The sequence below is a fragment of the Sipha flava genome, unplaced genomic scaffold, assembly GCF_003268045.1.
Source record: "Sipha flava isolate LNK unplaced genomic scaffold, YSA_version1 361_pilon_pilon, whole genome shotgun sequence".
NCBI classification, from domain to species: domain Eukaryota; kingdom Metazoa; phylum Arthropoda; class Insecta; order Hemiptera; family Aphididae; genus Sipha; species Sipha flava.
This window is the reverse complement of record NW_020273062.1, coordinates 1-288,358: the sequence shown is the minus strand read 5'-3', so window position 1 is coordinate 288,358 and position 288,358 is coordinate 1. Positions and strand designations below refer to the sequence as shown.

General features: G+C 28.9%; 19 protein-coding genes and 2 pseudogenes across 39 annotated transcripts in view; 11 read left to right on the top strand and 10 right to left on the bottom strand.

Moving 5' to 3' along the window:
- LOC112687783 (rap1 GTPase-activating protein 1) overlaps positions 1 to 60,206 on the top strand; it is a 207,026-nt gene extending 146,820 nt beyond the window's left edge. For 2 of the 6 annotated variants that reach the window (XM_025560712.1, XM_025560715.1), the window contains exons 4-14: positions 36,358 to 36,609; positions 53,701 to 53,877; positions 56,889 to 57,127; positions 57,220 to 57,371; positions 57,489 to 57,615; positions 57,715 to 57,880; positions 57,963 to 58,295; positions 58,390 to 58,481; positions 58,561 to 58,813; positions 58,925 to 59,067; positions 59,519 to 60,202. In XM_025560712.1, coding sequence (XP_025416497.1) covers positions 36,358 to 36,609; positions 53,701 to 53,877; positions 56,889 to 57,127; positions 57,220 to 57,371; positions 57,489 to 57,615; positions 57,715 to 57,880; positions 57,963 to 58,295; positions 58,390 to 58,481; positions 58,561 to 58,813; positions 58,925 to 59,065 — 1,932 coding nt within the window. In that variant the 3' untranslated portion in view covers positions 59,066 to 59,067; positions 59,519 to 60,202. Of the gene's footprint in view, positions 1 to 7,579; positions 7,743 to 28,985; positions 29,367 to 36,357; positions 36,610 to 53,700; positions 53,878 to 56,888; positions 57,128 to 57,219; positions 57,372 to 57,488; positions 57,616 to 57,714; positions 57,881 to 57,962; positions 58,296 to 58,389; positions 58,482 to 58,560; positions 58,814 to 58,924; positions 59,068 to 59,518 lie in introns of those variants that run through there. The other 4 variants (XM_025560716.1, XM_025560717.1, XM_025560711.1 and 1 more) reach the window with 4 other exon arrangements.
- Positions 60,207 to 63,322: 3,116 nt separating this feature from the next.
- On the bottom strand, positions 63,323 to 65,732 carry LOC112687814 (52 kDa repressor of the inhibitor of the protein kinase-like). The gene is made up of 4 exons (XM_025560767.1): positions 65,627 to 65,732; positions 64,469 to 64,936; positions 64,186 to 64,389; positions 63,323 to 64,125 (listed from the first exon to the last, which is right to left on the bottom strand). Exons 1-4 carry the CDS (start codon positions 65,730 to 65,732, stop codon positions 63,323 to 63,325), a joined length of 1,581 nt encoding a protein of 526 aa, XP_025416552.1.
- A 16,290-nt stretch (positions 65,733 to 82,022) lies between these two features.
- LOC112687813 lies at positions 82,023 to 83,189 on the top strand (annotated as a pseudogene).
- A 21,012-nt stretch (positions 83,190 to 104,201) lies between these two features.
- On the bottom strand, positions 104,202 to 108,385 carry LOC112687812 (annotated as a pseudogene).
- A 17,178-nt stretch (positions 108,386 to 125,563) lies between these two features.
- LOC112687785 lies at positions 125,564 to 158,667 on the top strand. Of its 2 annotated transcripts, XM_025560718.1 has the most exons (5): positions 125,564 to 125,753; positions 132,190 to 132,408; positions 133,077 to 133,698; positions 136,598 to 136,871; positions 158,436 to 158,667. In XM_025560718.1, exons 1-5 carry the CDS (start codon positions 125,709 to 125,711, stop codon positions 158,614 to 158,616), a joined length of 1,341 nt encoding a protein of 446 aa, XP_025416503.1. In that variant the 5' UTR covers positions 125,564 to 125,708; the 3' UTR covers positions 158,617 to 158,667. The 2 variants fall into 2 exon arrangements, with proteins under 2 accessions (XP_025416503.1, XP_025416504.1); XM_025560719.1 differs by lacking the exon at positions 136,598 to 136,871 and having other exon boundaries at positions 125,571 to 125,753; positions 158,436 to 158,618.
- Positions 158,668 to 159,616: 949 nt separating this feature from the next.
- Positions 159,617 to 185,488, bottom strand: LOC112687789. Its single transcript, XM_025560723.1, has 3 exons — positions 185,261 to 185,488; positions 163,581 to 164,027; positions 159,617 to 160,719 (listed from the first exon to the last, which is right to left on the bottom strand). The coding sequence occupies exons 2-3, from the start codon at positions 163,915 to 163,917 to the stop codon at positions 160,631 to 160,633; spliced, it is 426 nt and encodes a 141-aa protein (XP_025416508.1). The 5' UTR covers positions 163,918 to 164,027; positions 185,261 to 185,488; the 3' UTR covers positions 159,617 to 160,630.
- Positions 165,723 to 166,761, top strand: LOC112687786. 2 transcript variants are annotated; one of them, XM_025560720.1, is made up of 3 exons: positions 165,723 to 166,441; positions 166,514 to 166,614; positions 166,679 to 166,761. In XM_025560720.1, the coding sequence occupies exon 1, from the start codon at positions 165,767 to 165,769 to the stop codon at positions 166,373 to 166,375; it is 609 nt and encodes a 202-aa protein (XP_025416505.1). In that variant the 5' UTR covers positions 165,723 to 165,766; the 3' UTR covers positions 166,376 to 166,441; positions 166,514 to 166,614; positions 166,679 to 166,761. The 2 variants fall into 2 exon arrangements, with proteins under 2 accessions (XP_025416505.1, XP_025416506.1); XM_025560721.1 differs by lacking the exon at positions 166,514 to 166,614 and having other exon boundaries at positions 165,723 to 166,472; positions 166,679 to 166,722.
- On the bottom strand, positions 167,385 to 168,005 carry LOC112687811. The gene has a single exon (XM_025560765.1). The coding sequence runs from the start codon at positions 168,003 to 168,005 to the stop codon at positions 167,385 to 167,387; it is 621 nt and encodes a 206-aa protein (XP_025416550.1).
- Positions 182,440 to 186,783, top strand: LOC112687787. Of its 2 annotated transcripts, none has more exons than XR_003149008.1 (2): positions 182,440 to 182,697; positions 186,677 to 186,783. XR_003149008.1 is itself a non-coding variant. In XM_025560722.1 (2 exons), the coding sequence occupies exons 1-2, from the start codon at positions 182,695 to 182,697 to the stop codon at positions 183,489 to 183,491; spliced, it is 579 nt and encodes a 192-aa protein (XP_025416507.1). In that variant the 5' UTR covers positions 182,440 to 182,694; the 3' UTR covers positions 183,492 to 184,974. The 2 variants fall into 2 exon arrangements, 1 of the variants encoding a protein (XP_025416507.1); XM_025560722.1 differs by lacking the exon at positions 186,677 to 186,783 and adding an exon at positions 182,916 to 184,974.
- Positions 186,784 to 188,800: 2,017 nt separating this feature from the next.
- LOC112687803 (flotillin-1) lies at positions 188,801 to 200,230 on the top strand. 2 transcript variants are annotated; one of them, XR_003149015.1, is made up of 12 exons: positions 188,801 to 189,226; positions 189,630 to 189,705; positions 190,828 to 190,918; positions 191,113 to 191,256; positions 191,732 to 191,851; positions 192,585 to 192,715; positions 192,786 to 192,870; positions 195,225 to 195,412; positions 195,978 to 196,188; positions 196,275 to 196,444; positions 196,761 to 196,854; positions 199,720 to 200,230. XR_003149015.1 is itself a non-coding variant. In XM_025560751.1 (11 exons), exons 1-11 carry the CDS (start codon positions 189,175 to 189,177, stop codon positions 196,768 to 196,770), a joined length of 1,278 nt encoding a protein of 425 aa, XP_025416536.1. In that variant the 5' UTR covers positions 188,801 to 189,174; the 3' UTR covers positions 196,771 to 196,977. The 2 variants fall into 2 exon arrangements, 1 of the variants encoding a protein (XP_025416536.1); XM_025560751.1 differs by lacking the exon at positions 199,720 to 200,230 and having other exon boundaries at positions 196,761 to 196,977.
- A 2,634-nt stretch (positions 200,231 to 202,864) lies between these two features.
- LOC112687802 lies at positions 202,865 to 205,034 on the bottom strand. 4 transcript variants are annotated; one of them, XM_025560747.1, is made up of 3 exons: positions 204,643 to 205,034; positions 204,020 to 204,206; positions 202,865 to 203,354 (listed from the first exon to the last, which is right to left on the bottom strand). In XM_025560747.1, exons 2-3 carry the CDS (start codon positions 204,183 to 204,185, stop codon positions 203,059 to 203,061), a joined length of 462 nt encoding a protein of 153 aa, XP_025416532.1. In that variant the 5' UTR covers positions 204,186 to 204,206; positions 204,643 to 205,034; the 3' UTR covers positions 202,865 to 203,058. The 4 variants fall into 4 exon arrangements, with proteins under 4 accessions (XP_025416532.1, XP_025416533.1, XP_025416534.1 ...); XM_025560748.1 differs by having other exon boundaries at positions 204,668 to 205,034; XM_025560749.1 differs by having other exon boundaries at positions 204,796 to 205,034.
- Positions 205,035 to 209,242: 4,208 nt separating this feature from the next.
- LOC112687794 (tyrosine-protein phosphatase non-receptor type 2-like) lies at positions 209,243 to 218,679 on the bottom strand. 3 transcript variants are annotated; one of them, XM_025560731.1, is made up of 10 exons: positions 214,892 to 214,986; positions 214,357 to 214,455; positions 213,017 to 213,119; positions 212,113 to 212,274; positions 211,857 to 211,991; positions 211,665 to 211,792; positions 211,377 to 211,602; positions 211,159 to 211,317; positions 209,878 to 210,128; positions 209,244 to 209,813 (listed from the first exon to the last, which is right to left on the bottom strand). In XM_025560731.1, the coding sequence occupies exons 3-10, from the start codon at positions 213,101 to 213,103 to the stop codon at positions 209,573 to 209,575; spliced, it is 1,389 nt and encodes a 462-aa protein (XP_025416516.1). In that variant the 5' UTR covers positions 213,104 to 213,119; positions 214,357 to 214,455; positions 214,892 to 214,986; the 3' UTR covers positions 209,244 to 209,572. The 3 variants fall into 3 exon arrangements, with proteins under 3 accessions (XP_025416517.1, XP_025416516.1, XP_025416515.1); XM_025560732.1 differs by lacking the exons at positions 214,357 to 214,455; positions 214,892 to 214,986 and adding an exon at positions 218,459 to 218,679 and having other exon boundaries at positions 209,243 to 209,813; XM_025560730.1 differs by lacking the exons at positions 214,357 to 214,455; positions 214,892 to 214,986 and adding an exon at positions 213,192 to 213,374 and having other exon boundaries at positions 209,247 to 209,813.
- On the top strand, positions 214,121 to 215,583 carry LOC112687796 (tRNA (adenine(58)-N(1))-methyltransferase non-catalytic subunit TRM6). Its single transcript, XM_025560733.1, has one exon. The coding sequence runs from the start codon at positions 214,285 to 214,287 to the stop codon at positions 215,527 to 215,529; it is 1,245 nt and encodes a 414-aa protein (XP_025416518.1). The 5' UTR covers positions 214,121 to 214,284; the 3' UTR covers positions 215,530 to 215,583.
- A 1,312-nt stretch (positions 218,680 to 219,991) lies between the features above and the next one.
- Positions 219,992 to 221,403, top strand: LOC112687801 (partner of Y14 and mago). 2 transcript variants are annotated; one of them, XM_025560746.1, is made up of 3 exons: positions 219,992 to 220,084; positions 220,163 to 220,616; positions 220,699 to 221,403. In XM_025560746.1, exons 2-3 carry the CDS (start codon positions 220,309 to 220,311, stop codon positions 221,300 to 221,302), a joined length of 912 nt encoding a protein of 303 aa, XP_025416531.1. In that variant the 5' UTR covers positions 219,992 to 220,084; positions 220,163 to 220,308; the 3' UTR covers positions 221,303 to 221,403. The 2 variants fall into 2 exon arrangements, with proteins under 2 accessions (XP_025416531.1, XP_025416530.1); XM_025560745.1 differs by having other exon boundaries at positions 219,992 to 220,616.
- Positions 221,404 to 223,090: 1,687 nt separating this feature from the next.
- On the bottom strand, positions 223,091 to 226,357 carry LOC112687799 (bis(5'-nucleosyl)-tetraphosphatase [asymmetrical]). Its single transcript, XM_025560744.1, has 3 exons — positions 226,126 to 226,357; positions 225,950 to 226,065; positions 223,091 to 223,676 (listed from the first exon to the last, which is right to left on the bottom strand). Exons 1-3 carry the CDS (start codon positions 226,238 to 226,240, stop codon positions 223,470 to 223,472), a joined length of 438 nt encoding a protein of 145 aa, XP_025416529.1. The 5' UTR covers positions 226,241 to 226,357; the 3' UTR covers positions 223,091 to 223,469.
- A 3,210-nt stretch (positions 226,358 to 229,567) lies between these two features.
- Positions 229,568 to 244,389, top strand: LOC112687798 (mannosyl-oligosaccharide alpha-1,2-mannosidase IA). The gene is made up of 8 exons (XM_025560743.1): positions 229,568 to 230,755; positions 240,560 to 240,778; positions 240,917 to 241,096; positions 242,210 to 242,423; positions 243,124 to 243,348; positions 243,557 to 243,840; positions 243,964 to 244,080; positions 244,140 to 244,389. The coding sequence occupies exons 1-8, from the start codon at positions 230,249 to 230,251 to the stop codon at positions 244,263 to 244,265; spliced, it is 1,872 nt and encodes a 623-aa protein (XP_025416528.1). The 5' UTR covers positions 229,568 to 230,248; the 3' UTR covers positions 244,266 to 244,389.
- A 6,459-nt stretch (positions 244,390 to 250,848) lies between these two features.
- On the bottom strand, positions 250,849 to 251,172 carry LOC112687793. The gene has a single exon (XM_025560729.1). The coding sequence runs from the start codon at positions 251,170 to 251,172 to the stop codon at positions 250,849 to 250,851; it is 324 nt and encodes a 107-aa protein (XP_025416514.1).
- A 661-nt stretch (positions 251,173 to 251,833) lies between these two features.
- Positions 251,834 to 286,305, top strand: LOC112687804. Of its 4 annotated transcripts, XM_025560752.1 has the most exons (11): positions 259,573 to 259,696; positions 262,286 to 262,391; positions 272,156 to 272,301; positions 272,371 to 272,508; positions 272,601 to 272,825; positions 272,889 to 273,022; positions 273,105 to 273,294; positions 273,355 to 274,023; positions 274,854 to 274,949; positions 275,009 to 275,048; positions 283,417 to 286,305. In XM_025560752.1, exons 1-11 carry the CDS (start codon positions 259,664 to 259,666, stop codon positions 285,753 to 285,755), a joined length of 4,116 nt encoding a protein of 1,371 aa, XP_025416537.1. In that variant the 5' UTR covers positions 259,573 to 259,663; the 3' UTR covers positions 285,756 to 286,305. The 4 variants fall into 4 exon arrangements, with proteins under 4 accessions (XP_025416539.1, XP_025416537.1, XP_025416540.1 ...); XM_025560754.1 differs by lacking the exons at positions 259,573 to 259,696; positions 262,286 to 262,391 and adding an exon at positions 251,834 to 252,220 and having other exon boundaries at positions 283,417 to 286,304; XM_025560755.1 differs by lacking the exons at positions 259,573 to 259,696; positions 262,286 to 262,391 and adding an exon at positions 270,392 to 270,711 and having other exon boundaries at positions 283,417 to 286,304.
- On the bottom strand, positions 256,254 to 271,094 carry LOC112687805 (U3 small nucleolar ribonucleoprotein protein IMP4). Of its 3 annotated transcripts, none has more exons than XM_025560757.1 (10): positions 270,931 to 271,093; positions 259,002 to 259,088; positions 258,845 to 258,924; positions 258,629 to 258,713; positions 257,585 to 257,637; positions 257,414 to 257,522; positions 257,287 to 257,351; positions 257,091 to 257,224; positions 256,893 to 257,007; positions 256,254 to 256,819 (listed from the first exon to the last, which is right to left on the bottom strand). In XM_025560757.1, the coding sequence occupies exons 1-10, from the start codon at positions 270,965 to 270,967 to the stop codon at positions 256,652 to 256,654; spliced, it is 933 nt and encodes a 310-aa protein (XP_025416542.1). In that variant the 5' UTR covers positions 270,968 to 271,093; the 3' UTR covers positions 256,254 to 256,651. The 3 variants fall into 3 exon arrangements, with proteins under 3 accessions (XP_025416542.1, XP_025416543.1, XP_025416541.1); XM_025560758.1 differs by having other exon boundaries at positions 256,255 to 256,819; positions 258,845 to 258,921; XM_025560756.1 differs by lacking the exons at positions 256,254 to 256,819; positions 256,893 to 257,007; positions 257,091 to 257,224; ... (4 more) ...; positions 258,845 to 258,924; positions 259,002 to 259,088 and adding exons at positions 269,262 to 269,581; positions 269,654 to 270,429 and having other exon boundaries at positions 270,931 to 271,094.
- On the top strand, positions 264,030 to 265,234 carry LOC112687806 (general transcription factor II-I repeat domain-containing protein 2-like). Its single transcript, XM_025560759.1, has one exon. The coding sequence runs from the start codon at positions 264,480 to 264,482 to the stop codon at positions 265,134 to 265,136; it is 657 nt and encodes a 218-aa protein (XP_025416544.1). The 5' UTR covers positions 264,030 to 264,479; the 3' UTR covers positions 265,137 to 265,234.
- On the bottom strand, positions 275,790 to 277,234 carry LOC112687807 (epidermal retinol dehydrogenase 2-like). The gene is made up of 4 exons (XM_025560760.1): positions 277,075 to 277,234; positions 276,872 to 276,986; positions 276,242 to 276,367; positions 275,790 to 276,175 (listed from the first exon to the last, which is right to left on the bottom strand). Exons 1-4 carry the CDS (start codon positions 277,202 to 277,204, stop codon positions 276,103 to 276,105), a joined length of 444 nt encoding a protein of 147 aa, XP_025416545.1. The 5' UTR covers positions 277,205 to 277,234; the 3' UTR covers positions 275,790 to 276,102.
- Positions 286,306 to 288,358: the final 2,053 nt, after the last annotated feature.

The following is a 288,358-nucleotide window of genomic DNA, read 5'->3' as shown; positions in this document are numbered from 1 at the left end:
ATTATATAGGGAGCGTTACTTCAGGTATCATTTTCTTAATTTACATAGTTATAATAAGGCGATAGTTTTTAATAGTACTTATAAAATATGTAAAATAGACGAAATATTATAGTAACTTTAAAATACTCAAAAATTATAATATTTCACCTAAAAAAAGTTACAGACAACTGTTGTATGAAGTACATTATGGAGTTACTATAAACAATCACTGTTACATGTAATTGAAGAAAGTTTAAACTTAATATAGGGTGACCATTTTAAAAAAATAAGAAAACGGGACAACTGTTACTCCCCCCCACCGAAAAAAACCTCATTTATATACTTAACACATATGCACACAAATCTCGAGAGTTAAAGTCCAAATTTCTGTCATATAAACGATTATTTTCTTTTTACTTTACCCTTTTTTAGTAAAATAACCTAAATAATAAAATATTTTCTTTTAATTATTATTAAAACAACGTATACACAATGTAAAATTTCAAAACTATTATAATTTTTTAAACAATTAAAAAAATTTCATTTTAATATTACAATTAAAGTATTAAATAATTTTGTATTGTTACATATAATGACTTACATTTTATAACAAGAATCAGGAAAATTATACACTATCAGCTATCTCCATTATTTACGAAAGTTGTAAGCCTTCTTCTACACATTCCACTGTTTTCTCGTACTTTTTGGAAAAATTTATTGAATTTAACAATTTCGGGTGTTTCAAAAGAAATTCATAAAATTGTGAACAAGTTAAGTTTTTAAAGTGTTTTTTGGTAATTATTATCGATCTAAGGGTTTCGATATTAAAATATATGATATAATAAATAATATAGAAATAACGGGATTAAAACGGGAAAAAAAGCGTCCCATTCGAAGTTTGTCTGGACAATGGGACGTGATGATCAAAAAAAGGACAATCCTGTTTTAAACGGGACGTCTGGTCACCCTAACTTAATACCTAATTATTTTATCGTTTTTAATTAAAATAAGGACATTCGGTCTTTTTAACAGAATAACAAAAAACTTTGCTCACAGAATGATTTTCATACTAGGTATTCGCAATCTCACTTCGTTGCTTTCGATTCAAGATAATTATAGATATTAATTACTTTAAAATACATGAACATGATGATTATCAAATGTAGACATTAGCTTGTATGTATTTTTATTTCTTCCTACTAATTGATTAATTTTCTAATCAAATTAAGAACTTAACTATTTTAATTGACTGTTAAAATAACTTAGCTTTTTTTAGTTTATTTTAAAATAAAACATCAAATTCAATTTTTAATTTATTTTGAATTAATCCAGTTATATAATAATATAAATGTCAAATTATTTTTTTGATAAAATAATTTTTTATATAGATAGTACATTTGATAGGTAATCGTCAAATAATTCTGTTTTTTTAGTTTAATCTTAATTTCATCAAAATTGGTTAGAATTTTTGTAATTTCAACATACCTTGTAGTACTATACCATGTGCATCGAGTTTCCAGTAGATTTAGTATATTTTAATTATTGCATTACTTAGTAAAGCGTTTCCGAAAAAAATAAGAACATTGCAAAATCACAATAAATAGTTCAATATCTAAAATCACTTTTTAACAGTCATCGAGCTTCGGTGAACTTAACATACTATAAAATTCAACAAGTACTAATGTTAATTCTTAAAATACAATATTATTTTTAAAGTAATAAATGTACATGTTAAATTATATTATAATTTCAAAAAATGTCGGCAGTTTTATGAATATAGTTTTATTGGAACGCATAAAAAAATTGATAACGAAATCATTAAAATTTCCGAACATGATCTGCTTGAATTTAACAACGACATCATAATCAATAAATTCAACGTTCAGTCACAGAAAATATATAATGATAGGCTTACATAATTATAATAACGTGTACTTTTAATATACTATGAGATACTTCGAGTGACATAATTCCCAACAATTTTTTAAGGTAATATGATATAATTTATTAAAAATATATCCCATTTAATATACAAACATATTTTAAGATGCGTGAATAATCAGATAATGAAGAATGATATCAAACATGTTAATAATTTATAACCGTCAGGATTTGTACTCGTTCATTTCATAGTATTGTTGCCGAAAACATTGAACTCGTATTACATGCGTGTTTTTTTAATAAATAATAGCATGTATATAATTATAACAGCAGTTTGGTATTTGCTACAAATTATACACAGATATAATGTTAAAAAAGTAAAAACGTATATATTATAACTTAACAACTGTACTACATAACGGTAACATTTCTCCATTTATGTACAAGAAGACTGTGTAGAATATCGTTATTCTTAACATGAATATTATATAAAATAAAATTACACTCATGATAAACACTGTTATATAGCGTCATTTATTATACAATATATAGAGTAACAATAATATTAAATTTGCTGTGACTTGATCCGTGAACATACATGTATTTAGTTGGCGAACTTGGTAATAAACGTATTGTGTCTAATAATATTTGAAAAAAATATTTCTCTCAAAACACTGCGCTCTCGTGTATTTTATTTTAAAATATTAAATTAATTGTTCGAGTTTGACTTTTGTAATACTAAATTAATTGTTTGGGCTGCATTTCACTGTGTTACACATTATATCATACATATTTTATACTTACATGAATTAAACACGTGTAGTTAATTATCTTTACTCACGGGATATTATGTACTATATATTAATGGGTTGGAATCAGTGACCTTTTGAGATGGCATTATTATACCTACTGGAAATGTATATGGTGTAGTGTCACTGGAGTAGGTATTTTTTCTGTCATCATTTTATCGACCGAATGATTTCAATTTTTTTTTTTTTTTATACGATTCGGTACACACTAATTATTGGAATACATCACGTTTGAAATATTGGCGGTTCAAAAAATTTGTTATTTTTCGATACAATAAAGTCTAAGCTTACTTTTAGTTTAATTCCGAAGGAATAATCTCACTTTTATCATATATTATTGTGCTCAAAAACTATGTAGCGTGATAACTGTAACCAGGACTGCATATCGTAAACTTCTGTAAACGAATGACCTTTTTATTTTCAACAAAAAGAGTAGTTTGCGATAGTTCATCATTGCGTGCGAATATTATAACGGTCCAATTTTCTATAGTGATGATTCTATACCGAGATAATATATCTTTAATCGTTTTGTACATTCTACTTCCACTTCTACTGTCTAATGTATTATAATTGAAAACTTATTAGTCCCTGAAGATGTTTACACCATTACGCCTCTCTCTATGTACGTTTTTCCCCTCTTGCGGTTTTCCTTATTCATATATTTTATCTCTACTGTCTTCTAGACTGTGAAAAAGCTCTTTGCTTCTATACTTTATAGGTAAACCGAAAAAGATTGGCATTTTTACAGGACTTTGGCAGAAAGATTTCTTAGGTAGTATACCAAGTTTTCATTCCGACTTTGGAACCGTGCTTTTGTGCTGTTTATTTTCGTAATCTTCCACGTTATCACATACAGTTTCCGTTTTAACCTCGCGCATTCTTTCTCTCAAAAAACGTATGTTAGACGGTATTTTCATGCTTCTGTCTGTTTTTTTTTCGATTACACCAAATCGTCAGTGCAATGCTCGCCTGAAGTTTTTTCTTCAGCTTTTCGATCCATGCGGAGTGTTTCACACGCTTGCATAAATTTTAATTTTAAATTGCCAAAGCTAATAGCACTTATGAAATGTAACAGAATGCTTTTCCCTCTACTTTATCTGATGCAGTTGATCGTATTAATATAAAAATACGAAATTCGTATCGTCACGTACAGTTGTCATCGTACAACAACGGTCGATTGAGGATTACGAAATGTTATCGATTTCGCCTCCATATAAACTTTTAACTGTCATAAGTTGTTGGGTTTATTTATCGTAGTTGTCCCCCCCCCCCCCCCCACACACACACACCACCATAGCACAATTAGTAATTTATGTACACGCTGTTATAATGTTATACTAGTCGCGTAGTTCTCGTCGCACCGACGTTGGTTAAAAGCGATGGCCGCGTGTCAATGCCGCAGTCACACGTGCACGTAACAGCTTTATGGCGAGCGCGTAGGTATGTATACGGGTACCAGAACGTTACGCAACTTTACAGAATAATATGATAATAATGTACGACGGGCATCTGTATTCGTCGGGATATCACGTGAAATACGTAGTTTTTAATGTCGAAGTGCAGTAATAAATTACATTCCCGTGAATGCAGGACATTTAAGACAATAATTCGACTGATAAACGGCAAAAGGAACTAAGCAACAAGGCGTATACACTAATATTATAAGATTAGTGACTAAGCGTCTCTTTTTAAGATACAAACGGCACTATGATGAATATTGTGTTCATCGAGCGACAATCATACATGGAGCAAGGTTCCTACTATTATCACTATTCATATTTTATAGTGTTTATACAATTGATACGATTAAAATCGTTAATAAAGCCATTAATTTCGGCAACATTATAATTTTACACTAATCTGTAGATAATATTATCGCAGATTTACTAAGTTTTACATCAAAGCACGTAGTTCATATAAAACGATAATTTATATTCACAGTTTGTGGATTATGAATATGATTATCTTATAAACTCATTATTAATTGTTACGTATAATTATAATTATTAATTATACTAATTTAATATAACTCTTAGGTCTTAAATAATTACCATATCGTTTATACCATAAAAAAATACTAAGCCCCCACTTTTATAACATTTCTGTTCGTAAATTTAAGTTCTACCGATATATGTAAATTAAATATCTCATTATTCAATATTCAGAAGAGCCCTAGCGCGCTTGAGCAATTGAATGTTATTCTCGTCTGCACACAAGTGCCAATTGGCAAACAGAGAAGAACTAAGGGAGGGAGGTATAAGTGGGTATGATTGTCCGAGGCGCTGTTGGTATAAGGGCGCTATAAGGCTTACCTTCGTAAGGACGCTGCATTTTTGTTGGCTCCGGGCGTCAAATTTCCAAGATTATTCGGCATTTACTTATTTATTTTATTATTTGACACTACCCACAGGTATTTACGAACGTTGACGCTAAAAAAAAAAAAAAGCCGATGATACAGATTTAAATCGTGACTTTCGAGACGGGTACGACAGGCAGCGTTCTCTAACAGTTTATCGAGTAACTAAACAACGATAACGTGGCGGCTCACGGTGATCGACCCAGCAGTCCTATCCTATATTCATATTTTATTGGCGAGAGCGCGCTGATTGTCCGTTATCAAGAGGCATGATATTAGCATTCGAGGAGCGGACACGTGCTGTTGGTCTTCAGATTTCGATATGAACAATACTTAATAGTTCAAGCTGATATCCAATCGGTAACACTCATAAAGACCCAATGAATTTTTGTGTTTTTGACTTTTTTTTTTTTGCAAAATACTTTTTATATTAATTTTTGTAGAAACTTTATCGAATAAATAAATCGAATTTTATGACCAGATCAATAAATCTAATATTATTCCTAGACCGAAACTCATTTTAACATATTAACGCCATCGTACAAAAAAATTCTGTCTAACAGTTATTCATAATACGCCTTTAGGAATGATCATCGCTTTGCTATTATAATAGTACCACGGTACCACGGAACTGAATCCAATACAGAACGCGCGTTAGTTCTAAGATCAAGTCTCGCCCAGATTGGTCTACGTGTCTAGTCACGAAGTAAAGATTATAGATTTCTATTTATCATAATTCTTGACTTTCGATAGAATAACAATGAAAACTCATAGAATAAAAATAAACTAACAAATTTAAAATGGTGGGTTTTGGTGCGGCGATACATTATTCTGTTAGGAATAAATACATTTTATGAGTATTCAATCGAGTTACATATACTGCGTTTGTTACACATCATTACAATAATTCGTTTATAGATATTGTGCAATATTCAATTATTTTTGACACTTTATTCGATGGTTCACTAGACCGCTAACAAATTTGATGTGTATGTAAATTTTAAATAGACGGATACTTGCACTTGTTAGGAGGACGATAGTATGAACATAATAATTTGTTAATTAAGTAATTATTGTAAAAAACAAATAGATATATTAGATGTGTATGTACAATAATTATATCAACTTCATAAATAGCGTGATGATGAAAATATAGTTTTCGAAATATTATTTTTACTGCGGAATATTATATATTCTTAAATTATTAACTGAATGATTGCGATTCGTCACTGACGAAGAACCGATGATCATGCGTGCACGTCGGCAATAATATTACTGCCGTGTGAGTTTTACGTAAAAATATTATAATATTTATTAGTCACTCGATAATTCAAAAAATTCCATAAATGTTTGATTCCCCTTATAATAAGAAAAAAATTAATACATGTATGGTATCATACCGGTTTCCTCGATAGTTCGAAATTTCTAACGGTGATAGTCGTATTTTTTTTTCTTGACAGAACCTCTAAATTTCGAATCTCTACGTAATGTATAATCTCAAATACATTTATTATGATTATTATACAACGATTATGTATAAATAACAGATGTAAATGGCTTACTCGTAATCAAACTAATAACGACAGTAATAAAACAATATTGTAGTTTATCTTAAATCGCTAAAATTTAATAACAATTTTTTCGACATTAATCACAATATGATATAAATAATATTATTATTTTACTAGTATATACCTCTGTAATTGGCACACAGTTGTTGAAATCAAGTAAAACGTAGTTCATCTGAATACGGGTCCCGTAAAGTAGAAGTGTTCATCGCTCACCGATAAGAAAAATAGTAATTGCAGGTAGTTGAAGCTGGCGGAAAAAAGTAACGATACTGCCCTGTGCTTTAGTACCCCAGCTTCTATGCTTTTAACTATAATAGAACAAAGGCTACGGACTAGATTGTGAACAAACATTTATCATAAGAATTAATAACACATTTTTTTTGATAATATATATGTATCAAAATAAACATATAATAAATAATGAAGACTAATGTATGTAATAATATTGTTCAATTCTCTTCAATTCGAACTATTTATTTTTTACCTTCGATTATTCGAACACTCGAAAAACCAATAAATCTCTTTAATTCGAATTTCGAGCACGGCACCTAGAATTTCGAATTATCGAGCGACTGCTGCACATAATATCTATGATATTGTGCAGGAGCCCATTCATCACCGGCTCTGCTGCGTTTGCACAGTTGGCGTTCCCATAGCTTTATGCGGTTGCAAGTCATCATGTACGTATTCCGAGCACATTGTGGATTGTATTACGGAAACACATATTATACCGAATATTATAATTGCAATATATATAAATTATAATCGGGATGGGGCGGAGCGCACGAGTACCTACACGGATTCGACGACGGGAAAACGGCGTTTCTTTGCCACCGGAGACGTTAGTACAGTGAAACCCGTACAAGCCGTCGCGACACGTCGTCATCGTTTTCGTATTATTATTTCGAATATATTATAACTTTATACTTCATTATACTTCGAATAGTTTCGTAACGTATCATATTATTCGCCTCACATCGTACCGTTGCGACACGTGACGAGATGATGCCCAAAGCGCGTAAGGTCCATCACCATCTTACGGGTGGTAGCAAGAAATCTGCGGCAGCAGCTGCGGCCGCAGCGATCAAGCACCCGTCACTGCTCGAAAGTGTCGAAGATGAGCAGCAGCAACGAAATGACGGCGAAGTGAGTAACTAATCAACTCGGGTTGCACATAACAATAATATACCCATATATTATTTTATTGTAATCATTGATGAATCAATGAATTACTAATCATAATACATACTATATATACTCAATATAGTACCTTATTATACACCTGTTTAGTAATCAATCGTTAGTGGATCTTCCGAGGTCGTGTTCTGGTCGTATAACTAGTGTTGTGCTTTAGATAAATTTATCTAGATATGTTATCTAGACAAAAACTTCATATCATTTTCTTATCTAGATAAAGAAATAAAATTGACATCTAATTTTCATCTAGATAAAAATCATAGCCATCTAGATAAATTTATCTAGATAATTCACAAAATCTGTAGCTAATCATTAGTAATAACTAATATACAATTTTATCATTCAGTTTAAAATAAATAACTAAATAAGAAATTTCATTTGTATATTTCTTTGCAAAAATTGGTTCTAAAATAATTTTAAATAGCATTTATTAGTAATTATGAACATTGACACTTTATTATATATATATATATATATATATATATATATATATAAACGTATATTACTTACATAATATGCATAGGAGGTGAGAATTATTTATAATTTTATAGTATGGCCCATACGGGGAAGTCTCATGCCCGTATTACTATTGTTCTGTGGTATTACGAACGCTAAAAGAGCATTTAAAAGAGTATTAGAATCAGAGATAACGCACCATAGGTCTAAACTGGTTGTTATTGCAGCTGCGTGGTAGATGGTTTATAAATACTAAAATACATAAATTATTGTCGATAAGAAAATAGCAATATTACAATACGCATAAATACTAAAATACAGAAATTATTGTCGATAAGAAAATAGCAATATTACAATACGCATTAAGGTCGATTCACACATAACAATGACGTGACGTGACGTTACGCGACATCAGTGAGCTTTAGTGAAAAAAAAAAATATTAATAGACCGTGATAGACCGTGCGTGTTCTGACGCGTCCGATGCAGTGAAGCTCCGACGTTTACAGCAGTGGCGTATTTAGGAATTTTACTAGGGGGGGGGGATGAAATATATAATAATACATCCTAACACCCATAAATTCGTACATAATATACATTTTTAAAATCCCCTAACTTGTTACCTATTGAGGTTAGTGTGGATCAAGGCAAAATAAGAATTAATCTTTATAATTACCTCATCATTTTCCAAACAAATTTTTTTATTTGTACTAAAATAAGAAAATAAAGTTTTTTTTTGTTTTTGAGTATTACTCATATTGTCTTAAAACTTCACAGTTACAACTTACAAGACGCAAAAAATAAAGTCGAACAATAGTCAATTCGGCAGTAAGTCAGTACTCAGAATGGCGCGGCGTCGCTATCCGTCAACGATCAACGACCGTACATATCTACTTTTAACGAATCACGATATCATACGATAAAATATATATATATATAGCTATACATTAGCCATAAATCTACTAGTAACAAATTTTCTAAAAATAAACCCGCCCGGCCGCCCTATGGTTAATCCACGGTCTTCATGGTCATTTTGTTTTGTTTACCGATTGCTTATCGGGTTTATTATAAACACTCTTGCATGAAAAATAATTCGCAGAAACGTACAAAATACAATACACCATAATATAGGTATAGTTTTTGTTGCCTGATAGTCGTACATGCCGCCAACGATAAACGATTAGTGGCGATTAGTATACCAGACTATCAGAGCGGTACAATTACCGCGACTAGAACATTTAGAAAACAGAAAACATACATGCTTGAAAGTAATATCATATTAAGAATATTAGAGAAAATGAGACAACTTATAGCTATCTAGGAAAAAAAAAAAAAGGTCAATGGGGGGGATCTATCCCCCATATCCCCCCCCCCCCGTAAATACGCCACTGGTTTACAGTGCTCGTCAGGCATCCGTGATAGAAATAAAAATACATCGTCATTGATATTTTTTTGTTTTTCACGGACGTCAAAACACAAATTTTGACCAGTGTATTTTTTTTTAAGTTGTCTCCCGTCTTCAGCATGTATCTTTTTTTTTTTATATATACTTCTCCACTTTCGTTAGCAAATCACAAAATGTATTTTGGCTAATTCTAAAATATTCATAAAATTTGAATTCGTGGTTCACCAATCCTCTATACAATGTTGCAAATTCTCCTTCAGTGTGTCGAAACTCCCATATGGGATAAATCTAGTGTCTTCTTTTTTCCTTCTTTTCGTCCTGGTCCAAAAGTAATGCTAATGTACTAAGCTCTTCTATACTAAAATTCATAGTGCACTTAAAAAATGAATTAATTAAATAAATAAACACTAAAAATTAAATTAAATTAAAAAATTAAATTCTGAATAACAACTAAACAATAGACACCACTGATCACGAGGGAGCAATGATGTAAAAAAGTACGGTATTATAAGGATGGAAGTGAAAAATTCATCACGGATGGCACTGAACACGGTCACGTCACGTCACTATTATGTGTGAATCGACCTTTGCGCTGTACCTACACAGAAATTGATCGTTCTCCATCATCATTCAACCGCCTTAAATTCAATATTTATATATAAATTATTTCCATTGTTCATGTAATCATGTACTCTAAATCAGTTTTTCCCAACTTCTTTTACCCGCGGAACCTTAGCAGGAGATTGAACGTTTTGTGGAACCCCAATATTTTTTCTATAATATTAATACAGACATATGTTTTATATACTTAAATGAGTGCGTTACCGGACACTTCCGGCACAAGAGTGTCATTAATATAAAAAAAACAAGACGGCTTTAACATTTTATTTTGTTTATTACTATTACAATATTATAAATGTATATATCAAAGCTTAAAATTTAATATTTATCTCTCATTACCTCTAAGATAGATTCAATGAAAAGATTGGAATCTTTTCATAACTGTTTTTAAATTTGGAGTTATTCCTGAAAGTTGGATTCATAAGTCCGGAGCCGCGTTCAGTTGATTTTGAAACTTATTCTTAGTCTTTGTATACGCCGAAAAGCTACAAACTACGCACCACACATCGGGAAATGTGTCAATTCCAGTTCTATATTGAGTTCTATGTTCAAATCAAAATATTGCTAATTAATTTGTATTTTCCCAAATTTCTCACGAAACCCTTCGCTTAAGCTCACGGAACCCTTAGGTTCCGCGGAACACTAGTTGGGAAACACTGCTCTAAATAATTGTCATAATAATTAATTAATAACTGTCTAAATAATTGTCATTACCGGACCCCAATTCTATGAATTCGTACTTTGATGTGTCTACATAATATTATCTTACAAAAAAATAAATATTAGGCGTGAAACGTCCGTTATTTATTAAAAACTTGTACTGTACGCAGCGCACTCTCATCCACAACGTGTTCAGTGTTTATCGTCAGACCATCTTCATATTTTTCATAATTTTGTCTATAACTTTCAACTTTATTTTATTGGTAAAGTATTTTATATTTTGAAATGGATCGTTACATAATACAATCATTACCCAAGACCAAAAGAGTTCGCCTACAAACGGATGAAAACGTTGATGCCTTACATAAATATCTAGATAAAAATTATTTTATCTATTTATATTTATATAAAAGTGATTTTATCTATCTATATCTAGATAATTTTAAATCCCGATATCTTATCTATATTTAGATCATTTTTTTTTATTTAAGCACAACACTGCGTATAATTCCCTAAAATGATCATACAACTGCTGCTTTTGCTGATTCTTGCATTATAAGTTACTAGTTATCATATGATTATCATCACTGTCATTACCGTCGATAAACATCTGATATAATATTATGTATATCGAGCATTACACCTCAGCACTGATTATTTTACAATGATCTAAAAATTGACAGTATAAATCAATTAACACGTAAAGAAAATATAATTCAAACCCTCTAATATCTAATCTTTTTTTCTGCAACTATTCTGATCCGGCGTGACGAATAAATCGAAAATAAGGTGCGTTACCCCAGCACCCGTACTTTTGAAATCATGAATTGTAATCAAGCAGTATTATATACTTTATTTTGTACAATTCTCAAACCAGAGGCGGCTCGTGGGGTTCATAGAAGTTCGAGTACAAAATTCAAATATTTCCCCTTTATCTATTATCATAGTTTACCTCTTTTAACTTCTGTTGGTAATTAATATAACTCAATTCTTTGTTATGTACTAAATTATTTTCCGTTTTTTATAGGTTAATTCTAGATTCTAAAACATCTATGTTAATACTTTTTATTAAACTTTTAGATTCTTTACGGAGTGATGATAGTGTTTATTTTACAAAGATGTGTGCTTTTTTTTAATTTTATTTTTATTATTGTGTCTGTCATCACGTTTTGGAGTAGTAATAGTGCTTTAATTTTTTATTTCAGCCCCTCTTTAAAAAGGAAATTTAATCTAATTTATACTTTGGGTGGTCAAAAGTAAAAAATGTATAGTAGTTTTAAAGAGCCTCTGTAATAACCCTGAAAAAATAATGGAAAACGGGAATTTTCACGTATAACCTCTTTTCGACTAAATCGATTTATTGATTTTGCTGTAACTCAAAAGTGAATCATTGTAAATACTTGAAATTTTAACCAAATGTTTATATTAGCGTTATATATTTATGATTAAATTTTCAAAATATTTAGAATTTTTTCAATCTATTTATAGACCATTGAAATTTTCAATTTTTCTAATTTTTTTTTTCTTGTAATACCGATAAAAAAAATTTGACTTCTAGAAAAATCTTTAAAATTTAATATAAGATATTTAATATATACTGCCCCACTACAACTCAACGGATCATTGGGCATTGTATTTTATAACCACTTATTTCTATTTTTAATATTTGCCATTTATAATATGTTATTGGGAATTTTATTGACAATTATTTCTGAAAACTGTTTCTTTTCATTTTTAAACTAATACCATACAGTATCTGGTTGATAATATAATCATTGTTTATAATTTATAAGTTATCGATTGTTTTTGTTATATTTAGTTTTGGTAATCCAGTTGCAGTTGTATGTCGACTATCGAGTGGTTAGCGCGTTAAATATTTACGTAAATAAATATCAAATATAATAAATATTATGTCCTGAAAAAATATCGACAAAGTGTGTGATTATTATGATATTACTATGTAGGTGGACAGTACTGCTATAGCAGTGGTCAAATCACTATTGATATAGCAGCAATATTTAATTAATATTTAATTGCGTTTCTGAAGGTTCTTAAGAAAAATAACCGAAATTCAGAATGTCCATCAATGTGTTAACAATAATATTGTTGATCAAATTTTCATAAAATAAATTTTAAATCTAAAATAAACATATTCTATTTTTTGATAATTACAAATTATACCTAATAAAAGGAAAAATTATCATAGATACAACTCTATTTAATTTTGTATTTTTATTTTTTATAAGTCATATATTGACTATTTTTAGACTAGTTTCTAATCAATAGAAGAAATCTTTTGCTTGTGTACATAAAATCAATTTAATTAATTTAATTGTAGTAGGTAGTAGGTACATTAAGATAACAATATTAAATTACAATTCGTACTATAATGATGACAAGAAATTGGTCAGACAATATTAAAATAATAAAAACTTTTACGGTATACCTACGGCATAACAAATATAAAACGATGTTTATTGACATGTATACTGCCTTCCTAAGCTAAAAGGCAGTAAGCAACAATGGAGTAGTTTTGAGAAAAATGAGTAAAAAAGTAATATTAGGTACAGCCAGTTGTATAATAATTATATTGACGATAAAAATAACTCATTATAAATTGTATAAATATAACTGATATTGGTTAATAGTTTGTTCGTCGATGTCAGTAGGTTGGTATTATCGGTAATTTTAGTTAGCTTATTACTCTTCGTAAACATATTTATATTATTTTATATTAATATATATATTTTTTAAGTATTTTATGGACACATCGAGCAGCTTAAAACGCGTGAGTACGTTTCGTATTTTACTACACCGTTCTTTATTATTAATCACTAAAAGTGTTATAAATGACGATTCTGTCATTTAAATTAATATAAAATGTAAATTCAAAAAAATATTTAACGTGCGGTCTTTGAACCTTTATTTTTTACACATGTTAAAAAAGTTACCTACAGCTTAATCCTCGTATCTAATACCTAATCGACGTTTGGGGGTTGTACAAATTGTAATGTTGATTGTACGAAATTGTACAAAATAAAGTACATAATACTATATGGGTTTAAAGTTTAAATTTGTGAAAAATAATTAATCCGGGTGCTGGGGTAATATTACCGCAGCACCCGTAAGATGAAATTGAATTTCGGGTAGGTTTGGGGGTTGTACAAAATTGTACAAAATAAAGTACATATACTGCTTGATTACAATTCATAATTTCGAAAGTACGGGTGCTGGGGTAATGCACTGGTGTATAATTATTATTAGGTATATCCTCTCTTTTTTTACTGTTCATATTATTAATAATAATAAAAAACATGTATATAATGTGTTTGACGTTTCAAATGTTTAAAACTTAATGACTTTGTATAAAGATTTCGATTAAGGACAGAAGCTACTTTATTGTAAATGCAACCAAATTAGTATTTTTATTAATATCTAGTGTGTAAAATATGAATAAACGTTAATGATAAAATTCACTAAATATTATTTTCCCCGTAATATCTTTAAATATTTTTTTATCGATATTTGTAATCGTCACTTAGTCTCGTCGACGATAAGTAATTTCTTCAAAATCGAAAAAGCAAACTAAAAGTCTTGTTCAAAAATGTTGTATTTAATTTTTTAAATACAAAATATGATAATAAGTATTTAAGTATCAATGTTTAAATATTTAACAAAAATGTATATTGATACAAAGTATACTACTTTTTTAGTCGTTAATAAAGTTGTTCTAACTAGAAATGTTTGATTTAAATAAAATATTTTTCAACTCTGTGAGAATAAACTATAGCGGCAAATTATATCCTATAATAATATGTATCTAACTACTTATATATATATTGTCACTAAATTATAATATTTTCCAACAATATATGATACTTTAACTATACCACATAGGTACAATCATAGTATGATTGTATTGTTAAACATTATACAAAAACAAAACAACTCTATATATACATTTAGGTTTGGAATTTAGCATTTTTCTCAAATAATAAGTAGCTCATTATTACAATTCTACCGACCCCCGGAGGAGAGAATGTATTGTTATGAAAATAATAGCTACAGGAAGTTTATATTCAAATTAACCGCAAAGAATGAACCATATAAGAATTGTATTTATTATTTTTATTTTGGGTTTTTTTTTCAATTCAATAATATTTTAAACAGTGAATATTCTCTTAAAACGTCATTCCTGTACGTATATTTATTGTCTAGGACAGTGGTAGCCAAACTTTTTTTTCCTCGGGCCATAAAAAAACAACTTTTTTTTTTATCGCGGGCCATAAAAAAATGCATTCTAAATTTTTTTTTACGTAAATGCAAAATATTACAGTTATACAAAAAGTACTGTAATATAGAAGACTTTCGCGGGCCAGATATTAAATGATGGCTGGCCGTAGTTTGGCCACCACTGGTCTAGGACACCTGTTTGGTATACATAAAAACTTAAAATTCTTCTTATTGCCATAATAAAATAGATACACATCATACATTTTAATTTTTAACAAATTGATTTTAAAATGTTCTTACAATGTTTTGATTTTCAACATTTATTTGAAAAAGTTTTTTATGACTTATGAATTATTGCATTGCCAAATATAACTGCAATTCTACAACTAAAACTTATAACCTTTAAACTTAGGATTTGTTAATAATTTTTATTTATAAATAATATTATGTACATCATCAATAACTTAAACCCATAACATAATTTATAAAATCTTCTTCACAAAAAATACACCATTGTATTTTTATTATATCTAAATGTGTGGGTCTCTATATCAAATGTCTGAATATTTTAATTTTTTAGTTTTCATCGGAAAACTACTTGATACTCTAATTTTTTAAACATATTCAACGGGTAATTTGTATACAAATTTAATTTTAAATAGGCTATGTACTTATTTAATAATTTAAAGGCTTATCTAATTTGATGTTTATAATACATAAACTTAAGACCGGTTAAGAGGATGAGTTCATCGTCTAGCTTCCCACTTTTTTATAACTTCATAATATGCCTGAATAAAATCGCCCGCATGTATTGTTTTTAGTTTTTGATTAGCCTATTTTTTTTTTTTTTGTACAATCATTAATATCGAGAAAAAAGTTCTCATGGGCATACCTATCTCGGATACAATCATCAATTTCATGAAATGTCTGACAGTTTCTTCGCTAACCCGGAAAATTAGTATCGAGAATGAAGGGAACATACTACATTTACACAATCTCATTTCATTCCGCAGTGTATAAAAGTGTATAAGTTTCGTCAAGAAGTTTAATCAGTTTATTTCTGTAAAAACCTGCATGTTTCTTTTTTTCAAATTTAATTTTATATTATTTTTATTACCAACAGTATATTTATTAAAGAATAATTGATACTCATAACAAATTTCAAATGAAATGTTATTGTTAAAAAGTCCTTTGTATTAAACATAAATGATTTAAAATAATTTTTAATATAAATAAAATTTTCAAAACTTAAATTTTATTAGCTAATTTATAGTTGCATGTAACCTCTTTTTAAAATTTCTAACACAATATTATTTGCAATTTCGAGGTTTTCGCTGCTATATGGAAATGCTCAAATAGGCTAATGTGAATTTTAAAATATACGGGTGTATTAATAATTATTTAAGAAATACTGAAAATTAAATATTAATCTTTATCCATAAAATCGTATCGTTTAATTAGAAGCATCATTAATATTACCAATAATAATAATAATAATAATATATGATTATAGTGATTATAATAATTGTATTGTCAAAAAAAAAAAAAAAAAAAAACAGAAATCTTGGGTGGTCCATTAGTGGATAATACTTCCAAATAGTCAATGTTTAATGATTTATGTAATTTGTAAAAAACAATTTTAAAACGGTTTAACGTTTCATAAATAAACAAAAAATTAAATTAATTTTTTTTTTAAATATTAGAATAAATAAATAAAAATATAATATTGCCTCTTAATCAAAATGATGAAATTTGTTTGAATAAAAATAATTGAATTTTCAATACAATGAACATAATTTATTATTATTACAATAATTCTTATTTAAATAACAGGTATCAATTAATATTTTTTGATAAATATGTACATATTTTTGACATTTTGAAATGTTTAGTAAGGATTACAATATATTATATAATAACAATGGATTTCATTTTATCAACATTTAATTTAATGTATATTAATATAATTTTCGGTGCAATGGATTATTGTAATTTTTGACCGAGACAAATATTAATTTTATTTTTTTTGTACATTTTAATCTTATTAATCGAAATCATTTTTCAAATAAAAAAAATTTCCATGTAGTATTCAATATATAAATATTTCTTAAATTAAATTTATACTTTAAACGAGGATATAGTTCCGTACAACAAACGCGTTTTACTATTGTTGTACATTAAAAAACGTCTAGTTATTGAGCGATCGTGCGATGTACAGTTTATAACTGTGACCTGGATTCAAAATATGAATAAAAATTAAACGATAGGATACGTAAAGAAGAAGTGATTGCTGGTTGCCGCACCACTGTTTATTGCAGTGTCGTAGCGCAGGTGCTTAGAAGTTTAAAAACGTCTGTAAATTATGAAACGCGTAAAAAGCGATTGCAATTTTCTCATCGAGTATGCTTACACTTGATTGTGAAACGAGGATAAAATTACCGGCATGGTTTTGAATGGCGATAATCGATGTGCTCCATAATACTTACGTACTTATCACCTATACATGCGCATGTACACTTACGTACTATACTTACTATACGGTTTTTGATACGCGTAACGGAACTTCCCAGTGGACATTGCCGTTTTGCCGGTCGGATGCATTACCTACCGACGTGTCGGCTCATACACGATATAATGTATTATATTATTATTGCTGCGCGAAACTTATCAAGACACCCCTGGGACTTGGAAATACTCCTTTGTTGTTTCTCTTCTCGTTCTTGTCGTATTAGGTTTACACATCTAGTGTGCTCCGCAGTGCACATAATATCATATTATTTTGTACACCTTATACGGTTTTTTCCATTTTGGTCGCCGTGCATTATGCTATGCAGTTTGGTGTTTATCGAGAATTGAAGCAGCTGGCGTATACACTGTGTACTCACTCACCGCGTACTATCGCGGGTAGAGTTTTGACAGAAAGAAAAAAAATATATATAAAAAAAAAAACGTTCGACCACATTTCAATGTGTACGCACGTGATACGGGTCATGATAAACCGTACGGTGAATATATTATAACAACACGCTCGAAGTCTTGTTTTTCGGCCGTGTGTATATATTTTAAAGTGGTGGAGGTGTCACTTAGGTAAAACGAAACCGGCACTTTTGATACGCCGTGTTCATCTGCAATCGAGTCACGTGCGACATTACTACAATAATTTGCTCTGTGGGAGACTGTGCGTGTGCACAAATGTAAGTGAACAGAAATATGTTATGGATGTAATGTGTATATATGTATATGAGTGGAGAATAGAGAGATAATAGAAATAAACATACCAGTTATCGTGTGTAAAACTAACATGATCAGTAGGTACCATAAAGTAGGTACCATAAAGTAGTCCATGTTGGATGAAATTAATATTAAATATGTTTGTTTATAATTAACTTGTGTATCGTGTGAAAGTGTTTATCAATCACAAAGACTATTGCTAGCACCCCTCCCCTCCGCCGTCGCTTGAGATAAGACGACCACACGCGCTCTTTTCCTTTTATTTTCCGCAGTCGTGTGCGCGACGCTGTGTTCGTGCGTAAATACCACCGTGTATTATATTTTATGAATTGTTTTTTGTTGTTAAATATATACTGTTGCTTTACATAACTCTAGTGTAATATTTATCATGACGCTCTATTTAGGTCGCTAACATTTCAGAAGTGGAATACGTTACTTTTAAACAGTGACGATCGTATACAAGTTTCGTACGCGAGTGTCGCATCGAAATTGTCGTATTACGCTCCTACGCCTTTTAATCGAAGACCGTTACGAAAAGTTTGAACGCGAGTGTCGTGTCGAGTGTTTTCGTACCACGAATTTCACGTTGACGGGACTGTGTTAATCGTTGTCTAATCAAATTTTTTCGCTATAAGCAGTTAGCGTATAACATGAGATATTGTCACACGTTTTACAGTTTATTCGAACTCGTTATTCGTTGACGCCACCATTTTGGATTCGCGGTACAGCTCTGTCCGCTTCTGGGAAGACGGTTTTTCCCGACATCGCCGTTGACCGTTGAACCACTCCCGCGGAGATTAAGATTACGTAGACCGTGGTTGCGTCATTACAAGCCTTATCACCTACGTATCACTGATAAGGTATATTGCTTATCATCGAACTATGGCCAATACAAATGAGGAGAGTTCAGTCATCGAAGCACCTTCGTACGTCGAACTATTTAATGCTGTTGCTAACTTGATCGAAAAGCTGAAACTACTCGAGTCACAGGCTTCTACAGGTCAAACGACAAAGCCCGATTCATCGCCCTCAGTAGACTACCGTATTCCCCTGGATGTCGGTACTTCACTGGTCACGAAATGAGTGCGGAAGCTGAAGGACTGGATCAGCTCAGTTGACGGGTTGGCACAAGTAAATCAATGGCCGTTGCGATACCGATTGTTGTACGTCCGATCGCACGTTACGGGAGGCACCCGCAGTTGGCACCTCATAGAGGACTTCAGAGATTGGGACAGCTTTGTGCAAGGGTTCCGGAAGACGTTTGTGCGCCCTTTGCGTAAGGCTGATTTATGGAGAGATCTGGAGGCTCGAGTCCAATTTCCTAATGAGCCGACAATTGATTATTATTATGCGAAAATCGGTTTATGCCGTTCGTTAAGCCTGACCTTTTCCGAAACTTGGGATTATATTCTCGAAGGACTCCAGTCCCAGCCGCAATCCGATTGGGTGTCTAGTAGGCGTCAATCTGACACTGATGAATTATTGGCCGACCTCCGTGACTGGGAGAGGTTGCGTGACAAACGTTAACAATTGTTCCCGTCCACGACGACTACCCGACCCAAATTACCCATAGTTCAGTCTTCCGTACGTTCAAGTGCAGAAAGGTGGTCTCATACAGTCTCATACAGTGCCGGTCGCGATCCAGAACGCACCTGTAAATAGACCGACGACAAGCAATGAAGTAACGTCAAATATTAATTGTTACAATTGCCGAGGACGAGAGCATATCTCTCGTGACTGCCCACAACCACAACGAGCGGTAAAATGCACTGGCTGTGGTTCGGACCAGCATCATCGTAGCAGGTTTCCTGCTTCGTTTGTAGAGCAATATGGAAGGGGCGATGTTGGACAAGCATTTAGGGTTGATACGACGTTAACAGTTCATAAAGCAAATCCATTTGTGAAAACCGTCCATTGGAACAACGTTCAACTTACAGGTATGATCGACACTGTTCCGCAGTGCTGGTACACAAATCTGCTGCTTTAAGGTGTTGTCTCACCATTCGGCCTCGAATGTGTCCGTTGTTCACTGTAGGCAACGTCAATGAACTCAGTGATAGTGCAGTGGGTGAAGCTCATGCGAGTGTAACGATCGACGGAGTAACGGCTGACAGTCATGACGTTAAGATTGTTGAAGATGATTAAATTCCCGTGGATGTCTTGGTGGGACGTACCTGGTTGGAGCTCCCACATATCGGATATTATAAATAGGGTGACGAACTAATAATTGAATCCAACGGCCATCTTTACGGTACAGTGTTGACTGAAGGATCACGTGATAATGACACCCAAGTGCTGGTGGCTGAATGCGACGCCGTGCAGCTCCTCAGAGATCCAATAACCGATAGTGACGTTAATATCGATCCGGAAGTGGATCTGAACGATCGCAGATCTTTGATGAAATTGCTCAACTATTATCGCCATGTTTTTGCGAAATCAATTAATGAATTGAGTTGCACTAACGTGCTCACTATGGACATCGTAGAATTAAACGATAGCACTCCAGTGAGGATAAGACCATACAAAACCCCACTGACTGACCGACGAAAGATGGCGGAAATATTGCAAGAATGGAAACAAGCCGGTATCGTTTCTGATTCCACCTCGGCCTACTCCAGCCCAGTGTTGTTGGTCAACAAGACGAATGGCGAAAATAGAATATGCATCGACTATCGGAAGTTAAATCAGCAAACTGTGATGCAATCTTTTCCTATGCCCGATGTTGACGCGCAACTGAGCAAACTTGCAAATGGACCAATTTTCACAACGTTGGATTTGTCCAACAGATTTTTACAAATTCCGCTTACCGCTGAAGCTAAAGATAAAATCGCGTTTGTGACGGAAGATACTACTGCTAAATTTGAGAGGATGCCATTTGGACTGAAGACAGCTCAGCGGTCAGGATGGTCGAGTGCTAGCACCCCTCCCCTCCGCCGTCGCTTGAGATAAGACAACCACATGCGTTCTTTTCCTTTTATTTTCCGCAGTCGTACGCGCGACGCTGTGCTCGTGCATAAATACCGCCGTGTATTATATTTTATAAATTGTTTTTTTATTGTTAAATATATACTATTGCTTTACATAACTCTGGTGTAATATATTTATCCTGATGCTCTATTTCGGTCTCTAACACTATTAAACGTACAGTCACTATCAGAAGCGAATCTATGTGAGAGGAAAAAACTATTAATTTAATTACTGTATATATTATTTTTGTTTTAAAATAGAACAGTGGTACAATTAAAATATTATTATTGTATTATTTCATGATATTATTATAATATACTATATTTAATTCATGTTCTTATGTCTTATATTGTTTAATATTTCTGTATGTATTAAAAGAGGGTTTTATTAATATTTGTTTAACCAATCATTGAATCTATTAGGAAAATCCTTGAGCCGGCACTGTCTTCCTTGATGAATATGACTCTGGTCACTAAAGAAATATGTGTATGTATATTGTATAACCTTTGCATACGTGTGTGTATTTTAAATGTCATTTTTTTTTCATTTTCAATAATTTGAACTAATTATTTTCTCTTCCTCCGTCTACAATGTTTCCTTTTTCTCTCCTAATGTTATGACCTAGACATTGCGTTAATATGATGTGTGTACTCTTTGTAAAATTTATCCACGTTGTAATTAAATACTATCAATATCGAAATGCAAATATATAATAATTAATATTATACATTTGTGAGTTGTGAGATTTAAACACTGCAGTTGTGTGCACTATACAGATATACAGTGCACACGATATCATTAAATGTCGTTTCCTGACGGCCGTCCGTTTTTTACAATTGCGTACCTCATAGCTATCGTAATTATGCATGACCATGCACTTGAGGTTGTTAGTTTTTTCCACTGCGGTCATGTGTAATGCAATAATTTGGCTCCAGGACAAAATTATACTATGCCCTCTCTCAATATCAATATCAATACTGACTAATATTATTTAATTGGGATATATTATCAATTGGGATAGTTGTTATTCGACTTTATTCACTTCAAATTTTTGTTTTTTCATGTGTATTTGTACTTATTAGTCATTACTTCAATTATTATAATAAATACAATAAATTTATTAACAACATATTAATTAATAATAAGTTTATTGGGTGTGTTTGTAAAAGAGAAATTGTTATTCTTCCTTATCATTTTGATGCGGTAAGTTGTTATATTGAATAAATAAGTTAAAAAATATAGCTTTTCTCAAGTGGTGAATTTTGGTATTATATTTTTATAATCAAAGTCATTAATGATTTAAGAACATCTTGATCAATATGATTGGTTTTATTTAATATTTGAACTATTTAAGTATTATCATGCAGTCAAAGTTAAAATTTATTTTTGAAAATCTATTTTGGATTTCAAGACACTTTAAATAATTTAAAAAACCTGTATATCAGCAAGTCTTGTTCATGTCACTGATAGTGAGAAATGTAAAGAAATATGTATGTTTAATAGCATAAATTAGTGATTCATGTGAACGTTTACATACAGAGTATGTGGGTTGAGCTCATACGTATAATAATATAAATAGTATAAAAGTAATGTTTTGGACCTTGGGGAGCCACGTGTTCATTGTCGTCCACCTCTAGATGCAGTAATCGTTACTTTCAGCCTTTATTTTGCATTTAATTTTCTAGTAACGCGTAATTTATTTCAAATTTGTTAAAAATATTTTTTCTTTAAGACCCCTAAGAGATTTGAAAATTATGACTGTTGTAAATCTAAATACTTAGGTACGTTATTAATAATAATAACAATAACGTTTTATCGACAAATGAATTTTAATAAAATATTTCTCATCAACCTTTATTTTTATTCATTATTTTAACTTCCAAACTTTTCCAAATAACAGTCTAAACTTGGTGAAAAATAAAATTAATAATATTTATTTGCATTATTGTATAAACTTCCCAGTTACTGAAACACTGGGTCTAGACTTAGACTTCATATCCGTATTTTATTTTTTCTCTTACAAACTCAGTACAAAGAAAACACTTTAAGTAAAATTAGATTAAAAGTTGACTACACATTTCAAAGCTGTAGTTACTATGTGTACAAATTTTGGTGTACTTGAAATAAGTTTACAATAATGTTATCAGTTTATATGTTTAATGTTTTTGTTTTGTATAGAGCGATTATCCACTTTATTTCAATATTATCTAACCAAATACTTATATTTTAAATCTCAGTATACCGAATTCATTAAAACAAACAAAAGTTGTTATTATTATTTGACTGCAAAATCTTCACTGTTTTACCTGTTTAAAACAATACGGTAGTAAAAACGAAGGAGTCCACAAAATAATAATATAAAATGTACAGGTTACACGACTACGTGAGTATATGATTTACTTTTACTATATCTTCGTCATTGTTTGTAATGTTCGTAGAAAACACGTATACCTATGTAAATACACGTTTGTATTATATAATGCTGACGGTATTTATAGAGTACATTTTCAATGTACAGTTCGCTAAGCCCAAATAATAAATAATTGAAAAAAAAAATATTTTTTTATCAAGTAAAATACACATGTTAGTATTTTACCGTTATACGTACTTATAAATTGAAACTCAAAATGATTTATTTTGTTACTCCACTATAAAGTTAATTTTGTACAAATTATAATAATAATCGATAATTAAATGAAGATCTGAATTATAAAAGTGATAAGGTATTTTATGACTTTTAACTATTTTGTGGTTTTAGTTGAAATTTAAAAATATATATAATCATATTATTATTTCAAATAAAGTGACTTTCTTGATCTTTGAATTGTTATTATTACTTTTATATAAGTATAATTTATTACAAAAAAATATTCTTGGTGCATATTAGTAAATAATATTTTTTTTCACAAAATGAATTATTATTGCAATAAGTTTTACAATAAAATTGTTTACTATTCAATATTTCAAGGAATGAATAATTGTAAATTATTTATTAAAATTAATGGTGTAACTCATATAATGGATGATACAAAAGAATTTAGCACTTAGATATTTAAAATTTTTTTGCAACGTTTGTTTTAAAAATCTGGTGGGACTTTTCAATAAATAGTTTATGGGTTATAATGTCAAAATATTTCTAAAGCTATTATTTAATTAGGGAACTGGTCACAAAAGATAATTTTTTAATTTTCTAGGTAGTTTTTACGTTAAGAAGAAAAAGTAAATATACATATAAACAAATAGTAATGTTACATTTTTGCTAAGAATTGTTGTATTTCTTTTCCTAAAATTAGTTTATTTATGTAGTAGTTATGAATTATGAACAATTGTATTATGTTTAGCTATTTGAACTGTAATAACTGAAAATTCAAAAGATTTTGCCTTGTTAATATTTTATTTAAAGTTGTATATCCTATATTACATTCTAATATGCTATTATTTATTATTTTCACGAATTTTCGATTGATAACCTATTTTATTTATTTATATTTATTTTAGTTTTATAAATACTTGCAGCATGCGAAATGATTGTATTCTAAATAAGACGTCAAAAAACAAACGCCGAGAAGCATATTGTATTGGTTAAAAAGCAGTAAACGGAAAATACGAGTAATAGGAACCTTGCTTTACCACTACGTATAAAACGCCTACCTAAGGACGTTTTTACTTGCAATCACGTTTTGGAAGGTTTTTACTTAATATCAACTTGATATATCTATTGAAAGATTTCGGCGGTACATATGGAACGTGCTTAAAATCCGTCGAGTAAAATTTATATTTGGCACGTGTTTTCATATGGTGTACACAGATTAAATCATAATATCATTACTTACAATATCAATTTACTATAAATACTTAATAATAGATTTTAGTTTTTGATGGTAACAGCGTGGTCATAATAATATTATGCACATGTGTTTACATTATACTTAAGTACACCATCGCTCATCGTTATTTACACGTCAAATTATATATGTACTTTCTTAGTCAATTGATCAAGACATATTGATTGTAATACGAGTATCTAATACTACGTATAAAATTAAAACTATTATAGTTTAGTTTACACATACAAATCACAATAATAACATAAACATAAAACAGTCTATGAGTGGTATACATTTAATAAATATTATCTATAACAGCTGTATTCGTTTAGCGAAAAAAAAACAATAGCAATATTCATGCATGATAAAACGTGTGCACCATCGAGGTGGTAGCTGATATTATTAATGTCAAATCATTTACCTAGTTTTGATAGAAAGTGTAGTTATATTATGTTCTCATCAATATAATATACTGTTTATCTTATAGGTAGACCTATTTAAGTTACGCGATAAATCTCTAATAACCCAATGAGTTGGATTATTGTGTTGCGCATATAGTGATATTTTACAGTCTTACTCTATAACTGATGTATACATTGCCTATTATTATATACTCGTACTATGCATATGTATTGTGTTAAAAGTTAAAATATAGGAAGTAATTTATGCTCGCACATAACCTCTTATGTGATGGCAGATTTATTATAGAAGTAAAAAAAGAAATTACCATCATGTTTTAGATATAAATGACAGACAATAGACTATTAAGCATGCAATATATTCACGAATGAAGTTGAACGGTTTTCGTCACGATTTTGAATTGATAGGAAAGACGTAGATAGGTCTGCTATAATCCGTTTTGTAAAGTATACTTATAGAAAATGATTGGTTTTTGCCAAGAAAAATTCATATTTTTAAGTACAAATCATTATACCATAAATGTATGTATTGATATTATATCGTTTATCTATAAAATCTACAGTTTATAATAGCTAAAAATTTAAAATAGTTTTAAACTAATATTAATAATTAAATAATAAACTTTGCACAAATTATTCGTTTACAATTTTTGGTGCAAAATCGAAGAAATTTTTAACTCCTATGAATAGGAACTGCTATAACGATGTTCAACACATTATTTACTTATTTTTAAAATATCTATGTTAAAATGATATGTAATGGTGCAGCGAAAAGTATTTGTTTGGCACTATGTGTTTATATAATTTATTTTATAGGCGTATAGTGAAATCAGGTATCTTACTAAATGCCTAGGTAAATTGTAAAAATTACATTTTTATACAATTTTACTATTTGTGCAATTAAATGATATTACGAGCTCAGCAAATAATAAAAAACACAACATGTTCATAAAATTTAAAACTATATTATATCATTAATTATATATTGCTATTTGGATAGTAAATGCTCGTTTAGTAAAATATTAAATTCCTGTAAAATAAAAATAAAACACACATAAGTTTTTCACCCTTTGTAAACTAATGGTACGCCTCTGCTACACCAGGCTCTCATAATTATGTCGATTAGACGTCGGACGAACGATAATGTAATCTAACATCCATAGTAAAGAATAATAAGAAAACGTAGTTTCAAGTATTAATAAAAATCACGCTTCAGGATTGCGTAAATGTTGCGTATTTAATGCCGCTATCGCGTTTGGTTGGTACGGTGGACCCTGATGAATATGATGGGTTCGAAACAGGGGTGCGTTATGAATAGACAAATCTCTCGACGAGCTTTCCAAGTAGCGTTTTTCCCACGCACGTGTTTGCCGCATCTCGGCCCTCTAGCCACCCCCCACCACCGCTACCGTGAGAAACTCTTGCCGCAATTAAACACACGCGCACACTTGCCCACCGTGTTTGTACAACGTATGTCATGCATATTGTAGGTCAGTCGGCGTATTCCGCTATACACGGCGGCGATGGCTGACGCGCGCACTGCATAATATTCACGTGTGTATGATGGAGTTCTGTGATTCACGATTTTTGCGATTAGCCGTTGCGGCCGAGACACGCGCGCGCGACGTATTATTTTCAAACGAAACGTACATCGTCGTGTTCGTAATAATTGTACACACCATACACACTAGTTCATACATATATATTTGTATATTACACCGATACATTTGTATTGTATTGTTGTCGTATGCACGCCGATTGCAAAATACACGTATAACCGGTGAGTGCGGCTCGATTCTATTGCAGGGGACAACATAGTCTCTACGTCCAAGTATATATTAGTCCTTCGAGATTAAAAACGTACAGCAGTACTGCAGCTGCGAGTAACCCCCTAATCGTCGACTGACGGGTGAAAAAAAAACAAAAAAAAAAAATGAGCATGGAACGAAATTTAAAACGTGAAAATCTGGAGGTACGCCAGTAGGATCTATTAACGATATGTATATATATATATATATATATATATATATATATATATATATATTAATATATAATATCTCATAATACTGGTATAACTCTTTTAGCGGCCGACCGATAAATGTGCGATGAGGGTCACCTGCGTTCCGTATACTTGTATAGTAAGGTTATACTTGTATAGTATTTAATATACTATCGCGGTTTTAAAGCACGGGCGATTATGTTCTGAACTTGATTTGGCTATAATTATTAATACAGAATTTGTGTTTATCTTTCCTTTTGACAAATAGAATATAGGTTGCGGTGTATGTGTTCAAGGGGTTCATCGGTTATTTTTCGAATTGTCTCGATAATATTTCACTGATGCTTGCATTCAATTTTAGAGATTGTATTTAAATATACGATGCACGTACGCAATAATATCAAGTACTATTCGAATATGATGTCTAAAGGTGTACAATTAATTTATATGTATTAATTACTACCCATACTTATTATGGAAGTGTAATGCCGCTATATGAAATATTCGCGTGTCATGATATTATCATGTATTTTTGATGTATATAGGTAAAGAAATCTAATGTTTATATTAGCCACACACTGCACGTACTGGAGTTAAAAGTTTTCTTCACGTCGTGACACACATAACTCAGTGCACGATATTATTTGTTTTCTTAAAAAAATAAAACTGATGTTATTTTCCATATAAATTTGATCGGAATGCGATAGTTTGCTGTATACAATAATTTTGCAAAACTATGGGTACTGCTAGCATCGGAGTATACTCGCGTACATGTGACCTACATAAATACCTATATACACATAATATTACGAATTACGATCATATCTCATCCGGGCTTCGGCGTAATAATATACCTAACCACAGGACTGTTGATTGATAAGTTAATATACGTAATAATAATATTGCACGCAGTGTAGCCGTTAACGAATCGTGACTGGAGCATGTGTATGCATGGAGCACCTACAATATTATAATAACAGTAACAACAATATCGTCAAATTAGTTTCGCACTTTCGATTGTGTGCAAGTTTTTGTTTTTTATTCAAATTTGTTTCACGCATAATTTGCTCTGCTATCGAAATTGTATACGCGACCACCGGGGGATTTGATAATAACATGTATACCTACATACCAACAGCGCAATTAAACGTTTGTGTGTCAATCTCCCGGTTGGCCGCCCACGCGTGCGATGTTTGAGCGGTGGGTGAGGGGAGCGCACGTAACCTTTGTAGTTTACCTGTAAACGACTGATGGTAGCGGCGACCGGTCGACGTTTTATCGGCTTCACCATGACCATCGGTGGAGGGGACGATGACGGCGCAGCAGCGGTGGCGGTGGTGGTGATCCGCTCCGGCGGCGGGTTAGTCGTGCCGGCTGGTCTAGTTACCCGACCGGTGTCCTTCGTGTGTGCACGTTCCGCACGGATATGTCGAAGCGTTCGCCCGCCCGTCGGAAATTGGTCGTTATTTACGTGAACTCGACAGCGTTTCTTTCGTTTTGAACCCATTCGGTTTTTTCCTTCTTTCTTTCTCGACGTCTTGTGCGCGTTTCGTTCAGCCGTATTCGCCGCGCGCGATTACTCTTGTGCTCGTCGCGCTCGCACGACGGCGTCGAAAACGGTCCGGCAAACGTCCTGCGTGGACGTTCGCGATTCGTCTCCGGGTTGGATCCACTCGGTCATGGGGGTATTGAAGTGGCGCGAGAGGCAAGGGAGTCGGCACAGCCAGAGTTCGGATCACATCAAAGGACTAATCCAGGTACATTACTTACACCGGTGCACTCGCGGCCCGTCTAGATGTACCGCGGTAATTCACTTTGCTGAGCTAATGATTCATGTAATGCGTATAAACACTGCGGGTGGTCACCCCTTATGGGTCCTGGTGCACCTAACCAGCACCGCAGTAGCCATTCCGGGTGGATTGTAAAATTACGTGTTCATGGTATAACCGTTGCACGATTAATCGAATCATATACACATCCCCGAAAACGTGTGCTGTCAATCACGGCCAAATGTGGTATGGAAAATGGCCGTCCCGTTCGATTCGCGTCTCTTCGGTAAATAAACGACGTTGTCATTTTGATTTCGATGACAATTAATCGTGTGCACACTCGTATAACAGTACAATAATTTATTCTACGTTCCGTGTGTACACTAGAATAGAATATTACTAGTAGAAAACGTTTAAAATTACTTCTTGTGACCTAAACTGTGTCGTTTTCGTGTATGGTTACAAACACGAGAGTCGTATTAGTAGTAGTTATTTGTTCGGTTGTGAGTTAATTTTCAACGTTGATCGTGCGTGTGCATTATTCCTCTGGATTAGTATTCTGCAAGTATGATTTTAACTTTTGTTGTGTTATAAATAATAATTCCATGTCATTGATAATATTATAATATACGTGATTTGTAATTAGCTGGTATTGATTAGATATAGTTTGGTAGAATGCGATTGGATCTATATTTATATATTAAATTTTGATGGGTTGTTTATTTATATATTATCGTGTTTCGTTTTGTGATACAAAAACAGTAGTAATGTTACCGTGTTGAGATATTTACTCACAATCATTAGAATACACTATATTAAAAAAACGAATTATTAATATCAAAATATAAAAGTATATGCATATAAATATATTATGTAAATATCTGTATTTTTTGTAGAAAAACTAACAATGTTTTTCTGAATAATATAATACCAATGCTTGCGGCCTTCACCTCCACTCCACGAATACGTTTTAATTTTTTCCGTATACCTAATCATCGGGATTAATTGGTAATCCAGCAAATTGCACGATTTGTTGTGTTACCACTTATATATTATGTACAATGTACACGACCGAAGCTTGACATTTTTTGTTTATTGTCACACGTATACCTGTACAATCGTATATAGCAGTTAGAGCACTCCTACCTACACACAATCTCTCCTACGTACACCGACCGTATTCGTGACAAGTGTAATCAAACATTGTGGTTCGACGGCTGTAGTAATAATAGCGCATGGGGAAAACACATAAATTATCCTAGGTATATGCATAATGTAGGTACTAACTTGTATGTATATATGTATACTTAGAAATATATTACTCTCGACCTGAACTTGTACTCGAAGTTCTAAATATTAACGAATAAATAAAATTGTGGTATGTTTCAAGCAATTGATTTCGAATACGCTAAAACCGTGTTCGCCATACTCGCGGTCGTTTCAAAAAATTGATGTGCATAATACGTTGAACAATATGCATTTTTCACGCTACCATTTCGGATGTTTTCAGCATCGAGTGTGTTCTGACATCAGCTGATGCATTATCGAACATTAGTGATGCGAGTTCACTTTACGCGTGTTCATATTGGAACTATAAAACTATTAACTGCAGTGCGATCGTTGTCTTCTTCCGTTTGTTTACCCCTATGTATAATATTATAATACGTATTATAAACTATATTGTAGCGGGCGGTGGTAGGGTAATGCATATCCGGCCATCGTTTCCCAACTACACCGGTGGCGCGTTTCTCACGTTTCGATTCTCACCATTGTCGTATATCTTGCACAGAGGCTGTTCGTTCATCGTTCGGGCTGTGCTGTTATTATGGCGACGATGTGGTCTCACTCGCGTGGTGACCACCGAACTAGAACGACAAACAACTCGCAACAAATTATTACGAAAACGCCTAAGTATTTTATTTAATATATTAGTATATAGGTGTTATATATACATAGAGAAAGAGACAAGTGTGTATGTGTGTGTACTTAAGTACGTAAAAGAACGAGAAGAGAAACGATCTTAATAAGAAAAAACAAATTATCATTAGTACCTATTGGGATTTTAGAGAAAGCCGATAGTCTAGCAAAACCACTACTACAAATTATCGTGAAAGGTTTTTTTAAACAATCGTATTGGTAGATTTCGCCAATAGCAGAGAGCAAATAAAAAAATATGGTGGGTGATACGGTTGTGATTCATTACTAGTTTGCAATGTATAGTCATAAATCCTTGAAATAAATGTTTTTTTACACATTATTTTACCTGTCAGACTATTTGGCGCGTATCATCGATGTATCTAACGCATTTTATGCATATTTAGTCAATCGAAAACAGACCGGTTGTTTATACAATACAAGTAGAAATCCAACACTTGGGGCTTCGGGAAAAAAATATAAAACTTTACTGTACATAATATATTTGTGCATGAGGCTACATCATCACCTGTCGTTTGTAGTATGTATACTTAAATCGTGTCGGGGAAGGGAAACGGAAGGAAACCGTCGGTCCATCTGGTTGGTCAACGTATTTATCTATAGTATCGAGTGTCATAATTATTAGTTTTTCCCCTTTGGTTGGAAACTTGTCGTTCACGGGTTATTAGGATATCCGAGACGTTTGTCATATACGCATATGGGCATCCAGAAAACATCTTGCTGTAACTTCACCGATTCCCGTCGTATATGTTGATGGGTTTCAGTACAGTTTTTTATAGTACTAAAGAAAAAACTCGGTATACTTCACTTTTAATTATTGTATAGCTATATTATTGCTGTTGTAGAAGTACACGAGTTATTTAGGTGTAATTTTAAACATAAATATGTGATATTAATAGTTTTCAACTATATGTGTTGGTCAATATAGAAAATGGATTCAACGTACGGGGATTAAAATGAATTATTAACTGAAAACAGTACGGTCGATTCTCGAGGGACTAATTCCTTTTTGAAGTGTTCTTAACGTTCAACCGAATTTTATAATTTATTCAGTTAAAGTAAATGTAATATATTAAACAACCAAATCCCGTTGTATAAAAATACAGCTTTTCTTTTTTTTTTTCTTGAACATTTTATATTGCATAACATATATCATTTTATAAATTATATTTATATATATATATATATATAAATACAATTCTATAGTGAAATTAATACAAATTGTACTTGCACCAAGACGCGATAAATGCGTCGCCGTATAGTGATTCCGATGCCCTGAGTGTTCCAATTAATTTACACCGTACGGTCATTTGCATATTCGCTATTGATAAATAATCATGTTATTTATATCAGGTTACCGCCGTACTATATATTACTATATAACTCCAACAGAGTAATTCAATTTCCGGTTGCCGTGTTCCGGAATATAGTGAACTATCTTTAATGTTGTTGCTAGTATGCTGGTAACTATCGTCCAACTACCACATAATAATACAGCTAGTTTTACTTCTATATCATTTTACATATATATATTTTATATCAATTACCTATCTGTTTTGTGATGCTTGTGACTAAATTTCTAGTTTCTTTAGTTATTCGTTCAAAACACGCGTATACAGAATAATGCATTTATAAAGATAACATTATGTATGTTATGATTATTCTTATATATGAAAATAATAATATAAAGCCATGTTGCACTAAAATCAGTCAGTTTCTTACCACTGTGTAGTGTTTTGAAATATTACAATTTTATTATAAAACGTCATAAACACACAAAATACGATGTGATCGATAATTTGAGTCATAATCGAGTAGTTTAATTGAATCGTTGAACGTGTCTGTTTTAAATAACCTATGTTTTAACGTGTAATATGTATTTTTTAAATCATTCCATTTTTTTGTCACATTCCTATACCAAAAAGTGTTGTAAACTTATGGTTTTTTTTTCAAAAAACGATTTCATAGATTTGTTTGAAATAATGATGAAAAATATAAAAAATATATATATTGTACTTACATAAATTATAAAATACTTTATCGAGTAGACAGTCATTCATCAGTAATGGATGTAGAAAAAACTTTTCTTATTACACCTCAAAGCATTAAAAAAAGCGTACATAAGCAAAATAAGAAATATTTTTGTTTGCTCGATATACTTACATTTTTTGTTCATATATTTCTTTCGGGTTATAGTAACAATTTCGTTTATCTGAGCTTCATAAATCATGTATACATTGCACAATCTCTGCATCGCTTTCCAGATGTTTTCTTATAAGAATCCTCCGTACTCTCCCTTGCCTACATGTCCATAAATATATTTTTCATTTATGCGGTGGCGTGTCTTGGTTTCCAACTGTGCAATTCATATATATTTACAACAGTTTTCGTCTTCAAACGACGTAACGTGATAGCGGCAGCGGGTGCAAGCGCACATAATGTTATTATAATATTTTATCTGAATTGAAAAGGTATATACTTGTATAACATACACTGCACTAGTATTGTACTCGTAAAATTATAAAATTGTACACATTTTTAATGTACGTGGTTTTATTTATTTATTTTTCCCCTTGATGTGTACTGTTAACACAAGTTATTGGTTCAATAATTTGTGTGCTATGCTCATAATGCGGTGTATAGACAATTATTGGCGAATAGTATATATATATATATATATATATATATATATATCAAGCGCGTACACAAGGGGGGTTTTAGGGGTTCAAACCCCTTCCGAAATTCAGGAAAATGATATTAAATATGTTTTTATATAGTAAAATTGGTACTTATATAGATTATATTATTATGAAAATGTACAACCTAAAACCCCTCTCAAAATATTTTTTTGTGTACGTGCCTGATATATATTTATATATATTTTTCTTGGTGATGATAACGCGTGGGTCATGAATAATTCAATGGTCTATATGATATGTGTATATCTCCTATTGCGGTCGCGTCCGCACTACCACCGTTACCTCCTTGTCGTCTCTTGATATAACTACCCTTCTACAGAAAATTCTATAGAGACCGTTTAAATTTCAAATGATTTTCTATGTAGTTTCGTAATATATACATTGAAAAAGATTTGTCTTTTATTACGGTAAGCATCAAATGATGGTTTTCATTGGAAAAAAAAAAAGTTACGAATTATGAATAGTCTGATTAGAATGAGTTTTGTATAGATTTTATGTTATACTATACTCTATATGCGCAAGACTTTGTATTGAAATATGAAGATATAATATAGTAATAATTTACGTAGGCAAACGTTTATTATAGGAATATTACACTTAAGGCCATATCTAGAAATTTTTTTCGGGAGGGGTCCAAAACATGTATATTGTAATTTTATTGAATTTAGATTTCAACTTTTGATATTTGGTTAAAAATAAAACAGAAAAAGATTTAATCTTCTATTATTAAAATTAATATCATATTTTCATATGATATTATGATATAAAATTAAAAGTAGTCAATGATTAAATGGAGCTTAAGTCATTTTTGATTGAAAACTTTTATGTTGTTATTAAAAATAAATAAGTATTTTAAACATTCGTAAAATATTGAAGAAATTTCCGGAGGGGAAGGGTCTAGACACCCTGGAAACTCCCCAGATACGACTTTAACTATACCGTAGTTTTAAAATTTTAAGTACATAATATTTTCGAGTTGAAAACATTTTCGAAAAATTTTTAAAAATATCTTTCATAGTTTCATTGTGGCATATAAAAACATTTAGTTTTTTTGTTTGTATGTGAGAAATTTAATTTTGTTACCAAATTTTATTGCTACATTTAGTATACAGTACATGGTTTTAAATTTAAATCATTTCATTTATAATACACTGTTCTCAATTAAAATAAATTAATTATACATCTAATTTCATGGTTAATGCTCTTGCATGCTGGAATTAATTATTTACTTTTCAACTAAATTTTGTGCAAGATATTATAAGATATATCATTACGTAGTATTCAATCTTGTTTGTTAATAATAAATCGGTGTAGAATATACATTTAGATGAATTAGATAAATTTTATGTTACATAAAAAATATTTTTAAAAATAACAATTCTGTTTTTATTGATGTTAGCAGAAACATTTCATTTTATTTATAAATCATCAAAAAAGGGATAAAAATAATAGTTATTTTTTTGAAGGCATTAAATAACGTGCGGATGAAAAATACTAAAAACTTCATAACTAACTTACCTTTTTTATCTGATCAAGGTACCTGGGTTTCCTGTACCACACAGGAAATTGGGCTCACGGTCTAGTAACCAGGGGTCTGTTGTGTAAATTTAATAATACTATATTTGTTCCCATGGTACATTTTTATACGAATAATACTAAAAATATGTATGACGTGCACTGTTAGATATATTTGTTCATCAGTTTCGTGGGTAATTTTCGGTTAAAAATCTTATTGTTTTGTTTTTTTTTTTTATGTCAAATATTCAAAAAAATTACAAAAATAATTATAACTAAAATGGTGTTTCAGAAAATGAACATGTATTATTGTGCTTCTGAAGTTAGAAATATTAAAAAAACTAACTCGTCTCGTATTAAAAAAAGACAAGAGATAACAAGGGTGTAAAAAAAATTGTTAATTATGATGATTTTTCATTGGGATTTTTAATGGAAACTATTCGTCCAAGGCCATCAGGTCGGCTGGTAAATTTGGTTATTATGTTCTATAATAGCGTGCACACCATTAATTTCAAATGTCCAGTTCGACTCGTACTAATCATTTGTTTACAGTTAATTCAATTTTGAGCATAATACTTGAATGGATAGTTAATTTTAAGTTATAATACGTACAACGCATGTTTCAAGGTTTTCTATTTTATAATTTTTACACTATATTTGAGTTTTTCTGAATAATAATTTGATTCATGATTATAATAACAACCACATAGTTAATAAAATAATTAATTATAACTATGAACTTAGACAATTATGTAATATTTTCGCTTTGTATAATATTATTCCTGTGTTATGATTATAACTATTCGTGAATATCGTACTTTTTGTTACAGACGTCTAGAGATGAACGGCAGACTAGCGCGCCCGAAGCTGCGGGAAATGGGTCCCGAGAACTTTTAGAGGAGACTTTAAAAGGTCCTAAACCGTATCCCAATATTGTTTTACCGATCGGTGGTGGATTCTGGATCGATGGCCAAGATCAAAATGAATACGAACCCACTGCTTCCAGCGGAGCCGGTTCGTGGAATAATAAAATTGAGACAGATGACACGGCAAAAGCTTATCGAAGATACTACATGGGAAGGGTGAGTGTTCTGCTACTTTTTTAAAAGGTTATTATATTATATACAGTTGATTACACAATATTTTTTATTGAAATTTCTTTTTCTTTTTGCTCTTTCTCGATTCTTTCAGAATAAAATACGACAGCGTAGGTACATTACGAAAATTCTATACGATTAGAAATAATTTTAAAATCAAATAGGCCAATGAAAACTTATAATCAAACCGTAATCGATCTTCGTAATAATATAATGTATCCATTAACCTCGTTGGTTTTCCATTATGTACAACGCCGCGATAAACACCACCGCCCGCCGACGAACATGCATTTTGATAATACTACGTCAACATACAAAAAATCCTACCGATACGTGGGGTGATCGTTTGTTATACCCAACACGGTACCACGTTACGAGTAGCTAATATACCGCTGTATGTAGGTGCTCTATAATATTAATAACTAAATGGATTTAAGTAATGAGTAGTATTAGTAACAATAACGTCGCGTACCTATTAATACCTATGTAACTTGTGACTTTCGATTTAGTTCAAGGAAATCGTCTCACAAATCACATTTGTTTTTTATTCAATTCATTGGGATATTTTTTGTATGAATTTTGAACCTACATGACATGTACTCGTATTTTAGTCTCATAAATCTTAACGCACGTTTAGGAGAAGCAACCAGTGATCGCAAAGCATGCTTTGCCGGACGTAACTGCGAAAAGAGGATATGGCATTTTCCAAGAAATCTAATTTTATTACAAATAATTTTCGCAGTTCAATTAATAACAAACACGCAACGTAGTAGTATTCTGTTTAATATTTTATAACGTGACTCTGGGTATCGCGAATACCTATGGCGCCGGCAAAAAATCGATGTCGACTAATATAATACGATATTTTATTTTTTTTTTGTCGGCACAACCCCCGAAGTCGATTACCGCGGTAAAATTGCATTTGCCGTCGTATAATATCAAATAGAATGATTTACGAGCTTACATTTAGGCTAAACTTTGCCTACGGTAAAATTTGTTTTCGAACCTAACAATTTTTTAGTTATTGACATCAAATTAAAATAGAAATGTTTTCGTCTCCCTTTTAAGAAAAAAGGACGGTAACTTCTTCAAGCGCTCTCTTAATATTTCAGAATATTCGTAGGTTATTGTGGAACAATTATTACACCTCTCGAATTAATTCCTAGAGCACTAATAATAGTAGTAACAGACTGTTCCCATGTTTATGAAACGTGTAACGTTTATATCACGTTATGTATACTTACATATTATAGTAACCATATACGAATGTACGTCTTATATACATGCGCAGCAGCCGCTCACAATGGAGACAATAATAGTAATAATAATATTATCATTATTATTATTATTATTATTATTATGTTTTTGATAATAGACCTCGCCATCGTGTTCGTTACGTTGTCATCGTCGTCACGTTACCCACACCTGAAGAAGTTGATGACCTCATAGGTACACCGTGTGGTGTGTATATTATAAGCGATCGCGTTTTGATAACGTTTTCGGTATGTTTATAGTGTTGCGCAATTACGCGAAGGAACATGACACGTGCGCATCTGCAAGTGAAATATTTCAGGGTATAATCAGTCATAATGTAGTTACGCCTGCACGTATATTTTTCGTAATTTGATATACACATTTCACTTCAGCTTGAAATTCGACTTTTCTATTTAAACAATTCCCGTTCGGGATTGTTGCTATCTGCTTATTTGGTATTTAAAAAGCGTGTCGATTAATTTAAGTGTATTTGTATACCTATCTGAATGTTACCATAAACATTCAATAATACTTTTTTTAGAGTTTATTACGTTCAATGCAATTATTTACTTAAGATCGGTCTATTTTTAAAGATTCGTAAAAATGGTTTAGCGCTTTTCGTTCAAAATGTTCTAATTCATTGGTAATAAATATTGACGGCCGTCACATTTTATTATTATATACTTAAAAATAACACATAATATTTACTATTGTTTCGAAACATTGTTCATTCCAACGTCTCTTTGTTGTTCAGTAATTATCAACTATGTAATCCTGCAGTATTCTTATATTGATTAAACGAGCAATAATCATTACTCAACATTAACGCATATACTTAGGAATAGTCAGTGGTTTATTGGAAGGTATACAGAGTATACGACGTATACCCAATATGCTATTTTTATCCATGGCGTATAGCTTATGAGAAATAATCTCTCATAAATATAAATATCATCAAATATTAATGATAAGCGGGTGTACGGCCGTATCTAGCGTATAGTTTATAATTTGACAAATAAAAATAGTAAAACTTTTGGTTATATTTATGACGTGATTCGGTATCGGATATACTATTATTTTTTTCTATTTTTTTTTTTTTTATGAAAAATTCAAATTTGTCTTCATTTAACAAGTTTTCATTATTCCAAATTTTTTTGGTTCCTACCATATGATAGTTACTGCATGAAATAAGGTGTAAACTCATGATTTATTTTAGCAATACATCACTGGGTATAGTAATAATAACAATAGCGGTTATATTTGTATTGACGATGAGCGGTCGATCGTATGTCCTCGTATCCAATGGATATTCTCGTGATCACGACCAATGTTTCACGGCTCCATTCGTGTGATTTCTATGTTTCATTTTTGAAAGAAATAACTATAATAGATACTCGAATGTAACACTATTTGATAAGTACTTGAATCATTTACTGCTATATTTTAATCTGTTCCAGTGGATAACGCGATGTGTTAGGTTGTATGAACAATCATTCGGACACATAAACACACGCGTTAAGAATTTTTTGAGTGATTTATCATAACATGCGCTTAAAATCTATGTTTATTAAATTGTACTGCAGTATATGATGAAACTATTGCAAACAGTCGGCATGCGTGTGATACTATAAATTTTTAGAACAACCAAACGTAATGTTATTATGATAACGTGTATAATATTTTATTATAATATACGTGAGTGGCCATAATACTTTTCTATTTCGACCTTCGTCGTAAATTTCGTTCATCTTCTAAAATAGTTTAAATGCATCGGTCATCATCTCGAAACAATTATCGTCCCACTCAATTTTTTTATTTTCTTCTCGACAATTATTTTCGACGTTGTGAATATGTGTTAAGTGATAATAATGTATTATATACATCCGTATACCGACCGGTTGTTTTATATTAACCAGCTGCGAGTAGGTGTACCTATAATACTGTAGTACCTATACTATAATATTATTGTATTTTGATGTAATATGACTGGTCGTACTTGTCCTACGTTCGTACCTATGTCTTACAAAACTTCTGCAGAACGCGCAACATACAGTCGAACTGAATACTATACATATACGTTCATATAATATTTCCTCAGTAATCCCTAAACAAAAGAATAAATATAATTTTTATGATTTTAATTTAATCAATCAAAAAATATATTTACTTAATGGAAAAATAGTTTATACTATGGAAAAAAAAATAATACAAACAAATCTAAACACATTACTTTCACCGGTCTATTAAATAACTGTAAACCAATCAACCAATGATTAGTTCAAACCAACCAAGTAAAATACTTAGGTCTCATTTTTGACAACATTTTAACTTGGAAAGACTACATTTCGGATAAAAGAAAACAATTTGAAACCAGATTAAATTTACTCTGACCTCTTCTAAGATCCAAATTAAAACCTCAACTCAAAATTTTTATACACAAAACGTTGATTGATCCTGTATAACAGCGGACATCAAATGGCTGCCCATGGAGAAATTTATTCGGCTCGCAGACAAGGGAAGAAAAGTAAAAATCGATGGTAAAATATATTAGTTTTTACCGGCAAAAACAGATATTAAACTGGTTGCCAAGCATATCTTATCGCTCTATGTCTTAAAGTTTGAATGGGTGACCGACTATGGAATGTGCTCATTATACATCTATTACCGCCGGCATACATTGACTTAATTTTCGTTGTATTACGTTGTTACTTGCTTTGTGTTTATTTTGCTTTTATTTGATTATGGATAAGAAAAAGAAATTGAATTTAAAACCGACAGTTTTACTGAATGGACGGAATTATTTTATTTTATTTTACCAAACCGCTCAGGGGCCTTATCAGTTTGTTTGATTTTTTCACCAGAAAGCAGCTGTTTTAGAGTTTTTAATATTAAACATCATTATGAGATTTCCCATGAGTCATTTGCCGAAAAATATTTGGATTATAATAGAAGTTAAAAATATTTGCTCAAAATGTTGATGGCCCCTCGACAATTTTCAAAATTCTCAATGTGGCCCTCCAAAAATATTAATTGTTGACCGCCAGCTTTATGGTATTACGATATTCAAAACTGGGATAATTTTGCTTCAAATTATGAATAAAAAAATCCAGTTTTTCCAATCTACTTGCTTACTCACTATAACACAATTGCCCCGATATGTTAGTAATTAAACCCAACACTCTGATCTGTAAATTAAATGTGTAAACCGTATCACAACAATTTCTTAATTAAATATATCTTGATCCAGCGCTTAGAATCTCCTGGTACATCTAAGCTTTAAGTTATTTAATAAAGTATATTGTCATATACGACGAAAAAGAATTACTAGCATACTACAGCAGCACAGGAATCATAATATGGTCATTTATAAAATTTGGTTAAGTAATACATGGATACTAATATACCTACTATTATATCTACTTTATACTATGTTACTACAACTGTATCATTTGTATTCAGGTGATTGCGCTCGCATTTTGGAAAAACGTATTTTTTTTTATTATTTCTATCTTGAAAAACACAGTATTACTAAAGTAGCTGTTGATCTGCATATATGTGAACATTCGAAATTATTATATTTTACATTCACTGTGTAATACGAGTATAACGTCGGCGTGCATTTTTCCTTACTCGTGTCTGCTTTATTTTCTATGAGTTTAAAAACCATATAATCAAATAGTTGTATACACTCACGCACACACATACATACATGTATAATATAATTTTAAGCTAAAAGAAATGGAATAAGTGTTGCCATCAATGCATATTTACTGTAACTTAGTACGAATTACTTGGTATTGTTGCTACAGTAGTTGTGATTACTACGCTGTACCAATATATATAAATAAATATATATATTTATCTGATTTTTTTTCTTCAAGCATTAATGTTATGTGAAACAATAAACGCTGTTGAAATATTTTTACAAACTCTTATTTTCAAAAATCACATTCTATATACATAAATTCTGACATAAATTGTGTAACATAACGAACATATTTTGAAATGGAAATTTTAAATAATTCATTTCCGATCTCATTGACACTTAAATATCTGATAAATGGAAACTGTTATATATTAATGTTACGAGTTTTTCAAGTATATAATATATACTAATCGTTATAAACTATTTAAGCACTTAACTAATTATCGTTAGTATTATTTCCTGTCGAAGCATGTTATTACTTATTATTGAGATAAGTATTCATGTCCTCATACATTTGTTTAGAGTCTAAACTTTAGATGGTATTAAAATATTTTCCTTGGGCAAATTATCGAGTATTTGTCAATTGCATCTTAATCGCTCTAAATGACCTATTAGTTCTATATTGTTGAATACTAATAAGAGTCAATGTGGTTTACATGCAAATATCTTTGCAATGGTAACATTTGAAGCAAAGTCAACATAACATAATGACAGATATTTTCAGTTAAAAACGTTTTTTTTTTTTTTAATGACGCGTTGCTTTTTCAAATTATTATTTTCCTTTCCCTTGCGAGTAAATTTCTCTACTACAGTGTGATAAAACGGTAAAATATAATAGGTACTGTGAACGATAGCCATTTAGACGGTGTATATAAATATAGGATATTGGCCGTTATTTTAAAACTAATGCAGAAAAAAAATATATTGTTCTCGTCGGTCTTCTTTTTATTTTTATATTTTGTAAGTTCGTGCAAGTATACCTGTATCTATTTATAATAGACGTTGATAAAGTTTTTTATTCCGCACCGTAAACACCGATCGACACAGCAGTTGCACCTGATAAATTGGTTGTTTTTCAACGATTTCCAGTGAAATAACTCCTATATACCCGTTGTGTTTATTCTTCGGCGAGTGCGCGCGAGGTGGCATTTCCGGCCTCGGAATAGGGCGGCAGCTTGATGTACTCGTATATACCTATATACGTGGTACTCTGTTTACTGTACAATGCGACGGGCAGGTGGTGTTTGTGTGTACCGGATTGGCAGAGACGAAACGACAAAGAAGAAACGTGCTCAACGTGTGTGCATGTATGACACTGCAGTGTTTATGCTACAGTTTTAGTTTTTTTTTTCAGGTTTACAGCTAACGTTTCCGCTGGCTGGTTGATAGGATATACTAGGTTTTTTCCTTGAGATTTAATTTATAGAACCCAGCACCTTGGAAGATTTGTCCTCGTGTCGATAGATTCTTTCGTTTATAGATAAATTACTAGGTCCCGTTGTTTTTAGTATACTCTGTGAATCTAAATATCGTAGTGCAGTTGAAAGAATACCAAGTCTTGTATTACGTATTAATAGTTAATAACTATTAATTATATAATAACAAACTAAACATTTTAAAAATGAATCAACTGATATTTTCTTCAAAAAATTCTCATTTATATTCTCTTATTTATAGTCTGAGAAAAGTTTAATTTATTTAATGGAAGTAAGTTTGTACCGTTCACAAGAAAAAGAAAAATTTTCCAATATTTTTAATAAGTCATATATTTTACACACTTAAACATTTTGATTATAAAATACTATATGAGACTTCCAAATTAACCCATGACTTGGATTTTAATACTGTTATATTCTTGATATATTCAACCTGATTATACTTCTTCAAGTTATATGCGCTATAGTGGTTCCTTGTGAATTTTCGTATACTAAGCGCATACAGTAAATAATTTAATATACATTTTATCATAACATTCATATCTCTTAATACTTTTCCGAGTTCTTCAGTGATGGGACAATTTCGTAATAAAATATTGATCGTTGTAGATATATTTAAATAAAAATTGTATCAACCACCACCGTGTGCGTACATGCGACCTAGAAAAAGGTCTCGACCTCTGTGAAATAAAATATAAAAAAACTCCGACTGTTAAAAAAAAACCCTTTTTGAGCTTTTTGTTTGGAGAACGACCTTTATAGTTGAATTGAAATTCTGTAATGACCTTTTATCTTTCGATGTTCGGTCGTATTTAGTTATTTATACTTACATTTATCCACAAACACGTACACTATATATATTTATATAATAATTGTATATTGCTCTCTCTTTCACCTTAATCGTTAAAAGCTTTATAGAAATCTAATTTAACAATGGACTTGAATTTATAATAGCTTATTTTCTATAAACCACATTTATAATTTATTGTTTGACTATCGTAAACGGACAGGTCGGGGTTGGAAAATAATAACGTGTGTTTGATTCATTAATATAATATTATAATATCGTGCAAGGAAGGCCTATGACGGTGTACTTACATACACACGTTTTTTATCATACCAAAATGTTATATTACCAATAACTGTTTATAAAAAAAGCTAACGGCCAGCGTTCAATACATTTTTGTTGACATTAAATGATAATGCGACATTTTGTAACATATTGGTATACCTTTGATTATAATACAATATTAGAGTAAATTACATTGTAATATAGATGAAATTCATTAATTTTACACAAGTTATGATTTTGTCTACTTGGAATATCATTTATATACTATTGTAAGCATTTACCATATTATTTATCCATAATTCATTATATCGTTGAGAATATTTTACTATTTTATTTAAAAAAATATAGTTACTATTACATTGTGCTATTTTATTAGATTACCTAATCGTTTTAAAATTCAAGGTTAAGGTTATAAATTAATTTTATTAAATTTATGATTTATGTTGTAGCATAATAATTATTTATAATCCAAAGAAAATATTTGCTTTTTTTAATTTGTATATAAGCTTATAAAAATCTCTGTAAAAACCAATTTAATTGTTTACTTCAGTCGATGGAGAACATTCAAAATTTTCATTAGAATTTATTTTTTATTTTTAACCTCATCCTTCCGCTCCTCATCAAGTGTATGACAGACAGTTATTACACCCCTCCCCCATATCACGCCAACATTTTTCATAGATCATTCATAGAAAATATGAAAATATATATTTTATTTTCCATCTCAATGTGTTAAGTATACATTTTGTTTGAACTAGTTTATTGATTTATATGTACACAGATTTTAATTTAAATTTAATTGTTTCAATTTTGAGTATAAATTAGGTTTCTTTTATTTTTATGGTTTTTAAAATCTTTTACATTTTTTCGCTTCTCAGGTTGCTTTATAACATTATGCGTTGATCAAAGAACTTTCATGTAATGTAAGCAAATTTTTAGTGTAATAAAAACATTATTTTGTCATATTCATGACCGGAAGGATTTTGTACCGCTAACAAGAGTCCACCATTAGACAGTCAGTAAAATGCAATCGTTTCTAGCTTCGTTAGCGCGTAATTAATGATTGTTATCATTTTAAACATATAGCGGCAACGGTTCTTTAATCTGGCGTTATTATAATAATCTATGTATTTTCTTGTTCGTTGTTTTGTTTGCTGTCGTCGTGAACGGCTTATTATTTCGACAGCATATTTTTTAGTTTTATCTTTTCTGTATGGAACCAGCAGCAGCCGCAGATATAAGTACCCGACGATGGTAACGATGGTGGCGGGTGAACTTCGAGTGTGGGACGACCTGTCTTAGCCTATACACGCCTACACGTTTCCCTGCCGTGTTTCCGACACACGTCGTGATTTCTTTGTGAATATATGTACAGTTCATGTAATATGCAAGATAGTGTTGGTATATTCGTACCACGGAGGTCTGTGACCCTCCTCCTGAAACGTATAAATGTTTTCGTGTACAGCTAAGCATATATATTATCTTGAATTCTACTACCATTAGGTGTATTTTTTTTTATTTTTTTTTTTTTTGATTTTTTGGAAGATGAACAAACTCGTCTTGTTCCGATGTATTAGCAAACGTACGGGTCTAATAAACGTTGTTGACGATACGTACGTTGCACCTTTACTTATACTATTTATACGGTGTGCGCTGCACACGTGCGTACCTTCATTCATATCATGTCGCCCTTGCTTGCTGCTGCAACGAACAGTTGTCACGCGTTGGCGTGAGTCTTTCATGATGGCGGTGTATATCGTGGTGCCTCTTCACTTATCTTCCATTGTCTTGGACGCGCACCATATGGCTTCGCCGGTCGTTTTATAATCCATTGTTCTCGCGAGAACGAGCAGAGTTGCACTGCTTATATACGCACACCACCCTTGTGTAGTAAACTTAAAGGTTGTTGATTATGCGTTTTTACCTGCTTGCACGATGCACCAACAAGCCTACGTATCATCAATATCCGGCTAAGTTCTTTTTGTATTACATAATAGTAATTATGTGTCCATTCATGCACACTGCGACCTTGAATCTCGGAGAAGAGCTGTTTAGTATACATAATTTTCCGTAAGACTTAGCTGATATAAGCCAGTACTTTGACACGGCCGCCCCTTCATAATGGTAAAATTATTAATGTTTGAACGGGTCTGCTTGTGTAATATGAAAATACATCGGTTTGCTAACCGTTTTGTCAAATGCTTTTTATACTACAACGGTGTAAAATTCACTTAAAGTAACAATCGTAATTGTTTTTCGCTTTATTTTCGAATCTCTTGAGGACTTTATGCGTGTGGACGAAAATGCATGTACATGCGTATAAAAACCAAGTTCGGAACAATAGATGTATTTTAGTGTATAGCATTAATGTATAAGTCGCTTTTCTCGCAGTCATTAAAAAAAAAAAGTTCTCTACCTATATGTTATTATAAACGTGCATATGCTAAATAATATGTACGATGGTATAGTAAATACTGTAGCGCACGAACCGTGATTCACGAGAAACAAAGATATTAGATCCTGCTGCAAATACAGCTATAATACACTTAGGTGCGTAAGAAGGCTTTTCAAATTTAACCTGACGATGCAATAATATCATAGAACAGTGGTCGGGAACCTGCGGTTCCTTAATATGTAATTTGTGACTCTTTGGAAAATGCATCAATATCGAAACCCGTAAAATATAAATTATATAATATGTTATTATAGCCAAAACATTTTTGAATTTCTTCATAAGGATGTTTATAGCATGTAAAAATTAAATAATATTTTATCTTTAATGACCCCACAACATTTATTATTCATTTTTATTAACTTTCCACCGTATTAAAACATAGCAATATTGTGAACGAGATGCCTATAAACTAAAAGCGCAAAATTGAAGAGGAAAATAGAGAATTTAGAAATAAGTGGACTGATTCTTTTGCATTTGTTTAAAACCATGGAACAATCATAATGTCTCATTTGTGACGAAAACTTACGGCATTAAAAAAAAAAAAAAAAAAGTTATTCAAAAGACTCTCTGGATATCATGGGTTTGTAACTTTTTTAAAAAAATAGCTCTTTTCTACAAAAAAGTTCCTGACTCCTGGCATAGAAGCTCCAGTCGAAACACACGTTTTACCAGCTCGCTTCTTTTTTCGCGTTCAAATCATTCAAGTGCCATTTTTTAACGCAACGGTTATGTTGGATGCATAATGTTTACTATACCCTGCGTTATCGAAATTCGTATTTTGTGCGATTGTCCTATTCTATTACATATATATGTGTGTATATATATATATACATAATATATAAATATATAATAATATATTAACATACAAAATAAATAAAATTACTCTAATCCATAACATTCTGCAATGCATTGTGAAATACAAAAATATCGGTGAAAATACATATTTTTAAATAAGTATAACTATAATTAAAATAGGTACTACTACTCAAAAATAATATTAAATTAAATACGCTGAACCATAAATATTAAATACCAGTAATGGCAATAACCTTAATTGATATTCATGAAACTTAATATATTAATTAAAAAAAAACATGGGTTTCATGTAAATAATAAATATTTAAAATTTTTAATAACAAAATGTATGTAATAATTGTTTTTAAGGTATAAATATATTATATGTAAAATATGACCGTATGGTATATAATTATTAAGTATACGATTTCAACTGAAGACGTATAATTTCTTTCCCGCTTGCCTATTGATTATATATCTCTATGTATTGTATATTTTATTTTGATTAACAAATAATAGTATTTATCTATAACCTTAATTGTGAGTATATATATATATATATATATATATATATATATATATATATATATATGTATATATATATGTATGTATATATATTTTTTTTACCGACCTAGTTATTTATTTAAATTGATTAATTAAAATATTTATTTTGTATATATTTTTTTCCATACACTTCAGTTGAAAACCGAACATGAATCGGAAATAAAAAAAAAAATCGATAGTCGTTTTCAATTTTCTATTTTATACTGGATTTTAGTCAGTTTCTGTTGATATTTGTACCGCGTGAAAGAATTATTCGATAATAGTGAATATGAAACAAGAATTTTAAGCTCGAAGTGTACTGTGTTAGTATGTACCGTGGTCATGGTTTTGTGACAAATCTATTATTCAAAACCACTCTCGTGGCAATCAATTTATTCAATATGTGCGTTTTCGAAACGGATTTTATGTGTTGTATGCAATTTAAATACTATGTGAACATTAATATACCTACATATATATAAATATACCTATATGATATATAATATAAATTTATTCTTATACACGCGGATGCTATTATCACAAATTAGACTATCACCATCTCGTCGACTTAGCGGGCTTCTATATTAGCCATCTGCTGGTATTTTTTTTTATTTTTTTTTTGCTTTCCTACATGCACGCAATTTCATTAAGTGTAATAATTTGTTCTTCTTGCGGCTGCCCGAACCATTTTGGCGCAACGAACGCTCACCCGTCGCCGATGATATAACATGACAATAATATTATTATTGCGATGTTTCTTTGCGTTCAGTAATAAAATGCGTGTTGCGTACTTTATGTATCCATCGTGTGAGTTTGGAAAAAATTAAACACACGATCGCGCACTGCATATATATGTGTATTATAAAAAACATAGGCACACGTGTGTGGTATTGTTTTTCCTTGTGTACATATTATACTGTAGTTCATTTCCGTGGCAACCGAAATGTACGTTTGTGGACAATGTAATAATACTGATGCAGGAACGTCATGCATATCGAATGCCTACATAGCCTTTGCTGTATAAACTCAACCCGTGTATATAACGTGTACGCGATTCACCCGGAAACGTTAGTATTAAACGATGTACAATAAAGAAATATAACATTATAAATATATTTAAATAAAAATATATTAAGAATAAAATATGTAAACGTTTTAAAAAAAATTACTTATGATTATAGAAAAAAAAATAGTGATATACGCTTGTATGTAATAATTGTATATATTTTTTATTTCATTATTATAGTTTTAAACGACCGATATGTGCGTTGTTAAATATTTACGTTTTAAGGATCTAGGACAAATGGACGTAGCCGTTTGGACGTGGCCGTTTGGACGTGGTGACAAATGGACGTAAAATATATATATATATAAATAAGTAAATAAAATAAATAAGTTATTTATATTTTTACACTAACACAGTTATAGATGTGTATTGTCGTGTCTTGTGTATCTCCGTGTTTCGATAAAGTGTGATAATTATTACAAGTTGTAAAAACCATTAAGTTATATATATTGATATAAAAGATATCTATTGCCAAAACGATAAAATTCGATAAGGTTTGATATTATGATACGATACCATTAATTATATTATTAACATAAAATATCAGTGGTTTTATAACTTATAAATATTTATTTTTTTTTTACGTCCATTTGTCTCCACGTCCAAACGGTTATGTTCATTTGTCCCTATTCGACGTTTTGGTGACGTCACGTACGCGTAAATACCGTTGTCGTTTGCAACATTTATCGTCGTATCGATCGTGAAACACCATATCCTTAACAACCTTCCCTCAACAATGGTTTTTTTTTTTATTATTATTATTTTTTTTTTTTGTAAATTTCAATTAAAATATATACCTACATAAAAAATGTTGGTAAAATAATGTAGTTTCAAAGTGAATTTAGTTGTATATTGTTAGTCGCCCTCGACGATAATTCGACTGTATATATTTCGTGTGTATTTACGTATAGCCTATAAAATAGTACAAAATATATGTAGAGTGGTACGTATATATGTAACTACCTATTATTTACAGTTTCTACCGAATTTCCTCTTAACGGTATTACTGCTAAATACCGATTTTATGGCTGAAATAAAAAAACCGCGATTCCCTTTTATGATTTGCATTTAACTGTTTTTTCTTCATTTATATAATACAGTGCTAATAAACGAACCAAAAGTTATTCCTTAACAGTCACAAATTTATAACGGTTGTCCCGTTGTTTTCTCCCTTCTTTTAAATAAATACTTATATATATTTACCTTTCGAGTTTAAACTATTTATTGTTATAAGAGTACTTCTAAATTCAAATAAAAATTTCCTTTGAATTATTATACTATTTCATTGTTTTGTGATCATCCAAGTAGTGCTTTTACAACCCCGTTATAATAATGAGGTTTCGTTTGCGACATTGTTGGTTAGTGCGAAATCGTTTTACTATTGGTATAATGGTATAGCCACAGGTAATACACAATAAGTAACGTAACTATAGTATAATAATAATATCCTCTTTAGTGTTTGCCACTTGTGAACACTTCTCTGCCTCGATTGTTTCTATAACGTCACAAAGAAAAACTGTCGTAATATTAACAGGAAAACGACTATTCTTACACTAAAATATAATATGAACTTGCGATGCAAGAAATAATTATGTTTGTGGACTAATGTCTTTTGTTTACTTTTGTACTCTACGTACAATTTCCAACGATTGGTTTATAGGTTTTTTTAACCACGAAATAACTTTATACGCTGCATATGTTTTGTTTATATTTATAAGACTGTGTATTTTAAGTATGTTTGTGTACAGAAAGTCATTATAAAATACAATTAGTACGTCATTTACTCAGTCGTCAAGAAATTTGAATTTGTTTTTATGTACTTAGTATATATATACACGCTAACGTTCGGGATTTGTTTAATAAGTTATTAAAAGTTTTTTATTATTTATGAATTCACTTTTATTGTCCGAAAATAATAATTAAAAATATTACAATCAAGTATACATATACACTCCCAGAAATATTTTATTGGAACTCAATATAGCTCTATGAGATAATTACTGTTATTTTTTTAACACAACAATAATTATAACTTGCCTTAAATCTTTTTTTTTCTGTTTGAACCGACAGCATTGGGGGAATAGGTTTCCCAATACTTCCCCATTGACGACACCGTTTATTAAATACATTACATTACATAGATATTATACAATTTACAAACGTCAGAGTTATGTCCCTTGGAGGATGCACATTTAAATTAGTTAGACATTGTTAGTTAAAAAAGGCATGTGTCCCTTGTGGGCAAACATTTAAATTTTTGTATTGGTCTTGAATCGGTGTTGCTGAAGGCCAGTTTGCGTGTGTTTTGATTCCACATCGCGGCAATGTTGCTCGAGACTTGAAGTAACGTTCGAAGTTTTCTCGACCTGGCTCGTTACCAACCCCAACTAGATCCTCGTTCTGATTCAATTCTATCTTCGTTCCGGTTTTGTCGTTCTCCATCCTATTGCTGCTTTGCTGATCGGTCTTGGTGAGGTCATCAGAAGGTGGCACTCTGCGACTGTCTCGTCCGTGTGCCCATTCCTAGCCTCAATCATTCGGACGGTGATCAACCGTAATGTGGGTGTCCTACTAATGCCCTGCTACTATCGGCCTACCGTTGTGGGGCCGTTTCGGATGAGGATAGTGAGGAACATGAAGGGATGCCGATAAAGTGTCCTTATATTGGTCCTCACCCTAATGTGAGATCATTCGGCTGTTGCGTCGTTGTTTGAGGGCGATGTTGGCCTTCTTTGGTCGGTATTGTTGACCCGCCGGTGATTGGTTTTATACAGTTTTTTTTCTGTACCTCCCCTGTTAAACGAAAGTTAGTCCCGTTACCAGCTATCACCACGTAGAGGTGGGGATAAGGCTTTACCAGCCAACTTACCTTACACCTATATATATGGACACTAATTTTAATCTCTTTTAATTTTACTAAATATTTAAATGTATTATGTTCATACTTATTATGTATAAGAAAAAACCACCTGTAGTAGTTTATCTTGTAAATTTCAATTTAATTTACCTATTTTTCATAAATAGTAAAGAAGAAAACAATGATGCTACGATGATAACGTATTATATGCATGGTTTTTAATTTATTGAATATTATTATAAACCAGTATTCCCAATAATTTAGTGTAAACAAACCTTAATACTAGTTGGTTAAATATGAGTTATACTTATTTACATTGTATAATACGTATATTATATTTTTTACCTTAATATAAATAATTTATAATAAATTAACAACCAATTTTCTAAATGTCAAAAAAATATGTTTTTTTATTAGATTTGCTATAGCGAATTTAATTTAAATTTAAATGTCTGCAATTTTTGTAGTAAAATACAATCCACATTTTGTTTTTAGATCGGTTTTAACAAAGATATATATAGTTTTTCATTATATTAAATTACATGAAAAAGTTCGTCAAATTGAATTGAGCGTGACTTTTAATTATGTTACGACAGTAAAAAAATTATGAAGTAGATAAGTTGTTCGTACATTTTACTATATTTATTCACATAGAAAATAAATTGATATATACTCATCTTTAAGTTTAATAAAACGCACTTATATTTTTTGTATCTGTTGTGTAAATTTATGTACCCACTTATTTATTCATAATAGTTACAATATTCTTTTATATTCCTACTGTCATTCATGCCAAAACAAGATTTTTCATAAAAGAGCATACAATCATAAATTTAATGCTAAGAAATAGGTGAATGTTATGAGTGAATGCGTTCTCTTGGTTTGTTAAAATCGATGATCCGGTACAAAAACCTAGCAATAGAAACCGGAGTGCAAAAAAATACAAAAATATAACAGTTATTTTTATCCGACATTATTTTTTGTGTTCACCACCGCGCGTTATATAATATATTGTTCGTTGTTTACTATGTATATAATGTTACAATATTTTAAACACTGGAAAAACAAATATTACAAAATCGTCGCGCATTTATAAATAAAACATTAGTAGTTTTTAGGTTCTTATGATTCCATGAATTCGATTTACTCGATTTAATAGCTAAAGACCAGGAAAACGACCGTATCGCGTAGTAGCTTTCGATGCCGTTAGCCCCAGAAAATAGTTGGCACAGTCTTTAAATGTATATGTATACTATATGGTCAACAATGGACCGGATGTTTCTTCGATTCGGGTTGTCCGCGTTGGCATTCAGTCGTGCAATAATATTAAATGTTCACAATTTATATTATTATTGTAGATACCTGCTACTACATGTAAACATCACCACTGTAATGCGTGACTCATTAGAACCGGTTGTATTTTAGCGACTAGGTATTCCTATGTATATTTATATTAGATGCCCATAAAGTCCACAATGTCGATGTGACGCTTCAAGGACGATATTTTTATGAACACCTATGTATATGTATATAGTACTTTTATCTAAATACATATGCAATCAAAGTTTTTACACAAAAATATTATGAAACGTAGATTTGCGAAATACCCATGATATCGTGTGTCAGCTATAGCAGTCTATATTGATTGGCTCGTGTACAAAATAATATTTCATTGTTTCTCTCTTTCTCTCTTTCGTACTCTCTGTAGATTTTATGAGTCTAAAATGTGCTGGCCGTGTCTAGTTATATTATATAGTTATAGTTTCTTGTACACTAAAATCCATCCGGACATAATCGATTATATGAAACTGATTTGTATTATGATCTGGCCACGGCCATGGCCAAAAATTACGTGTATTCGTAACTCATCTTTTATTTGTCTTCTGTTTCAGGAACACTTCAACTTCATCGGCACGGATGATCAACTAGGACCGGTTCTATTGAGCGTAAAATCGGAAAGCCTAGCTTCCCAGGAGCAAACGCGACTTTTGCTACGACTACGGACTGGCACCACGCATGAATTGGTGCCTTCAACTTGCGCCACATCGGCACCTCATCACATGGCTAAGGTTAGTTAAACATTTGTTATTTGACAATATACCGCGTTGTATACATTATTAGAAAATAAACGGGAACGATAATAGGTATAATTAAGAATTTGAAGTTTAATGAAGCTCATTCATAGTACAACATAGCATATTATTCTGATACAAAGGTCCGCGTATGGAGTACTCGGTACTTTTAGTCTCATCTTTAAGATATTTTCAGTATGAATACCCATTAATAGTTAACAATATATAGTCGCGAAAGACGTGATTATTTTTCTATGTCTATATTCATTTTTTCTAAAATGAACAGTTATTTTGTGAAAATAGTAACTGAAAAAAATCCACCAAACCGCGATGTTGAGGTAAAAATTAATGAACGTCGCCGTTACATTATTTTTTAATAAATATATGTTATATATACATACTCACTAGTGACACACATGCCAATAAATCATTAAAAATACATGATTCCTGTAACGAAATGACATGATACTTCATTTTATTGAGTTGGACTATATTTTTACCAATACAATATCATTTAATTTATGTAGGAATTTTTAAATAATCACCTAGTGTTGTAAAATTGAAATTAATTTTTCTTACAATTTTTCTAAAAAATTAAACTGAAAACTGAATTCCCGTGGAGGTCAAGGTCTTCCGCGAGCATTGCTTCTTCTTAAATTGTTTTAAAAGTTCTATCCCACCACTTTCAAGTTAGAAATAGGCTATAAAGTCTAAATTGAAGTATTTGAGGTGAAAAAGTTTGTATCAAGATAAAATCAATCGGTTGGTAAAATGCGTTGCAAAGAATTGATATCCTACAATTCAACGAAAATCTTTTCACGATCATCTTTTATTAACGATTATTTCTTTTAAGTCATTATAGGTTTTGAATAAAAAACTTAAAGTTTTTCCAAAACAATTATTCTTCATCATTATATTATTTTTATTTATTTACGCTCGAAGGTAAGAGAGTGTACATAGAATTCAGTATATAGTTAATTTAGGGGCGTATTTTAGGGATACGAAGGTAGCAATCCCCCCTGAATCCGTATTTAAGGAATCGATGATATATGAGGTACACATTTCAAATTTTTTTTAATGTAAATAAGATAATTTAATAAGATTAATTTATAACGAAATCAAATTACGCGTGGCTGTTAATACTGAATTGGGTTTTTTTGTCGGGTGCATACTTAGTGAAAAATCAAATAAGCATAACTTTCAAAACACATACAGGTGTTAAAAATAACTACATAAAATTCGATTCTAAGTGGATCCGGCATTAGATTAAAAAAAAATAAAAATAAAAAATACTAAGGATTCACCTGATTTAAATATTACCAATAATTTTACTTGTAAATTTTGAGCCTGAATAAAAGAACAAATTTAAGCCCCTCCCTCTAGAAGTAAGTTTTAATGCGCCTTTGATTTAACTTAATATTATGATTAGTAATACAAAATAGATTTTTAAATATAATAATACAGTTTCGCTACTAAATATAAAGGTAATATATTATAAGAAAATAAAATAATTATTGTAATTATAAATTAAAATTAAAAATGAAATTTATATAAACAAATTTAAATTCAAACATAAATTACGAATTTTAAATTCATAATAGAAATTAAAGTAGAATCTATCGAGGCTGTTGGAAAACCCGAAGCATATGACTTTTGGGTTTATTAAAATTATATCTATATAAACTGACTCTTGAATGACTCATAAAAAACAGTTTTTGATCTCGTATAAAAAGTTGGAATTGACAAACCAATTTTTTCATGTATTTTGAGATACTGAATATTATTAACATTTTATAAATAAAAGATGCATCATTAAATTAACGTCTAGAGGGGAGTGATCTCACTTTATTGCAAGTTCCTTTGTGGAACAATTCATTAAAAACTTATAAGATAAATATATCAAAAAGTAAGACAGTACATTATTTAGACGGCTAAATGTAATTAAGTTTATAAGGATTCAATATTATCGTCCCATACTCATACCCATATTATGGGTAGATAGTTAAGTTTTGAATTCCAACTTTATTCGATAGTGCAATAACAATGATAATAATAGTGTATAAAAAATAGTACTAAGATAGTTGGCGACTAGCCCATGGACGGAAACACAATAAATATCATAATATAAACATCATTGGATCTCTGCATTGGCCTGGATAAAAATAGTCCAGACTATATCTGATACTGCAAGACGCATTTTAATAATAATAATAATAATAATAATGTGTATACTCTTATTCGAGTGTTTTTATTTCATTACTGAATTTTAGTAGGTACTCGATGTATATAATTAATACTATAAACCGAGAAGTACCCATTCGTATTCTGACTTCTTTTTAGATTTTGTTTTCATTTATTGGACTTGAAACCACTGATTTTGGCTGGCACAAAATAATTATATGCTTATGTAGATCATTATGCATTTTAATAAATTCGTGTAAATACCACTAAGCGTTTTGTTGCACCTTATTTCATAATAATTTATTTTTCAAACTTGTTTTTACGTCATACATATGGTTGTTTTGTCTAAGATCATTTTCGTTAGTAAGCCAAACAATTATTCTCTCCTCGTTATTTAGACAAATTGTACTTATTTTTTTTTTATGGTGACCTTCGTAATTTCTTATTTTTACTTATTTAAAATTTATTTAATCTTAAAATAATGTATCTTTAATCAAGCTGATAAATCGGTTAAGTATTAATTTTAATGTATTTAATGTATTAATATTTTTTCTACTTTTTATTTTTAAGAAATCAGAAATAATAAAAAGTGGAATTTAAGTGTTTATTTTAATTTCAATTATAGATAAAGTTAAATGCTTATTCTCGTTATAAAATAATATGAAGTTTTATTAAAATACTTGTATAAAATATGGATGATATTCTGTGTATTGTTTTGCACACTGTTCAATAATGAAATACCTATTTCAAACTTCTGATTCTAATTTATATAAAAAAAATAAATAAATAAAAAATGTGATTTTCACTATTGTTTTCCGAATTTTTAGCTGTTGAACGATCAGCTTACTATTACCAAACTGTCTCCCGTATTGAGTTGTAAAGCATCGGAACTGATTGCGGCCTATGACGAACACGTGCTTGTGTCGCATTTTAAATTCGGTGTATTGTACCAAAAGTATGGCCAGACTAGCGAAGAAGAATTATTTTCCAATCAACATACCTCACCTGCATTCGATCAGTTCCTCCAGCTGCTCGGTCAACGAATACAGCTGAAAGACCATAAAGGGTATGTAGTACATTCGATGGGAGCGCCTTAATTTTTATGTTACAAGATTTGGGAATATTCTACGATAACCGTTTATCGTTCGATTCCGATAGATACCGAGGAGGCTTAGACACGCAGTTTGGTCAAACTGGTGACGAAGCCGTTTACCAAGTATTCAAAGACAGAGAGATTATATTCCACGTATCTTCTTTGCTACCATACACTGAACACGATCCTCAACAATTGCAAAGGAAAAGGCATATCGGTAAGTCTACGAATATAAAGCTGCTGTCAATTGATCAGAGTTTATCATAATAATGTAGATTGTACATAGATTGTAAGCAAAAATACATAAATAATTAGTATTATTTTTTTTATATAGGTAATGACATCGTAGCTATTGTATTTCAAGAATCCAACACTCCGTTTACGCCTGACATGATAGCGTCACATTTCCTACACGCGTATATCATCGTTCAAGTGATCGAGCCGAACACTCCCAACGTTAGGTATGTGTGGTGTCCAACTATACTTGGAATAATATTGTAATAATATGTATAATATTATATGAGTATTCTAACAATTATTGTTTTCTTTTTCGTGCACAGGTATAAAGTTAGCGTAACTGCTCGAGACGATGTACCATTCTTCGGACCGACGTTGCCTAATCCAGCCGTGTTTAGGCATGGTCCAGAATTAAAACAGTTCCTCCTCACCAAGCTGGTTAACGCGGAAAACGCGTGTTATAAAGCACACAAATTTGCCAAGTTGGAGGTAAGTCTTTCTCACGGTGACGTTACGTCTTCATCGTAGTTTTTACCGATCATGTGTTAACTAAACTGTTCGATTTATGTAGCTAAGAACTCGAACTTCGTTGTTGCACTCTTTATGCGAGGAGCTGAAAGACAAGACTAAAGATTTTTTGGGGTACAATGGAGATGGCAGTGGGAGCAGTACAAGTGGCTTGAACACTGAGCTGACGAAATCGGCAGCTTCATCGTCGTCATCATCGGAATGCGGTAACGGTACCATTTCGGGGGCCGGTAGCAGGTTCATAGATACGGTACGTAAAGCTCTTATAGCAAGAGTCAAGACGCAAACGCTGACGAACGCCGAAGCAAATAATAACATATTGGGAGGTCTTTCCAAAAAGACCAGCAGTTGTTCAGCAGACGGATCTATACCTACTGTGAGTAAAAAAAAATTGCAGTATTCGTTTATCCATTCTTTTGTGCATGTGTTTTACAACATTGCATTTTATAATATACATGTGTTTCTTCCAGTTTGGCAGAACGTTGTCCAAAGGTAGTAAAAAGAGTTCACCTTCATCACCCATATCCAGTCCTGACACTCATCCGGTACACAGAACTTCCAGGTAGATCTCCGAACTGTAGTATAGCGAATTATATCTTTCTGATTCGTTTATTGATATAATTCGTAATTTTCCTTCGCAGTGGAGCTAGCCGCGTAGCAATGTCGGAAAGCGATTCGTCGTCGCTTAACAGCGTCGAACTCGATGGCTTAGGCATGGCCGGTGCAGTAGACAGTGATACCGGTTTGGAAAGCATGTCCTCTGCTGAAACACCTAGCGGAAAACCTTGTAGTTTGTGCTGTGACGCGCAGAACAACGATTCCCGGGTGGAAGGTCTCCGACAGGATGTCACTAGGTTGAAGTGTGACAAGCTGGAGCTGTTAAGACAGAACGTGGTAAGTGTGCCGTCATCAAGTTTTGGTCACTCTATTTTCTTTTACCTAACTTTGTATCACCTTCCTCAAAAATATTTTTTACTGTTACAATTTTTTTCCACTTATTTTCAGAGTTGTCAACACGAAATAAAAAGGCTTCGAGAAAAAGAACTGGTACTGCAGTCGGAATTGACGTCTGCGTCAAAAGAAATTCTTAGGTTGAGGGAATTGTTAAAAAATTACACCACCAACCCCAATGCATCAACGATTTAAAGGTATGGGTACTATTCACATAGTCGAACAATATGAACACAAGGCTTATATTTTATTCCAATAATTTCATAAATCCATTTCATAAAAGGCGAAATCTTGTTTTATTGTGTAATTTGTTTAAATGCTATGACATTTTTATTTTTATGGTTAGATATCCTATTTCTATATATGCATATTATATTTTATTTATATTTATATAAACTTTTTTTTTTATGTCTATATACTAATAATTATTAAAGTGTTTTTGTTAAAGAACTTTTATCTGTTTGTTATTCAAATAAAAATTAATACATTTCTAAAATCTAAATGATGATCAGCTGCTTCATAAATCACTGATTACATTGGTTTAAAATAAAAACTTATTGAAAATATTGCGGTGTATATTTATCATTGACTTGAGACCCTTTTTAATTAAAAATGTTAATGTTTTAATTTTTTTTTTCTTTTTTTTAGAGTTCATCATTTGAGACTAAGGTAGAATCATTACTTGTTTACTCATATTGTTGAAAAACAAACCATTGATTGCAGTGGATATTACTTCGAATACCTTTAGGCCACTGGCGATTAACAATATTCCATTTCATATAATGAAGATAATATAATGCAACGCGATACCAAAGTATTACATATTACATAATTATTATTTACGAAACGATGAGAAAATTAATCGTTATTTATTGTAATTACCTACTAAAATTAGTATTAATAATGTAAATTTATTATTATCTATTTCTATTTTTTTAATTATACCATCATTGTTAAGAGCTAATAATATTATTATGTAAAGCATATACCAAAGCATTCTAATATTTGACGTTGTAACAATTACGTATTTGATACTAAACATTGCCTGATAATGATTATTTGTTTGTGTCCATGCACATAATAGCATAACTACCCAATTTTATGTTAAGTAATTTATTTAACTGGCTAACTGTTGACTATAAAATGTATCCTATAAAAATTGTAAATACTTTAAAAAACATACTTTATGTCAAAGGTTTTTTTAAGTGTTCATAGGTGTAGAAATCTAAGTAAAATAGTATTATCATTTTCATGCTAGAGCTAAAAAAAAATTGAAATTGTATTGATTTATTAATCTTAATTTTTAATTATACAGAAATTACCACCATTATAATATCCAAAATTTTAAAAACTACTATAATTCACTATTTTTTTGTTTTTAAAACATTAAATTTTGAATAGTAATACTCTTAAAATATATATATTCTGTGAAATAAACGTCCTATTACTCATTATTTGAATACAGCTGTATAAGCATTTATTTATAGAGTAAAAAATAACCCGAATAACTAACATTTATACTTTATAACATTAATAATAATATGATATTTGAGTCGGATGATTTTTTTTTTTTTAACTATTCTTCAATTTTTTTATTGGAAATTTATTGGGAAGAGGAAAAATTACATAATAATAAAATCTAGTTAATATTATATCGTTGATTGTAATAGACTATTATAGTATTATTACAGTTATTTAAACTGTATTAAATGTAAGTATAACGGTAGTTTACTTAAAAAAATCATACGCACCTAACATTTATATTACAATTTTAACATTATAATACTTGTTTATTGTCCTCGTGTATGTTTATGATATACCTTTGTCATGCACAAATGTTTGTTTAAAAATTAAAAAAAAAGTACTATGAGTGCAAGAAATGTATGTCAATTTTATATTAATTTTTTTTTTATTGTATATTTTCGAATGATTTATAAATTAAATTATATTATATTCACTCTGACTATACTCCAAAGTTTAAGTATATCTATGTACACACACACACACACACACACACATACACACCCTCACACACATGAAAAAACCTGTGTCTGTTTTGTTTTAAAATCGGGCACACTAATTATATTTTGAATTTAGAATTTTTGATTATAAATAATATATATATTATTTATAATATATATGAGTGTATTATATTTTGTTATTATTATTATTATTAATACAATAAATGTTAATTTTTATGCAAAATTTTTAAAAAAAATTTCTTATCCTACAAATATTATCTTATGCAAATAAATAATATAAATACTGTATTACTAACTGGTACAATATATATAATATATATATATATATATATATATATATATATATATATATAAACCTAATATATATATTAGGTTTCTAAACATAGAACATATATCATTTTACACATAGGCACATAGTACTAATGTTAATTCCGAACATTATATTATCAAACCATTGCACAATATTACATTTTTACAATACCCGTTGTTTTACAACTGTGTACAATAATATACAGTTTTCTTGTGTTCTTGAAGATTTTTTGAAACTCTTCTTAATTTCGTACTCTCTATTTTACATTCAAAATTGTATAGATTACTGTAATTGAATAAAAATTGATCAATTCGTGATAGCTAGATTATTGTCAAGTGATAATTATTTTGAAAAATGTATATTGAATAAAGTATTCTATTAAAAAAACAATGTAGGTACTGTATAAATCATATTTTTCAATTTTCATTAAAATAATAATCGGCAATTTTTTACTGGTTTGGTTTAATGTTTGTGTTCTTCAAAGAAATAATCAAATGTTCTTTTGGTTAGTTATATTTTTATTTAAAAATATCTAATATTCAAACTGTTTTAGCTTAAGTCGATGCGATTTAAATGTCGACATAAGACGATAATTAATCTTCGTAATTGTATTAAATTATATTACAACTATACAATTTAATTATAGCCAGTAATAATCGTATACTTTAGCGGACAGTTTTTTAAAGATTTTATTTGTAATCGTGTGCCGTTGCATAATTTTGGTGGACCCAAGTTTCAAAGTATAAAAGAACCTAACTTTCAAATAAATTTGTGCGTTGGTTCAGTAGGATAATATACCACCTCCTCTATCAGAAACGGTATCAATTGAATAGTATGAATAGTAAACTTTTGTTAGTGCTTAGAATATCAACAGTAGGTACCAAACCTATCATTGAATTCATTGAATTGCTCATTAGTTGGTGACAAGTTGGTTTTACACATATTATCATTAAAAAAGTTAAAAATATTAAACTAGTAGTCAATTATAGATTATACATTATAAAAATTACACCCTTTAATATGTTACGCCCAAATATGTATCCCCGTCTTCCTCTTCCTAGTTCGGCCACTGTGTATTTATATATATACTTGCACACCCAGCAAGTTAATGATATTTTTTAAATCAGGTAAGTTAAGTTAATTGAGTTCATATTAAATTAAGTTAATTCACTTGAGAATTACATCAATTAAGTTAAAAAATATCGTTATCTTAATTTAACTTCAATTAATACCTAAGTTAAGTTAATCACAAAAAAGAAAAAAAATTACATTAAGCAATGATATAAATGATATATATATTAACAATTTACAACAGATCTTAATTAACATTAATGATAATGAAAAAGCAGAAAAATCTTATTTAAGAATATTTTATATTGAATTATAATTAGAATAGAAAAATATTAAAATTCATTAAGAAAATAGACAAAAAATAATTAGTAGTTAAAATAGATGGTTGCCATTTAAGAAAAAAATGTTATACTGCACATGCTCATGTCTATTTAAGTAAAAAAAAATTAAAAACTCGTAAAAATACACATTTTTAAGTCATAAAAACCAACAAAAAAATCAGAATTCAAATTGCAGGGCTCTATGCAAAGATATTAAGTGTTCTCAGTTAGCGATTACCCGAATGTACCCGTTGTAATTATATCAATTTGATCTGTCTTTCGATTAACTTACATATTTTGCAGCAGCTCGAAGCCATCGTAAGTATTTCTGAATAATCCTTAGAAAATGAATCTCAACGAATAGCCCGAGACAGCAAATTTGTCTCTTACCGGAAATTCTATAAAATGTTTTTATCCGTTTTCCTTCTTTAATAATTTGACATGGTTCTCGATAAAATTGCATTCATTAATTTAAAATTTCACAAAAAATCATTTATAAACATAACATACATAACATAAATAACCTAACCAAGCCTTAAGTATCATATATAAGTTGATTATTTTATGAATTTTTAGCTAAAAAATCAAGACGAAAATCTTGGGTTCAGGCGCGGATCCAGAAAATTTTGAAAGGGGGTGCTCAAAAAAAAAAGATTGTTACACCTTTCTATTTATTTAAATTAATATTTTCTATTTGATTTATTGGTGCTAACTTTTTTTTCATACATCAGTATTCATTAAATATAAACTTAAAAATAACAATAATTTCTTACATATATTGTAACTGTAATTTTCTTGGGTGTTTTTTACTGAATTCTTCAATAACTTCCTCTGGAGTAATTTTAATATTCCTATGAATATTAAGAAGCATAAGTCCATTTAATCTATCCTCTCCTATTGTTGATCTTAAATATGTTTTTGTTCGTCGAAGTGAGGAAAATGTTCTTTCTGCGGTGCAAGTGGTAACTGGTATAACGCAAATAATTTTTAGCAATTCCTTTATATTAGGATAAAATTCAGATGCATGAGTCAAAGCTTCTATAGCAGTTTTAGGTTTATCTAATTGGGATTTCCAAAATTGTTTCCACAAAGTAACTTCACCTCTAACCTCTTCAATCGAGCCAATTAGATCATCGATATAAAATTTGGCCGATTCAATAATTTTTTCGATATCTGTATCTTCATGTAGGAAAAATGGTATTAAGTATTGTAAATACATAATCATTTCGTGTCCGTGACCTACAAATCTATTTTTGATATCTGATATTAAATAACCCAAAAATGGTAGGTATAAGGTCAAACGAAAATATTCTTTTGGATCGTTGGCCAATATATTTTCGCGATTAATTTGTTTTGAACACGTTCGAGGTTTTTTAACTTCTATCTTATGTATATCGGCTGATGTTAATGATTTGGTATAAATTAAGTTAAAACTTTGAATATCGTTCTTTCTTTTATTTTCGAACTCGTCTTTAATAGTTTTAACCATTTTCAATGATTGAAAATATTCTACATTTTGATTTTGCAGTTGCTTTGAAAGAGGCAAAGTAATTGAAAATAATTCTGCCAAAACTTAAAGTGTAATTAAAAATTAAAATTTCAACATAGAATTTAGTAAATTATTAGCTTTACTAGAAGTGAGCGCAATTTCCTCATTAGAATTTACAAGTTCATCCAAGCAATTTATAATAACATCGTATAATTCAAGAAATTGAAGAATTGCATCGTGTCGTTCGATCCAGCGTGTTTCACATACAGATTTAAGTCTAAATGATTTAGAATTTGGTAAAACTTTCATTAATGTAGTTTTTAAAAGTAACATTCGTTTTGGTGAAGCTCGGAAAAAAGTTATAATCTCTTGTATATTATCAACAAACATTCCGGATCAAAACTACAGAACACGCTTTTGATATACTTAAATTTAAACAATGTGAAGCACAATGTGTATATAATGCAAGATGCTGAATTTTTAGTATTTGAGCTTGAATGCTTTGATATTTTCCGGACATATTAGCACCTCCGTCATAGCCTTGACCACGCAAATATTTTATATTAAGATCTAAGTCATCTAATTGGTGTAGTATTATTTTGGAAAGATTTAAACCAGATGTATTTTCAACAATAACTAATTTTAAGAAATCTTCTTGCACTTTATCATGAAAAACATAGCGAATGCACAAAACTAACTGTTCACTTGTACTTATGTTGAAAGTTTCATCAACTAGTATTGAGAAATATTTTGATTCTTTAATGGCATTTACAATTTTATGAAGAATTACACTAGCACAACAATCGATTAAATCGTTCTGTGTAGTTTTACTAATAAAACTAGCATTTTTTGGACAATACTGAAGATGATTCTTCAAAACATCATCACCTGAATCTATACGAAATTTCAAAAGCTCTCTAAAATTCCCTTCATTGTTTACACTATTTTGAATCAAATCTCCATCGTCACGATGCCCACGCAACGGAAAGTTTTGACGACCACAAAAAAAAATTGTATTGATTATAGGGATAAGTTTTTTTTTGATTTTCTTCAATTTGCTTTTGAACATTTAAATTTAATTTAACTACTACAGACTTTTCAGCAGATTCTACAACATTTTTAAAATCATCCGCTTTGAGGACTGAAAATTTATGATAATCGTTATTTGAATGTTTTTTAAATACTTCTAAAGCTTTTTTATACTTGTTTAATGATTTTGTACATGATTGACCAAAATTTTCTTTACTTCTCCCCCCCTACATCACGAGAAAATAACACACAAGTTCTACAATAAACTCCTTTGTGTTTTTGACTATAAGATAACTACGGAAAATCGTTAAGCCACTTTAATTGAAATTTTCTTGAATCTTTATCTTTGGGAAAGTTATATAAAATATTCGGCCTCCATGTTTTTGTCAATGCAAAATATTTTTTATTATCATTTAACTTTGAACTTTGATTGTCAATAAAGTTACCAATATCTAATGCATCAAAAAATATATTTTTTTTGTACATTATTGTCAACAACATTTTGTAACTCTGCAAAATTATAGCTATCATCGACAGGTGCTGAATTATCATTACTAGTACTAGTAGAACTTACATTTTCTTCATTATTTACTTCAGAATGTTCAGCTTCAGATCGATCTTGAAATTCATTGGAACGAGTTTTCTTTGAAAAATATGACATTAATGATCTCTGCGTACTGACAGAACGATCACGTTTTTTGTGAGATTCAGTCAATTCAGAGTCATTTTTAGTACCCGATATCGTAAAATAGTTGTATAAAATATACACGTATATATTTTAAAAATTAAGTATGTACGAAAACAGGGAGTAATAATAAAAAAAAAAGAAACCGTGTTATACTTGTATATTATTCGTCAGGCAAACACGAGCAAACTAATCGAGACACATTAACAGCGAATGCCGAATAGCGATTTAATGGGTAATATTGTAATAACTATCGGTGCTTTCCACCGACGTCGCATGTCGTTTCATACGAGTATATAAGATAACAACTAATAGTTATTAGTGTTATTACTGTCGTATGTGACGACGATAACGGAATAACCGATATTATTTATTATTATTATTATTATTATTTTTATTTTGAAAAATAAGAAATAATATAATTTATAATATAAATTTATTTTGTTGGTGGCCAAGGCGACAGGGGGTGCCCGAGCACCCATAGCCCCCCCTCTGAATCCGCGCCTGCTTGGGTTGGATGAGAGTCCACGGTTAGGTATGGTACAGGGGTAGATGATTGGTATTGCAGTATTATTCTTTTAACCTTATAACCAATGTACCATTGATCTCAAAAAATCGATTCTGGATGAAAGTGGTCGAGTGAATTAGTTTACATTTCTAAAGATGATTGATATAGTAAAAGAACCAAAGTTATAAAATATTATGAACTTTTAATGTTCTAAATTGTTCAATACAATATGGGAAAATCGAAAATTTTAATATCTTATAAACAACAAAAATATCATTGAAATATTTATAAACTATAAAATGTTTTTAACTAAATGACTTATATTCTTTATTGGAAATTCGTTGAAATACCTGATACTGTCGTATTTTATTTTGTAATAGGTACTAATAAATCATTTTTGCGACTCCAATGTATTTTCATTTTTTTCTCGTCTCAAAGAAAATCTTATGAAACATTTTTTCTCCAGTATTAAAGCTATAAGTTTAAACATTTAAATTGTTTTCAAAAGTTGTCAAAAAAGTAGCAGGTTTTCGTTTAAAATTACTATTGAAATATTTTTAAAATTATCTCTTAAAAGTAGGCACCAAAAAACAACATTTCCTATCAAAAATCTCTTATGATTATTGTTCGCGCTGTATGTATTGTTTTTTTGAATTTCGCGTCAAAATTATCTGTTGTTAAATTTGTTCATGTCATCATTTACGTGCGATACATAGTGGTGCGTTGCGTGTTCGCAGCCTCGTCGGCGGCGGCGATAAGCCTCCGTGTGCGACCGGCCGGATACGTTATCGCGCTGTTATCGTCGCGCGTGAATGATTGTTATCCACGTTTTCAAAAATTGTCGGTTATGTTTGTTGTAAAAGTAAAGTCATGCTCTCAGTGCCACAAAATTCATCAATTTCAAGTGTTTTTCAGTTTTGTGTGGTGGCACTGAGGCCTTTTATCTTCATTGTGGTGTCCGGCGGCCAGAGCCTTCGTGGTAAATGTCGTCGGCACCGATTCGCTCGTGTTTTTTCTGTCTTCGTAGTGTGCACACCGAAATTCATTTTTTTTGTTAGTTTATGTTGAATTCACGTTTTTGTTACATTTGCTGTCGTCGTTGGTGATTGTGATTCGGTGGTCGCACGTACCAGACTGTGACATTTTTATTTTGTATAATATTAAACACTGCGGTGTGCCGTCTGAGGCAATTGTCGTCATAGTTCTGGTGCGGTATAAAATCCGCCACCAATTACAGTCATCACATGTGAGTATTGGTCGACCATATTTGTTCATTTGTGTTTTAAGGGCCGACGGGCCTAGCCGTCAAAGGCACGTTATTATATTATTTTTGCATTGGCCGACATAGGCACATAATTTGTTTATATTTTTGCATTGGCCGACATTGGCACATAATTTATTTATATTATATTTTGCATTGGCCGACATAGGCACATAATTTATTTATACTTATTCTTTGGTGTGCGCCGTGTGGGCCACATATCTCATTTCATTTATTTTATTTATTTATTTCATTTATCCATTTAATACATTATTGTTACCATTTTGTTTCTTTTGTTTATTGAGCCAAACAGGCTACATTTGTGATTTATTTTTTTTTATGCATTTATACCAACTGCTGTGATTTTTCTATTCGTTTTTCAATTATACAGTCCACTTATCCACAATTGTTTTATTTTTTTTATTAATCATTATCACAAACTCATGTTGCGCCCAAGAGTAATTATTCGGTCCAAAATCGTGTACACAAATACACCGAAAAAGTAGCTAAAACAATTTATGGTGGGAATCCGAATCTCGATCTCAAGTTTAAGTTTTTCGAATTTTTTTCTCCGTTTTTCCCAATTATTCGGAACTGTTGAATTATTCAACAAATTACCATCTTAAGGTACAATCTATAATCCATACATTTCTAAATCTTATATTTTACTTTTTTTTTAGTGGTGATCGAAACATATCAGAGAATATCAGGGATGTATATACAAAAAAAAACCCCCATCATGGTAAAATCAATGCATTCCTCGTTTCGCTCAGAATCTTAAAAATCAAGTTTTAATAATTAGGATTTTTATTTTATTTTAAAACTTCGTGTCACAAGGGTCTAAACGCGCAAGAAGCGCATGTCCTCGTAGTTCGTTGTCAAGATAATGCTTCTCAAGAAAACAATTTCATGTTGAAAATAAATTTTGAATAATATGGTGAGAAAACTGTCTTATAATATTATGGCGAATAGGAGAAAATATTTTATTATTACATAAATGCTATAAACAAGTTCCAATTCACCTACACACACACACACACATATTTTTATATAAAAATATTCATTCTAACGTACTAGGGTTATTAGTAATTACTAATTACATATTTGGCTGTTATTAGTCGTTGTACGTAATTCAATAATTTGACAGAAATTATGTTGTATTTAGCATGTACATTTAAACAGTTATATTCCCCCCTTTCAAAGAACCAAATTAAATAACTTTTCCTATCAGATAAAATCTTCCACGAATGCCGAATTCGAGGTCATTTTTTCTGTAGAAATCGCGTACACAAACATAACAAATTAAAAACCCATGGTTATTAATCATTATTAACGGTAAAATAGTGTTGATCCGCGTTCCTGAATCGAAAAAAAAAAGTTCAAATATACTTTTAGATAATTAATTTAATACAATCAACCGATTAATAATCAAAAAAAAAAAAAAATAATAAATAAATAAACAAAAAAATATGATGTGGCGAGGATACTATAATAGTTAAAATAGGTATGACTTGGAGAGTGAAACTCGGTGGTAGGTAACATTCGTAGCCGCGTTTCTACATTCGTTATATTCATTGCTTTGTTCTCGCAGTGCCACGACACACGTTGTTATTAAACTTACAGTGCATTCACTCGAGCGTTTTATCTTAAGACGTGTGCCCGTAGCAAGAGGTGATATGAACAGTTAAATGCGTATGTTATGCGTACACGAATATCAAAGCTTTAATGTGTAAGAAATAAAAAACCCGTTTCAAATAAATATAAAAATTTCCACCAATATACACTCAAAAGACTTATTGTGACGTTTCCGCTTAATACAGATTATAAAACGTATTCTCCTAATGCAATATCCTTCGTGTGTCTTTTCTTACGCTAGAGTACGACGCAATATTTTTTCTGTTTATTCTTCGAAACACTCTTTTGAGTAACATCAAATATGATAAACGTATATTTCATGTGAAAAATGGAAACTATAAAATGTCATACCTACTTACAACAGTTAATGAAATACATTTGCGTCGAACCAATATTGATTTTTATTAGCGTTTGATGTACAGAGGTTTAAAAAATATTTTAAAATATTTTTAAATATATATTATATATTTATTATATTGTTAAATATTATAATTATTTTCTTTTTACCTTTAAAACTGCACTTACCTCACATTTATAAATAAAAATTTAATCGGTGACTCAATAATAATATATTTTTAAAAAAAAAACTTGATAAAATTATGGTTTAAAATGAGTGGAAAATTAGTTTATGATCCCATTTTAAGTTGTATTGTTTGTCATATTCTTTATAGTATACATAGATTATTTTGTGTAGATTGACTCAGGAAAAATAACGAATGTATTTGAAATATTTTAATAATGATGCAATTTAGATAACAATACCCCGTATCATCTCGTAAGTATTGAAAATATATTAATCGATCTATTGAAATATTTTTTCGTTAATAAACCTAAAGCTAAAATTAGTTTATAATCTAAGCTAAAAGCCTATATTATATATTTATACATATTATAACGATTATATTATACATGAAGTCATGTCGTCATAAATTTCAAAGCTACTCGTGAGCTACTTTTAACTTAAAATGTTTACAACAAAAATTGGTTTTAACAAATCCTTCTACATTTTTAGCATTAAATAAAATATCTTAAGTTTGTGAAACGTTCTATGAGTAAAAAAAAAAATACGAGTTTATAAATGTCACGGTTAGTTACATTTCCGTGGTACATAATGTTCATTCGATGTTTATTTAGAACTTAATAATTTCATAATCTATATGATTTTTAATATTCTTTTTAATTCACAACAAACTATATTCATATTATACCATATGATTTTAGTTATCCTATATCACCAATGCGCATCAATTAATTCAGATCTTCGTAAATTCCCAACTTATAAAAATATTTTCTGTAAATTAAACTAAATGTTCAAAATAATGATGTTTATAATGTTTATGTTTATGTTCAATCGTCGATATCTTCAAAAGAATAAACTGTATCGGAAGACCGTACTAAAAATGTTTTCTAAATTACTAAAATAAAATTACCAAATCTGCACGAAAAACTCTGTACAAGATATAAATAAAATTATATGAACAACAATTTTAAAGTGAATTTGGTATACATAAAATGTAAGAAAAATAGTTTTAAATCAACGAATCAACAAGTGTAAATATCAAAGTAAAACGATGAAAGTGTCGTAATAATAACAAAATATACGAAACTACTAAATCAGTTTCTTTTTTGAGTTCAATAACTAATTCAATATTGAGTTAAAATAACCAAATAAAAGTTAATTTTATTTTAAAAATCTGTTTTATCCCAAAGATATGGGGATTATTAAAGTAGTCTATACTGTGATTATCATTTTTTTACAGTTTAGTTAAAAAAATAATTAAATTGTTCGTTCTATAAGACTTTAATTAATAAGTAATATAATATTATAATCTCATCTATAAAACAAATTGTTTATTATAAAGTCAGTGTAAAAAAAAATAATATTTCTAACGTCCACACGAGAAGAAAATAAATGGGAGTTAAAACGAGATCAACCAGTAGTCAAGTAATATTGAACTTTTATATTTTTACACTAGATACTCACTATAATATTTGTCTACGAGAAACGTTAATCCGTTTCACTTTTTACCAACCTCAAAACTCATACATCTGTAATATAACTTGAACTCGACGGAAACAAATGCATATTCAGAAGTGGTGTAAAATTAAATAAAGTAACAAAACATGCAAACTCTATACATCAGTTAATTTATTTCAAGAAATTCATCAAATCTCGAGGGAGATATTTACCGGCGAGTCCTTGCTCAAGCTCGGTGTGTTCAATCAGAACATCCATTAAGTTAGTCTAGGGGGAAGAAGTTTACCGGCGAGTTTTTCTCTAGCACGGTTTAGCTGACCAGCTCATTCATCACGCCAACTTGATTTCAGTCCTTGTTCCAGTTTGATGAAAGAATATAAATATTTATTTTATATATGTTATATATTATAATAACTTACTCATTTCGAATTTCGGCAAACTGGAGGCTGACGTTGGAAATTATGTTACCTATAGCAAGTTTTTTTTTCTCTATGGTTATTAACCATATAAACAAATCGTTGACAATATTATTTAAATCATTATTTCTATGGCCACGGAGCTGTAATGAATATTTAAGACTGGTTAAACATCAATGCAATTTATTTTACAAAATTATATTTATCAATTACAAAATCATATTTTACATTAAATATAAATTTATATTTTAACATTTATAATACTATATTAAATTTATTACACAATACAATGCATAAAATCACAATTACGTTTTAACGTTTTACATACCGATTTTTGTACAGTTGTTACTCACGATAGTTAATACGGTAGTCGGTATAATATGATAATATGCTTATGCATCTTATAACTTCAAAATATTTTAAACCCGATTTTATAATTTATTTAACTGTTATCTAAAAATATTGTTAAAACGTGTGTTTTTTAGATAAGATTCTGAGAACAATACTTTATTGTCAACAATTCGCACACGATATATTCGACATTAAGCAGATAAACGTCTTACAAATACTCATAAGATGATAAATATTGTTCGTCAGCACATTATATTAAAAGTTTTTGAGATCGGTTAAGGAAAGTTGCATTGCGATTGTCATTATTAAAACTAACGGTGAACGTTTCATACATTCATTAGTTACAATGAAAATATATGAATATTTAAGTAATATACTCGTAAATATTTTACAAATGACAGGCGTTTGAAATTTCTAGAAAAGTTTGATCCCCAAAATGTGTGGGTTTTAATAAATGAATCGCTTATTACAGAAACCCCGTAAGAGACAGAAATTTCGAAACATATTATTTTTCATTTGCTCGTATTTTTTTTAGTAGACATATCAGTTTGTGTAGAAGCCCCGTCTTATTTACGTGTACAATTCGCTTCTTTGAAATTTTCGTTTAAAGCAGAAACCCCACAAGTGACATCACTTAGGGGATTTTTTTTATTAGTTTCTCGAAAGTTTAAAGTTCCGGACTTAAGGGGTTTCTGTAAAAAACGATTCAAATACATTCAATATTATTGTAAGCTTATTGATGCTGAGTCTACTCCCACAAGCACATTACTCGTTACTCGTCTGTGTACAGTCATTCAGTAATTGAAATAATCCTATGGCCTGTGAATTTTCATTATTATTGTACTCGATAGATTTAGTCAATGTTTTAAATATTTTCCGTACAGATAAATATCTCATTTAATCATGTGTCTTCAGTGCTCAGACAGCAGCATTGAGTAATTACTTTGTAAGACTAGAAAACAACTAATGCGAATATTTGAGCTCAGTGTTTGCCTAGTCACAAATTTTTAATGTATACCACTTCAAGTAGTTTTAAATCTATTTCGATAAAACCCAACCAATTTTATCAAAATGTAAAAAGTTCTTGTTATATAACACCGAAAAAATATCAATACATAATTCACTGGTAGCTGTAATTATTGTTTTAAATTTTTTCAACTCTGTCAAATCCAATCTAAATGTAAATACATTTTTTCTCTCCTATTTAATTTTATAGCTTGATATTATATTTTATACAATTTTAACTATTCAAATCGAGTTCGGTTTAAGCTGTCTCAGCATACGGACGTCTTATCGTTAGCTTCCACAGTCAGTGTCAAATAATTCTTGTTGTTTTCAGTGTTATTTAATTAACGTCACGCGATAACGTGCTCCGTTCAGTTTATGTCGTCAACCTCGAGTGGATCGGGTCAAACAGCCAACTCTAAACAGAAAATAAAAGTGAATCTCCAAAAAAGTAATAAATCCTCGAGCGAATGGTTCGTTGTCGCCAATAATCGTGAAGCGCAACAGTATTCAAAATCAAACCCAGTTTCTCCGAATCTTCAATAATATTATTGACAACAACCCACAGCTTGTTTCATCGGACGCACCGTAGGTCCGCATGAATAAAATTACTTTGTAAATCCGCAACTCCACTTACATCGTAATTCCGCACGATCAAAAAAATTAACGTACCGTAGCTCCGCATTCTAAAAATATTTTTAACACAGAAATGCCACATGGCATAAAACTATGTTTTGAAAATTACTTTAAAAATGACTAACCTAAGGATTCACGAATTAAAAAAATTATCAATTACTTAGACAAAACATACATAAAAAACGATGCAACATTTCCACCTAGTTTTTGGGCCAAAAAAGAAGCAACACTGGAGAAAACAACAAACGACTGTGAGTCATTTCATGCCAAATTTGGTAATTTATTTACTTCAGAACATCCAAATATTACAGTTTTCGTTAAAAACTTATTAGCTATGCAGACGGATTCTTACATACAAATGAATTCTGTTAATAATAATGAAAGTAGGATAGTTAGAACTAAACAAAAAACTAATTCAGAATTTATAAATAAAAACATAGAATTATATAATGACGGCCAAATTGCTATATATAATTTTGTAAAAAGTTTGGCACTATTTAATAATATTTACATTATAATTGTATTACATTTAATTTTATATAAACGACGATGGTGTTTATTGTAAATTGTCTTTTTTATTATAATTTTTTTAATTTTATTAGATTTTAGTTGTTACAACAAATAAAATTATAGAATTATATAACGGCGGTCAATTGATAGAATACAGATTATTTTTTTTTTTAATTATGTACAAAAATGTATACAAAAATGATGTGCGAAGTTAGGGTGTTAAAAAAAATATTGTATGCGGAGTTTAGGTGATGTATTACAAAATGGCCACGATGCATGCACAGTTACGGTGCACCGGTTTCATGAGGTATAATAAACTTTCAATTTAACTCAATATCTCCAAATACTAATGATCCAGATAACGGTACACTCGTTCTCCCGTTGTCGATAATGATGCAATTAGCTTATCCACTAATGACCTGTCCTCCGATATGGAATTAGACAATCTATACATATAAAATCCAAATACCACTCACTCACTGATGGCTGTATCTCAAAAACTACGTAACGCGTAGTTGAGAATTGTGACTAACGTGAGTTTTATTATAAAAATAAACATTTTTATTTGTAAAAATTTGTTAAAAATTATATAACTATAATCTAGTATTGTTTTTAAACTCATTTCAACTTAATAAATCTTTAAAAATATTTTTGGCCAGTTTTTTTGTACGAATACTCCACTGTGCAACGTACGGACTTGAAATTTGGAACAGTCTTTCTTCTAATACTTTCATCATGTAATAAGAAAGGGTTTTTCGAAAATCGCATATTTAAGAGTCGAAACAGTTTTGGACTGGATGCACACATTTTTCAATTTTCGGTTACCTAGGATATATTTGATTTGTTTAATATGTTGATTTTAATAAACACCGATTAAGAATTATGTAAATTATTAAACTGTATAACAACATAGTCGAAGCCATAATTTTAAACGGAAAATTTAAAGGTGAACAAGTACTATTACCACGCATCCCAATGACTCCAACACATAAGCCATTGGAATTCAAACTTTTGCAGTTTCCAGTGCAACTCGCTTTTGCAACGATCATTAACAAATTACAAAGACAATTAAAACAAGTGTGTGGACTAAATTTTGAAAATTCATGCTTCTCATATGGATAACTGTGTGTAGTCTGCTCACGCGTCAGAAAACCTTCTGATTTATTTGTATACGCACCACAAAAGGAAAAACAAAAAATATTGTATAATCCAAATACACTTTAATAAATAGCATTTATTTGAAACCTCGAATTGTCAGACTTTTCTCAATAAAATTAATAAATAAAAAAATAATAATCCAAAATAAATTGAACATTGTTGTAAGGATATTAGTATATGCTTAAATATAGTAAACAGTACAGCAAGGCGTGATAGAAATGGCTATATTTAATATTTACTTATTATAATACATAATAAATTAATATTTCAACCGTTATTTCGGGTGATTTATACTTAAAAAAATATAGGTTCAACGGTAATACCCAAAAAGAGTTGAATACTCACAATTATCTCAACGGACAACGTCAGGTATTACTCCTCATTGATCATCGCTGCATCTCAAAACTATATGAACTCGAAATTTGACATGGTGGTCTCTCTAATATTCAATACATGCAATAAGAAGGGATTTTAAAAAATATTGAAACCAGCAAATACGGTAATTCAGCGTATTACCAAAATTACTATACTGATTCATTTGAACTTTCGCTTTATTTGTTTTATAACCACCAACAGTTACACCAAACTTGGCTTTAAATAGTGTAAAATAATAATCCATTAAAACCTATGTCACGGCCAAGAATTTTCGGTGCGAAGCTGGGTAATTAAGCTTGTAATTCTATGAACACCACTGTATATCATTCCGACAAAAATGGGACTACGACGAAAACTCACGAAATTCAGTGCCCTAACAATGGGGTTTTTCCTATTGAAGCGTTATCTTTTGATCAATCGGCTCACTCATATACGCATAATGTAGATAAAGTTGACTCTCGGTAACTCGAATTTTGATAATTCGGAACTCTCGATATCTCGAATAATTAATATTCCCCTTCAAATAACAATAATACGATACAAACTTAACTCGAAAATGAATTTGACAAGCGTTCGATATTTCGAATTTTCTTATCTAAATTTAGTACTAAAAATTGTTTACCGAGGCAGATTATTTTTAGCTTATGACTTGTATTGTGGGGTGTACGAAAAGTACCTCTACGCGGTACACCCTTGGCAACCATTTAGTGATACTATCACTAAACGGCTAATCTTTCCACCACGGGGCACAGGTCTTTTAGACCACACATGATAAATAAAAAGGTCAGTGAAACTATTAGACAGCAGTGCGTTAAGATAGTAGAAAAACTAATCCCGCGCACCCAACACCGACTAATTGTGTTCAATAAATGCTTTCATTAAACCCACTATAGTGCCAATGAAAAAGTTTAATTTTAGAAAGGCTAATTGGAATGACCTCAGAACCGAACTGGATTTAGAGATCTTAAAAATCGCTCCAACCACAGAAAATGACGAGACTTTTGTTTATATGGTTAAAAGAGTATCGATAAATCATATACCAAGGGGCTGTAGAACAGAATACATTACCGGTCTTTCTTCAGAGCTAATAGAACACATGAATATATACACCAAAATGTATGAGAAGGACCCTTTTGGATTTGAAACCATAAATAAAGGTGAATTTTTACTAGAAGCAATAGGTACAGAAAGAAGAACAAATTGAATGAATTTAATAAAAAGCATAGGTATGAAACACAGTAGCCATAAAGCATGGGGCTTAATGAAGAAACTAAATAACGATCTAAAACAAAGGAATTCACAAGTCATAACTACACCAAATCAAATCGCGCATCAATTTCTTTTAAACGGAAAAGGTCAGAAAGATATAAACCGCAAGAGAACCGAGGAAAAACATAAAACTATATATGAAGAATATGGGCACTTCAAAGAGCAATTCAACATAGAAGAACTAAACGAAGCCATAAAGATGCTTAAAAATAGGAAAGCCGCTGGGCTGGATGATATGTGTGTTGAGCAAATTAAGGAATTTGGCCCCAAGACCAAACAATGGATACTAGAGCTGTTTAATGAAATAAGATCTACTTAAAAAATAACCCAAAATCTGGAGAAAATCTCATATAATAGCCCTTTTAAAACCAGGTAAAGAACCAATAAATCCCAAAAATTTCCTGCCTGTATCACTTTTATGTCACTTATACAAAGCCTTCGAAAGAATGGTGCTCAATCGCATAACGGAACATATTGACGAAAAATTGATACAAGAACAAGCTTTAGGAAAGGTAAATCATGTACGATACAGTTACTAAATATGACCCAGTTTATTAAAAACGGTTTTAAAAAGAAATATATCACTGGAGTAGCCCTAATAGACCTGACAGCAGCCTATGATACGGTCAGCCACAGAATTTTACTCGAGAAAATCTATAACCTAACTAGAGACAAAGGTTTACGCAGATAATACAGGCAATACTCCAACATTAGAAGATACTACGTGACTCTAGGAAGCAAGAAAAGTAGATGGAGAAAGCAAAAAACTGGACTTCTACAAGGCAGTAACTCCAATCCTTTTTTAATATCTATACAAACAACCAACCGATCACTTCAAGTGCCAGGCATTCCATCTACGCGATAGAGTGATAGCATTTTAAGATAACAACTTTGAAGGAGTAAAAACTTAACTGGAGTCTTCACTTTAAACCATGACAACATACTACAAAAGTATGAAGCTGAAACCTAACCCACTGAAGACTCATGCATGTGCGTTCCATCTGAAAAACAGGCTAACATCTAGAAAACTGAACATCACTTGGGAAGGAGTTAAGTTACAACATACACCCTATCCTAAATATTTAGGTGTTAACCTTGATAGATCACTCAACTATAAAGAACACTGTTATGCCTTGAAATGAAAAATATCCGCTAGAAACACTCTACTGCGAAAACTGGTTAAATTAAAATGGGGAGCTCATCCCGAAGCAGTTAGAATCTCTGCACTAGCTCTATGTTTCTCGGTAGCCGAATATGCATACTCTGTGTTGGGTAAATCACCACACACCAAACAAATTGATACTGCGTTAAATTAAACGGTACGCATTATAACAGGCTGTTTAAAGCCAACACCAGTAAAGAAATTATACCCTCTAGCAGGAATAGCGCCACCATATATACGTAGAAAAATTGCTAGTGACATAGAACGGACGAAACAGATCATGGATGAAAGGCACCTGATGTATAACACACAAGCTGAAGGTTTCCGACTAAAATCAAGAAAGAGCTTCCTATAATGCACGAAGAAATTAGAAGATAACCCACAGACAGCAAGATTGAAATTGTGGGAGGTGGAGAGCAGGCAAATAGTCGAAGAGAAGCTACCCCGAGTACATGACAACAAATGGGTGATTTGGAGGATATTAAATCGCTTTCGTACAGGAGTAGGACGTTCGAGGGAGAACCTAAAAAAATGGGAAATAAGCGATGGGAAGGAAGACACTGACTGTGTATGCGGAGAGACCTAGACAATGTCGCACCTGCTAAACTGCTATGAATGATCAGTAAAATGTGACGTAACAGACTTTTAAGCCACAAATAACAAGGCCATAAGGATGGCAGAATTTTGGAGTAGCGAAATTTTAAAACATAATTTCATACGTTACCTATAAAATCACCCGTTGTTACCATTACCATTATGATAATTACCATATCTACTTAGTACATTAACTCTATCATATTTTATTTTATTTTATACACCTGTTTTAGTATTTATATATTTACCCGATGACATTTTGTTAATTTATATGTTTAAGTTAATCTACATGTAATGATGATTATACATTTATTTACTAGTAAAATGACCTGTCACCTTGACTCGAAAAAAAAAAAAACTTGTATTGTAAAACCCGACCATTATAGTCAACTGCATATTTGTTAGATATAAGTTAGGGCTTGAACATTTTAAAGTCAGCAATGGAGATGGTAAACAAATTAGAAAATCAGAAACAAAGTTTTTAAACAAGTTTGTGGTGAAATTGGCGCTGTAGATGTACAAAAATGTTCCGTATGGATGAATAATTTACCGAAACTCATAGAAAATTATTAATCAGATGATATTTTAAATGTGGACGAAACAGGATTATTTTTCAAATGTTTACCTGAAAAAACATTCATATTTAAAGGCCAATCTTGTTCAAGCGGAAAACATAGCACAAAAAAAGTAACACTTCTGTTAGAGGAAAATATGTCGGACACATAATAGGTGTTTTAGAAAATAGAATTGAGAACAATGTATTAAACAAACAAAAAATATTAACTTTCGACCAATTCTTTAAAAATAATAATATTTAAGTAGGAATATAAGAAAACCTTTTTTTTATTTCTTTAACGTAAAAATTATTTCAAAATAAAAACATACTTAAAAGGTATAACCAAGTATAATTTACAAGTACACTTTAAAAGTTTTTGATAACTCGAAATTTTAAGTAAGTAGAATTTTTTTTCTCCTTGAACGGTCGAGGAATTAATAACAAAAATATACTTGTTATATACGTGAAGCTATTGCGTGGCGTATACGATACGATTAATCCAGCCAAACAATTCATAATATCTAATGCTCACCCAATTATACCGCATGACATAATCACTGAACACCTTCTATCATTCAATATTAAAACACTATCTCCAATATCATTCTTAAAAGCCGGTTTCCAAGACGAACTCTCACACATAAGTAGTTTTAGGCGACCGGTATATATACACCCAGATGATATAGAAAAGGTACCCGGATCGTTAATAGTTAATTATGATAACACAGACTTCAGAATATTCTTAACCGATGATACACTCACTTGTTACCTATGCAAACAAACCGGCCACACATCCAATTACTGTAAAAAAGAATTAAACTCTACAAACACTACCATAAATATCACAAAAAAAGCAACAACAGAAGAAAACATCCCCATCACTTCTTCGAACTCTACTCAAGAAAACAATAAAATCGAAGAATATGTTAATGACATCCTTAAAAACAGTCACAATCTAAACACATTAATTCAATCCAATACTACCACATGTCTACCCAATAAACAAACCAAAAGATCTCCTCCATCATCAAGCTGCCCCACATCACCTGCAACTCCGAATCCACCCGAAACATACCCAAACAACGAAAATCGTGATCAGTCCAAAAACCTAATAACTAAATTGACTGAATCTAAAAATACTAAGGGGAAACTCAAAGAACCAAATAAAAAACTAAAAAAAAGCAATTCACTTGAAAATTTAACAACTGAAGACATTCTTAAATCCATCCAAAACATATTTTTTGAAAATGACGAAATCCCAATGTCATTTTCTCAATTCAATTATATATTAGAAAACTTCTCAAACAAAGCTATTAACATTCATACACTCTGTAATGAAATAACGGTAGACATACCTACAGTATCTACAACTATTGAAATAGTTAGACCAATGATTAAAGACCGGGCGCTAAAAATAAAACTTACTAAATTATCTAATCTATTATTCTAATCAACACCTCAAGAATAAGAACATATTAATAATAACCAAAAATAAAATAAGACACACAAATAATATGTAATCTTACATGATAATTCAAAATCTGAACCAAATTAAAGAACAATCACAATATAAAAATTAAAAATAAAATAAAAATAATGAGTATAAATATTATACAATGGAACATAAATGGACTCGTTAAAAAAACCAACGATATTAAAATAGTTAATCAAATCCACAACCCGACCATTATATGCCTGCAAGAGATGAACTTAAAAGACAGTTATACACCTCACATAAAGAATTTCAACACGTACATCTCCAACAGAACACAATGCAACCGCACAAGCGGAGGAGTAGCTACACTAATAAGATCAGAATTTCCTAGCTCTCAAATCCCAATCCAAACCTCAATAGAAGTAGTAGCTGCAACTATCCAACTAGAGACCAAAATCACAATCTGCAATGTATACATACCAAATCAGAAAACATTCGAAGCCTCTGACATAGAACACATAATCCAACAACTAACAACTCCCTTCCTCATTCTGGGGGACTTTAACAGTCACAGCGCGCACTGGGGATCTGACAAAACCGACGGTAGAGGTAAACAAATTGAAAAGATCCTAGAAATCGACAACATCACCTTACTAAATAATGGTGAACCTACACGCCTAAATTCAGCCAATGGAATATTTTCATCGATAGACCTCTCGTTAAGCAGTGCGTCATTAACTCAACGAACAGTATGGTCAACGTTACCCGAAATCTACGACAGTGACCATATCCCTATCAAAATAGAAATACTATCAAGCAAAGTTCCACCCAAAACATCCCCTCGTAGATGGAAATTAAAAAAAGCCAACTGGGAACTTTTCACCCAATTAACCGATTCATATAATACCTCCAATCCTCCTCCTAAAGACGGACCGATCCTATCCGACGTCAACCATATAACTGACTCCATTATAAACGCGGCTAACATATCAATAGGAAAAACAAACCATTCAACCAAAAATAACAAAGTCCCCTGGTGAAATCCTGAAATCAAATTATCAATCAAAAACAAGAACAACGTACTAAAAGTATTCTAAAAAACAGGTAAAATCGAAGATCACATAAAACTAAAACAACTCCGAACAAAAACCAAATTTTTAGTAAAGAACAGCAAAAAAAAGTCATGGGAAGAATTTACCTCAACTATAGGACCCAAAAGCGATCCCAGCTCGGTTTGGAGCAAAGTAAGATCCTTAAAGGTACGGTTTCCCTGCGGCGTCTGATGCCAAGACCCTAGATTATGTATTTTGTGTATGACTGGTTTCGCTACTCGCGTTTAACGCGACGCGCCAATCGCTTTGACGCGGCGTCCGACGTCAGTAAAGGTCCGGACCAGTGTTGCGTCAAGACGCCTGGAGTCAACTTGTCAACATGTCGATTAAAAAATTTTCATTTTCCCCAACAGAGGACGAAATTTTGATTTCACTAGTGGAAAATAACAAAGTTATTTTCGATAGTGCCCATAAAAAGCACAAAGATAATTTTTTTAAAGATAATATTTGGAAAAATATATCTGAAGAAGTAGGAAGATCAATTATGTATTGAAAATATAATTCTTAAGTATTTATAATTTATAATAGTAATTTACATGCAAACTTTATTTTAATATTAATTATTTATTCTTTGTCCTCACTCCACCTATTGTATAGTCGATGACTGTAAAAAACGCTGGAAGAATATTCGAGACACGTATATGAAGCAAAAGAAAAAACTTCCGACAGGATCAGCAGCTCCATATAAAAAAAAAACAAAAGTACAATCAATTTATCATTTTTGGACACCGTTGAGTACGAAAGAAGGTATGCTGATACTTGTATAACATTCTAAAGTTGATTCATAATATAGTTTATGTATAACCAAAAAAACTAATCAATAACAAAAAATAATATATACATTTATTATCATACAATTATAAATATATTTGAATTATTTTCACTTTAGTACTATAATAAATATGGACATACCTGATACCGATATTTCAAATGTATCTACTATTGACGATATTAGACTTGAAGACATCGAAGATAATTTACAAGACAACGAAGAACAAGAACAAACAGAAAATACCATGTCCGATTTCCCATCAACTTCATACGCAGGAAAACGTATTCGGTCAAAAGAAAAAAAGATTTCTGTTATTTTGGCCAAACGTTCAAAGGATACGAAGGATACAATATTAAGTATCCAAGAACAAAATAAATTATTGGCGACAAGTATGAAAACACTATGTGAAGAGGATGATGTTGATATGTTTTTTAAAAGTATCGCTATGACGGTTAAAAAAATGTCACCGCAAGCGATCAAAGAAGCTAAACTTAGGATACTAACTTTAATCTCTGAGATAGATGACAAATATTCAACTCCTCAAACGGCTCAAACACTACCTTATCAAGTACCACCAAATTACAATTACAACAATAATATGTACCAATGTCAACTGAGTTTACCAGCTAATTCATACAGTACCTCAACATCATCACAAGGGGTTTTGCCGTTCAATTATGATGACACGTCTAATCTTTAAATATTTAACTTTTGTAATTTTTTTTTTTTAACTTTAATAATTAGTGCTTATTATAAGTTTGTGCATACCAAGGTTCCTAGGTATTTATAATGTTAAGTTTTTTGTTATATTTTAAAATTCACTCGTTTTAATTCAATTGTTTGTTGATTTTATTTAAAAATAATAAATAAACCATAAGACTGGTTTAACCCATATATTTATAAAAATATATGTTGTTATTTTCAAGACGTTATATTATTACTACCTATTTATAGGTAGCTTAATATTTTGTCTCTTTAATGATAGTATATTCGTGATCGTAATAATATTATTTGAAATAATCAAATATAAATACGTTTAAATAAAAAAATGAAAACTAACATCAAACAAAATAGTACATTTAGATTATTTATAATTAGAATCGTCTATAATAATAAAACACATTTTTCGTGGTAAAAACAAAAATATTTATTATAAGTTTATAATAATAATGATAATAATATGATATAAATAATATTACTATGAAATTATGAAACTATAGCACTACTAAATTTAATGTTTGCCACGATACAGCTCCTTCGTTGACAAAATAGTCTTTAAAAATGTCTCTCACTGCGATGCCTTCTGTGCTTAAAAATCCACTTTCACTGGTCAAAGACGTCATGTTAGCACTAGGAGGTTCTTCTGAATCGGGTTGATAAAATATCTTTCCATTTTTTTCCAAATATGCATCTCGTAACATATTATGTAAACAACATGCTACGACTATCAAGTCATCACACGTTGTTGTATTTATATTAATGGGTTGAAAAAATACTCTGAATACTTTACCTAATAATCCGAAAGCATTCTCTGTAACTCGTCGAGCACGGCTGAGTCGATAATTAAATATTGTTTTTTTACTATCTCTTTTGGCTGACTTTTGTGAAAATAGTCTTAAAATATGTTTATGCAGTCTGAAAACTTGATCACCAAGTATGACGTGTGGAACTTTTATGTCAGTGCCAGGAAGTGCACAATCCTCAGGGAATCCAAATGTACAATTCAATATTTGTTGCCCCATACTTGATTTCAAAAAAATGCCACTATCTCCTTCTCTCCCAAACGATTCGACATCAATAGCAATACATTTATAGTTTGCGTCCACCATAGCCAACAACACGATAGAAAAATATTCTTTATAATTAAAGAACAAAGAACCTGAATTACTTGGACATTGGATTCTAACATGTTTTCCATCAATTGCCAGTACACAATTTGGAAAGTTCCACCTCTGATAAAATTTATCTGATTTAGTCTTTAAGTCAACTTTACTGGGATCAGGCAAAAATAGTGGCATTAATTTTTGTTTCATAACTGCTAAAGTTTGTCTCTCTATAATGCTAATATAGCTGTGGGAAATACGAAAAGCAAATGCCAAGGATCGGAAGGATTCTCCAGTTGCTAGGTACCTTAAAAAAAAAAATATATTTTAATAAATAACTGGTGGTATACTTATAAAAACAACCAAGAAAATTTACATCTAATTAAATTAATTAAAATGTTTCTTAATAAATTTTTTTTTATAAAAATAATCAATATTTAAATATTTCAGGTACTGGGCGAAGTAATAAATGTAATGATATATTGTATCTGTCATTACTCATTACCTTTTGAAGAAGTAATTTACAATTTTAGTTATTTTTGTAAGGTACTTAATAATATTAGTCGTAGGTCTTTGAAGCTTTTTAAGTATAATATTCAATTTTATATTATACATATAGAATGATATTTTCAAATGCGATATTTTTAGAAAAAATAATTCAACCTACTGTATTACTAATAGGAAAATAAATTACTTTAATAAGAATAATACTTATCAAATAACTAAGGCTGTGAATTTAATGCACTAAAAAACTTTAAAAAATGCATTAAAAAAATCAAAAATAAATGCAATAAAACATGCACTTAAAATGCATAAAATGCAATATAAAATACTTACCAAAAATTATGATATAAAATGCACTTAAATGGTTTATAATTTATATTTATATTGATATTACAGGATATTACACAAAAAATTAAAAACGTACAATTACACACTATCAGTTTCTTTAGGATTGTAAACAATGTAATTTTTTTATCATTATTATTATTTAAATATATTTTTCATCAATTTTAAGATTTATAAAATATAAATGGTAGATTTAATAATCACTAAATGATTTTATTTATATTAAAAATAAATATCAAATCTTACCTCAAAGTAAGTGCTAGTTTTTTCTCTGGAGATATTGGCTCAGGTACACGTAATGTCGGTTTCTTCGTTATTTCTTCTTGGACCAAAGATAAGATAAAATTGAATTGATCACGATTTAGACGAAGAAATTCCCGAAATTTTTCATCGTCGTTAATAAGATGTCCACTAATCAAACTTTTAAAGAACCCTTCGGATTTCCTTGTGGAAAACAAACTTTTGAAAGGTTTTCTTTTTTTTGGAATTAAGTTCATAAGTAATTCATTTTCAATTTCTTCATTACGAAGCAACAATTCGCAAATAGTATTATTATTATTAATGATACTGTTCAAAATAAAATGTTGATTCATTTTTAAAAATCAAAAAATCGGATCATAGGTATGTGGAAACTACGTGTGGAAGAGACAACGGTCGCAGTAGTACTAAAAGAATGGGATAAAATAATAAAATTTGCAGCGTCTGACGCTACAGAGAAAACAGGGTAAACGCAGCGTTCAGACGCCGCGTCAAGACGCGTCGTTCTATCGCGTCTAGATGCTGCAGGGAAACCGTACCTTAAGAGGATACAGCAGAGAAAAACACATTCATATCGTAAAAGACAACAACTTACACACAAATCCTTCTGAAGTAGCCAATCTAATAGGTAACCACTTTTATCTAAATAGTTCTGACAGTAACTACGACGACTCATTCATAAACACATCACAAATAGACACATCCACCTTCAATTAAACATCGACCCATCACATCAAGACCAACAATACCTCAACGCTCCAATCAGTGCAACTGAATTAGACTGGGCACTATCTAAATGTTCAAGCCTATCTCCCGGACCCGACGAAATCCCATACAGCTTCATACATAACTTTCCGACTTCCGCAACACAATTCTTACTTCACTTATATAACAAAATTTGGGAAAGAGGACAAATTCCCAAAAAGTGGAAACACTCTTTCGTAATACCTATCCTAAAACCCGGAAAGGACAAATTCTCAACTGAAGGATACAGACCAATATCGTTATTAAATACAATGTGTAAAATCCTCGAAAAAATCATCGACATACGACTGAGATGGATTCTCGAATAAACTAACTACCTTTCCTCCCAACAAAATGGGTTTCTTAAACATAGAAGCACATATAATAGTTTACATGACATACAGGAGGATGTAAAAAAAACATTCGAAGCCAGACAAGTTCTAGGACTAGTTGCCCTCGACATTTCCAAAGCATATGACACCACATGGCGCCCATGAATAATAGAAAAACTACACAAGATACTTTGTCACGGAAATATGCTCAATTTTATCAAACACTTCTTGTCTGACAGAACTTTTCAGGTCAAAACCGATGGACACCTCTCCTTAACCCTCAAACAAGGAAACGGCATCCTTCAAGGATCCACCATCTCCGTCACTCTTTTCCTCATAGCCATTAATGACGTAAGTGAATCAATCAAACTCCCCGTAAACCATACTATTTTTGCCGACGACCTAACCATATGGTGCCGAGAGAGAAATACAAATAGCATACAACCAATATTACAAGACACATTATCTTCACTAGAAAAATGGTCGGCTACTTCTGGCTATCGCTTTTCCACCACAAAATCACAGTGCATCATCTTCTCTCAACTTAGAAAATACTAGACACTGCAAATCAAAATAAATGATCTTCAAATCGCAACCTCTAAGACTATCAAGATTTTAGACATCATATTCGATAGCAAAAATACTTGGTGCACAAATACTTTCGTAACGTATTCCAAAATCATTCAAACTATTTTTATAAAAATATATAAATAATTTATATTAAATAAACCATTTTACATTTAAAAAAATTGTCAAGCATTATTTTTTTCAAACTATGAAAAGTTCACTTTTTCATTATATTCTTGGAATTTAAAATAATTCCGTTTTAAAATGTTTCTTTTGAAGTGGATGATTTGCATATACTAGGCAAATTAATACCTACTTTGTATTTACGAGCGGAATAATAATAATAATTTAAATAAATTATTTTTTTACAGTCAATGAAACGTAAGAGAAAAAAATGATTCAATAAAGAATTTTAAGACTTGAAATGTTTTAACTAAAGCGCAAACTAATTAGTTCTGATTATCATACTTAGGGATTGTTGAAGTCCGCGTCATATTTATTTATAGTTATCAAATCTCAATTAATTCGAAAAGGTCGTTGAAATACACATAATTGTTGAAAGAGACATATTGTTCAAATAAAATCTTAAAATGCACCGCATTAGCTCTCGATTTTCCATCTTTCTCTATATCATTTTGTCAATTTTCATGATATTTCCTTTTTCTATTTACTTCGGAAAAAACCACAACTCATAAAGACCAAAAATAAAGATGTGACCTGTGTATAAATGTATTATCTATAAAATATAGTCATTTTTGATTCGGCCTGCAGTGAGTTTCTGAAGTCTTGTGGTATTTTCTTAATGCGTAAAAACAAAGACATACTACTTAGTAACTAACACTTGCGTATATATGTTTGAAACAAATTCAAACGCTTATCAAAATTGTTTATGGTATAAAACACAATTTTTTTTTTTGTGTTAGCTAATAAGAGATATGCGTGAGTTATTTATTGTTTTATAATTAAGATATTTTAACAAATCAATAACATTTTATCGAAATCTTACGAAAAAAGTTAGTAAAAACATAACGTTTTTAAATATCTGCAATTAGATCAAAAATAGTCAAAGTTATTTAAACATTTCATAATCTATAGATAACAATATAATAATATTTTTATAATTTAATAAAAATTTGAAGTTTCTACAGTATTGTTTTTTTTTTCAAAGTAACAATGAAAACCAATATGCCGTTTTTTTTGTAATTTTTTCCAGTTTTTTTACATTTCTAACATTTCTAAAGATTTATAATCTGTTATGATTATGGAGGTCAAAGCAATGCTTTTGATTGAAATCGTGTGTACAAACAAAAAAAAAAAAAAAATTAAAAATACATTTCTTATTTCACTTCGAATCCGAAAATTATAATTGGGCTAATTTAAATTTAATAAACTATATGAAAAAAATATAAAATGTCAGATTTTAAGTTATGGATGTAAAACTAAAATCATTTTTAAATATCAATAATTATGGATATTACTTATATTAAAAATATAATTAATAAAAAAATTAAGAATTACGTAACTAAATTAAAAATTTTAAATTTTATTTCGTCGATAAAACATTTTACTTCACGGTTGAACAATGAAACAATCTTTTTAGTCAAAATCGTATAAACAGATATAATAAATCAAAAATACATTTCTCGTTTCATTCAGAATCTAAAATTAATAAAGTAAAAACAAAAAGTTCCTCGCTTGACTCAGAATCGAATGATATTATTATAACCACATATTTATTCGACTACACAATTGTGTCTCTAAAACCGAAAATATATGTTGCTACAACCGAATTGTGTCCGCAAGAATAATTATTATTCTATTTCTATATATATTTGTTGAAAAATAAATACATCATCTCGAATATCGATAATAACTGTTTTTATGTAAACCTAAGGATTGAAGAATAGATAAATTTTGAAAAAAAATTATATTTCACTAGAAAGTAAATTTCAACCGTCAATATGAGCCGAGTTTTCAAACTCACTTTCTTAATGTGTATTACCAACACATGTGCATATTATATTTATATGAATCTTAATATTAAATGAAATGTTAAAAATTCATCGTATCCTAATATTTTCCAATTTATAGAATTATTGAAGAATGTTCAAGCTGACATTTATATTAAAATATGAAGCTCAAATTCAAAAAACAAAAAGAGAATGTAGAAAAAAAGATTTTATTAAAAATACTCAGTAAGAAACAAAAAATGTATAATGTCTTGTGTTCGTTTAAAAATTGGTGTACAAAAATGTACCCGTTATTTATAAAAATAAATAAATAGTATGCATTTTGGAACAATAAATGTTTAATAAACTTAATTATAATAATAATTAAAATTATTTTTATTATTATAAAATAGACGCAAAATCAAATGCACCGATTCTATTGACGTTAAATTTTCTAATTTTAGAATTTATTATGTACACTTTCGTATCTTAATCTTATATTATTAAGTAAATTTAACCGTATACGACTAAAGTTAACAAGTAGCAATTGCTTTTGAGGTCTAACTTGAGTCTACTAACAGTTAAGCATTTACAACGTCGCATTTGATTATCCACTAACTACCTAGTCGGTTGTATTCCGAATAACATTAGGAAATCATTTATCATTTATAACATAAAGTATACTCACCTAGCTACCCTAGGTTTCACATCAATTAAATTAATTAATGGTAGAAAGGGTGTATTTGTGTTAAAATGCTGTCGTTATTATATTGAATGCTAAATTAACAAATGTTGTCCAAAAAGACGGAAATATTAGGTTTTTGTTTTAATCTACAAGTTATAGATTAAGATTGAAGACTACTACGGTGCAGTCATTTTTAAAAAAAAAATAAGTATAGAACTTGGTGTTTTATATATTTTAATCTAAATATAATTATTTAATTTAATTTTAGTACTTGATATAATTTATTTACTAATATGTTATTGTATAAAACATTCAAAACCTTGATGATACAGAAACGAGTATTGTGTAAAATATTACAAGAACACATATGAAAATAATTCTTTTCCGCGAAATTAAATAATGAGATCTTACGCTTTAATTATGTTTTTTTATGGATGAATTACGTAAAAATATTTTAAGTAGTAAAATTTAATGAGGAAAAAATTAATAACTTTTATTTTCTTAGAGCATTATAGAATTTTATTTTTAAACCATTTCCATAAATACAAAAAAATATTTTTATTTTATATTTGACACTTTGGGAAAATTTATTTTTTCGTACGTTAAATATTAATAAAATAATAAATAATATTACATTTGTTAAGATAAAATAATTATTATCTAAGTGAGTTATTTTAGTTCATTCGTGAATCTACCTAAATCCATTTTCCCTTTTTTTACTAATTATATAATATGATTCCAACAATTTTAATTTAATCACACCAGTAAGCAAACGATTATGTTTCACTTTAATTATATTTTTAAAGTAAATATAAACGAACACGTTGGCACTTTTTTATCTTCGAGTGTATGTTGTTTTCAAATGAATAAATTATAACGCAAAATAAATTAATACTCTACACATAAGTGTTCTTTTTCCTTACATTAATTTTGTTAAATATTCGTGTTACAACTGATTTATCACATAATATTATTTTACAATAGACGATATTCGATTTTATAATTTATTGGCTTTTAAATTTTTAAAGACAAACAATTCATGGTCCCAAAAATTAATAGAAAGTTATACGTAATTTTAGATGGTAATATATTTTTATATTTTTTTTTTTTTAATTTATTAATTTTAATTCATACAATTTTATTTTTATTTTAAAACGTAAATTTTTGTACTTGAAACAATTTTCAAATACTAAAGGAAAAATGACAGTTTTTACTGAGAATTTATTCATTTATATGACATGGCCTACCCATCAAAAATATTTTGCAATTAAATTCTATCTACCTACTTACATAATGAAAAAATACATTAATTTATGAATAACAATTTTTAAATCATCAAAACGAAGTAATAAATTAAGTTCGTTATTTAACGAATATAATATTACTTTAGGGCTATAAATGTCAAATATATACCCTGAGAATATATTATACGCTTTTTAAGTTGCACATTATTTATTCTTGATGCTGGCCAAAGGGGACGAATAAATTATTGCTTATGGAATCCTATTACAATGTAGCATGGGTCATAAAAAAAATACTCGAATCAAAATCATACATTTTAATTAAATGATTATGTTTAATATTCATGTTAGTATAAGGTTTAATGTTTGAATAGGTGATTTTTTTTATATGTAGGTACTATTTTAAGTTATAAAATAACTGTTGGCGGTATACATACTATATATTTATAAATTTGTCCACTTTTGAAAAGTCTTAATAAATTAAATATTTTTTACACATATACTATAAAATTAACTACTTTGTATTATAAATAATTATTAATATTCATTATAAATAAAAATCCCTATAATTAATGCTCACCAGAATTAGCAAGGTTATTATATTCTAAATACAGTTATGATCATCTTTTGTGCTTTATATAGTTGTCAAGATGTTATTATTTGAATATTGGTTAAATTTTTTCTTTAAATACTTAATAATTTGTTTCAGAGGTATACCCAGGAATTTTTCAATGGGAGGGGAGGCCAAATAATTTTAACATATAAGAAGTAAAAAACAAATTATGTCATTAAAAAAAACAACAAATACATTGATTCATGAGCTTAAAAATTAAACAATTTGTTAAATATTACATTTAATATAATTAGTATAATTTTCGATAGTTTAAAATTACAGTCTTCTATTTTGTTTTTAATAAGATATTCAATAACTTCTTCAGGAGTCAAAAATTATTCTCAATGGATATTCAATCTTATTATTAATAGATTTTTAGTAATCATTAGATAAATCTTCAGTCTTCTTAAAGATTTTTTTTTTTTTTATTATTCATTATAATTAAATGTTTCAGCATATTGCATGCTATTACAAGTTTGTAGATTACAGTTTAAAAGTTTAGATTACGGTTTATACAAATAGAATATGGAATGGGATTGTAGATAATTTTAATGAGGTTTGTTGATAAAAGATTTAATATTGGAAATAATGACTGCTATGGGAATATTGTTGTTAATTTGCTTAAAATTACAGTTATCAGAGAAATTAATGGATTAAATAATATTTTGAGTTCGTTCAAGATGTTTGACGTTGAATTTGAATTTGAATTTGTAGTACTGGATATTGGTTGGGCGGCTGTTACATTGGCATATGATGGACCGGACGGGGGAGCATGCGATGCATGACGACGTGAGGTGACTTGTCGTTTAGGAATTTCTGTCTTTTTTGGTTTGTTTGTTGATTTTGTCAGTTTTTTGTAAATTATACAACCTTTGTATGAAGCTGTGTGTGCACCAGAGCATAGTGCACATTTAGCCGGAAGGCTACTATCTTTGGTGCACATATCTGTTAAGTGATTTTCGCCGCATTTAACGCATCTAGGCTGCTGACTACAGTAGTTGCGCGTATGGCCGTAAGCTTGGCATGTGTAGCATTGAGGCGGGTTTTTTCGTTTGGTATGTGGTTTTTCAATCAATACTGCGGAGTGAAGAAGTTTTGTAATCTTGAAGATTTCTTTATTGTTTTCTTTAAGAGCCAGTTCTACATGGAATATTGGTAAAGGACGATGGTTCTTTTTGATATTAACCACGCGCGTGGCCGAGTGTCCAAGTTCAGCCAAGGCGTTTGTAATATCAGTTGTGATAGTGGAGTGATGCAGATTTCTGATTACTGCTTTGTATTGACGTTTGCAGTGCGGCCGAAAAGAGTGAAATTCGGCTTCGGTTTCTTTTAAGTAGTCAATTACTATGTTGTAGGTTATGCGATTGTTGGGGCGGATTATAATAAATGATGGTGTAGACTTAAATGAAATATCGTTAGTGCCTGTGAATGATATTATTTTCTTACTGAATATTGAGAAGTTGGTGACGTTCTTAATGTAGATCGCCGGTATTCGGGTAGGCATAGGTGTGGTTTTAGTTTTATTTAGTTGCTCACAGATTACTATGTTATCGTTTGGTTTAAATACCTCATTTTCAATTTCGTCGTCCGAGACCTTGGCCAATGCCGCGTATCGATTTGGTGATGTATATTGTTTGATTTTCTTTTCTTCTTGTGGTGATGGGCTAGAAGGCGAGGACAAATGCCGTTTTGATTTTTGGGTTTGTGGTGGTTGAGGCGGCGCCATGTTTGGTGGACTCGGAGTAATTACGGAGACCGATAACGGAGCGGACGTGCGCGCGAACGTGTGTTCATGTCGAACGTTATCGCCAGACTGTTTCTTAAAGATAAAAAACTTCATACAGAAATACTATGTTATTACAGGTAAAATACATACTATTTTTAATAACTTATATATATTTGGAAATATGTCTTCATCACAAAATTTAAGAAATTTAATAGCTTTTTTGGGGTTTTCTTCTTTTTAAACTATATTTAAAACATTTTTCCACATTTTAAATTTTGTTATTTCTATGTTAGAGTCACTTAAATATTGTGACACTTTATAAAAATGTATTAACTCTAAATGTTATTCTTATTTTTTTCCAAATCATTGTTAAATAAATATTAAAATCCTTTTAAGATTGATACCTATATATTTTCTATAGAACGATTCATTTGATCGATAAAACAATCAAAAAATGGTATAAAATTGGTATTCTAAAAAAAAAAAATCTTCAGCAGAGTTTATAAAAATATTATAACGGTTATTTTGATGCTTATAAATTCTTAGAATGTGAATATTAAAATTTAAAAGTTTAGATTTTTTTGCCACATTCTGTTTGATATTTTAAAATGTTCATTATACCCAAGTTGGGAACTTTTTTTTAAAACGAAAACAATTGATCTGCCTAGTGCTTCGTTAGGGTCAGCTGAAGCACTTAGACCAACACCACCTATCGAAGAACTTGAAAAATCCGATGAAAATAATGGTTCAAAAATTTCAAAGGGTAGGTCTACATTTACGTTCAAGGTTCGACAATGAATTTCAGTGTTTTATTAGTTATACTGCACAACGGACAATGCGATTAAATTCTAACCTTATATCTATAATTTTTTACACTATAAAAGCATATTATTATTTCATTAAAAACCTGATTCTAGTTTTCATTCCAGAAACCAGCTTATATCTGTTTTTTCCACTTGCATCTGCGCCTACAACAGAAACTAAACAAGGAAAACAACAAAGTGTCTTCACATTTAGTGACGATCCTGTTCAGTGAGTTATATACGTATAATAACTGATTTTACAAATATTTAATTGTGCACTAAAATAACACTTATACGAAGCTCATATTGGTTAAAAAAAATGATCGTATGATTTTAAGGCGGCACTTTCCTAATAGCCTAGGGCGGTTGAAGAGGTAAACCCGGCACTGGATATGATTATTTATTTTTTTTCCCTCCTCAAATACAATAGGTAGTAAATATTATCAGTGTTTAATGATTTCTATAACTTATTTATAATCTTATAAATATTAATACATAACATTTTTAATAATTTAATAATAAAAAAAATAAGTTAAAATTAAAAATTATTACATGGTTAACATTCGTAAATTAATATATAAATTATTTGTTAATATTTGTTAATATTTATTTATTTATTTATACATTAATATTTTCAATCTTATTTGAAGTAAATGAAGTAAAACACTGTTTTTTTTTTAAAAAAAGACCAAGTGGGAAATATATCTCCCTAATCTCCCCCTCCCCTTAATACGCCACTGTAACCACATTCCTCGGTGCAGTCGTGTGGTATAAAATCCGCCATTCAACACAGTCACATTTAGTGAGTATTGGTCAACCATATTTGTGTCATTGTTTTGTAAAAGCCAATGTGCTTTGCCGTCATAGGCAATTCTTTTTTCAATATTTATTTCACACTACGGTGTGCTGTAGTATGCTGTGGTATTTTAAGTTGTGCCTTTAGAACCAGCACATTTGTATTGTTGTATGCAGTACATGGATGTATTTGGGGAGGGGGGGTGAGGGAGCGATCGCCCCCCTGAATCCGTATTTAAGGAATTGATTTTATGTAAGATACACATTTCAAATTTTTTTAACGTGGATCATTTTATAACAAAATAAAATTATGCGTGACTGTGAATACTGAATTGTGCTTTTTATCGGGTCCATACTTAGTGAAAAATGAAATAAAACACAAGCGTTCTGAATACGCTCTTTATGCAATGGAGGCCATATTCATATTATTATTTTATTATTTATAATATTGTTTCTTATACATTTAAATAATTTTATTTATTTATTTAGTTATTTATTTATATATTATTTATTACCATTTTATCATTAATATATATCACCGGTGGTACCATTTTCTTTTGATTTCTAAAAAGTGCATAGTGGTAAACCCATACGCGTTCCCGCTCCACTTAGAATCTAAAAACGTATAATAGTGCATGCGTGAATCATGCAATATGGAATAAAAAATAATAATAATCGCAATAGTAAATAAACAGGAAAAATTTTACCTTGAGAATGAATCATTTTAGCACTCCCAAGTTATTGACTGAATGTATGTTTATTTTGTGCGTATAACCATTATTCGTAATAATTTAACATTTATATTTCATTACTAAATAATCAAAGGTGCTTATGTGATCGAGTCTTTAAATTTTCGGTGCTTCCATAACGTATATTTTGACTTTCACCGATCATTTTTTACGGTCATACAAACACGAATTGATTACTCGCGCTTTCAGCGGATATTGCCAAAGCATAAAACTTGAACTCGTCTAATACGAATATGAATTGGTTTTTCTCAACATAATCAAGAACTATTTATAGCTCGCAGATTCGCATCTAAATCCAAGGTAGTGTATATATATTTTATCAAAATAAACGCGTTTCCGGGTTAATGAAAAAAAATATATGTATATAATAAAAATCAACTTCTCGTGAATAAATAAACATGCTATGGCACGGATACGATTTCTGATTCTTGTTTTCGAATATTAGAAGGTGAAGAACACTAAACGCAAGTGCTCTCAAAATGCTTATGAGACTTTTATTTAATTTGACGGTCAAAAACGTATAATACCATATTTGTTTAAATTTGTGTGTTGTTCAACGATGAATCTTTTTCCAAATGTATTTAAAAAATTCGACTACCGAACATTTATGAATCAAAACCAATGGATTACCGGTTGCTTTTTATTTTAAGCGTTTTAATTTTTTCATTTAGTTTTTCAATTTTGTTTAACATCAAACAATATAATAAAGATCTATATATATTTACTTATATTTATGAAAATATTATAAACAAGTTTATTTTTTGTAATTTTTATTCAAACCTCTTTAAGTTTCTATTAAAAGTTTTAAAATAATGAAAATGTACTTCAATGTATTATTAATAATTATTATTATTATTATTATTTGAAAAACTATTAACCTGAACAAAATACCAATAAATATAATTTTCATACAACATTTGTGCTCGCAATAAATTGAGGAACTGTATACAGTAGTGGGCGTTGAGAATAAGGAGACTTATTTCATGAATCACTGGCAGTAGGACGTTTTCACTTAGCTTTTCATAAACTTTGCAAGCGTTTTAAATACTACAATAGTATATACGAAATATTAAATTTCGAAAACTTATTGGTCATAAGAAAAAACATGTAATATACAGAATGAGCCACGAGTGTATATTGTACGGAATTCAATATATCCTGTGTTGATATAGAAAATACACTTCTGTTTTTTTTTTTTAATTTATTATTTGATCGTAAACACTAAATTTATTGATTTTCAAAATATTTTAGAAAGAAAAAATTAATATATTTCACTTATTGTCTTTTTACGATCTGAACATGACCGTTTTAACGGTTAATTTTTTTTGAAAACATTGGCGATTATTAGTTTTCAGAAACTCGATGAGTCATAAAATGTTCTGCAATACACAGAAAAATAGAAAATACAATCTTACAACAGATATATTATAGTCATATCACGTATTTAACCTTTAATACGACTAACTTCAAAGTAAAAATAAAAGTTCTAAGTCAATTTTTTTTTTACTTATCAACAAACACATTAAAAAGGTACGGATACCTTTGGGTCATGCGACACCCTGTACACACGCGTATATACTATCTGACGGTAATCGCAACGTAACGCGAGTTTTGGTCGTTTTTAAAACGTCAGAATAAATGTTCGTCCCGTCAATGTCGAACAACGTAATGCTGCAAGGGCGGTCCGGCGAGAGGCGGCGGGCGAAGACGGTGAGACGGTGGCGCAATGCGAGCGCGAAAAGTTCGTTACTGATGCCGCAAGGAACGATGGCGGTGATCGAGTGCCGAATAAATGCCGACGGACACGCGCGCGATTTTCATGCCCGTCGATCACGAAAATTTACCCGGCCCGTAATTATTTATCGCGCGCTAACCGCGGAACCGTTATCGACGTGTCGCACCGGCGACCGCACGCGATCCAGCTGTTTCGGGTTTGCAGATGGGCGCGGCGGGGACGTTTGAAAGCTCCGGGATCCGCGTGGCCACTGTGTTGTTGCGCGTTTGTCCGGTCCATTGTTGTCGTCGTGGTCCTGTCCGTGAGGTTTTCGGTATTTTTATGCGAGGATAGCGGAAGATAATAAAATCCATTAATTAACGTCCAACGTGCTTTTGCGACTAATCGTTTCCGTCGAACGGTTGTGTAGGATTGAGGTCGTGGCCAGTAAAACGTATTCCCTGAAAGGAGGTTATAGGAATCATTGTATTATTTGTGAACTGATAAGATATATAAAATATCAAAAATCTCCAAAAAAATACACGTTCGAAAATCGTACGCGTAAATCGCATTATGAATCTTCGATTGTCGTCTGTTTATTACCTACCTACTGTTTTCATTAATTTACAAAAATCAAAATGATTCCAATTTGTAAACCTGGGATTCTGTTAAGAGCTTTGGACAACGCACTTTTCATACGATTTTTCAAGTCAAAATATCTAGATTTAACATGCATTCATAAAATTGTTCAAAAATTATTATTTATGACCTTTATGTTGTAAGTTGTATACGTCCAAAATTAAATTTTTCACTGTCTACTCATAAGTACAATAACATTAAATATGAAACTTTTAGGAGAGGCAGGTGTTTAACACTAACTACTCCCCTTTGATACGGCCCATATAGAAATATTATTCGGTGAAAGTTTTGTTGACTCGTATACAGCTATTGACGAGAATAATATAATTCTATATCATCTCATTTAACAATACTACGGCGACATTAATAGATTTTATATACTTTCCGTTCCGTATTGAATTATTATTATCATATAGTATTGCCACAGATTATATAAAACCAGATAGTCCACTCCCTATTCAACCCGTGTAATTTTGGAAAACGTAAAAAAACAAAACCTATCTCATCAGTGTCACCGCAAATAGGGAAAATAAGTCTTTACGTGCAATTATTCTCTATTAACTATTATACATCACTGATATTTTTGTTTAATATGACGCCGTTATACTCGCGTAAATTTCCTAACCTTTGTGATTTTTTGGCTGCTCTATGTGTGCTTATTCCGTGAAGAATTGTAAATCTCGAACCGAATAACCGTAGACTCTCCAGTTCTTGACGTTCTTGTACCTATATTTTTTTTTGTGTGATTTTTCATTGTTAGTATAAAGAGTTACAATAGTATTGCATACAAAAAATGTGGTGTGAGATTCTAGCTACACAAACAAAAGTTCGGTACATCCGAATGTATTTAGTTACTTTACGTTACCGAAAGACTCAGAAAGGTAAGAATATTTAAATTGAGTTTAGTATTCTTGTTATGTTCTTTCTACTGCTACATTTTGCAATTTTCTATTAAACATCGAAACGGGTTGACTACACACTGCATGTTGGTAAACAATCATGAAAATATTCATACGAAAGTGTTAAGTGGCACCCGAAAAGAATACATACATTTTAAAATGTTTATTTATTTAATTTTATACTATATAACGACAACTATTTTATACTTGTATACTTTTTATGATTCAAGACGTGCTATTTGGATTGAATAGTATATTTCTGAACTTGCTAACAAAAACAATTTAGTTAAAGATAATAATATTATTTTATAATTATAGCTTCAGCGATTACGGCTAGGTGATTTTTTTTCATTTTTACCCCTATTACCTCTTTTAACCCCAGTAAGGGTTGAATTTTAAAAAATTCTTTCTTAGTTAGTGTCTACAACATGAAACAAAACTACTGTCAACATTTCATACTCAATGCTTCATCGGTTCCGACTAGGCAATGATGAATTACCCAGGGCAAGTAATTTTATATTTACAGATTGTTATTATTGTTTGTGTTTTCCTATTAAATTAGATTGTCGTTCGCAGCTTACCTATGTATATAAATATATATTTATCTATTATTTTACTCCAAGTGTGAAACACTAACCGTTTCTGAATTACACGAATCGCGGTCTCCTAAGATTTTTTGCGTGTTTCAGCTCTGGACAACATTTATATTCGATTTGTACTCAGCTCAGACTATGATGTAAGGTCGCAATAATGATTTTATTCCTTTTCATTTTCTTTTAACGTTGTTTTTACATATTGATTAATCGATTTACAAAGGTTATCTTTAAAAATTCGCGAAAAAAATGGCTACTGGCAAAAAAATTTAAGATTTAATTTATTTAAAGTGGTCCATTTTGGAAATATGTGATATATAATATATATATTAGAGTAGTTCACATTTATATATGCTAATTTATAAAATATACATATTTAATTATACAACCCTCATTTTTTAAGAAACAAAAAAAATAAATAATTTTACGAAAATATGAACTCGATAACTCAACCCTTTTCCGTGCCGTAATAGGATTAAATTATGGATCAAAAGGGTTGTTTTTTAGCTTTTTTTATTATTTCAAAATTCTTTTTGGACACCGAATAGTCACGTTATAATAATAACAATAACTATACATTATATTCGAATGGGTTTTCTCCGAGCTAAAATACAATTTACAAGCATGATTTTTGACGAATGAGTATAAACCAAAATTACGAGAAAATGAATTTTAAACGACAATTGTACCGTAGATTGAAAAGTTATTTGCAAACAATACTTGTCAAAATCTATTAATAAAGCATGCACATTTTCATTATTTTGTATTAAATATAGGTGTCGATTAACTGCTACAAGAACATTATTTTTGAATTAAAGTCATCATTACAGTACCAAACTACGACTTAATTAATAGTCTCAAAAATTCGAAATCTTCTTAATGGTCCATTTTAATTAAACTTTATCCTTGTAACTGGGTGCTCATCATCATCGTCATGCCCTGTTTCATGCTTTGTTTCATGCGAAAACTGTTTAAAATAAATAAAATAAAAAACAAAATACTTTTTAATCAATTTTAGATCAATAGTAGGTACTAAACAATACTTAAGCAGTCTGCTCACACGAAAATCGATAAATGGCAAAGTAGTAAGATTACATTGCTTTATGTTAAAGGATATTTGGAATTAAAATACGTTTGAATTTCAATTAAATATCTTAAGATATACTACTTGAATCTCGTACGCATTTATTACATTATTGTTACGAGGGCATTTTAATACAAATCACATGGACATTTAAATGAACTTTTCGCATCAATTCGAATCACTTTGAGTCACTTTATATATGTTGTGAACAGTTTCTCTCTCTTGTTTCGTAGAAATAGTACAATATTATATTAATAGTACTCGAGTGTAATGACCTACCATTCAGCGATGAGTATGCTTTTTGTTGACAATGTATGAAAAAAGGTTTTATTTTATCTTGAATGAGTATTTATTTTATACAAAAATGTATGTTGTACGATTGTTGCATAATTTGTTTAAAGTGTGTTTAAACAACTTTGGTAAACAGATCTGTTTTTAATATGTACTACAGAGCCAAACACAAATTCAGAATTGTTATTTAAAATATATTTAAATTAATCGTCATTAAAAATATTAATATTAATATTAATACATGAATAAAAATACATAATGTAACCTCACAGAACGTGACTATCCTGCTGTACCTGCAATGGGCCGTATCGGACATAAGTATAATTGGTTGATATTTGACATAAAATTATCAAATTAGAATTATTTTACACTGTTTTAAAATAATTTTTATATTACTGATATGAATACCTACTGTGATTATATTGTTATATATTATTATTGATATATATATATATATATATCATATTTATATTTATTTATATATATTTAATATATATATATATATATATATTAAATTCAACTTTATTCTGTTTAAAGGTTTTTAAATGTTTTACATGTTTTTTAGGTAAAATAAAAATTGCTGAGACGTGGTTGATTTCCCATCTATACTCTGGAATATTCCTCTGGTAGACAATTATATTTATTTATTTATTTATTAAGAATTTACGGGCTGAGCCCTTTATAATTAATATATATATGTGCAGAAAAGATATTACAATTATTATATGATGATAGTAAATAAACAATAGAATTACATTTTAAGTGTGTGTAAAATTAAAAAACAAGAAAATTAAAGGTGGGGTGTATTATATTATATTATATTGAACCCAGCTTGAACCCTTAAACTCTTCCCCCTATAAATGGGTTTAAATAGAGCATATTTTAATTAATTTTCACCGCGTTCAATATAATTATCCACCAAATTGAAAATCAGTTGCTGTCTCAGCAAGTTTTATTTAACCTAAAAATATGTAAAACATTTAAAAACATTTAAACAAAATAAATATGCATTTAACATACATCACAGTATTCATATCAAATATGTACATATTATTTTATAGCAATGTAAAATAATTCTAATTTGTGGTCAAATATCAATCAATTATACTTCCTATTACGTTGTAAAATAATTTATACGTAAGATATTAAGATGTGTAGTTTATTCGAAAACAGAAAGCCGTTAATCTTAACGAGATTCATATATTTTCTTTCGTGAACCCCTTAACCCTTCATTTTTAGTAATTTAGAAAAACACATTACTGCTAAGTATCAAGCTTGTGAAGAACATTCTATTGAGCTGAACGTATTTCAATCGGTGAAATCGATCCAACACCATTAACGATGTATCATCGTGGTTTTAAGAGAATTAATTGCTTAGAAAGTTTATTTCACTTGGTGAAACCTTAACTTAGCCCTCTGTACTTCATGCATTTAGGCAATCGCCACTCAAGTTTGCTGACCACGAGTAAGCTAGGACAGTTGAATTAGGTGTGTCGCAAACGGTCTGAAGACTCTTGAGTAGCAGTACTAAGTGAAATTGATCTACCATAAAAAAAATATTCCTACTCCTTAGGCCATTATTAAATGGTTTAAACAATAAATATCAATCTGCCCAGAAATGTATCTCATCTATATTGTTCATAATATATTTTATAAGCAAAAGAAACTTAAGTTTTATAAATGTTCGTTTATAAAAGTTTATTATAAATTCGTTTATTTTTATCTGCCGAAATCTTAACTATTGTAGTTTTTTTTCTCAAGGATTGTTTTTTTGATTACGAAAAGTTTCTAATGAATTTTATTTTATTTTATATTTTAATGTTTTTCTTAATATTTTAATTAATTTTAAAACACAGTATTCTTTCTAAAATAAATTTTCTTTTCAAATACCTTTACAACTTAATTTATTTGTTAAAAACGTTTACGTTAGCGTTATGGTTTTACAGTATTCTATCGATTTTTAAAAGGTATTTATGTGTATTTTAATCATCGCTTACATAGTAACAATTAGATAAAAAAGATTCTTGGTAATCCGGCCATTCCATAATTCGGTACTTCTATCAATCCGGCAGTATTTTATCTTAAAATGTCTTTAAAACAATAATTTAAAACAAAAAAAAAAAAAACAAATTGATAATTTTGTATATAAACCTATAGGTACCGTTTAAAGATTCATTCAGAATATGTCATGAATTATTATTTATGTATGTAATATTAATAAGTTATAATAAAAGAAATTAAGATTTTTCAATTAGTAAAAACGCGTTTTTATGTGAAACTCCTTTAATCGAACCAGGGCCATCCCGAAGATGAAAATCAATGGGGAGGGGAGGTAAATAATTTGAAAAATACCGACAACAATTTTTTACTCAATGTATGTAATATAATAAACTATATGTAGCCGTATTTTTACTTTTTAACATGTATATATATATGTGTCAGTGTCACACATTCTTAAAATTGACAATTCAATTATATATATATACTCGTATATAATAATATTTTATATTGTATAATAAGTAGCTCTATAAATTTTATTCGTGTATACACTGTATTACGAAATATGTAATATTTGTTTTCCGTAAGTAAAATTAGGTCCTTTTAGGTTATAATGAAACAAGTCCGATCGCCGACTAGAATTTTCGTTGGGAGGGGGTGAGACACCCCTCCAAGACCCCCTTCGGGACGTTTTATACATTGCTACAAATTATTTGTGCACAGTATTCGCTACAAATTACCATATTCGGTACCATAATTCCTAAATTAATCATTCAAACAACTTCGAAAAAAAGACTTATATTTCTCTATTTCCGATATCCCTTCTCCTGTGCCTCCCCCCGAAAGGCTGAAAAGAAATTGGTGCCACGTTATTTTCTCCACTTAACCCCTACAAACGAATAATCAAACGCTCAAAGAAGTTTTATCAACGGGCGGTTTCTCTAACAACTCTAGTTGTTGATGTAAATGTCTTCTCTAATAATTTATCTTTACTGTACAGTGCAGTAAAGTACATACATTATTGTATGATATGAATATTTTATATTTAACAAAATAAATAGTAACAGATTTATAAAAAAGTTATTGTTGTACATCACATTATAATCATTTAACAAAAAAAAAAAAAAGTAGTTTTTATATAAAGTAGTAATTTTTATCTTTAACAATATAAATCTTTTTCAAAAGAATGAAATATAATAAAAAGAATAAATTTTAAAAAGCTGAAATTTATACAAATGGAACAATAATAATTAATAAAATAAATAGAATATCAACTTCAAAAAACAACAAGAAAAAAAATTAACAAAATGTTAATAAAAAATAAAAAATTAATAAAATAATCAAAAAACAACATTCATGGTCAATTTTGTTGCAAATAAGAAGAAATAGTTTTTTTCACGTCATTGATGATAACCAAACAATTAATAGCAATAATGTCTTTATAAATGAATTCATCTGAAACATAAAATCACATTTTAGTTATAGCTTTAAAATAATAAGAACTTACCCATAAGTTTATCGATCGGAAAAAAGGAAAGTAAGGATTGACCTTGCTTTTCAAGAATTTCTGTAATATTAAGATCCTTGATATGTTTTTTTACATATGACAAAATAGATATTAAATCATTTATATTTTTGCCATTAAATTTTGAACAAAATACAAAAGTATGACCCATTTCAACAGGTTTGATCACTCCGGTCTAAAAGAAATTGAAAATTAAAATTAAATACAAATTACACTGAAAAAATGAGAATAGATAATTTAAATATTCTAGTTCATAAATTATAAATACTTTAAGGAATATATTAACAAGCACATAGAAAACACCAACATTAACTTGAGAAAGTAATGGATATCCAATTAACAAAAAACTGTCAGAAGCTTTAAGTTCCTTTAATGATTCTAAAATTAAAGTTAGAGAGTCAAACTGATTTCTTCTATTGTTTAAACAATCATTGGCACAAATCGATGTTACATCACAAACAATCAATCGATCATGGATCGCTTGTTTTGGAATTTTAAGTCGAAAATATCTGTAATACATAAGAGAGAAAAATTAAATATTAATATGAAAAATAATATATAAAATAATATATTAATATTATATTCATACTTATTATTAAGTTGAAATATAATTTTATTTACATAGGTTGAAAAATTAAAAACTTACTCTCTACGCTTAATGGCGTCATCTGTTGGAACAGCAAACAATGATCTTGCTCGATTTTTGTAATCGATAAGTTCATTGGCACAAAACTTTGAGTTACAAATTATAGAAACAGGTTTACCCATTTGCATATTCAAACTCAACAAATCAATTTTGGCGTCCTATAAAAAAAAAAATAACAAATTATCATTTAGTTTTAAATAATATGAATATTATATAAATTATATAATTATATTATATTTAAATATATATACATAAGTTTTATAATTCTACTGACCTTTGCGGTAAACCACGATACTTCTTTATCATACTTCCTTGAAGTTTGCTTATAACTACTATAACAACTATCACTTGATCTTGAAGTAATTTAGCTTTATTTAATTCTCGGTATTCTACTCGACGCATTTTTTCGGTAAATGAACAATTCATATCTACCTTCATTGTCGAAACTTTCGGTAGACCGAACTGAATGGTCTATTCAATAATAAATAATTTTGTGTTAGTCATAATTTAATTTTTAAATGTTTCAACGTTAAATTAAAATAAAATATTTATTTTGAAATTTTGAGATTTAACTCCAAAAAGGCAATGCATAATAGGTAATATATCAACAAAAGTTAACTAAAAAAAAAATTAAATGCTATAAATCATACTTTAAGTTTCTTTAGTCCAACAATTTCCTGAGAAAGTTCAATTGGTTTTATTTAAAATCTATTGATATATATTTTAGCGACACAATACTGTAATGCTGTTAATGATTTAATATCATTTTCAGTTTTCTGGTAAAACCATTTTATGTTATTCTCTATAACTTGCATTAGAAATTCACTAAAATATTTGGAACACTTATATACAAATGACAAGAAATCTTTTGGCAACTCATTCAATGAAAACAAATAGTTATCAGACAGCGCTAAAATTATAAAACATAATTGTTATAAATTATAATTATATAATAATTTAATAACTTAATATTTAACAAAACTTACTACGATTAGAAGTTGAGAAAAATTTATGTATCAAAGGTTCTACGCATTGCAATCCCTTAAAACCTCGACAAACAACATATATCTCAGAATTTCCTTGTTTACTTATTAACTGTTTTTTATCTGTACCAAGTCAAAAGCACAACACAACAAATACATTTGACATAATGTATTACATTCAAAAATGGTAAACATTTTCAGAACAAATGTACCACCTGAAATAATAATTAATGTTAGTAAAAATATTATTAAACTATAAAATTAAAACTAATAAAAAATGTTAGTATTACCTTTTTCAAGTATCATTAGGGCGACCATTGTTTCGACTAACTGCACGCGCATGACTAGATCTTCTTGTTCATTCGGGTTATTTTGACAATCTATACTACTATCTATAATAAAAATTAAAGTGATGTTTTTCTTACCGTGCTTGCTTTTTTTCTAAAACGTTTTTTAACATGGGTGCAAAGATTCTTATTGAAAAATATCCCCTGTTTGATCCTTACCAAAAAACCAATGGCTCATTGTATGAAACATGAATCTATCATCGCTAATCATATCAGTACTACCATCACCGTTATGATACGGGTTCAAAGAAACACCGATACAATCCCACTAAAAAAAAAAAAAATTATAAGTTAGTAAACGAAAAAAATTAAAAAATAAGATCATCACTTACTTCAACATTAATATCTCTGTTACAAATAAAATGGTTTAAAACAGTAATAAACGCTCCTGGAGCTTCACAAAGATGAACACTACAGAATTTACCACCATCAATACTTTTTTGAGGTATAACATCATTATCATTTAATATTTCATAAAACTTCAACCAAGCTGTAGTCAATAACTCAGGACGCCCAGCTCCTCTAATTTAATATAGAACTTTATCGGCTGGACTAGTTTGTTTGGTATTTTTATGCCATTCGGTCAAGTTGAAATCATCAAATTTATCTTTGACAATATTTAATGATTTTTTTAAAGTGATAAAATCTGATAACTAAAAATAAATAAATAAATTATCATAATTCAATTTAACAAGTATATGACTGGGACTTCTATAATTTCTCCAAATAGTTAGGTAAGAAAATAATGGTGAGGAAGACTTGAGGATAGCTTATTTCTATAAAAAGTGTGTTATCCTTCTCTTAATTTTTTCAAAGTTTATCGTTTCATTTATTAAACACATAATTTTATGTCATTAAATTGAAAAATTGTTAATGATTCAAAATATAATTATACAAGTGGGTAAATAGTTTTTTCACAAGGATAATTAATAGGTAATAGTATAATCTACATAGGGATATATTTGAAGTCATAAACAGAAACACTGTACTATTTGCAAGCGTAGTATCATACCGAAATAAATTTGAATATAATAAAATATGTTGTACAATGCTATAGGAGGAATATCTTTATTTTTAAAGTTTGGTCACAAAAATGTGGCATGATAAGTTTAAATAAATTATATTGCATCTACAAATTTGATTGAAATTTAATTATACATTAGTTTTAAACAATAATAAATATTTATTTACCTCCAATTTCCTTCGACTCAGTATAGTGTTTGTTTTTGGAAGTTCCCACTTGTTGGACTTATCCATTGTAAACTTCTTTAAGAACAGTTGATCAACTTGATCGTATAGCGATCGTTTTCCACATGTGTTGTTGTGTGGTTTCCTTTTGGAAGATTTATCATATCCCGACCAACCCGACTTGGAGGACTGTTCCATACTATCTAGTCGTCTTTTCCTCGTTCTAGTAATGGATTGTGTAGCGGGGGCCTGGACAGCCACCCCCGCACCCTCGAGAGCGCTGGATGACGACCGGAGTGGGCCCGCTACGTTGGTTTCGGTTTTGACACCGAAACCATCCACTCCTACCGACCTCTGGGGTTACGAAGCCCCTGAGGTGGTACCAATAGTTGACTTTTGACAGTGCATATTGTGGTTTTTTAAGTGATTTTCTTCACTGCATTTAACCCTACTGCCAGGGGGTTTTTGATCAAGGTTTTCCTTCCTCTAGGACGGTTGCCTCCCGAGGCTGAAGACGACCCGTCCTATCCTTTGTTGAGGACCGCTTTGTCAGTCCTCAGTTCGTCGACCTGTCCAACATGGGAGACCCTGTTGGTAGTAAACTACCGTTAGCATAGCTCTCGGAACTGTTGAAGGACCCAAGCCCCCCTACCACGTCAAGGTGGGTCCTCGTGGGGGGGAAGGTTAGTCAAGACGTCAAGAAGTGTAAGAAAATATTTTATTTTTTTCTATACCTATATAAGGGGTAACCGCAAGTGACTGTCTCATAGCCATCCAAAACAAACCTGTAAAATATATTGCGAGCTGTTGAGTCCTTCTAGGCTATAACGAAACAAGTCCGACCGCCGACTGGTATTTTCACTGGGATGGAAGGGGGGTGAGACATCCCCCAAAGACCCTCTTTCGGAACGGCTCTGAATCGGACGTTTTCATCAATTCGACAATTCTCTAATCTTTTATTGTTCGGATTATTGAGAGTTTATTGTATTTCACACTGAGAAGTATTAATTAATCTTCATTAAAATTAGATAATTTTTAATATAATTTATAATGAAATGTAATCTAATATTTGCACGATTCATTTACAAATAATTCATAATTTTACTATCAAAGTCGTGAACATTTACGGCCACACTGCGTGCGCATTATCAATAAGTTGTTAACAATTTTATTTTTTCATTTGTCATTTTCGTACTTTACATATGAACTATAGAAAAAAAACGGAATTATCTATACAACCCAATCAATCAAATGATAATCAAACCTTTCTAATAAAAATAAAGAAGATACAATAATATAATACAATGTTATTTTGAAAAATGTAATAAAAAAGGTTTTAAAAAATATTTTCCAATTTATAATTTTTCGCTGTCAAATGAAGTTAAGGCGCCCGGTGCCAATGTCGATTTACCTTCAAAATTGCACTCTACGGAAATAGTGATCCTGTCCCGTAGAATTAACCAAATTGATATTTTTTTTTTACATTAATAGAGAGAAACATTCTACAGGCCGCATTGAACTCCGTTTTTTCAATATATATTCCCAACATTTATAATGAATCATTAAAAAAAAGTAAATTTTAAGCTTTTTTTTACGAGAATTTTTTTCACGATTTGAAATTGGAATTACAAAATCGGAGTTCAATGCGGCCTGTAGAATGTTATTGTTTATCAGTTAAAAAAAATTTTTTGTAAAAATATTGAATTTACAATGAGTGATCACTTTTCCCGTAAAGTAATATTTTTGTTCTTCAAACGACCAACTAAATATTTCGTTATTAGTTTGTCAGTGATATGTGCATGCGCGTACGTTCACGTTGTTCGTAGACACCCACCCAATTGTTCATTTAATCATTATAAGTGATACCTCGCAAACCGCGGGCCGCGGCACATTGTATTCCGCGTATTGATATCCACTACGAGTAGAAAAATAAATAATGTAATATTTTATTTTCAATTATTAACATTCCACGACGCGACGTTTTCGGGCTTGTAGATTAGTGAGTACATAGGACTATGCGATTGTTTCTATTAATCGATTCTTACACCAATTAATCGGCCGATTGTTTTTTCACCTAGTATTCACAACATTAATCGGTTAACCGACCAGAATCGTAATAAATGTAACCATTAATTATTCGATTTCATACTTAAACGGCTAAACATAATAATATGAAAAAAAAGAACCGAACGGAGACTCGCTCTAAACGGAGATGATTTGTTCGTCTAGAACAGGGGTGGGCAACTAGCATTTTTTATCATAGAATTAGTTATAATAATTTATTACTTTTTATTAATAAATAAAAATATTATATATTAATATAAATAATTTAAATTAGATGAAAACTTTAAAAGAAGTAAAATTTAACCATTTTTTTACCAATATTTTTTCACTATTTAAAATAGGAATTAAAAAAAATTGGAGTTCAATGCGAGCTGTATAATGTTGTTGTTTATCAATTTAAAAAAAAATTGTATAAAAATATTGAATTTACAATGAGTGATCACTATTTCCGTGAAGTAATATTTTCGTCCGTTTATTAACTGTCATTGATAAAATAATAGTTATAATATAATAAATAATTATAATACAATAAAATATTGAACTGAAATAAATATATAGGAAAGAAAGAAAAGCACACGCACTCGATAATAATCAAATTGAATACTGTCATTAGACAATTATTATCTTATCAGGTACTATCATTACGTGATCGAAGTTAGTGGAGGGGTTCACTCACACTAATAATCATTCTCACACATACTCGGTCGTGCCGCAGCGTTGACCCAACATGTGCATCGGGTTGCCAATGATTTGCTCCTTAATAAATAACCGGCACCGGGCCACTTAAATAATAAATTGTCTAATAATCCAGAAATAGTAAAATTGTATTCAGGATTGAATCTTCATAAAGCATAAGAGTCTAACAAAAATCATTAGTATTATAACTTTAGCCGTTGAAGTGAAAGAGCTAAGTTAATGAACAAATGTTGGCTAACTATAAAATCCAAAATATTAAAGCGATTAAGGCCCATTTAACTTTAATATAGCTTTGTTTATTTATTTATCGTAAGAATAGTGATATTCTAACATCTAAATAATAAATATTTTTCATAAATTGAATGAAATTAAAAACTGTACCAGAACAATAAAGTTGTATTAAATATTTCACACCAAACTCTATTATCCATTTTTTTTTTTCATAAGTGGAATATAACTCTAAATTAGACATTAAACCAGTGCAGAACTTTGTGTCTCTCGTAGAACGATAAATTCGGCTCTCTAAAATCAACTCAATGACCTCAATGGTTAATGGATCAGGTTAACGAGTCCTTAGTAATTTAAGGACCGTTAATATAGCTTTCTATATAATTCTCGTTGTTTTTTAACGGCAAGTTTGTACATTACCACACTAACTTTCACAGATATTATTCCACTCTTGACGATAACCGTGTAACATATCTACTTTAAGAGATATTGAGAAAAATTATCGTTCATGTGTATGAATCAATGTGTTCTCACTTTTCAACTTATGTCAACTATCAAGTATTACGAGTAAGTAATTGTAATCACTGTTGATTTTAATACAGTTTTTGATACATTAAATTTATATTATTATTATATGTCCGATGTATTTATAGTATAATTTTCAAATGTTGTTCGCCTACTTCACTATCTTGACTTAAATATTACATTATATGGTTTATAACAATTTCCATTATTTCTGGTTCACCTTCTGAAATTTTAAAGTTACATCAGATTATATAAATATAGATTCCCGAATATTTTCTTTTTTTACAAACTCATACAGGTTTTTTACAAGCGAAATTTCTATTTTTTGCCGATGATGAATTAAAATCTTTCTCGTACTTGACTCCACTTTTATATGGGTAAATTAGATATCTTTAGTAAATGGGCTTCTTCATTTTTACTTAGACATATTACAAAATTCAGTTAAATTCGGTCCACCCACTCCCATCCTAAGCTCGTATTTTCTTAATGAATTTCGATTTCAATGTGTATCCAGCATTTAAGATATTTAAGCTCCATTATCTTACTATCTCTTCGTTTTATACGTTAATACTACATTGAAAACAGAATATTACGTGACTCAGATTTATAATACAAAATAAATTATTTCAATCACCTACTATATTATTTGTTCTATATATTTTACTCTTGTTTAATCGTTAGTTAATTACACTCAAATACAGCTTAAGAACAATTGTCACTTGAATGAGTCCAAAACAAATATTTGAATATTACGCTGCATAATATATTTTTATCCAAAATCTAGAACACGTTACTCGTTAATAAATCCTTGGACGTTAAATTGTTAACACCCTCACCTTTAGCTACTCGTCATAATAAAACAGAAAATTACATTTTTGTTTACTTGATATTAAACGGATCAACTTAAACTTCTTCAAATTTCTTATATCAATTCCTTCGAGAATTCCTTTTTACTCCATACATCGTCAGTAATATTTATAATAATATATTTCACCCAACATCATATTATGGGCAAAATCATATGTATATCACAAGGGTTAATCTATAATTTACAGTAATAGCTTAATTTTTTTTTCGTATAATTACTATCTCTAAAAATAATGAAAAATTCGTTACTTTGGGTAAGTGATGGTTCTATAAAATTAAAGTTAAAAGAAAAAAAAATTTATTTAAATAAGAAAAACATAATGTGTAGTGTAAAAATAATATTTTAATTTAAAATCCAAACATGTACCTATTAATGAAAACGATATTTTACTTAAAAAAAACACAATAAGCCTATATAGATATGTTGTAATCGTAATCATTTTATTTTTTAAACCCATTTTAATTAAAAATCATTCGTGTTCCAGAAACACTTGTTTCGATTAAACAATATATAATACATTGGTATAAATAAAATGTCATACGAATATTTTACATGTTACATTTGACGAAAAGAATTATTTTGATTGATTATTTTAATTTAATATACTCGTATGATTGATTTTATTTTGAATAATAACGACGACATAACTATATAAGCATTAACTAAATACATAAAAGTGATAACTACAAAATATTAATATTTTCATAGGTATAAATTAAAATTTGGTAATAAAAAATCATTTAAATCGTCTTAAAAATGTATGGTAATGTAGTTTTAATTATGTTAAGAATAAGAATATGACGATAAAAAATGTGTATATTATTAAAAATATTCGTAAATATTTATTAATTTTAACGAATTACCTTACTAAACTTAGTGAAAAATTATTTATAGTTCGAACGTTAAATAATAAATAATGCAAACAATAAATTAATTTAAATTTTTTAAAACAAGCAACGTGTTATATTATATTATAAAATTATCATATTAATTATTATCAACAAATGTATTGTAAATGCAATAAATTTAGTTTTACATGTATTTTTAATCCATCAATGTAATTTCATGTGCAATGAATATTAAAATGTTATCTTAAATTCTGATTCAAGTTTTTAAATTTGTATATTTTTTCACGATAAAATGTTCGTATAAAGTATTTTTGGGGTAAACAATTTTAATCCTACTATTGTGTATTATAATATAATATACATATGAACTCTAAATGTCTTTGAATCTTTCGTATTGAACTAATGAAGTACCAATGAAGTAAATGGTTCGTTATAACATATTAGAAATATCATCGGTTCTCAAACTCTCGAATATCGATGGTTTTCGGTGAAACCTCAACAATAGTTTTAACAGCACTTTTTAATTTGTAAAAAAAAATAGCTTAACAAAACTCATGACATGCGGTATGTCTAATATCTACAGAAGCCTGGAATTTTCGTAAAATACCACTACTATATTATATAGGTTTCACAGTTTTGGGAACTACTACTTCAGCAATTTGTTTTTCTACAATCGCTGATCATTTGTTAAAAGAATATGAAGCCAAAACCAATCGACTTATGTTTGTATAAGTGTAATATACACTGAAATAATGGAAACGCCAAGACGCAATATGAATGAGAAAAATGACAATGAGCACGTGGACTTATTAGCTACCTGCACTGCCAACCAGCCTTACTCAAGTCCTCAGTGCTGTCCTTGTACCGATTTAGTCACCTTACACCGCACATCTATACAAGAGCTATGGAAGAGGAAATGGAAAAACCTTCCCAAGTCTTATGTTTTTGGTTTTAGATCATTATTTAAAAGGTATTCCTATCCAATCATGGTTAGTCCGTTATAGCCAACACTTATATAAAATAGACCTCAACAGTTACTTGTATTGCCCCCTATTCAACTGTGGTGGGGAACACATTGATTTCCAACATCTGCTCCTTAATAGTCTTTCTCTTTCTTCTTAAAGAACTCAGTCGAAGGTTTTATTTTCCACATTTGGTATCAACTTTCCATCATTAATGCTCTTTCAAGTGATAATATAAGTGCAATAATTCATTCACTTATTTTATAATTCAACCTAGCCTCCAAATATAGTAGTGTCAGCTTTAATAATCTACATGATTAATTATCAACGATGTATCCAATAATTGTTGACATAATATACTTGTTAAAATCTCAACTAAAAAAAAAAAAGACATAAATAAGCAAGAACAAATAATAGCATTACGGACGATATTCAATGATAATATTAATTTTAGATTTTGAGTGAAAAAAAGGATATACATATTCATTTTACCATTATGTATTTTTTATTTTTATTTTTAGTGTTTGTACACACGATTTCAACCAGAAGAATTGCCCCAAGCATCATATCATAAGAGGTTTTTAACAGGAAATGTTTTTTAGTTGGTACTTTGTGGGAATCATTTTATGAATTTCCTACAGTTTTCATAGTAACTACAAAAAACCGAAGGAAATTTATAAAAATACAACATTTATGGCCCACCGATTTTCGGCAAGATCAAATTTTTGTTTTCATCGTGACTAAAAGTAATAGTTGCAAAGACCTGACATTTTTACTGAATATTTATTTAACTATTCACTATAGATGATATATTTAAACATCACACTTACCCGTGTTAATGTCGAATATCTACAAAAATATTGTCTTACTGAAAACAAAAAAAAAAAATTGTTAAGTTAATTATAGATAATTAGAAATTTAATGCTTTCTTAACTTCTTTTTCAAAAATATCGATAAAATAATTTTGGTTTGTTAAAAAAATCTTCAAAATTGAAAGCAAAGTTTTTGATACATATTTATAACTAATTTATGAAAACAAATTTAATTGAATAAAATAAAAAACCATAAAATCCACAAAAATCCGTTACATTTTTTTAGTTAAAAATTCAATGAACTTTTAATTTGTATACCTAAAAATTAAAACTAGATACAAGATATTATAAAATTTTACTTGTAACCAAAAAATATAAATCATTTTATTCAAAGTGACTAAAAAGTTTTATATATGTTACGAAATTAAATTTTAGGAATAACAGATATTTCAACGAATTTCCATAAAAATGAAATGATATTAGTTAATTAGTTTTTATTTTATGAATATTAATTGTACTGACTTGAAATATTTACTGAGTACTTATACTAGCAAAATAAAGATATTTCATAATTTTGAAATATTTTAATAAAATTTATGCTATGTATAGGTATTTGATATAATGTTTTATTGGCTTTTTTGTAAAAGTTAGAACACTAAAAGTTCAAACTTCCTTATTAAGTAATTTGGTTATATTATATCAACCACCTTAAGAAATATAACCCACTCATATTTTTTCACTCAGAGTTGATTTTTTCAAAGTAATGTACCAAGTTTAAAAACCTAATACAACAGTTTAATTTACTCTTCTGTATATCTACCCGATAATGGGGTCTCATCCGACTTAAAAGTTTCTGTCTTCTTTTTATATTTTTATTTCTCTAGCATTATAAATATATTATAATTATATGTGTATTATATTAAAAAGTCACGTTGACAACATATTTCCGTGTGCTTTCCAAACTTCAACTAGTGTACAATTTATTAAAAGCTAGCAACTAGCAACTCTTAGTAAAACGTGTACTCATACGTCGTACGACGTATTATATATAGTTCTATTACATCTAAAAATAATTCTTGGAATTTCGTATTGTAAATTTACCAAAATGCATCGGATAACGAAAAACTTGATATCTTATAATATAGGTATATTATAATTATTTATAGTATTCATACTTCGTATATTATATATATATTTAAACGTATAGGTAATAGTTTTTATATTATCTTAACCTTATAAGAATCCTCTGTATTAAGTTTCGAGTCCTATACTACGTATATTAATAATAATATTTTGACAGGCTCCTACCACCGAGTGTTTACTATTACTACTATTATACTAACATTGTATGGGAAAAGATATTGTTATGTTTTGCTATCGACTACAGTTCAGTATTAATGTTTTCGAAGCTTTCGCGCAATACTTTCAGAACACTACATCACACATGCCCGTATTAATGTCGAATATCTACACAAATATTGTCCTACTGAAAACAAAAAAAATAAATAAAAATAAAAAAAATTGTTGAGATAATATTTCTTTAAATACTAATTACCCTTATAAACGAGGTAGTATTAATGTAAAAATTAAGATTAGATGCATTAGATATTCGACAGATATGGTTAACAGAAATCGGTTTCTATTTGTTAGAGTGCAGCATCTGTACATAATTCTAAATACAATTTTATCTGGGAGAATTTTGAAAAATGTACACCGAATCATTTTAATCGAGAATGGAGACAATCACTATCTATCTTTATAGTTATCATACTTATTTTACTGCATTAATTATATATAATATTTAAGTATTTTTATTTATAAATACATGTTTTAAAGATTGATTGATATTTTTAATAGGTATTTGTAATTATTTTGGAAAAAGTCAAATTTTTCATTAAACTAAATCATTTTTATTTTTTTTATCATCTGTCGGCACTAAATATACATAAGTGTTTAAATCAGCGTGCTGCAGCGCGGCGCAACTTTTTGATTCATGACACACATATTAATTTATTTTGATGGAACGACCCCACCTTTCCTACCAACATTATATAACTGTATAATATATATTAATTTAATTTATACAAGCATTTTATTCTTATAAATTAAATCGTAAATTTTAGGCAATTTTAATTTTTTTTTTTTTGTTTCATCAATCAATAACATAAAAAAAAAATACAAATTTGGAATTTTATAAAATTTAAAATCTAAGGATAAAATCATATAAAATCATATTCATATTATTTAAATTTTTCATTTGGTGTTAAATTATTGGTGATCCCAGGTTACACACAACTGGTCTAAAACATATGATTACAATCATTAGTCTCATAAAAACGTAACTTAAAATAAGAATATGTTAAATTAAATGCTAAGTCATTGTTAACATATTAAGTACTTTGTGCTTTTATTTTGTAAAAATTATAACATAGTGTACATATTGGTGGTAAATTGTTTTTTTTATTTTGTAATATTTCATATTTTTGCATACTAATTTTTTATTGGCTATTATTATTTATTAACATATTTATACGCACATCAAGTTCCAAGTCCTGACTGTTTGATCAGAATTTATACCTTTTTATTAATACCAAAAATAGTTATAATATAAGTCAGTTATTAACGATTATCAAACTAATTCAGTAGCTATTGAAAATTAAAAAAAAAAATTCAAATTGCAAATGTTTTACAAAATGAAGAAAAAATTAAAATATTTGCAAAACACACACACACACACACACACATACAATATTGTTAAAATTTCAGTTGACAATTATTTATAAGCCACTTCATAGGACAAATTGCAAATTTCATTGAAGTTCATGATATTTTCTTAATATTTTTTAATATTATAAAATACAAAAAATTAACTCTGACGATTAACATGCGGTAATTTTGACATGACAAGTTGACAACTTAACTATACTATGGAAACCAAGAGTTGACAGTTATTAATTGCTATCGCTGACTTGACATTGAAAATCCTTAATTAATTTATATTGATGTGCCACTAAACTAAGCTATTATAAAAAAGTTTATTAATTACCACTAAGCTGTACTATTATTTTCAATACAGTTGAAAAATGTTTTACGTAATATTGAAAGAAAATAGGCTATTCAAACATTCTGTATTCTTCATCGGCGATGTTGATGTATATATACAAATAATTTTGGATAATATACAATAAATAATTAAATTAAAATAAATTAATATTTTTTTCAATGCCTTAATAACTTCTAACCAAAAAAGACCTTCAAATTTAATTATAGTTCGAAAAACGAAAATAGTTAGAATCATAAATTCAATGTAATGCCATTGTTTTACTGATCATCATATTTGTTAAATAAATATTATATATTATTATTATATAAATATTTATTACATAGGTTTCAGATAATTTTCGTTCACATTTGATGATTGTAACACACTATGCCATAACAAAAATATTAACTATACTCCATCGAGTAATACGATTACAAATCATTTTAATTGAATGTGTATACTGTTCTTGAACGATTTCACGCAGTACCTAATCAACATTATAAGTATAAGCATCATTAATTATTTATTTTATTTTACGAGTTGCAAATTTAATTATTATTATTAAGTTAAATATAGACCTGTTAGCATACCCCATGATTTTCTGAAATAATATTAATTTCTATTTCAGAATGAAAGTACACGCGTATATATCGTTAATCTCAATATGATTTATCCTAATTGATAGTGCTTTAATATATAGTTATATATATAGTTGTATATTGAATAATACTGTGCGTAGGTTTCTACATTACAATGCCATAAAATTAAATTGAAAAACTTTAAAAATAAAAATCAAGAATATGAATTCATAAACAATATTGTATTAGAATTTTTAAATTTAATTTATTTCCTGTATTAATATCACGAAATTTATTAACATATCCATTCTTTCGGGTCATTGGTATGTTAATGACTATCATCTCTAATACATGGAAACGTAAGTACATTAGGTTCATATTTAAACAAGGTGGATAATTGAACTTTCATTATAACTGGCATTAAGAGTTAAAAAATGTATCATCAAAATCGAAAATGGTTCTGATTTAAATTAACCTACTATAGTACGAATTTCAAATCACCATTAAAAAAATAAAAAAAAAAACTTGTTAACAAAGACTTTCAAAATATTTTTGATTTAGCTTAATCCTATTGGTAATAATAGTACACAAATAATCTCCAAATTTAAACGTTAAAACACAAAATTATTCAGCTTTTTTAAAAAAACAAGCTTTACCAATTTCATCGTAATTAATAATATTATTTCATCGTCTTCATTTTACCCTTATTAAAAAAAATCTTTGCAGCAAATTATTTCAGTCTGTTATAAATAATAATATTATTAGAGTACATTTGAAACTTTCACATTGTAAAAATACAAATCGACAAAATTCAATTAAAAAAAATAAATAAATATGATTTCACTGAAATTATTGGATCGAAACAAAATGTATAAAATTAATTCAATTGGAAATTGTTTTACTGTATATTTCATGGCTTTATCCAAATCGTTCGTCAATTGTTACAAAAAGTTTTTAAACTATTGAAAATTAAAAAAATATATCGTTGGTAAAGAACTTACTACAACCCTTAATCGCATTTTGTAACCAATTGTTGAGACTACCTAAATTTTTCGGAACTCTTCTGGCTAAAACCAAAAAATCAGGTACATATTGTACATATTTAATAAATAAAAACCGTAACTCCGTATAATACAACCCATTACGCTTTGAACAAAGTCGAAAATATAACTTTTAAAAATTAAACTTAGCGTTTTGTACAATCAAAATATAAAGGATAATACTTTCTGAACTCATATATATATATATATATATATATATACACAGTCAAAAATGACAGTCTAAGTATTAGACCTAATAGTAGTAATGTAGTAGTGGATCTAAGGGTTTATCTGATACAATTATTATGATACTAACTGGTGGCAGATCGTCTGCACATGTGACTGGATGAATTTTTGTCGAGACATGCCAGTAAAAAGGTTTGAATAGTATGTCTTTGTTAGTAATTTTATTTACTTGTAAATTTACTACCAGTATATAACAGCCAAATTTCGCAATGTGCAGAACGGTAATCAAACGAGATTTGTTTTCCGTTTTCATAACAAAAATAATAGTATATCCCTATTAATTGTACATACATTCGTAGTTCTATTTAACGGAACTCTCTGAATAATATATTTTTTATAGAACGACTGAGTTTTCGTTAAAAATTTTTAATTTAACATAAAGTATACACTTGTAATAATTGTAAATCATAAAATAATGAGGTAAAAAACGTGTCGAGCTTTGAAACATAAAATTAAGTTTACCTAAACTATCACATACCATAATTAATATTATTCATCATCGAATAATATTACTGTAATCATTCACATCATTGTTTTAGGTTATTGTTATTGAACGTAATATTCATTATACGTATATTATGATCGTATACATTTCGTATGGTAAGAACGAGTATTCCGAGCAAAAACAATTATATTTCTTTTTAATTAATTTTCTTCGAAGTACCGTCGAGCATGTTAAACGTAGATTCGACTGTTCACAAAAAACACATTACCACTATACACCTATACGTATGCACTTGGGCGCAATGGAACGCGAGTAAATAGGTATACGCGATTTCGCTTGATCGTGTTAACAAATCCTATGTATTTGCGCGCTTGTAGTATTGTTTAGACGACCGTACGTTCGTGCGGAGTTTATTGCGATGCTACGCTATCATACACATGTGTCGATGGCCGGACGATTATGGTTTTGAATATAATTTAAACGTGTCGTCACAGAAACAACTAGTTCTTAATTGAATAAGCCGCATGAGTGCGGCAACGATTTAACAAATTGTTTAGTGCAAGCATTTGAAAGTTTACACTCCATAACAATTAGAAACAGCCCTGTAAAAAATGGGAGTCATAACATTTATGTATGTGTATAGGTGTATGTGTATGTGTGTGTGTTATTTATGTCTAGATTTTACTATAGTTGTATTGTTTAACATGTTCAATAATATGTGGAGAGTTTTATTGGAGTATTTGGATCGTTTTCACTAAACATTTCATTATTACCACGCTTTTGTGCTAGCAAAATCTAATCTAAAGCAAAATCTCTAACAAGACCGTCGATATAATATATAATAATACACTAAGCTCAATTTGAAACGTTCTACTCAATTCGACTGGTATCAAAACTGTTTCACCTAAGCATAATAAGCAGGGTATCGCTCTACGAATGAATAACGTAATACACACGATGTATAATACACATTTCATATAATACTCATATTGTATACGAGTATATATAATATAATACATATATTATGTACAGAATTTACTGTGATATTACGATATCTCATCTCACGCGTTTATACGAGAAATAACCAAGATAACTCGTAGAAATATCCAAATCCCATATATTTTTTTTTTATATTAATTCACATTTTACTGAATAAAAACATCAGTGGCGGATCCACGGGAGGGGTTTTAGGGGTTAACCCCCCCAACATCACGAAAAATATATAATAAAAATCAATGAAGAAAAAGATTTTTTTTTTTAAAGTATAAGGCAAAGTATATTAATTTTTTTTTTTTATTCGTACAAGAAGTAAGTTGTCTTAGATTTAAATAAATGTATTATACTGCTGATTATTATCTTAATTAAATTATTTCATACACTTAAATAAAATTTTACAATAAAATTAAAAGTTTTGAATTAAATTTTTCTTGTTTTTTGAAAAATTCTTCAAAAACCTCATCAACTGATACATTAATATCTTTATGAATATTCATAGAAGCTAGACCATTGAGCCTTTTTTGACCTGTTGTATTTCGCAGATAGGTTTTAATTCTTTTTAAACTTCATTCAGGCGTAGCTATTGAAACGGGCAAGATTGCCATTATACGTAAAATTTTGAAAACATTGCCAAAAGACGAATGTGCACTACTGCATTAAAAAGTAAAAACCCTTGATCAGTCACTGACCGCAATATTATAAATAATATCCCAAGTGCCAAAGAAAACAATTTTCAAAACCCCCCCATAAAAAAATCCTGGATCCGCCTCTGAAAAACATATTTACCTTTTTTTTGTACCTACCCGTTGAGCTACTATTGAGTATTGATAGAGCTATTGATGTAATAATACCTTAAGCTTTAAGTGTATACACTGAGTATACTCAGAGTGAGGATTAAAATAATTTTCTAATTTACAACACGCGAAAATTTTTTTCTATACTATACAATTATTTTATTATATTAAACGTAATATAGTAATAATATGTAATATATTAATGAACAACACCGTTCGAAAGTATTGTGCATGTGTGCACCTTCGACGCTCGACACTCAACACTCCAATGCGCGGCCTAAGATCTTTTTTCAAGGGTACGTATGCGCGGCTTGTTTGCTGGGAGCTAGCGATCCGTAATGCGGTTTAAACCAATTCACATTGACGTCGGTTTTCGAATTAAAAACGACACTTTAATCAACCAAGTGTTATTCCACTTCGATATCAAACCTTTTGCCATTTTCAAATCCACCCATTGTAGATCTTTTTCACTACAAGCAATCACAGGTTTTCTCGTCTATCAATTTGTCAAAATCTTGATAAAACAGCAATTGATCCGCGATATATTCCAACGGATTATCGATTACGCGCTAATTTTGTCAAAAAAACCAAATAATACCGTATTCGTTAGATATTGCGCATACGCTCATTTTAAGTATACTTCAATTCCTAATGGAATACGTTCCGCACATTTTTGTATTTTAAAGAAAAAAAAATTATTTTACCTAATGCTATCAAAAGCTAAATATTATTAGTAGCTGAATTATAAAAAAAATAAAAAAAAAATAATAATATTTACAAATGACTCTTTACGTAGTTGCTCAATTCTAATATGGCTTAAGTTAAAACCACTGGGTTTACCACATTCTGAGTTTTATTTAGTGGTGCATAAAGGTATAAATGGTCAGGTCTTCCAACTCTAGACAATGCCACATGTAAAAAACAGTTATTTTCCAAATCTACACCACAGTAAGTTAAATTCTGACGTTGGGCTTTGTTTATTGTCTTTGCAAAACAGACTTTTATTGGAAATTTAACTCTTCTAAACTTAACTGAAAAATCGTTGGGATATAATGGTTTTTTTGGTAATATTTTTTCTCCCTTAGCACATTCGGTCTAAATTTCAGCTTTAATGACATTTTTTGTAAGAGAGGGTACATGGATCCTAGTCCCATTACATAATCTAGAAGAATTCAAATTTTTCAATAATATGATTGGAACTCCCACCTACAGTAATATTTTAAGAGGAGGCATACCAGATGGTATTTGTGAATTTAAAAACTCGGTAGGAAAATGTACCGATTCTTCACTATTAATAACTCTATCGATAGAAAAGTAATCCATTTCTAGTGCTTGAAAACCACTAATTATTAGCGAGTTTATTGAGTCAGCTCGGTTATTTGTGGTTGTCAAAATAACATGGTTTTCCATATAATCCTACATAAGTTATAGCATCTGTAATCGGTTAACTCCTATTGTTATTATTATATGAATATAAATATACAAATTACACGTAAATAATTATTTTTACCGATTTCAACCCTTTCAACCAAAATCAAAATTTTGAAAATCGGATGACGTTATGACACTTAGGAAGGTATTTGGAACAATTCTGTGAAAAAAAATTGGAAAAAGTTAGATAGCGTCGTCACAAAATGGGTACATAAAAAAAGCCTGTTCTTTTATACATTTATATATAAGGATTACAAACAAGGAAATTGTGGTTTATAGTAGAAAATAACACAATACCAGTAAAGAATGGATCTTAAAATTGAATATAAAACAATATAATATAATAGAATTTATTATTTTTGATATTTTTAAAAAAAAAATTTGACACAAAATAATTGAATGTTATTTAAATATGAAAAACAAAAATTATCTTTCTTCAATCTTAATTTTTTGAAAACCTTTGAATGTAATCTTTACCTAAATTGTGTACTCAATATGGTTTTTATAGTTTATACATATTGTTAAACATCAATTTTAAACAACAATAATTCTAGATACATCAAACAATATTTATTACATCAATATTTGTAATTTTATTTAGATAAAGATAAAAGATAAGATGATATCTGCTAGAGTAAATACATTTTCAAATTCTAATCTAAACACGCATGCGTACAAAGTCTTATAGGGCAAAATTAATCTGCATTTTTTATCGATTAAAAATTCCATTTAGAAGAAAATGTTCATGTACCAGACTTTGTGATTATCTAAGTCCGGAGAACAATTTCAATTATACAAATACGTATTTGAAATACATTTTTAGAATGTACTCGTAGCGAGTTTGCAGATAAAATCTACGCAACGTATATCCATGAATAAATTATAATTAACAAAGGAGTGATAAGTGTAGAGATGAAATTTCTAAACTATTATAAACAATTTAAATCTTATCGTATTATAACATGTACGTAAACTTCAATAACATAATTTCAATTTTCAAACCATGATTAACACGCGTCGCCAGATTATCGCATTGTTCTTTACCTATTTGACGACATACATGAGTAGGCAAAAAGCATTGTAATAAAGTCTCGCCGTTGCTGCTCACCAATAAAACATATCGCGCTTTTATAAAAATAAAAATAAAGTTCAAAAGAGTGTTGCAAAAATTCTTAAAGTTTTTTCCCCGTTCATGTATTTTCAATCGGAAAAGAGAGGAGAGTTCAAATAGCAAAAAATTTTTGTTTTGCGATAAATGAACGTTCGTAAAATATATTTGTCGAAATATTTTTTGCAGTTCACCAACTCACCAATGGTAAATGACACTCGACTATAACATAACCATACGGGACAATACTCGTCTAAAACAGGCCCGTGCATGTAGTTTTCAAACTATTACATTGAAAACATACTAAACGTGTATCACATTTTCATAATTATACTTCAAATATTGTTGTTATATATCCTAAAATTTGAGAACAAATAGGTAGGCTGGTTCCCACCTTTTACACTAAAGTATAAATATTATTTTAATTTTATGTCCAAAACTGTCATAGCATTATAATTGTATCCAATGCATCGCCCTCAAATAAGCGTTAATCAACTTATCACAATCATAAATAATATTAGGTCAAGTATTATTTATAATGTTGCAATGTAACCAATGTACAAGTAATTTAACCGTTTTTCCATCTCTTTGATGACGCGTGTTTTTGTGTTTTTTACTAAAGTTGAATATAATATTTCGTTACAACATGATGCGCCTGTTCGACAATTACGACGACTGCAGCGAAGTGACACGTGAAGTAACAAAACATAGTGGACGAATCGTTTCGATTAAGTTTTCACGTATCACTTTTATGTGCGTCGAAACGGAATGCAAAATTGCAATCAATATTCGAATTTCAAACATAAAACCGAAACCAATAACTATTTCATATCGCTAACATAACTACTTATAACATGGTGCTCGTTCCAATAATGTTGCTTTAGTGATTATAGCAATCCGGTAATCTACGACGGTCGCGGTCGCATTTCTAGGGTTATGCTCTTATACTGCGTTACGTTGGTTGAATTCTCCCGATTAACCCTATTAATTCCATCTTAATGAGGTGCACTGAGTGTGTTACCATTACGCACCTACGTAATTGAACACCGCGATAGTGATGTTGGTGGTCTCGCCGGGGTGATATATTTCACGTCGTGAAAAACGAATAAAGTACGATTTCGACCAATATAAAATTTATTATTTTATTTTTATACACGTTTTATAAATGTATTTTTATTTTTAATTTCTCATAGGTATTTTTTTATCGACCCCCGAGACTCGGTTTTCGTCTAACCGATGCTATTAAAATATGTAAGCGCGAAAATTCGTGCGTGCTCTTTTATTTGTCCCTCCCCCGGTTTCTCTTTCCATTTTTTAACCAAGTAATGCGACCGACCGAAAGGCGCTTGCGTCTCGACGTTGCCCACCGCAGATAAATGAGCAGGATTCCAGCGTGGAGACGTCACAAAGTATTCGTCGCGAATCGCCGGTAGCACGCAGCCGACGCAGGACCACGCCAGGCAACACACCGCACTACCGCCGAAAACGTCACCGATGAAAGCCATTACACTTCTGGCCGCCCTGGCCTGTGTGTTCAAGGTAATTTTGAAAATTTTATTCTCCCATTTTTCTATTTCACCGGTATTCAGTTAGATCGTTTTATTCCATTTATTATTTCCGTGATCACACCCGTTATTATTTTTGTTTTTCCATAACACTCGTATCAACCGTTGTAATATTAATGAACGAATAACGTTTTAGCTATTTAAACTACTTGTTCAAATTCATATTCCGACGAGCTATACACACAATTCAGCCCGTCCTCTATATGGTTTTAAATTTTTAGAATTTTATAATCCATTTTACGGGTGTTAGGGCCTATACGATTTCTTTGAGTATCGATAAATAATAATTAACCTCATTACTGTTTCAATGTTATTGTTTGAATTTTAAATCTATCTTCATTATTTAGTTCAACGCACTCATCTTTTTAAATGTTTCATAACTTTTAAGAAAAAATAAGTGATTAAAAAATAAAACTGAAGGCACTTTCTTTAAAATGAAATTAAAATGTTTTGTAGTAATTATTTATTATTACTTAAATAAATTTCAATTTTAATTGTTTTTCTTAGTTTTTAATTATTTCTTTTCACATCAGGCGGAAAAAAGTTAACAGCAACAGGTGCAAAAAAAAAAAAAAATTAAAATAAACTTCCGAATGCTAATTTATAATAAGTAATATATTATATTATATATTATATTATATATTATATTACTTATTATAAATTAGCATACGGAAGTTTATTTTAATTTTTTTTTTTTTGCAACTGTTGCTGTTAACTTTTTTCCGCCTAATGTAAAAAGAAATAAATGTATAACTTTTAACTACAATTCATATTTTATGATTGTATCAAAATTAGAAATGAATTAGTACCAAGAGTTTTATATATCAATGTATTAATAAATAATTTTTATAATTAAGAATGTAATTAAGTAATTGATTATTCTAAGTTTATTAATTCTCACTCTTAAAATATTTTATCATTTAGAATTTAAAATTACTCATCATTATGTAATAATCAATAATTAATATGCAACGATCATAGCAACAATAAATAAAAGTATACATATATTAGTTATAATTATAAACGATTTTTTTTTTTTTTTTTTGTTTATTCTAATAACACAATAATTATTAAATATACTAAAAAATATTCAACAGTCAATATTGACGTAAAATATTATAATTAACAATCATAATTTAATTTTCAAATTTCACAATTTATAATTTATACAGGCTTTTCAATAAAATCGATTATGATATAATTAAATAATTGTTGGGTAATCACAGTTAATAGAATTAAAATTTCTAAGAAAAGGATATTCCTTCTACTCGTTTAAAAATATAGTATTGAATTATACTTTTTATTAGATTAAAATTCAATTTGGTTTTAAAAAATTCTTTGTTTGAAATTTTTTTTACAAAATTAAACAAATTTATATATTTATATTGTAACAAAAACTAATTATTTGTATTGCATTATAAATACAATTCTAAAAGTTAAATACAAATTTAAAATATTGAAACACAATATTATATTTATTCCATAAAAAAACACTGGAAATATGGAATACCTATACATAAATGAAAGAAGTATGTATATAAAAAAAAACTATAATTATACAATGTAAGCAATTTTAACGATTTTACATAATTAGTATTTAAATATACTTAATAACAATACTTTAAATGGTTTTATATCCAAAAAAAATATTCTAAATTATTATTAATTTGATTTTCTTTATTATTACAATGATATTAAGAAAGTGTTTTTAAACATTTTATAGCTGGAATCACAAGAAACTTAAACAAAAACTGTTATCATTTAATATCCATGGTCAACATTAAATAAAAATAATAGATAGAGTTTAAATTTAAAAAATACTAGGTTTGTATTATTCTTAATTAAACATCAACATTTGATTATTTAGTTACTTCTGATCCTTTAACTAAACTTTAACTTGAATAATACAAATTAGCCCATCAAGATATTTCGATGGAAATATTTCTATGAATATAAGGTTTTTTTTTTTTAAATTGTTTTGATTTATTACAGCATTAGGTTTTCAATAAATTGAACAATTATAGTAGAATTTTAATTTTCATACCTAACCTAGCTGAAGAAAATAGCAGTGACATTTTTGTCTGTGTAAAATTACAAAATAATAGTGCTTTAGCCCCTGTTTTTTATAGATAGTGGGAAATTAACACTAATCTAAAATAATAATACTGAAAACGTCATATTAAAATTGCGTTCATTTACAAAAGACAATATTTACAGAATAAAAAATAACGACCGTGTTCATATGAAAGGTATAGATATTTTAGTTTATTTCACAGAAGTAATAAATAACTACTAAACCTAGGACTATAAAAAATTAATGTTTCGATCTCGAATAACAGTGCAGCCTATGATAATACGATAAAGTTTAATTTTCAACCCTAACCTAACCTAACTACTTATTTTAAGTTTTAATTTTCCAAAAGACTTTTAAGTAAATCACCAAAACGTAGGCAACAAAAGTATGAAATGACACAACTTAAAATCGATAAACTATTTTAGATCTTATATTTTCATATATTTTATGATATATAATGTGTTCGTGGTTCCTCACCAGTTGTCAACACCAAACACTTATTCACAAACATTTTCGTCTAATTTAATTTGTCCCCTCTATATTTTTTCTTTTATTTTTTTACGTTTATACGTTTTAGATAAACATCTTCAAAATTCTGTTCATTACAACTTTGTCCAAATATTTTACACGTAAGTAATATAATTTGAAACTAGTGAACAGTTGATCTGTATTAAGATTTCTTCAACTAACCTGTAGTTGGTCCGTAAATTATAAAAATAATAGTAGTTAGTTAAAAAATTCCTTGTATAATTTGCATTGCAAACAGATGTTCTTTTAGCATTTGAAGATTTCTTTTTATAAGCATCATAGTTCTATAATTATAAAATGTAATAATATTATTTTTATTTGTTTGTTTTATTGTACGTCATATAATTGCTAGAAACACACACTTTAGGATATATTGTGTATTAATACAATTTTATGTGTATGGCCAATTTAAAGGCAAAAAGATTATTATTCTTATTATTATGTTTGTATAATATTACAAAATAATATCTATCCTTAATAGTACATTCCCCATTTATCCAATAATTCTCTAACATGACCTGACTTTATAATACCACATAATTTGATAGATATCAATATTTAATATTTTTATTAACAATATATTAAAATAACATCAATCAATATTTCCGTTTGTATTTTATTAATCGATCAAATTATTTTTTATTGAAAATTTAATTATTGGAACTTTAATTACTGTTATGTTATACTTTTGGTTTTAAAGTACTGTAGAGTCGTTTAAAAATAATGAAATAGAAATGTATAATAAATGTTTATTATATAGAATGATCAATTATTACTTTTGATTGAAATTTACTGAAATTTCATAATTGTTGTTCAGATTGAAATTGATATTTTTAATATTTATCGTACGAGTTTTGAAGATTTTAGTGACGTTTGAATCTGTTTTAAATAATAGCTATATATGCTTTATTTGCACACTTTATAATGTTTAAAAGTACATAATAATATGTATGATAAATAGGAATCCCGAAATGCTTTAGCCCTAAACAGTTGGTTGTTTCTTTATTTGGCACTACTTATGATCCTTCAATAAATAAGTGAAATTGCGTTTGCCGAGTAGTGACAGAAGTAATAATTGTGCCATGCAGCAAACTGGAACTTCATACTTTTGTTTACTAAAAAAAATAACTTATCATCTTGACAATCGATATAAGTTATTATGTGTTTCATTTTTGTCTCATACAAATTACATCGAAAAACTGCGAACTTCAGACTTCTGGACCACAATAATGATTTAAACAAATAATAATTGTATTTTTTCATTCATCAAAAAACAATTTTAAAATTCAAATAAATTCAAATAATAAAAGCATAACATCTTTATGAACATCATATAGCTATAATAATTAGTTATTTGATTAACAGCAACGAAAAAAAAACTAAGTCTCCGGGACCCTTGTAAAAATGCCTTATGGTAAAACAACTAAACAGGCCCTGTAAATTAGAACACAAATAAATGTAGCGAATGTCAAATTTTGAAAAAATAGATATTGTTTAACCAATTGTCATTTTTTTCGATAATGTTTCTGCTGAAAAAAATGGCCAATGGATCTAAACATGTGTGACCAACTTAATACAAAGATTGACCGTTTTTATTTGAATTAATAGTTAGTGTTGTTAATTTTGCCAATACTAATATTTTAAAATGTTCTTTTTTGACATAGGCTGTTTTTAAAATAAGGGGTACTAATTTTGAATTTGTATTTTATTTTTAATTATGTATTCAATATATAATAGTTTTTAAACTATTTTTAATAATTTATATTTATTTATTAATAAATTAATAAAAAAATAAAATTAAAATTGAAAATTATTAAAATTAATATTACTTATTTATTGTTTTATTAAAAAGTTTTAATAATATCATCAATATAATTTTTATAAAATGTATACAAGTTTTCCCTTCTCCAATTTTGATAGAATTCTTATAATTTTTTGAATTAAGTCAGAAATAAAATTGTCATCACACTTGTTAATATAAAAACATTAGATATTTTACTATTTTAAAATTACCAAAACATTATAATTCAGCAATAGCGAATTTATTTTTAATTCTGAATACCATTAAATTATATAAATATATAAATACATTATATTATGTTTTAATATAAAATAATCAAAATCAAACGTGAATCATAAAATAAAATAAAATAATGAAATAATAAAATTAATTACTTTAAAATATTTTATTTACATTAATATTTATATTTTTAACTTTCCTGTCTGTCTCACACATACACACATACATTTATATATATATATATATATCACCCATAGTTCATGAGTGTAAAATATCAAATCCATCATAGGTATAAATCTAAACTTGATGTCGTTAACACTTTATGAACCAAATTATTCAATTCTATCCCCCTCCCCCTAACGTAAGCACCACGAAAAACATTCAATAATTCCATCGCAGTACAATTTTTTCATCTTCATTTATAAATTTTGTACGTATAATAATTTATTCACTAAAAATTAAAATATTTTATAAGAATAATAAATATAATTGTAAAATTTGTTCATTATTTTAAATTATATAGTTAGTTTTTTTAAATTAAAATGTAAAAATAATTATTTTGAAATCATATAAAAAGCAGCTGTTCAAATAAAAAAATAGCTTATGTAAATATCTAAGAGAGAAATAATGAAAACATTTTTATAACAAAGGGTATTAATAAATTACGTATAGTAAATTATTAATGTTTATTTTAATACCTGCTTAATGGCTAATCTCTTCTTGTACTACCCTTTCTTTATAAAAAAAAAATATTTTCTCTAAAACATATTATGTATGTATACAACATATTTTTCGACATGACTAATATATAAAGGTATAAAAATATAAATAAATATGAAAAACGCTCCCTAAGGATTATATGAAAATACTTTTAAAATTCTTATATTGAAAGTCTACAACAATGGAACCTTTGATGTGAGTTATTTATAAATGAATGTATGAATATGTCTAAGATTAAAAATGTAATGTCGGCAGTTCCATTTGAGCAAAGGATCATCACCTTTCAAGTTTCAACAAGTAAAAAACCAATAAATGAAAATATGTATTTTTTTGGTCAGGATATATTATATTAAACATAATATTATACTCATAATAAGTAAAGAAATTGTTCTCTTTTTAAATAATAAATTCGTCGTTTGACACTACTTAAATTTTGAATAAATGACGGTTTGTTTTAGGTGGTAGTGATAAATCATTAACGAATAAGGTTTTCAGTTAAAATATAAATCAAAATAATAGAATAAAAAATATATTATATCATATCTAACACATACAGATTATCTCCAACTTAATAATACATTTTTATAAGTCAAGCAACGTTGAGAAATGGTGAAACCCGTAACGATTGTACTGGAAAAATCATTCGATGATATTAAAAATTTAAAAATATTTCTAGACGTTAATACATTGTATACATTGATAAATGATCGTCCATCTTAATATAAAATTTATATTTTATACTTATTCTCAACTGAAATACATAATACGATCAGAACATTAATAAGTAAAATATATTCTAAGAACTGGGATCCAGAATAGCGGATGATACAATATTTTATAGTTGAGGAATGCGACCCATATATAATCATTTGGTATAATAATGTTAAAGTGATAAAAAAAACGTGCCCAAAACGTAATTTTAACGCAAACTTGACATGGTCACGGGTTTCGTGATAAATTGAACATTTTAGGTTGCTTTCAATACAAATATATAGTTTAGAGGAGGTCAATGAAAGAAATAAATGAATATTGTCTATCATGTAATAAATGAAAGTTATATTTTGGCAGGTTTCGCATGGGTTCCCGTTCAACTTCAATAAAAGGAATTTAGATTCTCTGGCTAGAACCGGACAGTTACCAGAATACAAACGATCGTTGGCTTCCCTGGCTAAAAGTGGACAGTTACCCGAAAAATTGGTACAAGAGAAACGAATGTTAGATGTATTGGAACAAGCGAATAATGCTAACTCTAAAGCCATTCAAGAACAAAGAAATCGTGTTGTTGAGGTATATTTTACGTAAAATAGTTTAAATACATATTATTACTTATTTAAGCATTAAACAAAATAACAATACATTTATGGTAATGATTTATGTAAACATTTGTTTAGATTCATAGGTATATTATGAGATTTAACCAAGCCAAAAAAATGTCCCACTTGTATAAAAATCTGATAACGATAATTCATCGTTTAAAAATTTTATTATACAATATCCAAACTGAATTAAATTTACATACGTCATATTTTCAATATAATAATAATACAAATTATGTGTATTATTTCATAACTTATTCACACTAAAATAGTACCTTCCAATGGTGCAAAAAATTTAACGACAGATTATTTATTATTTATTAAGTAATAAATGGACGTATTTAATATTAATTTAATTTCTTAAATGTTTTGTTACAATTATGGTAGCCATTTATTTTTTATTGACGATGAAAATCAAGGACACTTAAACATGACATTAATACAAACATTCTATTTAACTAAACGTTTATTATTAATCAAATATTTGAATTTGTTGTCATCCTAATGGTACCAAACACTTCAACAGTATACATAATATATTTTTCTCATTGAAATAAATTCAAACAAACGCTGCTTGTTTATAAATTTTACATTTATTATAGTTTTTTATAATGGTTTTGTGGGGATTTGATTTTGAAGGAATTAAAAAACTATGCTCTATATGGAATGTCTAAGAGACAAATAACTGCAGAACCAGATTTCCGTGATGAATTCAAATCAGATTTGCGGAACATATTAGACCAATATTTGAATAAATTCGGAACGACATATGATCCAGAAAAGGTGGAACTATTTCTAACTAACATGGCAGATGAAGTATTTGACAACCATGGTGTAGTGTCATTGGACCACATTCGATTTCTGATCGAGACCGGTTACTTCCAGCCGGAAATGCGCGAAGAAGACGATGTAAAATCAGCCGATGGAGACTCGTCACTAGACCATTATATCGCTAAACGTTTCATGGCTTCACTTGCTCGGAATGGTAATATGCCGTACTGGTCCAACAATCCAAGATACGTCGCCAAACGGTACATTTCGTCTCTGCTGAGACAAGGAAGATTACCTTACGGGTTCCAACCAACCACCGAGTCATCGACGAAAAACGAAAATTGGAATTCACAAGACATTCAAAAGCCCAAAAGAAATGATGCGACGTATCAAAACGACGAAGAATTCATACCCGTGATGCAAGGAAGTAAAAGCCTACAGAGCATTATCGACGACTTGACACAAGATCCTATACAGAAGAGATACTTGGGTGAGTATTAAATTAATTAATTATATATACCAATAGTAGTTTAATGCTATTAATGTATTATGAATATACTTAAATAATTAGATTCATACAAACGTGATATTTCTGGAATTGTTTTTGAATTCTGATGTTAATTATTACTGAATACATTTAATTGGAACAGGGAATAACATTTATGTGATTCTTAGCATGACTATTATTTGTCATCCTAAATCCTCCAGAACGATTAAGAATCGAAATAAAATCAATGTTGCGTATCTTGTAGCCAATTCCTCCAGTCACTTTGTATGCAGTCTTTTTATTCTTATAAAAAATTGAATTTAGAAAAATGTGTGAAACATATTGTGAACATGCAGAAGAATTTTATTTTTTATATGCTACTTGATGAGTCTTTTTAGATTTTCATTGATTAATTGCTTATACCTATGAATACCTATACCGTAACAGGAATCATTGTTGACAGTGTGTTTTAGATATAAGATGAACTCTAACAATGCTCTAAAATATAATTATTTTTTAGAAGCAAAAAATAACTATTATTAATAACAGAAAAAAATTGGTGTTGAAAAATACTTCGAATGATCTTTTACGAAGTACACTTTTTAATTAATTTCATGAGAGAGAATGTTAAGCAAACAAGTGCTCAACAAATGTAAAGTGAAATTTTTATTTTAGACCTAATCGAATATTAAAATCAACTGTGATCATCGTTAAAGTTCATCATATTATGGAAAAGTGTTCTGACCATTTGCATGCGTTTTCATATTATCTAGTTATTTTACCTTTCGATTGATTCAAATAAGTACACGTAGAAAAATCTATACTGTATTCTATAGTACCTACAAAAATAATAAATACTTATTATATATTCACCCACATTAAAATATTTATTATACCATACATAAATTCATATATTTTCTAAATGTATTCTATATATTTGTTCTAATTTTGAATTATTTAAATAATTCACAGAGGAAAAATCATAGGTTTTTTTTATTTAAATATTCATTATTATATAACCGAAAAATAATCATTTTTTAATATTATGTTTTCAGGCGTAATAATATATTAATATAACTTAAACACCTACTTTTCATATTATATTTTTCGTACATTGAAGTATTTTCAATATTGTCACATGCATAACTCATTTATATTCCTTTAAAATCTATCGTTTTATTCGATAAATAAAAGTATACATGTATCATGTAAATAGATAATTATAATATTTTTCGTCAGTTAAACATTTTTTTATTATAATATTAAGATGCATAGTAGTAAAGTTATACAAAAGATTTATGTTAACATTATGAACACTTGAATAAGACTATTAAAGGAAAACCTCATAACTCGATGTAACTAGTGTGAAGTATATAATTTTTCAAGTTTATGATTATGGTATGTTGAATTAAGAATTTGTTCTCTAAAAGTATGTGTATACGTTGAAAACTAATCTGAGTAAAATTATAATCACTACACTGTTGCCGTATTGTATTTCCTGCAGGATGTTATTTTTATAGTGTCAGAAAATAATAAAACGTGAAACAAAATTAACCATTTATCAAACATAATTTTAGATAGTATTTATTTTCAAAGTACCATAATTATATTCATCTCAAAGTAGGTATTTTATTTACCCATTTAAATACTTTCAGTCTAAAAATCTAGGAGTCGGATAAACTATAGTGATGGAGATCACAATAGGTACATAATTACTATCTACCAATGCAGTAAAATGCACAAAAATAATTTAGAAATATTTGCGTGTTACTCATAATATTATATTGTTAAGTAGTATATATATTATACTTAATTGTAACTAGGAAGTATACGTAGTTTGAAAATTAATAGTTATATGACATGTGTTTAGATGCTGTTGCTTATGCATACTCTATGTATTATTGTAAACTGTATTTAGAATCTAGAACGCATTTACTTCTTGTGTGTGGTATATAGGTATAGTGTATCGACGCTCCAGCTCAAAGTAACAAAGACTTATCAAATGATATAAACACATTTGATGTATTGTATATGGAAAAAATTAAAAATCTTAAAACGATGATAAAGCTATAATCGGACGAGCGGCTTATATTAAGCTTTTTTTTGACGGAAAACTGTGATTTCACAAGGCTGAGAATTTACGAGTTAATTGATATTTATACAATATTTAATAAACCGAGTTATATTTTTTTTCCATGCAGCTACTGATATTGATTGTTGATGACTGTTGATTGATAGTACAGTCACGTTAAGTTAATTTTTGTACAAATCGTTGTTTTAAATAAATATAATCATATTTATAATCGGGGAAGTGTTGAACACACGACTTCTGGATTTCAGTAGGGATTGATAAAACGTACACAAATATAGTTTTTATAAAATGTACAGACCGTGTGTTTCTAATAAGAAAATACGAATTCAATCCGTAACTTTCACATGTTCGTAAAGAATACGAGTCGCTTCTGACATTGAACTCGACTCGCGTCTGTCTAGATCAACTGCGTACGAGTTAAAGCGATAAGTCAACTTGCCCGGCCTTGAAACGATCGCGCATCACAACATCCAGATCGTTTAACACATCATTTCCAAAACCGATGTTTCGTTATTCGGCCAACCGGAACGTCGATATCGTCCGATAATACGTGAACGACAACCGTGCCTAACACGAGCGTAGAACGTATATTATTATTGTCTGTGTTGCCGTGCGTGTGTACCGTAGTTTTTCTGTTTTCTTTATGTTCGTATCCGTTTGCGTTTTCCGCCTGTGTGTGTGTATGTGTGTATGTGTACGTAAAACAGTAGCGGAGGCGTTTGGCTACTCGTCCGCCGACCGTTCGCGTCGTCACAACGACGGTGCGGCCCCCGGACAACCCGCGCTAGCTGATGGTGCGTGTGCGTGCAGGTGCGCTGTCCCGCAGTGGATGGATACCCCGAGGATTCGCTTCGACGTCGTCGCGGACGTCCCCGTCTCTGTCATCGTCGTCGTTGTCCGCGTTCCATTCGTCCGGCACCGGCAACGGATACGGCAAACGGCACCTGGCCGCGCTCGCCCGACTCGGATGGTTGCCGTCGTTCAGGAACCCGCATTCGTTTTACATGCGCAACGGCAGAGGGTCGTCGTTCCAGTGCGACATAAACAAGAGGATCGCACCAGCAGCCGCCGCCGGAGCCGCCGAGTAAGCCCTTACACGTTTAAACGTAGTGCGTGTGCTTGTGTGCGTGCGTGACGTGACGTGTTCAAGGGAGAGGGAGCTAAGAGAGCTGTAGACCCCTCTCCTGGTGGGTCGTGTTAGTTAATGTACTACACTAGTACACCACTGTTTGGAATTTAAGTATTTTAAAAACTTCGGGATACGTAAGCGTATTACTTCAATCGCGATTACTACTATATTTTTAACGGTTATTACGAACGATGCGGCGACTCTCGTCCACCATTTTATAATTGCTACAGTTTTTATACCATGCTATGTCGCGACGACGCTACCGCAGGTAACCACCGTTCGTTTATTTAGATATATTATTATCTTTTAAACACCTCTAGTGGTAATATCGTCTGTGCGTCTTGCAAACGAACACTTACAACTTGTGCATAAAAAATTCTTATTAGCTAGATCTTTTATTTTCATTTTTACTATTGAACAGCATTTACTTATTATTAGTATATTATAAATACGTGACTATTTCATTGTTTTGAACATCGGACTGTATTACGAGCGTGACATGTGTGAGAAAAAAATTTAACGATCGTGGTTTACAATCGTTTTCGATTTAAATCTAGACCATAGTCGTCTAACCCGTGATATGATGTTTATTTTATAATATATTGGTCTTGGGATGTTTCACATCATTTTTTTTTCCTTTTTTTATTTATTTTAAATATATTCAATCTGTTTACAAAATAAAAACAATGAGTAATAAGGATGACTTTAAGGATAATTTACAAACATGAGTCACGTGAAGAGGATCATTAACAGAACCTCAGAAATTTTTTTTTTTTTGCTATTTTAAGAGATTCTAGACCCGTTTCTTTTTAATCGACAAGAAATTTGTGATAACGCAAAAGAGGACATGTTTCGAATGAGGGGGTTTATGTGATTTATTAATTTTAAATGGAAACTTTTGTAATGGCTTTTTGCAAGCTCATTCACTGTTTGTATTTCTAGATCATTACGGAGGGCTGCATTTGTTATGTACTATGGAGGTGATAAGTCATAGGGTAATTGATTGAAAGACTTAAATAGGGTGAATGTTTGCGGGTTTAGCTGGGACCCAAATTTGGATACCATATGGCCATACTGGCCTGATAATTAATTTTTATAGGAGTAATTTGTTTTTGAGACTCAAGTTTGATTTTAATAGAGGTCTACGTAGATGGAGACGAGAGTTTAGTTGTTTTCGTTTTTGCTTGGTGTGGTTTGACCAGGTCAACCTTTTACCCAGAGTTATACCTAGTTGTTTGGTTGACTGGTGAAATGGAATTAGTTTGTTATTGATTTTTAGTGGGGGACATTCTCTTTTGTTTATTGAAAAATTCACTTCAGTTGTTTTTTCGTCATTGATTTTAATTTTCCAGTTTTTGGCCAAGATTCTATTTTATTTAGATGTGAATGAAAATCTTGAGATGCGATATTAGAAATATTATTTGACGAAAGTATTGCTGTGTCATCAGTAAATGAGATGAGAAGAATTTGGTTTGTTGTAGATATATCAGCGGTGAAAATATTATAGAGTATATGTGAAAGGTTAGGTTAAAACTCCAGTTTTAATATTATGAACAGTTGAATAACTATTTTTTGACGAATGGAAAATTACCGATTTTCACATCAATTAGTAAAACCATTAATAACTAGTACGACTTGTAAGAAAAAATCTATACTGATCATACAAAACTATAAAAGTGTGTTTATACATATATATATAAAGATTTATTCCGTCTAGACTATCTTACTTTTACACTTATATACGTGTAGAAAACGAAGCACACAATAATTACTGCTCGCTCAAACCCATACTTCCTAAAATGTTCCAGGACGCAACTGCTTTAGACGTGCAGTTTACTTTTTACTTTTACTTTTTATGACACGTGACGTGAAACAGAGTCAAGATTGGATATTTATTTATTTTTTTTTATTGTCATTCGTAAACGAAGCGCCGCCAATGTACGGAAACAACAGACAGAATTTCATAAAAAGACCCAATTTCGTACGTTCTGTATTAGATTTTTAATAAGCGCTGAAGAAATGTTCACTGGTCTACGATTTGGGATGTCATTTATTTTTTTTTGCTCTCCAAAAACGCTATTCTATTAGAGCGTCGATGACGTATCATGTTTGTTGTTTATGATTTCACGTGCATATAATTGGTTATTTTTGTAAATTGTATTGTAGTTCTTAAAATAATAATTTCATCTCTATCTTTATCAAATCTTTTTTTTTCAACGATTTTTCTTCTGAATTTAGCCAAAAATACTTTTTCACTAATAAGTTATAAATACCCATTAAAACTATAATGATTTTGTGTGAAATACCTCAAGCAAAATTTTAGTTTATTATTTCATCGCAGACACATAAACATCCTACACGTTCTGCGCTTGCATATTTCATCTGCGATTAAACTCCATAATAAAGATGAAAAAAATAATAAAAAAATAATTATTGGAATTTAGATCACTAAAATATACTAATAGCATATGTGATTGCTGTTTATCAAAATTAATTTGTATTTAATTGAATCCGTAAAGTTTAATTTTTTCTTAAATGATTTATGTGATTTCATTATACCCGAATTTCTATTTCAAATTTTATCCATTGTTCCTTAATAAATTTTCTGATAAAATGAAGAGTTCAAAATAAAATGGTTTAAATTTACCATACTAACCACTAATTGGATGTAGTAGTTCTTATTAGTCTTTACAGTACATACTATTTTCACCGAAAATCATGTATTATACACTTTTTGTTGAGCAGTCTGTCAGAAATAATGGTAAAAATTTCCTCAGCCTTGACTTTAAAAATTTCTTCTATTCATTTCGTCTAAGAGTTCAATAGTTATACTTTAAGCTCTACATCTTATTTAAAAATAAATTCTATTACAATACTAACGTATCAATAGTTTTCTTTTTATTATATTCATTTAAATATGATGGGAACTTAAATTTGCATGACTGCTGTTTATAATGCTATTAAATGAATAAATGACAAAACTCAAAAATGTTACTGAAACCATGTACGGATTGTTTAATAAAAAAAAATAATACACGATGAATAGATTTATTTTCTTTAAATGTACTTATAAGACGGCGCTTTGTATAGGCAATATTAGAGTATTTTTGTATTTATGCTTTTTAGTAGTATCATTGAATAATCAGTACATTATTATTAATTATTAGAACGTTACATTAACATTAAATATTTTTTTCTAAAGTACTAAATTATGCACATTATAATATATGTATAAATTGTTAACAGAAAAAATTTAATAATATAATTGTCATCAATATTCGAGGAAATAGTTGATTATGTTGCACATAAAACTTTAAAACCTATATAGAAATATAGTGCTTCCAAATCTCTTAAATAATTAATTATTAATATAAGGCCAAACAACTAAGGATTTTCAATCCTTATAACAAAAAATTACTTGTTTCGAACATTATTTACGAGTTTTATTTTCTTGCGTTTGCACATTGAAAAACTGCAAAGAAAGCTAAAAAATTACCAGTATAAAGTACCATTGATATGTGAAACTTCCAACTTATCAAGTATCTGCACAAAACTCTTTATTTAGACATTGATGTAGACTTTTTGAAAGTTAAATTACAGAAAAATGATTAACACATACCCTATTTTCCTTCTACACGTTTATGTTGTATGATGTAACATAAGGTACAAAATTAGAAAAGTAGATTTGACCACAGATACAGTGTTTGTCCTCCATCACTTATATAAATCCACAAACAAAACAAAAAAATATTAAGGATACAGTACTTTTAACCAATTTTTAACTTTGAGAGTATCAAAAACGACTAATTTTTATAGTTATGTATTATGTATTAGTCTTTACTTCAATACGTGACTTAGTCACGTCAGAAATATTTAATTTTTCTTCAGTTTCGATGTGTAAATTCATTAAATACACATTTTCAGTATCTAATATCGTAATAATTTAAAATCAATTTTTTTTTGTTTAATTGAGGAGTTTATTTTACTCTACTAGAAAAAGGCCATTACATAGAAGTTATGTATAATCTATATATTAGTTTGAATAATACATTTCTCATTTTCGTAGTGTAAGAAATAAATGATAATTTATAGTTAAAATTTTTAATTTGTACATCATACAATGACTTCCAAGTACATGCTCAACTCTTGCAAAATTCAATTCACAAGATCTGTAGATACTGTTCATATTATACACATACTATTGTATACTATACATTTATATCTTTGGTCAATTTTTTTTTGATTTTCAAAGAGAAAATAGAAAATAATATTTTGAAAACACCACAATAAGTAAAATGTATAAAATCAATAAAATAGTTAAATTATTATTACATCTTCATAAATTAATGTATACGATTAATTATCAATACTATTTTAACATTATAATTTATTTGAAAAAATTATTATTTATATTTGTTTTGTTACATTTGATCGTTGATTAATTACCAATTACTTCAGAGTAAAATGTTAATTTGAAACAAGACTTTCAATTATTTCTTTGAAAGTATATTTTTAAATAAAGACTCTATTCGTGAAATATATGATAAAGTTCAAACACGCATAGTATACTAATAATTTTAAAAGCGTTATTACTTCATTTCATCTTAACACTTTTTTATTTCTCCGTTTTGTATCTCGTTTAACGACTTTTAAATAAAAGGACTACATTTAATATAAAAATCCCTCTGAAGAATGCATTTAATTAACCAAAGGCTTAAGTTTCAATGAACAATTTGGGTTTGAATTTAATTAAAGCAGTTATAATCCAAGAAAAAATGAACTCTAAAAAATACTATTTCAACCAAAATTAAAAAATAATTTTAATATTACTGCATTAGTTTTTTTTTGTTTTTTGTTTTCCCAATAAAATTTACCACGATTTTCTTAAAAAATTAATAACAACCAAATGCAAATATTATGAATTTATTAACAGTATCTGAAATCAACATCTATTTATTACGTATTTATAGGTACGTAAAATCTATTATTTAATACGTATCTATAGGTGCGTACTAAAATATTATATTTTATTGGATCATATAGAAATCATTTAGTACATTTCAATTACAATACTAACTTCCATATACGTCATTGAAAGCAAAGTAGGGAAAATTTTCACCAAATATTTTATTAGGGAAGCAAAAGTGTTTTATTGTTCCCTTTGTCCTAAATCTTAACTCAAATACTTAATGCGAAAGAAAAATCAAATCAGCCATCAATTCAGTTTTATAAACTATGAAACTGATGATATTTAATATTTTATATTTCAGTATAAAGTTCAGATAGTTACATAGCATGTAACTATCTACATTAATTATATTAACTATATACTTTGTGTACGTCAAAAAAATATTACAGTCATAAGTCTATAATTTATATATATATATATATATATTATATATTAAATACTCAATGGCATTTTGAAAATAACAGCTCGATAGACGATAGTACAAAATTATTACTGTCCGCAAAATAAACAAGATGCTATGAATTTATAAGTTTGCTAAACGCAGGCTCTAGAGTCCGTCACTATATTTTGAACTAAACTTTTTGGTTTGAAAAAAAAAATTACTCCTTTCCTTATAATTTCCACAAAATCTATGTGACTGACAGTAGTGACATACTACTGTATTTTCACTGAAAAATAAATAAAATATAAATAAATAAATAAAGACCAATACGTTTTTTCGTGTATATAATACACTCTACATCGAAAACATGTCTTGGCCATTTTTGACGAGGGTTAGGGAATCACTATATCAAAATATTTTTATGATTTACGTGGGACGTGCCGCCGCTGCCACCGCCTAATTCAGATGTTTCGACTTGAACGTGCTGATGTTTATGATATTACGTACAAACGCTATGAGACACACTACTGTCTTATGTATGTATATTATATACATATATATTATATATATACGCGTGTGTGAATGCGTGTGTACATAATGTAGTCAAATGCGCACGAATCGACCCGTGAGACAGTTTTGATGAATAGACGGGGCCCGTTCGCTTCATTCGGGTTGGCGTGCATGATTTACGGGGTACGAGATCATCCGTCACCGGTTATTTCGTTTAGAAATGTTTACAATTAGAATCTAATTTTTCCATCGTGGTGCAAAATTTCTTTCGCGTTTGATAATAAACGCAAACGGCATCGCGTGGCGACGGTGTAACAATGCTTTGCGAAAATACGACCGCGTGCTATACGCACGCACACTGTAGTAACGAACAGCGTCGTGTGGCGAGTTGATTTAACCGTCGGCGGCCCGCGTATGACGTTATGTTATGGTTGAGTTCCCGTTGATGGCAACAATAGTGTAAGTATTAAAAGCGTTTCACCGCTGTCGTAAAAATCGGACAAAAGGAGACGTCTTCGTGCGTCATCCCGCGCACCCGTTGCACCGTAAACATATTATGAGTCTGTGTGTGTGTGTGTGTGTTTGTGTGTGGGTGTGTTTGTGTGTGGGTGGGTGTGTGTGTGTATGTGTGGGTGGGTGTGCGCGTGTTCATCGTGCACGTTGTACACGTGTTACGTTGATATCATCTCATTGCGATCATACATGTACGAGCGTCACTGGAAATTGAAGACGATACAGCACACGCGCGCGCTAACGTGCTGGACGGTAATACGCGAGTCGTCCGGATCGTGTTTGCTCTGAAAATGTATAGATCATCGTGCGTCGATGTCGCCGACAATGAATTACGATTCCGCCGAAACGCAATATTTATTATTCAAAATTGTGTTTATTTCTAATGTAATAACGAGCAATACATTATCGTATAATATAAAATCGATTAATACAATACCGAGCTTTACTTTATCGTATAACTAGCTGAATTACCCGTCGTTGCCGGGTTTAAGTATATAAATGTATGTAACCTGCCAAGATTAAATTTTGTTAAATCTATTGAAATTTAAATTAAGATTTTTGAAATAATATTTTATACATATTAATTTAGTTTTTAAGAAATTTTAGCACTAAAGGTTCAAAATAAATGTTTTACTAATAGTTTTTCAATATGTTATCTACAAAAATTCTTTGTAGACAATGTTCTTCACTGATCTATTAGGCGACAAAATCACCAAGCTACTGGGTGAGCTTACGCGTGAGCAAGCTACGTAGAACTGCCCATGTGAAAAACAGTTTTCTCGCAAATCTATTCCTGCAAATTTAAGAGTTTGGCCTTGAGACTTGTTTATAGTCATTGCAAAACAGACTTTCAGGGGAAACTGTAATCGTTTAAATTCGAACGGATGATCATTCTAAATTAAAAGGATTCGTGGTACAAACACAGTTTCCCCTTTTGCACACCTGTTAAAATTGTGGCTTCTACTATATTGCGATGTAAAGCTTTGACTTTAAGCCTGGTCCCATTGCACAGTTTAGGCGGTTTCAAATTTCGCAACAACATAATAGGTGTGCCCACACGCAGAATAAGTCTATGATATGGCATGCCCGGTGGTTTCAGTGAATTTAAAAATTCAACCGGATAATTAGTTGCATCGTCCATGTTGACCACTGTATCTATAGAAGTATATACTTTTTCTTCCCCTTCAAAAGACATCAGCAGTGTATCATTGATAGCCGCCGCTTGGTCATTTTTTGGAGTGAGTATAGCACGTTCACACAACCATTCCATAGGCTTATCATGAATATGAGCAATATCTGGATAAATTTTTGATATTAAATCCTGAACCGTAGTTACAACTGTACACCAATTTTCTGGGATAGTTATCATTTCATCAAACGATGGATAATCACCATTGCCAATTTCAAGTAAAAGATCTGAAAATCCACCAGCAAACTTTTCCTCTCCCAAGTGTACCCTCATATTTTTTTGACAGTTTGAGTATATTAATCTTAGGCCATAAAGTAGATCTTTTAAGACATGAATTGACTTCATCAGTTCTGGTCCCTTTTGGTACTACTGGTAGAGTCTGCCTAAAGTCTCCAGCCAGTAAAACCGTTACACCACCCATTAACCTTTTAAATCTAGCCCTTCGTTTTCGACAGGACGAAATAGATTGATCTGTTTCACTTGATTAGGATAGTGAAATATTTGCAGAAATGTTACTGTGTACTGAAGATGCAATAGGTGAATGTTCGCGTTCATCGACCAGTTTTTCTATACGACTCTGAGTATTGTTTTCTGTCGCAGTAAGAAGATAAGCATCAAGATGTCCATTGGGCAAATCTTGTCCAAATCGTAAAAGCTTTACTGGACAATCATTAGATCCGGACTCCGTGTATAAGATACCATTTCGATAAACTTTAAAATTAAATAGAAATATACATCCCGCTGCTATAAACTCACAAAGCCCACCATAAGTTTCATTTTTTATCATATCAGCATAATATTCATTGGCCGTTGAGTAAATATCACCATTTCTATTGTGAGACATAAATGAAAACTTGGTCCAGTCATTCATCACATGTCCAACAATTAGTGATCGCACCTCCATCGCATTGTCTTGTGTTCCGTGTATTAAAAAAGAAAGAGCTCGGAATAAACAGACACCATCGCCAACAATGGGGACAACAGTATGTTGTTCAAGTTCTCCATTAACTAAAAGACTTTTTTTAGCCATTTCTTAGGTAATTAAATTAAACAACGTTAAATTAATCCTCCTAACAACAAAAACCGAACACGGAAAAATCTAAAAAACTAATCCGGCAATAAGCTGTTTTATATTACACTTGTATACCGAAACCGTTTACTAGTCCTTTATCGAACGCTGGGCTATCGCTACGACAACGACAATGACAAAGCGGCCAAGTACATATAATTTACAGCACGTAGGCATACATTTTATATAAGCAAACGTTTTCGTCACGCGCAGCTATAAATATAATATGTAGGATAATCACAATAAACGACAACGGTGCTACCGCGGCTCTATCCGCCGACAACGCGTTAACGCCGACAATGCCGTACAAATCAATATATTTATACATAAAATAAACATATACATTTGTAAAATTCTTTTACCGATTTCAACCCTTTAAATTCAAAATTTCGAAAAATCCTTTCTTAGCGCACGTCTACATCATAATAGCTATATGTATGCCAAATTTCAGCCAGATCCGTCCAATGGTTTGAGCTGTGCGTTGATAGCAGTCTATCAGCTTACTGTTTTATATATACAGATACAATATCGAATACTATAATATCGAGCATTACTTTACCGTCTGATACTTTCTTGTATAAATATATTATTCAATATTATATTATTCGATATTATATTAGTAAAAAAGTTCTCCGTCAAGTTTTTATCTAGTTACAGATATTTATTATTCCAAAATGTGTTTTTTACCCCTCTATCCTTCATCATACACACACACAAACACAGACACACATACATCCGTTGTACACAGTCGGTCGGAGCTGCGCACAAAAGATAATAATATTTGCAGACAACAACATCGGCGGACTAATAATAGTGTGACAAAGCTATTAGCCGAGTGAGAGAATTGATGAAAAATACAGTGAAAACATTTCTCGCGAAACCGAATTCCACTACACCTCCGCACGAAATCATAATAATAACAATGAAACTAAACGCGCACTTGTGAGAACGTGTGCGTGCTTACGTGTTCGTATGGGTGTGTATGTGTGTGTGTGCGTATGCGGCATCTTAAGCGCTTGCTCCTTGTCTAGTGTGTTTGCTCGTATACAAATTTCGAATTACCTAACGCACCGAAAATATAATTTCACATTAGATGTAGTATATATATATGTAGTGCAGCGAAAACTCCATTAGCATCATCACGAAGCGCCAATCCGACGTTTGAAAACCACCGATTGTGATTTCGTAAAATTGTGCGCAATCACTGTAAGTGAAAAATAAATGCCCTGTGGTCACGTAATTGTCGAGAGCGAATAATGTATTTCTTCGGCTTAGGTTATTCTTATATTGTTTTCATTGTTATGTAGTTTTCATCATTTTCCCATATCGAACGGCATAAATACACGCATACAGCTAGATTTATGAGAAAGCAAAAAAATGTCCATCACTGTACACCCCCTCACTCATAGGCACAATTAGGGTAAAAAATCTGGGGGGGCTACAGCCCTCCTACTAAAACTTAAAATAACCTGTAGATTACCCCTACTCTTATATACCATGTTTATAAAATTCTTCTAAGCCAAGTTGGATTTACTGTAATGTGTCTTTTTTGTATGTGACACTTGTGAGTTAAGTATGCTGTATGCAGTATGCCATGTATGACATGGAATATTTATGGGGGGGGCCAAATATTGGTCCGGATCTAAACTCCCTTAGCCCCTCTAGTTACGCCTATGCCCTCACCCCAACCTTAACTCATTATAACCAAAATCTATAAGTTATTAAATTATTTCAGTTGAATATTTTTTCACATTTCTTCTTCCAAGTCCATCTTCCAAAAACGGAGGAACCCTTCACTTGACATTGGCAACAATCCCTTTCCAGCACTCGTGATTTTCTGCCAACCTAATGGCATCCTTCCGGGGATAGCCAGTGAAGGTCTTGATATGGTCTATTGTGTTCTTCCGTATTTTCCTTTCACCTCAATCTTTCCTTCGAACAACTTATCAACTTCTCTAGGTTTAATCCATCTTTTCTTATAATATAGTCAAAAACCCTTGTTATATCATCTTTACATATCACTTCCAGTCTTATTTTCATTATTGGCATGTCCAGATTAGGTTAGATATTAGTCCTGTTTTCCGTTCAAAAGATTCTCGACATTAGTCTATTAGTCCACACATCTCAAATGCATTTTTTTCACACAGATGATAATAAATTACTAAACATCAATGTTGACAGATTTGAAGAATAATATTTATTTAATTGTTATGTATGTCAAATTTTCTGATTAAAAAAAATATACGAATAGTAAGAAGTATGAAATATTTTAGTAATAAAATAATATCTATTGGTATTGTTTTCTAATTAATTTTTAAATAGATGTAATATGTAATATGTAAAAGTATCGTTGACATCTTCGTAAATTAATATTAGAAATAATATTAAAAATCGTATTGATTTTTCGATTTGTTTAATTTAATACCTTAAAATAAATCCAAAATCAAAAACAATATAAATCATTGGTAACTAATATTTAAGGGGTGTAAAAATATTTTTTATATATTGAATTATATGAAATGAAAAATATTATATTGTTTAATTATTTTCAAAAAGTGTGGTTATCTATAGGTTTTAAAAAACCAATAAATTTCAATATCAATATAAACACATCCACATTTTAAAATATAAACTATTATTGTTATAATGATTATTTTACTGTATGATTAATTTTTTTATCTCGTCAAATACTGTGCTAAATATTCTTGACTATAAATTTTTATAACTCGTACAATGGTAATATCATAAAAACGATGATCACATTGTGGCTAAAGAGATCCTTTTTGATTTTATCCCTACTCATATTATTATTATTATTATTTCTATTACGACGGAGGTCAAGAATAATGGGATAAACTGAAAATAGGCTACCATTGGTTGAATTGACATTATTCGACAGGCGCTGGATATACCTAAACCAGCTCCACAATGGGCTGCTTTTGAAAGTATATTGTATGAAAGGCAATTTTTCAACCTATTAACAGAGTGCTTAAATGCAAACTTTTTTTACCGTCTTAGTAATCAATTCGAAGTTATACTTCAATACTCTGCTATTCGATGTTATATCATAACGACATATAATATATATAAATACATATATTTATTTTTATATTGATTTTATTCAAAAGATATAGACAAATTATTTATATATAATGTATATAATACTGCATATATAATATAATAATGTATATAATAATTTGTGATATAATTTTATTCGGTGATAAAAAAATACAACAACAATTATTTTATTAAGTACTTAATGATGAAAAATATTGCAATTTTATGAGATTATCAAAATCATACTTATATAAATAATAAACAACCAAGTGTATATACGAGTGGTACCTCCTTATATTTAATAAAAGAAAAATGCTAACAATTGTTCTACATTCATTCTAAAAACTTCTGTACACTATATACGTATCATATTATGTAGGTACTAACATACGTTTGTCAATAGATGTCAATGTTTGTTATAGAAATCGATCAAATACGATTTTAGATTAAACTTCCAAGCTAGAAATTATTGGTTGGTTTTATATTTAATATACTTTATAGATGTTTTTTTTAAAAAAAATAGTATTCCGAAATTTCGCATTTATTATTTTCTCAACAAACTAGAAATCAACGGATAGTGTTGAAGGTATCATACTTGATTTTTAAAATAATATTCGAAAAAATATTATGAAAAAATACTAAAATAAATGACAAATAATTGTTTTTGATTTCTAATTCAAAATATGATAACTAATACGAAATATTTCGATTGTATTAAAAAAAATGTAATATTATTATTAGAGTATTAATATTATAGTTTTTAATTAAAGTGCAGTTCTAAATATTACCAACATGTTACTTGCATAACGTACTTAATATTTATACTATTCTAACCGTTTTCTAAATATCGGTTTGGAACAATTGTTTAGAAACTTCATACTTGAAATACAATATTTTTGAATAATTATTTTGTAAGTATAACACTTACAAAATTGTTTTTCATCATTAATTTCTAGATTTTAAATTTTGAGCAACACAATTCTATTATGACCTATTGGTTTTATTTTCTTCCCTCGTGAACATTTTTTTTTATTGTAACAGGACACCAAGAGTTCTATGCAAACCTAGACTTTTGATAAAAAAATCTGACACGAATAAAAAAGTAATTTTGTAATTTAAAAAACAAGTTATTTCTATTAATTCTGGATTTTATCATTAATATATTTCCTATACACATCGTGACATGTCACACGAAACTTTTATCTCAATTAAATACAACGGACGATATTCCTACACCGCCTATGTAATGCACGCAATAACGTTATTTTCATCTGCCCCGCCCGACACCCTCGATAAACTCTTTTTGTTGCTAACGCTTCCCAGCTGACCGGACGAGTAGTTTATTCATACGCGACGATACAGCCCAAAAGTAAAACATATAATATATACAACACTTTCGACCTTTACGGGCTTTACGTAAAACATAAGATGCTTTCATATGATATTTGTATGGAAATCGTGGTGCGAAGTGCGAACGAGCCCATACGTGTTTTCTCAAAAAATATCTGTTGGGTAGAGTTCGATAATTGACGAGAATAGTCTCAACTTTTTAAAATATTCGAGGCGGACAGGTACGAGTACAGGTGCGTCTTGTTATCTATCATAAGTATTGTCTCGAATATTCTAGAACTGACCTATCGTTCTACCTGCCTTCTAACCTGGTAGCGACCGGCTATAAATTCACGCCGTCATCACTAGGTACAGTTTATTTTCATCCGTTGTGCAATTATATTATTACTGTTGTGTTCGGTTTTTTTATTTGTATACATTGGTTGTTGCCGCGTAAGTAACATTTGTTAGTAATTTTTATATACGTTGATTGTTGTCACGTTTTGATTATAATAAAGGTTTTATAATTTAATTCAGTCCACTTTTTGTTCTTGATATTTTATATCCGGCACCAGTTGAAGCGTGGTCACCCCGACCAATTTTGAATTCGGGACCTCACTCAAACAATATCAAAAACAGCACTTTTTCAATACAAGTTCGTTGGTCGAACACCGCGGTACTCGTAGAAACGTTGTAAATCTTTACGCAGTAGCCCCGAGCTACACGTGTCGTATAGAAACTAGTATTTACCCGACCCTTTCAAGGAACGACTGATGGAAGACGGATTATTACGGACGACCTGTCCCACCACATAATTATGACCGTAATAATATCATCGTAAATCGATCAATTCCTAATTCGATCACAATTTCCCCTTCGATTCACCGGTCTGTGAATTCGACAACGATATTGTGACGTAACCCCGTCCAACCATGTGTTTTCGTAATCTTTTGAACGATCCATCCGTTTGTTAGATAACCGTTTAATCATATTTTATGAACATATCTCCGTCATCACTATGCACCGACTATGCACCACCCCTATATCTCAGTGTTATTTCAGTCATATCTCTACAACGGAGAGGTGTTGCAATTTATCTTATGGGTTTATTAACAATTAATGAAAAGTAAAGGAGCGTTCAGGCATTACATCACCACTCACCGACGGCTGATGTCGAATATTATTTTCTTGCGCCAATCGCTTCACCTGTATATTTTATACGCCCCTACAATTAATTTGGAAAACAATTATAACATATAGAATTAAACCGGTACACCTCCTCTTATACATCCATCTTGTTTATATTATTTAAAATAGTGATAAACTAAATTATTTAAATTCCACATTATTTAATTTCCACATAAAAACAATTAATGTACAATGTATATTTCTTTAAGTAGAGTGCTAATGAGTTGAAACATCTCTTTGCAAAAACCATTACCACATTTCCAGAAATGTTAACAATTAAACGTAACATATCAATAGAGTAGCTTATATATTATAATAAATTAAATAATTAAACAGTTCTATACATTGATATTTTCATTAATGTTACTTAAGGACTTTCGGCAAAATTGGCCATTAGTTAGGGAAATCAAATTTTACTCAGGTGTTAAACTATATAAGTATATTAAAAAATGTATAACATTTTATTTTTATCTCTAATAATAGTTAGTGTTAAATTTAAAACTAAAAGAATTTGCGGCTCAATAGATTTTTTATTTAAGTTGAAGCGTTGATTATAGCCATCTGTAATTATTATTCTTTTTTCTCGACTTTGATATTAACTTTATATTAAACTTTTGCTTTTTCGTTTTGACGATTTTATACTAGACTTATTATCTCATTACTTTTTGTCTTTCTTCATTGGCATTTTATAGACAATTTACTACAATTTACCACTGCCACAATAACCGCTTGTCACCATCGATTCTTTTCCTTTGCCAGTTCTACTTCACTCTCAATTTCTAGTTCTTCTAGGTTCTTTACCACTCTATATTTTCCTCTTTCTCAAGAATATCCTCTAGGCTTTCTTGTGCTTCGATTCTATTCTGTAATCCGACCAATTATTCTTCCTGATTTCCACACGAATTGCTTTTCTATACAAGTCATTGATCTCCTGATTTTTTCCTAACTTCATATTTTCAGTTGTTAATAGGGACATGTGTATTTTAAAAACAATTCTCTCCGAAAATGAATTCAAAATAAAATGTATTGCATACGATCATTATTTAATTATATCCCCAATACACGAATCGAATTGTATTTTATTTTATTACATTATACACATGAATATTGTTTTATCACTTGAGATGTTGACATGTGCCACTCAAAGAGATGCTATCAACATTTTCGCATTTTTTGTTATCACAACTGTGTGTTTCGGCAAGACTTTTATCCTATCAGAAATGTTATTTTTTCGAATTTATTCACTATTTTTTTTCCTTTTTTGCAATATTAAAATTATCGCCGAATATTCAGTTTGCAATAGCACTTGACAACCTCTATAGAGTGTAGCTGACAGCATATCGAGATCAATAGAGATTATTTATCTTCCAATTTAAACTTTATGCATTTATATCGATCCTCGATTATGAGTTCAAATATATATATAATATACATGAAGTAAGTATGCGATATTCATATAATATACCTTTCACGTAGTCTCTTTAACTTCCAAGTTTATAGTTTTGACGATAGTCTCATTCAACAAAACAAAAATATATTATTATTAGTTTGAATATATTCTTTCGAACAATGCACTTACCTGTCAACAAAAGATTTTTAGAAAAAACAATGATATCTCGTTCACTTTAATCGAGTCTGCTTATCACAATAACATGAACATCCAACAAAAAATGATATTATTATGTATATCATATCAAAAATAATAGATTTTTTAACGAGCGTCTAGAGACAACGCCTCTTATCTGCACTATTATTATCAGTATTATACTATCACTACAGTTGCCTTATCACATAATCGGTTGATTACATTTAAATATTATATTTAAACAAACAGCTATAGTATTGTATTACTTGATAATTATATTAATTGTAATATATTAATTATTTAGTATAATTAATTTATATAGTACAAACTACAATGTCATAAAGTGAAGAATTAGAAATGTTATATATATCTTTCCTTGTTGTAATATTTTTTTTTTCCAATACTATAATCAGTTTAATTTCGTAACTGATCAATTATTACATTTGGCGGGATTTCACTTTCAATTTTACCTATAATTATAATAAAAAGTACATATTATATAGGTATTTTTTCAAAATATAATTTAGTACTTTAGTTTCTCAAGTAATTGAATATAATACTTACAAGATTCACTCTACAGTACATTTTAATTAAATATAGATATCTTACATCTTTACATCTTTCGTAGTCTTATGAAAAATATTTTTATTTTGTATTCAAATACTATTAGACTATTAGAATATAATATTTTTTGCCCCGCTAATATTTGTCAGTTTTGGATTGGGTGGTAATGAGTATATGAGAGAATATGTATTCAAATAATTTAAAAATAAGACTGGTTTTACATATTATTATGAATTTTTTAAATCATTACCTTGAAGAGAATAAAATTTTAAATTTATTACTTCTAATTCTTCACTTGATGACAATATAGTTTGTACTCTATAAATTAATAATACTAAATAATTAATATATTACAATTAATATAATTATTAAATAATATAATATTTAAATGTAATCAACCGATTACGTGATAAAGCAACTGTAGTGATAATGTAATACTGATAATAATAGTGCAGATAAGAGGCGCTGTCTCTAGACGCTTTTGATTTTTTACGCAATAGTTCAGTGTAATGTTTAGTCCACGAAATGCCAAATTATTTGTATCGTGTCATATAAAAACAAAAAAACCGTCCATATAACAAATAAATATGTGTTTGTTTTTACAATAACTTATCGTTTATAATTTTTCTGATTATACAATTTTTGTACTATGTTAGCATAACAGCCGGTAAACATATAATACGTTATATACTATATAAATGGCATTTAATAATTGATATATTAACAAAAAAATCCGTACCTATATTATTTTTATCGGTAAGATTTCACAGTATTATGTGTAGAAATAATGTCCCAATGAAAACTGTGAAAAAACTTTATTTTAAACTAAACTGTATAATATATGAGAGTTTTGATGGGCACATAATGGCAATATATTCCACGAATGAATGAAGTTATTTAAACAAATTTAAACAAATATTATATCTAGTTGAAATAATCAAAACGGTGTAACAAAATAATTGTTTTTGTGGACCGGTGATTTTGAACATAGCACGACACATATTTTCACAAATACCTTACGCTTCGTATGGATGGCATTTATTAAAATTATGCTATTTTACCGACTACCATAAAAATCAATTATACTGGTGTTATATTATCTATACATATACGACTGTGATGTAAATTTTTTGTGTAAGGAATAATAGGTCTCTGTAGTATGAATGTTATGAATAGCGTAAGATAAATAATATGATAGCAATTAATTTTAGAATAAACACAGTGTTATAACTTTATTACTTAAAGCCGCGTCTGTTGAATAATTCGTTTGCATACAAAAATATATTTAATTATTTATCTGCATGCCATTCTTAAATGGTATAGTACAGTTCAGGCCATATTTTTATGTACACCCCGACACACAATGTGCACCACGAATGTACAAGTATGCACTACGGTTTTTTTAACGTATGTGCACTACGGTCTACAAAACAAAAATTAAATAATAAGCCAACTACTAGGAAATATGAGTATTATTGAATTTTTTTAAAATGTAATGCATATATATATTATGTATGTAATATATTCCTTTTTCCAGTGTTGGGCATAATCGATTAATATACGATTAAATTACGTAATCGAATATGATTAATTTATTAAACTACATTAGTTTTTAATCTTTTAATCATTTTTTCAAAGTAATCAATAATCAAGATTACATTTTCGTAATCGTTAATCATTATCGCAAAATTTATCGCATAACTACAATATTTTGGACGCATGTAAATTCCACTGATTGCTACCTTTTTTCATATAAATTCCATAGTTACGTTTTTATTTTACCTAAAAAAAAATGTAAATTTCACCGATATGTTTTTTTGTAAAAAAAAATTATCGGTGGAATTTCCATATAATAAATCCAACCCTAAAATTTTTATTTCAAAATATATTTGTTATTCAATCCAAAATCGTTATTGAAACATCATTAATCATTAATTGTTAAAAAATAGTCATGATTACAAATTAACATATTTTGTAATCGTAATCAATACTACGATTACATTATGAATTTAATCATTTAAAATAATTCTTTATTGTGATTATTGATTACATTAATTTATATTATGATTAACAACTAAACATTTTAATCATAATTTTTAATCATCAATCAGATTACGATTTGTCCAACACTGCCTTTTTCTAAGACAGTAGCGAGACTAAATTTTCATTTAAAGCAGTAAAATCAAGTGTGCAGTCCGAAATCGTACAAATAATAGGGCCTGGCATAGTTTCATTATTTGCCCCGTCAAGAAGAATAACGATTTGCATGCCTACAGAGATAATAAAAACTACGTCGCCATTATCTGATGCAAACATTTCATTTAAAACGAAAAACAATAGTGTTTACTTTTTATAATATCTACGCTTCTTGCTTGTATACATTTTAAAATAAGGATTATTCACTAAGCTGATTTTTATGAGCATTTTTAAGTATAGCAATGTTGTTTCAAAAACTTGTAGTAAAATGATAATAACATGTAATTTGAAGTCTAAAAAATTATAGCTGAAAAAAATATATTAAAAATAAAATAAGCCGGCGAAATAGTTTACATTCTAAAAATTCCGTCTCAACAAACTTTAAGATGATTTTTAAACCATTATATATATATATATATCATTTTTACGTAAAGGAATTATTGTTTTTTTAGAAATATACCACTGTGGAACTAATTAAAAAAAAAAAAATTAAACCCTATATAAACAAAACAAATATTTTATCCAACACTAATATATCTATTAAAAACTTATTAATATTTTCAAAATAAAACTAAACAAACATTTTTTTTTATATAAATAACCATTCATTTTCAACTTTATCAGTATTAATTTATTTAAAAAAAATCCTTAAACAACATAGCACTTTTGCACGGAAACACAAAAATGTAATATTAATTAGTCAACCATAGACCAATATAATGAAACTAAATTTTTATATTTATGAATTTGATTTTGTAATTTAAAGTAAACTACAAATAAGTAACATTTTATAGAAAGATTATATGTATTATAGGTATTTATAATTACTATATCAATTCATACACATGGGGTGTTAATTATTAATTATTGTTTGTATATTATATAATATTGTGTAATGTTTGTGTGGATGCTGTGGTTCATAATTTTTTAACTCTCCATATTATGCAGTTTTAAGATGATAAAAATAGAATCTATTACACGACTCGCTACAATTCTACGCCACATAACTAAAATACATTCTCTATTTCAGTATAATTACATAAATAACTCTTTGAATTTATATACTATACAATTCATACTAAATAAGTTTTCGTGGACATTAGTTCTTAGACGATACAAATAAATTATTTATTTCTTGAACATTTTGCGATTCTATTATTTGACAATACTGCAGTGATTTCATAGATCGCAATTAATTATTCTCACATTAGACAAAATTATGATATTCGATTAGCATTTAATTACTGAATCTACAATTGAGGTGCCATCAAATTAAAAAAACTATTTTGCCCTGAGCCTCTAAACAAATTCTAAGAAATACCTACTGATGTCTCTAAAAGCGATGAAGTGATAGGAATATTCATACTATAAAAAAATTCACAAACATCATTTAAATTATCATCAACATGTTCTACATACACAGTTGAAGCAGTTGGAACTACTGGATGTAAAGTTTACACATAAACAAAAATTAAGACCAAAAATAAATCATCCCAAGTGACTCGTTAAGTTCTCTCGTTAGTTTAAAAAACAAATCTAACCCTATTAATATAGCAAAACAAATTTAAAACAGTTTATAAGAAACACAATAAAAGAACAATAACATAATTTTAATTTGAGTACCTGCACACATAGGAATAATCGGCAATAAAAGAGCCAGATAATAAAACCAAATTAGTAATCTGTTTACCGGACTCACAACACAACATTTTCACAAACACATATATAAGAAAACAGATTAAAGAAAATACTATCTCGCTCTGGTAAAATAAATAAAGTAAATGATGTAATCGAACAAACAAATTAAACCTAATTAAACAATCGGTAAAAAGATGAAAACGAAACCCAAATATTAGTATCATAAATAATTTAAAAAAAAACCTAAATTCAATCAGAATTGGTCACACAAGACATAATGGCTATTCGATACCCATATGTTAATCATGCGAAACCAAGCTCACAATCAAACGCATTTTTGAGGAATACAGAAAGTATGAAAGTAAAAATAAGTACTCAACATAAGCCATCTTATTGGAACAAGTCGAAGCCCAAACAGGGGCGGGTTTTATCACTAACCAAGGGAGGAGCTAATGGAGGTTTAAGAATTTAGTTAGTTGATTTTTTTAAATCTATATAAAATTTTAAATTACAGAATATGTTTTTGAGTCCCTCATAAGTAAGTCATTTTTTTCACAATAATGACAAAGTTTAAATAGTTATTATATTGGTATCAATTTTAATCTGAAACCATTTTAAAATATAGGTAAATACATATAATTAACAACAAAAGTGAGCTATTTATTTATAAAAAAATATATAACATAGGTACCATATTCATCAATGATTATTGACGATATTTTATTATAATTATTAATATATAATAAAACTTTGCTTTGTAAAATAGATAGCTTAGTCCCAAGGGGGAGGGGGCTAATACCCCCTTAGCCACCCCCTTAAACCCGCTCGTGAGCCCAAATCTAGATACAGAAAGTAACACAATAGAACTTTAAAATTAATAAAAACATTAAGCTTTATATAGCCAACAATTTTAGTTACCTACACAATAAACTAAATAATTTAAACTGTATTATTTTATTTAGGTTATTTTTCTTCAAATGTAATGCTAATGATCTAGCAATCGATGCAGTAATTAATAAAATTTCAAGTCCAAAAAGTATAAAAAAAAAACCTGATATCGTAATACTTTATTTTGTTAACGAAACCTTTCTTAGACTACTTTATGCTATTAGTAAGAAATCGCAACAAAAAAAAAAAAATTCAAAACTGATGACGTATAAAAAAAGACTACTCGAATAAAAACGAGTTTCGTGAAAACATTACGAATGGAGTCACCGATTTCACGAAATCGGCAATTCCACCCATTCGACGCAATGCATTACACAATAACAATATGTATAATATAAAATTTTATTAATTTTTTTTTCTTTTGTTTCGGGAACGTTTTCAGCGGGGACGTCCAGGATATTGGGCGGTCATTTGAAGAGCTCATCGGGAACGGCGGGTCGTCGTCAACAACAGAGCAGACGCAAGCAGACGGGCTGAAGTCCAAAAGGTACTTGCTATTGCCGGCCGTGGACAACATACTGTTGCGCAGGCAGTACCCTCATTTAGCGACAAATAAAATTTAATCTTATAATATATTTACATGCTTCGCCGACATATACATAATACGAACGTAATGGTTTTTTTTTTTTTTTTAAATAACGCAAACATTTATATTATATCTATGATAATGCGTCATGTATTTATCGTTGGTGTTAAAAATACGTCACGGCCCGTCCGGCGGTACCTACTATAATCACCTTAGAATAATAATAATAATAGTATTACACGTGTGTTGTGTTGTACCCGCGAACTTGTTTTAGCCGAAACAATAAATAACCGTACCTCGGCGGACGTGAACTGAAATAATAACCGATAAAATTAATAATAATATTGACAAAAAATATATCTTTTTATTATAAAATATATGACAATAATAAGTTTCTTAAATATTATTATCGTAATTACGGCATTATTTACGTCTATAATATATATGTTGGTTTAGCTTTGACTGCGTTGGAAATAAAATTAAAATATATTTAAAATAAAATTATACATCTTTAGGTAATAATAATACACTGTAGAAGTCTCCTCTATTATAACATAAAAATAAAGTTATTATAAGTGTAACATAAAATGAATGCGTTACTTTTTTATTTTTTTTTTTTTTTATTATTATATTGTTTGTAGGTTATCCTACAATAGTGTTATGAAAAGGTTTTTTAATACGTTTATAATTCGATATTATTTATTTTTAAGGTACTTCAACATTTTGTTAATACTAATTGTTTTAAAATTTACTGGAATACACATTTATCAACACAAAACCTTATAATATGTAACCTTAAAATATTTCACAGATAGGGTAGGAGGCAAGAGCGTATCCGGGAATTTTCTATGGAGGGGGGGTCCAACATTTTTATTTTATCTGTTATCTAATTATAATTATAGTTTAACTAAATACCAACAAATTACTGTTAATATACTATAGTTTATACATGATAGGTATACTATATAGTCTATAAATGTTTAATGAAGATAATGGGAAATTAAAATACACTATATACTATTATTATACTATTTACTATTAAATCGTTGAGTATATAGAAATTTCAATGGGGGGGTCAGGATCCGAAACCCCCCTTGGGTACGCCCTTGGTAAGAGGTATCTTTAAGAAAGTGGCGGGGTTGGTACAAAATTACTGTCGAACCTTTATTTATCGAAACTCTCTACGTAACGAATTATTTTATAGACATTTATGGAACCATACAATTTTTATCGAAAAAAATTTCTGTTAAAATAGTGTTTTTTTTCAAATTCTTTTGACATTAGTTAGCTTTTAACAACAAAGTTCACACCATTTATCGTGGAATGCACCAGTATGTTGACAATATTCCACCGAAAAATAAAGACTATTACCGCTATTCTGGTTGATTATAATTCACCAGGAATGCGCGTTCGTTAAAAGTTAGACATTATTGTGCCACCGGAATGTAATGGAGAACATCGATGCGTGTTTGATTGGTATCAATGACAGAATTTCTCCGTTAAACAGCATTTAATCATCATCTCCGGCAATGACGACTACGTCCAAGTCATCCAAGGGTGCCCCTCATAGGCAAACAGAACTTGCTGCTGAACATGATTTCAATGAAATTTCAATTTCCAGCGTCATAAACGTATACGTTATATAGGAAAATAGAGGAATATATCTATAGATAAATTTGAATTCCTGATCATCGAGAATCACTGAGAAGCCATTTTTAAATATTTTTATTTTAAGTGCCGCGTCGGTAAAATAGTTGTTCATTCCATCTCCCCTTCCATTCTTAAATAATTTGTCAAATTCGTTGGTTTGGTCTTCATTAGAACTCCTCGGTGACGATATAATTTGGGCTTGGATATCGAGGTCATCCTATATCGAGGACTATCAAATTCAAATTCAGACTAGAGAATCACTAGTCCTTCCTCGATATTTTCAAATTAATCATCGACTATGAATTATCCTTCGTCCATTTCAAGATCTCTATTACAGGAATCAATTGATCCTCGACTTCCATTTCGCTATTATTCTGCTTGTTCGTCATCAGTCACTATTTCTACTCCGTTACTTCCAAAAACTTGGCTAGAGCTATCGACAGACGAAATATCTGACTGCATTTGATGTCGGAATGCAAATCAAATATATCTATAACATATAAATAAATATATATTTAATATATAGAGACTTATATTAACTATCGAATCGGTAAGTGATCACGGACCAACTAAGTTAATATTACACATATATAAATAGTGGGTCAATAAATAAGAAAGGCCACGTAGTGCGTAATACGCCCAGATGGTTCTTTGGGGTGTGCCGGAAATTCCTAGGCACATCCATAACATTTTCAGTCATTTCTATGACAAGTTGCTCTTCCAAAAGAGCGTCTTAGAAAATAATTCACGTGAAAATGAAGTTAAGATGAACTATAAAATATGATTACTCAAGTTATAATTGAATAACATATTATGTCGAACAGGAATTAACAGTCTATGTTAAAACTTTTGAAGTTACTTTCTGAAGAATTTAAAAATATTGTGCCATTTCAAATATTGTTATTATAAATTCCTACCATTATTATTATATATAAATTATACTATTATAATTAAAGTAAAACTATAACTAGTGTTATTTTACTATTTTTATCGCTAATTATAAAATAATATTATACAAATTAATTTATTAAAAAATGAAACAATACATTATTATAATTAATAATTACATGTTACATCTACATAATTGTATATTGTATGTGGCCATAAACCAGATACATAAATATTATACGAAACTAGGTTATAATATTGGTTCTTAAACAAGTTTTAAATACTAAAAATTATCTGACTTCTGTGTATTTTATATACCATGTGTGTTATTACAACTACCATACCGATTCATTTGAAATTTCGTTTAATTTGTTTTTTAACCAACAGTTACATCAAAATAAGCTTTAAGTAATGTAAGGTAATAATCCATTAAAAACTATATCCCGACCAAAACTGTTCCGTGCGATACTGAGTAATTTAACTAATATGTAATACGCGTATCGTATTATGTGATTATTTGGTAGTGTTGTTTTAACAAAATTCCGTTGCATTTTTTGAATGAAGAGTTATCGTGAAACGCGTAAAGTATAATACTTAAAATTCGTTTACTCGTGTATTCAGAACTGTCTTATAAATATTATGATAATCGCCCGCTGACCTACGCACACGCGGTCCGTAAGCGGCAAATAACGCAGGTGCCGAACTATTGAGAAAAATTGTTCGCAACTACAGCACCGAACAACTTATAGATGAGAAATTAATTGATTATACATGCGCGATATGTATACGATTCCCACGCATTATGTATACGCAGGTACCCAGTTTAATTATAATCATAATAATATATAGATGTACGCGTGGAAACATCTGCGAATGATCGTAACAATTGCAAGGTGTGTCGTTGAAGAGGAGGTAAGTTGAAAACTGAAACCCTCCAACTACGGAAAGCTATCATCCCAATAAAATATCCATTACAATTCGAAATAGTTTCAAGAATTATAAGATTATTAATAGATAAATGTATAGGTACACTAATTCGTTTTTAATCCAACACATCTCTCGAGAAAGATCACCGCTCACGTTTGATCACCACACTCGATCTGAACATTATTTCCACACGTCAGTCACAACACTGAACAATTATATTGGAGCTTTTGTACATTAATATATTTTTAATCTTATTAATTTTCACACTTTTTTCCGTTGAAATGTAAAAAAAAAACCCATGAAATAATATTTCACTAGTTGAAAAATAGTTTCGATTGGATAACTAGGTAAGTATTTTCATCGATCATGAAATCGACAAGTTTTTTTTTTATGTACGTAGTAACTCTATATCCATTCCAAATACATTGCATTTACCCGTAATTAATAGAAGTATAAAAAAAATATCATTATTGTAAGTTTAATCTACAACAAATAAGATATGTTTAAATTTTAATTGAATAAAATGTAATTGTATAAACATGACTATTTTGTTTTTTAAATACATTAGTAATGAAATATATCGAACTAAAATCATTTTTTTCAACAAAAAGAAAATGTTCGATATATCGAAAGAAAGTTCGATAAGAAATAAAATTCGAAAGAAATAGTTCGATATATCACCATCCTAAAATATTCAAAAAAAATGTCGACGTCAATAGAAATACAAGTGACCCCTAACCATACTTGTTAATTATTTAAATATTAGTATTTAAATACTTTTTCTGTATTTCAAATATATTTCAAATACGTATTATATTTTGATAATATAATATTATAAACTTATTATTATATTATCAAATACTTGTTTGATATTATATATACATTTTTTTTCACCCATTCATCATATACGTCCAAAATTCCACGTAAAAACGCCCAAGTCCAAATGGACATATCCATTTTTCCGTATTCATGAACAAGACGAATTCACAGTTGTCATGCCGTCGTCGGACATCATAGCGTCAAAAATACTTCAAGGTGAAAATATTAATTTCAACGATATGTCTGTTCTAAATTATTTATCATGTATACTAACCAATTTTAAATATGCATCAATAACCATATTAATGTCAAAACAATGAAACAGTCGGCTGTCGTCACCCCAGTTGTCACGTCAATAATGGTGGACGAACAACAATTGGTCGCTTTTCCAGAACCAACCACACCTGTGCAACCGTGTCACCGCCAATAGAACCAACGCAGCCTATTGCCGCGTTCGGTACGTCCACACATAATCGTTTCATTAAAGTAAGGATCTCGGGCGAAAAAAATTAAGTGGCTTTTCTAAAAAACAAAACAGATGAGAGAATCGAGAGTTTAGAACACTGGATTCGGATGTAGGCAACCGGTGATCGAATCATAATTAAAAGGGATAATCTAGATGGAAAATGGGAAGGACACAATTATTATGTAATGTGAGATTTTCGTAGAAAAATAATCATACAACCTTGATCGTTTAAAATACATAGTTGTACCTACTTATAATTATGATGGAAACTTCATATTCGACGACAACGGCTTCGCAAGCAAAACTTTCTGCGTCCGTACGCTGGAAACGTGCAGGTAATACGGCCGTCGTGTGGTCGAGGCTCGACTTTTTTTTCAGACTTCTCCGACTGCACCGCGTGTTCATTGTTCCGTGCAGATTTATTGGCAGACTGTTCATGTTGGACTGATTCAAAATGTCCCACACCGTAAAGAAGACCTTCAACGTGTTGATTAAGTCGGGTGACGCGCATTGCACATAATCAGATCGAGATTTGAAACGGTTCGAAAAAACACCGTCATTGAAGTTTTTTTTTATTATTTTATTCATTACATCATTCTTATCGTTTTGATTAATAACAAAAATTGTTTGCGAGATATTTATGTCACATCATTTTGCTCGTTGTTTTCAGGTTGACAAGGTGTCCCGTCGGTGTTTGGCTGGAAAAATGTATAAGGCATTAGAAGAACACGCTGTTAACGGGATCCTCCCCACAAATAGTTCGCTGGATCAGTCGAATCATCTGTAAGAAAAGTTTTAAGTGGATGCCCCAAGAGTCAAATTCTCCATAATATACCCTATAAGGCTAACCTATCTCATAATATTTTTCTGGTAGAGTAATTAGAATTCGGCGGTGACCTCCACGGTTTCCACCGACTTTATGGAACGTTCATGATCTTGTTCCAAATAATGAAGACAGAACTAACAACTATGTTGAAGCAGCTAATAGGCGTTTAAATTTGCAAATGAGTATACAACATCAAACTATATAAGCATTTATTTGTAACCTAAGAAAAGACGAAAAGATTTTTTCATAAATTAGAAACTGGTAAATCCTCAAAAAAAAAAAAAAAAATGTATTAATGTCAAAAAATAATTTTTACCATCGTCAACGATTATAAAAATAGAACCATAATTAATTTTTTAAGGGACATAGCTCAAAATATAAGTTGTCATTAATTATTAAATCTGATGTATTAAATTTAATATAAATATGCATTTAATAATAATTATTATGATTTATTCATTTATTTATAATTATACGCCTACAATTGTCTCACGCCAAAACGGCCAAAGTCAAAACGTCCGGGTCCGTGATTTATTTTTTTATTTTAAATGGTTTTAAAATCGTTCAACATCCATGAAAGTAGTATAATTAGGACAGTTCTGACACCATATCCTGCATATCCTGCATATCCTCCTTATCTTTCTGAACCACCACCGCCCGATCAAGCACGTGCACGACACACGTCACAGACTCCCCACCTCCAATACTACAGACGTCACTACATATCCCACCGGCAGTGACGCAGCGTTCCCAGAAATATTGCCGCCGCCGTCATCGTCACAGCATTTGTCGCCGACGACCCCACCGCTGCAGCGATCGTGTTCGTTTCTACCACCCCCCCTTCTCCCACCACTTCTTATTGCATACTATTGGCCGGCCGTGTTTTTGTTAATATCCGATATCAGTTGTGATAATATAAAATGTGATTACAATTAACGGCTAATGTTATCGTACAGGTGATAACACATATGAAAACATAAGGAATATTCGGTTTTTGATAATAACCGATACCAGTTGTGATATCAAGTACCCGTTAATATTATCATACAGGTGATAATACATTTGAAAACATATTATTGATAATATTTAAAATAAACGCAATATCTGGCTAAGAATCGAACTGGAGATGCTTAGAATGTTGTATCCACTTAGACTCTTACATATATTAGTAATATGTAATTAATTTAACGTATTTCAGTTCGTACATAGGTATCTCGATATAATTCAGAATATGTATATCAAATTACGTGTAATTAGCCATATATCTCTCTTCGTCAATATTTCCGATAAAAAAAATGTGATTATTATTCAAAAGAATATGCCATTTGCCTGTGAACAAGATGCAATATTTATATCAAATTACACGAAATATCATGTCTTTACCTGACAATATTTCTGAGAAAAAAACTTCAAGTTCTCACACACGTTATATTTCCGAGAAAAATTTAATATTGTTGATTTTGTAATTATTAAAAAGGCCTTTCCCTCTCCACAATAACCGAATCTGAAGTCATCGACTTACTATTGGGGTCTATACCAATATCAGTCGATGCGTTGCTTTCTTAGTGTTAATTTTCAAGTTGTTAATTTGTTTTTTTTTTTTTATTTGCAATGGCCGGATCATTACAGAGTAATGCTGCTATATTCAAGAAATCAAATTACATGTACGTTGCACCCATGACACCTAACGAACTAATTGATTCAAGTATGTTTGTAATTGACTTTGTCAGTCGTAAATTCTTAAACATTGGATTCGATCCGAGCGATAATTTCAAACTTATAATTCGAATCATAACATCTTCTCGCCATATTTCAATAACACATTGCTTTTTAAAACGAATCTACTCTTTTATGGGTAATATTTTATCAATGATATTGGACACACCGGATGGAAATAAAAATCTTTTACTCTTCATGGACGAAGTAAATAAATTATCAAAAATTATTTATCGCGGAGAAAATAATTTGGTCATCGAATCAAAAGTTGAAGATGGTTGTCGCAAAATGCTTAATCGTGTGGATCTCATAGCTCTGCAGTACATGGAATGGGCTGTTTTTGAAACCTATGTTGGAAAAAATACATTTGTTCACCCTATGATACTTCAACAATTCAATCAAATATCGGATTACTTGAAATTGGATTTCAAACGTGGAAAAAATATCGAAGAAATGGAAAAAAACAATACAAAATCTCAACGATGCATTGTTATCAAGCTATGAATTAAACAGTCCAATAAGATTCATCAGTCAACTGAAACTACTGGCCACAAGACAGCTAGCGGAAGAGTATGTAATCAAAGAAGAAGCCGTATCTGAGGTAAAATAATTGTATATAATTAATACGAATATGATATTTAGGACGAAACAATACAGAGCTGTTTTCATTATTTCAATGTTCGCCGTTATCCCCTACTATGTGTGAAAACACGAATATGCCATCGTCTCCAATTAACTCTCAGGTAAATTATAATAAAATAATTATACTGTACAATATTTTTATTTACCTATACAATGTTATTGTAGATTGTTGATGAAAACGATAGCCCGCTGTATTTCAACAGACCTTCAATACCGACTTATGCAGTACAAGCAACATACAAAGTGAATCGTAAATTATTTTTATGATTGTTTTTTTTTTTTTTTTTTTTGAACGATATAAAATAAAATAAATGCATTTATTGTTTAAACTAGCTGAATTACCCGTCGTTGCCGGGTTTAAGTATATAAATGTATGTAACCTGCCAAGATTAAATTTTGTTAAATCTATTAAAATTTAAATTAATTAAGATTTTTGAAATAATATTTTATACATATTAATTTAGTTATTATCATAACCTATTCTATAAGTTATAGCTTACAACTACCTGAACCTCTCTACGGTTTGGTATTCTGTTGAATACATATAGCATCTCACTTCTCCGAATATTTTACCTTTTGTCAATAAGTTCATGGTCTTTTTAACTTTTTACCGAAACACTCTTGCAATTATATCATGTCGATCATATGATCTTTGACCGGGAAGTAAGAGCTCTTTTATCTCGTCCCAGCGAGGAGCCTTGAGACTTGTTTATAGTCATTGCAAAACAGACTTTCAGGGGAAACTGTAATCGTTTAAATTCGAACGGATGATCATTCTAAATTAAAAGGATTCGTGGTACAAACACAGTTTCCCCTTTTGCACACCTGTTAAAATTGTGGCTTCTACTATATTGCGATGTAAAGCTTTGACTTAAAGCCTGGTCCCATTGCACAGTTTAGGCGGTTTCAAATTTCGCAACAACATAATAGGTGTGCCCACACGCAGAATAAGTCTATGATATGGCATGCCCGGTGGTTTCAGTGAATTTAAAAATTCAACCGGATAATTAGTTGCATCGTCCATGTTGACCACTGTATCTATAGAAGTATATACTTTTTCTTCCCCTTCAAAAGACATCAGCAGTGTATCATTGATAGCCGCCGCTTGGTCATTTTTTGGAGTGAGTATAGCACGTTCACACAACCATTCCATAGGCTTATCGTGAATATGAGCAATATCTGGATAAATTTTTGATATTAAATCCTGAACCGTAGTTACAACTGTACACCAATTTTCTGGGATAGTTATCATTTCATCAAACGATGGATAATCACCATTGCCAATTTCAAGTAAAAGATCTGAAAATCCACCAGCAAACTTTTCCTCTCCCAAGTGTACCCTCATATTTTTTGAAAGTTTGAGTATATTAATCTTAGGCCATAAAGTAGATCTTTTAAGACATGAATTGACTTCATCAGTTCTGGTCCCTTTTGGTACTACTGGTAGAGTCTGCCTAAAGTCTCCAGCCAGTAAAACCGTTACACCACCCATTAACCTTTTAAATCTAGCCCTTCGTTTTCGACAGGACGAAATAGATTGATCTGTTTCACTTGATTAGGATAGTGAAATGTTTGCAGAAATGTTACTGTGTACTGAAGATGCAATAGGTGAATGTTCGCGTTCATCGACCAGTTTTTCTATACGACTCTGAGTATTGTTTTCTGTCGCAGTAAGAAGATAAGCATCAAGATGTCCATTGGGCAAATCTTGTCCAAATCGTAAAAGCTTTACTGGACAATCATTAGATCCGGACTCCGTGTATAAGATACCATTTCGATAAACTTTAAAATTAAATGGAAATATACATCCCGCTGCTATAAACTCACAAAGCCCACCATAAGTTTCATTTTTTATCATATCAGCATAATATTCATTGGCCGTTGAGTAAATATCACCATTTCTATTGTGAGACATAAATGAAAACTTGGTCCAGTCATTCATCACATGTCCAACAATTAGTGATCGCACCTCCATCGCATTGTCTTGTGTTCCGTGTATTAAAAAAGAAAGAGCTCGGAATAAACAGGCACCATCGCCAACAATGGGGACAACATTATGTTGTTCAAGTTCTCCATTAACTAAAAGACTTTCTTTAGCCATTTCTTAGGTAATTAAATTAAACAACGTTAAATTAATCCTTAATTGATTAATTGATCGAAATGCCCAGAATGATTGAGTAGATTATTTTTCCAATCTGTTTGAAACCCAATTACAACAAATCTAGGTTTTTCCTACAAACTACAAGATTTCACCGTCGACAAATGTGAACCCACACAGCACATGCTGTCCAGTGGTTATTTAATGGATGACCATCAAATCCATATTACATCTAGTCCATATGTTACTTCGTATAGATATCGTATAGATATCCATACAAGATAACTTCTGGACTAAATTTACCATGGATATGTTGATCATCTATTAAATATCCACAATATCATTACAGATATGATTAAAGCATATGTCGTAATATATAATATCTATAGCTATAGCTGTAGTGGTATAGTATTGATGTATTATAAATAATTTATATTACTTCGATTAACGATAATATAATATGATACCTATGACATTATAATAAAATATAATTTATACTTATATCATATAAATGGTATATTATCAAGAATTTGTTGTATGGTTATTTAGTTATTAAAATAGGTGATATTAATATCTATTCAATTTCTGTGATTACATTTTGTTATGGATCATTGTTTACCGCCACCACTGTATGTAGACTGTAGAGTATCTGAGTAATAAAAATAGAAGACCCTATATATGCAGTATAAAGATATGTATATGGTGTACTACGTGAATGTGGGTAATAACATTTTGCCATTTTCTCCCACTAGTCACAACCACACTCGGCGATTGACGTAATGTAAAGTGTTTCGGTCTTCCTTATCGGATACCACCGATTAACAACATTATTATGGATTATGGATTGATGTTTTCTGGTTTTTCAGATATAAACTAGTACTTTCATATTTATGTGTAAGAAAATCCTTTAAAAATCTTTTCAGTTTTTGAAATGTAAGAATTTGTTATTATTTAATATTACGTATAAGAATATTTATAACTACAGTGGGATATTTTACATTTTGTTTGGGGGAAAGGGGCGTCTATACAATACTTTTTTCCCCAAAAATATTATCATAGGTTAATCACAAAGTTATATAGTCAACTTTGCTCCCCCACAATAATTGCCTAAAATATTGATATACATTTGTTGAAAATTTTTATAATTAATAATTAACTACCTATTACAGGGACTAAAATTGTGTGTAGTACGACACACTTTGTGTAATACAAAATATAAAGTGTGTAGTGTATAATTAAAAAAGTGTGTTGTGATTCTATTCTTTATATTATGGTATTTAATTTTAATTTGACATTTATTATTAATTTATTTTATATATTTTTGAAATTCCAAGATGTATCATCAGCAAATTATAAAATACCAACTATTTTAACTGTGTTACTTAGTATTAGGGAACGGATTTATATCTAATAAAAATACAGAAATATTTACATATATATGTAAGTATAATTTATAAAATATATGCTAAAAACATCAAAATATGTGGGGGAAGAAAATTATTATTATTATTAAATTATCAAAATGATTTGTTGCATTGAATTATTACAATATCTTTTAAATTATCAAACGTTAAATGTCGCCTATTAGGTATCAAAATATTTTTAAAACGGCTAAATTATCGTTTCATATCAACCTATGTATTAAAAGCATATTTCAAGTGCGTACTATCAGAAGGCGATAATTCCAAATTTTTAGAAGGGTGTCTGCCACTCATTATGTCATTGATTGTTATAAAATCAATATTGCCTGGAATTTTTTTCTGTAACAGCATGAATTTTCTTTTTTACAACATCTATTGGTCCGCTTACGAGTTTTAATCGCTGATTCAACAATTTGCATACTATCATTTGGGGACATATTGTTTATTAATAATTTTGTTAAATTATTTTTAATTAAAATTAAATTATTTTCAATGTTTCATTTAGCATAATATTTTGAGCTTTTCCAATAGCGATAGAAGTTTCTGGATCTAATTTTGAAATAGTTTCTTGTATTTTCGTTCGAAGAAGACGTATGAATGATGTAATGACAAAAATATGTTTAAAAATGTTTAAAAATTAGTGAAATATGTAAAAATATGTAATTATACCAAAATATGTAAAAATATGTAAAATAAAAGTATCATCATTTTAATAGGAATGATTTAAATCATAAACATTTCTTATCGAATCTTAAATATCTCGTTTTAATAAAAATATGCATTTACATATAAATCCTTTCCCTACTTATTACTGTTAACGTTTGAAAGGGGAGTATGGCAAAATCCTTAAGTGTGCATACCAAAAAAGTATATATTTTAGCCTCTGATATTAGAACTAAAAATATAAACTATAGTAATTATCATTAGTAAGTAGTAACGGTTATACTTCTATAGTTTACCTATATATGAATTTATATTAATAACTCAATGATATAAAAACACCTTATAAATAATGTTTTTGTAAAAAAAAACATAGGATTACTATTACTATTTAAATTTGTGATTAGAATTATTTCCGGAATAAAATATGAAAATTAAAAATGAATAAAACATTAACTAATCTCAGATCAGCTGGTAATTTTGTAAATAAATTGATTAAATTTTGCATAGATTTATTAGTTAATTTTACAGTGTTAAAGGAACACAACTTTTTTAATGCCAATTAGTCCAATACTTGATTACTTTAAATATGAACTTTTTGATTTATTGAAAGCATGGCTGACCTATTAAGTGTTTTCTACACAGAACAATTATAAATTAATTATATTTTATAATAATTATGATACTAAATTGTTTACCAAGACTTGATAATAATTAGTATAATATAATCTTAGTAATATAAAAAATGCACATAATTTGATCATAGTATTATGTAAATAAATCTTTATCCTTTGTAATAACGAAAATAATCTTTAATTCTGTGCAACTGGGAGTGTGGCGAAAATGATTAATTATTTAAATATATTTGGATATATTTCGAGATTACATGTAGACAAAGCTTCCATAGCATTGCAACAATCATTTGTTTTAGAAATATTGGGGGGTATTTTAACCCACAGAACACGTAAATAAAATCGGTTAAGCCGTTTTGGAGGAGTATAGTCACCAACACAGTGGACACAAGATTTTTATATCTATAGATATATAAATAACATAGTTCATTTGCTATATTTGTATTTGATGAGAATTTTAAGCCACAAATTGAAATAATTACAACAATAAAGAAGTAAACATGGGTGCATTTAGATCTCAAATATTGGGGGTGCTGAAATTGCTGAAAATTAAACTCAATGGTATTTAACTGTAATAGATTATATAGATCTGAAAACAAAAACAGGAGTGCTACATTGAACTCAGTGGTGCAAAAACCCTATTGCGCCTTTGTAGTTGCGCCTATGGAAATTGAATGATACTTTTTTTACGCTACATGAAAAATATAATGACAACACCATTGAATGCAACAATTAAATCAGCCTGATATCATACTGTTAAAATTGTCATAATAAATTAGATAAAGTCGTTACGATATTCCTTTTTCTAACTCAATGTATTTTTATTCGCGTAGGAAATTATCTGTAGCATGATGAAACGTTTGATCAAAGATTTTCATTTATTCTCATCATACTCAGATCAAAATATTTTCAAAATGGCTAATTTTGTTGGCGGATTTCTAAAGCATGGATTTATATCGTAAGTAGCCTTTTATAAGTTATTTCATTTGCATAAGCTTAAAAATCAAATTCTATCGATATAAATAAAAACTTACAAAAATGTTTTTTTTTTTTTAGTGATAAAAATACATTGAAAACAATCATTACTTACATATTATATGATCTGAAGAATACGAAAAATGCTAATGCATTCAATTTCAGTTATATGACATTTGATCGGTTTAAAACGAAATTGAAAAATTTTTCGAAACTGTGTGTCCGGCTTGAAAAAACTGATAAAGTCGATAATTTTCTACCGGACATTATTGAGGTAAGTTTGAAATGTTGAAAAATAATGTAATACAATACTAATTACTTATTAAATCTTAATAATTAAATAACAATATAATAAATCAAAAATAGATGAATAGTGGACGTTGATTAGACTTTATACTATATTAATCAATTCATCATTCGGATTTGTCCGATTTAAATTATTTAATTATTTACTTTTTTCTTTAAATCAAACCCCAACACTGCTACTTGATATAATGCTTTGTTTAATACAGTTCGTATATGTCCGATGGTTAGACAAAGTTAGACATGGTTTGGAAACAAAGATATTTGTATAAAAAACTAACAAAACGCATAAACGTTTTATTTCGAAACACCATTTAGATATTGGTTCTAGAAAATGGCGTAGTTTAGGGGTGTGCGGGGGTGTAAGGGGTATACACGCCTCCAGATTTTTTTTTTTTAATGATATTTAATTAATATTTACATATTATAGTAAAATGATATTTTTATTTTACTATGATTAAGTATATATTAAAAATTAAGTAACAAATTAATTTTCATAAATACGGGACATAATAATAATACTATTTTAAATTTAATATTATTATATAGAACATCGGATTAAGATATACTAAGAATATTATAAATTTACTCTTAAACACCCCCTCCCCCCAAAAAAAATTGTAACTACGCCACTGTTTCTAACTATTTTTTCTATGTTATGCGCAGGACGTGGTGCACGATTTGGTCGGACTTGCACCGCCGACTAGACGACGAGCCACCGACGAGCAAACGATATCGGAAACCGATAACGGCGAGAAGGAAAGCGAATCGCGGTCCCAGGACGCGATTATCTACGATCAAACGCCAAAACCTGATCCGGCGATCGCCACGGTGGCCGATGCGTTGCCAAAACCGGAACCTCCGGCGTTTACCGCGACGGTTGTCGATGACGAGATAATCGTACCGTCCAAAGCTGTACAGGGCGAAATTCGTTTTGTTATCAACAGCCTGTGTAAAACGAATCTCGAAACCAAGGTAAGAATCCATACGAATACAATGATTATGCCAATGCAATTGATATTTCCATTTTGATTTTTTTTCTTTTAATTTTTTCTATTAATTCGTATTACGAACAGACGTTGCAGCGTTGGTGAAACAATCCTATCAACAGCTTATTTTATTAACCTTCCGTGTTTTATGATTCTGTTACAGCGCAGTGATATAAAGCGTCTGATCGCCAAAGAACACTTGCCGTGGTTGTCCAAGTACATTGTCTTGAAACGGGTGCGACAGGAGTTCAACTTTCACTTTCTGTACTCAAGCATGTTAGATTGTTTGAATAGCAAAACGCTGAACTCGATGGTATTGTCGGACACCATTAATGCAATTAAGGTAAATGAACAGTTTTGAACTGGGAATATTTTATTTTTCTCTAGATAAAGATATTACACCAACAATCTATTCAGTCGAAGATAAAAAGAATCTCAATTAAAATTATCTTTATAAAATATAATTGCAATTAATTTGGATAAAAAAAACAGATACCCTATAATATGAATATTATGAATTTTTGTATTTGTTCGAGGCACTAAAAATTTGTGTAGATTTTAAAGAGTTGCATTTTTTTAGAATAAAAACAAATAGGTAAAAATTTGATAATACACGTTTGTTCTTCAATCCTATTTAAACGTTGACTGATCGTGTTGGAAAAATACAAGCAAACAGTTATTATTGGTGGATGGGGCATTAGGTTTTTAGCGCGTTACGATATAGTATATATAAAAATTAATCTACTATTTTTATTCCGCAATGTATATTCTGGACAGCATATCGTAATAATAATCAAATCACTTAAATAAACTACTTCAATTATGTTGTAATTGTACTGACAGAAAATGTAAATATTATGGCTTTAGGTTCTGTTGAGAAGAAATGTAGGCATTCCAAGTATGGTGGATAAATTGCTGATCAAAAATCTGGGCCACTGGTTGGGCATGATCACTTTGGCTCAAAATAAACCGATATCGAAAGACGATATTGCTTTGGAACACTTGTTGAACGAAGCGTGCGAGAAAGGTGGCGAAGAGCTGCTGTTCGTCGTGCAGTTGGTGACGAACATACTTGAATCTTGCTCGGGGGGAAACTTTGACAGTCCATGGACAACTTCTATAATAAACTGTTTGTTCGAGTTGTACAAGAAACCCAACGCGACGCTACAAGTGCAAGTCGAAATTGAAAAGCTGTGTAAAGCATTAAAAAATCAAGCTCAAGGTTAATTAGTATTATTAAAATTTTAACGAAGAGCAACTGGACCAATTGCAGTTTAATTATAAACGATGACAATTCGAAGGAAGCAATGTCTACTAAAGTATTTCATTTTACGCCTTTTCGCCAAAAAAAAACTTAGGGATACCCTATAAACAATACCCTTTAATCCCTTTATAGGGATATCTTATAAACAGTTTTATATTTTTATAAGCTGTTGTACCTGTTGATACATTTCAAAACTATTTTTTTTATTTTTTTTTTTTGTACATTTCGATTTTTATATTATGCACCATAATTATTAATTTGCATAACTATGTTTTTGATTTTTTTAAAATGTTAACGAATGTTGTATAATACAATGTTATTTTTTTTTCAACCATAATATATTCATTTTTACATAAATTATGTTACTTTATATTGTTTTGATTTTCAATGGCAATGGTTTCTTTATTTGTTACATCATGATTGATGATTTCATGAAATGTTTATAGAACTATTACAATTTAAACAAACATTTTTAAAACAATTATAGTTTTAACGTTCATTCGTTCCATTGTCAGTATTTCGTAATTATACACATACAAGGTTCTATACTAAATGGCACAACTGTATTCATATATAAAAATAAATTATCTCATGTAAGAATCACTAGTGAATGGCTTGATCGATTTAACTGATTTGTGGTCGTTGTTGTATTCGCAATTTTCTGGACAAGGTTTGTACGAAAGAAAAATTGTTAGAAAGTTTATCGAATAAGTTGAATATTTGTTATAGTTTTTTCACTATTATGTAATATAATACATGACACATTAGATGGCCCGTGTATGGTTATAATAAAAACGATAATCAAAAATAATTAAAAACTAATCCAGACGAAACAGGGTAAATCGGCTAGTTTAATAATAATAATAATAATAATTGTTTATAAACGCCATATTATAAATATAATTCGTATATTTGTAAATATTTTATTCATGAAAACGAAACAGAGATTCTCTCAAGAACCGTGAGCTTTAGGTGTTGATAGAATAACAACTAGGTTTCCAATTTATCCAGTAACGTCTTCCGACTTGCTCGAACCGTTGCTGAACGATAATGAGAATGTGTTGCAAAATACAATTGCACCCGGGAAATGCCTATACAACTCGCCATCGTACACGTTAATATTTCGACAAAGCGACATTCGTACCGTCGTCTTGTGTCTCGTTTTTCGTTTTACTGGTGATTATTCAATCTAAAAATCGGTAAACACTAACGGTGTGTTCATCATCAGCTACTAAAGGCCAAACCTTGTAGTTGTGGCCATTCGTGTCTGCCACACGCCGAGGTAGATCCCATCCGACGGAAGATTTTTTCGAATCTGGATTTACGCGGACTTCCTTCAGTTATTTACCTATTATTTCCCCTTTCGTTATGACGATAAACTTGTTGTATCTTAGCAGATATGTGCAATTACCTTTATATATATTTTTTTATTATTGCGTCCATCAAATTGCGTTCTTCTCTCGTTAATCTCTTCCAACACTACTTCATTCGTAACAATGTTAATTAATTAACATTAATAACAAATGTTGTATCTTAAGATTCAATTCGTTGACGTTCATATTTTTTGATGCTAAAATTGCTCTTTTATCCAGCCACTCATAATTTGTGTATTGTCTGTGTACATTGAGAAATATCTGGTCAATGAGAGCATCTTGCAAATCAGTGACTGTGAAGAAATCGGTCAATAATTGTATGCATCCCGTTTCATCTGTAGTAACTTTCCCAACACCGATATCTAACAATTTTTTTGAGAATCTTCTGCATGCAGCTTTTTTTGATTGAATCGCAAGTATCGTAATCGTTCACTCTCTATCTTTAACATGCATGTCGATTATAAATTGTTGACAAAGCTCACTATACCGTAGAATAATGTTGACCTATTCGCATCTAATTATCAACCGATATGCATAATAATCCTTCGAACTAAAATTCTTGATTGTTTTGAAAATTGTTGCGAGATCTTGTTGTTTAATATTTATACAATACCCGTTATTTAATACCAAAAATAAAATTAATATCTTTTAAATATTTTTTTAATAGTTTTTTAATAGTACATTTAAATGGCATATTCTTTTGAATAATAATTACATTTTTTTATCGGAAATATTGACGAAGAGAGATATGGCTAATTACACGTAATTTGATATACATATTCTGAATTATATCGAGAGACTTATGTACGAACTGAAATACGTTAAATTAATTACATATTAATAATGGATGTAAGAGTCTAAGTGGATACAACATTCTAAGCAATTCCAGCATCTTCTTAGCCAGATATTGCATTTATTTTAAATATTATCAATAATATTCTTTATGTTTTCAAATGTGTTATCACCTGTACGATAACATTAGCCGTTAATTGTAATCACATTTTATATTATCACAACTGATATCGGATATTAACAAAAACACGGCCGGCCAATAGTATGCAATAAGAAGCGGTGAGAGCAGGGGCGGTGGGGGTGGTAGAAACGAACACGATCGCTGCAGCGGTGGGGTCGTCGGCGACAAATGCTGTGACGATGACGGCGGCGGCAATATTTCTGGGAACGCTGCGTCACTGCCGGTGGGATATGTAGTGACGTCTGTAGTATTGGAGGTGGGGAGTCTGTGACGTATGTCGTGCACGTGCTTGATCGGGCGGTGGTGGTTCAGAAAGATAAGGAGGATATGCAGGATATGCAGGATATGGTGTCAGAACTGTCCTAATTATACTACTTTCATGGATGTTGAACGATTTTAAAACCATTTAAAATAAAAAAATAAAACACGTGTGTAATTTTATTTTTGTATTGCGATATTAATAATAAAACCATATGACTTAAAGAGAATTAATGCATGGGTATAGTTTTAAATGTGTACACAATTAAGTTTCGGTCTGCGGGTTATTTACAATAAATACGACCATTTTTCTAAGTACTGCATTCTAAATTTAATTGTTGACAATTAAAGGTATTGTTATAGTAAAATTAACCAACACCTATCGACCTTTTGTACTCGTTGCTGTTTGTGGACTTTCTGTTTCTTTTTGCAGTTGCTGTAAATATTATTCTCGAGATAGTACCTACCAAAATATCGTGGTGTATATACACTTAATATATATTTATTTGTTTTATTTATCGATGATAAATGTATAACACTACAGATTCATAGAATTTAGTATACAACAGTTTAAAAATGTGGTCATCGTGGTCGGGTAGTAGAAGACGACTATATTAACGGCTAATAAACGCACAGTCGCTGATTCGAACCCAATCGCTGGCTGGCGGTTATAATCAGGCGGGATAACCAGGGTCTCAAGATCAAAATTGTTTTTAGGGGCCTCAGATTAAAGTCCTAAAATTTCTAACTTTGATAACTACAAATTTATATAGAAAAATATATTAATAATATTCGAGAAAAAAGTAATTTAAGAAATTACCCTTAGTCTGTATTTATATCAGTTTCTTTTCTTTTATTAAAAAATGGTGAATAAAACGCGTCTAATAAAACGTTCGAATCGCAAAAAAATTAGTAAGATTTTACGCATTATTTTTATTCATCAAATTTATTCAAATGACTTTAACATCAAACATATACTTAAGTATATCCTTGTTTTTTATCAATATAATATAATCAATTTAAAATATTTTTAGAATCCAAAAATTTTTAAATTATTTAAATTATTTGGGCATTAGTAATTAAAATAGTCATAGGAATTATAGATAACGAAGGTTGTTCATAAATGAATAAACCGTGCTTCCTAATAACTTTTAACGGTAGCAAAAATTCTTCTTATGTATTGGATATATTAACGAAGTGTTCCAATCTTCCGGGAGTCTCTCATTTTCCCAAATCAGTTCTATTACTTCGTGAATTCTAGATATCGCTTCTTCATCAGCCTTCTTCAGAATTTTTGCTTGAATACCATCTTCTCCCGGGGATTTATGATTTTTTAGCCTTTTGATTTGTACAGCAATTTCTTGTTTAGGAGGTGTTGGATAAACGCTATCGTTTGTAGTTATGTTTAATCTTGGAAATTCTTTCACTGGGTCATCACAGTTAAGGAGTTTCTCAAAATATCCAGTCCATTTCTCCAGAAGTTTCCCTTGTTCAGTCACTAGCGTCTCATCATCTTCTCTTAGAAACCTCTCTCGTTTCTTATATCCTCCTCTTGTCGTGTTTATCTTCTGATATAGTTGTCATATATTATTTATTCTAAAATTTTGTTCCGCTTCTTCTAACAATTTTTAGGCGTACAACCGTTTTTCTCTTCTTAATGTGTTATGTGCTTCTTTTTGGTATCGTTTATACTGTTCTTCTTTGTCTTTATTTGTAGGATCACCAAGCCATATGGTCCTTAGACTCTTTCTTTAAACTAGTACTTTCTCGCATATTTCATTGAACCATGGCTTCTTTATTTTTTTCGGTTTACCCAAAACTAATTCTGATACTGTCTTTATTGAGTCTCTCACTTTTTTCCATCTTTCGTCAATTAACCCTATACTATCAAAATGAATGGTTCTCATCTGTTCATTTAGTCCATTTTTAAGACACCAACTCTTCTCTTCGAACTCTAACTTGGATACATCATATCTATCCAAGATAGTCCCAGTAGATCGAGCGAGATTTTTAAGTTTTACTTTAATTTTTCCTTTAACAAGAAAGTGATCGGAGTCACTATCTGCCTCTCTTACAGTCCGAACATCTTGAATACAGTTGCTGAATCTCAGATTTATTAGTATATGATCAATTTGGTTTATATACTTTCCGTCCGGTAAGCTCCAAGTACCTTTATGTATCATTTTATGTGGGAACATTGTACTTTTAACTAATAGACCTCTTTCAGTTAACAAGTCAATTAGTCTTAGTCCGTTGCCATTACTTGTATTATGTAAGCTACCTATAACTGGTCTGAATGTGGTCTCTTTCCCAATCTTCACATTCATATCACCAAGATCAATTTGAATTCTTCTCCTTGGTATTGAGTTTAGCGTGGCCATAACATCTTCATAAAAAAGGTCCTTTTCCTCTGTCGTTTGTCTTCTGTAGGTGCATGTAAGTTAACGAAACTAATATCAAACCACTGTGTCGTCAGAGTTAGGATTGATATTCTATGGTTTACATCTCTGAAGTCCTTTATAGTTGGTATTAGTCTCTTATGTACCGCGAAACCTGTACCAAATTGTCGTTGGTCGTTACACTTCCCATAGAAAACTTTCGTGTCTTGAATATCCACTGATCCTGAATCACTCCATCTAATTTCCTGTAAAGCCACCACTTTAAGTCTATATCTCTCAATTTCAGATACAACACCCTGTGCAGCTCCAGTCTTAAAAAGAGTGCGAACGTTCCATGTACCAAAAAGTAAAGCATTTTTTCAGTTTCTAGTCGTTTTTCCATTATTTCCACTTATCCGAGGCAAATTTGTAAGTACCTGAACACAAAGTTTTTTACAAGGCAGGGTTGTTAGCCCTGCACCTAACCCCCAACCTGGAGGACCAGAGCTCAAGGCCCCGGGTTCGCCAAACCCGTAGTACTAATTGCTTAGTACCCCCCTGAGGGAAGAATGACCCTCAAGATTGTAAAAATTATAGAGGTATAGCTCTAATAAATGTTGCCTATAAGATTCTGGCGTATTGTATACTTGATAGGATAAAACCCTTATCAGAAGGTGTTCTGGAAAAATATGAGGAAGGTTTTAGACCTAACAGGTCTACAACGGATCAGATTTTCTATAATCGCCAAATTGCACAAAAGTCATGAGAATATAACAAAAAGTTATACATTATATTTATCGATTTGAGAAAGCATATGATTTCATCCATAGACCTACCTTAATCAACATATTAAAAGAATTTAACTTCCCAATAAAACTAGTAAACTTGATTAAGGCTAGTCTTGAAAACACTTCGATAAAAATTAAAATTGCGAATGCAGTATCAGAGACAGTTAAAGTGTCTACGGGCTTAAGACAAAGAGACGCTCTTTCTCTCGTCCTCTTTAATCTAGTGCTTGAAAAAATTGTCAGAGAATTAAATTCTATTGACGGGGTTGCCATGGGTAACACGACAATAGGTTTACTACCATATGCCGATGACTTAGCCCTTTTGGGAAATAATTTAGATACTGTAAAACAGAATTGTAGAAAACTAATAAATATGGTAGGCAAATGTGGTCTAAATATCAATGACAAAAAAACGGAGTATGTCATAACTGGAAGAAGAAGAAGAGAATACCGACAAGGACAGTTTATGGAAATAGATCACCATAAGTTTAAGAGAATGTCACATTTTAAATACCTAGGATCTATAATAACACAAGATAGTGACCTTAAGATGGAGGTGGACACTTAGACTTTTTTGATAAGATCAGTAGTTTTTTATGGCTCTGAGACATGGACACTGAAAAAGGTAAAGGAAACAAGACTTGCGGCGTTTGAACGAAAAATTCTAAGAAGAATCTATGGACCATGTATCGATTCTGACACTGGAGAATGGAGAATACGCCACAATTATGAACTAAATAACTTGTTTCAAAACCAGATATTATATCCGAAATTAATAGAAAAAGATAAATGTGGGCTGGACATGCCTGGAGGAAAGAGGGCTCTTTCATTAAGGCGGTTATTAAAGAAAATCCGACTGGAAAAAGACCGTTAGGAAGACCGCGTTTACGATGGGAGTATCGTATCAAAAAGGATGTTAAAGCAGTAGAACCAAATACACAATGGAGCGAAGCTACAGAAGATAGAGAAAGATGGCGGCAAATTTGTTTGCAGGGCCGTAGCCCTTGAAGGCCGTAACACACAAGAAGAAGAAGAAGAAGAAGAAAAAGGTAGCAAAAATATTTATAATTTGTATAGTTTACACTTTTAAAATTTTATAACTACTAACGGCGGTAATGTTTTATTTTTGTTCTTCAGTATATAATTATATAAGGAGTTTGTGAAAACCGTAAGTGAAATATTCTTATAAATTTATGTAAAAATGTGTTATGTTCTGTAAGTATTTAATCATCAGATAATAGTTATTTTTTTTTCATTCGGAATGTCTTATTTATAACTCAAAAAGTAAAAATGTGTTAAACATGGTTTAAAATATATTATAATAAAGATTTTATAATCTACATATTGGTGAAGACAATTAGGCTATCAGTAACTATACGTTTTAGCTAGGTATACGCGGGCATTAAAAATATTGCGGCAGAATATGATGTACTATGCACGTATGCGCGTATATGCATTTTATATTTCACAGTACTTGATGAAGGTTCATGAAATAATAATTTGCGCACCCGAACTAGTGCACGTAGGCTACGAATGATACGATGGGCGTGTCGACGTAAGCGCTCGCATGCTTTCACTTCTTGAATCAGGCGCGGATCCACGGGGGGGGGGGTTGATCGCCCCCCCATGAATTCTTTAAAATTATTACGTACAATTTGTATTACTCTATCACTAACAAAAAAATACTTGTATACATTTTTTTTTAGATAAGATAAAAGTTTACGTTGTCTCGTAATTTCTAAATAAATAATAATTAGCCAATTTTAAATTTTAGACATGTTATTTATTTTTATATGATTCTTATTATTCTGTTAGTATCTGATTTTGTATCGCCGGAAATCGTTCAATTGCTAATAATAAATTACTAATAGTCACAGAATATGTTGGGAAAACAGCGGAATACACATTATCTTATCTGTTTTTCATAAAATCAATGATATTATATTTACGTACCTATGTCATATTATACGACTCTTTCATTCGTATAGTCGTATACCTACTCGTATTATATTATTTTGTATTTATCATTTATTCGTGGATCACGTGTTCTGTCAAATTGCTTCTTCGAAATGGTAAGTACCTACATATAGTCTGTATTCAATAGTGAACGAGTTGTTCTTTTAATAATAAATACGCTAAATTTTAATAATATAAATATCAATGTTTTACACTGTTTATTTATACAACTCTCCATTTTATCCGTCTCTGTTTCTAATGCGTTTTTTCAGAAGTAGTGACTGAATTTATATAATAGTTTATAACTATTTAAATTTTACATTTTCACTTTCAGGCTGACGATAAGAACAATCGAAAAAGGTTATCTACTGAGAAAATTAATAGTTTTTTTGCACCACTTCCTAAGAAGTCATTAACATCAGATTCATTACCAATAGTTCCTCCTGTTCTAATAATTCAAGACCATTTAAGAACCGGAGAAACAAATAATATCTTAGATTCCCGAAACCAACCTTTTATATCTGATGAATTAAAAACTCCATCAAATTGTACAATAGACATAGAAAATCAGCTCACAAATTCTAAAATAATGTCGTATGACGTTGGCGAATTTATTGGAAAATCTATTGATGATAACACCAAACAACAATTACTTTTAAATCATTGGAAACCACCAAATAACTATGAGTTCCCGTACTCGGAACATAATAAAATCTATAAAAATAAAATTGATAAAAGATATGCAAGTCAAAAACATTTAAACAAATTTGAATGGCTAGTGTTATCTGACAAGTTAAAGGGTTATTTTTGTAAATATTGTTTTTTGTTTGCGACAAAAGGTGGCTGCAAAAAACAAACACCATTAAATCAATTGGTAGTAAATAGTAAAACCGTTAAACAATTTTTCTAAGCTTTTTGGTAAAAATGGTATATTAGATACACATGCAAATCATAACTATCATAAAGATGCTATAAATACAGCAAAAAATTTTCTTAATGTTCTTAAAAATTCACAAAGTAATATCGCTAATATAATAGATAGTCACCGTATGCAATTAGTTAAAGAAAACCGTATCCAATTAATTCCAATTATTGAAACGATAATTTTTCTTGGTAATCAAAATATTTCTTTTAGGGGTCACCGAGATGACGGTCCACTTGATTTTAATAACCAAGGAAACTTTAAAGAATTGCTTAAGTATAGAAATCATGCTGGAGATACAAATTTAGAAAAACATCTACAAAATTCGTCTTCTAGGGCAACGTATATTAGTAAAACTACACAAAACAGTTTGATTAAATGTTGTGGTGAAGAAGTAATTAATATAATAGTTAAAAGAGTAAATGAATCTAAAATATATAGCATAATATTTGATGTGAAACGACTGATATATCGCATGAATCGCAACTTACTCTTATTTTACGATATATTTATAATGGCGTAATTCGTGAAGACTTTTTACAATTTATAGACTTAAGGAAAGAAGTATTAAATAAAAATGACAGAGAAGATAATACTGAAGTTATTGAGCCCATTGTTACAGGAATATATATCGGGGTAGTAGTACTAAATGTATTAAAAAAACATTCTTTCGATTTGAATAACTGTGTAGGTATTTCAACCGATGGATGTATCGTTATGACCTCTGAACAACGTGGGGCTGTGGTTGAAGTTCAAAAAGAAGCTAAAAATGCTGTCTATTCACCATACCATAATCATGCACTTAATCTTTCTATTTCTAAATCATAGAATGTCTAAAGTGTGAGAAACTCGATAGATGCAATGAATGAAATTATTGCTTTTTTTACTGCATCGTCTAAGCGTAATATTGTTTTAAAAAATATTCTTGGACACCAACTTAAACAACTTTGCGAAACTCGTTGGATAGAATGACATGAAGGTGTTCTACAGTTTCGTGAATCATTTCATAAAATATCACAAACATTAGAAATAATTTCGCTATGGAAAGACACACTCAGTTCTTCTAAAGCAAAGATATTACTTAAAACACTTCGTGACGGAATTTATCATAACTATTGTTTGTTTATCGGACGTTCTTCACTGTACCTTACCTCTTAGTCGGTTATACCAAAAAAATAATATTGATTTGAAAACTGCTCAGAATATTTTAGCTGATACTCTTAGTGTGATAAATAAAAAACGACAAAACTGCGAAAAAGAATTTAATGACATTTTTCATGAAGCTCAGGATATAGCAGTAAAAATTGATTATGACTTAAAATTACCTAGAATTAATAAAAGACAGACATATCGAGCCAAATGTAATACAAATGATCTGCAAGTATATTATCAACAGTCGATTTATATTCCAATTCTAGAATATGTGGCTGAAGATTTAAAAGCTCGATTCAGTAATAGTACTCTAGAAGTACATAATTTAGTCATATTTATTCCTTCAGATATTTTGAAAAATACTGAAATTGATTTTTCAGATACTATTTTAAATATATTAAAAAAATATATTTCTTTTTTTAATAAAAATTTAAATTTTGTTTCAAAATTAATAAAATCAGAGTTCAATCTTTGGAAAACTTAATGGATTCGAGAAAATGACAATGGTTTTAATATACCAAATAACGCATTAGATTCTTTCATAAAATGCGATGAAGACATCTATCCAGCTATTAACCTTCTTTTAAAAATATATGCTACCTTACCTGTCAGTGTTTCTAGTGCTGAAAGAAGTTTTTCCACATTACGACGACTTAAAACTTGGTTAAGGTTCACTATGGTTGAAGATAGATTGAATGGGCTTGCATTACTATATATTCATGCAGATATAGAAATAAACGTCGACAACATTATTGAAAGATTTGCCAATCAAGGAACCCATCGTTTAGAATGTATTCTTTAACTTAAATATAATTTTATACAAAATAAATACTAAATAATAATAATAAATACCTTCTTAATAAAATATATTATTATAAAATTATAAATTTTAAAATGTTTAATGAAATGTGTAAAACTGTAAAGTATATTTCATGTGTATTATATCTATTTTTGTCTATTCGCCCCCCCCCCCCATATTGAAATCCTGAATCCGCGCCTGTCTTGAATACACCTAATAGCGCGTTCTATCGGTCGTTGTATACGTTTTACTTTTGGTGTGGCGTCCTCTTAATATAAATACTAACACACTGTTTTATTGAGTCGTTTATTAATATATTTATACACTCACAAGAATTAATACACTGCTGTTACACGACTGACTACTCGATGCCGGGTGGTCAGACGTGTACGTATAAAATGGACAAATACATAGTCCGCATTTATCCCCACATATTAATACATACATATAAATGTTAATAATAATAATATTATGAAAAATACTATGATGTACATAACAGTTTTGCGAAAATGGTTGACATTACAATGTGAAAAAAATAATGAGTTAGTTAAAATAGTGGGCCTTGTATTGCAGTAATTGTATTGCCTTGTAATGCATTGCTTTCTCTACATCATCAACCAATTTTTCTACTGGCTACACAAATTTCAGTAATATTTATACATCTGTAGAATCTCATGAAATTAGCAAAGTATATATTTGTGCTGTTGAAAAGTCAAAGCTTCAAGTAATGATAGTATTGAATATTTGATCAATTGTAATGTGATGAATATGAAGAAAAACAAGTCGAATAAAGAATTCATGTATTAAAACAAGTATTTGAAATAATAAAATTTTTGGGTAAGCAAAATTTACCTTATCGTGGAACTGGTGACACAGAAAGGTTGTACAAGATGGATAATGTTAATAGAGGTAATTTTTTGGAACTTTTGAAATTTACTTCTGAAAGAGATGCAATTTTAAGACAATATTTAAACAATGCTATATTGCCAAGCAAAAACGAAACTTAAATGTGGATCAATGGCAAAAAAATTCAAAAGAGAATCATTAGTTACACTTGTATCCAAAACTACTATTAATAAAGTAATTGAAGGTATACTAGAAACTAAGAGGAAACATATTCGTGAAGAAATGGTTGATCAGTATTTTAGTATACAAGTTTGACAATTTTAAATCAACATATTTCTCATTTTTAATTAAAAATTCATTGTTTTTACTATTTTAGTTTGACAGTACTCAAGATATTGGAGCTACAGATCAAGCATCTATCTACTTTCGCTACTTAAATAATACAGATATTAAAGAGCGCCTATTTGCCGTCATTAAAATAGAAGATTCAGCAGGTAAAAGTCTATATGAACTATTAAAAACTTGCTTTGACAAACATAATATACATTTTAAAAATGTTATTGGTGAATCTTTTGATGGTGCTTCTAACACGAGAGGAGATTTTAACGGTTAGCAGTATTTTATTAAGCAAAAAACGAAAATAGTATGTTTGGTGCTATGCACATATTCTAAATTTGTGTATTTGTGATACCTGTGACAATTTAGCAGCCAAGAATTTATTTGGGTTCTTGAATCGCTTGAGTACCTTCTTTTCTGATTCTTATAAACAAATGGACATTTGGAAGAAAAATCAGGGAAACTAGGTTATAATGTAGACATATTACATTTTAAAGAAAATTAAACTTAAATCACAATATCCAAATATATAAACATATTTTATTTAATTAATAAATTTAAAAACAAAAAAATATGAAGAGGTAAAATTTGTTTGAACTCTAGATGTTAATGTATGGTAGGGGCCGATTTTTGTTTGCAGAACAGTGGGCCGATTGGGTCCCAGTACGCCCCTGACATGTGGAAAGCAGATACTTTCGAAGGGGAATACGGTTTTAACTTAGTAAAGTCTGCCAACATTATAACATTTATTTGTAACGACCTGATCGATAAATGTGACAATAATTTTATTTTTGATATTTATGCAAAATAGGTGTAAACATTTTTTAAAGTGTTGAAATATCGTATAGGTCTTATTTTTTTTTTTTTAACATATGTCAATTCATGAATTTTTGAGAAATCAATGATCAGTTAATTAATAATTCAATTACGTATTTGAGCTTAGTCCAAATAGCCAATTTTTTTAAATACAATACCTGTCGTGCTTTAATATTATAAAATACGTAATCGAAGTAGTCCAGCATGTTTTTCCGATAGAAATACGTCCGTAATTGTTAAACTGAATTTTTTCCAATATTTCCGTTTTATTATAATTATAGTAAGGGATTGTATAATAGACATACTGTCAAATTCATACTATCATTCCTCATCCGTTTTAGAAAAACGACTTTTGAATTTTTTGTTTCTATAAAATTGCGATTTATTAATACTTTCAAAAGTATTCACTTTTTTTTAATTACGGTTCACTGTACTCTTCACAAATTTTTTTACAGCACAGCCTCTGCAATGAAAATCTTTTCAAAACTTTTTTTTTCTCATCATTACTTAATCTACAAAAGATCGCGGCACATAAAGAGAGGCATAAAAATAGTTTGAAAAACCACTATTAAAGAGTGACGCGCAATCGGTGGAGAATTACAATCCGATATTTTTTCAATATTGTTCGATTTCGTGTTGCCTGTTGGATACAGAGGCGTAAGTGTAGGGGGGCAACAGGGGCATTTGCTCCCCCCACGAGAAGTTTTTTGATGCCATAATGCAAATTAATTATTCAGCTTAAATAATGTAAATTAAAAATATTCTTAATTTTCACTGATTATAATCGTGTTTGATATCAAAAGTTTTTGATATCACTTATCAATATAATATAAAATATCAATATTCAACCGAATTGGGATTAGGAGTGATGGTTACATATAGTCACTATTTTATAATGTGGTTATCATTGATATCAAATGATCAATATGAGTTTTAAGTATTTAATAATAATTTATAATAAAGTTTCAGATTATATTATAACCATAAAAAATTGTGCAATTAATTTATGCCCCCCACCCCAAAAATATTGCACAGGTACGCCATTGGTTGGATACCTAATTTTCGAATAATGCCGGTACATGGCAGCGCAAAGCGTTGGTTTGACGGAGTGTAACCACTCACCCGGTAACACTTGTCCGAAATGAAATATTTAACGGTAAGGTACGTTGTATCGGGGAGCGTGCAATCCGTATTCCGCGGCGCCACAATCCGCTGTACATGTTCAACGTGTTGTGCGTGACGTCATACGGACCTGAACCGTTTCGTTTACATTAATGGTACCTTGTGGTACTCCCGATTCGTGTTATGTAACCGCGATTGGTTCACACCATGACAATTTTTCTCCAAACGGTGACTAATGCGGCCGCTGTTTGTGTTTACCTATCTGCAATCATAAAACGCTATCATTGTAATTCACTTCGCCTTCCACTCATCGCAATTCTAGTCATAACCATATCTTTATTTTCCTTTAATTATTTTGTTTCTCGCCCATTATTTACCGTTTAGGATTCACGCGATTGAATTCGACTGACAATCATTATTCGATTCCTATTAATTACTATTTACTGCCATTTAAATTGTTTGTTTCCCCACCCGATTGCTAGTGAATTATAGTGTCTTGTGACTTAAAATTATTACATAACATCGTAATATGACTGTTTTGTTCAAATATATATTATCGTATTGAACAATTGAGTAAATTCGATTTTGTTAACCGTCGAAATGACTTGGGGTTTTGTTACTTGTGGCCCCAATGAGGCTCTGGTCATATCAGGTAATTTGGAAGTTTTTCAAATTTTACTGTGTTCAATGTTCGTGATAGATTTTTTTATTTTTCTCGTGTTATCGGTGATTTACTATAAATGCATCACAATTCACCATACAACACAGTTATATTTTTCTATGAAATATAACAAAATAACTTGAAGTAAATTTATCTTTTAGAGATAAATTCAAAATAATAACAGTTCTTTTAGGAAATTGTGGGTGACTTAGTAAACTAAATATGTGTCTAAATAATATTATGTATATTTTCATGTTATCTTAAATTGTCATTTAATTCATATATTTATATATATATATACATATTTCATTTATTTACCATATACTGTTGAAAAAGGAAGTGAAACTGTTATTATTATTTTGAAAATAATTAAATTTAAATATGATTTTTGTAGGATTTTGTTACAATAAACCAAATTTGGTACCTGGTGGAAGAGCATTTGTTTGGCCTGTTCTACAATATTGTCAGAAGTAAGTTAATTAAAACAATTTTAATTTCACTTGGTAAAATATTTTTATCATACCTTAACATGATTGGTGCTTCATAAAAACAAAAATTTTACATCAAATTATTCATAAATTGAATTAAATTAACTACTAATTATGGGTAATAATCATTATTATTATACAGGTATAAGTAAAATAAAATTGAAATAAAAACAATACATTAAAATCTTATATTTAATTCCAAATATTTCTATATAATTAAAGTGACTATTTCAATAATGCTGACATTTTAAATTAATATTTATTGAATTTTTAATTTCAAATAACTTGTTTTTAAAAGTATTTAAATCCTTAAATATATCATGTTTTGTATTTTATTAGGTGGGCAAAAGCCAAAATATGGTTAAAATATCTAGTATGTATTCATTTAATTCATATTAATAATAATACCGTAATATATTTATATAAATAGCAATTCTTTTACTATAAATACTTACATATTTTATGACAACCATAATTATTAACTAGGGTTTAGCAAACCAATAAAATAACAGTGTCAGCCAAGGTTATATTTTTAATTATTGTTATAATTTTATTTATCCATTATTTTATGGCAATATTGGTAAAATAGATATAGATATCAATATAAAATTGATACCCCACAAACTAAAATACTATCAAGTTGTTCCAAAAAGGTTTCTTTTTTCATCTGGTAAAAATTTCAATTCTAGAAATCTGAAATTTAATGCGGATACTATTGCTATTATTAATCCCTAGTTTATCTTTGTCTTAGTCTGGAACTGTAGTATTATTAAAAAAATATATTTAATTTACAGATTATGGCCCTCATAATTTAATTATTATTTTTAATTATAAAATAAATTTGTAAAATAGTATCAGATCAAAAATGTCAAAATCAATATTATTATATCTCTTGTGCTATAGTTAACTATTAGATGTATAATAATAATTATAAACATAATTAATTGTAGATTTTTATATTAATTCAAATACATGAAATATTGGTGATTACTAAAAATATTTTTTTGTAATCACTTATCAATACTACTAAAAGTGACATACACTATATTCAATTTTAGAACCTAAGAATAATTTAAATATTAATGAGTATTAATTATTTTTTAGAATTTGTTTGAATACTATGACAATACAGGTTGATAGTCCTAAAGTATATACAATTCAAGGTGTTCCATTATCTGTTACGGGTATAGCTCAGGTAAAAAAGTTTTTAATAAATTATATAAATCTCAAAGTTCTAAGTTTATAGTATCATATTATTCTACAGAAAAAAAAATTAGTCTAAAAAATATTTTACATTTTAGATATTATATTGTAGAATTTAAACTTATTTGTTTTTGATCAATTTATTTCATAGACATTTAAAAAATGATAGTTATACATAATGTTTAGGTGAAAATACAAGGACAAAATGAAGAAATGCTTTTAACTGCATGTGAGCAATTTTTGGGTAAACCCAAGCAAGAGATACATGAAATAGCATTGCATACACTTGAAGGTCATCAACGAGCTATTATGGGTTCCATGACTGTAGAGGTTTGTGTTGAATGTGTTTAAAGTATTATAATTACAACTCTAAGAAAAAAAAATGTTACTATCAAATTGCAATATGTTAAATTGTATACTAGTACATTGATATAAATATAAAATAAAAACATTTTTGAAAGTTTTAAAATTTCTCAATAAAAAGATGAAATTTTATTTTAATATGTAGATTTTACAATTTTTATGCTTACAGAAAACAAATAAATATAAATCTATAAAAATTGACTAAGTTACACAAGAATAAAAATCTAAATAATTTAATTTTGAAGTATGACTTGTACATTTTTCTTAATCTTAATAAATAAATTAACCCGTGTCTTCAAGTAGATATTTTACTATATATTATGTAATCAAATTAAAGATGTAAATTCATACAACAAATTTTAAGTATTTTAATGTATAATCCATTTTATAATAATTATAATAATAATAATAATAATTTATAATAATCCATTTTTTTCTCCAGGAAATTTATAAAGACCGCAAAAAGTTCAGCAAACAAGTATTTGAAGTAGCTTCTTCAGATTTAGTTAACATGGGTATTACTGTGGTATCATATACAATAAAAGATATACGAGATGAAGAAGTAAGGATACTTTTTTAAAATGTAAAATTATGATTATTGTAGTATGCTAGTCGGCAAGAGGTCGACACATAGACACCATAGAAAAATAAACACTAATTCTTAATGTTGGTGATGTAATTGTGTTTGATATACATTGTAAGTTAGAGATATGTTAAATAAAAACACTGGTTTACTGTTAAAGCAATAAATATAATAATGAATAAAAATATATATTTAATTTATAAAATAATAATAAGATATTTGAAGATAGAGTATTTAAACTTTTCCTGAGAATAGTAAAAATTGATTCTCAGAGCTTGTGGTAATGTGAGGCTTGCAGAATTTATTGTCAGATGAGCGTTGAGGCAATAAGCGGAATAAGTATATTATATCCTATTCCATCCTATTTTGAAAACATGGGTACATGGACACTGTATTTATAGGTAGCCATTTAAGATAACAATATGGTCAGTAGGTATTCTAACATATGTGAAAGAGTTTACAATTATTTGTGAACAGGAAAACTTGATTCTGCGTAATCAAAGTAGGTATTTTACATGTGCGTAGTATATCAAAATTAATAAGTATCATTATTAGTTTCCTGTGCATTTTACTACATGAATAAATGAATAACCATAAATTATAACAATATTATAAATATCCGTTTCCCATATGGTTTACTACACTGATTATGAAATAATAAATTATATTGTATTAATTTAAGTAGATTTAGTAAATTATGAATAAACTTCAGGGTTATCTTCAATCTCTTGGATTAGCTAGAACAGCAGAAGTGAAACGCGATGCTCGCATAGGAGAAGCAGAAGCAAAAAAAGAAACCACAATAAAACAAGCAATGGCAGAAGAAGAAAGAATGGCTGCAAAGTAATTAAATGTTTATTAGTATATTACTATTAAATAAAATATTTTATATTCCATCGTATTTGTTTTATAGGTTGATCAATGATACTGAAATTGCTAAAGCTCAAAGAGATTTTGAACTCAAAAAAGCAGCTTATGATGTTGAAATTCAAACAAAAGTATGATATTTAGTTTAAAAGTTTCATAACATTTATATTATATGCATAAATAAAATTACATCTCCATTTTTCAATGATATTGCTGTTATTGATTTATAATTTTGCTTATAATTCTACTTATAATTTGCTTATAATTGCTTACAATTCTAGAAATGAGACAATCTTCATTTGAATTTTATTAATTAATATTAAATATTAATATTATTTATACTTAAAATTAATACAAATAATACGTTTTGATTTTTGACATTGTTTAAACCATAGGTAGGTGTTAATTTATAAGCTTTATAATTAATTTAAATTTAAACCAACTGTCATATTTGTATTGATTTAAGTTTTTATTAAAATTAAATTACATTAACTTATAATATAAAATATTTTAAACTAATTTCATCAACTAATTATATTGATAAAACTAAATAGTTATCAATAAACATTAATTAATGTATTATAACGATTATAAAAAACAATTGATAATATAATTTAATAATATTACTATCAATAAACTATTTAGAAAACAAATTAAATATGGGTCTTTATGAACAAATCTTGTCTATAAAATATATAACTAGTTCTACCTATACTAGTTTCTCGCATAGTAGTGCATCAATAAAGTGTTTAGAATGACTTAACTTTTGTGTAACTGAATACTGATTAACTTTGTACTATTTTTTTAAAAAAATATTGATAACTTATCTCACTTAAATTATACCAATAATTAGCTGTACTTTTATAAATTCAACTTCATAAGTATTGATTTAAATTATGAAATATTCTTAATTTTTATTCATATTTTCTCCATACAATACAATTATATAAAACCATTCAATTTTAATTCATACTATATAAAAAAAAAAATTATTGAAATAACTAACAATATCTGTGTCATTTAGTTTTCCGTGTTGCCTGATGTCATAAATTAAAATATACTTCTTTAAGTTTTCTTGAATTTATAATAAATATGACTATTTTGATTATTTTTTCTTCTTCTTTCTGTGCCTTCACAACTCTGTAAGAGTTTTGGCTGCCACTGTCACTGTTCTCCAATAATCACGATCCTGTATCCTCTCCTCCCAATTTGTTACTTCTAACCTCTCTAGATCTTGTTGCACTCCATCCATCCATCGTTTCTTCGGTCTGCCTCTAGGTCTTCTGCCTGCTGGCTTGTATTCAATTGCTGCTCTGACTTCATTTGTTTCGTCTCGTCTCATTGCGTGTCCAAACCATTGTATTCTCTGTCCCTTTATATGACTTGTTATGGGAGGTACTTTGGTGATTTCTCTTATTTCTTTGTTTTTTCTTCTACGCCACCTGTTTATTTCAGAATCAAAAAACGGTCCACATATTGTTCTTAAAACTCTATTCTCAAAACTTCTGAGTTTTTGTTCGATTTGTACTGTCGTCGGCCATACCTCACATCCATAGGTTAGCGTTGGTCTTACAATGCTCATATATAGTCGTACCTTTGTTCCTCTAGAGAAGAGTTTTGATTTAAAAAATTTTATTAGTGAGAAGAAAGTTCTTTCCGCTTTGAGCAAGCGACTAGTTATTTCAGTGTCCCAGTCATTGTTACCAGTGATTGTTACACCTAGGTATTTGAAGCTATGTGCTTTCTCAAATACGTAATTATCTACTGTAAGATCTTCCTCATCTTTTTCAGGCAACGTTTCCATTACTTTTGTTTTTTCCTCATTAATTTCTAGACCAATCTTTTTTGCTTCCTGTATGAGCTGCTCTATAGTTTCGAGTTGGTCTATTGTGAATTTGCCTTTCCGAAAGCCACACTGATAGTTTCCTATACACTCTTCAGCCAGTGGTTCTAGTCGTCCTAATAAAATTTTTGAAAAAACTTTATATACTGTATTTAGTAACGATATCTCCCTATATTTATATATTTATTTTTTAGGAATAAAAAAAAAATCAACGAATAGAACATCACCTTTAAAATATATTTTATAATTAGTTAAAATAATCTTCTTTAATATTAAACAATTTTTTAGATTTCAAAATTATCATTCTATAAATTATAAATCATAAACTTTTATTGAAAAGCCTAAATTACAATAAAATATGTTAAAACTAGGGAATGGAATACATGCACAAAAAATAATAGAAGTAAAAAATTGCATTAAAACATACTTAATATGTAAAGTAAAACTTGTATTATATAAAAAAACAAATCTAAATCATGCATATTTCTTATCTGATTTCTAATAGCTTAACAATTAAATATATATGTTTGTTTGCATATAAATCTGTTCCTTAGTAATGAACTAATTACTTAAAAATTTGTCCTTTATTAATATAATTTAATTATTTTTATTTATTTTTATTACTATGATAATTTTTTATAGAAAGCTGAAGCAGAATTAGCATATGAACTTCAAGCTGCAAAAACAAAGCAACGCATTAAAGAAGAACAAATGCAAATTGATGTGGTAGAAAGAACTCAACAAATTGCTGTTCAAGAACAAGAAATTCAAAGAAGAGAACGTGAGTTAGAAGCAACTGTAAGGAGGCCGGCAGAAGCTGAAAAGTTTCGGTAATATATTCTATCTAAAACATTGGTAATAAAGAATAAAAAAAATATTGGTAGTTAGTTTTTTTTAATAATTTGTTTATGGGTTTCAGTAAATCTCATGTATTATCATGATAATCTTTACTGAATAATAAATAGAAACAAATAAGATATCATTTTTATTTTAAAAAAAAATTACAATAAAATAAAAATTGCAAAATACTTAAACACATTTGCTAAAGGTGCTAGCCATCTTGATTTTCATGAGAAATGCTAGTGAACTAAAGCCAATATTAGGGATTTAATACTTGCTCTAAAATATGATCATATTGTTTAAATAGTTTGAATTTAACTCATTCATTTTGATATAAATTATTTTTATACTTTAATTAATGCAATCAGTTTAAAAATTATATATTATGAAATATTTAAATACATTGTATATAAGCATAATACATATTACCCTAAGATATCATTTATGATTCATAATATACTAATATAAAATTGTTACATCATTTTCATTGGTCTATTATTAAATTAAATTACATTTAATTCAAATCAATCATTTTGTATTAAATTTTTAAAATAGATTAGAGAAATTGGCCCAAGCAAATAGAACTCGAATTATATTAGAAGCTGAAGCTGAAGCTGAAACAATAAGACTCAAAGGAGAAGCAGAATCTTTTGCGATTCAAGCAAAAGCCAAAGCTGATGCAGAACAAGCTATGAAGAAAGCGGAAGCATGGAGAGAATATAAAAAAGCTGCCATTTTAGATATGGTCCTTGAAGCATTGCCAAAAGTAATTTATATTGTATTAAGTATTATGGTTATAACATTTTTTATTTATTTTTATTATTAATGGGTATTTTTTAATCACAATTTTAGCTTGCTGCTGAAGTTGCAGCACCTTTTGAAAACACCAAAAAGGTAACCATGGTAGCCAGCGGAGATGGCGATGTAGGAGCTGTAAGATTAACAAATGAAATTATTCAAATTGTTAATAAAGTACCTGAAATGGTTACTACTCTGACTGGAGTTAAAATAAATGATGTCATGTAAGTGTTATTTAAAATTAAGTAAAACAAAACAAAAATCAGTCATTACTTATTAATTATATCTATTTTTGATTATTTAAATATTAATCTTTGAATAAAACAATTATTTATTTATATATGTATTTTACTAGTAATGTCATACTAAAACTTATAGTTAAAAATATTTAATTATCTAAATTATTACAGCAAATTTTTTTTTCAAACAATTTTTGAAGTTTTAATGAGAATGCTGGAACCTAATAATTACATTTTCTAAATGTTATCTTATTGTATATGTATGTGTTTTTGTATATTTATATATTTAAACTTATAACAGGAACATGTAAGAAACAAGCTGGAAATCGTCCAAATAGTTATTATCATTTTATTTCCGATGCTTATGACCTTATTCGTCTTCCCACACTCCACAAGTAAACAAAAAAAAATATTATTTAACCATTTTAATCACTTAATTGCTTTATACTTATCAATGTTTAACCTTATGCTAGACTTAATTTTACTCTAACCAATTTTATATTATTTCATCTTATTTATTTTTATTATTTATTATTTACTATTCTATTTATTATTTATTCATTGTATACTTTTATCCAAAGACATAGTTTTCATTTTTACTATAAAATAAAACTATGTTTATTGCTTCTATTTCTGTACTAGAAACTTTTTAATATCTTATGGTATCAAATGTCTGGAAATTTGATTTAATTTTATGCTTCAAATTATTATAATTATAATAGTACAACTTAAAGCAAATTAATTATATTTTTTTCCTATGAAATTTATACTTACAAATATTTTAAATGTTTACTCCAAGATGAAAAAAAAAATCTTAAATCAATGTTCAATTTACTATAAATAAATGATTTTTTTTTTTTTTTAATTGTGTTTACCAATTTAAAATCAAACATTTATTTTACTTTAATTTGAGTATTTTATATATCCTTAATCTTTACTAAATATACTTCTTTATTGACCTATATTTTATTTATGTATATAAAATGATACTATAAAAATCAAACTGATTAATTATCTTTTGAATAATTAATTAAATATATAATATAATAAATAATTATATTATGAATATCTTAATTCAATTATTCCATTTAAAATATTTTGTATCGGTCATTATTCATACCATAAGCACAAATCCACTTAGTAGTCTGGAGTTGCAATTATGTATGCTATTATCCATCATCTATGGTTTGGTCATCTCTGAAAATAAGTGATAATCTATTAAATAATTAATTATAATTAATCACTTTATTTAGATAATAGTTGCTTATTGATTTACTTCCTAAATAGTTGTTTAATTATTTTAAGCTTATAACTAGTATGAAGGTACATTTTTGGTGGATCGTATAAAATGATAAATAATTTACTAAATATCAATGGTAAGATACTCATATATCTATTCTTTCCCGGAAGTGTTTATATTACCTGCTGCACTTATTACAATTTTTATTTTAGTTCAAAATTAATAGCAATTCATAATTTGCAATTAATTGAAATTATATATTAATATAAACAATTATACTTAGCAAAATGTACAAATTCATTATTGAATTCTTAATGAATATTTTTGGTTTTATGTCTGTCTCCTTTGACTGCATCAAATACATTTGTGATTACCGGCAATATTTAGTCAGAATATCATAAATTATGTATTACATTATTGTAGAAGAGATAGCCAAACTATAGTTAGTTAGCGCTTAGATGTCTACCTGGATATTAAAAAAATAAGCAGTTAAAAATCCTTTTATTCTTGAACACAGCCTATGATTATGGTGAAAGTTATTGAATGATCTTGTTAAAGAAAAGTTTGATAAACTGTTTAATGTGGTGCATACATTTTTGTATCTCTAATATTTGGTTTATTATATATTCATACAATTTTTTCCTCCTATCGAGTTTCCCTTATTTCCCATTTCTAATAATAATGCTGTCAGCAAATTGAATTTATTTGAAGACAAAATATCTTATAGATATATAGACTTATACAGTGACGTCGACTTGTATTTTATTTGGTGGGGCAAAGTATAAAAATTTGTTAGTATCACCACCTAAAAAGTTAGAGCAAAATAATGACAGGTAGGTAACATGATTAAATAATTATATTGTAAATTTAACCATTATAAAGTCGCTCGCAATTTATCACTCAAATTTCATCTATTAGGTAGGTACTATTCAACAGTGGCGTATCCAGGGGGGTAGGGGATTATAACCGACAGCCCGCACTATTAAGTCTATTTTAGAATACGATTGTATTTATTGTTAAATGTGCCGCTTAAAACAGTATGTAATAATAATAATATAAATTATGATCGAGTAAAATGCCTCATATTTTATCATAGATCAATAATCATACAGACTGAAAACTATAATTATAAATTACGTATTAATTATTACCTATTTACCTTACTTATTGCTTACCTACTTCATAGTGGTTTTAGAAAAAAACACTTAATATCAATTTGAAGTGTATATAAATGTAGGTTTCATTATTTAAATATTAAATATGTTGTTAAAATTAAAGAAATGTAAAACAAAAAAAACCGTTTATTTGATTTTTTAAACAACTGTAATTTAAAAAAAGATATTTTAAAAATGTTTCACGGGGCTATTGGTAATTTAAGTGACTACCTTAAAATGTTTAAAAAATGTATTTGCATGCTGTATAATCAATTTTAAACACTGAGAACCGAGAGGTGTTTAACTTTATCATGTGTGCGAAATAGATAATGTATGTCTTTATACTTGACTAGCTGAATAACCCGGCTTCGCTCGTGTGTAGTTATTGCTTTCTCTAAACCAATACATACAGTTAGAGTTAGTTTTATAATAATTAATAGCCGACCCCTGTGTGCTTCGCAGTACCAAAAAAAAATACAATAAAAATCATATAATTTTTCCTAGAATATCATTTATTTTTTTCCAAATTCTTTATTATCATTCGAACACATTTGGGTAAACAATTCTTTGTTTGTCCATTTGGGGAATACACAAATAAACAATTTGGAGTGCCAACTCTTGAACAGACCACGTATTGATGCCCGTGCAAAAAACACGGCTTCTCCAAATTCAAACCACATGGAGCGTTTGTCCTTGTGCCTTATTGATGGACATGGCAAATGATAAGCGCACGGGGAATTGCAATCGCTTAAATTCAAATGGCATGTTTGTTGGTATCAGAGGAATACGTGGGATCAGTACTTCCCTCTTCGCTTTGCCAATCTATATTGTGGCTTCGATTAAATTCGGCTTCAATCTTTTTACAGCTAATATTGTGCCGTTACACAGTTTTGATGCATTCAAATTCCGTAGTAAAAGTGTTGTTTTTGGCCGTCGCCAGGTGTGCACATTAAGAGGCTATAACTCTGGAATCACCGCACAGCGTACAAATTTCACAAAAACCATCTACATATCAATCTTATTATGTTCTGAAATTTTTATCGAAATCGGTTTGATGGATCTTGAGTTATAAAATGTATTCAAAATGTACACTTATATATATATATATATAGATATGGTATAAAGACAGTGTCGGCCTGGCCAAGGCAGCTAGGCAACAATCGCTGCCTGGGCCCCCGTCTTTTTTTTTTATATGTATATTTTAATGCAACGAAACGTTTGGATATAATTACGAGGAGCACGTGGTCGCAAAGTATTTTAACTTTTAATTTTTAAATCAATAGTTAGAATAAGTAAATCGTACTTCTTATTATCTTAGTTCAGTTTTATAATTGTGCTGTAGTTCGATAAATATAAATTACCTATAATTATTATGGATGAATGGTCTTGATATTAAATAGTATTGAAGAACGATTAATTCCAAATAAAAATATATTTAAGGATGTAAATGGTTATCCAAAAATATACAAATACATCGAAAAGTTTAAAGAATATGCTATGGATATCTTAACTGTAACAAAGTGATCAGTAACAGTGAATAATTACTTAATCAGTAAATATTTTACTTATTCATAAATTGACTTCTATTCATTATGTTTTCTAATAAGTGTATATAGTTTTAAAAATCAATAAAAAACAATAAAAATAATAAAATAATTAATAAAAAAACCAAATCAATTACATACCAAGTATGTACAATAAGTTTGTATAATTTATGTATTAGATAGGTATAGTACTACCGGTTTTCCTTTTTTCTTTAATGTCATAAACAACTTCAATTTTTCCTAAATTTACCGTGTTGGCTATATATAAAAAAGAAGGAAATCGTTGATTTTCTTTTAAGCTTAAAATAATTGTATAGATGTATTTGTATAAATATATACATATATAAATATGAAATCAAATTCGTGCAGGATAGCTTAGTTCAATAAAACATTTTGTGAATTATAACATTTATGTTAATTTATACTCTAAAGTATAGTTGATTATAAAATAATACGATTGACAGGTAAAATTCAAATGGGTTTGATAATCATAATTTATGTTAGGTTATTAAACATGATTTAAAAACTTCAGATGATTATTGTATAGTTATAACCAGGGCTCAGGAGTTAAAGCATTTACTTATTTTTATAGATTGACTTAAAATGTAGCAGAGTGCTATAAAAGTGTATGTTAAGTTGTAACACGTACAATTATGAAATTTGAAAGTCCCCTTTTTTGCTTTTTTCAGCAATTTTTAAAAAAAAAATGCTTATTTCCAGTTTTTCTGATTACTTTTACTTATTTTACCAATTTTTTTACGTTATAATAGTTTTCTCCTGCAAATTAGTTTTTGATAGAATTAAAATTAAAAATAATTTTTATTTATGTTGTCACGTAGTTTTTGGCCATCTAAGGTGCAGCGCCCACCTAAGTAACATGACGCATGATCTGACGAATGATATGACCAATAAGTAATAAGTGATTTGTGTGACTCGCACCAAAATGACATGATTTTCTAATGACAAGTAATTTCTGTTTTTTTTTTCATTTACCAAAATATCGTCGTCTGAGGATGAAGACGTTCTTGCTGCAATAAACAACTTCGACGGTCGTTAGTTATTTACCCCGTTTTTGAAAATACTCGTTCCGAATAGCATTTTTTTTTTAAATGTTCCCAAACTATTGAACGTTGTTTACTACCCGGCCTCATTTTTAAATTTTAAAAATAAATAATTTTTAATTAATAGGTAAAGAACTAAAGACTAATGAACAGTTAGTGAACAGTGTCGACTGTTAACGCTTGCTAGCGAGTACAAAATGAAACAATATTTATATCAAGTAATGACTAATATTATTCATTCAATTGTTTACGTTGTTCGGAGTTTTAGACTTAGGATTCTAAAAATAAAGTTTTGAATAAGGTACCCGAGTGACGAGTACTCGAGTTATTATAGTTCGGGTGAAGAATCATTCGGTAACATAATTGATTATTATTTTAATAATCGAGATATCTCGATTATTATCAACAATCGAGTAACTCGATTATGCCCATCACTAGTAATTACTAATCAATAATTATTAATTGTGTTGCGTGTTAAGTTTTGACTCTTGCTCGATATTAGTTATTAGATAAAAGATAAAGATCAACAAATTTCACATTTTATGCAAAAGAACTTTTATTGAAAAATGCTCTACAAAACTGTCACGTATTAGAAAATAAAGTGTTAACTAATAAATTACGAACAAAATTTTTTCCAAGTCTGAATCTCATCCTAAAGTCATGGTCATCTCACGCCAGCATATGATTTATTCTATCGTGTACGGAGTACAGACGACGTCAATAGTTCAAATATTGAATTATTTCATAATCATCATCCTCTTCAAATAAATCCATGTATATTGAAATTGAAATTGTGTATATTTACACATTTATATTTAAAGTAATATAATAAATTATGATAACTAACCATTTTTATGTTATCAGCTGTAAATTATCCGTGGAATAAGATATATTTGATACAAAAAGTAACGGATAACTTATTCGTAACAATATGTAACAATATCCATCGAATAAGGTTTATCCCGACATTGAAAAACTGAAATTTATCAATTTTTTCTTATCTGCCAGATAACTCAAGTTATCTGACGAGTAAATGTGATTGAGAAACCGGGCCTAAGTGATTTTCCGTTATAATTATAAATAACATTTTACGAATGACACGTTACTAAAACGTTATTAGTCATATCACTCTTCAGATCACGCGTCATGTTACTTTGGTGGTACGCCCAAGGCATCGTTGTAGGGTTAACAAAGATATTCCAATGCTGAAAATATAACTGAATGTCAAACATCAGAATGATTAAGAACAGATAGAACAGCTTACATTTTGTTTTGTTTGATTTTTTAGTTAGAATTTTATAGATTTTTTTTTTTAATAAATATTTTTGCTTAATTTTAATTTTTTTAAATGCTTATTTTAGTGTTTATAATGATGCTTTTAAGCGCTTATTTTAATAATTTTAAGTGCTATAAGTCCCGAGCCCTAGTTATAATTATAATTATTCTCTAGTAAAATTCCACTTTATCTTTCGTAAAAAAAAAATAAAATTATTATTTAAATCTAGTTGTACAAATATTTGTAAGCATGTATATTCATTAGTAAAATATAGTTAAATAAAATACTAAAATTAGGGATTATAAATGTATACATAATGGCCACCTATGTTGCAATTAAATGAAGACGCTTACTGTAAATACCTTTAAAAAAATTCGATATGATTTCAATAACATTTGATCGAACTGTAGAATTACCACCAAACAATTCTAAAAGATTTGTTAATTGTATATTTCCTTTGAATACACAACCTAGCACATTAACTACAATTTTTTTAATTTCTTCACTTAACAAAATATATAAATATTTGAGTTGGTTTATGTCTAACTGTAGTAACATTTGCTGCAGAGTTATAATTTTAGGTCCAAAATATGAATTAACGGTACTTCCAATACTTCCTCCTAAAACAAAGCCAACCATAAAGGATGATTAATATAGCATACCTGAATATACCGGGTCAATAAGATAAAATGTAGGCAGTTTCGGTCTGAATAATGATTGGGCCTCCTGCAAAAAATGTATAATGGGCCCCTAAACAACATAATATTGGAATGAGATTCAATAACTAGGTATCTACTAAAAAAATGTTTTATCGCTACGCTCGAATTCTACTACAAACTTTAATTTATTTTTATTTTTATATTTTTTCAAAGTGTTTATATTTATATTCGTTCAACTTTAATCAAGAGAATGAAAATGTATAAATTATAGGTATTGTATCTAGTTCTATTATATCGAGTCAACAACAATATTTTAAGATAAGAATAACATAATTTTAATTTAATTCAGGAAAGTTATCACAATCATTTTTTATATTAGCGTAATTGCATTGGGCCCCTATTTTAAGAATAATTCTCAAATCCATCCGGGTATCTAGGTGGGCCAAACCGACCCTATAGGTTAGTAAGTTAGTTAGGACAAGGTTAGATAAGCACTAGTTAAACAGATGTATATAGTAAAATGGCATCGTCTTAAATTGTATATTGATTTTATTTTTAATTTAGAATGTCTAAAAAAAACAGGTTTTTAATCAAAATTACTTAGTCTATAACTATTCAGTACTTACCGATTAACAATCCAAAACGGCCACCCATAAATCCACCGATCATAGTACATGCACCGATAATTAGACCTCCTATAATACTTGGAGTCAACTCAAAACTCACATCACCATATAGTCTATTCATTATTTCTATAAATTTTTTTGTAATCACAGTTTTAGTCAAATCCATTGTAGTAAGTTGACGCTTTTACTGTAACATATATTAATTATTCAACAAATTTTTAAATACTATACAATATATTATAAATATCAGTACCTCTGTACTGTCTGTAAAGTAATAATTCATTGATGATAAACTCAACATTAATACCGAATTTTTATATTAATTTAAAAATTAATTTCATAGGTACTAATATGAACTTATATATTTTGAATTATGAATTGTGTATTTTTATTATTATTTATTTTTAAGTTATGCACGTTTAGAAGAAAAAATCCGGTTTTAAAGAATAATTATAGTTCCCGAATATAGTTCGTTTATAATATTATGTATCTATTGGTTGGAAAAATAACATATTTGTACTTCTTGCATAAAATTCTCTTAAAGAGATTTCTATAACTAAAAAACAAAAACCTTTGCTGTCTAAAATACAAACAAACGGTTTTTTTTTCTTAATGTTACTCACTTAATAATATCAATAATACACCTACAATATTATGACCTATTATGCCCCAGACTAGAATTTCGTTTAAAAGTAAAAAATACAGAGGGATCATCAACTTGTGGCTAAACTTTTTTAATTGCACATATAAATGAGTATAGTGTAATATATACGCACTTGAAAAACTTATTGTTGGAAACCCTTAGTACTCAAAATCTATTTGACTGAAAATATTCGAATATTTTACATCGAAAACAGAAGTTGACTATTGAACCAATACACGTTTTACATTAGTAATAAATATTTACATTTATGACGGTTGTTGTCAACGAATAATTAATCATACTGAGGTTAGTCACTAACCGTTAGTATACGGTTGATTATTAATCACTACATAGCTCTCGTACACTTTTCGTCATGGAAATTTTCGTTTTCATTGTACTTGAATATTTAAATAAATAATTATTATTATTAATAGATTATATTATTATTATTATTATTATTATTATTATTATTAGAGTTTATTGTTGAATTTCAATTAGTATTTTTTTGTCACATATATGAGTATGTGATTTTTTTTAAATAAAATTAATAATTAATATTTTATCAACGTTTAAAGTAATAATAAATATATTTAACTTACATAACTATAGGTATGCTATAAAGAATTTTACTATGTTCATTATAATTATTATAAATTATAATATTATGATAGGGTAGGGTAACCATACGTCCGGATTTCGTCCGGACAGTCCGGATTTCAAACATCTGTCCGGATTGGCGTCCGGATTTGAAAAAGTCCGGATTTTACAAAGATGTTATATCAGGTGACAGATTTTCGTGTTTACTCTGTATAAATGTACAATATGTAATTATATTTTTTTTTTATATTTTATATTTGTATTGTTTTAACATATTTAACCTAATAACTCTTATGTAGACATTTTATTCATAAATCTAATTTAAATTGTATCAATGAAATAACAATATTGTTTACTTTCAATATTTACCCCCCCCCCTCCGGTGAAACGGAACTGATGTCAGGATTTGGTCAAAAAATATTATGGTAACCCAATGATAGGTACACTTTTATTTTAAAAATTAAAACAATATTAGAGATTTTAGTCATAGAAACTTTTGAAAATTAATTTAAATCTTTTTATTATCAATGTACAATAAAAACTAGAGAGCAGATCTTTAGGTTTTTACATATTTTTATTGGCTTTATGCAGATTTACGAAGATAAAAATGTGGACGATTTATCCATCATGGAGTTCGTAGGAAAAAATTTATTTTGCATATTTTAGACATTAGAAAATATTTAGTCTATTTTTTATATTTTTGAATATATTCAATTATTGTTCACAAAAAAGCATATTTTATTAATTTCTCGGATTGTGATTTTTCTAGGGAAAAAAATTGATTATTTATATTCCTATGTATAGAACTGTTATTCATTTTTCCATTTAAATAATTTATTTTTTATCAAGGAATGGTGCATACAAGTTGTTTATTGTTTTTATTTAACTATTTTGTTTTTATACATAATTTTATTATATTTATACTTCTATGTATGAACTGTTTTAAATTTTTATACTTAAATAATTTACCTGTTACCAAAGGAATGGCCCATAACAGTAATTTAATGTTTTTATTGAACTATTTAAGAAAAAAAAATCATATTATCGCATATTTACAAATTTATGGAATATTTAGAGATTATTTTAAGGTTTTTTAGAACATATTAGCATCATATTTTAAGCTTTTAAGAACCTAAAAATCTGCTCTTTTATAATAACTAATCAAATATAAAATAAAATTGATTAAATTATTATTAACACTGATTTGATTTTACAGCTAAACAAAAAAAATTATAAAAAGTAGTAGAACTAAATAAAAAAGATTACAAGAGATTGTATTAGATTAATTGTTTAATGAAGATTATTATATCCAAAATTCTTTCCAAAATTTTTCTACTTTTAACATTAAGTGATTCAGAATTAACAAAAACATAAATACTGATACCCAGTGCTGTTCCTAGGTTCTGCGAGGCCCTGGGCATCATTAGAATTCAAGGCCCTACAATATTATATCAAAATCCATAGGTATACCAGAATAGCGGTACTCGATCCATATATCTATAATTTATTTATACATGGTATGTTGTATGTTGTATATATATATATATATATATATATATATATTATTTTATAAACGCGAGGCCCTGGGCAAATGCCCCGTTTGGCCTACCCTCGGGACGGCACTGCTGATACCTACATATAAATACCAATAAACATTTTTTTATTCAATCCTTTCATTTATTAGAAACTAATGTTGAAAATTCTTTAACATATTTATCACCTAATAAAGTTGAATCAATAAAAATGACATAGTACAGATTAATACCAGTTCGGATATTGTTCCAATCACTTCACTGTAATAATCAAAATGAATCCATGGAAATATTAGTGTATATCAGGGATGGCAAATCCATGGTATGCTAAAAGATTTTGTGGGCACGCAAAAATGTTAACTATAAAATATTATATAGTATATAATATTATAGGTTATTGCCTATTGTAAAAATATTTTGAGCATACAGTTTTATCGGTCATTAACGATTATTCAATTTTATCTATAGATAAAATAATAATACCTAACCAGCATATACAACTCCTTATTTATAATAAATATTATAATTTATAAAATGTTCTTATTTTTAAAAGTTGAATTATTGATTATAGAATTATATTATATTCTCTAACCAATGGTTGAACTAAAGACATTTTTATAAAAATTAGTTCTCTCGTAAAATATATGAATAAGCACAGTTTTCAATAAAGTAAAAGGTACCTGCAGTTAGTACATGAAACAGTAAATTAAAAGTATAAATATATTATAATTGTTTAAAGATAATTAAAACAAAATTTAAGTTTTTGAGAACATTAAAAATATTTAATTCTTTTAGTAATTAATTTTTCTTTTTGCATTAACTACAATATAAATTTAATACATTTTTATCTAAAAATTAATATTTTCTACTTTTTTTGACTACTATTTATGATTAATTTTGTACACATATAAGTAACAAATATCAATATAATAACTTAAATTTTAATAGTTATAAAGTATTACAATTTTCTTTATCTAATGTACATACAATTTTAATTTAATTCAATTTATCATCAAGATAATATTATATTTATAATAGTAGCAAAATTTACTAAATGCATTGTTTATAATAAGTCAAACATTTAGTGACATGAATTAAGTAGTCATAGAATAAACTATTATTATATTAATTTAACATTTATCTCAGAAAATTAAATCAATGATTAAAACATGATATAGATTTTTTCATAATGTAAAAAATTTCATTTATAAACTTATTATTTATAGATAAAAACATTTTAAATAATTTTCAAAAAACGTGATGAAACGACTCCATTTCATTTATTTTTACTTTGGTTTCCATTGTTGCAGTGCCTAGAAATTTAAAACAAAACATTTTATAAAATTAAATGGTATTCAAATGTATTTATTAAGTATTAATTGAATAATAGAAAAATGTATAACATGTAAATTATATTGTTAACATATAGTTATAATGAATAGGTAAATCTGTAATGTCAAATTTTAATCATTTTATAATCAGTTGAATTTTAAACGCGATAAAACAGTCTTTACAGTATGAACATTTTTAAAACCTGATTAACACTTCATAAGTAGAATAATAATACAACGGTAATTAACATAAATGTGTAAAATAAAAAAAAGATACTAGTAATAATTTTGAGTTCAGACAGTATTACATTAATTTCATATATAATAGTTTATAATATTTAAGTAGCTATGAATCAATAAGATTTATAATACATAACCAAAATAAATTAAAGTTTCAACCTTAAATTGCTTATTTCTTAATAAAATTAGTTACACTGAGTAGTTATATACTAGATAATAAAAATAATATTTTTTTTACAATTTAAAAAAAAATAATGATGAATATGTCCAAGCAATTTTTTTTGAAAATATAATTAATTTGATTTATTTAAATTTTAATTCAATCTTAAATTTTTCAAATTTATACTATTGTACATTTTTAGATAAATTTCAAAATATTCAATAATAATGAAGTATAATTAATTTTTAACATAAAATTTGAATAAAAATGCTCAGATAAATTTTATAACTTTACAAGTATATTCATATTCCATAAATTATACAAGAAATATAAATTAATGGATTCACATCAATACACAATGAAAAAATGTATGGTATGAATGTATAAAGAAATTATAATCGTACAAGTTTTTGTTTAAAAAAATATGAAAACATACATATTTGTGATTTTGAACTATGTTGTTTTTCATTACATTTTTTTATGTTAATTCAGCATTTTTATTCTTATTAAAATATAAATTGTATTAACCTTAATTATATAAGTTATTTTATTAAAGATACAGTAAAATATCATTTCCAGAATGATAATTTGTATTGATTCGTTAAGAAAATATATAAATTATAAATATATATTATGATATTGTAGTTTACATGATGTGTCATTAACTAAAATAATGTAAAATGGTATTATTTATGCTATTTGGAATTATTTACATTTGTTTATAAAGCTCGACATATACAATCTACAAAAATAATTTTAATTTGTTTTATAGCAAAATAAATCCCATATTTTATTTTAATTAATTAAAATATAAAACAGATTAAGATTAGTGTAGAATTGAAAGTATGATTTGGCTTTATTATTGTGTGTTTGTTATAATGGATATTTCAGTCTTAATTATTCAAATAGTAATGGTATACAGTACTTTGATAAATATTTGATTGTTGGCAATACTACTCTTTTTAATGTTAAAATTTAAATAAACAATGTGTATATCTATTAATGCACTTGTAAACTGTAAAGCCGAGTTTAAATAATATAATCAAAATGTTATTTTCTATAATTCATCAAATAAGCAACAATCATAACACCACCACTAAGAGCTAGAACTCCAATTCCTATATTTCTCAATGGATAAAACCACGACCTTTTGATTTGTTCCCACTCTTCTTGCTCTTTTTGTTTTCTTTTAATAGTTTTTATTTTGTCAGCCAAAAATTTGGTTTTTTCTGCCTCTCCTTCAACTTTATTTTTATTACGCTCTTCTTTGGTATTTGGTGTATCCTTATGCCTAATAATAAACAAAACATTTTATTAAAATAAATGTTATATGAAAATTTTATATGATTCCATACTCATCAAAGTTGGTTAAGTCGAGATCTCTAGGAGGTGGTAATGGAGGTGGAGTTGATTCATTTTCATCACTATCAGATTCTGATACTGATGATTCTTCATCCACAGAATCATCTTCATCTTGTGGCCTTAATGATTCCATACGAGGGGGTGGTAAAGGAGGTGCCTCATTACTGAGTTCACTATCACTGCTTCCACAATCAGAACCACTTGCATTATTTAATAATGTGCCATCTAAATTAGGTAAATCATCCTAGAACAAAAACATATTATTATTTATGGTATTATTGAATATTATAAAATACTTAAAATGCTGAAAAAGAAGCAATTTTCAATTAAAAGTGAGCTGCACACTGAACAAGTTGCTAAAAGACACAGTATATCATTCAATTCACAAATACATTGGATCGTTTGGATTTATAATATAATTAAACTTATGTTTATAATGAAATTGGGTAAATTTAACAAACAATAAAACTTTTTATTTAAAATTTTAAAATATTTAAAAAAGCTTTCATTTAATACTATTTAAAATGAATACTTATAAAAATCAAAACTTATTAGTGTAGTTAAAAAATAGAATTTAATTATATTATGATTCCAGACGTTGAGAACATTTTAGTTTTTGGGTATATTTATACTAGCTGAAAAACCCAACTTTGCCAAAGTCAAATATATATTTATATAACAATATTTCTATAACATTAGTTGTTAATACTAAATTGGTACACAGGTATTTTGAAGATAAATTAGTTACAAAATAAGTATTAATATTATTCTTTAAAACAACAAAAATATTTACAACCCGATTGAGTTAATTTTGGTAGTATATATTTTTAATGTATATTCTAAAAATTATCTTTTTACAGTTTTAAGTTTGAAAAAAAAACCAAATTGAAAAGTAAGATGGACATTTTTTTATACTTGCCATAAAAAAATAAAAATGTCATACTGTGGAACTGGTGAGAGATAAAAATATTTGATGTACTCCACAAAAAAAAATAAATAAAATATATTCAACAAGTGTTATAACTAATTACAATAGTATATCTCTTCCCCTTTTTTAACCAATAATAAAATTAAGTATAGCCAATAAAATTTAACAGATTTAAAAAAATATATATTATAAAGCTTTTATAGAAACTGGCCAAGTAATTTTCAAGTTAACTATTAAGATTCAATTAAATTTACATTCATAAATATTAGTATAGATAATTTGTTTCAATTATTATAATTAAGAGCATGTTAAAATTGTTTGATATAATATTTATATAAGTATTTACCTCATTATCAGCTTCCCAATCTGTATCAAGAGCTTCAATTACACTTTGATAAACAAATCTTAACTGTTCTGAAGTCTGAACAAGTCCTACACGACATTTTCTCATTTCAGCTAATAATGTACGTATGTGAACATAGTTTAAACCTTCCGGTGTGTTCATCTAAAATAATTAAGTAATTAATGTAATATTAATCTAAATCTTAAAATTTTAATTTTCACTTTTATAAGACAAATATCTATTAAACAAAATGTTCCTGAGCGTCCTATTCCAGCAGAACAATGAATGATAGATGGACCATGAGATGGATCAAGAGCACCACTACGTCTAACGTCCCTTAGAAATCGTAAAAAAGGTGTAGGAGTTTTAGGCACACCAAAGTCTGGCCAATCGGTATAATGGAAATGATAAATCTCACGAGATTCTCCTGAATGTAAATCGTTGAGTCTGTAAAACAAAAGTCAAAGATTTTTTTCAAAACATTTACAAGGAATATGATTAATTCTTACTTCAATACACTCTGTGCATAAAATCCATGATTGATTTTAGATATAAATTCAACAGATAAACTAACATCATTCCAGATAAATTTATCATTATCCTTCCTTTTCTTAGGCCAATATTGATGACATTTAAGCTTAAGAGGAAAAAAAAAATGTTTTTATTTATAAATTAATTATTATCTAAATAAACTTTATTACTTTTTTCTTTTCAATAACTTTGTTTAACATTACAATAGCTTTGGTATTTTGTTCCCAAACCATAACCCAAAAATGTGAAGTAGTATTTTCCAATGGTCCTTGAGTTAAAATATACTGTCTTTCACAGTTGCAGATCTATATGAAAAAAAATCTATATGTATATTTAAATATCAAATACCAACTAAATACTTAATACAAAACTATAATAAACTTTTATCAATAAATTATAATTAAACTTTGAAACTAATATTCTTACTTGTACAAGATTAGCATTTATATAAGAAACATTTCCTCTTTTAAGAATAATTCTAGTATCATCATAAGGAGAAACATCTTGATATCGATTAAACCCCTTATTCTGAGGCTTTTTTGCTTCATCTGATGTTTTCTTAATTTTTGAACTTTCTGATTCAACAAACTATAAAATATTCCATAATGTTTAATCATATTTTTTATTCTAAGACAATAATTATTACATCCATAGTACACAATAGTATAACCATTTAAGAGTAACTAATAACTGTTATCATAGTAAATCATAAATTTAATCAGAAGCTGTGTAGTTAAATATTGTTCTTCCAAAGTAAAAAGCATTTAAAGTAAAAATGAAAAATAGATGCAATAATAAATAAAGAATATTATATTTTTTTCTAAATACATATTACATGATTAATTATAAAAGGTTAATGATTATTATTTATTAGTTTGATACAATTTTAATATTTATAAAATAAGTATAAATAGTGATAAAAAATATTTATAATGATAATTCAATAAGTAATTATATAACTTAGGATTTTATAATTTAAGTAAATCTTCCTTACTAATATTAAAATAGTTTTTATTATAGGGTATTATAAAGGAATTTAATTTTGTTGCTATTATTAATTTCATTTAATATGCATGATTAAATAAATTAATAAACTTTTTAATAAGTTTCGTTAACTTGTTTTAATATGAGATGTATTTCTTAATGTATAAATCCATAATAATGAATATAATTAAAAATAATGTTATGATTTAATTTAATAACAAAATACATAACTTTTATACTTATACTTAATAAATAATTAAAATTATTTTACTCATGATGAACATAACAAAACAAAACACAATTTGCCTATAGTGTATATAATTCTATAGTTATTTAATTTACTTACCCTGAATGTAATGTTCCACATGTGTTTGGTTTCAATATCATTAAACTCATCTCGCAATCTTTTTCTTATTTGTTGATCGGTTTGCATATTGAATCAGTGAAATCTTTAAAATAAATGCATATTTTGGTTGTCTAAGGTTATTTGTAAAATTTTTATTGCAGAAATAATTCTATACCTAATAGACAGTTGACAAATATGGTGTTCAACACGAAAATATTACTATTAAAATACAAAATATATCAAATTTATCAAAAATAAATGTTACATACACATTATAATAAAACTAACAAACACAAAATAACAAAAATTACTAAATTGCAGTTTTTAACCACTGCAATCAATAATATCGTATAGGTATCATGTATTTAACTTTTATCACAATATCCTGTAATAAATTACGTCCGTGATTGTTATCATCGATTAATCAGTGTGAACTTAAATGTTGGACAAAAAAAAATGTAGACTACAATTTAACAACAATGTACACATATATCAAAAAAATAAAAATAAAAAACCTAAATATTTAAATTGCAACATATAATTTAATATTTGTCCATGTATTAATGCGCATAATGATTATAGTATTATAAACACGAATTACATATATTAATAAATATTACGTGTGCTATCGTGTATCTAGGGGCTAAATTTAAATATATATTAATATTTCACTATTTATTATCAATTTTACTTAATTACATTAGTTATAGTAAATAATCAATATAAATTAACAAATTAATGGGAATTGATTAAATCGGCAAGTTTGGAATTTATCTTATCTTTAAAAGGCTTAATCACAAAAAAATAAAAGAAAATATGATGTATTTAAAATAGTTCGATAATATTTAACGGGCCAATCTTCTATGAATGGAATATCAAAAACAATCCTATAAAGTTTATTTGTTCTATAATTATACCTAAATGCTAAATGCTTACAGATTACGATTAAAATCCTATCAGAGAATAATTACTTATTACTAGTTTTAAATTGTCGTACGGTTTTTAAACCATGTGTATGGTATAAAATATTCAGAATTTATCGTATATCAATGATAAGAATTTAAAAAGAAATTAAATTAAAAGAATTTTAAACTTCTAATAGTTTGTTATTAATTACTTAATTTATTACCCATTAGTTTTATACAATTAATATTGTCAATACTTTTAAAATTTACTGATAGTTCACTTATAGAATTTAGTCATGAATTATTGTATTAAATTATAGTGAAACAATTTACATTTTGTTAATATTACTTTTAAGAAGTATCATGACTGCTACAAATCTAAAAAACATCATCACACAGGGTAATTATTTGATTATCAATAAAAATGAAACGTACTTAATTCATCAGGTATCCAACAAAGCCACATTGAAACTTGGTCGTGATGTAATTGATCTTAAAGCATCTATAGGACAACCATATTCGTCCACCTTTAAACTGGAGCCAATACCGGAGAAAAAGAGACATTATACATTAGTAATTTGTAATGACAATCAGGCACGAAATCAATGGGCAACAAATGGTTGTGGTACTGATAACAAACTAATAACTGATGATAGTTCTTCCCAATTGCTTAGTACGGATGAAATAATAGCTCTTAAAGAAAGCGGAGAAACTGGTCAAAATATTGTTGAACGTCTGTTGGAGAATAGCAAAACGTTTCAGCTGAAAACTGAGTATGCTCAGGAAAAGTATTTGAAAAAAAAAGCAAGGAAGTACTGTGACTTTTTGACAATATTTAAGCCTACAATAAGACTTGTTACTGATGTATTATATAAGCAACAAACCATTCCTAAGACTATACCTATAAGGTTTGATACATTAGCTCAGATATTATGTCGTGTTAATTTGGATCCTGGCGGCAAGTATTTACTTTATGAGAATGGAAGTCAAGGATTATTACAAGCATCACTCCTTAACCAACTGCATGATGATGGATGCTTAATACATATATTCTCTTCAACAGCTGAACAAAATGCATTGAGAGCAGTGAAAGCTATGAATTTTTCTGAATCTAAAATGAAACAAATGTTAACCGTAAGTTTGTATGAAATATTAAATAAAAGAAATGAACTTGATATTAAGGAAGAAAAAGATGAAGATGATGTACCTATCTGTTCAGAAGATAAAAAAAGAAAAAGTGATGAAGCATATATACAAGTTAAGAAAAAACATAGGTCAATAACTAGTATGGATGGTTTAAATTTCTTAAAGTCTAACAAATTTGATGGCCTAATTGTTGTATGCAGAGAGGAACCCACTGAAATTGTTAAAACATTTTTACCATATTTATCTTTGTCAAGACCTTTTGTTGTTTATTCAGCATACAGAGAAATATTAGTTTCCTTATATGCTGAATTTAAGACGAGAAGAGATGTAGTTTTCCTTCGATTGACTGATAGTTTTATGAGATATCATCAAGTACTTCCAAGTAGAACGCATCCTGACGTGACAATGGACAATGGCGGTGGATATTTGTTTTCTGGATTATTTGTTGAAGGAACTAAGTAACATTATAACTGTGAATCATTTTTCATTCATTAAATATTATTTTTCCAATAAAAATTGTTTTATTTAATATTTACTTCTATGAAATATACACTACATAAATATTTTCAATAATAATGTTTCAATCTATTTTAAATAAAATTATAAAATAGCTGTAGCCTTATTGGTATACATTTTTGGTAATAGTAGGACAAAATATAATATTAAAATAGTTAAAAATGAATTATTTTCTTTCTTAATATAATATAGAGAAAAAATGTGTAAATCTATTCATGCAATAATCAATGAGTTAAAAATATGTTAGGTTATAGAAAAATAATAATTTGATTGTTATTTTACTTATATTGTAGAAACATTTTTCTTAATAATTTCTACTTCACTATTTATATTTGATTATAAACTGTAATTTAAGTATTATAATGACTAAGGTTTGGATTTAAATACGCTAAAATTTAATAAATTGAAAATATTCACAGCAGTATATTGCAACTTCTATTCAAGTTTTCAATGTGTCAGTTTTGGTTGAGTTGGTAAAGGAATTGTTGGACCCATAAATTTAAACTTCAAAACTATAAAAGGTGCTTTTAAATAATTGTTCTTTATATTTTAAATTTGTAATATGCAAAAAATACTATACAACATACTAGTATACTGTTCAAATTTACTGTAAAAAAAATAAAATGATCGAAAAATATTAAAAATACTCTTAAAATGAAAAAATGCAAAAGAAAAGTTTCAGATATGTCTGTTACATACACAGATATATAAAACAATTATAAAAGTTAGCTGACTCGATATTACCATTGAAGCAAAGCCGCCATATGCCATAGAATATATGATATAATACATAATATATGTCCTATGAGTATTCAGAGCTGGCAATGCTTACATTATTAACCTTATCATAGAAAATATTCATATCATAAATCATAATTCTTTTAACCATGAGCATTTAAAAATTTCATATGCCTAGAATCTTTACTTATGATTGTGAAATTGTGAAACCGTCATTTTCAGTACACATTATATATGATGTTGTGAATTTTAAATATTTAATCTACTTTGTACCTACTCTAACTCTAACACATAATGCCGGTTATATAAGTCCAAAAAATATCCATTTATTATAAAGTTTAATAACACTAATGCTATATATGTGTACTGTAAAAGTTTCAATAATATGATTTTTATTATACTGAATAAAAACTTAGTATTAGACATTTGTTTTTAAATATTCACTATTTGCTAATTTTCTTATATTTCTAATAATTCATCTTAAATATAAAAAAAAATAGAAAATGTTTATTAAAATTACATTATTCATAAATTATATTACATCATTAGGTATTTATATTAATATTTACACCCAGTGTCACACATAAGATGTTTAGCAGAATATTTATAATCTAATTTAATGATTTATAAGTTATCTATTACTAACACATACATATATATAACATTGTTATTTTTTCAGGGGACTATTTTTCTTGGTACTTTTTTTCAGGTATTCATATAAAACAACTAAATAGCCGACTTCCTATACCAGTGATTCCCAAAGTCTGTTCCGCGGAACCTAAGGGTTCCGTGGGACAATCTTGATTATTCCGAAAGATGTACATACCTGAATATTGAGAACAGTAATTGTAGTAAACAAAAATCATGAACTATCTTTAAAACATTTTTTAGATTATTGGTTTTTCAATAAATAATTACAGAATTGGTAGTTAGTTGAAGTTAAAGACGTTGGGGTTCCACGAAACAAAAAATATTTCTTAAGGACCACGGAGGTCGTAAAAGTTTGGGAACCGCAGTTCTATACAACAGTGGTCTTAAACCTTTTTCTATCCTCGACCCACTTTTCTTACCAAACATTTTCGCGACCCATGTCAACTTCGTTAGCTATTAAAACCAAATAAAAAAGTTAAAATTGCTTAATATATGTCATTGGAGAAGTGCTTTTATAACCGAATAAATTAATATATATATATATTTATTTTTTCTAGGTATCTAGGTAATATTTAATTTTTGTTATAATTAATGATACCAAAAAAAAATGCATGTAATGATACCGAAAGAAGTATATGTTATAATACACAAAAGAAATTAGTGCGATATTTGTCCTGGACTCTTTTCACACGAAATACCTCCACCTCAGCTCAATTTCACACAAATTAATATATATATATATAAATAGGCGTGCGCAGACTTTGTCCGCAGGGGGGCCTTAAAAAAAGTGAACCAAAGATTCTTGTACTAAAGACTACTAGTATAATTAAATATTTTAAAGTTTATAAATTATTTATTTAATTCAATATGCAAATATAAAAATAAATACTATTTAAACTCACACAATTTATATTTAAGAAATCCTTATTCACATATTATACTATTTACAACTCAATCTTTCTATCCACGGGAGTAAAGTTTTTGAATGTATCAATTACATCTTCAATTATTACATTATATACAAGTTCTGATTAGTAACTTTATTACATTTATTCACAGATACCAATTCTATACTACAAGATTATAACTGGCTTTACTTTAATCATGTAAAATGTAAAAATTTTCGCTATCTTGTATAGTATAGATATACATTTATTAAAAAAAAACCAGAGTCCGCAGGGGGGGCCGCGGCCCACCCGGCCACCCCCATACGCACGCCTATGTATATATTTATATATGAAAAGTAAATGAGTTTTATGGATTGTCGGGCTATCACTACACGATTACTTAATTTGACTGTTCATTCATTTTTTTTTCTGAAAATGGCTTCAACAGCAGGTATTATAAGCTAGGTATTAGATGTTACATATTAGATGTATTAGGTGTTAGATTTAAAATTACAATATTTCATATGACATATTATAATATTATATAGGTGAAGTTAGGTGTAAAATTAAGATTTACTAATAATATTTGTGATAGGTACTTAAGAATGTGACGATTTTCAGAGTTGGTTTTTGCTAAGTACTTTGAACATGATGTATGGTATGTTCAGGTCGGTCTGTATTGAGATATATTGTGTACACTCCTCCAATATGTGATTGACAGTTAATGATTAGTGGCATGCAGTGGCATACTCACGGGAGGTTCATGGGGTTTGAACCCCCCACCATTGGCTGTATTTTTTTAAAATTATTCCAATAGTTTAATAATAATTTATTATTTATTTTATTGATTATAATTTAGTGATTTATACGTCATTAGTTAGCATTATCACGGTTATCAAGTTGGATTGGAGCACGACCATAGAATATGTTCTATGACACGACCGCGCTATCAATTTAACAATTTGGTGATAATGTGGTTTTTTAAAACAGTACAAAATTTGTAATTATTATGACTATGGGGGGTGTAGGGGCAGAGTCCCCCACTTTTGTATTCTAGTAAATTTTCAGAACCCCCCCCCACTGAAAATTCCTGAGAACGCCACTGGTGGCATGTATCGCATAGTGGTTTTTGGTTTTTTTTTCTACTTAGGTATAAGTGTATAAGAAAAAAAATGTTCATTCTAATTTATACAAATTTAAAATAGTATAAAATAGTACGGTTTCGGGTTTATTCGAAAATATTTTTATGCAATATCATATGACATACCTACATTATATAATATATATGAATATAAATTTTCTAAATGTTAAACAGAATACTTATCGCGACCTAATCTTAAAGCTTACGCGATCCAAAGTTTGGTCGCGATCCACTGGTTGAAGATCACTGCTATACAACATTACGGGAGGATATGAATCATAGCCGCCATGTGCAAAGCTAGCAATTTTATAATCATAACGTACATTGATAATGTAAATAGGTACATAATATTAAAATAATAAATTAAAAAGTAACAATATTATATGCAGTGCTCGAATGGCTTAATTGTGTATTATCATCACGGCTATGGATAGGTTTTTCATGCGTGGGGCAAAGCTAAGGAACTATAATATTTATTATATATAGTTCTCTAGCAAAACCATCGGAGAGAATAATGATTGCGAATATTTTAAATTGTCGTTATCGTTTCAAAATTGAACAACGAACGCCCAACATAATGGTATTCCCACCGATTGTTATTCGAGATTCGAGAGCTTTATCGATACTTCATCACATTGACGAAGTCCAAAAATACACATAGATTATAGAATAATGGATTGGACACGCCTATAATTACTTTACGTGGAGTCGTGGTTTTTTAAAGAAAAGAGAAGTAATTATTAGAAATATTCTCTTTCTAGCATGGGGTATTTTTTATTATCTATGAAATTATATAAAAGTTTTTTTGTGTTTTTCCACAATTTAAAATTGAAAATGATAATAATGATTTGAAATCTCATTGGTAAAATCTTTCGACGCATGTTGGTCACATTGTTGTTGTATCCTTTGTAACAACGACGGTTTTATGATAAGAGGGTTTTTTTTTCCAATCGAGAAGCACACGCCACAAGTTTTTGGTGTAAGTGTTTGCCATTTTATCGGAAGCGTGGTATTTCAGTTTACTTTTTTTTCTATTCTTTCCGAGACTCCTAGTTGTTGCAGTCCAGTACTTAAAGCAGTATTGGTAAGTAGCAAATGGCCCATCAGTACTTGAACGAAACATCAGCTATTTTAAGAGACGATAAAGGTTACTACGTTCCAGCAACACAGCGTCCGGACGGCACTTGGCGTAAGGAACGGCGACTCAAGGAGAACTACATTCCCCAGGACGAAGTAGCACTCTACGAATCCAAAGGAAAGAAGTTTGTCATTAATAAACCCAAATTACCTCCTGGTGCTCCCGTTCCAATGGTTGCGGCACCAAAACAGCAGCAGCAACCTAAGCAGGTTCTTGCTGAGAAACCACCTAAGCAAGAGAAAGTTAAAATGCCTGAAGTGCAAAAAGTCAAAGAAACTAAACCTGTGGAAAAGAAACCGGAAGAGCCTGGAACTGATCCAGTGAAAAGAGTAAGAAATCTTAAGAAGAAATTGAAAAATATTGAAGAGTTGCAAGTTAAAGTAGCAGAAGGGCATTCAATTGATAATGATCAACGTAAAAAGATATCTACAAAGCATTTGGTTTTGAAGGAAATCAGTAATCTTGAAGCACTTATTAAGTGAGTATAAATGCAATCTTATATGTCATTATTAGTACTTGTATTTCAATGTTGGCTTATTATTAAATTTTTTTTTTCATAGAGTTTTGTTTCCTGAACCTCCAAAACCAACCAAGAAGGAAAGCCAGAAAGGTGGTAAAAAATCTGCCAACAAAAAAGATACAAAACAAGAAAACAAACCTAATAAAGTTAATGACAAAAAACAGACTCAAGTATTGACAAATGGAACCCAGGCTAAGAAAAATGAAAAGAAAACTGCCCTTCCAGTACAGCAAAAAGCTCCAGTGCAGCAAAAAGCCCAAGTGCAGCAAAAAGCTCCAGCACAGCAAAAAGCTACAGTACAGCAAAAGGCTTCAGTACAAACTAGCCAGAAGACTGAAAAGAGTACTAAATCTGAGGTCAAAACTAAGTCTCAACCTAAAACCCAAGAACAATCTAAAACCCAAGCCCAACCTAAGATACAAGTAAAATCAAATACAAAATCTAAAGCACTTGTTAAACCTGTTATTGAGATTTCAGTTGAAGCTGCTAAAAGAATCAGGAACCTTAAAAAGAAGTTGAAGACTATCGATGAGCTGGAATTGAAGGTTGCTCAAGGTGGTAAAATAGATAATGATCAACGTGTGAAAATTTCTAAGAAAAGTGAAGTATTGGCTGAAATCCATGCTCTCGAGAATGGAAAATAAAGAACCTTTCTATAATAGAGTATTACAAGAGGTTAATGATTTATTGTCTGTTGATATACATGTATATTACATATATATATATATATATCTGATTATATTAATTCTGATTTTAAATTTAATTAAAGTACTTTTGGTTTTATTTAAAAGTATTCATGTACTTATAAATCGTGTTTAAAACTAATTAACAATTTCTTTTTCTCAATTAATATAATTGACAAAAATCAATTAAATAACAACTAAGTTTCTTAAAATGTGTTGATTTTATTTTTATTACTTATAATTATTTTCCTTTAATATATAAAATGTGTAACTAACTTCATTGAACAAATCATATTTTTCTATATAAAAAAAAACAACTCTAAAACACCCGAGTTTTTTGTGTATATTAATAATAAAAGAAATGGTTACTCTTCAACTATTGAAATCAAGTATTACTATTTTCATAAGTTAATATTAAAAACTGCAATTTCAACAAAAAGTTATTGTTAAACTATTAATTTTGTTTAATTTTTTTGCTAAAGTTTATTTTCACAAATATTGTTTAAAGATTATGATAATAATAATATTTTAAATGGATTCTAATTTGTATCAATAAATTCACATTCAGGAATTGATTTTCTATACCACAATAAAGTTATTGACCTGTTGTATTTAAATAATTTGTGATTTATTTAATAATTTTAATTATCCTTTTAATATATTTATATAATATGACTAATATGTTGTGCCCATAGCATGTATCATTTTTTAAATGTTTTTATGTGGAAGTGTTTAAAAATGACTAATAATGATGAAATTGTTTATGGATAAGATGCTTGAGAAATGAACCACATTTTGTTTTTAGAATACATCTAAGTATTATCTAGTTTAATAATCTTGAATACCCATTAATAAATTTACAAAACAAGTTTGATTAAAGTAAGAAAATTTAATTTACATACAAAGAATCGGTGCCATTATTAATGATGGGAACTATGAGCAGTATTTGTGTTAGATACTTGCTGTTTAGTTCCTAAGTTACTCGATTATACAATCTTGATTGCAAAATGATTGCTAATTAACATGGATCTTCATTAGTTACTATTATTCAGAAATTGTATGGTGTTAAAATAAAAATTGTTTAAATATTGGTGTGATTCTATGAATGAACAGAACTTATATTATTATTTTTATTATAAGTGTTCAATAATATCTAATAATTCAAATAATATCTCATTTATATATTCCATAAGAGTTTTGTTATTACATTTTTTTTAGTACTCTTCAGACTAAAAATGTTATGTGTACCTACTTTATATTTAAATGTGGTTTTATTATAATATAATAATACAAAGTAAAGCAACTATGGTATTGTTAAATGCATTAGAAAAGACATGCCATACTATGTTATAGTTTGGTTCCTAGGTATTTATTACAACATTAAAATTTATAAAACAAAAATATTTTTATACTACACTTAAATAAATAAAGATTCATTAGAATATCACTTAACATTTTTTATTTATAGTTATTAATATATCCAAATAGTAAGAAAAAAGTTTTATTATTAAAAAAAAAAAATAACATTAAATTCGCAACAATGAATAATTTTACCAATTTCTTTTTTTTTAATGTCAATTAAAAATTTTTGGACATTTTTCATAAATGTATGTTCAAGTTTTATGATACTATACTTAAAAAGTGATTACATGCAGTATTACATTTAATAATATATTGTCATTAGATACTTGTTTATTTATATATTTGATAAAATCACACAGTTTGACTTACATAATTTTTCAGCCAGAATAAAGGTACAAATATATTATACTTATTCAAAACAAGATTCCAATTTATTCTTAAAAATCTATTACACCATAGTTTGATTTCAATCTTTCATATTAACAAAAAATTACTATACAAGCTTTTTATTGAATAAACGAAAAGTAAATTTTCCGTTTGTGTAATAATTATGAGGAAACAGACTAGATTGTCTTGAACAGGAGGAAACAGCTCGGTCGTAATATTTAAAGTAAAAATTGTTCTGTTAATGTTAATACAGGACTATATTAATTATTTAAAAACTTTTTTATTACTTTAATTTTATAGTACTTACAATGATGAAAAATAATAGAATTATAATTAAAATTAAAATGGTTCTATAAAGTTAAGATTTACATAAGTGCTTTCAAGCATTAGTTTTAATTAAATAGTTTTCACATTCATCAAGTAATTTTTGCAATTCAGGAAATGCAGCTTTTTCTTTGGCTTGTGTTAAGGGCAGCCATTTGAAATCCTTATGTTCATGAGATAATATAATTGGTGTATCAGGGTTAACTAAACAAGCTAACCAATAAGTAACTTGTTTGGTAAATGGCTTATTTTTTGGTGCATACTACAAAAAGAAAAAAAACATATTAATATAAAATAATATTTATACAATGAAATTAATTTTTAGGTACAATCTAACTGAAAATATTTAACAGTTCATTGTCATTGTAAACATTTTATTTCATTTTAGTAAATCTCACTAGAACAGTTAGTTTTAAATTAACATTTTAAAATAAAACTATATTAATAGGATTTTCAATTAACTATTTATTGAATATTTAAAATTAAAAAATAAATACGAGTACAAAAGCATTTCATAGATGAATCAAAATTTGAGTAAAAATTCATATTTATAGTTACCTATATAATTAATTCAATATTTTCATATTAATATCAAAAATTAGTTCTAAGCCAGGCTAAAGTGAAGAGGCAAACTAGGAGACTCAGTGCACCTATCTTTCACATCGCTTATAAAACGTTCCCTTTAATATTTCTCGGAAAAGTTTGGTGAAACGATCAACTGTTAGTTAAAAATAACTATACACAATAGAACATTTGAAAAACTGGTTTTGCAATTTAGTTTATATCACTAAGTATTAAACAATGTTCTATAAACAAAACTAATATTTACTAAAAATTATAAATTATATAGTAATATATATTTATAAATACATTATTTAATTTTTTTTTATTTTATTAAGGTATTAACAATATATTATTTAAAACGATAATTCTACTACAAATTTTTACTTTTTTACAGCCCATGGATTTGAGTAGAGTTTGTAGAGGAATTAATGTTGAGGAATGTTCATTAATAAAACCTCATAATATATGAATACTTTTTTATAATTAATTACCTAGTAATTGTATGGAATGCTGAGAATAATATACAAATTAGAGTTCCCCCTGCCATTTTTTGCCACTTTAAACTCTAGTTCTAAATTTTGAAAAACTATACAAAGTAAATTATTGTTTATAATTTAGGCATAAGGACATTTTATATATATTCAACTAAATTTATGATAAATTATGACAGTAAAGTATGCTTAAAATTATTATATTCCAGAAAACAGCTGCAAATGTAAATTTTACAGCATTTTTATTACTCTTTTGAATGACAGAAATTTAAAATAAATATTAAAATATTTTAAACATTGATATTATATCTAACTGTCAAAAAAAAAAAAAAAATTAAATAAGTTATACAAATATTTCAATTCTATTTTGGTATTTTTACATTAATTTACTTAAATTATAAATATTCAATGCTCTTTATAGTGGTAAATTTTAAATTCTTATCTGTACTGGAGAGAGTTGAAATATATTCGCAGCTTTTCCTATATCATCCATTAAAAATATTATGATTTTTATTCAAAAATCAAACCTTTTATTAAATATACTCATTATAAAATGAAAATTTTACAGTTAATGGTAGTATACACAATACTTATAAATAAATAATAGGCATAATTCTAGTTTAACAACCCATCGATTTTTTTAATTTTTTTTTTCCAAAACGTGTGTTTTATAAGTTTGTTAAAAAAAGAAGCCCGGACAAACTTCATTATGAAGTTATTGATGAAAAACTTTAAAAACTTAATTTTTTTCATAACCCGCATTTTTTTTAAAAAAATACTTAAGAGTTGAATATTTAATTTAAATTTTCACATATTTATATTTTTATTGTCCTTGATATCTACTTGAGGTGGTTTTGAATAGCAAGTAAAGGGATATTTTCGATTGGCACAGCGAAGCGACGAATACCGAAACACTTGTATATAGTTTCATTGGCCATTGTCGATACCACACGCATCATTTGCAAAAAAAAATTTTCATTTTTACACTAGTAGACAATTTTTAGTGCATTATTCTTCATAAATACTTTATATGTAAGTGAACCGGGGTCAATTGTTGAAATCGACGAATCATAATTCGGAAAGCGAAAATATCACAAAGGACATCACTTCAAGTTTTTCATCAATAACTTCAAAACGAAGTTTGTCTGGGTTTTTTTTTTTACATACTTATAAAACATTCTAAAACACACATTTTGAAAAAAAAAAATTAATAAAATCGATAGGTTGCTAAACTAGAATCGTTTCAAATAACATAATTATATATTCCAATTTCCTTAGTACTTAGGACATTGTATTAAATTTAACAAAAATATAAAATAAATCTGTAAATAATAGTCTAAACACAAATTTATTGTAAAATTTATTATTTTTCTTTTTAATTTCACATAGGGAGCTGGAAAACGATTCACTTTAATCTTCCTTCAATTTCTAACACTAAGACCTTGTTATAGTTATTTAATGCTTATATAAGTTTTATTACCGTCAACACTTTTTCAAAATCATGATGTATATTGAGATCTCGCGCTTTAATTCCAGCTTCTTCTTCAGTTTCTCGAATAGCTGCATCTATATTGAGTTCATTCTCTTCCAAGTGACCTAATGATACCACACAATTTAATACTGTTGATATTTCAAATTAAATATTTTTTTTTTTACCTTTAGGTGGAGTCCAATGATAATTATCATAAGATGCTTGCATAAGTAAATATTCATTTACATTATTACAGTTTTTTCTATAAATAACAAATCCAGCAGCTTTTCGAAGAGCCATAGTTTTTAGGATAAATTAGAAATACAATTTAAAAAATAAAAATACGTTCAACCCTCATTAATATAAATAAAATTAATTAACTATATTTTAAATGATTAAATATTGATGTATTTTTTAATTTTAATTTTTTTATTCTGTACTTATACACTATATAGAATAGATAAAATTTTGTCTATTCAATTACGTATTTCTTTTTGTATTCAGTTCACTTAAAAAAAATAAGAATTTGATAAGCGATACCCAAGTTCTCCGGGGTGATAAGAAAAAATGGTATATCAGAAAAATTCTTAAAAAATGTTGCCAATTTAGAAAAATAAAAATCCCACCAATCTATCCGCACTCATCACATTAAAATATTTCCCGAAAAATTCTGGAACTTAAAATTATTTATTTTCGAATTCATATATTATATTGCTATATTATCAAATAGTTAATAGGAAATACAAAAAAATATTATCTTACTTTTAACAATAACCGTACCGCAATAGATATCCTACGATTTCAAATCTCAAAACTAAAGTAAATGCTCTTGCGGCAGAAATTGAATTTTAAACATTTCAAAATACTAAAATCGAAAAACTCGTGTAAAAACTAATATTTCAGAAAAACAATGAAATAAAGCTTCAGAATTAAAATTATTTCACGATAACTAAAACATATTGTTTAAGTAAATTTTATATATATAACTATGAAAGAAAATTTATGGGAAAAAATACTTATGATGGATAAATAATCGTAATAATATATAATACAGTAAAATTGCCAATATAAAACACTATCAATGTTATTTATCTATCACTATCTATCTATGTTTTTATAATAAAATATATAATGTATTCACTATTCTGTATTAAACATTGTTCCATAACTTAACAATAAAACAAACAATTTGTTTTTCCTTTAGTATATTATCAATTATTTTATAAATATTAAAAATACATAAAACTAACTTATACAAACCCCTTTGCTGATTCGTAGATCAATGAAACATTAATTTCTTTGCCGTAATTTTGTGCTACATAAGATATATTCTGTTTCTATAAAAATTAAAATGCATACGAGTATTGCATATTACCAGGGGCATATTTAGATTTACTTCTAAGGGGGGGGGAGGACTTAAATTTTTTCTTTGAGTCAAGCTCAAAATTAAAAAGTAAAATTTTTGGTAATATTTAAATCAAGTGAATCCTTAATATTTGTGTTTTTTTTTTTTTATATAATCTAATGTCGGATCCACTATATTTACCTGATTTACATATTAGCAAACATTTTACTTGTAAATTTTAAGCCTGAATTAAAGAAAAATGTAAGTAGAAGTAAGAAGTAAGTCTAAATACGCCCTTGAATCGATCCCACGGAAAAACGGTCTGAAGTGAAATGTCCGGGTCCGGTTGTCAATTGGAGACTGACCAACTATATCACCGCGTAGGCTTTGCCATCAGTCGCGTTTTCGTACATTCGCCGATCGGTCGAGTGCAACGGAAGCTACAGCCAATAACAATATGCATACTCATTAATCGCTTTTACGATTTGTCATAATTTGACCATAATTTGTGCAACATCTCATTATAGAAAGTTTTGTTGAACGCCCGTTAACGATCACATTCAAATGTACATGGGTCGCCCACCAAATACCAAGACTCTTTTTGGGACCGGAGTAAATGGATTTGATATCATGTTTAATTATATTATAAACAAAAGAAAAATATTCAAAACAATAACGAGAATAATATTATGGATAAAATATAAATATATTATAATACATTTTTTAAATGGTGGAGGAAAGCTCGTACGGGCGTAAAACCTCCATCTTAGCATAGTGTTGATTCTAAGACATGGAGACATCAATCAGAACGGGTAATCATAATTAATAATTTATCATTTACCTCGTGAGGGCTGCTAGAAGAATTTTCCACGCGCGGACTTAAAAAAAAAAGAAATAGTGGAAACTTTTAATAGTGAAACTATTAAGTTCTAGATCATTATCAAGAGAGATAAAGAGACATTTGTATACCAGCCTAATACGACCAGTGATATTGTATGTATCGGAATCTTGGGCACTAAGGAAATCGGATGAAAATAAGTTCTTAATTCTAAAAAGAAAAATATTACGGAAGATCTTTGGTTAAATAAAATATGACATCACGGGAGAGTGGAGAAAAAGGAAGAAAAGAGAACTACAAGAAATTTTTAATGAAAATAACATAGCAGAGACGATCAAGAAAAGAAGGTTGTGATGGGCAGGACATGTAATGCGGAGCCAGGACTCTCTACTAAAAATGGTGCTGGAATAGAATCCAGTAGGAAAAAGGCCCTTGGGAAGACCAAAATTGAGATGGGAAGATATAGTTAAGAAAGATGTGGAAAGCTTAGGAGGCGGAACAAACTGAAAGAATTTGGCGATGAATGGAGACGGCTGGAGAATTGGTTGTGAAACGGAATGGTCCTAGCGGCCGTTCAACCCAAAAGAAAGAAAAGAAAGAAAGAATTAATTTTATTTTTTGAATTAAAAAAAATTTAAATGATAATTTTAACCTTTGAGAATTTTCGCTGTTAACAAATGTATCAAATATTCAATCATCTGAAATTTCAATGTCTCTATGAATAGATAATAATACGAGTCCGACAAGTCTTGATTATGAAGTTGAATTCGTGATTCGTAATTCGCGACCGATGCACAATATTATATGCATTATATACCTACTACCAGTGGCGTAATTGTGGGGGGGGATCAAGTGCCCTCTCTGACCATTTTTTGAGAGATAAAGGTATAATTTTGCCCCCTCCCCCAGATAATCCAACAATACAAATAGCACCTTATTACCTTTATTAAAACCTTTATTAATGAACTCTTATGAATATTATTTAACAATATTGGTACCTAGTACATGCTACCTACAATTTATGTTTATCTTAACTATAAAATGAGTTAAAAGACTTATGTAAAATCAAACAATTAGATATAGTGTATAAAATACATACAATAAAAATATGTTTTAACTGGTAAGGGGGAGGGGTGTCAGGGTTTTGGTAATAATAAATATATTATATTTCTCCCCTAGGTTTTTTCCCAGTTACGCCACTGCCTACTACCACAGATAGATAGCTGTAAAGTGTTAATATTTTTAAATATTTTTACTTTTTTAGCGATTTTCATAGACCATTAATATAATTTTCTTAACATTTCAGGGGGGGCTGCACCCTCCTTCCTTGGCTATGCCACTGATCTGTGGTCACATTAGATGCTAAACGAGATTGGGGAGCGGGAAAATTTGAATCTCTTGCGATACGCGCGTAGTTGTGAACCACATATTGTCGGTGCGTATGTGAAATATATAACCTCCGATGGATCTCGACAGTCGACCGTTATCGCGCGCAGGTGAAAAAATATCGCGACGGACTGGTCGTTGTCGTAACTCGCCGTCCGTTGATCGCTGATATGTCCGCGTAGAGCGTTGTTATTGTTGTTGGCGGAAGAGAAATCCGTGTCGAACCGATGTGGCCTTATGCGCTGCGCCACTACAACAATAATATAATATTACGGTTTGTTACCGGACCGCCGCAGCAGCTGAGCAGTGCGCGTAGGACAGTAGCGGCGCGTTCATTAGGTGATCGTCGACGTTCCGTAGGCGCGAGATATCATTAATCCATGCGTTTTTATTTTTATTTTCATTTGCTCATAATCGCCGCTGTTATTGTTCGGGACGGGTGAAACGAAAATAAAATACCGACATAATAATAGTCACTCGTCAGTATCATTGCGTTGTTGATATTGCACGTATTGGGGTCCGTTGCCGTGTGGTTTTCGTCGTCGTCCCGTCGCGGTTAGGAAATATAAGTGTTCTCGCGAAAAATATAAAAAAAAAAAAGTGAAAGAATCGCACGCCCGCGTCCGCCGCAATTGATGCGTTGTCCGGCGTCCAACGATGACTGCCGTCGTCGTTGTTACGTGAAAGTGCACGGTAAATCTCGGTAGTGTTCCCGCATTAGCAGCTCGCGCGAGGCGCCATGACGAACCCCACGCTGATGCTGCCTCAGTACCACAAGTACTTGAATGGCGCGCCCGTGCCGTTTAGCCGGCGCACACGCAGGAACAGCGAACTGTGCCTGGTCGTGCTGGTCTTCGTGTCGCTTACCATCATCTGTTTCGGCGCCGTGTTCTACTTGCCCGAGTTCAAGGCGACGTACAGTGGTACTTTCAACACGGTGTACAAGCAGATACAAAATGCCGGACCCGAGCTGCTGCTGCCAGCCCGCGGCAACGCTGGGCATGACGGCGTGCTGGAGGACCCGCATGCAGCTTACGACAAAAGGGCCCTGTCGGCTAAGATCGACGAGGACTACTCGGACAAGCGAAAGGTGTTGGAGAGGCCTGATACAGATTTTTCCGCCATCAAGCGTAACGACCAGAACAGCAATTTAAATTCTGTATCATCGATAATTTACAACGCCGCCGACACCAGTCAAAGGTACGACAATGATGAGCTGAGTCAGAAACGAAATAAAGTGAAAGAAGTAAGTGTATTTAGTATTTTTCATGTACTGATTAAGAATATGCCTGCTGATTTTATGTTTGATTGTTAAAACCTCATTAGGAATAATTACATTAGTTAATGTTAATGTTGTTGCCTTAATATTATTTGATGTATTCCTAGTTATTCATACATTTGAAATATTATAGGTAAAAATCTATGTACTTTGAATTTTAAATACTTCATTTATTCTTGGATTAAACACTATATACTAACAATTGATAAAATATTATAGTGTACCTACTTAGTACTATTTGAATTTCTCTTGAAATTATTTTTTTTAATACAATAAATATGATTTTTAATAAGCCTTACCATTGTATAAAAACATTATAATTTAACTATTGAAAGAAGTATACCATTTATTAAAAAAAAATTCTTTATTTTAGAAAAAAGAACAAATATTGATGATTCAACGATTTTGCATAAATCTAAGAAACTATCTAACTTTTTTTGATTCAAATCAAATAAATCGATATTGCTTTTTAAACATTTTATAAATGTTAAGAAATAAATTTAATAAATTGTGTCTTAAGTAGAAATATTATTACAGTAGTATTACTAGCTTACTAATATTAAATAATTTTTCGATTTTTTACTATTAGTAAAATCTCAGATCTAAAGCCTATAAATATTAAAATAAATACATCCATGTAGAACAGTGGCAATGCTAGTAACTTAATTTGCAATTATATTGCTGTTTTTTAATCTTATCTGAGTTTTATGGCTTTAAAATATTTAATATAGCCATGAATGCCCTTTAAAAAAAAAAAAAAACATTTGATTTTGGTTGTTATTAATATTTTTATGTGAATTTTTAAAAGTATGAAGTGAGAATAATAGTTGTCTTTCTACATTTGCGTAAGTTATTATTATATTGATTTAGTTAATTTTGTTTACGTAAAAATATTAGGTACACCATATTAAGAGATAAGAATTTTTTTCAAATTATCAGTTATTAATTTCGATAAATAATTTTTATCATGATCTATCATCAAATATGTCATAATATTTCTCAAAATTACTGTCTACTTATGATATTTATTCTTCATTTAACTTAATTTGGACGTCAATATAGTCTAAATGATTAATTTAAAAGTTTTTTTTTATTAATAAAAAATTTGTAAACCATTTCATGGAATTCTGGTTAGTAAATAGTTTATGACATATTAATATCATTTTTAATATACCTAACTGTTCTCAGATTCTTACATATAAATTGTATTGGTATTGGTATTGGTAAAATATTAAATGTCTTATTGTTATTACATTTTTAGTTTATTTAGCACATGTGTAAATTTTGCTTTATTTGCATATCTATTAATTGTACTGATTTCAGCTTTCAATATAACAGCCATAGTCAGATGATAGAAAGATTCAGTTGAATTTTTGCATTTACATTTCTATAACTCATTGGATACATAAAATATTAAATAACTTATTGTTATTACATTTTTAGTTTATTTAGCACATGTGTACATTTTGCTTTATTTGCACATATTTCAGCTTTTAATATAACAGTTATCAAGGCCATAGTGAGATAATAGAAAGGTTCAGGTGAATTTTTGTATTTACACATCTATAATTCTATGGATACAACAATATTTCAATTTTAAAATTTGAGTAAACAAAAAATTAAAAATATAGATTTCTAATCCCCCCTCCCTCTTCCATCAGATAGAAAAAAAAAATGAAAAATTGGGTGTCTTGGTGTCACTCAGGAAAATATTTGGAACAATTCTGTAAAAAAATTGGAAATTTTTTAAATAGTGTCATCACACAATGGGAACATAAAAAAGACCTGTTATTTTATACATATAAGGATATATGTTTATATATATATATAGGTATATAGGTATAGTGTATATAAATCAGTTTCAAACAATATTCAACTATGTAAAAATCTTTGTTATACTGATCTTATTTAAATAAAATCAATTCATTTATCCTAGATTAGATGTACATATCACAAACTATATTTTATTACTTAGTAAAACTTTTTTTCATCATTATATTATATTTAACAATTTTAAATATATTTGTATATAATATAAAGATATAAAATGTTAAATTTCTAATCTTTTATTTAAGAACCTAGTTTTTATATTAGTCACTTTGGCAGAATATGCTATTTTCATCCGTCAAATAACTTCCTGATTATATAGAATGATTTATTATTACTATATAATAGTTACATTAGTTGTCATTTATATAGTGACTACACTTTTATACTGTTTGTTGCCTAAATACATAATTTAATTTAATTTAATTGTCTTTAGAAAATTAATATTCATTCAAATTATATTTGGTACTTAGTTATTTTTTATTTTTTTAGTTATTTTTTATCATTATTATTTATTTCTAATGCTTAATTAAATATAATACCTTAAATCAGTGGCGTATATAAGAGGGGTGCCTAGTGGGTTACAGCCCCCCCCCCAAAATGTTTTAAAAAACTTAAAAATTATTTTAAACGTTTGTTATATTTTAGTGGTGCTTTATGCTTGTTTGGAATTTGCGTTAACGTCAAATCGTTTTGGGACACCTGTAAATTAACTGTAGATAAGTACCTACTGTGTCTTGTTAGTAATTCTTAAGTGGGCCACACACGTGCAGTTAAAACTGTACGATTCGACTGTACAGTTTTATCTGTACAGATAAGTCTTACGTGTGTAGGCTAATATGACATCATTTTTAGAACTGTGCAGTTGATCGGAAATGAATTGAAAGTACTAATTGATAAAACTGCGACAATTAAACTGCACAAATAAGACGATCCGTGTGTAGGCAAACTGTACACTGTACAGTTTTAATTTCATTACAGCCCATGGCAAAGTCGATTCGTAATTTTGAAAACTGAATAACAACGTATTTTATATTATTATTTATTATCCTTGCCATTTAAATTATGGCAACAAAAATACGTGAGTGGACGGAAGAATTTATCGAAATGTATCGTTTCGAACCGTGTCTATGGAAAGTCAAGCAAAAAGATTATCATGATCAAAGCAAAAAAGATGGTGCTTATTTATTTTGCTTATGCAAAATTAACCTAACTAAAGAAAAAAAGGTGCAAATAATTATCTTCATTCATCCTCAAGTAATTAATAAAATCTTTTATAGTAATTCTCAATTCTTTAATCAAATTTGTATGTGAATATTCACTTTTTTTTAACAACCATTATTTACACCATAAGTTACGTTTTTTACGTCTATTATTTTTTAAACACACATTAATCCGAGAACCGCAAGAGCGTCATCTGTCTTCGTCATGTTAATCGACTATAACTCCACGATTTATTCTAATTGTACAGTAAAATCACTCAGTTTTAACTGAAGGTGTGCATGCTGAAGTGTAAAAATATTTATATGTACAGATAAAACAGTACAGTCGAATCGTACAGTTTCAACTGCACGTGTGTAGCCCGTTTTAGATAGCAGTGGTAATTTACCTTTGTCCATAATAGTCCCTCCCGAAAATATTTTCTGTTTACGCCACTGCCTTAAATATAGGTGTAAAATATAAATTTTAGCTGTTTTTAAATGATTAAAAAAAATTGCCATACCCATAACTACTTATGACAATAGTTTTACATTTTACACGCCCAATCATGGTCGGTAATATAATGTACACCAAATCATAGTAAGATAAGGGACACTCAACCATGTTAATTTAAGATAAGAAAACACGAATATAAAGCATCTTTATTTGAATGTTGAAGGTATTATTTATTTTCTTGTTATTATTATTCTTTCTGTATATACTTGGTAATTGATCAATGAATGAGATTAAACTTGTTGATTAATCTTGATGATTACTATTTTCAGTGATCTGTTTTTACAGTGTGTTTTACTATTCAATTTTCTGTTCAGTATAATCACTCTTCAGTTTTCTATTTTTCAGTATTTTTTCAGTGTTTTTTTTTTAAGTTTGTATTAAATTTATATTTATTAATATAAATATGCTCGATATTGGTCAATCATTATTTTGATCTACAAAATTATTCAACTGGCCTACTATGCTACAGCTACTGTTTATAGCACCTTAGTACATAATTATAATTTTTAAATGATCTCAAGGCAAGATTATAAAAAATCCTATATATATATATTATAAATTATCATAGGCGTGCGCAGACTTTATTCGCAGGTTATGCAATAAGAAATATAAGGCCCCCCACAAATAAATTTTCTAATCTTCCCTTAATGTATTTGCATTTTTTTTAACGCATATAAGATTCAAGTTACAATCTAAGTTTTTGCATATATACTACTTAGCTTCTTTACTTCCCTTAGAATCTAAAATCACACATAGTTTTACAGTAGAATATTAAACATTGCACTGTAGAAATAAGTAGTTTGAAATTTGATTTATATTTATTAAAAAAAAATTTATTATTTAAGATCAAGTATGTACTATATTGAATGCTTTTGAATAATTTTAACATATTTATAATGTTGTTATTTTATGGAGAGTACTTAAAATCTAAAGTTCAAGTCTTCTTTTTATCGGCACACATGCTTTGAATTCATCTATTACATCTTCAATATTGATTTCTGATGCCATCTTTTGCTCGATAAATATTAACATCAGTGAATCAAGACGTTCTTGTAACATAGTGTTTCTAAGTTTAGACTTTACAATTGACAATTTGGAAATGTCCCTCTCACACGAGCAGCTTGTCACAGATATTGTTGCAAATTGTGTTAAAGCTTTATTGAAGTTTGACAATATTGTTTTTCGGTCGTTTTCTGATAATCAATTCAGCCATACTACTATTGTTTTAGTTGATGACCCTCTAATAGAAGTTCTATCAGACATATTTGTAATGAGCTTAATTTCAGACTCAAATGTAGTATTCAAATTAAATTTTTCCTTCAACATTGAAATATCATTACTATCAAGCTTTAATTGATTTAAATTTCCTGTGGCGGTAATTAAATTTAAAGTTTCTTAACTTAATAATAAATATGGGCCCCTCACATGAAGCCGCAGACTATGCAGCGGCATACCCTGCATACCCCGTGCGCACCCCTATGTAAATTATATTATACTGAAATCTATTTTGAAGGAGCTTTTTTGCAGTAAATCTAGTATTTACCGTGCTTAATGCATATCATATATTATGTATATTGTATATGTTTTTACACACGTGTTTTAATAATTAATATTATTACAGAATAAATATATTGATAACTAAGCTCGTGACGCACCGTATGACTGTTTTATTATATTCTGTGGTATTGTTCTATCGTGATACTTGTTTTTTGCTTTTGCTTATCAAAATTATATGTTATCAGAGTTTTTCTAATGGCGGGCGCGAGAGTAAAATAAATTGTACATTTAATATTTGTTATGAACCTTTTAGAAAAGATATTTTTAATTATTAATTCGAAATAAAATAATTCAATTCACAAAAAATAATATTGTATTTTTATTAAACCCACTTACTTTTTGTGTATTATTTTAAAGCATAAATAGGGGTTAGTAAAAAGTAAATTTATTTTGTATAGAATCATGGGACATGAATTATGGATAGTATCCCATAACTAATCATGATTGTTAAATATAAAGGTTATAAGAAAGTGGCCCCCTTTAACCTTTTTCAGCCCTACCAAATATTAATTTTGGGAGACAACCACATTTAAAAAAATCCCGAAATAATACATTGTGGGTCACTTGTTTATCTAGAATAGTAGCCCGGTATACTTCTAGTCCGGGCCTAATAATAATATCAAGAACCTTCATACAGAGTGTATCAAATCACTCTCCCAAATCGTCTTTTCAATCTAAACAGAATGATGGAAATACCACTCTCACACCAACCAGGCGTCCCAGTTCGCTATCTACATCACCAAATACTGAACAAGATAAAAATCATCAACAATTTGTTTTAAAAAATCGTTACTCATTATTTTCGAAGATTCCGATATAATCGATGATCCCGCTGACAATAAATATGACAACATGGATTTAGAAAACGAAACTGAATCAAATCTTAATTAAACCACCACTCCAATCTTTATTCGCACTATCAACAATATAAATTCATTTTATACAACTATCAAAGAAATAACAAAAGGAGAACAATTCACATGTAAAAATTCACTAAATGGTTTGAAACTATCCATGCAATCAGCAGAATTTGTCGTTCTGTCATAAAATTTCTTCGATGGAATTAAGCAGACTTTCATACCTATCAACTAAAAGAAGACAGGGCCTATTGTGTAGTAATAAGAAATCTATACCAACTACCCCTGTAGAAGAAATACAAAAATGAACTAATGATTTTAGGACATAATTTCACAAACATAAATAATGTCCTTCAACGTAATACTAAACTTCTAAAATCAGCTGATCTATCTTCAGACCAAACACCAATTATACTAACACTAAATGACTCATCAATTAAAATTAAAATAATTCCAACTCTTACTCCAGGAAAAACTATATGGTCTAAAATCCGAAGCATAATATAAAACCAAATCCCCCCCCCCTAATGTACCACTCAAAACATCTTCAGACATCAACTCGACTGTACTATTCTTAACGTCGAAAATTCAAAAAGCAGCACTTGATTCCTCTACACCCAGTACAACTTCTTTTGAATATAATCAACTACCACAACACATCTCTTATCTAATATTTGAGAAAAGATGTGCTCGCTCCAGATGGCAAAGAACACACTTACCCAATGACAAAAAAATATACAACAACCTCACCTCATCCCTGAAAATCACTGCGAAAATTCATCGCAGACAACTACCAAAAATACTTAAACTCCTTCACCACATCCAACAATTCATTACGAAAAGCCACTTACAAATATACTGAAACAAAAAAAATGTAATATCCCCTCTACGCTACCCGGCCAATATTCCAACTTCTAGCAACATAGATAAAGAAAATTTATTTGCCTCTGATTTAGAAATCAGATTCACTCCTCACCCTGACATATGCGACGTAGCTAACTTATCATTAATAGAATCTTCCTTGTATCAAGCCCTCCCGATGTCACTACCAACCCAGCATACATCCCCTTCTGAAATACAATTTATCATTAAAAAACTTCCAAAAAAAAAAATTTGGACACTATCTAGTAAATAATCACATTATTAAACAACTACCAAAAAAAGCCATCATTCAACTTTCACACATAATAAACTCTATCTTACGCCTATCCTACATACTTCCTTCGTGGAAGCATTTAATAATAGTGCTAATATATAAGCCAGGGAAACCTCCTGACCTTCCTTTATCATACCGCCCAATCAGTCTTCCCTTTTCCTTTCAAAAATTCTTGAAAACATCATCTTTAAAAGAATTTATACAATTATAACTGCAAACAACATAATTTCTACCACATAATTCGGTTTTAAAAATAACACTCTGCCCTCCATCAAATCCACCGAATTATTGATAAGATGCGACTACGTTGGAAAATAAACAATACTACTTAGTAGTATTCCTCAATATGGCAGAAGCTTTTGATCATGTATGGTATAATGGACTTTTACACAAAATCCGTTTTTTCACCTGCATCCTTATATCTCACCATTAAATTCTTTCTTGCAAAACGCACTTTTCAAGTTCGCATCGAAGATGAACTATGGATATCTCACCCCATAAAATTAGGAGTTCCTCAGGGAAGTATTCTTATCCCAACGTTATACAACCTCTACACAGCTGACATTCCACACTTAAAAAACACAACCCTAGCCACTAACATCACTAACGATGCCGTGATAATGTCCTCAAATAAATGTCTGGAAACAGCAACAGATCTATAAATGGAGAATAAAAATTAATGAAAGCAAATCAACACATTTACTTTTGACTTTAAATATTTACTCTCGGTCAAAAAAATACCCAACCAATAAAAATAAACAATAAAATAATCCAAACACAAGACTCGGTCAAATATCTTAGATTACACCTACATAAAAGACTCACTTAGGCTACACACATAAAAAATAAAAGATCCTCCCTCAACCTAAAACTTAACAAATTTAGAAAATTATCCCATTCTAATCTCTCTCTTGATAGTAAAATTCTCATATACAAACAAATCATTCGACCCTCAATGACATATGGTATTAAACTGTGGGGAACAACAATAAAATCCAACCTAAACCAATTCCAAGCTTTCCAATCTATAAACCTCTGACTTCTTTCAAATTCTCCATGGTTCGCCAATTAATCTCACGCTTAACAACGATCTGAAAATTCCAACCCTCACCATTCTAGCATATTTCCTCTACAAAAAATTTCACAAAAGCATCATTAACCATCCTATACTCTCATCGCTAATCTCTCCACCTTCAGACTCCCCAACAACCAAACCCGTCGACTAAAACGAAATTGGCCACATGACTTGCTTTAAATAAATTCTAAATTCTCTCAGATGTCATGGGGCACCCCCTTCTCACACTCCATTATGATTTGTACATAACTCATTAAAATTGCTTGCTGTAAAAAAAAAAGTTATAGCATTATATTGTTGAAATTAATAGAATTCTCTAATAATTTATTTATTTTCATGATATTTACTTTGATTATTAAACACTAAGATGATAACTATAAAATTTTAGCATTATCATTCATTTGATTTTGTTATTAAACCAAACTTTCAAAACTTATTTTATGATTCATTAAAATTTTAAACCTAATTAAACTTAATAAAAGCAATATGAATATTAAAAATTAATTCCATATAAATTATACTTAACATTTTTAGAAATACTACTTTATGACAATAACATTTTAAAATTTAAATATAATGCTAAGACCTAATATAGGGTTTAGAAATTGTTTCAGTTCAAAAAAATTCTTTTACATCTTGAAAAAAAGAACAGAGATATTTAAATTCATTTTAAAATTAAGATTTTTTTTGTAATAAAATTTTTGGATAAACGCTATGCCAAATTTCTCACTAAAAAATAAAGCAATGAATATACTTAAAATGTTATTTTTCTAAATCATTTCTTCTATCAGTCCTAGTTGTATTTAAAATTTTAATTTTTAGATATTTGTGTATTATACTTTTTTTATTTTAAATAATATAAAATATAATACTGAGTTGTTAATATTTTATGCAATGAAATTCTATTTTTATAAGTAATGCATTTTTTTCTTAAAAAATGATAACTGTCTTGTTTTTTGTCTAAAATATAAAAGAAGATAAGTTTATTCAACAGTCGTATAATTGCATGTATTATATTTTCCTAAATAGGTATTCAAATTAAAATCCATAGAAAATAATATAATGTAAACTGGAGTGGATACTGGTGAAATTCTTTGAATCAAAAAAAAAACTTTACATCAATGCATTTTTGGAAATTTTAGATTGCAATATAATTTTTTAAAACAATGATTTAACTCTGGATTTAACTATGTTTCAAAAAAAAAATATATATATATATATAGAAGAAATTGTGAGGAATCTAAACTACAATTATATCTGTATCTTATATGATTTCAACTTGTTTACTTATTTCTGGGAAAAAAAAGTTTCACTAGTATACACCTTTCACTTAATAGAGTTTACAAGTTTGAAAATTGAATGATATTATTATTATGTTATTATTAGTATATTATTATTATTATTAGTGCATTTTGCTTAAATGAAATAGTTTGAAAAATATTTTGTTATTATTTGAGGTTATGATTTGTATTTATTTTTCAATGTCATTTCATTATTTTTTATTTATAGGCTACTATTTTTAAAACAAATTCATAACTAATTCAAACTAATTCATTATATAATTTTTTTTATTTTTTTTTTAGATGATGAAGCATGGTTGGGATAATTATGTAAAATATGCATGGGGTAAAAATGAATTAAAACCTGTATCAAAACAAGATCATTCTGGAAGTGTATTTGGATCAGCAAATATGGGTGCAACTATTGTGGATTCATTAGATACTTTATTAATTATGGGTTTAAAAGATGAATATAAACTAGGAAGAGATTGGGTTGCTAATAATTTTACTTTAGAAAATGTGGTAAGTAAATTATTTTTGAGGAATTTTCTTTAAAAATATATAAAATAAAATCCGTTTTTAAATGTTTTTCTTATTCTATTATATTTGTAAGTGTGACTATTTGATGTATTATTAATATATTGTATTTGTTTTTTACAGAAAATAGATATATCAGTTTTTGAAACAAATATTCGTTTTATTGGTGGTTTTCTAACTTGTTATGCTATGACAGGTGATACTATTTTCCGAGATAAAGCTGAGTACATTGCAAAAAAACTATTGCCTGCATTTCAAACTCCTACTGGCATTCCATACTCACTAGTTAATCTAAAATCTGGTGTAAGTAAAAAAATATGAGGAAACATTCAATTTTCAACTATCTATATGTAGCCTAAAAAATCTTTTAAAAATTATACTATCTACAGCTAATTGCAATATAATCATTCTGTGAATAATCAAAATTTACTATTATTTTTTGAATTACAAATTGATTTTTTCATAAACCAGTACCATTGATGTTAATGGTTTTCTTTTTATGACTTGTCAATTTTAAAATGACCCATTTTAAAGTACCAACTGGGCATAATTTTCTATCGCATACTTATTATGATTATGACAATTAGAGTAATGCTACTGATCAAAATCATGGTAAAACTTATACTTATCTCATTTCACTCAGAAACTTTATAGTTTTTAAAAAATCCATAGCCTGGTAAGACTAAAACATACTTCTTTTCACTTAGTGTTTAATTTATCATCTACTTTTCATTTATCATAAATCAATAAAAATAAATTTTAATGTTTATAATGCTACAATGCAAATTTGCCAATTTACAGCAAAAAATTGGGAGATGCCATCATTTTTGGTATACTAAAAGAGTGACTTCTATTATACGGAGAAATATTTACTATGAATTTATTATAATTTCAATATTTTAAATAGCAATAAAATTAAACATATTTTTCTTAGTTGACTTTTATCTTTTTCTTTTTTATAAAACAATACAATTAAAATATATTTAACATATTTTTTTATCTTTTTTTTATATATATTTTTATAATAATAACAGCACTTTTATTTATAATTCTGCTTATACTTAAAATTTTCAATTTATACATTATTTATTTTTAATTAATTTAAGCAGTAGCGTATTTTCAGGGGGGGGGGTCTGGAAAAAGGTTCAAAAATCTTAGGTACAAAGAAAGATAACATTAATTTATATAATGTAGTTGTAAATAACTCTTTATTTGTATTTGTAATAATAGAATAATATAATTATTAATTTATACTTTATATGTATTTTTTATAATATTATAAAATTATTTATTTTTTAAAAAAATTAAAAAAAATCTGCACAAAGTTGAAAATAGGTCATTTATTATAAGCAATTTTTATTGTTATTTTGTAAAATTATATCAAACTTTTGTAATTTTATTATTTTTATTTTCCAGAACAGCAAAAATTATCTATGGGCAAGTGGTGGTAGTAGTATATTATCAGAATTTGGTACTCTACATTTAGAATTTGTTTATTTATCTGACATCACTGGCAATGATATTTATAGACAAAAAGTTGAACACATTAGACAATTTGTGAGAAGTCTTGATCGACCTAATGGGTTGTATCCAAATTTCTTAAACCCAATAACTGGAAAATGGGGACAACGTAAATAATACAATTGAATCGCTAACTGCAGAAACGGGATAAGTCCATTTTTATCAAATTTGATTTTATTATCATTTTTTGTTAAGTACGCGTAAATACATCGTTTACTGTAGAAAGGAGTCAAATCCGACTATCCAAACGCTTAATATAGCGTTTGGAAATTTCACTTTACTGCAGAGAGGGAACATATCATGTTCAGTTTTTCATCATTCCTGAAAAATTAGGAAAAGTGTACTTGTCCTGTTTCTGCAGTTAGCTATTCATTTATATTTCATATAAATCGTATTTATATTTCATATACATATTTCAAAAGTGACCAAGTATAAAGTCAGAACATTACTGATTTAATTCTCAAAAATATTAAAAAATGTGTCTGTAGCTTATTATTAGGTAGTTGTTATAAATATTTATAATATATAAATTATAATTAGTATATAATCAAAGATTAAATATATGTATATATACTTAATATTAATTAATTTAAACCAGATTTTATACTATGGTATCATATACAGTTGTTATACTTTTTAAATATTCCAATACATTTAAAAAATATTTAATTTATTTTAACTTCAATTTTTATTCATATTTACTTCTTATTTATTAATTTGTTTAAAACTTATTCAGACTTAATAATATTTATATGCAAGTATATTTAATATTATGTATTTAGTTTATATATCTATTCTAATTTTTTTAGGTCATATATCACTTGGAGGCCTTGGTGATAGTTTTTATGAATATTTATTGAAAGCATATATACAGTCTAATGGCAAAGATTTAGTTGCCCGTGACATGTTTGATGATGCTATGGCTAGTGTAATGGATAACTTAGTTCAAACTTCTTCTAGTGGGCTAACATATTTAGCTGACATGCGTTTTGATAGACTTGAACATAAAATGGACCATTTATCGTGTTTTGCAGGTAAATAGTATTAATTTGTTGCACTAAATATACAACATTATTAGTAGCAACCATAATAAAAAAACCTAAGATCTATTATAAATTTGATATTTAATTTAATTAGTGATAAAATATACATTTATATATGTATTGTAATAGTTTTTATTTGAACATGTTAACATGGTTTTTTAAAAATAAATATATTTATATTATGCATGTCCAATTTCAGGTGGAATGTTTGCTCTGGCTGGTGAAACCCTTGGCAGTGATTCATCTAAACACTATAGTGAACTTGGAGCTAGTTTAACAGAAACATGTCATACAGCTTATGATAAGACAGCTACAAAATTAGGACCAGAGGCTTTTAGATTTAATGATAATTATGATGCCGTTGCCATACGTGGCACTGAAAAATATAATATTCTTCGGCCTGAAACGGTCGAGTCATATTTTGTTTTATGGCGATTAACTCATGATAATAAATACCGAGAATGGGGCTGGGAAGCCGTTCAAGTAAGTTATTTTTCTTATCTATATTAAGTTATTAAAATATATATATATATATATAAATAGTTAAGATATACATTTTTAAATAATTTAACAAATGTATTAATTTATATAAATATGTTTATCAAGGCTTTTGAAAAACACTGCAGAGTATCAGGTGGATATAGTGGAATAAGAGATGTTTACCAAATAAATTCAATTAAAGATGATGTTCAGCAAAGTTACTTTTTTGCTGAAACTCTAAAAGTATTTATTATGAATTTAAAAAGGTATTACAATCTTAATAATCATCAATTTTATTTTAGTATCTATATCTATTATTCAGTGATGACAATCTTATCCCATTGGATAAATGGGTTTTTAATTCAGAAGCACACCCACTTCCAGTTAAAGGACGTAACTCTCAGTATCGAATGTATCAATCTGAGTAAGTTTTATAATTGTTGTGAATTATATACTCAGAAGGCCAAGTATCATTTGTTAATTCATTTTTAATTATAAATCAACTTATACTTAACATTTAAAATTCTAAATTTAAGTTTTTTAAAATTGTTTAACTTTGGCATAAAATTGTGTAATCATTTAGTTTATACAAATTCAATATATATATATATATATATATATATATATATATATAAATCATAATATATAAACTGCTGTGTTTATATATACAAGGTTATTTAAATATTATTTTATTAGAATAAATTGGTACACTTATATTTAGTACATGTATTATTTGTAGATTTTGTTTTGTTAACCTAATTGAATTACAATTTAATGATTGCATATAATTAATTTTCTGTGATAATAAATTAATTTTTTCTTTAGCTATAGTTCAAATTGTAAGCAAGGTTCTTTGTTGTTGTTTACCAAATTATTTTTATTTTTAATAACTATTTTTTTTATTTTTTTTTTTTTTTTTTTTTGACATCTTAAAATATTTGTAGTTTGTGTATTATACATTATTCTAAATAAATATATTTAATATACATTTAAAGCTTAGTGTTTATGTATTTATTATTAATGTAATATTTTTAGCACTAGGTATATATATATTGATGTATGTTTACATATATATGTATTATGCTGCCGCACTCACTTTCATGTACATGTCATTTATATTCATTAAATCAAAATATTCAAGAGCAATTTATAGACATGAAATAGGTGTATGCCTGACAAAAATAAAAATACATCTAGTGGTTCAGTTTAAAATGTTAAAATTGTTAAATGAGATTAATTGTATCACTTAAGTATATACTGTAGTACTTTTACAACTTAGCAAATTCTTGACGAGAATAAATTTGCCAATTTGTAATATTGAATATTAAAAAAAAAAAAAAAATGATATTCTCCAATCTGATACAAAGTAGATTTATTTACTTATCCAAATATTTAAATTGAACTACTAGAAAAAAGTACCTTCATTTTTGTCAGTCTCCAATGTTGTTTTTATGAAAAATTAATAGGGTTTGCAAGTTTGTTAACCATTATTATTTATTACTCATGTGAATTAAAACTTATTTCAAATTATTTAATTTCAATACTTTGAAAAATGTCAAATACTTATATAATTTTTAAATTATAAAATTAATTCAAAAATTCAATAGAAAAAAAAGTATGACCTTTGTGTATTAATATAATAGATACATTAGTATTATAAGTAGTTTTTACTTTTATTTGACAATACCATGTTTATGTCTTATGATCAAATCTGAATTTATGATGTAAACATATCATCACTGGATAAAGAATAGTGGTTTAAAAATATAATAAAAATTTTTGATTTACTTATTAATTTACTAGAATAACTAGAATATTGAATTGAAATATATATTTCTCTTCTTCAGATTCAATTTGTTGAGAATTATTTACATTAATATGATTTATTAAAAATTAATTAATGTAATTTAAGTTTTTTTTTTCAAGTTTAACTGTTATATATATATATTAAATTTATTCTAACTACATATAAAAAATTCTGATAAATGCTCTGTAGTTAATAATTGTTTGACACTAACTATTCATAAACATTATATTGTTCAGTTAAACAAATTTAATTTAGAATCAGTTTCTAATTTATTTAATTTATCTTCCTTCGATGCCTTTCCCAACAGCCTTTTTATTTGAATTATATTTTGTAATTTTGAATAAAATAAAAATAATAAATTTAATTTATATAGTATAATTTGTTAAAAAAAAAAAAAATTCTTATAGTTGTGTTAATTTTTATAGTTATTTAAATGAGTAAATGTGTCTTTTGTATTATATATTCCAAATTGTGTGCTTGGCAAAATAATTCATTTTTAACATTTTTAAACTAAAGGTATTAGTGGGTTTTTTAAGCTAAAATTGAAAAATAACTTTTATTATTATGTTTGAACTGTTTACATACATTTTGAACATAATTACCCTGCACTTGGTTTATATCTTATACCAAAAAAAAAAAAAAAAATGCACCATTTAACTCTTGTGTATTCATCTCATCTCATCTTAACTATATAATTAGTTTTGTATTAATGTATTTACATGCAGGTACACGGAGCAGAGTATTCCATGATATGTATATAACAAAAATATGTATAGCTAATACTATAGATTTGTATAGAATTTTAATTTTGATCTATATATTTCCTAATATTCATATGACTACATCACTACATTAATTGCATTTCTATTTTTTTAAACCAAAAAAAGTAAAATATATTTGAATTTACAATGCTCAATTGGTGTTTCAAATGTTTTCAAATATATTTTCATTATTTAATTCACTGTTGTTTTTTGCTATGAATTATTATTATTTATTTTATATAAGTTACAAAAACATCTCATTCTTTATTTTACATTTTTTATATATAAAGAACAGTGATATATTGACAACTTCATCATGGTTTTTCTTTTATTACCATATATAATGAAATATTCATGTACATAAAAAAAAATTCATTACAATACCCTATTGATGTATTCTGTTTATTATTTATTTTTTACAATTGTATACTATTAATAAAGGTTGTCATTCAATATTTATGTTTATTTCATTTATTTTACAGTTGAAATTTATAACATTTTTTTTTTTTTTTTATCATATGTTAACAATAAGTTAATTTTACTTTTTAGAAAATTCTAAAAATAATTTCTTATTATTGTCTTTTAACTAATATTGCCTTTTTTATTTAGTAATTTAGTATTGTATTGATATTATTAATATAATACAAGATATTCATTATGTACAATTTTTTTGGGTTGGAGTAACTAAGATTTCCTACTGTGAAAAATGTTGTTGTATAATTGTTATATAATTTATTATAATTTAGTAGCAGCTATTATGATATAATTGGTAAAATTATCAATTACAGTTGTGTTTAATTTTAATATAAATAGAAAAAAAAGATAACATAGTCATGATTTATCATCAAAATATTTATTTTATTTTCAATACATTTTATTGACTGCATATAATTGTATAATTAAACAAATTAATAATGCAGATTATATTGTCCATAAGAATCATACTTTTTTATATGGCAAATTTAATATATATATATATATACAAGGTGTGTGGCAAAAGTCAGTTCCCTGATTTACAAAACAAATAAATCGTGAAAAACGAATTTACCGTTATAAGCTTGCATGTTTATTGCAAGCAAATAAACATTTATATATATCACACGTTTGTACAACAATCATAACACAAGGTCTACTAATTTTACCGATAATACAACTTGCTGCCATTTTTATTAGTGCAGCTTAAAGTTCATACTTGTTGCGTGTACATCAAAAACAAGATAGTAGGAACTTACTTTTGCTGCACCTTGTGTATATATATATTATTCCATTTTTTACAAGTAAATTTTTGTATTGACCATTTCGTTTAACTACTCAATTAATAACCTGCTATATTAATGTTCAAAAAAATTATACATATATATACAAAATATATACCTAATGTTATGTTAGCATTTATTTTGAATTTGTAATCCTCTGTACAAACTTAATATATAAAATGTATGTAAATCAAATTGTATAACTAATGTAATTCATTAATTTTCATGGTAACGTATATTTTATAGTGATATCTTGTTAAGTAAATTAATTATAAATATCATTATGAGGTGTTATCAAGCTTTTAGTTGAGTTTAGAATAAATAAATTTAAAAGTGTGTTAAAGTTTATTTATAAAATAATAAAAACCATTAAAAATAAATAGGCGTATTTTGTCGTGTTAGAAAATATTAAAGTATACTTCTGAGTGCATTGTAACCACTAAAAGTATGTTTTACTACTGTTTACTGAATATCAACTAGTTATTATTTATACTGTTCCACTTCAGTTCAAACATTGAACATTTATTGTTTGGATATTAGATACAATGAGGATCAAGTATATATAAAATGTACAAGTTGTTTACATCCTTATAAACCTTTGAATGATCACCATACATTTTTAACTTTTATTTATTTATTTCATATAACTTTTAACACAAATCAACTTAAATATCAAACTTTAACTAAAATATAAACTAAAACAATAAAAAACCTGATATAGATGTAAAGATATAATGGTATAACTTAAAATAGAACTATAATTAGTCAAAAATCATAAATATTAAAGATGAGCAGTTCTTGCGATGTGGGTTCATAGACACATGTCAAGGTTTGTTATCTAGGTGATTGCTACGGGTGTCACTGCATGCAGGCCTTCAAAACCTTGATTAAATTTTCTATCTTGGCAATTGACTACTATATGATTTATTGTACCCTGTTTCCGCAGTCACATACTAGGTTATCTTGGAACCTAATGTATGAGGTAACCACGCCGACCATGACCTGTTCGCAGTCTATTTAACGTGGACCAGGTACAACGAGGAAGATTCATTTCTAGAACTCTATTATTAGGGTCACATAGTAGCTTCCTATTTGATGCAGTAAGGCTTGCACATTCTTTTCACCATTTCTCAGCGCCAGTGGCGTACCGATAAAGTGGCATGACGGGCAATGAGCCACGGGCTACGACTCTAGAGGCCCATCAAGAATAATTATAGCAAATTCAAAAACAAATTACCATTATAGTTATATACAGGGATTGGGAATTAAAGCATTTGCTTATTTTTATGGATTGAATTAAAATGTAGCAGAGTGATATAGAAGTGTATATTAAGTTATAACACGTACAATTATGAAATTTAAAAGTGCCTTTTTTTTGCTTATTTCCAGTTTTTCTGATTATTTTTGCTTATTTGACCAGTTTTTTTTTTTTAATGTTTTGATAGTTTTCTCCAGCAAAGTCGTTTTTGATAGAATTAAAAATAAAAATAATTCTTCTTATCTACGTTGTCACGTAGTTTGTCGCCGCCCGAAGTATTGTTGTAGGATTAACAATGTATTCCAACGCTGAAAATAGAACTGAGTCTCAAACGTCAGAATGATCAAAGCAGAAAGAACAGTTTACATTTTATTTTTCAGAAATATCACTTAGAAAATCCATGAAATCCTTAAAGTCTTAAAAGTGAAGATTTATTTTTATTTTATTTGATTTTTTAGTTAGAATTTTATAGTTTTTTTTTTTAATAAATATTTTTACTTGATTTTAAAATTTTTAAATGCTTATTTTAGTGCTTATAATTATGTTTTTTAAGCGCTTATTTTAATGATTTTAAGTACTATAAGTCCCGAGCACTGGTTATATATATATATATATATATATATATATGTATATAGTTATGATGTTGGTCGTTATGATGCAGTTTTTGCGCTTCAAATTAGATTTGTTGAAACTCAAAAAGCTTCAACAAAATGTATACTTTGCAGCTCGAAGTTAGATGAACGAAATGAAGCTGAAAGGATTAAAAAACAAATTGAAAATTATAATTTTATTTGCACTTTAGTTTTCAATGTAAAGTTTTTAAAATTATAAAAATAATATTACACTAAACATGTTTTTAATCGTTTGTAACTTTAAAGGGCAGAATCTTGTAGGTGGTTATATTTTGTAGGCAATTCATCATAACTCCTTTTTCCAAATTTGTAAAACTAATGGCCTATTGGATTATTTAGCCACGGGCAATAAAATTTTTGATTACGCCACTGCTCAGCGCTATCAAACCCTAAAATTATCAGTGTTCTGGCTTACTCGACTGATGGACTCCTGGATTTTAACCGTTGATTAGGTGTTTGAAGCATCATCTGATATAAAAGAGAACGATTGTAATCTACAGACTTTTTAATGGTTTTAACAAGTGCATCTTTCCTACGAATGTATGGTGGTTTAATGTTTGCCAGTGCCGGTAGCCATTGCAGTGGTGTAGATTTAACAGTTCCGCTTATTACTCTCATTACGCTATTGAGCTGCGTATCTATTTTGCTTACATGTGTGCTGTTAAATCAAACTCGGGACCCATACTCTGCTGTATTATAAACTAGGCTCAATGCTGTTACCTACCCGTGAGATCTTAGTATCTGCACTCCACTAACCAGCAAGCACTTATACCAGGTTAGCCCGAGACCGAATCTTTTTACTGAGGTTACTCAAATGCTCATTAAATGTGAGCGCTATACCCAAATATTTAGGGAAAATATTATGATTTACACTTATTACGTCAAATTCAATCTTAAGCTTGTCATAAGCGTGTCTATTGTTGAGGTGAAATGTACAAACCTCTGTTTTCCTAGGGTTTGGATTTAGGCGCTAATTAAATACGTGGAAATACGTGTTCATTAACTCTAGGTTTTTGGTTAAGATTGCACTTCCATCTTTTAAATCTTTATACCGGAACGCTATAGCTATGTCATCCGCAAATTGGAACTTAAGCCATTCTATCATTGGGATATCGTGCATGTATACATTGAACAATGTTGGGACTAGAACTGATCTTTGAGGGAGCCTATTATTTACTGTTTTCCATTTGCTTCTCCTTTATTACTCAGGTAAACTTGGAAACGTCGATTTGCAAGGATTCCTTCCAAGAACGCCACTAACTTACTACAATAACTTACTGATAACCTTGCTAAACTTTTAAAGCAGTCCATGTCTCCAGATCGTGTCATAAGCAGCGGAGAGATCAAAGAAGGCTACGCTGATTCTTAGCTTTTTCTGGAAACCAGCTTCAATTAGTGTTGTTAAGGCGATAACCTGTTCTTCGCAACTTTTGTTGTTCCTGAAGCCTGCTTGTTTTACCGGAATAATCTTGTCAATATGAGGTTGTATTCTCTCTAGGATCTTGTATGGGATGCTTAGCAGTAAGATTTGGCGATAATCTGCAGCCTCGGTTCCTAACTTTCCCCGCTTTAGAAGTGTGATTACTTTAGCCCTTTTGAACTTTTGAAATGCTTGCTGCATCTAATATGTCACTGTAGAATTTAGCTAGCCACTCCCGTGCTCTGGGACCAGCGTGTTTGATGAATTTGGGGTATATCCCATCAAAACCAGCTGCCTTATTTAGTTTGGTTTTCTTAAGGCTTAAACCTTAATAAATTTATTAATCTCATCGAGCGTGAAAGGTGCACCAATCATAGTATGTTGTTATAGTTTTTTCTTTTGACGTCTAAGCTCTGCTCTTATGGTCCTACTGTGATCCTTGCATGATTTGGTTTTGCCCATCTCGATACAACTTAGTTTGGATTCAGAATTTCTTGTTTCTTCTTGCTATGGCTATAGTTAGCCTAGTCTCTTTATCAAGCTCCACGCTTTGTGACTCGTGTGTGTGAAGTCTAATTCCGCAGTAGTTTCACTCCATATATACTTCTTTTTATAATTAAGCCTACCAATGAGATAATTTACTATTGTGCTGTTATTATTTTCTTGAAAATCTTCAAATAATTTTGTACAATTGTAGTGAGCCCAAGGCTCAGCATAATTTAATAATCAATCTAATTAAGTATAAATATTAATAAATGTGCCTACGTGTAGGAAACCCAGGGCAAAGGTGAAAACAACAAGTAGTTTCCACCTATGAACATAGAAATGCTAAATCGACAGTAAAAGAAAGTAATATTAGAATTAGGCCACTTTTACGTCATTGGAACCTGTATAAATACGGGTTGAGCATTTAGCATTATTCAGATGTAGATAGGTAGTTAGACTGATCATTTCCCCTGTTAAATAAATTATTGCTCGTCGTGGACATTGTAACAGCCACATCGCCGCGAGTAATAATTCTCTACCCAGTTTTTAACTGTTATTAATATTTTGTGTTTATTCTAAGTGTTAAATCAATAAACCAGTAATTTTTCTAAGTATTTAATTAAAAGTGTTCAATTATTAATATTACCTATCTCTCTCAACACGTCTCAAGATTACGTACAACGTGCTACGTCGTTAAATAATTAATGTGTTACCGATCGTAGTGCCTGCACAACGCTCGCTACACAATCTTCATCCCAGCTAGGTACGTAAAGTTTCCTAAAACCCCTAGGAATTTGGTTTACTCATTTTTAACTCATTGATGACTACATGCAGATTTTTTCTAGATTTCTGTTTGTGGTCATATGGAATCAAAGTTAATTGCCCTGTGTGGTACGTAAAAGTTTCGAAGGGCATTTTAATTGTTCATACCTATATGGAATTATTTACATTTTGACAACAGATTAGAATTTTTTCTTCTGTGGACAGTCATTCATAAAACATGTTTATCAACACTCCTTGTCCCTTCTTTATTGTTTGTTTGTTTCTTACTGCGCACCCCCGCGCATGTTGTATAAACAGGATCAGATAATAAGAATTGTTTTAAAAAGGTAAATCAATCAACCTTGCCACTCATAATATAGAAACTATAGTTACTTAAATGCTTACTCGTATATTATTTTAAATCATTGTTAACTCATAGACAAGGTTAGTTTGATGATTGTTAACGTCATCTAATTTTTTCAGATGAATAATAAACAATTCCTATTAGTTATAACTAAACCATAAAAAAATCAATAATAATTAATAAAAAAAAAATAAAAAAATAATTAAACACAATAAATATATTAATATTAATTAATCAATCCATAATTCAATATTTTATAATGAAAAAATTGTTAACATGACTCTGTACATAATCTGAGTTTTCAATAACTTTCATATTAATATTTAAAAATATCTAAAACTATCGTTTATGTACTAAGAGTTCCTTTAATTTGAAAATAGCTTAAAATAGATAATATACAGACTGCTCGTTCATCACTACTTTAAAATATAATATAACGAATCACGTGAAAAATTTGCAAGAAATATTTCACAAATATTAATTTTTAGATCCGAAATAATGTTCTAAAGATAATTAAATAAAACCTAGATTTTGAAGATAAAAAAAATTCAAAAGATTCTTCATTTAACCACTCCAACGTAGGGGTTTTTTCAACCATTTCAGAAACACCTTGTATACATTCTCCCATTAGTGAAATTTAGCTAGAAATAATAAAACAGTTTTTTTTTTTTTTAATTTCATTAGTAGCAACAATCAATTTCAATATTACAAGAAAAATAATACTCTAATGTATATATTATAATTTTTAAAGTTTCGATGAAAAAATGTTCTAAGTGTAATAGATTTTGTATAAATTACACTTCATATTTTTTCCGATCAAACTTGTAAGCAAATTTAAATTTTTACCCCTTTACCGATTGGGAAAAATAAAATTTTCATTTCTATACAATTACAATTTAATTTTACACAAAGAATTATGACGCAAGATATTTTCAGATCAGAACTTCAAAAGTTTAAAAATTAATGGTTTAAAATAATATAAAAACCAACAAAGTATATTTTCAATTAGGCTGAAACCACAACACGCCTGTAAAAATGTGTTGATTAATTCATATTTTCGAAATAATTAATAAGTTAAATAAATTTCGGTAATATTAAAAATTATAGTTTGGTATTATAATTTAAAATTTTAATTAGTATATGTATCTATAATAGTTTATCGTAGTTGATCATAAATAATTTTTCATTCTTTTTAACACCGAAAAGGAAAATTCAGCTGCAGGAACGTACCTACCCAGCAACTGATTATGGGGGGTCCAAAATTTTATTTTATCTGATAATGGGAAATTAAAGTACACTATATACTATTATTATACTATTTACTATTAAATAGTTGAGTATGTAGAAATTTCAATGGGGGGAGGGGGGTCCGGAATCGAAATATCCTCCCTTGTTCGGCAGTACAATTTGTAGCTGGAGTTGATACAAATATTCGAAGAGCAATTTCAATATTTGGATATAGATCCTTCATATTACGTTCATAAATTAAAAGCAATCAGTGGCGGAACTAGATTCTTGAAGGCCCGTATAAAAAGTTTTCGTGGCGAATTTCTAAGCCAAAATTTAAAAAAAAGACTAAGAATTTTGTTTTTCTCACGTAACATCTCTATTCTTTAATATATATATAATTATTAATAATATATTTATAAATAAGTAAATATTGAAATTAAGTTGTGAATATTTATTTTCGGCTTTGGTTTTTATGCAAAAGTATTGATCAATGCCGACATATTTGATTTTTTTGCACGTTCATTTTCAATAGATATTATGGCCAAACCACTTAGATGTGTTTGAGACATAGTGTTTTTGAGGTAGCTTTTTATTGACTTCAGCTTTGAAAACGATCTCTCAGCACTGACTACAGTTACTGGTAAAGTGAGAAATTAATAAAATGCCTTTAGTAATTTTGGAAAGTTTGTCATAAGATTATTATTTTCAACGACTAACAATTTAGTTATATTAAAAACATTGGATAATGTTTCGAGCTCAAAAGCAAATAACGTTCTAAAAGATTCGATTTGATTGATTGATTCTGCCGAATTAAATGTCAAGTTACAACCGATAATTTATTTATATGATAAAATTATTATTTTGAATTAGTATAGTTATAACTCTTTTTATTTAAAGGATATTTTATTTAAAACGAATAAATGCATAAATACCTACCTATCTTCATATTGTACTAAGATCTAATAACTATGGTAATTGCTAGATTACTATTATTCTGAAACTCCATAACTAATTATGCAATAGTTTACTTACAAAAATAAATGGAAAGCTAAAAACTAAAAATAAACTTTTATGAGGTTTTTAGTTAAATTCTTTTAATTTTAATGTTTATAATTTTCTAAGTTAAATCGTTTGAGGTCCCTCTTATGCCGAGGCACGTGTGAAATCACACCTTAATCTATATGTAGCTCTGCTACTGCAAGCAATAGTAATAATGGTGTAATTTTATTTTCATTAAATCTTGTAATTTGATGAGAACGAAAATGTAGTAGTTAATTAATAAAAATTCATTTTTTTCTAAGTCAGATTTGTAAATGCAACACAACTCATTTGCTTTAACCATTATTTCAAAGTTTTCCAATTTATGAAGTTTAGTAAAAAAATCAAACGGTTTGCAGAATATTTCATATGCTTTTCGTCTATTACTCAATTCAGTAGCTAATTTATCAAGTAAAACATGAATGTATTAATTCTAAAATTATCTTTCGCCGATATTTCTACTTGTCCATTTCGAGTTTCGTCATGGCGAATTGTTTTTTTTTTTCTTTTTATAGATTTTTATTATAGTATTACAAAACATTTCATAAACAATAAGATAAGCTATAATAAAATACAATCGTCGTTGTCATAGACGAGTTCCTGGGAAAATATAAATATTAGTTTGTTAAAAATAAACGAATATAAAATCCACAATTTAAAGATTTTGAATTGATAGATAAAATTATACAAAATCAAAATAAATACTCCACATAATTTTGCCGCCCTATGCGGCCGCATAGTTCGCAGTGCCTTAAATCCACCCCTGTATATTTAACAATAATAAAAAAAGTATGCAAATGCTAGAAATCCCTAAGCCAAGTTATAAGATATATGATAAAAACGGTGAAAAATCAGTCGCAGACAAAAGCGCCAAAACCTAGTTCAATTTCCTGTTGAAAAAATGTGAGACTGAAAAAAGTGTCCATCTTAGTTTACTGTATTATTTTCCAGTTTTCTTTCCCATCGTAATCGCACCATTGCTACGATCGCTAAAAATTGGACACATAAATATAATTAACATTTTTTTATAAATATATTGACGTTTTAATAATATAATTAAAAGTTAATATAAAATATATAAAATTAGTAATTTGTTTAAACTAGCAATTGATTATAGACATAACTTTGATGTATGATAAGCGTACAAACGCCAAAAATAATTTTATGCAACATTCTCCATAACACCTGTAGATGTTAAAAGAAGTTTTTTGGCATATAAAAATTTGTTGTAAGACAATTAACATTTATTTTTAATTGACAAAATGGCAGATGTTGAAGTATTGGTAAACAATACCTTAGATATGATCACCAAAAACATTTGGAAAAAACAATGACAACTAATTATTTATATTATGATGACCAATTTGAAAATATTTGTACATATATATATATTATTTTTATTGTTCATTATTCTTACTATATATAAAAAAAAAAAAAAAAATTATAAAAATATTACAACCATATAGAAGATATTACATGGTTTAAAACTACTTTAGACAGGAAAACATATGGAGAACTTTTGACAAAAAACAATTGGGGCCTACATTTTGAAGGCCATACAATAGTTCTAAGCAGAAATATACCCGTATTTTACACATATTTTACGTACTACTAATTGTTAATCAATTAAAAGTGACTACGCAAAATTATTTGTACTAAAAAATAAAAATAAATCATTTGCCAAAAGTATTTTTATATGATAAACATAATGTACACTATTCGTACAATGTTTAACATTACATATTTAACGTAAATTGAAAGTATAAATAAATTATTATTAATAGTTCATAATTCAATTTCTTATAAGCCTGGCATTATATAAGCTATATCATCCATTAGTCTAGACATAGTATCTTGGGAGTTGACATTTAATTCTGTAACTTGTTGAGTGAGACAAAGTAGAGGTCCTAATGCACATAATAGAGAATCCAAAAGGACCGATACACTACCATTCACTGCTATTTGACCCTGAAAATATAGAACATATATAGTGAACAATAGGAGTAGAAAAATAATTTTGTAAAATATATTATCCTCTTACTTGGTGTTCTTTTAATCTTTGGCCTATTATACCTAATGATTCACCAAGTAATGCCAAATGAGCTGCTACATCAATAGGTTGCGTTGATCTTAGAGGTTCAGATTTGATTTTGTTTCTACATTTTCAATCAACAATTAATTATAAGTGTATATTACGATTGTCAGATGTATTATATTTAATAAATATGATAACATTTACTTGTTACTACTACTGTCCATAATACTATCCATCATTTCTGCACTTGGTTTTTTGGCTATTACTTTAGAGTCATTTGTGTCAGTGATTTCTACACCTTCACGTTCTAATAATCTCTTTGCTTTCCGTATCCACCGCTAAAAACAAAAAAGATTAAAATAAATTTTTTAACATAACAGTTTGTACAAGTAAAACTAACACTTTTGTCTTCCGTCGGTACAGATTTCCACATATCTCTGAGCTGCTGATTAATTTGTGAAGTACCTTAATTAAATAATTTATTGATTAAACATCAAATAAAAGAAATTAAAAAACCAAAAACTTACTAGAATTTGGATAAGCGTTCATCAAAGTTTTGCGTACTTCTTTAGCCCATAACGCATATGCAACAAATCCGGGTTCTTTCATACTTAAGTTTTTGAGAGCATACATAAACTAAATATTTAAAAAAAAAAATGTATTTTATATTAAAAAATTAATTAAGACTAAGTATGTACTTGGTTGTGTTCTCCTACTGAAACAGAAGTACCGCTGGGCTCTGTGTCGTCATCTATGATTAATTCAACAAAATATTAAAATATATTTTCTCAAAAAATCAATATTTTGAAAATCAAGAATCACTGAATTCTCAACTCTAAATTATGATACTATATTAATAAAATTATTTATACATTTAATTTTTTCATGATCTATTCCTTTAAAAACATGGTTAAATTTACAACTGATACAGTTTTTGGTACTTTTCTGTTATTTTGACTACTAGCCGATGCAGTGACTACCGCTGGTCTAATTTCGTTATCTAGACCGGTGGTTAGCAACGTTCATGGACCCTTGGGCCACATTCACAAATTGAAAATGGTTCATGGGCCAGACATTACAAAAATGTATATGATATTCAATGATATTTGCTAGTTTTCGAATTTAATGTAGGTTGTATAAAAAAGACATGTGAGTTTGATGCAGCCCATGGGTCGTCAATTGCCGACCACTAATCTAGACTATACATTTCAGTCAATCTCTGTCATCAGCACTGTTAAACAATAGTATAATAATATTAGTCGACTCTAACTGACGTTCAAATTTATTATTTTAATTATAAGTTAATATTTATAATTATGAATCTTTGGAATTTACCAAATATTGAAAAAGATACCATTGAATTCTTTCAAGAGAATGGTTTACTTCCAAGACATCGTCAATGTAAAAATGGTCATAAAAAAAAAAACTATGCATCAGGAAAAATGATACTGTTTGTAGATGTTTTATATATAATGAATTTTAAATACAATGAATGTTTTATATACATATATTATAAAAACTCTTCACTTCTGTAAGAATTTGTGATAATAAACCTTATACTATAATATACATGGTATTAATTATAAAATTACAATTTCATATTAGTCGAGACTTTGAAGAGGTAGTCGAAATAATGGAATTGAGACGGAATTTGTAGTCGGGATAACAGAAAAGTACACAATTTTTATATAAGCATGTTAATGTTTCATTGGGTAAAAAAAATTTTAATTTTCTTAACTCACAAGCTTTAATATCAACAGTCCACTCTCCACTCTCTGTATTCTGTTGTTCTTCTAGAAATTCCATGCTGTTATCATCGTCATTGAACTGAAGAAAAATAGGAAAACGTTATGTCATTAACACTTAAAACTTAATATAATGATCATGACGTGTTACATTATTGTAAGGGTAAAAAATTAAGATTACATTTTTTATTATTTCAGATATTATACACTTACTTGATCAAGTGGCTCGTGGTTAGACGATTGGCGTTTTGAATTTTGTTTCGATGACTTTGGTGTTTTTTCTTTTTCTTCTGCTAGAAAACAAGTGTTAATTTCGTATAAAATATGTAGCTACCACCAACAAATAGATCATGCGATAACAAGTACGTACGTATATCTGAAGACTCGAAGCCGAGTAATTTAGTCGACTTCTTTATAATGCGTCCTGATCTCGAAACTGCAGGTATTTCTGGTTCGCCTATACATAATTAAAAACACGTGTTAAGAAGATAATTTATTTATCTATTTGCGTTATCAACGCACATATTATACTCCCCAGTTTAAATATTTTTGTGATTAAATTGTAAACATCATAATAATAATTATATATTATATACTAGCTGACCCGACAGACTTCGTCCTGTCAAAAAGATTTGTAATGTGGCAGTTTTTGTGCCTACGTATTTTAAAAAATTCTCCTGAACAGAACCGTCACCCTGGTGATAGGGCGTTGTGAATAAAAAATAATTAAATAAAACATATATAAGGATTTAAAAGTAAGTAATCGCTTTATTGTTAATCATGTGAATCATAATTATTATTATTATCATTGTAGTGCTTTGTGGTATACGATGTTTTTTGTTTGATTACCTGGCGCATAGATAAACAAATCTGATGGTTTTCCAACACGGGAACAGGCAACATACAATTGACCATGTGAGAAACATGGGTTTTCTAGATTAATACCACAAACACTTAATGATTGCCCCTGGGACTTGTTTATAGTCATAGCAAAAGCAAGACGCACTGGAAACTGTAGTCGTTTAAATTCAAATGGCACATCAGTCGGAATCATTGGGATGCGCGGTATGAGAACATCTTCTCCTTTATACTTTCCTTTGAGTATAGTTGCTTCTATCACATTGTTTAGTAATTTTTTTATCGCTAACCGTGTACCGTTGCAAAGACGCGGTTGGTTGATATTTCGCAACATTATAACCACCGATCCAACCTTTAATTGAAGATTGTGAGGTGGCAATCCTGGCAAATCCAGCGAGTTTAAAAATTCTGGTGGATAGTTGACTACATCATCTTGATTAGTAGCCGAATCAACTGATTTATATATCCTCAATTCGCCTGTAATTTGTTCTTGAATTTTGAAATTTAATTCATTTACATCTATGTTTTTTGCAGCCAGTATAGCTCGTTCGCTCAACCAATCATGGTTTCTGTAATTTTGAGAAACATCTGGAAACACCTTCTGAATAAGTTCATCTTTTGATCGAGTTAACTGACAAAAACTTTGAGGAAAGTTAATGCAGCCAGTCAACATGTCTATAGGAAATTTGCCATTACCAATGTCAATGAGTTGTTTAGAGAATATGTTTCCAGATTGGTCATTTTGCAACTCGACACGCATATTCTTGCTTAAATGAAGTACTTTGACATGTTTCCACAAACTGGAGGACTTTAGACATGCATTGAGTTCATCAGCTGGCGTTGATCGTGGAATCACCGGCAATGTTTGACGAAAATCTCCTGCTAATAAAATCATTGCACCACCAAATCGGTTATTATTGCTCCGTAGATCTTTTAAGGTTCTGTCCAAAGCCTCCAAAGATTTTTTATGTGCCATCGTGCATTCATCCCAAACAATCAATATACATTGCTGCAAAACCTTTGCCATTGCAGAGTTCTTCGAAACGTTGCAGGTTGGAGTTTCATTGCTTTGCATATTTAATGGCAATTTTAGTGCTGAATGGGCTGTTCGACCACCTTCAAGCAAAGTTGCTGCGATTCCCGACGAAGCGAGTGCAAGTGCAATTTTATTTTGTGAGCGAATTGTTGCTAATATTAATGAAATCAAAAAAGTTTTTCCTGTACCACCAGGTGCATCTAAGAAGTAAATCCCTCCAGTTTCATCATTTGTTACTTTCATAAGAGTTTCAAATACATACTTCTGTTGTTCATTTAACAGTGGAAGATTTGTTTGAATTAATTCTTTCAAAGCGTTGAGATCATACAGTCTTTCTCGATGCAACTCTTGGTTAAAAGCGTCATGCATTGGACGATTGGGCGCGGTCAGGCCTAATTGAATTAATAGTTTGTTTGATATTATCAAGCACATGTCCTCAATTGAAATCAATGCTTCATTGTAAATTTCTTCACTGATTTGTATATTTGGATTTCCCATTCTATTCTGTATTTGATACAAAATATCATCACACATATAATCTTTGTACTTGATCCACAAATCAATTGGGTTTGATGGGAAGCATGTAGATATGATTATAGAAAACAATGTTCGTATTTGATGAGCGTGTGATGATATTACAGCATCATTGAGAGTTTGATCCCAATGAGCGTCATTTTCAAGCAATTGCAAACGTTGACAGGCTTCTCTGTAGGATCCACACAATTCACCATCAACAGTTCGTAACTGTTGGAATGATGTTGGGCCACGTACATTGACTAATAGCAGTCGTAAATAAAAACATTCATCATTGCTTGGATGTACTGAATAAATCCGGCCAATCGCATCGGTGGAATATACATCTGTATATCCTGGAACTGGTTTTCCTTGTTTCCGTCGTATAAATCTCCTTGAGGATTGATTCCAGGTATAATATTTTGGCATTTCAGAATATAGCAATGTTTGTGCGAAATCATCGTTTTGGCATGTCTCAAAAAAACTGGTTAATGTAGTAGATGGTGGCTGAGCAGCTCTTTGTACTGCGTTCTGTGCTGAAAATACACTCTTTGTCCATTTTCTAAATGCACAGACTTTATACCATAGCAATAAAGCTCAAATTGACTACGTTTTAGTTACAAATCATTTATATTAGAAAAAGAAAAGGGCTATTTTTAGGGTTTTTCTAGCAATAATTCTAATTTTTCTCGCCGTAAAAACCATCCTTGAACTTCAACGAACATTTGAAAAAAAGATTTGGCCAAATTGGTCCAGGCGTTGTTGAGTTATGCGCTTACCAACAAATTTTGCGATTCATTTTTATATTATAGATAAGTAATAGCTAGTATATAATTTTATTGATTTAGTGATATAGATATTGAGATATATAGAAATAGAGTTAATTTATTATCGAAAAACATTAAATATCTATCTGTATTTTAAAATGTACACATAAAAATGGAACGAAATTGTCGTTAGGCGAATAAAAGAATAAAAAAAGAAACCAAAGTTTACTTTTCGAAGTATATTACGTATGTTAAAGGGCCCACACATGATTCGTTTAACTGTGCGGTTTATCTGTGAAATTAAATGAGTAAAAAATGTACCACAATCTGAACAGAAAGTGTGTATACTACATTAGGTTTTTCCACAGTTATGTTCACAGTTTTATCAAGTTTTTCATACGGTGTAGTCATAGTCTAGTGTACGTTTTTACATACGAGTGACAAAAATAAAATAGGCAGTATTGTGTTGTGTAATTGCAGCAGTGCTGTTCGAAGAAGAAGCGAAAGAAAAGCTCCCGTGAACGCTGGAACAAGAATTGGTTTCTGCTACAAACAAGTTTTTTGCTCGGCTATTGTCATTTGCTGAGTGAGTTAATGACGATTTAATTATGAAGGGCAATTTGGGTAAATTTCTGTACATCTCAATAAAATGCAGAAGTTGTTAATTATTTTTTGCCATAGCATTGTTGCGTGCCGTCGTCCAATCGTAAAAATGTTGAAGATTTAGGAAAATATTCCAAATAAAAATACTCAATAAAGTTAAACAGTTTATTTAAAATTTTTCTAAGTACAATTAATTAATTTAAAAGATGATCTGGCGTGGAGGTGCTCGCTTCTACTCGTATAAACCACATCTAAATACTGGTCTATTCCCAACCCCCTTAAATACTTAGGTCTCGTGGGAATCAATCGTACCGCGCTGTGCGAAAGTTGTTTTCGATTATTATAAATATAAGATTAATTACTTTAGTGACCTTGTTAATATTACTATTCGACTATTCGTACATCTCTCATATGCGTTTTTTTTAATTGCAGTAATTAAAATATGTAGCCATGTTCGATGATACCTTCGGGTTTTAATTATTCCTTTCTATATTGTTCACCGATTTCAATTATTTATTGGTAATTGTAAGGACCTACTTTTATGTATGTCCAGAACATCGTATTACCCTCAAATTAAATTTATAGTTCCTTTCTATATTATTGTGAATTCTTTATTATTCATAATCATTTCCCGATCTTACTAATTACGATTTATGTGGTTATTATTATATATAATATTATGATTTATTCATATATTTGCCACAGTCTAGAGTTTAGCTATTTTGAAGTCGGCACATCATCAAAATATAAATACGTCTTTCATAAAATCATCGAATGTTGTAAATAAGAAAAACGAGGCGTTACTATATGAGTACTTATTTAAAGAGTACAAATCATTATATTGTTTGACTGATTTTACGAAAAATCTAGTAATTTTAATTAATAATTAACAAATTATAACACAATATCAAAACACAAGAGTTCATGCTATCGCCCGGAGGCTTAACATCTCTGTCGATGATCTCCTTAATTATATAATCTAACTGATTAGATAGTTATGAATAAAAAACTTCACGTATCAACACAACATTAATAATGTCACAAGCAACTCCTGTATACAGAGCACCTTAAGTGGTTTTGTCTTTTTTACATCAGAACTCAGTAATAAAACCGAAGATGTAAATCTAAACGCCATCTATCCTTCTCCAGATTTTCGAGTAAAAAGAAGAAAAAGAAAACCAAACAATTATTTGTCTCTTCAAAACATTAAGCCTCAATTGCTGTCATGTACGATGATATAGAATAAGAAACTTATCCAAAATACCCAAAAAAAATCTTTATACAGAACAAGAAAAAAAAGCAGTCAGAGGTGTTTTCAGTATTTTTAAATGGAGGGAAGTGAAAATTTATTAAAATGTGAGCCGTGAAGCTAAATCGTCGCATTTCCTCTTTTATATAAAAACCACATATAATGGTAGTATCATTTAATTTTAATTAGACTGATTTAGAGTGAAGATGCCTGCCTGGGGAGAGCACGTGTCTGTTTTTGGCCGCGGTACGCCATAGGGCTACAATTCGTTTACGCACATTTACCTTTTTTACAACTCGTTTGCGCAAAAATGCACAACTCGATTGCGCACATATATTTTGGCTACCTGTGACGAAAATCCCTAGTGTCAGAACTCGTTTGCTTATTATCGTTGATTATTATACTCTTTGTGACTATGATAGTTGGTTACTTTTATTATTTTGCAGAGGTGGCCAGCAAGAAAAGACTTGTCTAAGAAACGCAAGTATGAAGAACACAGAGGATTCAAATTACAATGGGAAGAAGAGTTCTTTTTCATAGAACGAAACTAATTAAAACTAACTAATTTAACTAACTAAAAAAAATTGTTCTTAAAATTGTGAATTACATACGTTCAGGTTCAAAAATACATCGCCAATTTACTTTGTTGAAAGTTTAGAGGATGATATTCCAAATGATATTCCGTGGTATTGTTTAGTTCAATGATTATCGGTAAATAACGTTTTAATAAAATTTTTCGATTTATTAGAACCCATTAAAACATTTTTAAAAGAAAAAGATAAAAATTTTCCACAACTTTCAGACCCACAATGGTTAAGAGATATGTCATTTTGTACTGACGTTGTGCATCACTTAGCCACATTAAATATGTCTCTTCAAGGTAAAAATAAATTTAAAAATAACCTAGTACAAGACATTTTTAGTTTCCAAAATAAGCTTAAACTTTTTCAAAGAGACTTAAGAACAAATAATTTAAACCATTTTCCGTATTTAAAAAAAATTGAGGATTATTTAGTTGGAATAGCAACAAAATTGAATTGTGAAGATTATGTACAAAAATTAGAGTGTTTACCAACTCACTTTGAAGATCGATTTAAAAACTTGAAATTACTTAAACCTTCGATTGCATTTCTAGAAAATCCCTTTGTAATTAACGTTATTGAAAATGGATGTCCAATATTAAAATCAATTTCAATGGATACGGCAACTTTAGAAATTGAACTCTTGGAATTATTGGAAGATGAAGGACTGAAGCAGTTTAAATACAGTTGTCATTCTTTGTTGGAATTTTGGAAACATGTGCCTGTTATTAAATATCCAAAAATTACTCTTTGCGCTCAAAAGTTAATATCGATTTTTGGAACAATATATTCTTGCGAGTCTTTATACTCAACCATGAAAATGATTAAATCTAAACATCGATCAACATTAACGGATGATCATTTAACTGAATTGTTAAGGACTGCGTTAACAACATAAAGTCCTGATTTTAAAAAGCTTACAAGCAAAATAAACAAGCAACAAATAAGAAAATAGTCAATTAAGAAAAATTATATCAAGAATACTTTATTTTTACAAATTTTTTTCTATACACTGTATTTTAATAATTTAATTTAATTTAATAAAATATTATACTTTTTCAAGTACATAAATTCATATAAAAAAAATTTTTTTTAAATGTTACGATAAGATGCGAGCCGCAAAAGTCTATGACGCGAGCCGCGGTTTGGCCACCCCTGTTATTTTGTTTGATTTACTCGTATTAACAATAACTCTCACAGGAGAATTTTTATTAGTGCATCTAAAATTTGAACATCCACTCATTAAAACATGGTATCTACTAAATTTATAATTATCAATATTAAAAAATCGTTTTCCTCGCTGAGATTCAAAAATATTAGACATTTCTAAGTTTACGTCGTCAACACACTAGTCACCACTGTATCATCAATATCCATAGTCTATACCAACTGAAACTTTACTAAAAGTTGTTTGGAAAATTCAAATTTATATAATCTACAGTCTACACAGTCGATTATAAGATAATATTAAGATAATATACTTGATAATTTGTATTGCAGTCTGTGACGAATCGTCACTGTCGATATATGTATACACGTGTTATGTGTGTGAATGTGTCGTGCGCCAAATGAGTTATCTATTTTCAGGTAAACGACTGATTTCGTCGTGCGCAAACGAGTTGCGGTGCGCCATGGAGTATTGAAAAATAAATAATTACTCAATTAAATAATAGAACTACAATTAAGCTAAACTCTGTTGTACTGATGAAGGTACACTCTAATAAAAAAAAAAAAAAAAACTCTGATTATAAAACAAGAACAGCGATAAAAATATTAATATGTAACAATTTAAATCAGCTAACTGGAGCTCTTGCACACCAAATACTACTTTCAACCAAAATCAGTTTTAAATTCTCTTACATACTTAATTGTACAAATAGAAGGGCTAGGACAACTTGGCAAAGAACCAAGTATCCTTCAGATAAAATAATATTTAACAATCAACATGAAACACTAAAAAGTAGTGGTGTACGCAGGGGGAGGGCTAACGAGCTGAAGTCCACCCCCATTGAAGATTTTATTTTTTTTCCATGACCGTGAGTAAATATACTTGGGTCGTAGTAAATTTATTTCCCATAATTAGTACTAAGTAGTCATAGACTTTAATATATATATATATATATATAATATATATACTCAGTTGTATTGATCATCGGCATTCCCCCCACACCCCTCGGCCTTGTCATAGTCTTCGCGATCAGTCCTGTATATTTTGGTCCTTGTTTATATTTATCCAACTACTAAATCAAAGAAGTGGTCAATTTTAAAAACAGAATCCTTGTTGTTAATATCAGGCTCCAAATAGACGAAAAAGATCGGGAGCGGTTGTTTAGTGTTTCTATGTAGAACATTTGTAACGTTACGAGGCATGTGCCCGAGATTCGAGAGTTCTTTTTTTATTTCAGTAATTGGAACGGAGTGGTGTTAATTTCTAATAACTATTTTAAAGGATCTGTCTTGTTTAAGTTAATATGTGTGAAAATCAGCTTTAATAATTTGTAGAAATTTAATGACAGATCGATACGAATCTGGTAAACTTGTGAAGAGTTTGATGCCGTTGATAGAACTTTTACATAAGAAGGGTTCTCTTTTCGTAAGTTGTTTTATGTGTTCACAGAAAGCCTTATAATCATTAACCACATGAATAAAAATAGTTGGTGGAGGTTTGGTAAGTGCAGAAGAGTTTCCTATTTAATTTTTGAGATTAGGAAAAAATCATAAGGATCAAGGTCTGGCGAGTAGTGAGTTTGCTGAAGTATAGACAATTTTTTTTTGGTTAAAAAACATTAATTGAAAATGCACAGTGATCTGGATCATTGTCATGATGAATCATTCAATCATTCTTCCACAGATCTGGTCGCTTATTTCTAACACGTTCTCTCAATTTAATTATAACCTCTTTATTATAATACTGGTTGACTGTTAATTTAATCAATGATCTTGTTGTATAATTTTGTAGATTTTTCAACGTTGTTTTTTGTTAAAGACGTGAGAGGATGCTCAGAACGATTATCGTCTTCAACGTCCTTATTCTATAACAAAATCGTTTGTCATTCAAAAACGCGACATCATGATTAACATTCTTTGCCATAAGCTTTACCTAAAATCCAAAACGTTTCCATAGCATTTACTTTTTTAAATTAATGAGAAATATAATGTTCACATTTTCCGGTAATTTAGTTAAACACTGATAACAAGGCTAATAAAATATAAAAAAATTATCCAATGTCATCAATACTTATAGTACCTATTCTTAGATAAGTGTTTCCTAATTATATTTCAATAATTGCTTTATAGATAAGATTAATAGTTAAGGTAATATTTAAAAAGTCTCATTAATTTATTGTCATACTTGTATATATATATATATATATATAATGAATTTAATTTAAATTATGTTTTACTCATATAATTAAGTTGGACAAAAAATGTACACATAATTATTTTGTTATTTTGCTTAATGGTTTTATAAAATCTGTTAATATATATATAAATAAAATAAAAATTATGTCTCTTTTAATAAATCAATAGAGGCCAATAAAGTAAAGATATAAAGGTCAACATATAATTGACAATCAAAAAGAAAAAAATATAAATCATAATATACTTAGACAGTTTTAATTGTTCATTAATTTCTGTGTAGTTGGCAAAGGTGGTTCAGTTTCTTAGGATCCAAACCCAACTGATATTCAGTTTCATTTAAATTACATTACTAACTGTAAGTTAAATAGTATTGTAAAACTAATTAATGCATTATAAAATTTAAGTTTAAGTTATAACTTTAAAAATATATTTACCATGCAATTTTATAATACAAAATGTTTTTCTTTTACAAAACTTTTATTCTATAAAAAATGACAGTTCTTATTTACAAATGAGTTGTTAGAAATAAAAGAATATGCTTGAAGAGGTATGTTCACTTGAAGTTATTTTGATTTCAACTTAATAAATTAAACAGTATATTTAAATATAAACCTTATAGGATATTTTTTCAGAGATAAGTTTAAAATGTAACTTAGTAAAATTATACTATCTATAGCTGCGGTGCTCAATCTAAGGGATGCGCAACCCTAGGGAGGTGTGAATATTTTTAAAAATCAATGAAACATGAAAACATTATTTTTGATTATTGATATTTAATCAAGACATTATTAAGCGGAACTAAGCAGTGCCAACCCGATTAATTTCTATCTATTTCATAATAATAAATTTAAATAATAATAATACTTTTTCCTAACAAATAAATTCATTAAGTATTCAAAACGACTTCATTGATTTTTAAATTATTATATTTATCCAATAACCAACAATGAAGGCATGATTTAGAATTTTAAAAATAATATGTGAGGAAACACATTATAAAATTATATAGACTGAATATAGTGCTATATGGCTGCAAAACTTAGATATTAAATAAGGCATAACTCATCTTTGAAAGTTTTGAAATGTGGTGTTGTAGAAGAATGCTGCGAGTGAGTTGGATAGAGTCAACAAAAGCAAAATTAGTGAAATAAATGAACTTCAAACCATCAGAGGAACATGATAGATCACATATTTAGGTACAAACAAGAAGTAGTTAATAAAATAATAGAAGGGAAAATTGAAAGTAAGAGACCTAGGATGTCCAAGCTTTATGTCCAGTAAATGATCTTCAATGCTGGACTCTGAAGATACATGGAACTAAAGAGGTTAGCTTGTAATAGGGAAGAGAAGAGAGCATGTGTCTGTTAAATCAACCATAGGGTTGAACACTAGAAGATATATATATATTAATAATTAAATCTTATTATGGCAAGGGGGGCACGACTGTATAAAATAGTATGAAAGGGGGCATTTACCTCAATAGCTTAATAACTCTTAATCTATAGAATATTAGGTGTTTATTTATAAATTTTAATTGTTTTATGAAAATGGACAATGTTATTTGAATATTAAAAATTGGAGTAACTCCATAATTACTTAAAGTTAATATTAGCTCTATCATACAGTGGTCTATAATTACGGATAAGATAAAATTAAAAAATGTTTTCTCATCTGAGGTATAATCAAGACATTATGTTGAAAAATATTATTTCTTATATTAACAAATAACATTTTGTTCGTCTTTTTTTAATTTTTATTAACAAATCAAACAAATAATAATTATGAAAATAAGGTGTCATCTTGTGTCCATCCATCATTTAATGACAAATATCGCCGTTTAGATGAAGTGTTCATGTAAGGTCGAAGCATCCATTCTGTATCTGCAGTATCAGCTAATTCTAATGTTCCTAATTTAATTTGATAAAGTTTTAATTGGAAACGAGGGCCTACTTCACTCATTTCAATTTTATTACCATCCACCTAAAAGTATTAAAATTATAATACTTCAAAGAATAGTAATATTGAAAATATTAAAAAAAAAAAAATATGTACCATTTTAAAAGTATGATGTCTAAACGATATATAATCATCATGGTTTGCAAATGAAATCACTCTCTTGCTGTCATCTTTAGGAACCGGATACAAATACTTCAGTATATTCATTGTTCTTTTACCAAGTTGTGTTTCAAAATTATGAAAAATCAGATGTGGAAACTGTTCTGACATTGTACCGATATCGGGCACATCATGCCTCATAACAACATCTGTCAAATTAAAATATGCTGTTGGGCCATATGGCAGATGACAAACGATCAAAGTATCTGGTACACCACGATGTTCATGCACAACAATGAAATCAGTCACATCATTGGCCCTGCAGGCTTGCACCAACTGCTTGATCTCGTAGTTACCACGGTTCATGCGTTGAGAGTTTGGGAATATCAGTCTAAGTTCTTTCACGAACTTCTTGAGTCTGGCAGATGGGTCATGCGACGTGGTGATCATAATCTTAGGGTCTTCGACTCCAGCCCAACGATATTCGTCATCTTCGTGTGACGAGCCCACACCACCTTCTTCACCACCACCGGCGGCCGACACTGAAGGGGAGTCGTCGTCCCACTCGAGTTTCTCTTGCAAGTTTAACGCCTCCGACCGTAAGTCGTAGTGAATGGGTACGTTTTCGTCTAGACAGTGCTTGAGCCGCTCCTTCTTATCTTGGATTACTTTCTGACGGGTTTCCAAGCTTTTGCGATAAAGGTACTCGCGTCGGAGTCGGGCTTGTCGGCGCAACATGACGAAATCAGTAGAATAATAGCTTGTTTGACGTTCTGGCCACAGATAACAAGACGTCAAATTATATTATGACTCTTTACGACGGCGTTGTCGTTTATCGTAGATGAATACACATGGTTATTTTAAATGTTTACCAACGTGCAGTGATAACCTGTTATCACGAGTCATTAAGACATTAACCGAGAGGTGTTTATGTTTACAGTTTGACCACGCTGGTTGTCCACCAGTCATCACTGTACGTTTTGTATACATTCTCAGAACAGGACTTTTACGATTAAATAATTAAAAACAAAACAAACAATACACACATACTAACGGTAAATACCCTAATAGAAGGCGGCTATAAAAAAACATAATGGTTTTGGGAAAAATTAAAATGTTTAGGAAATAGGACCTATGGGTGTTACTGGTCAATCTAACCCGTAAGTATTTAATAAATTCGAACGCGTACAACTTTGAAGCAAATAATCATATATGCTCGACTAATACGAGTTTTTAAACCGAACGTAATATTTTTCAACTACGCCATGACTTACTTGGATTTTTCGGGTCTGATTTTCGAGCTTTGTCCATCGTTTTAATTCACGTCGTTCACGCCTCGACTTCTGGAATTATTTTATGTTTATCATATTATTGATTCATAGTACCTTAACACTGGATTATCGTCAATTCTGCAATTTTCTTTATCAGTATTATTTTTATCTATAATGTATAATAATGATAACACATTTGAACATGATTCGTCGGTGGTTAACATTGCTGTAAACTCGAACCGCGCTCAATTTTGTAAAATGTATCTATTGTTACTTGTGTTACTAAAAGTATAATTTACCATCATTTTGTGAATAATAAATCACCTTCCATTATTTTTGACGTTTAATTTTTTAATTTTTCTACTGTTATGAGATTTAATATTCAATTAATCAATTAATATTACTATTTTTTTTTTTAAAACAAGTGCGATAATAAATTTTAACTTATTAATTCAAATGTTTATTTAGTAATAATTATATTTTAGTAAGTAAAATTATTTTACTACAATTTTATTTTAAATACTTTATGAGAAAAATATTGATACATATTAATAACATACTATTATTATTTTTATAAATATACACATAACATACACTATTTTTTTTTAAAAATTTAACTCTTTCGAAAAGAAATGTAAGTTATGATATAAAAATAATGTGCATTTTAAATGTAAAACTTCTCCTTATTATAGTAAATAGTTAGGATTAAGTTAGAAAAATTACACTGAAGTCAACATTTATTTTTTTTTTAATTTAGAAAGTGATATTAATAATTTTATTTATACTTAATTGATTAATCAAACATCGAGCAAATTATAATCACCCTATTATATTCATATAAATTAATAATATTAAGTTGATACTTAAATTTTTTCATAAGTTTGAATTTCATGATATCATTTTATAAAACTACATTCCTAACAATAATAATAATATGTTAGTCTAAAAATAACAAAGAATTTATATTAATTATTATAAACCTGAACACTGAAATAATTTAAGTTAATCAATTATATTTGAATATGTATACATTTAATTGGGCAAGTGATTTTAATGCATTTATGCTTAACTAATATTATGAACTAATAGGTTAAATAATAATCTATGAACATGTATGCACTTAAGCTGTTTAAGTAAATTTCAATTGACACACATTTTTTTTTAAATAATATTAATAAATTTCTCTAATTTTCTATGATTATATGTAACTATTTTATTTATTTATTAGATTCAAGTATTTGCAAGATGTCTATTTCCAATACAGAAATGCATAAAAGTGTATCACGTCTTTTGGAGAATTCTCATATAATCATATCTCCAGAAAATGAATGGTTTAAACAATGTGTGGATTTTTTTATGTCAGATAATCCAAATGTAATCAACTAAAAAATATTTAAAATAAGTTTGATGAATAATAACAAACACTTAATTTTTGGTTTTCAGTATAATGCAAATGATTTATCGTCTATGGTCACAGAGCAATTAAGTTTATCTGATTTTCAAGAGATTGCATTATCTAGTTTACCACCCAATTTAAATAACTTTGAAAAAAAAATATTGAGTGGAAAATATTGTCTTCAAGTAATTAATTGAATTAGTACACCTTTAAGATAATAAGATATATATATATATATATATAACAACTTTATTATATTTTTGTATATTTATGTCAGGTAAATACTATTCTTGATGTTGGCCAATCATGTTATTCGCAATATAATGTTCTGGTAAAAAGAGATACCAGTAATACTGAGATTGGTGATAGTAAACCAGCACCTTGGGAACCTAAATCACGTAGAATGCTAAAAATGATGTGCACTGATGGTAAACAAACTGTAATGGCTATGGAATATGAACCTTTGTCTTGCCTCAAAGAGCCATTTATATCTGGTTTCAAAGTATATTTCAATAAAATATAGATAAATTATTGTAACCCAACACATTTATAATAACTGTTTCAGATTGGTGTCACTGGACCAGTTGAATACAGAAAAGGAGTTTTATTATTAAAATCAAATAATGTGCACTTTATTGGAGGCGAAGTTGAACATTTATTAATTAAAAATGCACCATTAAATGTCTTATGTAGAGCCCTGTTTGTATTAAGTTTAAATGCAATTTCATTTATTGATTAACCATGTCTTTATTTTTACCATTTTGTTTTTATTATTTAACAGAAACAAACCAGAATTAGAAAATCCATACATGTTTTCAAATATAGAAGTTGATAAGAATGCTATGGAAGTACAAGAATCACACACTATAAATCCACGAAGACAAATAGATGGACCACAAATGAATGAAATGACTCAAAATAGTGTTAATCAAACTAATAATAGTAATTCTGTTAAAAATGGAGTTATTACAGTAAGCATTACATTTTTACTTATATTTTCTTTTATTATAAGTATATTTATTGATTTTTAGTTTGATGATTTTTTTGATGGTGATGATGATGAACTATTATACTTGACTCAAGTTGTCGAAATTGAAAAAAGATTTTCGCAATCTAATAATAAAATGAATTCAGTACCTTCGGCCACAATAAATACACAAAATAGTACAAAAGCCTATAACCCAAAATTATCTATTCTTAAAAATAATAAAATTACTAATAAAAAGCTTATATCCACCATAAAACAAACCAAAATATCAGATATGTTAGGTTCAAGTACCTCTGCAGCATCTAGTAGTTCAGTAACTGAATCAACTAGACCGATTAACATGTTTGATATGTTTGGTCCTAGTACTTCTTCATCATCTAATAATTTACTGGCCAGATCAACAAAGTGCCAAGCTGATGAATCAATAGAAAATAATTGCATGGCTATGAAACAATCATCAGGAAAACGAGTCGCTAGTTCTCCAATACAAGCAAAAACTAAAAGGCCATCAATTGAAATTCACATTCCCGAAGAAGATTGGGACCTGTCTACTATGAATGTTGACATTGATATTTCAGACCCACTAGTTAAGGTTTTTAAGTCTGCGTCTATTGTTAAAAACTCTAAAATACAAGTCAAACAAAATGAATGGATATGCTCTGGCATTATTAAGGAAGAAACAAAAACCGAGGAAGTTGAATTTTCTTCAAAAGTAAGTTATATATTTGTTATAAATATAACAACATTTATTTAAATTAATAATATTCAATTATGATAAAGTTTTTATAATACTTAATCCATGCATGTAGAGTTGAATAGTAAATGTCAAACATGTTAGACATAGTATATAAATGTATATTATATAAAATTTATTTCACAAAAAAATAACTAAAATTTATTCTGTACATAAACTTTAAACAAATGTTTCAAAAAAAAAAAAAAAAAAAAAAATACAGCACTTAGTAAACAAAAACTAATCACGAACAAATAATAATTACTAGCTCTTAATGGTACCATCAAATAGAACTTAACTGTTTCTTTGACTCCCTTTAAACCAAGCCCTTCTTTAATCTGAATCTCCTTGATTATATTTCAAAAGACATTGTCTATCAATCCATTTCCGCATAGTAAATTTTTCACAAGGGTGTCAAAAATATATATCTCAAGGTAGCCACCTACCCCATCTGTCAAATCTGAGTTTAGGCATACTTTTATTTTTAAGTGTTATTGGTTTTTTCTTGCAAAACATATAATATTAAACAAATATTTAACAAAATAAAATCCAAATTCACCCAGAATCACTCGCCCACCAATTCTCTGAAAGGTATTTGTTAACATTCTTGACCCTCCCAGTGTGTGCCAATGTATCTATTTATAAACTATTAGAACAATCGCTGAATAATCCAATTACAGTTTTTAATGACTAATAATCTATGAAATAATAAAATTTAAATTATTACCTTACTCCACTTATATGATCCTTTTGTAATATATTATGCTTGGTTCTGTGGGTATATTAATGCATTTTATTATTTACCGTAGGTACTGGAACATTTAATTGGAATTTCATCTGAAGAAGTTTTACAGTTCAAAAATAATCCTTTAAATAATGCTTCACTAAAAGAAAAAATTGAAAAAGTATGTTGATCAGTTTATTTAAACTATATTTAAACGTTTAATTTTGTAAATTTGTTTAGGGAATAAAAGGAGCATATAGAAAATTACACCTATTTAAAGGTAATATTACTTTAACATATTCATTAGATAGAAATAAAAAACCTATTGTTACAGATATGTTAGTATAATTTGTGAGTATATCATTTAGTTCTTTATTATCAACACTATTAACAATTTTATTAAATAAAAAGTTGAATGTTAATTTAAAAATTTTATCTTTCCTCTTGGTTATCAATTTTTGTTATTACCATTTGACTGTTATAAAAGGGTAATAAAATACAAAATTATATTATTTAGTATATAAGACGTTATAAATATACAATTTACATCAATACAAAATTTGTGTTGGATACAGAAGTCAAATATTAACCTTTTTCTTTTATATAAAAGGAAAGAGTTTGAACATTTGAACCTTGTATCACTGAGACTGAGACATACTTTTCAGTTAAAAAAAAAAAACTTTATTGGTATAATTTAAAATCATTTTTATTATTAATAAATAATATTTTATGAATTGCCAAAATGTGCATTGATTAAATTTTTAAATTTATACATTCTCAAACACTTATTCATTGCAATACATTATCAATATTTAAATAGAAAGTAAATTTAAATAATTTATTCAAATCAATACAACAGACTTAATGTAATTAAGTTATAAATTATATTTTAATTGGATAAATATTTTTTTTTCTTAAACTAAAAATATATTTATATAAAATTATTGTTTATGTATCTAGTGACAATAAAAAAGAAGAATTACACCAAACAAAACCAAAAAAATTAAATGAATACATGGACTGTTGTTTTACTTAAAATAAAAATCATTACTTATTATGCTAATCATTACGAATAAAAAAATATTTTGTTAAGCATACTGTGCATAAATGTTAGTAAGCACTTATTCTGTTCTTAAAAACTATTTGTAATAAATTATACAAGGTTTTAAATGGTTAACAATAAAAATTATATTACTATAAAATATTTAGTTAGGCACTAAGAGTTCTTGATAGTAAACAATTTCAATTTAAGCAATAGTCATAACAACTGTAGAATATTTTTTATTAAGGAATCAATAAAATGGTATCTTTCGGTGCAGGTATGTACCTACAATTCAGTCGTCATGAGCATCAACGCCACCGCCCATAAAATCTTTAAAAGCCAATGCCATTTTGTTAGGATAACATCTGGGAACAAAAAAAAATATGCGATGTATTATTATTGTTATACAATTATTGTTATTTAGAATTTACCTAAAGATATTATTGATTCCGAGCAGTGTATTCGGAACGGAATGTTCAAGTTCATTTCTTCTCACCGCAGTTATTATTTCTTTCGCCGTTGATTCGGGCGTCATGAGCGGTAACAAATTCGGAAAACTATATAACATAATATAATCGAATAAGGTAAGTTTACAAAAATAGGTAAATGTGTCCATTTTTCGAACTAATTGGAGTTAATTTGTTTAAATAAAATACTAGCATTTATAGTATACTAGTGATTTCCTGAAATTTTGAATTAGTTAAATTAAAAAAAGAGTAGAGGAAAACAATATAACTTATGTTTGAATAAAATATAACTGTTAAGAATATAATTACTTTCTATTCCAAAATAGTAAGTGAAATGTATAGTCATATTTATTTATAATTATTAAAAACAAATTGAATTCATTTTAAAAAATTAGTTTAGGCATTTTTTCATGTTAAGTTTTGAATACAATTACTAATCAAGTCGAACATATTCACTTAAGGACATCAACTGATTGAGTTATATGAAGTTGTATTATTAATATTATTATTATTATTATTAATATTATTATTATTATATAGTATTGCTGTGTATGATTTTTAAGATAATATTTTAAAAAGCAAATTTATATTTACCGAATCAATGGTTTCTTACACAAGCCGGTATCGACCATATACGGGTATATAGTGGTAAAATGGAGATTTACATGGCCGTCTTGCCTGCATTCGTCCTTTATGGCTTCGGCTAAACCTTTAATAAACAACAGCGTGAAATATATTGTAATGATTAGAAACTAATATATCTGATATATCCGTGTTGCGGGTCGACTACCACTAACCTCTCACGGCGAATTTGGACGCACAATAAGGCACTAAGTTCTTCAAACCAATGATACCAGCCATCGAAGACAAGAATACAAGATGTCCTTTTTTCAGTGCTTTCATCCCGGGTAAAAACGTATCCATCATCTAAATGGAAAATAGATTAACGTTCTAAAAATATATTGATCAAAGTGAGGCGGTTTTTTTCATTCAATATTCTAATTACCAAATAATTATTTATAAACTGAAATTTTAACGATATAAATCTTTAGTTTTAATGATTTAATATCTGTGAAAATCTGTTATATCAATTATTATTTTCATTTTTAACGAATATTTAATTTTTTAATAAACTAAATTTATTAATCATCAAAATGAATGTAATTGGACATTAGATATACGAATGATAAACGTTGTATAATTTTTTTAATTCCAAATAATTGAAAAAGTATTATTATTATAGTATTGGAAACTCGTGATAACAGAAATATAAAATCATAAAAATTTAAAATAATATTAATTAGTAAATAAATCGAGATTTTATGAGATCACGTTTAAGTGACTATATCGGTTACTTTTATAATCAATGTTAATGTGGTTAACTTTTCGATTTTAATAATCTTTCTTTTCCCTTTCACTCATTTCTATTCACAGAATCAAAGTAATTCGGTAACTAAAAAACACGATAAACAATGCACGCTGTAATTTTGTAACGTATCCAACATTGCAGCACCATAAATAATAATTTTTGAATTAAGAAAAATATTCTATAAGTCGGATTTTTAGAGTAAATATTTTTTTTTACAACTGTGACTGCAAAACTTGTTTAACAAGAGCTGTTTAAAAGTCGTAAAGATAAAAATTTATCTAAATTTTATTTTTCACTAGTAATATGTTGTAGTTATTATTATAAAACAATAATATGATAACAAAATATAAAAGTATATACTAATTTATTTATATTAAGTTATTTTAATGCAATTTTCGATATCAGACTAGTAATAAATCCAATTAAAAATTATAATTGAACAATTAGAATTTATTATTAGACGAACAATTAGTTAAAATTTAAAAACTATAACAAAAAAAGTGTGAAAAAACTGTGTATAATGAAAATAATTTGCTAAATACTCATTCAATAACCATACATTATTTTATTATACAATTATTATCAACTTTTGTCTTCTTATGTAATCTTTTATGTAGGTATCTGTAATTTGGACTTTTGTTTTATAATTAAGTTTATAGAAACAATAATAAAAATATTTTTAAAAAATTGAGATTTTAAATTTTTTTATCTTAAATAAAGAAAATGTAGTTGGTAATTTGACACCAGATTGATTCTTAAAACATATAGTAATGTATAAAAAGGTTTAGGTAAGCAATGATTTTGAAAGTGTGTACCAATATTGCTTTCATTTGATAAAATGTCTCATAGTTTAAGTAGATATATGGTATTATAATTCTTAAAACATGTTTATCAACAGATTATAATAATTCAAATGATTTTAAAACGATCCACAGTAAAAACAAAGTTCATAAATAAAAATAAACTTAGTATGTGTGTACGTTTCAATCGGAACTTATCATATGCAATTGTATTGCATGTATTATACTAGCACAATAGTTGACCTTTCATATCACAAATTAATACTGAGCAAGCGGTTTATTCTTTAAATCCATTAATTTTCTATTCATGCATTAATTTAAATTGTTAAATTAAAATATATGATAAATTATAATGTACCAATGTTTTAACGACTTGTTCTGCACACCTTTGGAATAGGTATAGATGGATTATTTTTTTTTAATTTAAAGGCAAGTTAATATTCTTACTTATATAGAACGTACACATAGGGCACTTGATACTATAAACCCTGTAGATTATTTATTATTATCGTTCGATGGAAATTGCATTGAAAACTAGAAATAGAAACTATACTATAATATATATATATACAATATCAACATTTTCGACTGACTGCGTCAGTAAACTATTCAAAATTGTATACATGTAAAAATGTTTAGGACCAAATACTTATCTATTTAGATCAGTCAGATATTTTTAAACATTGATTATTTATGGGTATATATTAGAATATGATTATTTTTGTTGCTTCATAACCTTTGATATACATTTCTAAATACGAGAACTAATTCTCTAGGACAGGGGTCTCCAACCTACAGCCCACGGGCCGAATCCGGCCCGCCAAGGTTTTTACACCGGCCCACCTAGCTAAATAATGTTTTAAAAATAATATATAAAAAAACATTAATATTAATATTAATTTTCATTAGTTTAATTTATTTTTTATTTTTTATTTTTTATTTTTATTTTTTATTTTTTTAATTAATTAATAAAATAAAATAAATTTATTATTTTTTTTCTTTTGGTATTATTCATAACAATTTATAATGTTTGTAAATATATACTAACACTAATAATAGAAAAACTCGTCAATCACACTTATCTGCCTAATATTCTACTCAAAACTTACGCGATTGTCAGATAAGATATGATCGACTTTTTCCGTTGTAATAATACTGCTATCGAACGTGTAATCGACGGGTTTTTCTAACTGCGTGAGTCCACTGTAGTGTATCGGGTATAATTTATAAATTATGTAGAATCAGTTTTTATGATTATTGTAGTTAAGTGTCATTTATTATCGAGTGTAGTGCTCTGTGCTGTATTAAAATAAATATGAGTTTAAGTAAAAAACGGAAAGTCGATACAGAGTGCCGTGTTTTTAAAAAAAAGTGGAATAATGACTATTTCTTCATTAAACAAAATAATGTTGCTTTATGCGTTATTTGCAAGGAAAAGGTTGCTGTTTTGAAAGAATATAATATTGGTAGACATTATAAAAGATCTACATATAACGACCTATCTGGTAAGCTATGATCGGACAAATTTGAAATCTTAAAACAGAATTTACTAGCTCAACAGTCAATTTTTACTAAACGGTCATGTCAAAATGAATCTCTCGTAAAAGCAAGTTTTCAAGTAGTTCGTACTCTAGCGATAGCCGGAAAACCGTTTACTGATGGCCAAATTGTAAAGGAGTGCATTTTGAAGACAGTTGAAGAGATTTGTCCCGATAAAATCAATTAATTCACCGGTATTAGCTTGTCAGCGAATACAATTGCGCGACGTACCACAGATCTCGGAAATGATATTATTCGTCAATTAAAAGATATTGCTAAAAGCTTTAAATATTTTTCAATTGCTTTGGATGAATCTACCGACACTTCAGACTTAGCGCAGGTGCTTTTATTCGTTCGCAGAGTCAATGAATCTTTTGAAATAACCGAAGAATTGGCCGCCGTCCACTCAATGAAAAACTCATGTACTGGTAATGAAATTTTTTTGAAGGTAAAAGAATCTATTTTTACTTTGGGTCTTGAATTTAGCATTTTAAAAGGCGTAACTACTGATGGTGGACACAACATGAGTGGAGTACATACAGGTTTGGTTGGAAATATTTGTAAAGCTGTATTGGAGACTGGTGCAGCAGTATCAATGGCTATTCACTGCGTAATACACCAGCAAGCTTTGTGTGGGAAAAATGCACCAATATCTGAAGTTATGAATATTGTTGTGCAGAATGTAAATTATATTCGAAAAAGTGCTCTCAGTCACCGTCAGTTTAAGAACTTTCTTGCTGAAATTGAAAGCGAGTACCCAGATATTCCCTATCATTGCGAAGTTCGTTGGCTCAGCCGAGGTCACGTCTTGAAAAAATTTTTTTATCTTCGTTCAGAAATCGACACATTTATGACAGAAAAAAATCGTGTTATAACTGAGTTAACTGATTTGACATGGCTATAGAAATTAGCTTTTCTCGTCGATATAACTCAGCTCCTTAATGAGTTAAATTTAAAGTTGCAAGGAGCTAACTCGTTGATTTCAGATACATATTCCTACATTAGAGCTTTTAAATTAAAACTAAATCTATTCACAAATCAATTAATAGAAAAAAATCTTGCCCATTTTCCAACATGCAACAAATTCAAACTTGAAAATGATGAAGAATTCCCCACCGATTTTGCTGTTGGAGTTCTCACCTATTTAAAAGAGCAGTTCCAGACCCGGTTTAGAGATTTCCAAAGTGCAGAAGACCGTAATCGAATTTTTGAAAATCCATTTGCATTAAAAATAGAAACTTTACCGACAGACTTTCAGTTTGAAGTTATCGAGCTCATATCAAACAACAATTTCAAAGACTATTTCAAGGAAGCTAGTCTCCAACAATTTTACGCCATGTTGCCAGAGGAATCATTTCCAAATCTCAAAAAACATGCGCGTGAAATGATATCAATATTTAGCTCAACATACTTATGTGAGCAGACATTTTCAAAAATGAAATATGTCAAATCTAAGTACAGAATTAACTTAAGTGACGAACATTTACAAGCGACGCTGCTAATTGGAACCACAAAGTTTGATGCAAACTATCAAGACATTTTAAAAGACAAGCAGTTCCAAACGTCTCACTAAATAACTTACTCTTATCATAATAAAACGAAATTTTGAATTATAAAATAAAAAAAAATTATATAAATAAACATACATTTTTTAAATAAATCTTATTTATTATTATTTATTGCTCAATTTTATAACCTATCTATTTTTCTAAAAATGTTGGCCCGCGATGCCAAAGCGTATATCAAATTTGGCCCGCGGTAAAAAAAGGTTGGAGACCCCTGCTCTAGGATATACGTATATAACGTATATGTAAATATGAAACAGCAAATAATAGCCCATTGATAAATATTATTCATTTATTAAATAATAAACGTCATTTTAATGCAATATAGGGAAATACATTTTTTGATTTAAGTAACATAGGGGAAAAATTAATAAAATAATAATACTAAACAATAAATTAAAAAAATTATGAAATAATTTAAACAATAAATAAATTTTGTTGATTAATTATGTTTAAATTTTTTCATATAGAAAAAATCGCAGCCCGTTAAAGCATAAAATATAATTGGAAAAAAATTGAAATAATTATCGTAATCTAATGAACATTTTTGGATGACTGTAAACTTCATATGAAGAAAAAAGGTTATAAAAGATCTATTGTAAACTCATCCCCATAAATTCTGCTGATAAAATATAATAAACATGACAAAGAGTTTTAATACAATAACAAAAAATAATAAGAATACATTTACTATCATAGATTTTATACTTAAATGTTTTTGCACGTTATGAAAAGTGTTGCAATAGTCATTAAAAAAATATCGAATTTGTCAATTATACTTATTAAATAATTTACATAATCCGACTGAATGACTATATTATACATCAGGGTAGGATTTAAGTGCAGGCTACATAGGCTAAAACCTATGGGCCTACATCATAATTGGACCCTTAACACAAATCACACAAATAAAAAACCTTTGTTTAATAATTCAATAATTTTTTCTTTCTTTTTTTCATTTAAAGTTGATTAAAAACCGGCACCAAATATCCATGACAGAAGAAAGACTCAACATGTTAGCTTTACTTGCATTAAGAGATACATTTTAGCAGGCCCGTACTGGTCCACTGGGACACCGGGAGTTTTCCCAGTGCGCCCCATGATCAATTTAGAAATTAGCGCCCCTCTTCCCATTTTTTTTATATAATTTTAATATATATTTACTATATATTAGAGTGTACCTATTTTTTTATATGTGTATTATATTATACAAATTATATATTTTGAAATTATAATGCATAAGTATTAGTATTACTACTGTTACAGTAATATTATGTAAATAATTGTTTTGTTATCATTTATTATATTATAACTATTGAACTAGTTATAGATATGACTTGTGAAATCCGAACACCGTAATCGATGTAAGACGTGTGTGTATATTGATTATTGTGTTTATTTCGGTTTTTCCACAGACCATATAAAATAGAACCATGAATAGATGCCACTGTCATCCCATTGAAGATTTTTTTGAAATTCGATTTATAACTTCAAAATCTGGATATTTTAAAATTATTATTGGAATATTATGTTAAATGTTAAAATAAACACATAGCCGTAATTTTTACAAAATTCTCAAACGAATCGAGATGTCGCATTTTATTTATACTTATTATAGTGAATTGATCGTACTCCTTATGGCTTACATAAAGAACATTAATTATTGATTTGATTAGAGCTCAATTCAATACTTGTCATTGAACGATACTTAAAATATTAAAACTTTTTATTATTATTTTCGGGCAATGGCGTACGAGGGCGTTTTGTCACGTTGAATCGCAATAGTTTAATTTTGATTAGTTAAGGTTTATTTATTTAGATTAGATAAGGTTAATGTACACTTTTCAAGTATTTTAATATATTTAGTTTCTGTGGATTCAAAAAAGAAAAAGAAGAGTGGTTACGAATTTCGGGTGGCCAAGAAAATGAAAGCATTTCAAATGTCTGCTAATTCTTCTCAAAAAATAACTCATTTTTATACAAATAACGTTGTTGGAGAATCAAGCCAAACTTCCTTAGAAAACCCAAAACCAGATGAACGAGATCAGATCAACAAAAATCAGAATGAAAAACTAGAGTTAGCAGAATTAGAAAAAATACATGAAATAACAACTAAAGTTAAAGTAAAAGAATCAAATATAGATTTTCTTAAATATAAAAATCAAGATGCGGAAATCAATGAAAATTCAAAAGAAGTATTGGTAGAAACAATAGAAATAAGACAAGAATATCATCAAGATATAACTGGAGAAATTGTGCAAAAATTATTCGCTAATGAAAAAATCGATGAAGTTATAAACTATTTTTGTAAGCCGAAAAGTATTGATATAGTCAACTTTTTTATTTTTCATCCAATTCAACCGACCAATTCTTCATTAATTTCTTTACCATTTAATGAAAAAATATTTTTTAGTGACCAAGGGGATTGTAAATTTAATCGTAAATGGTTGACATATGATGAAAACAATCAGAAGCTCTTTTGTAGTGTATGCTTAGCTTATAGCGATGAAAGTTCTAAGTTTTGCTCTGGATTCAATGACTGGAAACATACAAGTCAACGAATTAAAGAACACGAAATATCAAAACATCATAATTCATCGGTCAAAGCATACATCAGAGAAAAAAGGGAAAAGACGGTTCAACATTTATTGTGTGGTGAACAATTGCAAAAAAGAAAAATTGAAGTTAATGAAAGGCGATGTGTACTATTGCAGATTATTGAAGTCATAAAATTAATTGGTAAGCAAGGATTACCATTTAGAGGCGACAAAAGTGAAGCAGCTTATAAATTAGATGATTCCTCGTTAAACCATGGCAATTTCTTGGAAATCATTTTATTACTGTCGAAATCTGAAAATATATTGAAATCTCACATAGAAAAATCGATTAAATTAAGTAAGGAGCATCATGATAGAGCACAAAATATAAATATGAAAGCATTGAAGACCACTACTAAAATTGGAAGAGGAAATCTAGTTACATTTCTCAGTGCAACTACAGTAACTACAATAATAAAGTTGATTGGTAAGGAAATTAAAAATATGATCTCAAGAGAAGTTAAAAAAGCCAAAATATTTTCTGTTATGATGGATACAACAATGGATTTATCATCATATGATCAATGCTCGATTGTCCTTAGATATGTACCACATAATGAAGTATGTGAACGGTTAATAGGGCTGAAACACGTAACTTCGACGTCTGGGAATTCACTTTTTGAAACTTTAAAGGATACATTGGCTGAACTTGATTTACCACTGAATAATTGTGTGGCGAACGCTTTTGATGGTGCGGCTAACATGAGTGGTCATTACAATGGTGTAACCGCTAAATTGTCTGAAGTAATCACTAATCATGTTCATACATGGTGCTATGCGCATGTATTAAATTTAGTTCTTTCTGATACAACTCAATGTTTGACTCCTTGTATGTCATTTTTTAATCTTGTTCAAGAGGCATTCGTATTTTTTAAGGAATCCTATAAAAGGTTAGCTGTGTACCATAAAGAAAATCCATCGCTAAAACTAGCTGCTAGTGTAGCAACTAGGTGGAGAAGCAGAAATGACGCAATTGTTAAAATATTTGGTAGGATTGATTTTTGGATTAAAGGTGATTTAAGTCCAGAAAATGAGTCAAAATTTGCTTACATTCAACTATTAGTAGCTCTATACGAAATATCAATTTCTAACCAATTTAATTCAAAAATTAGAAACGACAGTCTTAGTTTAATGAAAAAGTTTTGCTCTTATGAAACCGTTTTAGTCGCAATGATGTTTCTGCAGATATTTAAAATAATAACACCGCTATCCGATTACCTTCAAACAAAACATCTAGATTACATTCAAGCTTGGCGTCATGTTTCTAGTGCCCATAAAAGCTTACAATCGGTTAGAAACCGTTTTTGTGATATAACAAAAGCTGCTAAAACATTCGTAGACTTTGTAGTTAAAAAAATTGATGAAAAGGAGCTTCTTCGTGATATTGAAATAGAAGAAAACCTTCCGAAGAAACGAAAACGCACTGTGAAACGTATGGACGGTGAATTAACCCGAGATGAAGAAGTTTCCACAGAAGAAATCGATCAATTTTGTATAAAAATATTTAATTTTACAATGGACACTATTATAAATAGTTTAGAAGGTACGATTCTTAGCTCATCGGATTTTATATACAGATTTAGAATGTTTCGACCCTCAAAGGTTTGATGATATAAGAAAAAATGGTTTATCATCTAATGCTTTATTTAAAATATGTGAACTTTTACCCTCTATTGATCAGCCAAAGCTCAAAGAAGAACTTATTTCTTTTGCTACATCTTGGCCTTTAATTTGTGAAGTTGGTTTACAGAGTACGTATGAAGATTCAAGTCAAATCGATACCGTTGATGATGATGAATGGGCTAATGAGGACGATTTTAAGTTGTGTAAAGTAAAAGAGTGTAATGTATGTCTATCATGCGCATTGCGTATAATCACTGATTATAACATGTATTCCTTACAATACACGGAATTGTACAAAGCGTATAAATATTTATTGACTCTGCCTCTGCCACAAGTGACCTGTGAAAGGTCATTTTCAAAATTAAAATTATTAAAAACGCGATTAAGGTCCACTATTGTGCAAGACAATTTAGAATCATTATTCTTAATGCAGTGTGAAAGAGACATAGTAAATCAAGTTGATGGAGATCAAATCATAAATGCTCTATGTTTGAACAGTAAAGAAATGCAACGTCTACTCACATAAAAAGATATAAGTTAATTCTTAAGTTTGTGTACTTTTTTTTTGATTAATTAAAAAGCTGTTACGGTTTATGTTTTTATATCAAATATAAATTAAATTAAATTTTAAAAGTAACTGCACAATTTATTTTCTTAATTGTTAAAACAACTTACCTACTATGGAAAAAAAAACTGAATAAAACACTATGAAACATATTATTTTTATTTTTATTTTGTTAAAAATCGCAGAATAAATCATAATTTGTGTTTAACATCTTCAGGTGGTAGTTTCAAGTTTCTAAACAAAACAATCATAGGTAGACATTATGATTATAGACACTAATTTTTCTTTTGAAGTGGTATATTTATAATTATAGTTGGCGCCCTATAAATATATTTTTCCCTCTCTTAAAGGTAGCCAGTACGGGCCTGCATTTTAGACAGTGCTCGAATTGGGAAAAATTAAGTTTCCACGTGCGCAATTATTTGACACAGACCCGTGGGGGGTTTCGTCCCTCTTCACCCCTCCAGCATCCTTCAATATATATTTTGAATACCACTTTTCAGCTAAACAAATATTTAAATTCTAAATATAATATATTTTGATAGCAATACCAACATCCTATATGTTACAATAGAAAATAAAAATAAAATAATAATGTTAATTATTGTATAATAATACAATTTAATTAACTGTAGGCGATCAAGCAGTCTCATGAATCGAATGATACTCGTATAATCATATATTTGGTTTTTGTTTTTATCTATTTTTACTCTTTAGTGCAGGCCACGGCCTTAGAAGATTAGTCTAAGGTCGTGGTGAGGACATTTATTTTTTTCCGAAATGACGATATCGTCGAACGCCAATATTAATAACAAACCGTACAATGTATAAAGTATAATACACCAAACTCACAGACATTACTATTTATATTTTTCTAGAAATGACGACGTTGTCCCTTATCATAACCACTATATAATCTTTAATTATAAAAATAGTTTAGATATTATAAATCGTAAAATTAATTTTCCAATTGACGAAAATTGGAATTCACATAAAATTTATTTTTGACATCAATTAGGATGAACGTGGTGTCTCCCCGTTCTGGTGAAAAATATAGTTGGGGTACGCAAAAAAAAAAATAGTGGAGGAGTTCCATTCCCCTGCCCCCCCCCCCCCAATTCGAGCACTGATTTTAGACAAATCAATTATGAAGATTTAGGTAATTTCATCTAGTGGCGGATCCAAGGGAGTGCCAATAGGGTAAATACCCCCCCCCCCCCTTGAGCTTATTATATTAAAATGTATTACACTTAAGTTCTAATTTTATATATTTGTTATACGACTACAAAAGTTAAAAATCAAAAGCCTATGGTTAGAATAGACTTAATACAAAATACGATACCCATAAATTTAATAATAGCTTATAACAATAATAACATACCTACCCAATGAATTACGATAAACTATCAATCAGAACTATGCAGTATAACGATTTGTATGCACTATACTTATTAAAATCACAGGTACACTAATAAATAATAATAAAAAATTGATCTTATCTTTTTGTGTATAGGTACGATATAATAGTTTGTAGTACTAAGCCAAGTAAACATTACATTTAATAGGATTTAGAAAACCATTCTAAACATTTCAGAAAAAATAAATATAGTTAATTGTATGCCAAGACTTTCAGTGAAACAAACTTATAGCCCCACATCCCATCTGATACAGTTGAAGATTATTATAAAAAAATTGGTTTATCCCATTATTACAGATTTTAACCAAAGAATTAATAAAAATACTGTTCCGATAGAAATAGTTTTATCATTTTTACTTCCTCACAAAATATGTCAATTAAATGCTGAAGAACTACAAAGAGTAAAATCACATTTATGGGAAAAGTATTCAGAATTATTGAATTTGAATATAAGTACTTACAATAACGAAAATATATTCAAGTCTGAATTTAAATTATGTAAAGCCAAGTGTAAAAGTAATAATACAATGTACAATGTATTGGATAATATAGAACTTTTGAAGTCGTATGATAAAGACATCTATGCAAATTGCAATTTTTTAATTA

Bases quoted from the DNA above. Each gene is read 5' to 3' on its own strand.
- LOC112687802 (XM_025560747.1), bottom strand. From the start codon at position 204,185: ATGGATTTGACTAAAACTGTGATTACAAAAAAATTTATAGAAATAATG. The intron at 203,355-204,019 runs GTAAGTACTGAA...GCTTTGTTTTAG, and splicing joins CCGTTTTGGATTGTTAATCG to GAGGAAGTATTGGAAGTACC.
- LOC112687806 (XM_025560759.1), top strand. From the start codon at position 264,480: ATGTCATTTTGTACTGACGTTGTGCATCACTTAGCCACATTAAATATG.
- LOC112687798 (XM_025560743.1), top strand. From the start codon at position 230,249: ATGACGAACCCCACGCTGATGCTGCCTCAGTACCACAAGTACTTGAAT. The intron at 243,841-243,963 runs GTAAGTTATTTT...ATGTTTATCAAG, and splicing joins GGGGCTGGGAAGCCGTTCAA to GCTTTTGAAAAACACTGCAG. The intron at 244,081-244,139 runs GTATTTATTATG...ATTTTATTTTAG, and splicing joins TTTTTGCTGAAACTCTAAAA to TATCTATATCTATTATTCAG.
- LOC112687801 (XM_025560745.1), top strand. From the start codon at position 220,096: ATGGCCCATCAGTACTTGAACGAAACATCAGCTATTTTAAGAGACGAT. The intron at 220,617-220,698 runs GTGAGTATAAAT...TTTTTTTCATAG, and splicing joins AATCTTGAAGCACTTATTAA to AGTTTTGTTTCCTGAACCTC.
- LOC112687807 (XM_025560760.1), bottom strand. From the start codon at position 277,204: ATGATGGATACGTTTTTACCCGGGATGAAAGCACTGAAAAAAGGACAT. The intron at 276,987-277,074 runs GTTAGTGGTAGT...TGTTTATTAAAG, and splicing joins GTCCAAATTCGCCGTGAGAG to GTTTAGCCGAAGCCATAAAG. The intron at 276,176-276,241 runs GTAAATTCTAAA...TTTTGTTCCCAG, and splicing joins GGAATCAATAATATCTTTAG to ATGTTATCCTAACAAAATGG.
- LOC112687804 (XM_025560752.1), top strand. From the start codon at position 259,664: ATGGCACATCAGTCGGAATCATTGGGATGCGCG. The intron at 262,392-272,155 runs GTGAGTTAATGA...TTTATTTATTAG, and splicing joins CGGCTATTGTCATTTGCTGA to ATTCAAGTATTTGCAAGATG. The intron at 274,950-275,008 runs GTATGTTGATCA...AAATTTGTTTAG, and splicing joins TAAAAGAAAAAATTGAAAAA to GGAATAAAAGGAGCATATAG.
- LOC112687785 (XM_025560718.1), top strand. From the start codon at position 125,709: ATGAAAGCCATTACACTTCTGGCCGCCCTGGCCTGTGTGTTCAAG. The intron at 132,409-133,076 runs GTATATTTTACG...TTGATTTTGAAG, and splicing joins AAAGAAATCGTGTTGTTGAG to GAATTAAAAAACTATGCTCT. The intron at 133,699-136,597 runs GTGAGTATTAAA...GTGTGCGTGCAG, and splicing joins TATACAGAAGAGATACTTGG to GTGCGCTGTCCCGCAGTGGA.
- LOC112687786 (XM_025560720.1), top strand. From the start codon at position 165,767: ATGGCCGGATCATTACAGAGTAATGCTGCTATATTCAAGAAATCAAAT.
- LOC112687811 (XM_025560765.1), bottom strand. From the start codon at position 168,005: ATGGGTGGTGTAACGGTTTTACTGGCTGGAGACTTTAGGCAGACTCTA.
- LOC112687803 (XM_025560751.1), top strand. From the start codon at position 189,175: ATGACTTGGGGTTTTGTTACTTGTGGCCCCAATGAGGCTCTGGTCATA. The intron at 191,852-192,584 runs GTAAGGATACTT...AATAAACTTCAG, and splicing joins AAGATATACGAGATGAAGAA to GGTTATCTTCAATCTCTTGG. The intron at 192,871-195,224 runs GTATGATATTTA...AATTTTTTATAG, and splicing joins ATGTTGAAATTCAAACAAAA to AAAGCTGAAGCAGAATTAGC.
- LOC112687793 (XM_025560729.1), bottom strand. From the start codon at position 251,172: ATGCAGCAAGCATTTCAAAAGTTCAAAAGGGCTAAAGTAATCACACTT.
- LOC112687789 (XM_025560723.1), bottom strand. From the start codon at position 163,917: ATGAATAAAATAATAAAAAAAAACTTCAATGACGGTGTTTTTTCGAAC. The intron at 160,720-163,580 runs GTAGGTACAACT...TATATGTTATAG, and splicing joins AGTTTCCATCATAATTATAA to ATATATTTGATTTGCATTCC.
- LOC112687805 (XM_025560756.1), bottom strand. From the start codon at position 270,967: ATGGACAAAGCTCGAAAATCAGACCCGAAAAATCCAA. The intron at 270,430-270,930 runs GTAAGTCATGGC...ATCTGTGGCCAG, and splicing joins ATCAGACCCGAAAAATCCAA to AACGTCAAACAAGCTATTAT. The intron at 269,582-269,653 runs GTACATATTTTT...TAATACTTTTAG, and splicing joins GACATCATACTTTTAAAATG to GTGGATGGTAATAAAATTGA.
- LOC112687799 (XM_025560744.1), bottom strand. From the start codon at position 226,240: ATGGCTCTTCGAAAAGCTGCTGGATTTGTTATTTATAGAAAAAACTGT. The intron at 226,066-226,125 runs GTAAAAAAAAAA...TGGTATCATTAG, and splicing joins TCATTGGACTCCACCTAAAG to GTCACTTGGAAGAGAATGAA. The intron at 223,677-225,949 runs GTAATAAAACTT...TTCTTTTTGTAG, and splicing joins ATTTTGAAAAAGTGTTGACG to TATGCACCAAAAAATAAGCC.
- LOC112687794 (XM_025560732.1), bottom strand. From the start codon at position 213,103: ATGCAAACCGATCAACAAATAAGAAAAAGATTGCGAGATGAGTTTAAT. The intron at 211,992-212,112 runs GTAAGAATATTA...TTTTTCATATAG, and splicing joins TAAATGCTAATCTTGTACAA to ATCTGCAACTGTGAAAGACA. The intron at 211,603-211,664 runs GTAAGAATTAAT...TTTGTTTTACAG, and splicing joins TATGCACAGAGTGTATTGAA to ACTCAACGATTTACATTCAG.
- LOC112687796 (XM_025560733.1), top strand. From the start codon at position 214,285: ATGACTGCTACAAATCTAAAAAACATCATCACACAGGGTAATTATTTG.
- LOC112687814 (XM_025560767.1), bottom strand. From the start codon at position 65,732: ATGTCATATTTTTCAAAGAAAACTCGTTCCAATGAATTTCAAGATCGA. The intron at 64,390-64,468 runs GTATATCAAAAG...CTTTTTTCCGAG, and splicing joins TTCACATTGTTTAAATTTAA to CTTCACCAAAACGAATGTTA. The intron at 64,126-64,185 runs GTAAAGCTAATA...TTACACTTTAAG, and splicing joins GGAAATTGCGCTCACTTCTA to TTTTGGCAGAATTATTTTCA.